This window comes from Pezoporus occidentalis, unplaced genomic scaffold (genome assembly GCF_034315485.1).
Source record: "Pezoporus occidentalis ecotype Australia unplaced genomic scaffold, CSIRO_AGI_Poc_V1 ctg109, whole genome shotgun sequence".
In the NCBI taxonomy this organism is placed as follows: domain Eukaryota; kingdom Metazoa; phylum Chordata; class Aves; order Psittaciformes; family Psittacidae; genus Pezoporus; species Pezoporus occidentalis.
The window spans coordinates 1,626,114-1,868,714 of NW_026912875.1; the positions used below are offsets into that span (position 1 = coordinate 1,626,114).

Here is a 242,601-nt window from a genome sequence, read left to right on the forward strand (position 1 = left end):
GGTGGGGGGATTCACGTTTCCCGTAAAGGGCTTTCTCCTCTCTCACAAGGACTTTGAAGGGAAACTCCAAGCAGCTGCTGGGCAATTTCCTTTCAACTCTGTCCCGACATTGCAATTTACAGTTTTATGAAGGCAGCTCCAACTGCCTCTTCTCCTGCTCTCCCTCCCACTTGTTTAAGTTTGTCGATACCCGATCCATGAATATTTGTTTCCTCCTTCCCTGGAGGAGTTTTGCGCTCCACTGACCTCAAGTTCAGCCCTAGCAAAACTGGCAGCAGGGCTCAGCTGGCTCTCGTTTCCCACTTGCTGCAGTCGCTTGTGCTGGACAAGCAAAACCAGTGTAATTCAAGCGGGAAACCCTTCCCTTGCCTGCTCCTCACGCAGTCCTGGGCTCTGCTGCTGGGGTTAGTTCACCCACCCTGTTCTCAGCCTACCCTCCCTCCATGGAAGACACTGGTGCCAGGGGTGTATGGGCAGGTCTGGACCCTCGGCCCCGCTCTGGCTGCCCTTAGCTCTTGCTCTGCACTGCTCCACGCTGTTCCGCACCGAACCGCATACCTGCAGCTGTGCCACACCTTCTCCAGGTGGGTCCCAACCTCGCGGCACTGCTGTGGGTGCACAGCGTGATGCTCTGGGGCATGGCAGTGGGATGGATGGATGGATGGATGGATGGATGGATGGATGGATGGATGGATGGATGGATGGATGGATGGGTGGATGGATGGATGTGTGTGTGTGTGTGTTTAACATTCCTTGCATCTTGATCTCCAGGTGGTTCCCCCACACACACTGTGTCAGTACTCTTCAGCATCAGACCTCTCTTGCCTCATCTCCTTCTCTCCCCACTTTTCTCTCTTTTCAGCAATGACAAAGCCTTTTTCTTTAACCCGTTCGGGCTGTCCGCTGCGATCCCCTAGAAGATAGATGGAGGAGGGGCTGGAAGGTCGGCGCTTTCTCTCCGTCACTAGCCGCGCGGCCCCCGCGACCCGGAGTGGGGAGCTGTCGCCGACCACTCGCGGCGGGGACGGGAGCGGCACCCTCGGCGGGAGCTAAAGGGTGTGCGGGAGGGCGGGCGGGAGCGCAGCGGCGCAGACCCCACAGAAAACCCGGAGCAGGGGAGGGATGGAAGGATCCCCCCCCACTCCCCATGGATAAATCATCCCGGATCTCCCGCCGGCTTCCGCGGCGCCCCGCGGAGGGTGCGTACAGGCACGGAGTAGGCAGCGGGCGGCGGACAAGGCTCGCCGCCCGCGACGCAGCTCCGCAGACCAACGGGGAGAACAGCGCTAGTTCCCTTCATTAGGAGCCGCTTCGCGCTGATCCTAGTACCCTGGTACACCGCTGCCCCTCCGGTGGCTCCTTCTGTGCCACCGGCCCCTCAAAGATTTATGAAATGTCGGCATTCGTTGCTTTCTAATTAGCGGCGCCCGAATCCGTCTGCTTTGTCTTGCTCTTCAAGACATCGCTGCTAAGCGAGAGCACATCAAACAAGGGGAAAAAAACCAACCTATACTTTAATTAAATTACCTCGCCCTGCTCGCGGGGGCTAAAAACCCAACACATATTCTGGGAGATAATATGTACTTTCTGCTCTCCTTTCCCGCTCTGCCCATGGTTATCCTCCCCGGTTGCCGCGCTGTGATTTATTCGCCTGTATTTATGTTTCCCGGCAGTTAACATAGCTAAGTTGTTTACGCAAACTGCAGGAAGGGAACCGAGGCAAAAAGATTTTGGGAAGGATGTGAAAATGAGAGTGGTTTGACAGTGTCGGGACTACGGCGGAGCTCACATTTTAATCCCGCTCTTCGTCCTGACGCTTTGGGTGTGCGTAAAAAGAAATAGGAAAAAAAAAAAAAAAGGAAAAAACCTCACTCTTGGATTAATGTACTTTTTTCGGTGCTGCCGAGGTGGGGACAGGCCGGGTTTGCTTTGCAGCGGCCCGGGAGAAGCTCTGGCCGCTGCCCCGGTACGATCGGCTCCAGCCCTGCCGAGGCCCCTCAGGTGCGCGGAACAGCAAGCACGCCAGCCCGGTCCCCCGCGGATCGGGACCTCGGCGAGTTGCTCTTAAAGGGCGAGAGGTGCAGTGGAGGAGAGATTATCAACGCGACGCTAATTGATCCTCTCCTCCGCACCCGTCCCGTGCCTCTGCTGCTGCAGCACCGAGGCACATCTTGCAGGTGGGGCGCGGTGCTTCGGGGAGCTCTTCCGTCCCCACCAGGTGCCGGCACCGTCTGCGGGGCTGAGGGTGCGGGCTGCCGCAGAGCTCTTGCAGGGAGCAGAAATCAAGCCGAGCGGCAACTGGCGGCCTTTTGCCACCAATCCGCGGCTGTTTTTCTTTCCCCTCGCACCAGTCTCTGGTGGAATAACTACGCTTCAGAGCCCCGGGCTTTGGTTGCCCCGAGGTGCGCACCACAGAGGGGGAACAGCTCGGTGGTTCCTGCGCTGAAGGGTGAATCAGCCAGCGGCGGGGCAAGTCGTGATGCTCGGGAAACGCGCCGGGCTCGTGTCGGGAAGGGGAACGGGCACCTCGTTTTTTTCTTGTTCTTCCCGTATGTTTATGTGAAAGGAAGAAATCCCTTTAAAGTGCATTTTAAAGTGCGCGATTTTATGATCAAACACGAAGTTCCTCGGCAAAGGATTTAAGTTCAGCCCGAGGAGTTAACTCGTTCCTACGCGCCGCGGTGCCGGAGGCGGGAGGTGGCCGAGCCCCCGCTGCTCCTCACCAGCTCCACCGCACTGGGAGCCACTTGCCGGGGCTACATCAAATGTGTCCTTTCACACACGGTTTAGAAAAACCGATTCCCACCTGCAAGCAGCTCCTCGGAAGCTAAATGACCTGCTATTATCGGCTGTTTGAGCTTACCACTTGTTTTGGGGGTAAAGCAACGGTAACCTGCTAACAATAAACTTACCCCGGGAGTGGAAACGGGATTCCGGGAGAGTGCCGATATCTTCCTTGGATTGTCCTAAATGTAACATTTTGCATAGTTTCTGGTAGCTCCCTGGTCATTAAAAAGCGCCGCGGAATTACTGAGGGTCGGGAGGTGTCAAAGACAATGGGCTCCAAGTTTGCGAGGGCAGAAATACACATTCTGGATTTGAAGAGTGGGGAAGAGCCATCTTCCTTCAAACAAGTACTTACCTTCCTCCTAAATTACCCCCTTGAAACCCAATTCACCTAATCCGGCGAAGAATCGAGCCTCTTTCTCACTAGTACAAAAAAAGATGGGGTTGTTGGGGCTCTGAGTTGGATGGCAAACTCTAGATTTTCCAACTATAGGGAAGACAGACTGAATGCAGTTCAGCAGATGCAAACAGGCAGAGCCTGGCTGGGAGATTGTTTTCCTCCAGAAAGTAACCTTGCGAGATGCTGAGGTTATTGACTTTGGAGTGGGAAAAGAGGTGTCTGATAATCAGCTCACTCTCTATCTCCCTTAGATTTATAGATCAGGGCCTCCCTGTCACTCCTGAAAATATAATCATGCTGGCAATAAACCCTGAGGGAAGAATGAAACAGCCAGTGTTTTTATCTGCGAGCTAACACAGTGACCTTTGAGTTACATGCGTAAAGGAGCCACGATGGGATAGGAAACCCAGGGCTGGTCTATCTGATTGCCCTGTTTTGGTGAAGCTGCCCGGGAGGGTGCTATAGCAGTCCCGGCACACGCAGGACTTCGCTGCAGTGCTCCCCACACCTGCAGCGCAGGGGAACTTGGCATATTGTGTTTTGCTCTGAGTCTGGAGCTGCTGCCACAAGGTGTAGAGCTGCTCCTAAGATACGTAGTTTGGGCGGGGGGAGATATCTGTCTCACTTTGTTTCACCAGATGGTAAAACTACACCAGAGGGACTGCTTTTTTTCCCTTCCCCCCTCCCACCCCCCCTTTAATTTTTGGACAGAAACATTTCCTGTCTTCTTTGCAAAAAATGTATTTTATGACCATTTTGCTGTGCAGACTTCTTCCTCTCTGGACATTGCACAGAGTAATGCAACACCTTCAATCTGTGGAGCAGATACCTCTTGATTTCTTTATCTCAGAACATGCCTTTGTCTCTACTTGACATGTTCTTGCTCTTCAGTGAAAACTCACCTTTTTACAAGCTGTCAAATGTAACACTAACAGCTGAGTATTCCTTAAAAAAAAAAAAAAAAAAAAAAAATCCCACAAAACCTCTCAAACATATTTACTTAAAAATCACTTAGTATTTATGGCTCCTTGATTTTTTATTAGCCTTTTAACAAAGCCTCTCACTTTAACACTAATCCAGATGGAAAGGGCTCTCCCCTATGCCTGTAGCAGATACAGAGAGAAGGGGAAAAGAGTTGTTTAATCACTTCTAGTGTTTCTGATATTTAAGGCCATTTTGGAACAAGCAAAAGACTGCACTTCAGCGTGCCCTTTGCTAAAAAATAAAAAAATAAAAAAAATATTGTTTCCAGATTCCATGGTCTAGCTGGTGGTGATCAGCAGGATTCAAACAAACAGCACAAAAAGCTGTAAATGCAACTACTTCTACAATCCCATTCCGCAGGGGAGGCACCGCTTCCCAAAGGACCTCCATTTAACGAGGAAGAACTAATCAGGAGATGAAAGTTCGGCCTTTTGACACAAAGATGGCCCAGGTTTCCCAGCTCTCCTTCACTTTCCTTTCTAAACTCAGTTGAGTAACCCCATCCTGCCCACAGTCTGCAGACCAAAGGAGGGTAAGTGCAGTGAAGTGGTATCCATCTGAAATGGTACAAGTGGTTACTTTGGCCAAAAACTTGACAGACAGGGAGGAATTTCAGAGAGGCCCAAGGCAACCAGGAGAATGGGTAACAGCTTTGGCAAATGTTAAACAGCAGGCACAAGGTTTTAAAAACATGTTCACTGGTTTGCCTCTCAATTTGCTGTGGTGACTCAGGATGGAAATCTGGACATTGCTGTGTATAACACAGTGAAAACGTCTGGAGAAAGGTCAGCAACAGCAAAGGAAGTTAATTAAATATTGGACAGCAAAAAAAGAGGAGGCAGACATGGGGGAAAGATTTACATGAGCTTTGTTATCATGTAGATCGTCAGAAAGACCCTGCCAGGAATAAGATCTCAAAAAGAAAAGAGCTGAAATCAAATGACTCAGGGAAAAGCACCATGAATTGTCATGATACAAACAATACTGATACTTGAAAAGACCATGTCTGCTTTCAGGAGTACAGAACAATCAGAGGGTAAGATGAACAATACAAATGTGTAAAATATAATAAGTGTAATGTAAGGTAGATCAGGAACTTCTTGGCCACCTCATGACTTGTATGAGTAGTAGATAAACAAGACGAGAGGAAATGGAAAAGCGATTTTAGGAATTTTCTGTATCAGGCATAGTTAGCTTGGGGAACACACTGTCATCAGTTGCCATTAAAAGCAAGATCTTGATGGAAATCAAAGGAAAAATACGTATGGATAATGAGAGTTATTCCTCTATTATAAAGGTAATAATACTTTTGTATCATCACATTCAGAAGCAGTGCAAATCTTCAAGTGTAACAGAATGTAGGAAGAAACATGATTAATGTAGAAAAGCTTTTTTTCCATGGTTTTTGCAGCTTCCTCAGAAGCAGCCATAATTTGCGGCTGAATACTGGATAAACCTTGGACTGAGGTAGTATGAACATTCCCATGTTTCTTCACCTCTCCTGTAGCAGCTTTCTTTCCTGGATAGCTTTTAGTCAGCTTGCTAGCATCAAGTCTGGAACTGAATTCACAGAATAGAAGTTCTGAATATGATCGTAAAATATTAAGTAGAACAGTCAAAGAATGTTCTATCCTTTTCTCCATGTTATTACAGCACCTATGTGACTTAGGATGTCTAATTGACTGTCAGAAAAATACTAAGTCTCCAGATTTTTGAAGGTGGGAAGACTAATAATAACGTGCAATGTATAAACTGTTTCCTCCTCAACCTATTCAAAATAAGAATCGTGACTGTTTGCCTGGTTCTTCACATGTGGCAGTCAGTTTGACTTTCCTTTCCAATTCGAGTAATTGCTACAAGAAATCTTTATATTTGTGTTCTAATTTTGGGACTTAGATTTGTTTTGAGTGGAACTAGAAAAGAGTACAAGCATGCAATGTAAAATTTGTTTAAAACTACAAAGAGAAAAGTTCCACTCTTATTTTTGTTCCGTAACTTTTAATAAGAATAATTTATCACATCTGGGCAGTTTGCAGACCATCAGATAGTGCCTGCATATCCAGTGTTTTAAGTACCTTGGGCAAATATGGTGACTTAACAAATTAATAACAAGAATTAAAAAAAAAAAAAATTAAATAAACCCAAGAACAACCACTGACACTCACCAACTGCCCTTACAGACCTGCAACACTATTTCTTTGCCCTTCCAAACACTCACCTATTCTAGGTAAGGGAAAAAGAGTAGGCAGGACTGTACTCTGAAAGAAAATACCTTCAGTAAATTCAACTCATTTGAAGCTTAGAAAGAAAACAAGCAGCAAATTTTCAGGACTCTAATACAGCAATTTCTCCCTCAGTACAGACTGAGCTTCAATAGCATACCTCTGCTAACTGAAATTTCAGAGGGAAGGAAATTTCTTAAATAGACTCCTTGCCAATTCTGATCAAGCACTTTCCACAAGAGATTGCTGGAGGAGGTTGCAAACCTGAAAGCAATGATACTTAAAATTCTGGGACATGGTGGACTACTTTACAGAGAAGTATTATTTATTTTGTACAGAAAAAAAGAAAGCATGGTGTCCTGCTCAGGGTTATAGACAGCCTGTCTAGTTCAGGGACAGAAAGCTCTTCTATATTTCTCATAGGAAGGCCACCTTTCCATTTAATCCGGCTGACCCTCTTCACACACTTTTTGTCACATTTTGTCTGTATCAGTGGTCTTTATGGCCCAAGGACTAAAAAAAGTGTAGACTACCCCAAAGCACTTTTCCTTCAGCTCTTAATTCAAAACAGAATGCCATTTAGACTCATGCATACCGTTATCATAAACAAACCCCAGAGCTATTTGGATCACAGAGCCTACAAGCATTTGGATACAAACAATATGTGGCAGGTTGTTTCTCACTTATAAATGCTGGTAAATCACAATAGTGTGAAAACTACATAAAGGGACAGCTTTGAGTTCACTCATCCCTCCCTGAACTGCTCATCAACCTAGCATTTGTTCTCTGCAAACGCAGACTTGGTTGCCTCAGATTATTCTGCTATTGATCATTCAAATGTTCTTCTGCGAGGGAGCACTCCTCCCTGTAATTTTGAGGATGGAAATTATTTCGGTTGATTTAAAAATGTGTTTCACTTGTTGGAGACCATTTCTTCTGATGTTATAAAAGCCAACAAACAACACCCACCTCCTTCCCCCTCATTTACTTAAAACATCATGGACACTTGATGGACACTTAGCCTGATATTCCTTTAATTGTAGCCTTTTGTAAGTAGAACCGATGCTCTTTTAATTGCAAATATTTCAATTGAAATGCCCTGTGGTAAAAGTCTGGTAACGAGTAAATAGGCTTATGCCCCTTCTAAAACTAAAAGAAAAAAAAAAAAAAAAAGGAAAAAGTTCCTTCCTCTCACTTTCTGTATTTTCCACCCTTTTGTTTTCCTGAGCATCGAAGGTAACAGAGCTTGATCAAAAATGCAAGGGGCATGGGGAGGAGACAGAAGATAACATTATTCCTTGCTCTGTTTTGTTAGGAGAGATTTAATCTTTGGGCATCAGAAGATAGGCCTGAATGACTTCCTGATCACCTCTTCACTCTCTCTTCTTTTATCTGTATTACTCTTGACTCTTTTCAGGGATGATATCTCACTACTCTTATTTGGTAAATTAGCCTATTGTTTCACTGTATTTCACTTATTGTAAAATGTTTTCTCCCTTAACTTCAGGCCATTGTTCCTGGGTAGTGAGGATGCTGTCACTGGAGAGGGGACTATGTAATTGGGGACAGATACTGCCTTATTTTGGCAGTTAGCAGTAGTGTGCTGTCTAGAGCTCTTGATCTCATGGGGGTTTCTAGCAAAAAAAAAAAAAACAAAACAAAAAAAACACGGATAAAAGGGGTCGAACTTGGCCTTGTAATGGAAGGGAAAATTAAGGAAAAATAATGAATATTATATAATATGGAACAATCTCAAATAGCAATTTAATTTTCAAGTTAGCAAACACTCAGAATAACAGGCCATGCACTGGATGTTTCTGAGAAAATATTTGTTCACAGCCTGTTTTATCAGTGCTTCTTGTTGCCTCACGCTAAACACTAAAAAAAAGGGAGAAACACAAATGTCACGGTCATTTTTATTCCGTTTAACAGTGAATATCCAGGATAATGCTTGTAGTTCAGAAACAGAAACCTCAGGACAGAATGCTGAAATATGTGGTGCTGGGACTTCATTTGTTGTCACTGGAATGTATATTCTGGGTGGTAATTTTTTATCTAACTGTGCTTTGAAAATAAAACCCCCAAATAAAACCCATTGTAATTATGTTTTGCTTGTTCATACTGAGTAAACCACACCAGACTTTTGGGGAGAGCAGATTGAGGTGTGGAGGAACTCACTGCAAGCATGTGTTAGTTCTTCATAACATGCAGCCTAGCGGTTGGCACCAGCATCAGCAGAGCTTTGACGAAACCCAAGGGATTGCTGCTGTGCTTGTGGAGAGGGCCTTGGTGAAGGTGGTTGCAGGCCAGCTCATTAAAGACAATAAACATGTGTTGTGCCATGTTTGATGACTGTTGAGAGAAGGCCAGAGTGAAAGAGCTTACATAAAAACTTTAACAAGGACATGATGCCAGTTGACTCACTTGGCACAACATTGCCTTTGCCCAAGCACATGAAGCCATAATTAGTGAAGTCAGTGCTGCTATGTTTCCCAGGAACTGCTGGGAGCCACCACCTCAGTTACATGAACACCTGAACACGAACACCATGCAGGCGATGGGCATTTCTTAGTAGGCACATGGAGAGCCTCTCTGGAGGAGGCTATGCTCTTTTCTGGATCTCTCCCCTCCAGTTTGAATGGTACCAACATCTAGACCAGATGTGCCCATGGAAAATCTCGTTCTTCCTATAGGACAGCCATGTCCATGAGAGTGGGGTGCCTACAGTAAAAGAGGGGAGCAGGACAGAAACTGTAATTCCCTTTTCCTATTTAATTGATTGTACAAAACAAACCAGGGAGGCAACAACATTTGTATTGAGTGTACCTCCAACTCTGGAAGTGTTTATTCCAAGCTCAAAAAAGCAGGGTCCCAGGCCAGTTCTGCTCCTGGCATACACACATGATGATGGGCTTGCTGTCAGTGGGGTATCAAGCAATCTGTCCACAGGTGAGCATGCAGAGTGTTTTGGTGGGAAGTGGGGAGAGAGGCCCCACCCCCTCCCCATGCCACATGCTGGCGACTGCCTGAGGCAACCCACCCTGCACAGCACATGGCAGCTCCTGTTTCATGAAAATCTCCAGCAGGATTTTCACCAATACCTTTAAATAAACTGACTGATCAGTTTGAGGGGACGAGGTGCACACGAGATCAGTCCTATCAGCAGCAGGAGAAAGCATTTCTGCCTGCGGCTCTGAAACGCCCCGCTCCCACCAGTCCCCCTGTGCGCCTCTCTGCTGCAGCGCCCCATGCCCTTCCCCAGTCCGGAGCTCCCTCGGGCCCTGTTATCTTTCTCCTATTCTCCTCTTTTCCCTGTTTAAACAGCTAGGGGAGGGCTGCCAGCGCTGCGTTCCCCGCACCCCTGCAGGCCCGAGGGGTTGCCGCTGCCCGTGCGCGGCCCCGCGCCCTGACCAGGGGGTGGGATGGGGGCTCCGCCGTGCCCGCTCTGAGGCGAGGCAGCGGGTGAGTGATCCCCTCGCTGCGGGGGCTCCCAGGGAGTCCCTCGGCGGGGCCAAAGTGAAAGTTAAGCGACTCCCGAAACCCTTAGGGGGTAGTGGCGGGAGCCATGTGACAGCCGGGAAGCGGCCCGGCGGCTCGGGGCTGCGGACTGTGATTAACGGAAGGCTGGGGGACGACGGGGGTGTGCTGCTGTGTGCACGACTCCTAACGCTGACGGTGCCGCACCGTCGGCGTCTCCCTCCGCGCCCGTCCCTGGAGGCGGCGGCGCGGGAGTCCAGGCAAGAGGGTGGCTACCCTCCGCCCGGTCCCCTCCCCTCCCTTCCCCTCCCCTCCGCCGCGTCCCCCTCAGGCAGGGCAGGAGCGCGCCCCGCAGCGCTGCCCCCGGGAGGAGGGACTCGCCTCACCGGCATGGTCACGGCGGCTTATTAAGGGTGGTCGTGTCCCCCCTCTCTTTTTTTCTTTTAAGTATTTTTTAATTTCCCTCCGCCGCCGCCGCGGCTGTCACTGCGCTCACCGTTACTGTTACCACCGCTTTTCCCGGGGCTCGCAGCTCGGCGCGGCCTGGCCCCGCCGCCCCTTTGTGCCCGGCGCGATGAGGCGAGGGGCTGGCGGCCGGCGGGCGCGACCGGCCCGCTGCGCCCGGGGGCAGCGGCAGGTAAGCGGGAAGGCGGCAAGGGGCGGGCGGGGGGCGGGCAGGTCGGTAGCCGCTGTGCGTGTACACCGGGTGCGGGCGGCGAGCTGCCGGTACGGAGGGGCGGCTGTGTCAGCGACACCCGATGCCGGGCCGGGCCCCCCCCCGCCCAGCCGCCGCCTGCCCCCCGAGCAGTCCGCTCCGCACCCGCGGCGCCGCGGCCGGCCGGGTTTGTGCTGTCCTTTGTTTTACCTAGGCTGTGTGTAAAAACCTGTTATCGCTGCCGCCCGAAAGGACACCCCTTCCATCCGCAGTGAGCCCCTTCACGGGTTGCCCCGTTCTTTAACTCTCCCCGTCCCTTCCCGATATTAAACCTGTCTCTTGCTGTGAATCTTCCTTCTCTCCAGCCCTCCCGAGTCCTCCGCTACAACCTTTGTACCTATTTTGACTTTTTTTTTTTCTCCCCTCCCTTTGGTTTCTAAAGGAGTCCCCTCCAACCTGTCTGTAGGTATGTTTGTGTAACCAGACACTGAGAGTAGCTGTCTGCCGAGGAATTAACTCGACAACCCCCAAAGCTTAGTTTGCATTCAATGGAGGTGTTTGTTTTTCAGGTTTAAACTTCCAGACGGGTTGAAGAAATCGCCCAAAAGGGACCACTTGGCAGATTTTGTTTCCTCCCTTGAAATCCCACTGGACGTGGAGCAGGTGGGAGATCGGGAGGGGAGATATTTTGGGGGGTGAGAAGGAAGGTGGGTGGGATGGAGAGTGTCCAGGGGCTGAGTGGTGCGGGAAGGAGGTAAAAGGGCTTTAAAGCTGGGAGAGTGGAGCCGCGCTTTCCCGGTTCTTTTCCTGCGAGGGCAGGGAGGATAGCTCAGGCTCTCGTTCGTTAAAAATAAATACTACAGAAGTTGGCAGATTTTGTAGTTTTAGAGAAGTGGAGTCTCTCCAGGATTAACGTAAAAAATGTTGATGTTTGAGGAACTGCTCTTGCTCAACCCGTAAATAAAGTGGAGATGTTGACAGCTTGTCTAGCCTCTGGTAAACGAGAACAAAAAACATTTCATTTCTTGAAGGGCATCAATAATTGTGAGGGTGGGAGGGAGAGGAAGGAGTTTAACTATTAACCTTTATCTGGGATCGTAAATGAGTTGAAACTCGTGTTTCTGAAGCTTCTTTTATGCATTTGCTTTTCTGTTTCCCCCTCTCTGCTTTCCTTCCCTGATGATGGTGAAAGGTAAATGAAAACGATGATGCTTGCATTAATTGGACAAGCAGGCGATTTTATGGCTCGCCAGTAAAAAATAAACGTCACGGGAAAGTTGCTGTTTGTAGTGCAAGCAGTGGGAAAGTGGTCTGGAGGGTGTGTAGCTGGGGGGGAGCGGTAAATCGGCGGTGCTGGCTTCGGGTTGAGCTGTTACTTCAGGGGTTTTTGGTTTTGTGCTTCCAGATCATTCACTTGAAGACGCCGGAGGACAATTTGAGGAAGGTAAGACAGCCTTTTCCCCAACAATTGCATCCTCCGGGGCCACGTACTGTGTGTACCTGACTGTTTGCCTACTGCTCAGGCCCACAGTGCTCGGGAAATGCCGATCTGTTGCTGGCCATGGTGTGAATATTGGGAAGTACAACATTTTGTAGCAAACAGATAAGCTTCTTTTACACATGGAGATGCTTGTTAAGCTGATGAATTTCTCCTTTCCAAAAAGGGATACCTTTTCTTTCCTTAATTAGAATGTAGCTTAGGAAAACAGGAGATGAAGAGCTCAATGAAAAAAATTCTGTTCTGACCACTATTTTGGTATGAATTAGGGAAAAAATCATATTCCCCATACCTTCTTAATTGCTGCTTTCCCAAATGTGTTATGATACTCTGTGGCATGATTCTTGTCTGAAATGAAATAGAATGACTGTTCCTACTTCTGAAAATAAACAGTGTGCAGCCCCCAGAAGCTTTCTCTTTCCATTTAATGAAGTGAAAGCAGGAAATCTTAGGGAGGCGGCAAGGGTGGGAGAGATAGGGGATCATAAAATTTGGCAGAGCAAGTGATTGGGGGGATGTCTTTGTTAGTTTGTCAGCGTTGCAGTTACAAGCAAAATAAGCTGTTCCAGTAAATGCAAATTCAAGTAATTTCAAAGGAAAATTGTAAAAATACTTTCTCATTATTTTTTTCTTATGAAGAACAGACTCTTTCACATGACTGTCATTATTTTGTCATTCGCTTGTCTACGAATCAAAAATACAAAGACTGAGTAATGACTGCTTATTCTCATGAGTTCCTGTAGAAATCTGTACAGCACACTCAGCCTCAGTTCTGAGGGAGGTCCTCTTCCCCGTCTGTCCTGTCCCCCTCTTTAAATGAGTCTCTGCCAGCAACAAGTGTGTTGATATACTGATCTGAAGGACTTGGGCATGATGCCAACTCAAGCAATTTAAATGACATTGTTAATAGTGTCTCTACTGTCCTTATCACCCAGTAGTTGCCTTTAATAAACTCAGTGAACTTCCAAATGATAATCATGGATGACAAATTAACTTGAGTCCTAGCTCTCCTATTCAGATGAACTCTGTTTTGCTCTGATTGATAAATAATAAATGCTAATTGCAGATGAGCTATGAGAATTTGCAGAATATACCTCTTCTGTAAATATGTGATTTCTTTCAGGCAAATAAGAGCCCATTAGATTGTCTGAAATAACTCCAAACACTAAAGTGTTCCCATGGATTCTGGTACTAGCAGTGCTATTTTCTTAATTTTTTCTGTGCTAATAAATTTATGTGAGGCATTGCATCCTGCAAATAAATCCTTAGCAAACACTTCAAAATAGGAAATAATTTTACATAAAGTAGGTAAGCCACTATAATATGTCTAACAAATTAAAACAGTCTGTAATTCCTGTCAAGCATTTTGGATGGAAGTGAAAATGATTGTTCCATCAATTTCAATTTGAAATAGGTAACCTTTAAGAAGCAGCTAATAACAGTTTCAGAACTGCGACACTGTCAAACAGTAAGCTGTTTCACAGTAAGAGTTTCAAAGTGTTTTGAGTACCTCTAGTACTCATACTGACTTTCCCCTCATAGAATTGAAAGTTTACAACACAATCTGAAACTACAGAGGAACAGTCAGAATATTACAGTTGTCAGTTTAACTGCAGATTTCATGTATGATTCCTTAGATAATGATTTTTATTTTTTAAGTGATTTGATTCTAAAAATATCTATGCTAGATCTCATCTTCCTGATTTCCAAACTTGCTAAACCTTGCCAAAAGCCTTAGAAGTGCTCGTGGTCTCAGCAGCTGTTAAGAGCTTGCTAAAGTACCTAATATTAATAATAATGTATTTTATGTCTTGTGGCTGTGATTGAAATAGTGCTGTGTGCTTAACTGGTAAGTTTGGAAATGCTCTTCTTAATGGCAAAGGTTGTATTTTTGAAAATTAATCCAGGAATGCAGATGGCCTAATGTCACAGGTTTGCTTTCTTGTGGCTTTGCAAAATTAACTCCTTTGGTACTAGTGAAAACTGATTAGATTGTCTTAGAAGTAATAATAGATAAAAATAATCAATTACTTTCCTAAATCCTTTGTACAACTGAAGATGTCTGACAGATTTGTTTTACTTTATGTGTCAACAGTTATAGCAATAACAAAAGTTGTTTAAGCGACAGCTTTTGTAAAAGTGAAAGGCTCAACCTGAGATCCTACTGAAAACTTATCACGAAACTCCTACAGCCGAAAGAATGTGGCTAAGAAGGGAGTGTGCCTTTATGTATATATTCGCTATATATTAGTTTTGTTGATTTGGGTCATTTCTTGATATGTATCTGCTCTGTACATTAAAATTAAGTACTTTTTGGTTCCAGGTAAAATTTAGAAGGTAGTGATGTGAAGACACAGTATTTCTAGAAACACTTTTTAGCAGTTGACAGGTCACTCCTCCTTTTTGGATGCTCTGAAATGATGATGATGACTTTCCTATACTCAGGATGTGAAGTTAAAGCAGTCTTCTTTATTGACCCTTGTAATTTATGAGGGTTTTTTTCCCTGTAGTCCTCCTCAAACCTGATAGTCCTTTCAGTTTCACAGTTGGCCTCACGTTTGACTTTTCTTTCTGCTTTGAAGGCTTGTCTGGCTTTGCAGTTGTACTGTTCCGTGCAGGGCTGGGTGGCTGTTCTTGAAACCATATGGGTGTTAGTCGTCAAGAATTGTTGCCACCATTCTTGATTCCTCCTTCTTATTAAAAACAATGCTACGGATCTCTTCATTAGCAATGTATCACATTAGAAACCACATGTTAAGCATCATATACTTGTATAATGACATTTAGAAAGATAAGGCTTGTAGAAGACAGTGGAAAGACAAGACTTCAGGCTTGGGGTGTTTTTGGTGAAAACTAGGCACATTAAATGCACAGAAAAAGTGTTTAGGTTCAGAAGGATTTCCAGATGTAGTGTATCTGAAACATTTCTATCTGAAAGTATCTCTTTTACATTCTTCTTTTTTTCTGTCTTCAATAATTAGGACCTGAAATTGCTAGCATGCATAATAAGCACAATCTTACCCTGGTGGCATTCCTCACAGTAGTAACTGGAATAATTTTTGGTAAAGCAGTGCCCTGTGTTAGCAGAATGGACTAGCCCTTGTCTTTTAAGCTCCGCAGGGCAGGGAATTGTCTTCAAAGTATTTTCTGTAAAGTGCCTGGCATGACTGTGTGTGTCAAAACATGATAAATAATAACAAACAGTAGTTGACAATTTATGTAGATTTTTTTTTTTTAATCATTATTTTGGAATTTGCCTATAGGGGACTTTCTAGCAAAAAGAAAAATGCCAGAGTGGCTTCCAGCTGGGACAAGATGTGCTCTGATGGCGAGAGAAGCTTTTAATCGGAACAGAACACACATTTAACCGATAGTATCTTCTGTGAAGCCGTTGGGCCAAAACATCAACTGGTGTAAATCAGTGTGTCTCCAGTGAAGTCTGTGGAGACACAGCTGACTTACACCAGATGATGTGAGTGTTCTTTTTGGCTTTAACAATTTTCCTTTAATCTTCTTGCCACTTAAACTTTTACTATGATCTGCCCACATTCCAGAAGTGTGGAAGGAAGATGGAATAACTTTTCCTTACTTTCCTCCTCCTTTAAGCCTTTGGTGTCTTTTCTTTTGTGTGATGATTTATGCATTTTTAGTTATATATGCTCTAATCTCTTCAAGCTTGTGAAGGTAGGTGCCCTCAAAATCACACCTGAAAAGGAGTGCCATTATATTCAGAAACTCATCAGTCTTGTCTAGCTTCCCAGATGTAGGTGTATTGTAAATAATATCCTTGCCATACTATATTTGTGATTAAAGGTTCCTAAATACTGTTATTGGAAACCATCTCCATAGCAATTTGTATCCTATGAAGAAGTTTAGAAGCATTGCCCCCCACATCAATTTCCCAGAATAATTTTATTGTGTCTGCCAAGTGTCTTAATGTTTTAGTTACTGAAATGCATCATTCAGATAAAGTAATTGAAAATACTGAGTGTATACATCTTGTGTGGTGGGAAGACTCAAGTGATATTTGGGTAGTAAAGAGGAGAAATAAATTATTTTTCTTTATCTTCCAAGCCTCTAATAAACATTTTTGAAGGCAGTGTTAGTAAACTAGCTCTTGTTAGACGTGGGAAAACTGTTTGAGTAGAGAGCCACTAATTTTCAAAAATTCAAGTTAATTCTTGTTCTTTCCAATGGAAGCATGATGCCATTTTTGGAATTTCAGTATAAATATTTTTAACAAAACTTGCTTTGTTAAGTAATGCAGAAAAGTAATCAAGTCTTTTAGGTGATTGCCCAAAATTGATAGTTCTGAGGAAAGATGGGACACTTGTGAGAGTGTGTGTGTGTGTTCACATTTGGAAGCAACAGAGAAATAAATCCTAACACAAACAGCAGCTATGAGGAGAAATGTGATTAACTGCCTATGCATACATTTTTGCTCAAACGTCTTGTCACCCTGTGCCCAGTTTTTCCCGATCTTTATAAACTAATAATATCTTCAGTGGGGAAAAAAAAACTAATAAGATGAAAATATTGTGCCCAGATGCTGCCCTGCAGCAGGTCACATAGAAATGATGTCTGTAGAGACTGTTAAAGAGTGAATTCTGCAAATGGAAATGAGAACACTCCATTTCCTTTGAACTGACTGGAAAGTTACCTTCCTCGTCCCAGCTTGCCAGTTCTTCCAGAGCTATAAAGGATCATAGTAACTAAGCCTTTCACCAGTATTTTATTAAAGCAGGAAATATATGTAATTACAACATTTCAAGTGACTCAGTAAAGATATGAAGAAAACAAATAATATATGCACTAATTTTAGTTCTTACAGGCACTCAGATGTCAATTTCCTTTTTGTTTGTAGTTAGAAAAAGCTTTGGATGGAAACAAGGCTGCAAAAAGGGCAAGAGTTGATGCCAAAAGAATAAAATGCATTTCAGAGACTACCTTGATTTAATTTTCTATTGGTGATACAGTTTTTGCAGAAAGTGAAAATACTCTTAACAAAACTCTAAACTTGATTGTAAGGCTTTAAGGGTTATAAGGGTTAGCCATTTTAAAAGATGTGTCTCTTCAATATACTTCCAGCTTGTGCCAAGAGACATGTTTTCAGCCTTCATTTTTTTTTTTTTTAAATCTGTTGTCAGAAACGCTTTTCAGGTCTTAACTTAGTCCTAGTGGGGCATCAGCTCCAGTTGAGTTATGACAGTTTATAGCAGCTGGACTGACTTGGGAGCCTGGTTCTGCTAATGCGACATACAGTGGTCAGATTTCACAAATAAGCATGTTACAGTAAGGAAAATTGAACTTACAGATTTTTATCCAATGATTTCCTAAAAATACAAAATTGTAAGATGCTTTCATAAAGTCCTGTTATTTCACTCTTTTAAATGGTTTTCTGTACAGTATTTACAAATTCCAGCTAATGATGAAGAACCAAATGCAATAAACATACATTGTAGATTGCTATGCCTAATGGTGTTTTTAGGGTTGTATATACTTTACTAGTATTTAATTTATCACTGAAAGTAATTTCTCTGTTCAGTTCCTTAAGATTATAAGAGCAGCTTATGAATTGGGGAATGATTTCTGTTATATATTTTCAAGTAATTTTTTACCTCTGATGAAATAACAGAAGTGTACAAAAGGCAAGAGGTGGGTGCTGGGAAGTGATTTAGAGCAAGTAAAAAGAGAAAATATTTTTTTAAAGTGGGGATCAATAAAGCTAGAAATTACTGCTTTTTTGTGAACTTTGTTCCTAAAGATAAACCCACCCCCAAAGCATTTTTTGTTTTGGAAGGTTTATAAGTAGTGTAAAACAGTGGAAGAAATTATATGTTGTGGGTTGCTTTTGTTTGTACTGAGTATTTTTTAAGGCTAGATCTCAGAGGATTTTGTATACCAACCTTAATGATTCTGTATTAACTACAGATCACTCCTGGCCAGTTACAGAAAGTCTATATGATGCCTAGTCATGTAAGAATTTTGTTTTGAAACAAACCTTTTTTTCTTTTCTTTGTGCTTCTGTATTATAAACAATGCGAGTAGCATGTTGGACACACAACACTGAATAGCAGTACACCCAGAAGTTTGGTAGATTGTGAGTTTTATCCTTCCACCCTTGCTCTGCAGTCGTGTTTGCACAAGAGAAGTATCCAGTTATATGAATCTGATTACAGTGGGAGGGGAACACATGGGATGGTGCAGACAGAAAGTTGTTAGCGTGGGAGTGCTTGCAAGATCAGAGCCTTGTACTGTAAGTTGGACCTCATAATTTGAAAATGAAAGCATATTAACCTATAAACTTAAAAATAGTTGCCCTTAATTTAGGTACACATTGACAGAGTCCTGAGGCCTCTTAAGTGCTCTTCTGCGGTGACTTTATGCTGAGTTACACATTGTAGAATTTACTAATGAAATAGAAAAAAAAAGCCTGATCAAAGCAATTGTTAGAAATGTCACTATTTGATAAGATCATCTGCTGAAAATAAAGGGGGAAATGAGATCTGACAGAGGTAAAACCAGGTAAATAGCTTTCAGCTCTGCTTTTGTTACTGAAGAAGAAAGAGAAACAATAGGTGCTGTTTAGAGTCAGAAGCTGCCCTTGTAACCTCTGCTGCTCTTAAAATGCCTGAAGGTTATTGCATGGTTCATGGTGGCTTTTATGCTTGCAGTTCAACTTTTAATTTTCTAACAAAAGGAGATGCAGTAGCAGCCTGCTGATAAAACACCATGCAGAACAATCAGAGAAAAATGGAAAAATTCCTTTATTCCTTCTTTCCAGTTACTGAAATATACTGGCATATTTTTAGCAGAAGGAGAAAAGCATTGCCTCCTATGTTAAACTTCCAAAGCTGGAGACTGATTTTTAAAACGTAGGAACATTATGAGGATGGGATGTGCATTTGCATTCAATAGCCCCAGCCCAAACAAATTATTTGTTGCATGCTGTTATGGGGAGTGATCCGAATGTCCACAGGGGCTGTACCTATTTCAACAAGATTTCTACTAGCTGGCAAAATTGCGTCAGCTAGCCTTAAATCCAGTGTTCTCAGCGTCAAAACTCCAGCTGCCTGCCCAGAAATGTTCCTGCTGAGCATGAGAAGCACCCTTTCTCTACGAGTTGTGAAGCAGTGCACAGTCTTCAGTAATACAGACGAACTTCAGCCAGCGCTTTGGTACTGTCCTTACATGCGCGGCTTGAATTTGTTGGTGTGATCGTTGCTGGTGTTTAGAATGCTGAACTTCCTGTGATGCATTGTACTTGGATACCAGTAGGATCAGAGAAGGGGTCAACTTCTGAAGGTATTGTTTCCAGTGCAGCGGAAAGTAATGGAATGTAGCAGTTTTAGGAATGTACACCTGTGAGTATATAATAAGAGAGTATCTGTTTGTGTATTTTCACCCCTGACATTCAGATCAAAGGTCCCCTAGGTGGTGGTGTGGTAAGAAAAGGGAAAGGGGCCATATGTCTTACCAACTCTGACCTGTCCTATTGCTCCGTGTTTTCAAGTTTTCACTAGAAAGTCAGTCATGAACCAGCTTTGATGAGGTGGCTTACCTTCAGGGGCTCACTTAATGCATATGGATATTCCGTTCAAGAAGTGGCAGATTTAGGTCTCAGTGGTTAAAAGAAGAAATGGTATCAGCAAGTGCTGCCACTTAAATATCAAAACTGATGCCCAGTCTTGCACTGGACGATGTTGGGGTGTTGTCACAAGCACTTAAAAAAGCCCATTGTGTTTTGAGGCAGTGAGCGTGACTCCTGGATGACTGATGCCAGAAAGGCTGACAAGCTGAGAAACATCTTCAAGCCTTCACAAACACATACTGGCTTAAGCATCTTCGATCCTTTACAACTACATGCCAGCTAAAACAAAAAGCTGAGGAGGAGCCTGTCTCTTGCCTTCCAGCTTGCTTACAGCTAAAGGAAATGTATCCCAAATGGAGGAGACTCCCCCAGGCTCTGGAATTTGATTAATTAATCATCACTTTCAGCCTGCTCATTAAATAGTTTTTCTTTTCTTACTTGGGCAAATGAAAAAGATGATTACACCTGTGAGAAACAACGACACCTGTTAAATCTTCCTCTATTGTTAAGCACAGTTAAAAAAAAAATAAATCTAATTTTAGATTTTGAGTAAGTAGAACTATCCTTGCTTGCTTTTTATATAGGTTATGTGGAATTGTGCTGGTACATATTTGTATCAATAATGTATGCCATTATGTGTGGCAGTATTTCTTCTTTAACTGAATTTGCTTAACTCAGAAATACTTTCTTATTTATGAAGGTAGAGAGTCTCTTAATGTCAAATTTTTGCTTGCTTCCTTGATACATCTGACTTGATTTCTGCATAACAGGTATTTTACATGAGAGTCAAAACTGTCGTCACCAGTGGTTTTCTGCTTCTGTAGTGTTAACATTTTGGTCATGATAGACGTCTTGGCAGTTTATGATGTAATTTATCATGTTGCTTCAGTGCTGGGGCTTTGTCAGCAACGGGGAATTTCAGGAAGAATTTTCCATTGGCTCAATAAAGCCAGCAGCAGCACTGTGAGAATTTTACATGGAAATCTGAGCGTGGATAAAGCTTAAGGGAAACTACTTGCGTGTCTGATTTTGGGGCACATTTGGCAAGAGGTAGTAAGCCAGGGGTGTTGGATAACTGTGGTCATCAGCAGCTTAGCTTGCAGTCTGTGCTCAATGTGTGTAAGGCCTCTTGCAGTCTTTTCTCAATGTGTTGTGTAAAGTTATTAGCACTTTGATAATACACATTTTTCCCTTTCCCTGTGGTCTCGCAGCTCCAGTTTGCTCTGGATGAATTCCTGGGGCACATTGTTTGCTCACTGTACTTAGGCTTGGGAAATCAGTATCTTACTAGGCGATAAAGATTGTTGTTCAGACAGTTTGATTTAAGATACTGTTTCTGAGATTGTCTTTCTTGATTATCTTTCTGGTTTGTTTTATTCGGGTTTATTCCACAGAAAAGCACAAGCTGGGTATAATTTGCAAATATTTACTTTAGTTGAACAGTTTTTGCAGTGTGTTCCCCTAGTCAAAGGGTGGGGGAAATATGCAGTAAGGCCTGTGACACCATTTCACACAACCCATGGCCACATGGTTTTATTTTATTTTTGCTTTCTGTTGGCAGACACTAAAGGGGGTGCTAATTCGTGGCCTGCTAATTTTGCTTAGAAGGTCTATTCAACCATCAGCACAAAAAAGGGTTACCAGCCCTGCTGCTGTCTATGGCAGCTGTGGTGCAATAGCAGCACGTGCTGCTATGATCACAAGGCTGGACTGTTGTAATCCCTTGCAGTGGAGCTTGCAGCCCAGCTTCTCCTTCGCTTGCCCACCGCCTCTCTGGAAAGGAGCACCATGGTTGCTTGTTAGCCAGTGGTACTGTATGCTTGCTGTGTTGGCCTTCTGTGTTTTTGAGGGGTTAGCAAGCTATGAAACAGTGACTTGATTTTAAGCTGGTGCTGCTATGTGTGTTTCAAAGCTACATGGTAGGACCTAGTTACATTTAAATGTGAAGCTTCAGTCTGAAGGATGTTTATCTTCAGATGCTAATCTGTTTAATTTTCCCACTGTGACAGTGGCTACCAGCAGGGGTGGTGAAATGTTTACCTACTGGACCGTGCCCCGGCCCTTTGGGTTTACCTCTAGTCCATCCTTGGTCGTTTGATCAAAGTGGCATTGTTCCAAAAGGTGCAGGTCCACAACCACTTGAGCGCTCTCCTTCCAGTTCTTGCCTTCTCCCTGCCTCTAAAGCTGGCTCACAGCTGATACCATATGAGCCACCTGGCAGCTCTCAACCTGCAGACTAAGCCACAGAAAATCAAGTAGCTTTCTGCAGGTTTATTTCCCTGAACTGGCTTTTCATGGGAGCGGACATGCTCCATCCCGAGCAGCAAAGATGTGGGAGCAAACAGCCTGCATGAGGGGAACAGTAGCACAGCCTTAGCATCAGTGCAGTTTAGTTCCCTTGAAAGTGTTGTAAAAACGTAGCTTTTCCCTAGCACTGTGGCTATTACACGTATTTCTAACCAGGAAAGCCTTTTCATTGTTTCATCACATGTCTGTACACATGAGAGTGAGACAAAAGCTAGGGACATTTTATGCATCACTGTTAAAGGGGCAGGGAGGTGGAGGTGGGGGGAAGGGAGGCCTGTTTGTTTTAAATGTTATAAAAATCCTTGTGCTTGCCAGTGATTGAGAACTGATCCGTATTGTCATATTATCTTTCTTTATGCTTGGAGATAATAGCATAGCAATTTTCAAACTAGGAAACTTAGACCCAAGGAACAAGGGTGCAGTCCGCCTGGCTCTATGCCTGTCTTCATTCCTGCTTTCTGCAAAAGACTTGGCAATACCAGAGCAGGCATTTTTGGCTGAGGCAAGGAGTCTATTTGCAGTATTTACGTAAATATTTTTTTTTTTTTTTTTAAGGAAATGCCACTCACTGTGCTTCATACTTAAGGTGATCAGCCAGCGGGAGAAAATGAGTTTGTTGCTGTTTAGGTTGCTAAAGTAAATAAACTACTTTCTGCTTATGATTTTGCCTTTAAAATACTTTTAAATATCAGATTTTTTTATATTACTTTCTCCCTCTCTTCAAAACAAGGCTAAAGAACTTAAGTAGGAGCTGTCTGAGTTTGGAATTGGGAATACTAATTCTTTTATTAAATCCATTTGCTTATTTTGGTTATCAGCTGAAGAATTGGGGGAAAAAAATCAAAACCCCAAAACCTGAGTGTATGACATGCATAATTTAAAACCCCCAACAAAAGTCTAATTAAAATATCTTGCCCTGCCAATTGCGTAAGTTTTCATGTATCTCTTGGTATATGTGATGTTTAAAGCCAGCAAAAATAACTAGTGAGATAGAGTTCAAGGAGAGGAGGAAAAAAGTCCCCAGACAACTTGGAGAGAAAGTTGAATTTTGATACAAAAATAAATGCAGCAACAAGCATAATGCCTTCTGTCTTCAGAGTAATGTTAAAAAGGGTTTGTTAACGTTTCATCCTCAGAGGGGCTTTGTTATATTCCAGTGATTCCTTGGATAAAGTGATTTTTATGTCTTTTTCACTTGTATTTAAGTGGGATTTCTCTCAGATAAACAAAGTAACACACACTCAAAGACTCTTTCTGCCTCATTTAAACACCCCACCTTATCAAAACTCCATTTCCATGAGTGATGGATCTTGGCTCTGGATGGGAGACTGAAGTATTCAATTACCTTATTTTCATGTGCTAATGAAGCAGAATGTGGCTTTAGGGGGTTTCTTTTCAGCAAGGTAGCCTGTTTGGTTATGCACATGCTGCCTTCTTATGTTTCCTTCCACATCTCTGTCTACACTCAAGCGGTGGTCTTAATGGGCAACAGTGGCTAATCCGTCTGCGGGACAAGCCTTGGCCTTCTTCAGCCCAGCGGGAGCATCCCTGGCCTGTAATTAGCGGAGCCATCAAGCCAACTGTTTGGCTCGAAATGACTTCTTTTGGCACCTCTTGCAACAACTTTATATGCTGAAAATCCGTGAAGGTCGGTTTTGTTTTTCTCAATTTTCTTTGCATCAGGGAGTGTTGATGTGAGCTCTGAAATCCTCACTCCAAAGTGCAGCAGGTTTGTACTCTGGTAACTTCGTCCCTCCTCAAAATGGGAAATGTACAGTTTAAATGTTTGCTGTTATTTGTTCAGCTGAGTTTAAAAATGAAGGTGCATTTGTCACTGAGAGTCAAATCGTAGACTCATAGAATGGTTTGGGTTGGAAGAGACCTTAAAGATCATCCAATTCCAGCCCTTGGGGAGGGACACCTTCCACTAGACCAGGTTGCTCAAAGCCCCATCCAGTCTAGCCTTGAACACTGGCAGGGATGGAGCAGCCACAGCTTCTCTGGGCAGCCTGTGCCAGTGCCTCAGCACCCTCACAGTGAAGATATTCTTCCTAATTATCTAAAATAAATCTTCCCTCTGTCAGTTTAAAGCCATTCCCCCTTGTCCTGTCACTGCACGTAAGGAAATCCCTCTCCAGCATTTCTGTAGGCCCCCAGATGGCAAAGGGAAATATTTTTTATATCTGTGTCATGCTGCTGACAATGGAGGAGAGATTTTTATTTAGCTCGGGCACTCTTCAGTACTGGCAATCTCTTTGGCATCTTCTGCTTTACTTCCATGAGGGGTCCCAATTTTCATACTCTTGAAGTTAAGCTTTTACTTAGTGCTTAGCTAAAACAGGACATTAAGTGTTCAATGCTTTACATGATAGCTCCTTAGCTGCAGCTGCACATCCTTTTAGCACTGTACAATGAAAATTAACATGCTGTGGGGGTTTTCCTAGCAACTGTATGCTAGGAATTACTGTGTCAAGTTCACCACAATGGATGATGGAGGGAAATAACCATCCAGCAGTTACTCACTGCCAGTTACGAAGTTGAGGAATTGGAAAAAGGCAACCAATTTCCCTTTTTTTTCTTCCCCCAAAGAATGAAATGGAAACGTACACTTAAACATATCCAAGTTTGGTGGGGGGTGTTTTGGTTTTGTTGGTTTTTGTGCGTGTATGGAGATTTCTAAAGAAAGTGAAGAGCAACTTAAATAATTTTGGTAGGTATAAGAATAATCACCTTCAGTTCTCCTGTAAAGCATTAACATGAGTAGCAATAGACTTTTAATAGAATGTAAGTTACACTTTTTCCCCCCTAAGATTCATGAAGAATGTTCTTAGGAATTATGGAATGTTGTAATGAGTCTCTGCTCCCACTAACTGATGGTAACTAGTAAGTAAGAGGAGGAAGTGTAATAGACACTGAGTAGTAGTACAGATTTTTTAAGTTGCACCATGCTGCTGGGTGTCCTGGATTTTCCTGAAGGAAAAATAGGGAAAAGAAATGCATGAAAACAGAAATGGAAACCCTTGGATATTATCTTGATATAATCTTTCACAAAGATCCTGAAGTAAGTGTGATGGTAAAGTTCTGGCATGAATTAAAACAAGTGAAAAAAGTAGGAGGCTGGTAATAACAGTCCTCAGTTCTGAACCTGGAGGAGATTCCTATTTAAGTGGAGCTTTAAAAAACTGGTATTGGGAGTGGTGTGTGTTTAGGCAGAGAGAGATCAAGAAGCATCTGTGATAAGTGGGCTTACCTGGCCAGTGGGTTGAGGTTGTGTACGTTAAGGCTGTTGGGAGAGAGAACTTGAGAAGTACACAAGAAAATTAGGTAACTTAATAACACACATCATACTTTGCGGCTGAAGTACCTAGCAAGCCAGATTTGATCAGGACAATGATGTTACCACTTCTCCTCCATGGAAACAAGGCTCCTTGTTCTGCTGCACCCCTTGAACAGGGCTTTCGTGCAAACACCCAGGAAATTCACCTTCTGTGAAGGAAATTGCTGGCATGCCCCCTCCTCACCCCTGCAGCCTTACTCCCCTTGGGGATGGGAGAATTTCCATGCCTCTCCCTTATCTCTTGGATATCCTATCTCCAGAATGAGCTGAGGAAGAATAAGGTGTAGTGGTAACTCTGCAGAGTTACTGGCTACCTTTGGCAACTAGAGACGTATCCTGTGATCTGAACCAAGTCACAGCAGCTCTTTTATCCCTTAAATTTGTGGAAACAGCCCTGTGCTCTTTAGCTAGAGTTGGGTAAAAGGTTTTTGTGACTAATAACTTAGTTTGCCAATATGTGCTGTTCTGGAAAGCAAATCAGTTAACCTGGTTATGAATTCAGTTTGTTGTTCTGGTTAAGAGCTGAGAGTTTTCAATTCCAGCTTTTTTAAGATTATTTCTTTAATTATGCTGAAAGTGCAGCATCTCAGAACATCCTTTTCAACATATAAGATGTATTTTTAAAAATACACAGACTTTCTTTGGGAACCCTTGATGAGACGTACTTTATTTCACATTGCTTAAAATCATGAATTAGTCCCAAAACAAAACTTTTTCACTTCAGAAAAAAAACAACCAACCAAACAAAAACCCACAAAACCCTGCTGCCTTCTTAATTGGTTTTGAGACAATTCTCATGCTTCTTTCCTCCACATCTTTTTCTGTGTCACATTTTCATATCCAAGTTAATAGGGTGTCTGGTATTTCTGTATGGCTTGAAGTTACTGAAGCAAACTTAGCAGAGTTTTGAGGAGTTGGGGAGAAAAAGGGGGAAGCAATGTAGCAGAATGTTTCCTGACTTGAAAAAGTAAATTTGGGTATAGTGCTGCACTTGAGCTCAACAAGAGCAGATACCTGACATGCATTTGGAGCTGATAGAAAATTAAAAATGAACTGTGTATCTATTTTACAAAAGTGTATTTCAGACTAAAAAGACCATTTGTTATTTTAGTTACTTAGGCTGTTAGCTTATTTCCCAGGTGTTTTTCAGCTGATGACATCTCACTATAGTTTCTAATTTTAACTCCTGTCTCACTTTCTGGTTCTCATACACTAGCATCTTGCTGCACCATTTTTGTTGGGAACATTGCAGAGGCCTTTGTTTTCATGAGCGTGTTTAGTGAGCTTTATAGAAATTTGTAAACTATTGTGGTTTGAAAAACTCCTCTCAGAAAAACTACATTTTTAAACACTTTACTCTTCAGATGATGGTAAGAAAGAGGGAGAAAAAAAAATGGTGGTAGAGGTAACGTCTTCTACATTACTTCATATGAGGAGAAATACTGAGTTTGTTTTCTAGTGAAATGTGTCTTGGGGACTGTGATATAGATAGCTTTGTATATTTAAATACACATAACTTCTAGGCATCAGTCTTGTGTGAGAGACAGTTATCTTACTGAATCATACCTCACCATAGAGGGAACTGTGAAAAGTTTATGATCATACAGTACACTGTAACTTTTGTATATAATATGTATATACAGCATTACCACCAAAATTGAGTACTGAATTGCAGTATTCAGTGCCTAACAGTTCATAAGAGATTTGTAGATAGTGTTACTTTAGAGATGCATAGACTAGCAGTCCTTCTGCCTGGTTATATTAAATGTAAAGTTTATGTCTGCTAAGAAATATAAAGCCATCAGTCTCAATAACCAAGCAAGACCATGAAGAATTGAGAGGAAAGTACAAATACAGCAAAAGTGATCTTGAGAAGTCTGCCTCCCCAGTGAGTTGATTACAAACCAAAGATTAGCATTTAGCTCATGCTGCTACTTGCACAGCATTACTCTTATGGAGACATATAGTGCCATTGAATTCTATTGTGGCAGCATAGACATGTGTCTTGGGGAAACTGAAAGCATTTACAGTTAAAACCCCATACCACTGCATTAAATTCAACCTGCAAACTTTCACACATAAGTAGTCGTAAAGCCACACTTAAGGCTGTGTGTGTTGGATTTCACTTCAGCTTCTGAGTTATGTTAAGGACCTGAGCAAGTAAAGTCACGACAGTAGCCTGTTCTTGAGGTGACCAGAATATGGTAAACGTCAGAAATCCACATCTGAAATAAGAGGTCAAACGCTCTTTACCAAGTGCAGACAAAGAAAAAAGGCTCTTTGATGTGGCTCTAGTGTAGTATCAGCTTTGTCTTTTAACAAGACCTCTGTGCTACAAACTTGATCTGTGTATAAAAGGCTGTACTGTTGCGTGAAAGGGTTGATACAGGCTTATCCTTCCTGTCGTCTCCACCCCGATCTGCCTTCTGCACCTCTTGGCTGATCTCTGTTTTGGCTGGCTAAAGTCTCAGCTAGCTAGTCATCATCCCAGCCCAATCACCTAAAAACCTCGGATAATCCCATTCCAGTGTATAAACCAGAGCAGCCATAACAGCGATAAACACTTGCAAAACAGCTGCTTATTGCAGACATCCATCCACTGGAGATGACTGCAGAGGCAGAGGGACCTCAAACGCTGCTGCGCAAAGAGCGGCCCTTCAGATGGCAGATGATGTTTTGGCATCTTCCTCTAGTTCCCAGCACATACAGCAGTTTCTGTACGTACAGCAGTTCTTACTTATGCTGAATGTGTACCCCTTCTTAATATTAGCATTGCCTTTCACCCCATGCTACTTCTGCCCCTTTCTGTGCCTTGGCCAGGATGTACATAGTGAGTACTTAAGGGTTCCTCTTTCGTGCTTTCCTCTTTCACAGTCCTCCTTTGCCCTGGAATTTTGTCACTGTAAAGGAGCTATAGTTTTGTATAGCTGGTCTGACAGCATAAAACAGAATGGTAGTGCTCTTCCAGTCATAATAGTTAACTAATTAGGTTTCTGTACATGGAGATGTGAATATGGTAAACCTTCCAATACTATATTGTAGACAGTGTATGTGGTAGGAAAATGGTAAAGGCTGAAACAACTAAGTCTCTAGTGGGGCAACTCCACTGCCCTTCTGCTATACTCTTTTCACGCTACTACTGCCTTTTAAGTGGCTTTATGTTTTGGAAAAAAAGGGTTAGGTATTCTGCTAGGGAAGAAATGTCCTTCCAGTCACATTAATGTAGTAATTAAGCTGTTTCATGGATCATTGGTCCTTGTACTTCAGCCATGAAATGGTGGTGGCTGTTTTGAGAAGGCCTCAGCTTCTATTCATAGGTATCACTTGTGTTAGGGCAGCCAGTAGAGGTGTGTATGAGAAGCTTTTCACTTCCTTTGGGATTCAGGCTGTCCATAAAGATGTCAGAAAATGGGATTTAGCAGTTAGTTAAGAACATGCTCGATTTGATGATTGAAAATTAAAGGGGTTCCACATAGTGTCACAGCAGAATAGCCACCCTTGTGGTGCATGGATTGACATGCTTTCTTGGTGCAGCAACTTGGGGTGCTGTAGGACAGAAGAGTGGCCTTGTGAGCCCTGCCTTTCCCAATCCCCACTGCACCCAGAGGTGGACCACAACACAGCAGGGTGTCAGGCTTGCACTGGGGAAACACTGGTATTTCCAGTTCTGTCAGTACAATGCTGGCTGCACTGGTGCATGAAAGTCTTTAGTGGCCAGTTATGCAGTGTAACTGCTAACATGACAGTGGCTGAGAAAAACACATATACTTGGACTGGAGGAAGGAGCTTGAGCACTGAGCTGCCTGTTACGGTTTTGCTGTGGAGAGTATTAGAATGAGAAGTGATAGGTGAAGTGTGCTTGGAGACCCCTCTTCCCACCCCATAGACTTACGGTGCAGAGCTAGCATGCCAAGTAGAGCATTGTGCTCCTGGGCTGGAGCGTGGTCCCTTTTTATTAACCTTCTATTATTTTTCAAAACATACTGCAGAGTATTTACCAGGCCATACAAAAATACCCTGTGAGAGTTACCATAGAATCATAGAATAGTTAGGGTTGGAAACGACCTTAAGATCATCAAGTTCCAAACCCCCTGCCATGGGCAGGGACACCTCACACTAAACCATGTCACCCAAGGCCTCGTCCAACCTGGTCTTGAACACTGCCAAGGATGGAGCATTCACAACCCCCCTGGGCAACCCATTCCAGTGCCTCAACACCGTAACAGGGAAGAATTTCCTCCTTATATCCAATCTAAACTTCCCCTGTTTAAGTTTTAACCCATCACCCCTTGTCCTATCGCTACAGTCCCTAATGAAGAGTCCCTCCCCAGCATCCCTATAGGCCCCCTTCAGATACTGGAAGGCTGCTGTGAGGTCTCCACGCAGCCTTCCCTTCTCCAGGCTAAACAGCCCCAACTTTCTCAGCCTGTCTTCATACGGGAGGTGCTCCAGTCCCCAGACCATCGTCGTGGCCCTCCTCTGGACTTGTTCCAACAGTTCCATGTCATTTTTATGTTGAGGACACCAGAACTGCACGCGATACTCCAAGCGAAGTCTCACAAGAGCAGAGTAAAGGGGCAGGATCAGCTCCTTTGACCTGCTGGTCACACTCCTTTTGGTGCAGCCCAGGATACGGTTGGCTTTCTGGGCTGCAAGCGCACACTGAAGCCGGCTCATGTTCATTTTCTCATCAACCAGCACCCCCAAGTCATTCTCCCCAGGGCTGCTCTGAATCTCTGCTCTGTGCTGCTGGGATTCTTTGCCCACCTGGGCCTGGGATTGCTCCGACACAGGTGTAGGACCTTGCACTTGGCATGGTTAAACTTCATGAGGTTGGCATCAGCCCACCTCACAAGTGTGTCAGGGTCCCTCTGGATGGCATTCCTTCCCTCCAGCATATCAACCGAACCACACAGCTTGGTGTCGTCAGCAAACTTGCTGAGGGAGCACTCAATCCCACTGTCCATGTCAGCAACAAAGATGTTAAACAAGACCGGTCCCAACACTGATCCCTGACGGACACCACTCATTACTGGTCTCCAGCCAGACATTGAGCCATTGACCACAACTCTTTGTGTGCGGCCATCCAGCCAGTTCTTTATTCACTGCGTGGTCCACCTATCAAATTGATGTCTCTCCAATTTAGAGACAAGGATGTTGTGTGGGACAGTATTGAACGCTTTACACAAGTCCAGGTAGATGACATCAACTGCTCTACCCCTGTCCATCAGTTCCCTAGCCCCATCACAGAAGGCCACCAAATTGGTCAGGCAGGATTTCCCCTTAGTGAAGCCATGCTGGCTGTCACCAAGCACCTTGTTGATTTTCATGTGCCTTAGCATGCCATCCAGGAGAATCTGCTCCAAGATTTTGCCAGGCACAGAGGTGAGACTGATTGGTCTGTAATTCCCCAGGTCATCCATTTTCCCGTTCTTGAAAATGGGGGTTATATTTCCCTTTTTCCAGTCATTGGGAACTTCACCTGACTGCCATGATTTCTCAAATATGATGGCCAGTGGCTTAGCAACTTCATTCTCCAGCTCCCTCAGGACCCGTGGATGAATTTCATCAGGACCCATGGACTTGTGCACGTTCAGGTTCTTAAGATGGTCTCGAACCAGATCCTCTCCTACAGTGGGCCCAAGGTCTTCCTTCTCACAGTCCCTGCGTCTGCCTTCCAAGACTTGGGTGGTGTGGTCAGAACCTTTGCCAGTGAAGACCGAGGCAAAGAAGTCATTCAAAACCTCAGCCTTCTCCAAATCCTGTGTAGCCAGTTCTCCTGAGAGCTTCCTGAGGGGGCCTGTGTTCTCCCTAGTCTGTTTTTTATTTATGTACCTATAGAATCCCTTTCTGTTATCCTTAATATCCCTAGCCAGGTTTAATTCTAACTGGGCCTTAGCTTTCCTAACCTGGTCCCTAGCTTCCCAGACAACATCCCTGTATTCTTCCCATGCCACCTGTCCTTGCTTCTGCTTTTTATAAGCCTCTTTTTTTCATTTGAATTTTCCTCAGCAGCATCTCATCCATCCAAGGAGGTCTCCTGGCTCTCCTGCTGCACTTCCTTCTCGTTGGGATGCAACACTCATGAGCTTGTAGCAGATGATCCTTGAATATCAGCCAACAGTCTTGGGTCCCCCTACCCTCTAGGGCTATGTCCCATGGAACCTTACTAAGCAGGTTCCTGAAGAGGCCAAAGTTTGCTCTTTTGAAGTCCAGGGCAGTGAGCTTGCTGCACGCTCTTCTCACTGTCCTGAGGATCTCAAATTCGAGCATCTCGTGATCGCTGCATCCAAGGCTGCCCTGGAGACTCACATTTCCAACGAGCCCTTCCCTGTTGGTGAGCACGAGGTCAAGCATGGCACCTCTCCTTGTCGGCTCCTCTATTACTTGCAGAAGGAAGTTGTCTTCCATGCAGTCGAGGAACCTCCTGGATTGCTTGTGCTGGGCCGTACCGTCCTTCCAACAGATGTCAGGGTGGTTTAAGTCCCTCATGAGAACAAGGGCCTATGAGCGTGAGGCTTTTCCTATCTGTCTATGGAGTGCTTCATCCACAGGTTCTCCTTGGTCAGGCGGTCTGTAACAGATCCCCACAGTAATGTCTCCCATAGCTATTTTCCCTTTAACCCTGACCCACAAACTCTCTGTGGACTGCTCACCTGTCCCCAGACACAGTTCCATACTCTCCAGCCTATCCCTAACATAAAGGGCAACTCCCCCTCCCCGCCTGCCAGGCCTGTCTTTTCTAAAGAGCCTGTAACCTTCCATTCCAACACTCCAGTCATAGGAGCCATCCCACCATGTTTCTGTGATGCCTATTATATCATACCCCCATAGATGTGCACACATCTCTAATTCCTCGTTTGTTCCCCATGCTACGGGCATTTGTACAGAGGCATCTGAGCCGAGCTCCAACTGAAGCCGGCTCATTGGCTGGAGCAGCTGGGACATCTCTACAGTGCTCCAAGCATTTATTATAGGTTCTGGCAACTGACTGGGTGTGTTGGGATGGAATGATGCTCCCCTCCCCCAACACATCTAGTTTAAAGCCTCCTTGACCAGTCTGGCAAGCCTCCTACCGAAACTGCTCTTTCCCTTCTTTATCAGACCAGCTCCACCAGCCCCCACTAGACTTGGCCTACAAGCTTGGGTCCCATGTTCAAGACACCCAAACCCCTGACTATGACACCACCCTTTTAACCAGTTATTAACCTGGCCAATCCTCCTAGCTTTTTTTAGGTCCTCCCCTGTATCCTGGAGAATTGATGAAAAGACTGTCTGAGCTCCAGAGCCCCTAACCACCTCTCCCAGGGCTCTGTAGTCCCTCTTTATGTTCCCCAGGCTACTCCTATCTATATCCCTAGCACCCACATGTATCACCAGGAGTGGGTAATAGTCCATGAGACTTACTAGAGCAGGCAGCCTCTCTGCCACATCCCTGATCCGTGCACCAGGTAGGCAACACACCTCCCTTGAGACGGGGTCAGGCCGACAGACGAGTGCTTCTGTCCCTTTCAGTGTAGAGTCCCCTACTACTATGACCCGCTGCTTTTTCCTGGCAGCATCAGTAGAGATCTTCTTTAGCAGTGCATCAGCCGGCTGTTTCTGGCTCGAGTGCTTTTCCTCATTAGCCCCCTGCAGGACAGCAAAGCGGTTCTGCGTGGGGACAGGGGATTTAGGAGGAAGCCCCTTACTTTTAATTGTCCTTTTCCCCCTTTTTTTGTTGTTTTTTTGTCACTAATTCCCAGCTTCCCGGGTTAACGGCCTCCTTCTTTCCTTCATGAGGTAGAGGGGAAGCTTGAGGCCCCTGCACAGTTTGGGCCAGGAGCAAGCATTTCTGCTTCCTCTCAGCTTCCCTGACATCTCACAGCCTATTAACAGCATCCCGCAGCTCATCCCCTGCTGCAGGAGGATCTCCACCAGAGAGCACCAAGTGCAGCCCTGCCCATTGTGCACCTTTCCTTCACAAGACCAGTGCAGGCAGTCTCTACACTCCGAGCTCTAATACATAATTGCAGCTGCCAGAATGAAAGAGTCATCTTTGTGAAGGTGTATCTAGAGGGGACTGAGTTGCTTTGGATTTTGATGTTATGATACATACGTGCTTCCTTACAAAAGTTAGGATAGCATGCTTAAGGCTCCTAGTGTAAATGAGTGGAAATTCAGCTCTCTGAGGAACGTCTTCAGACAGGGGCTTGTAAGTCAGAATTGTTAACTCAGTATACCCGTGGTGCCCAGACCCCTGTCACTGCATGGCTGTGAGCAGAGTAGCACAGCAAACAGAAAGCAGACACCAGGGTATAAAAGGTGACCAGCGTGTTTCCTACACTGGCACGTGGCAGTATGCGTGTTCCCACTGTCTGCCTGCCCACAGCTGCGGCTGTGGGCTGTTACAGTAACCAAAACAGGACAGGCTGAGGGAATTCAGAAGGCAGTCTCTTGATTTGTGTCCCCAGACTCCCCCTGTCCCTGATGAGGGCTGTTTATCAGGCCTCAGGTGTCACTTGTCAGCCAGGCAGTTGGTTTTCCCCAGATATTCCTTGGAGAGCAACACATAATGTACTGCAAAGGAGGCTCTATTGTTGTTCTTTTATTTATTTTTTATTTTAACAAGGCAGTTATTAATTGTAGAAATTATTCATCAAAGGGCATTCATACCTCCTGGCAAACTAATCCACCCTGTAATCTTTTGGTTATATGGTTTAATATCTTCTTATGGTAGAGCACTGTTCGTATCACATGTTCAAATCACAAATCAGTTTGGTCAGTTCTGGATCTGCTTTACAGGCACTTCAGATCACAGATCACATGAGGGACTTCTCTTCCAGGTACCATCCTGGGAATTGTTCCTCCATGCATCAGAAATCTGGATTTTCTTTTAACCTGGGTAAGGAAAAAAAAGGAACCAATAGAAGTGGCTTATTGTTGTTAGCCATGAAGCAGCTGTGACCTTGTTTGTTTTGAGCTAGTTCTCAGATGAAGAAAGCATTGACATTTTTTCCCCTCCTTGTAGATTGATGGGTTGAAGCAATCCTTGGGATTTTGCTATTTTCAAAACAAAATATTTGACCTGAAAGGTAATTATTTATAGCAGGCAGCTAATAGAAAACACGCTTGCCCTCTCTGTCTCTCTGTGTCTCTTGTCTGTACATGTGTGCACACTCTGGGTTCCCTCCTGGGCCTGACCTCTGCTGCACGCACTGCAGCTCCATTGACTTTGCCTTCTATTCCCTTCTCCTGATAAATGAATCACTGGAAGCAGCAGGGCTCGGTATGTGGGGAAGCAGGATGCAGGAAGTTCATGGCAGTCCTGTGCCATTCTGACCTGCTGCAAATATTCCCTCCTGCCGGAGTGATGGATGGTCCGGGGCTTCTGCGTCAGTCACTTGTGAACTCCGAAGGTCACCCGAGAGAACATATTCTCCGTTTGGAAAGACACCCTGGAGGGATGTTGATTTAGTGACATCTAGCAAGGACTGACCCTGTCAGTCACTGCAGTAATGCTGCAGCAGGGGATGGTGTTAGCTTTGGGTCACTGCATCTAAACCAGGAAGATACAAAAGCTGGCCTCCATAAAAGCCCTCCTCTGCTTTGCTGATTGGATCTGGCAGGTGGGAAGGGGCTATTTTGGATGAGGTATCTGGCTGAAAGAGCAACTGTGGTCCCAGCTCTCTTGTAGCAGCAAGTGCTTTGCATTTAAGTGAGGACTGAGTGAGGCCTTCTTATTTGCATGTAGACAGGCACTCTCCCTTTTTTTCCTCAAGGAGAAAATGTTGGCGGGACAGTAGGGTCTCTAGGGAGCTTAAAAATGCCCATGTAATTAGAAATGATGCCTGCAGTTTTTTAGGCTCCAGTTTCCTGTGAAGTTTGGGTTTGAACAAACCTAATTTTCTCATGTTTGGACCCCTGTTGCATGTCAATAAATCTGTTATTGTTCAGTGAGGATTTGCTGTGACAGGGGGTGGCTTGGTAGGATTCAAGGTAGGCACAGAACAGGCAGTGAGGTGTCTATATGTTTAAAATGAATACAGAGGGGTGGAAGCAAACCAGGTGCAACGACAGCATTTGGAGCGAGGTGGGAAGAACACAGGCTAAAACAAACGCACTTGTAGTCTCCCTTCTCAGCCCCTACCTGAAATGCTGTGCCAATGAGCTTGCCATTGAGATATTCACAATACTGTAGTCTGGCCAGAGCTGTAGACTTACCATATATTTGAAAACACGTTCTGTTTTTTCCAGCCAAAATTACTGATGTGCCAAACAGCAGTGGCTTCACAACAGTCCTATAGCTGGAGACCTGGCAAGAAAATCCAGCATTCCTCAAATGTTGTGAAGTTCCATTTTTCAGTTCAGCCACTGCAGTTTCAGAAATAGAGATCATACTCTGAGCAAGCTGGTATTTGAGTGAATTTAAGCTGAATATTTATTAAAGCTCTATTTAGACTGGGCTGTGATGAGGCTGGATTGCAAAGCTACAGGCTGCAATCAACACTCAGTAGGAGGTTATTTAGATTAAATACCAACTGTCTTGGAATGGTGGGAAAAGCTTCGGACAGAAGTTTTATTTACTGTTTTTTTGGACAAAGTTGGGCTTGCAGTAAAATTTCAGGAATTCTGCTGGACAGATAGTTTTCCTCCTTGAAGGAGCGTTCTTTTTGCATTGCTGTGTTCTTGAATTGAGCTACTCCCTTACATATCCTCTGATGAATACAGTTGATATCCAGTTTGCTCCCCTCCTTTATGTCCTTACTGCGAGACTGTAATCATCCTTTTGCTTTCTTTCTGTTTGTTTTTTTTATTATTGTTTTGTTTTGTTTGTTTTTGGTTTTTTTGTTTCTTTTTTTTTCCGAAAGAAAAACAAGACAAGGAGGAACTTTTGTTGGGGTGGGATTTTCCCACCACAGTTACATCATTTTTTCTTGAAGTTTTTCTCTTTTCCCTCTTTTTCATTTTTCATGTTGACCTTCCTTCTCGCCTTTCATTTTCCTGTGTCCTGTCTAAAGGGTGGGCTTGCTCCTCCCTCCTCATCTACTCTTTTATTTTTGAAAGTAAGAGTGGTGACTGACTGTTTTTTCCCCTCATCGTTTATCTACTTGTCCACACCTGTTTCTTTCACTCTGGCTTCCTTCAAGTTTTAGCACCTATTTTCTCTTGTTCTGCCTATTGCTTTTCATTTCTCCTCTGTGATTATGCCGGATCCCGTGGTCCCCCGTCTCCTCCTTTCCGAGCTGCCAGCCTGGGGTTGCTTTCTCCTGTCCAGTCGTGACAGAGGACTTTTGCAACTTGGCTGAGCAGCCCCTGCTGCTGTTGTGGTGCTGCAGAAGCACTCGTGCCTTTCCGTTTCTCCCAACCAGCAGCGTTTCGTTTGAGTGCTAATGTGATTTGCATCGTTTTATTTTGGGGTCAGCCCTTTCAATAACTAATGCATGGAGGAAGCACCATAATGACTGTGTTGCAGTGCTAGGCTTGAACTGCAGAAAACAGGGTCCACTGACTTACTTTCAGAATGAGTGCACAGTGTATAAAAATCACAGAGAGGAAAAATGATACTCATGCAGTTAATGTCCCTGTAAACAGAATGAGTGATTCCATAAACAAACGTGGCAAGCATCTCCCTGAAATTAAGAAAAATGCATGTTTCCTGTAATACTGCTTAATGTTTATATGGGGTCTCTTGTCTGTTTATGGCTCCATAAAGTGAGCAATACAAAATACTGGAAATTATAGTTAGACTACTAAAGTTCTTCAGCCTTTCTCACTTAGGCAAGTGAGATTTCCTGTTTCTCATTGTCATATGGCTACCATGACGGAGGTATTGTGTAGAATTGCTAATTTTATCCAAATTTTTTTTTTTTCCTTCAAGACATTCTCAATTGCTGCAGAGTTTTCCTGAAATTTGTTTTACTAATTGGTATATTTCTTTTGCCTCAGTTACTTTTCTTTGCATTGGAGCTTGGAGGTTCCAAGTGAGACTGTGCCCACCAAAGCAGTCAATGGAGCTGCACAGTCCTTGTCAGAGAGCAGTGTGAAATAAATCACTGCACAAAGGGTCTTGGTTGTAATGGGCTAAAAGAAGCTGCTCTCCAAAAGCCACAGGCACAGGTGTGCAATGTATGTCAGCAGGGAACTGGTTGGAAGGTGGAGGTCTTGCAGGTACAAGCCAATAAAAAAAGTCAAATGCTAGAACAAAATTAAGTGGCCCCACGACCAGTGCTTAGCAGATGGACAGGAAGTTGGCACAAAGGCCAAAATATTTTAACTGTAGATGTGCAGTCTGAAAGACTGGTGTGTGAGGCACAGTACTGCTCAGCGTAAGCTGAGGAAGCCCAGATGGTCTCAGTAGCCAAATGAACCCCTACATGCTCTTGTGTGAGATGTGCAGGACAGGCTTGGCAGATGGCACCCACTCCCTGTGTTAGAAAAAGTGACACAGACTTTAAACACTACAGATACTTTCCATTAATAATTTCAACAACATTCAATAATGCAAAAAATACAAAATTTGTTAAAACTGAAAATACTTGAAGCCTTTGATCAGAATCTCCTCAAGCTCAGACTGAAACTATCTTGTTTGATTTTCCAGTATCACAGTGAAACCAAATACTCATTAAATCACTGTAACAGTATTTAACATCCTCATGTATTTTAAGTAGTCTAAAGAAGTGTTTGTTTCCAGCAAAATAATTTCACCAAAATCACATTACCATTTGAACTTTGCTAAGTAGGTTAATCAAACTGTACTTTAATATCTGAACCACAAACACCCTGTCAATTGTGCAAAGCTTTCTGGTTACACTTTCAGGTCTTAAATCCTACTTATTCCTTTTTCCATCCTGCTCAGCGTAGATCTGCTGTAATACTTGAAAAGTTTATAGCTCTTAACCAGAAACCATAGGTGAGCAATCTTAAGACACATAGCACACTTTTAAATAGTGTCTTTTGCAAACCCTTTGTAGTGTTTAAACATGGGCTACTTCTTACAGCATCTTTCTCAGCTTTTGGGGAGGGTCCCATATGTACACAGTTTCATCTTCGCATCATGGCAACAAAGAGACTGGGAATACCCTTGCTCTTTAGTTTAAAAAGATGTCAAAAGACATTGGAAATTAAAAGGGAAAAAACATAAGTGAAAAAAGCTTCACAGCTCCTCAGCTCATGCAGCACTCTAGTATCGCAAGTGCTAGAAGTGCAAAGTAGATAGCAGCGAGCTTCTCACAAGCTGTTATCTGCAGGGTAGACAGAGACTACTCCCTGGCTGGTGTGCATTGACTTACACAGCTTCCACTTTCCAAGGTGCTTCCTTGCAGAAGCTGTGACCAAAATGGCAAGCCATCCCTGACAGTGCTGGGTTACGGTGATTTAGGAACGATGCCTGGCATTTGCCAAGCAGTAGCCACCACAGGAATGTGTAACATGGCAGCTCTGGTTTGTAAGCAGTTGGCTCCACATTTGCAGGAGATGGCAGTTAGTGCACTTCCATTTGAAAATGTTTAAACAGAGTGTTAAAGTAGTTCTGGATTTTGTGCCAGGGTGTGTGAGCACCCTTCCATGTACCCCATCAAAATTCCCCAGGAGGAAGGCTACTTTAGGAAATGTGCTCTTTTGCTGTTGTAACATCTCCACTTTGCAGAGAATTCAGCATTGAACTGTAATTAATATTGTTATTAAAACGGACAGTCAGCTTCTCTAAATTCAGGCACATAACTTAGTTGCTAAAAGGATTGCACATCAACAATAGATTAAAAAAAAAATCCTATACAATAAATGCCATTTTCTCTTTTGCTAATCTGAAGAGGAACGTTCTCGTTCTTCATGTAAACAAGGCAACTTAGTTACCCTTGTATTTTGGATTTCATCAGTCGACACACAGTTTATTTTCCAAAATCTAATAAAACAGATGGGAAAAATTCTTTGAAACTCATTAAACTGAACCCTAATATATATAATTTAAAATGTGGTTTCTCTGCTTCTACAAGCTGTTTGCATGCTATGCTAGACTACTGGTTTAGGATCTCTTAGATTGGGAAAGAGTGATGAATAGCAAAGCTGCAGTTTTCTCCAGTATAGGGTGACTGTCCAAGCAGAGATTTCTGTCACCACAAAGAGAATTCCTGAGAAGACTCAAGGCTGCTATTTACTGTGGAAGCCTCTGAGCATAAATAATTCTGCACATTGAACATAGAGGTTCCCAGACTGTTGCTTTGCACTAATTCCCAGGAGGATATTTCCCATCTCAGCTGAAAACAAAACTCCAAAGTTTTCTGTTCCATGGGTTTCTGCAAGTAATGTATTCAGGTAGTGTCCTTGTCCTCTCTTAACAAGTTTGGTCCTAGGTTCTGGCTCTGAACAGATGGCGGAATTGTGATCAGGAATTTTCAGTCATGAGATTTCAAGGCAAGATCATGAATTAATGCACATTTTTAAGATATTGACAATTTCACAGCGTGTACAAAAATCACGCAAAGACGATTTATGGCTTATCACTTGCAGCATTGTCAGGAAAGTTTTATGTGGGCCTGAATTTGTTTCATGTGCTCATAGTAGCTCTGACCAGCACAGTCTCCAATATTAAGTGTCATAGAAGTAAGAAAATACACATTTCTCTGTCACTGTTAATTTGATGCTCATCTGTGATAGATTTATGAAAGAATCTGTGTGTAAAAAGCACTATTTATTTCTGTATGAGCTGCTGCAGGAAACACATGAGAAATGCTGTGGTGTTAATGCACACTTTGAAAAAAAGCATAGGTTCAATGTATTTCACATATAAAGCATTATTCCCCCTCTGATTTTGTTTGGATCACAGGGAAAATATAATTAAAGATCTAGTTCTACAAACATTTAGTAGGATTGCCTGTGACAGCAAAACTAAATACACTTATTTGTCAGATAGGTAACTTAGACACTAGGACTCACAACTGAGTGTTTGTTTCCTTGCTCATAAGTTATTTCTTTTGGGCTGCTCTTAGGTTGGCTGTGTGCAGAGGGCATCAGGCCATGTTCTGAGGCAAACCTGCTTTGTTACGTTTGGAAAGAATGGTCTGGATTATGGTTTTCCCTCAAATTATTAACAGGCACAAAGGGTGTTTGATTTAACTTTTTTTATTTATATAATGATCAATGATAGGGTAATGTCTGAATTAGTTTGGAAATCATACAACTGTTTTTATTTGACCTGTTTTCTACATTGGGATATTTCCTTTTCCTTCATATAAATATCCATCAAAACATGTTGAAAATTTCAGGTCTTACCTAGTTATTCAGTTTGATTCTGCGCTTAGGTACCATGATTCCACTTGACGGCCTGCTAACATGCATTGTACAAATAAAACCCCCGCCATTTAACCTAATTTTAATGGAATCTGCTTCTCAGGGAATCACAGAAATAAGAGAAAAGTCAACTTGTGCAAATTTTTCAGTTGTGTGAAACTGTTCTCCAGTTCCTGACTCTCTCTAGCATTGGGTTGTTTTTTTTTTCTGATGATTATTTTTATTACTTGCCAGTAGTCTGTTACTTACTGTATTAAGGTAGAAGGCTTTCTTTGCCTCTGAAGCTCAAGCAGTTAGTCATGTTATTATTATCCACAGAACATTGTTTTTCCTATGGAAAGACTGGTAGCTGTGCTGTTCATAAGATGGCTACTAAGAAAACCCCATACGGTTCTGACTGTTCCTCTATACATGGAAAGTACAAAATAATTTAAGAACTGTGTTTCTCTTTTTTACTCAGGCAGTGTTCCGAGTCAGATTTCAGCAGAATTGCTTTTGTGATGCAGCAAAAAAACCCAAAACAACCTGTCCAAGGACTCCACTGCTTGTCCTCTCTCTGTCTCCTTTTTTAAGTCTTGCAAACAGCCATCGCTGTTACCCAAATTAACCTCTTCTAAGTTTTGCTTTTTCCATCCCCCTGGTGCTTAGATCAGGCTTCTCTTTGGGTGGGGCGAAAAGTGGACTTTCCTAACATACAGTACAAATTAGGTCTTTTTAAAAACAAAGACTTCTCTTAAGAATAGCTGTATTTTATTTCTGACAAAAGAAGGGAAAACACAAGTGCAGCACAGTAAATCAAGAAGTCAAATGTGTGTAATCTGATGCCAAGTGTAAACATGTATGGACTTTACTAGGCTTGCCGACACTAGATACACTGATTTTCTTTCATTTGAAAAAGTGCTTTTGAGTTTTCACAGTAATGCTTGCAAGAGGTATTCAGAATCGCCAAGTGAATAAGAGCAGGTCTGAACACCAGCTTGTGTTGAATTGAGATGTTTTTGCTTTTTTATGGACACAGTATTTTCTCCTCAGAGTAGCTAATATAAATTTGGTAGATGTAGCCCCATGTGCAGTGAGGTTTTTTGGCCTGGCTCTTTGGCAGAAAGTTTCTTAAGTGAATACTATAAAAAGCTGCTAAAGAGTCAAAATATAGTCCCTCACATACTAAGGTAACTGATTTCAAGGGAGGTTAAGCACCTAACTGTCTCAGGATATTTGCTCTAAAGACCACCTGAATCTTCCAGCACTAAAGAGCTTGAATACCTTTCTGTGTTCACTGAAGGAAAAAGTAAGTGCAGAAGGTAGCAATTTCATCAATAAAGATGTTGTCTTGTCTTGCCTGCTATTCTGTCAGGCTGCTGTGTAACAAATCATGGTATTACTCCATCTGTGCAGAAGTACTGCTGTAAAACTGTAAATTTTCAGGCTGCTTAACACTGCACTGAATGATTCAAGCAAGCTGTGTTAATTATGTATCTGTAAGCACTCTGGTACTGACTGTGGGTTGGGTAGATCCCAGAGGTCTGCCAAAGCATTCTTCATGTAGTTTTAATGTTAGCAATATTTTTGTAGCTGAGTATTTATTTTAAACATATCACAAGGGTTTCTAAACACTAAAAAAATGGTGTTTGCAGTTACTGAGTGAGACTTATGTTCTTCAGCCTTACCTCTAATTACATCCTGTGACTGTGAGAAAAGGGTCTTTCATTTTCACTTGTTCATGCTTCACAGCAGTTACCAGATTGCTTCGATACTGTTGTGGGGAGGCAAATGTAATGACTTCAGCCTTTTACATTTCTTCTGAAGACAGCGAGGCACGTGATGGTCCTTATTTCTAGTAAAGAGGGAGATACTGAGCAAAATGCAGTTATAAGACTTTGTGCTGAGAGACATCGTGTCCCACAGTGGATGCTGTGAGCCTGATGTCCTGGCATGCAGGGAAAGTGAAAAAGATCTGGGAGATATTTTATCATCTTTCTTCCTCCCCTCCTTCCTTACCTCCTTCTTTTTCCTCAATTGGCAGTGGCAGAGAGCTGGTATAGTCTACCGTTTGAGCTATATATAGCAGCCATGGGTCTGATTCAGCCTAAGCTACTTGGCACTACTTGGGCACCAGAAGCCAGCTGGAAGAGTGGATGACTTGCAGCTCTGGAGCAGTAGAGTGCCCAGGGAGCTGCGGTGGTAGTTGAGGATTGCCATACTAAACCAATGCCATACCAGACCTAATGCTGTACATTCCCTACATAGCCTGTAGACAGAAAGAGACAGCAAGATGCTGGGTTCAGCCCACGTGGGAGACACCCTGTGGCAGGCAAACTGTCACCTGCCCCACTCTGGACATGTAAAGGAAATGTCTAGAGGGGGCAGTGCAACTAATTTCCTTCCATAACCGCTTCTGACCACAACTGCTTCAGTAGGTTGTGGTTGCTCCTTAGGAGAGACTGAAAGGAAGGGATGGGATGGTGTGCTGCCTCTGCCTCCAAACCTGAGGGACACTTTCCAAAGAAGGATCTAGAAAGCCTAGATAGACTCATACAGTGCTTCTCTTTCCCTCCCCTCCTCCTACAAGCTTTTTCCATGTAAAAATAACAGAGAACTGACTCCTAAAAGTCACTTGGATGAATATAAACTCTTGAAAGTGTCACGTAGCCCTTGGAAATATTCCAGCTAAATCCCGTCTTATTGGGAAAAATTGTTTCTTGACAGAAATTCACAAACATTGGTCTCAATCCAAAGCCTGAAATCAACAGGGAGACTCTCATTACAGAGGGCTTTGGATCTGGCCCGTTGGTGGCTATGACCAGAATGATGGTCTGTTACAATAGATCATTTTTAGATTTTTTTTTTTTTTTTTTTTTTTTTACAGATGCCTGCAAAGTTCTAGTTAGGGGAGAAAGGAAAGAACAATCTTCAGCTGCCTTCCAGTGAAATCTCCTCTTTTCCAAAGTCTTTTAAATTATTATGGACTGCCTTATTCTGCTATGAATGCAGTACATCCTCTCTTTTTACAAAGATAAGAGGTACATGCAGCTATTTAGAATGAAGAGTGAAGACTTCTTATGCTTTTAATTTTCTTTTCTTGTTTTCCTTAACTGCTTGATTTGTTGGATTATCTGAACCCATGGATCATCCTAGGTAGTTTGAATATCTATGTCACAGAAGAAGAGACAGAGAGAACATCAGAGACTGAAAAAAATAATCAAAGTTTGTCCTAATTAATGTGTTATATAGAGAGTAATTCAATGTGCTTTTGCAGAACAGAAGCTTGAAACTGCCTACTGGTTAATATAATTTATTTTCCATCCATTTATTAATATTTTTATTTTTTTTTTACTCAGAACAGTGGGGACAGAATGTACTTGCTTTGTCAGAAAACCACAGGATTCTTTAGAAGAGAATTGATAAACACAATTAAGAGTAAAGCATTAGTCTAGAGGTTGGAGAAAGTAGTTTACTGTGGTGTTATTATGAGGTAGGGTATCAAGATAGATGGTATTTTTTATCTGCAGAAAAGCCAAGAAAAAATTTAAATCACTGCAGAGTATATGGGTTTTTTAGATTATACCTTTTAATATAATCAAATCCTAGCTTTCAAGAACTGTAAGGCTCCTAAGGTCATGAAAAAAATCACACATTATGAAAGTAATATTTTTGTGTTCTTTAATTATCTTTCTGTGTTTGGTGCTGTTAGATTTTGGTTTCAGGCTTTTCTTTGTCACTAAGAAGACCAGACAATTTTTTTCTCACATGAAGTTGAGATTTCCACAAAATCACATGATTTTTTAATACAAGACTTTAAAAAAAAGCCTGTTGTATTGTAAGACTCACAGTAGAAATTTTAAGAGCCCACAGCACTGGTCATGCATAAAGTAGAAGCTGATGGTAGATAAACAGGGTCTGCAAACTGTCAAAATACATTTTGTTTCTCACCTCAGCTGGTAGGTATCATCTTAACATCCTTAAATATTGTGCTTATAAACTCTTAAGAAGTGCCTGTTAACTTTAACTGTACAGAATAGTCTCTGTTTTGCCTGCAGTAGCAGAGGTTCTCCCATCTCCCAGGCCAGGTTGGCAGCCCCAGGTGTGCCTTTTCATTGTACTGAGAAAGGAGAAAGCAGGAGGCAAGAGGATGCAGTGTGGGCTCTACCTGTCTCTCTAATCAGTTGTGTTTTCCCAGAAGTCAGGAAGATGTTGGAGGGGTGACAGTATTAATAGGTTTTCCTATTGACAAGTGTGGAAATTGAATAGAGAGAAATTTTTCAGGTCATCCAGAAGAACAGGCAGTAGTACGAATGAGAAAATTATGCTCTGGGAGAGGAGCGACTCAGGATGCTCTGGTGGGTTTCGTTGACTGGCCTGCTAGGATTAGAGGTATGGCTGTAAGGTATGTGTTTCAGAGAGATGAATCAAATTCCACTCTTCTGTTAGGCTCACAGTGAAGACAGTAATGCTCTGGAGACAGGACAAGATTTACAAATAAGCACTATAGGCTTTGGGACTAATAAGATATCAGGATTTTGCAGGTGGGCTCTGATGTCTCTTTCTGGAGGAGGTAAGAAGAAGAGAAAAGATTTTCTGCCCTTAATTTTGAAAAGGGATGACCGTTTTAAGTAGAAAAGAGTTATAACTGGGGTTGGGGCACCTGCGATAGGATGATGTCTTGCTGAGTCCCAGATGAAGGAGGTTTGGCAGTCTCAAGGAAGAGACAGAGAGGTGATCTGAATGGCTGGGCCATGCACTCCCTTGTCCATCAGTTTTTGTGGCTGGAGCAGGGCAATAGTACAGTGCTGTGCAGAAAGGGCATACTAATTCCTGATTTGCTCATCAGTACATCTTACCAGATCCTTTTTCTGGGTGCATGAGACTGAGCAAACAAGGAGAAGCTGTGGCACTGAGGTGGGGTCTGATGTATGCGAGGTAAGAGGCCTCTTAGTCCACTTTGACCAAGAAAATCCATGGTCTACTTGCTGCCATATACAAAAGTCGATGTGGTGTCTTTAATACTCTGCATTCCTGCAAATACAGGATTATTTGCTTTATGGCTTTTGAATGGAACAGTAGTGTGCGTATGTGTGTGTAGATGTGTTCATTTATAGTAAATGTGGAAATAAGGATCCTGAGAAGGATAAATGAAGAGTCAAAGTGAATCTTGGAGGAGATAAGTGATGAAAATGGGTAAATAGAAAACTCTGTTTCTGTGGGAAAACATGGAGGAACAAAACCACAAACAGGAGAGGAAACATCCAAATCTAAACAATGAACTGCAGCAGCAAGCTGCAGCAAATGCGATTTTAAAGAACAGGGTGAACACAACAGACATGCGTCACTGCTGGAGATGAAGTATGTGAGCACTCCTTTCCTGCTTCCCCATCCGCAGTACCTCCATGGAAAGCTCAGCCTCTCCTGTCTACCTTATTTGTTCAGTAGTGGACTTCATACGACTGATCCAGTTCTCATTAAACTGATTTACTGGGCTCACTGGCTCTGCTCAGCTTCAGTTTATTCCTGCTTTGTTTAAAATTCGGGAAGTGCTGGGGGAGGGGACAGGACACTAATGGCCGTTCTCGTGCAAGTAGAGTGGTAGCTGATTTATTGCAAAGGTTATAAAGGAAAAGTATTAAGTGTGTTCCATTCTGCTTGGCAAAGTCATCCTGCACAATGTCCAACAAAACCCTGAGAGCACTGGTTTGTACCAAAAAAATAAAAGGGGAGGAGGGGTATGCGTGTGTGCGGAGGGGGGATGCTCCACCAAAGATGTGCTCTTCTTCTTTTGAGCATTAATTAAGACTGTAAATCACAGGCAACATGAAACAACTGTATTCGACAGAACGTGGACAGTTCTGGAGTTCTGCTGTGCTTGCGCGATCAGTTAGAATACCTACACTGAAATGCTAATGGGAGAGCAAACTTCAAAGAGAAATTTTGGCATGAAGAAGCGGCCTGCAGGACCATTACATGGATAATGTTGTAAAATAGACTCCTCCATGCAAACTCAGAAGGGAGGGGAATGAAAGTTTGAAAGGTTTATAGGAACTTGGGCTTCTTTTCCTTTCATGCACAAAGTCAGTCCCACGTTAATTTGGTCTCATCTTGAAATAGGCTTGTGTATTTGTATTTTGAATAAAAGAGGGGGAGAGGAGGGTGACAGCAAAAGAAAAATTGTACTTGGATAATGAAAAGCTCAATTAATAGTCTTTAAAATTAATTTTCCTTTTCTAATAAATAGTTGAGGGAGCTCTTTTGTCACTTCATAAGTAATAGTGGGTCATGTTCCCAGGTTTATAGGATTTAAAGCCTAAATTTGTTACAATCAGGTAGTTTTATCTTCAGCAGAACATCAGTTATAAAAATTTATCCAGTACTTCCTGCACACATCTCATGTCCTAAATGAATGTGCTAAAGCTTGTTTTTAGGAAGCCATCTAATCTCAGTTTAAAGGTATTAAATAATGCAGGTACCCCACCCCCACCGCCCATGTCAGGTTGTTCACTTTCTTACTATGTATATACAATAAAACTGTATATTTAAAATTCCACGTTATTTTTCCATGTTTTTTCCAAGTGTCTGCACTGACCTGCAGAGGAGCTGCTTTACTGTAAATGAGAACATGATTTTCACCCATTTTAGAATATTGCCCATTTGTTCCTCATTTTATTTTGGAGTAAAGCTACTGGATGCAAGTAACATCTTGATGAAAAACGGTCCGTCCTTAATAGTAAATCACAAGCAACTGATTTCCCAGCACTACACATTTACGTAATTATAAGTAGACTTGTGTCCAACTACTTGTCCAGGGTTCCTCAAAGTGTTTTTGGCTTGCCAAGTGTGGTCTGAGATGTAATTCATAATGTGGGGGATTCCAGAATGGCTGATGAGGTTAATTTTCCTTCTTGTAGAACATGATATTGTAATAGAGATGATCTCTTTAGATAGGCAAGACATTAAAAAAAAAAATTAAAAAATCTGGAGTTATTTATATTTAGTACATAGGAACCAAGAGCACTGTTTGCAGCAGTAGTCCCCATGCTTGTCATAAAGCTGCTTCTTCCACTGATCTTATTAATTTTATGGCATCAAAGGATAACCATCCGATGTCATGATCACTACTCTGAAGACTACTCCTTCCTATAGATACATTATTTCTATATTTAAGTATAGTATAAATGTTTATACAATAAGGGAAAAGGAATCTGTTCTACTGCAGGAATGTGCATGCTAGAGGGTTTTAGAGAATGAGAATTCAAGTGCCTGAAACCAAAGGTAGGGTTCAGAGTAATTGGACTTGTCATAACTTGCAGAAAGGGACAATTTGTATGCTACTTATGTTGCCAAGTAAAGTACTTGATGTAAAGCATAGTGTGTCCACTCCTTTGCCACTGTACTAGTACTTCAAAACAGTACCTCTCATTTCTCTAATGACAGACAAAACACATTACCTGACTTTGTATTACATTTACGACAGCATCTTTTTTCTTAATTGGGAACCAGGATTGTGCTGGCTTAGCATGCAGTGCTTTCAGAAGTACTTAGATGGTCTTGAACAAGAATAAACACATGCTGTTTGCTGAAAAGGGTTGAACCATAGCATAGCCATGTGTTTGAAGAGATTTACATTTGCGCATAAGGCTTATTCTTGCATGTCCAGATGTAAATAGTTTAAAGGGTGTACAGTCTTGAAATGTACCTAAGCTAAAAAAAAAAAAACAGTCTTGTCAAGAAGGCTGAGATAAGAGTAGACACCTCTGTTATTTCCCTGATGTTCTTCCTCTACCAAAAGCGGAAACAACATAAATGAACACTGTATTAATAATTCTTTTTAAAATGATATTTCAGTGTTATTAGAGAAGTTCATACAAAAAGCACGTTCTTGGCTTGCCTTACTCGATGCATCGCCACTGATTTCTGTGGACCTAAACCAGGATTCATCCAGCCAGAGTGGCTGCATTCAGCTGCTAAGGATATCCTATGCAACCACAATGGCAAAAGCATACTTTAGTTATTCAGTTTTCTTTCTGACAATGCTGTGGCTAGTTGAGATTGGCTGTGGTTGAACACACGGCCCCAAGGAAAACATACGTGAAAATTTCTGACCTGAAATGTTTGACAAGATGCAAAGGATCTGTCCCAGGCTCTTTAAAACAAGCATATTATAACCTTGATTTCCTGATGTATGTATTCCTGTTAATTCTTGGATCATCCAGGAAGAATAGCTGTCTGTAGCCCAGGGGTTTATGTCAATTCACAGATACTTTGTGTGTATGGGAAGCAGGCAAATGTTTCTGAGTGAGAGGTGATAAAGTGAAGCTATTAAATAAGGAAAGTGCTGGGCTTTCCATTTCTTGTTGACTTCAGATCAAGATCCAGTGTGTTCCTGGGAAACACAACTCCATGCAAATTAATGCTTGGAATTACTAGCCAAGTGAAAAGCACCGGCTACTGCTGTCGAAATGGGCTTTCTGCCCATGCTGGATGAATCAGTGATTGCAGAACAGCTGAGCATATGCCCTTCAAGCATATGTTACAAATGTGGTCACTGTTCCACAGTGACTTTTTATCTGTCTTTACTCTCAGGTAAGCATGCTTGAAGTCTCATCTTGTGGCAAGCATATTGTCTTGGAAGAGAGAACAGCCAAAGTGAATTTAATGGTTTGCCTTTGTCTCCAGTGTGATTCTTGGTAGGGAGCCAGAGTGGCATGCTTTTTCCCAGCTCCCTTTACTGTCCATGGAGAAAACCAGCTGATATTTACAACATGTCAGTCTCTTTGAGACATCTGCCATGGGGAAGTTTACGTTTAGGGTTAGCCCCAGACTTTAAAATGCATTAAGATGTCCAATACACACTGGACATATCAAAAGATGGTCCTATTCTCTGTTCCCTTTTGGGCATAGGAGCTCTAGGTGCTGGAAATATATACAGCTAGGATGGGGAGATGGTTGCTAGCAGTTTTGGCCCAACTCAACCAGCACTCTTGGACAACTCCTGGGCACAGTTCAGGTGTTAAAGACAGACCAGGAGTTGATGCTGGTGTGGGAGACTTGGATGCAGTTCTGTCCTAGAGGCTAGAAGATGCTGGTAGGTTGAACATAGTACCTTCTTGGCAAATAGTCTGCTGTGCCATAGGATGGTTTTGGCTGTGGCTATAGCCTGTATGTCCCTGTTCCTTGTTTATTAAATCTTGGCCATAGCTTTCTCTGCCTCAAAGCTGTTTATGAAGGTAAGTTAAAGCTTGTGGAAGAGCGCCCATCTGGGGTAGTTTACAGCCAGAGCAGTTCCTTGATCCATTTTGCACACAGCTGTACAAATGATTGTGTCTTAATCATTGGAAAGACTGGGGTGGAGGAAGGTAAATGTGTCTGCATGTAGAAAAAGGGGGTGGCAGCAACTGCTTTTAAAGCAGCATTGCTGCCAGAAACTTGTTCTTCTAATGACCCCCTGTCGACTTCACCTGCCAATCCATGGTCGTTTGCATAGTTCAGTATATTGGCTTCAGGGAGCCCCGGAACAAAGGCTTTCCTTAAAAAACTCAGGCCTTACTCAGATAAAACTCCCACTCATGCCCCAGGGAGTTTTGCATGACGAAGGATTACAGGATGGTGTCTCAGCTTTGCAATGTGTACTGCTTGTAGCCACTTCTTAGTTTTGAGGATGAGTAAGAGTGTGCCCATATATGGGGAAACTTGGTTTACGTTTGCTCCTGCTCAGTTTGCTGGAAACATTTTTTACCATCCTTTTTGTAGGCTAATGCTGGAGCTTTTGAGGAACCTACAGGTAAAGAGGAAGGGCAACCACCAGAAGGAGGTGTCTTAGGTGAATGTGGGGAAAGGAGAGGGCTTTGATGATCTTAGCAGACAAGCGGTGGCATTTAGGCTTCTTAAGTTGCCCATACTCCCACCCACATGGCCCCCAGGGTTTCAGAGGCGAGGACTGCTGTTAAGCCCAAACTCAGCCCGTGAGTCTCCTTCAGTGTCTGAGCATCCTGAGATGCCTTTCCCTCTCTTTTCCTGGTGTGGCAGGTATGCTGCATCATGTCTTTAGTTTCTCTGATTCTGCGATTACTCATGGTTATTTTGTGTGAATAAAGCAGGCAGATCCTCATCAGCATGTCCTGCAGTTTCTGTTTCCTTAGATGAGGCAGTAAAGCAGTCACTTCAGGGCCAGAGAATTGAGCCTCATTTCATCACCTGGAAGGTGGCTAGTTAAAATCTAACTAGCAGTCTCACACCCAGTGCCTGACAGGAACAGTCTTGAAGACTATTAAGAAAATAAAAATTCCCTGCTCTGTCATATAATGGAAATGAGTATACTTCAACAGCCATCCACGCTAATCTGTTAGCCAGCCCTTAGCAGCTTACCAAAGCCTGTATTTAACCTATTTCCCTAATGGCAATTAAGAAATGTTTTCATTTCCCAGGGAGAGGATTGCCAATGAAATCCCCCTCCTCCCGCCCACCCCCCCAGTCCCCATCCTGTGGCTTCTCTCTCTCTCTCCTCTTCCCCACACCCCAGCTCCTTCTTCCTTAGCCCAAGGCATCCAAAGCATTCCCCGTGTGTTTGGGTAGCATGCAGTGAGGAAGAAATGATTAAGCAGCTGAATGTTTGAAATCCAGCTAAATGCACCGATTATTATCTGCTTAGGGCTTTCTTATCTCAAACTGTGTGGTGCTTAATGGCAGGCCCATTGTTTTCAGCTCAAAGGTATTAATGAAGGAATCAGGGCAGCAGGCTGATGTCATAGGTGGCCGAAAGGTGACTTGCTGCACTGATTTCCCTTACTCCACCCCTTTGCAAGTCCCTTCCAACTAGTTCAGGAGAAGGGTTGGTATTTTTAGATGGTGGGGGGGGAGCTGGGGGGGAGGAACAAGCAGCCAGGTTGCATTTATGTGTCTGGTAAAAGGATTGCAGAGGCTCCTAAATACCCGCTTAAAAGATGTACTCTTGGCTTCTGCTCTACTTTCTCACTTCATAAAGGCTCTGAACTGCTGGCGCGGGTCTCAGGGTGAAAGCAGCCAGGCAGCCCACGGTCACACCTGCCCTAGGCACTGCCCAGGCAGACTACACTGTATATCCTGACCTAGATCCAAGGGAAGGCTTCCACTTGGTGTTTCTGATGTGAAGAAAGAGCTGTGAGTAAGTAGCTGCTCCTAAGGGTTACCTCATGAGGTGGATGCAGCCCCAAGATGATGTACGGCTTACGGAAGTGCTTTTGTGGTCATAGATCAGTTGTACTTCTTGTCACTCTTACGAATTAAATTACTTTTTTTGTTTTTTTTTGTTTTAATGCACGTAGTTATTGGATGCAAAGTGGTGTATGTTGTGTGAAGAGAGACTCTCTGGGGTGGGATATTTTGAGTGTATTCAGTTTTCTGTTACATGGCACAGGCAGGGAAAAAGGTGGAAGATTTAGAGTAGATTTCATTGTCATTCTGTGTATTTTAATCATACATTTTTATTTCTGTAAATCTTTTTTGTGACAGATTTATTCTGTTATTCCTGTCTTTTTTATCATAGACTTGAAAAACTTCGCTGCTTTTTTTGACCTAAAGCCAAAGAATTAATAGTATTGCTCTATGCTGTGGCATCACACTGCCTACAGAAATAATAAACACGAAATTTCATCAAGGTCTTTTTCTGAATGGAGAAGGAAGATGTGTTAGCAGAAACTGAGTTGTGGAGCTTTTGTGATAGAATAAAAGAAAAAATAGCTTTAGACAGTGGTGTCAGAAGGTAGCAGTTAAAGAGTTCTATGTGCATACATACCAAGAAGGTCTCAGACAAGTATAAAAAAACAGTGCCTTTTTTTTTTTCCTCCCTTATTTTAATGAGACAGTCTTTTTGTGTAATATGTAATTTAATTGGAGTCTTTGTGACTGCAGTTAAAATTCATGTCTTTTGCTAGCATGTGATTACGAAGTTAAGGATTTCTGTCTTACCTAAATGAATGAGTGAAGAGTTTACTCCTTTTTCTTATTTTTGATTGGTTTTGTTTATTTTTCTCCATTTCAGTTTAGTTTGGTCTGCTGAACACATAATAGCTTTCACTGCTCACTGGAGTATTTTGTGCCTGTTTGAAGGATCTGTCTAAATAGTCCACTAGCAAAGGCTAGATCTCAGAGAAAGCAGAGGCAGAAGCAGAGTGGCACTGAATACCCATACATGCAGCAAAGCCAACTGCTCTCGTGATGAGTAAGATTTGCTTGACATCAAATCATCACACATGGAAATGTTCCCTTCAGATTTGTTTTTTTCTGGGAGGGTGGGGGTCACACACCCCCAAACTGTGTACCACTAGATTTTTAATTTTTTTTTTTTTCTACTTACTTGCTGATGGTCAGGTGTTTTTATGCCATTAGAAATGCAGTCAGCTAGCATTCTGAGGGAAAAAATGGCAAACTTCTAAAAGTGTTAGCTGAGGTGCACCAAAAGTGTTGAGTGAACTGACTGGCACTTCCAGGCTGGTCCTCTCCCATCCCCCCTCCCTGTTTCTGTAGGTTCAGCAGTAAAAACCTATTGAAATGTGAGATTACCAAACTGAAGCAATCAGTCTGAAATGATTAAAGAAGATGACTATTCTTCAGATGACCAAAAGTCATCTTGTTCAGCCTTCCTTATCTTTGAGCTGCTATTTCACAACTGTTTCTGTCTCTCTAAGTTTGTATTTCCTGTTAAAATCTAAGAGTGCTTTACCTTGTATGTAAGCATGCATGTAGACACCATCACCAGTAGTTACAAGAAAAGGGGGTCTGTCTTTCCCCTAAAACTATGTTGAGATTTTTTAAAGGAAAAAGTGTTTGTTTATTTCTTCAGCAATTTAGCAGATTATGTGTCAAGCCCAGGGTGAAATTTTGTTTGCTGAACTTATCTTAAACCTCAGGAGGGGAGGAAGGTTCCGTTTAAAGGTCAAAGTGTTTCAGGGTTTCAGTTCAGTGTATTTTTTACTTTAAAGTTTTCCCTTACCCCACCCAGAGCTCGGACCTTAGAAGCTTTTCAGATGTCTGACACGTGTTCATCTTATATTCAGAATTTTGAAAGAACTCTACATTAAATCCCAGAATAGTTCAGTATCCACACATGTGTTATTATCATTCACTGCACAAACATCGCTCTGGAAAGAAATTTGGTGTTTGAGGTTAGGAGAGAATGCGGGAGCTGACAAAATTCAGATGCTAATGATAATTAATTTATGTAGTGGCAAAGATAGGTGCACTGCCAGGTGCTTTACAGGCAGATAAGATCTGGTTTCTGCTTCAGTGAGTTTATAATCTGAGGCCCTGGTGTTGCAAATAGTTACCCACATGAGTTATGCCACTAGTGACACTAGTCATGCATGTGAAGTTACTCACCTGTAGTGAGCGTATCTGTGTACAGTTTCAACTACATAACTTTTCAGTTGATTTTGTGGTGAGTCAGTAATTGTTTAGTGTGATAACTGACATTTAATAAGCTCTGCAAGTCAGAAGTTAAACGAAAGTGCAGGAGTCGCCTTTCCTTAAGGGAACTGGAAACTGAGATTTTTCTTGCAGGTTTTTTAGGATGTAAACAATCCATGTTGGATCTGGCACTTTTGTGTCGTCACACTGGCTTAAATTATGGCTATTTGCTTACAAATCGCATGGGAGAAAAAAAAATCACCTAGTAATTGGAAGGGAAAAGTGTTATCCCCCTTCCTCATTTGTCGTGATGCTGATCTTAGGGCCACATTAAGAGTGTTTCCAGTGAAATTACTTTCAGGTCTGGGAAAATTTAATCAGCAGAGGCCTTGGTAGCTGTAAATTTGTGGCAGCAGTCCCTAATTCATCTTGTAATTCTATGACAAGATCTGAATTGCCCGTATTTGGCCAGGAATCACCTCAGTGGACAGTTAATGAAAGAGTAGAGGGAACTTGAAGGTCAGTTGCACTGAATTCTTTTTTCTTCCCGGATGTGTCTTTTTTATTGCAACCTCTCTTCCTTCATATAATTTATTAAACAAAGCCCTTTTTTGTTTCCTGCAAAGGCAACTCTATCCCTCTTTATCTGCCTTTTTTCCTTGCAGCAGTTATAAAATAGCCCCAAAAGTGTCAAAATAGATGTTTCTGTTGAAATTACTAGACAGAATTACACTCTACGCAATTTGTATTTCTTCTCCAAGTGTGGTGATGCAGATAAAACTGCAACAGATGCTGCAACCAGGTATGTATTTGGGAGTGGAACTGGAACATCAACATGTAAATCTAATCTCAGTACAGTGCAAAGATTTTATTTATTGGCTCAAGCTCAGAATAAATTAATGAGAACCTCAGAAAACCACGGGACTCTAACCAAAATAGTACCAGAAAATACATTTGGATCTGCTGGACTCAGACTAACCACATAAGCTGGAATAGCTTTTGTTTATTGAAACACTATAGTAAATAGGTGCTGACTTAGCAAAACACAGGATTTTCTTTAGACATTTATAACATAACAGATATGTTGAAAATAAAATGGAAAAAGTAAAAACAGTGGGGCATGGAATAAAAATATTAATGGCCTTTTCTTTTTCTTGTTTCCCCTTATTTAATAAAATAAGTGCTTTTTAACACTATTTTATCTTCTGCAAGATCTTTTCTTTCTTTGGAGGCCAGCCTTACCTCTTGTTTTATCTAATTCACTCCTTTAGAGTACCCTGTGCCTTAATTTTCTCTCTCTAGCTTATTGCCCCACCCTTTTTGCCTCCTTTTCCTATCCTTTTCCTATTGACTCCCCCCCCCCCCCCCCTTCATTTTGACTTCTGTTCCAAATGCAGCATCTTCCCACTTTGGTTCCCTTTGCTGTTCAGCCTGTGTCAGAAAAAGATTTGTAGGGCTCACCATCATTTGACACTTCAAGCTCAAGTGTTTTGAATAACCACTCTGGATTCAGAGAGAAACGAAGTGTTGGTAGGTGAAGTGAAGTCTTTACAGCACCTGAGCTCTTAGCATCCTTTCAGTCACAACAAGATCACTGCTAGTTTCTCTCAGGTTGAATTCAGAATCCTTTGCAAGGTATTTTGGAAGCTTCATTTACTGTTACATTAAACCTATAAAGCGTGGGAGAAATGGGAGATAGAAAAGTGGGCAAAGAAGTTCACTTTCTGCCTGGTGGACTTACAAGGAAAATAAAATAAGAATATTTAGAGATGAGTTAATTTTTTCAAGTACATTTAGTTTAAACTAGCAGTAAGAATTACCTGCATTTTTATGGTTATCATTCAGTGAAGGATGACCTTTCTGTAACTACAGTACAATGAATTTTTCTGTTTGTAAACTTAGGATTTTATGTCACTTTTTAATATGCTTCTGAAGCATGTGTCCATTGGACTAGCTCTGATACAGCAGTGGTTATTACTAGCTGCAGGGCCAGCTACTTAGCGTGCACTAGCTGCGCCTTTATGGGTGATGGGACTTCTCCTGTGGATGGTGTGACTGTGACCACATGTCATTTACCAGCACCAGGGGGTTTCCAGCTTCAGCACTTCTGCAGGTCCCAAATACGGTATGGGAAGCAAAATGATGCCTTCTAACTCGGTTGTACTGTTGTGCCTGTGCAGACAAGAGGGGGTTTTGACCATATTGAACCCTTTCAAAATGGTGCCGACACAGTCTCAGTCAGGTCTTGTGGAACAAAAGTAGTCTTTGTTCTTGCACAAACCAATGTAGGGAGCAAGGTGGTCTCTCACAGTATTAGCAACAGTGCATTTCTACATGTTTTGGTATGAGAAGCTACTCAGAGAAGGTTGATTGGAAGTGATTAGGACTGGTTTACATCTTGATTTTGCATATTTCTGTTTAAATCAGGATAACTGGTTGTATTTGAAATGCTGGAGTTGGCAGTAACTTCAGAATGACAAAATTGCTTGAAGGAGGATACGAAAATCTTCTGTTTATTTGTAGAAGGCTATTGTTAATATAATTGGGTGTCATGCTTCAAAAACCATCATATGCTATGTCTTTATAAAGTACTTTTATTAATGGTGTAAAAAATGCAGTAACAACCCAAGAAATTTCTCATTGTGAGAGGAGAAAAATATTAGTGCCTTTCTCGACAGGGTTTCTTTTCACAGGGGTTCCTCTATGAAACACTAATGAAGTCCATTCAGAAGGGCCCTAATTAATTTAATTAAAATCTGTCAGATGAAACTGATTAGCCTGACATCCAGCCTGGCAGGAGGAAGGAGGCTGGTACACGAGTTGTAACTGTGTTGAGGTGGGTTTGCTGTCTCCAGTCAGAGATATATGGCCACTGCGGTGATCAAAGCTGTCTTTCATTGTCATCAGAATAAATGTTATGGCTCCCTCAGGCAAGTGATCCAGTTTCTTTTTGTTAGGAAATATTTTATACCTCCACAGCCCCAGCAGCTGAGGAGGGTACAGCAGGTACCTGCCTCCGTGTGTGACTGAAGGGGAGCGCCAGGTGACCTTTCCTACCCTTATGACAATGGGTACACAGATTAAATATTTTTCATCCCTTCACCATCCTCTGTGTTAGCATTTGGCCATGACCACTGCCACACGGGCAGGAGAGAGACAAAGGCCATGTTGACAGAGGTGCATGTTGATGGTAAGCATAGGTATTACTGCAGCAGAGCTTTCCAGGGAATGGTGTGTCCACATGGGGCATCTTCCTTTTGAGGACTGAACTGAGGTGAGAGCAGCCTCTGCTGTCTGGCTCTCTGGTTCTGTTTGGACATGCTCATCCAAAATACCAGGAGCTACCTTAACCTAGTAGGCTGCTTCATCCTACAGCTGCTAATAATGATGTGTGGTTTCTATGGCAAACATGAGGGCAGCCAATGCAATCTGTGTCTCTAGTCCTTTCTACTTCCCCTACTCCACACATGTACTTAAGGAGTATCTCTCATCTTCAAAGCTTTCTTTATGAACACTTTTATCCATCATTATAGTGGGATGGATCCATCAAACGGGTAATAGCTAGTAAATACTCAGGTTTTTAGGCCTCAATCCTGCAGGCAGTTGTGCATATGTTTTAGCTTTATGTACCATAACTAAGGCTTCAGTGGAACCATTCACAGTGCCTGAAGTTAAGCATATGTGTAAGTTAGGAACTGCGAAGATTAAATAGCATTCCTGTTTGCTAGAAATCAAAAGGTAGATGAAAACAGTGAACTCAGCTACAGAGAAACAGCAGTTCCAGAAGGAAGAGAGCAGCAGTGGCTGACATGAAAGATTTGCCAGCAGGAGACCTGCCAGTGACAGGTCTTAGTTTGTGGGAAGGGCCCCTTTGGCAAAATGCTAGTGGGCCAGTTTCTCTGAAGGTAAAAGTCATCTGAGGCATCCACATACATGAAGGCATCTTTCTACAGTTTAGTGGAGTATATCCAGTTTTAGTACTTTGCCTTGTCCAGACTTTGCCAGTGAAATGATAGAGGTGCAGTGTTGGAAGAAACAGAATGTAAGTTTCATCTACAGATGTTTTTTTCTGACTTGCAGCTTCCCAGTAGTTTCTGTCCGTGCCAGTTCTGTTGATCCTTGAAGCAGGCAAGGTAGCTTTAGCTTGAACAGTGAGCCTGCAGTAAAAAAGGTATGTTTGGTCAGTTTAGGATCTTGCCACTGGAGAAGCATGCTTTATGGAATGATTCAAGGTCCTAAGGTAGGGCAGACAAATACATAAGAAGATGAGCGCCAAGCCAATATACTTGTCCTTTTTGAAATAAAGTAATGTTTTGCCATCTGTACTGTCTGAGCCTGAGCTTAGATGTGTAGGCACATTTTCCCCTGCCAAGGGCTTCTTTGATCCTGATCTTCTGTTGTCTGCATGGTGGCCCAAGGATCCAACCATGATGAGACCTTTTTGCAAGGGAGTATATTACACAGTGTCTGCATGGTCTCTGTTGATGATGACAAAGCTCTAGCAGTTTTTTCCTAGGGGAGCACCAGAGTCTATCTTTTTTTTCTTCTTGCTTTTACCTTGGAGTCCCTTCCCTGATATCTTCCCAATTTCTTCATTATTTTTGTCTTAAAATAATAAAAACCTGAATTCTGTTCAACTGTACTCATTAAATTAGATTCTGCTCTGAGTTTTATTTTATACTTGATCATCAGGTACCTGGCTCAAAAAACTTCAAGATTCCAGTCACCTAACTGCATGAGTGGTTGGTTCAACACACTGCTATAAGGCATGTTTGTAGATACAAGTTGGCAACAAGAAGGAATTTTTAAGAGATAAGTCTTAGTAGGATTGTATAAAATTGGTCTCTTCTATAAGACAACTTTACTACTTGAATCAAAGTGGTTTTATTTTTTCTTTATCTTTTCCTTTCAGCTAACCTAATATTTATGATGAAATAGCACTGGATGTTACTGATCTATTTTTTTCTCCCTGGCTCTTAGGTCACAGTTTAGGCCCTAGTTCAGCAAAGTACTTAAGAAGAGGCTTATCTTTAAGCACATGTTCAAGTCTCAGGAGTAAATGAGAATTAAGCAAATACTTAAGTACTTTACTGAATAGGGATAGAATTAAGCACATAGTTAAATGTTTTGCTGAATCAGGGCCTTAAAATTAAAAATTAATCTTATTTGTGCTACAAAGATTGAAAAGCTAGGCACTAGATCTGGATCTTGAATTAATATAAACCAGGAACAGGGTAGCACCAACTGCCACAAGAAGAAGGGTGTATAGGTGTGAAAATGTGGTAAAGCTGGGGTTGTTAAAACTGTGGGTGAGACATAGGAGAAATGTGTTCGGCTCCTAGACTGAACACATTTAGACTAAATTACTGGAGATTGACAATCCCTGTGCTTCAGTCCTGGTGTTGGTGAGCCCTGGCATGCATACAAAGCCCTGTAACGTTAATAGCCGCCATGCTAAGTCTAAAGTTGCAGGAGAAGGGGCTTAATCTTTCTAAGCCTCAATACATACTGTTTGTCCTGTGAAGTGAAGGTAATGCCACTTCCCTTTTTTCACTTTGTGTCTCCCTTCTCTATCTGATTGCATACTCTTTGAGGTGGTGAGGTTTCTTTCTATGCCTTTACATGATGCCTGGCACAGTGCTCTTGCTTGTGGCTTCGAGATGGTTTTGTACTAAAAGTCTGTAATAATAAACCTCATGGGTTGCTTTTGACAAAATCATTTGTGTGACATGACAGACTATCGTTGCAGCTAAAGTTTTTGTCAAGATACAGGTTAATACAAAGTAATGGCAGGACTAAGTAGCTTTCTGAGCAGAATGAGTAACTGGGGGGGGGAAGATTTGAAGAAGCATGGTAAATTTCCACTTTTTTTTTTTTTTGGAATAAAAGCTGCTGCTTTCAGCCTTTAGGGTGAAGCATGTTATAGGTGAATGTGGAAGGATGTTTGTTGAACCTGCAAACAGCTAATGTGAGTTTTTAGTGCCCCTGAATTCCTTTTGAGCAGTTTTGGTATCAGTAATAAACATGTGAGTTGTGTAAATGAAGTGTATGACAGCCACTGCTTGACGAATGTGGAGCTGGTGCCCAAGGCTGGCTCTGTGTGCATGGTGATGTTTTGTGTTGGGGCTGTGTTGGGGAAGCGGGTGTTATCCTTCAGTGGTGCTTAGAGAAGACTGACTGCCCCAAGTGCTCCTCTTAAACTAAACTTCATTTAAGCATACCTTAACAAGCATTCATAGTGAGTGTAATATGATATATATGGGTGCTAGCTAATGGTTAACCCACTCTGTTGAACCTGTGCTCCTCATACAAACTCTTATCAGTGTGGGATGAGCTGTCTTATTTCTGCAGAGAGGCATTGCACAAGTTGGAGACTAATGCTTTCTTAGGAGTAGAAGACAGCAGGAGGGCTTTCACTGCCGGCTCAAACAGGGAAGGGAAGGCAGGCATCACGTTGCTAGAGCTGCTATTTTCAAATACAGACAGGAGGGAAGGAGGGTAGTGGGGTCTCTGAGTATGTCCTGAAGTTCATAGGGTGGCTGACCTCGACTCAGCTGTTACTTTGATTTTGTAAGTGACTGTTGTGTGAACAGGTGCTCGATGCAGTATAAAGCTGCTCAGGATAGTTGGCGTAACTTTGCTTTCAAGCTTTGACAAAGGGGAGAGAAATAGGCAAGATCATACTTTATGGAGGAGGTTACTGTGTGGAGATACTCTGTATGGTGAATGAAGGGGCAAGATAGTGCTGAAACTTAGAGCTTTCTGTGCAAGGCAAAAACCTGATAGACCAGGTGAGTCAAAACTGGATCTTGCTTATATGCTGGGGGGCTTCGAAAACTGCGGAAATTGCTTGTCATAAGGCATATGGGATAACAATTGTGTTTTCTGAACTTTTACAAAGGCAAAAATTTACATTTTGTGTATGGAAGAGACCTCTCATGCAAGCATAGTTCTTACAGTGAATAATAGCATTGCGTGGTCAGCTTGATTTATCATCTTGGCTTATAAATGGTTTGAGTTCGTATCTTTAATGCGAACAGTTCTTAAACTGTTAGAAAAACACTTTCTAAATGAGTGGGGATTTTTTTCACAGTTATGGGCAGAGTAAGTTGGTATTTCAGGTTTTTGATCATAACTATTTGGAGATCCATTAACTATATCAGAAATTGTCTGTCTATGATTATTTTTTTAAGACTAGCTTTCCTCTCTTGATGAATTAAGCGACCTACCTCTGCAAACAAATGAGATTGTTAACTTTGAATAAGGCCATGGACTTATAACTGTATAGCACCTATTGCTCACAGTAAAAGCTTCTGTTCAGGACAGAAGTTTAGAATTTGATGCATTTAAGGTATTTTTATTGACCAGGTAAAAATTCTTTGTTAAAACATTGCTGGGCATTCAACTCCCTCTTCCTTTAGGCTATCCTTGCACTGGTGTAAGTACATTTAATTCATTTAAGTTCCCTGTGACTTAGAGCAAAAAACATAAAGTGATGAGAGAATTAAAAGATAACTTTTATGTTGTTTATTAACAGCGTACTTTATTTGGCTTTGGTTGCACAAAAGCTTTGTCAATTAAGTTAATAGTGAATGTCACTTTCTGGTTAACATGTTATGGAATCCTTTAGAGTACATAATAACTATTATAAGAATCTTTCATTCACGAACTAAAATACGTACCCATAAATATTTTCCTAATTATTTTTTATTGTCAAAGAACAAAACCTTAATTTGTAGCCCTTAAAATATGTTTTTCTTGACAGACTTACTCATGCCTGAGTATGGTTTGATATGATAACTGAATCCATTTATAATGATGAATTAAATAAAAATGAAGATATTTTAAACAGATCAGTGAAATATTGACAGATCTGTAACATGAATGATATGGGTTTGTGAATTCTCCAATCGTGGGTAGAAAAATCGTACTTGGGCAATTTTTATGATTTATTTCATTAACTGGAGAAAGTTTAAGATTATAAATATTTTTTAAATGAATCTGAAATTAGGAATGTGGGATGAGAAGCTGGTTTTGGACTCTGTGTTAAAAATGCGTTAGCTATTTTGCTGAGAAATTCCTTTTAAGTATAGCAAAGTTAAAAATATTTATCTCCTTAATACCTTTTTGGATTAAAGTAGTAAAGTGTCAAATGACTTTATGAATGCACACTTCAAGGTTGGGGTTTTTTGTTTTGCTTCATTAACATACATTTTGTGGAGACTTTATGAGTTCCAGTGCACCTTCCAAAATTGACAGTGCCGGGGCTGGATGGAAAGTTCAGACCAACTCTTGAACCTCCTCCTGTTGGTTCTACAGACTGTCTGGAGTGCAAAGGTTACGAACTGCTTGTAAACTATCTCCAGAATAAAAGCCTGTGTGCCAGGACGTCAGTGCTGGTATTGTGTTCTCTATTCTTCTCCTAATTTGCAGTTTCTCCTCACCCTGCCCCCGTGGATTCTCAATGGCGTGAATTGCTTCAGTCTATTTAATTCAGAGATGCTATGCTAATCACTGTCAACTGAAAGCCCGTCCTCAGAGCCCCAGACTTTTTTGAGATGTTAATTTGCTTAGTACTACAAAACGGGGGGGGGGAAGTAGTTCTAAATTGTCCACTCCTGAGGCTCAGACATTCAGCAAGTTCTTTAAGTGAGTACACAGCTTTTAACGGTACTGGTTTAAAAGAATTATTTATTTTAAAATTAAGCACCACATACACCATGAAGCAACTGATGTAATTTGTTAGCAGGAAAGGGTCCCTCTGCAGCATTTTTCTCTGTTGGGTCTAGCAACATAAAGATTAACATTTGTGCTCGGAACAGTCTACAGGATTGACACAGCGACTCCTGAATTCAGCAGAAGTCTTACTGTGAACCCGGATGTACGTTTGCTTTGCTTAGCTCTGCAAGATGTGCGTAATCAAATCAAATGATTTTGTGCTAAATGAAATGAGACCATTTATGTCCTTAAGCGTGAGGCACTAACGGACTGCTGGACCTACAGGTTTTCCAGAGTGGATGTGGAGCTCTGTGGGTAGGTACTTGGACGAGAATCTTCAAGCTTGAGTTAGGTGCTGAGGCTCACTGGGGGAAGATAGTGTTCAGGAGATGATTCCCAGGAGCCAGTAAGCGCAACCAGAAGCATTCCAAGTTCAATTCAACAGTATGATCTGTGCATTTTTGCAAAGTGGAGGATGGGACATAGTCCAACCCCATTCTCCCCCAGTAAACTGAACTGCCTGTCTGTGCCTTTGTTATCCTTTGAAGATCCAGGCTCTACTTCTTAGGCAGAAGTGCAAAATGGTAGATTTCCTCAACATTGTTAAAAAATTTGGTTCCAAATGAACATTTTTGTTTAAAGCCCTTTTCCAAACAAATACCTTTGCTAGAGAGACAGGAAGCTTTCCACAGACAAACACTGTATATATTTTACTCCCAAATGTGATAAATTTACATCGGGTTTAGTTCATTAAGAAAACTTCAGCGGGGAAATGCAATTTCACATCATTGTGTAAGCGTAACAAATAATACTTATCTCCTGTGACTGGTTGTTGGTTGTTTTTTTTTTCAGACATGAAAATTCTGGTAAATGGATCTAATTAGTGTAAAGATTAAAAAAGCCCACACATACTTTCCCCCTTCATCAGCGTGTGGTTTTTTAGTTAGTAACAGGCTATGTAGAATTAAAGTGATCAAAGATCCAATAAAGGCAATTTATGTGAGTCTTTAACTCTGAATCAATGTTCAGTGATCAGCTTAAACTTGTTGCTTTGTTCACCAGAAGTAACTTTTTCTTTTTAATAGCTTTTACAACAAACTTTATGTTATAGTACATTTTTTTCATGTTATGGTGGCATATGCCTCATGGGTATACCCTTCATTGCCAGTATGAAGATCATTGAGATGATTTATCTCAATGATAAATCATTTTACAAGGCTTTGAATATTCTTAACTCTTAGTGAAATAATTCCAAATTTAGTGTGGTAAACATTTTCAAGAAATAGGCCCGCTGATTTATAATCTGCAGGTCTGTTTTGTACAGCATGCAGTTTCCAAGTACTCAGTATCTCTTGTGCTGCATAACCCGTATCGCAGGCATGGCTATCTAATCTCACAGCAGGTGAGAACCTGTAATTTGTGTGGTGTCTTATCGAAATACAGAAAACTGATGGGGAAACAGTGGTGATTAATCTGTATTTGGCCTGTACAGTCATAATTCTGTTTTAAAAAATTGGCAGCAAGGAATGAATGATCTCCAGAGCTGTTAAGATTGCGGGTTGTGTGGTGCAAAGGCGAGCTGCACGGGGCACCATTGCCCCTCACTCTCGCAGGGCCAAGCATCCCTCCTGCGCTCACCAAGATCTGTTTGTCCAGTGAGGCAAGAGTTTGCTAGTTAAACAGTTCACAGTGGTGTTTGGGGCAGAGCCTGTGGACATTTAACCAATTGAACAATTTATTGCTGTAATTGAAGGGGTTAGCTGGTGTTTATTAACTAGCCTTCCTGTCACGTTTGAATGGCCGGACTAACCCTTGGTCCCTGACTTGTTTTTTCAAGTGTCTCACCAGTGGTGTTGGCACTGCAGTTGTCACTCTTAAGACTGCTGCTTCAAGGCCAGAACTTTACTTATCCCCATTTTGCAAATTCAGCAACATTATTGCACTTTTTTTTTTTCCCCCTTGCAGGAGCAAGTGTTTTATTACAAATTAAGTACTGTCCCTTTAGAGAAAAAAAGGAGGTTTTGTCTTAGACAAAAAATGAATTGGGTTGATTAGGAAATTTCAGCAAACCAATTCTGGCTTGAAAATGGGTGTTAGGCTTTGTTGTCTCAGCATAGCTCTAGTTTATTTTCTTTTTTACAATCATGGTCGCCTCTGCTGTCTCCATTGTCATTAAAGCAGTTTGGGGCTAGGATAAAGGCATCATTGCAGTGGCGTGCAGCAGGGCTTCCAGTCAAACTGCTGAGGCACACGCAGTTTGGGCCACAAATCTGTTCAGGCGAACAATGAGTACTGATGGTGATAACAGGCTGCTTCTCCCCCTTACCCAAGAAAGCTTCTCTAACTAGAACTAATTGGCTGTTCTTAAAGCGCAATTAGTGGGGATATTAATCTATGGCTGACAGGTGTGAAAATGTGTTTCATTGAGTCCATTCAAAAGACACCCTATCTGATCAACCATAGGAGGAGCCTGAAGCAGCTGTGTGTATAAACTTGCAAGGCTTTAGTTTGTTGGAACTGAAGAGCCCACTTTTATTAATCGTATTTAAGTCAGATGACATTAACTCCCAACAGAAATGGATGGCAGGAGGTTCACTTAATACTAACATAATACTTGGTATTGCTTCCATCATTGGTAAAGGAAACTCTTGTTTCTACCTTCATTTGGATACAGGAAGAGAAGGGAAGTGTCTTGGATTTTTTTCTTAAATATTTTAATTAGGAAGATAGGTCTGACTTATTTTGCAGTAAGGATCATTCAGGATTGTCCCCCTCCAGGTCACTTCTAATAGAGTTTGATAATCTCCATTTGTAATGTTTGATACTTTCATCATTTAGTTGTTCTTAATCCAAACAGGCACAGCACACAGCAGTGACTTTTAAAAGGTGTTGCCAGCATTGGCATCAGCTGTGCAGGTATTAAATGATACTGATGTAGCAATCTATGATGAAGTTTCAGGCCAGACACATCACTACTAGTTCAGCTTCTTTACAGCAGGTATGAATGTGCACCTGCATTGAATTACACGTGTTCCAAGATCCTGAATTCAACAGACATATTGTAGGATGCTGGAAGGGTTCTGGCTGAATCTGCAGGCAGCTGCTTGTGCTTCTACTTGGAACTAGATAAGGAAATTTGGTTTTCCTTTTTTAATTAAAAGGGGTGTTCACAATGTAAGGCTAAAAAGACAAAGCCTATCCCAAAGACCTGATTCTATTTTACATAAAATACATGCATTGTAAGAGTGAGAAATTGCTTGAAGGTGGCCTTGGTACTGCAAACAGTGTATGTTCATGAGTGTGCACATGCATGTATACTGCTCAGTCTGCTAGAATTTTCTTCAGAGGTGGAAAAGTCTGTTTTGTTTTATTATGTGCAGTCTGCTCTGACAAATGTATGCATAATACTTTACTTGTTCATCCTTCTGGAGGTATCTGAATATCTAGACCACCTGATACTTCTCAGAAGATCTCTTGGAAAAGATGAGTCTAGAAGAGGCCTTTCTTTCCACTCAGCCCAGTCTCCTGATGAGGAAGGCAACTTCATAACAAATCATTTTACTAATGAAAAAGGCCTGTACTTACCAAGGGTAGGATTTTTTGCCCCACCACTGTGACAGAAAAGCACCTGTCAGACGAAAGAACTTCTGACCCAAACATGCTCTAGTCAGTTCTGTTTTTCTATGAAAATCTTCAGCTGAAAAAGCTCAAGAAATAGGTCCTTGCTATTTACCCCATGACATATTTATAGAGCCCAACCATATACTTTCCCAGCCTCGGCAAAGGCAGAAAGCAAGAAAAATCATGTTTGTGTTGCATAATAGAACAAGGTTCATCAGTATAGGCAGTGACTAAGGTAGCCTTAGAAACAATGTAAGTATGCCCCTGGACTTAAATTTGTGTGCCTTTCTGAGCTGTAAGGCTTATTAACTTAGCTGCGAATATATCTGCATTGCTGTCTTGACTCAGTGATGCCCCTCATGACACTACATTCTTCCAGGATGGAGGCTTGAAGATGGCTCTGTGGAGGATGCTGCATGGCATAGATGTGCTCTTTTGTGTCTTTTCTAAGAAAGGCTCTGCATGTTCTAACCTGTTGCCATCTGAACTGATCTTGATTCAACACAGATGACCAGCAGAGGAAATGACACCCTTCTTCCAGAGCAATAGCAAAGTTTTTTATTTCTTTGGAACCCATTGCCCTTCCATCAAGACATCTGAATTTTCCAGGTGATTTGTAGGTTTAGCGTTCAGTTCCTGATTTAAGAGGGCAAGGGAGTCTTGGTTACTGTAGATAGTGCAAAACATACAAGAGGAATGAGGGTCTTCTGATTGAAATAAAGGTCTGTGATTCAGGACGCATGGGTTCAGCTCCTGTCCCTACTGTGTCTTTCAGTGAAACCTTGGGGAAGTCATTTGATCTCTTCCTCTTACACAAAAACTCTTTTTCTGTCTTTTCTATTGAGCTGAGAGATTCCTGTCGCGAGCTGTGTGTTTGTATGCCTTCCCCACCATCATTGTCCACTAATGGAAGCTGGACAGCCTGCCTTCTTGTGTCTGGGGAGTAGAGTTCATGTATGAGAGTTTTGGGGTCTGCTCTTAGAATGGAGAACATGATCCTATACCCAAATCTGCTACCAGGACACCTGTTGCTTTTCCATTTCTCTCCCAGTTCTCTGCCCCCAAAACACCTAATTTTTCCCTCCATCCCTCCTGAACCACCCCAAAGTGGAGAGGCAGAGAAGGGCTAACTTTCCCCTTCACCACTGTGAAGCTCTAATATATTATCAATCTCTTCACCAGACTAGGGAACAAGATTACTCAAATTGATGTCAGCTGAATACCAGCTTTGTAGTTTTGCAAGTTGCTGACTAAAATTATTAGAATTACCAAAAGCTAACTGATCTGTTAGAAAGTCCTGCTGCTTCACCTTTTCGCCCTTTTTGTAGCCAAAAAAAGGTGCATAGAGAAGATATTTGTTCATACTTGCCTAACCTCATATGGTTTGGACAGTTACTTTCTTCATACCTCAGTTACATTTTCATTCCTGTTCAGAGTTTTCATTAGCAAGTGATTTTGTGGCTGCCCAGAGTGATGCTTAATAATTGCTGTTTCTCTCGTAGAAATCTAAACCGTGATAATGCAGTAAAACCTGATTTTGCTTAAGAGATAGCTGAGCAGGAAAAAAAAAACAAACAGGTATTAAAATAATGGCTAAGTAGGCTCTGATGTGGAATTTATTGATAGAAAGCTGCAGCTCTTCACTGCCCGGCTGGTGAGAAACAAGAGAATGAATAATAGCTACCAGTGTCCCAAGTTTTAAAAGTCAGAGGAAATGGCAGCAAGAAAAAGCAAATGAAGATGGATGAAACCCCGGGAGGGTGAAGGGAGACGTCCTACATGCTGGACGGGGCCGAGCGGCTGACTCCTGGGTCACCTCAGCTGTTGCTTTTGGAGTGGTGTTTTGAAAGGGCGCTGTTTGGGAAGAGCGCTTCCTGGCTGCCACCGCTGCGCACCACTTGCAGATGCTGCCTCTGGGTCAGTGGGAGGTCACCGCCAGTTAACTCAACACCTCCGGCGAGGAGAAAGCTCTTGGGGATAAACGGCGTTACTATCACTGTCTAACCCACTCCGAGAGAACTCGCAGATGCTTAACTTGCTCCTTTGCTTTGTCCCAAGTACGTTTTGTTGGCATCATTAGCAGCGCCAACTAACGCCTCTCCCCTTGCTCCGTAGTGCAGGTTCAGCGTTGGTTTCTCCAGCTTCGCGGTGGCTTTTTCTCCTGGCAGGTCCATTTTTCCATGCTGTGGCTATGGCTGGGCTGCCCTCCACTGGCACTGAGTGAGACCTTAGGGTCTGCAGAAGCAGCAGCATCCCAGGCATGCTTGGGTGCCACCAGAGCACAAATAGGTGCCCCCAGGACTTGCTCTGTGTGTCAAGGCATGCTTCAAGGTCCCCCCAGACCTAAACCAAAGCCATTGTCACAGTACTTGCAGCTCTGTGGCTCAGTGCAAAAGGGAAATGGCAGCTCTTACACTTCTGGCTGTATTCTGAGTGTTGTCAGTGGTGGCATCAAGGGTGACATCAAGAGGGGATAGACTGAATGTGAAGGTGGATGGAGTTTGCTAGTACAGTGTAAAGTCTAGGTATGTTCAGCAAATTGCATCGAGTCCTGTAGCTTTCCAGAAGTGGAACAGCTGCATTTAAATCTGTGTTTTGAAAAACATTAAAGATGCAAACAAATGGCACAAGTAGTACAGGAGCCCATTTCTTACGTATACGTAGAGGCACCTGAGCAACCAGTGTATTGTACATTTCTCCCATGCTTTTGCATCTCACAACTGAGAGCTCTGCTCACAGGCTTGTCTGGGTGCAGGCACTCCCCAGTCGTTACTTCCCTAGGTGTGAGAACTGGTGGGGCTTTCTTGAGTATCTGCACAGCTTTGGGGCAAAAGTCTGGAGAAGGTAAAATGCTGGAAGGGAAGGGGATTGAACTCTACAAAACCTCTGCAGGTTGCAGACTGCTCTGTTCTTGTCCATAAAAGAATTTAGTAGGCATATATTTGATGTGTGTGGGTACATCAGTAGATGTGTAAAAATACGTGAGTCTGTTTTCAATAAAAGTATTCCATGATCTAAACATCTTCCAGATAACATCTTAAAAATCTTAGGCTTCACATTTTCTCAGACAGGCTTGTTGAGGGAAACGAAAGAGGGTGCTTGACAAGATTATGGTGTTGCTTCTATAAGTTTCCTTTATTCTTGTGGGTAAAAGGAAATTACAATGTGTTGTTAAGTCAAAGCGTGGTCTGTGGAGCTGAACCAAAAAACCTTTAAATGGACTAAAAGTCCCCTTCTGATAAAAGGGAAAACTACATAGCAGAGAGACAGGATATCTTTAATTTAAATAGTGGGTTTAGGTATATTAATTTGAGTTCAAAGCATCTTTCAAAGGGTATGATGCCCACATTTTTAATTTTACCTAATACTGAGCATCTGGTGTGGACTGGTTTGTGGTACTGAGAGCAAAAGGAAATACATTACTCATAGATGAAAGGAGTGAGGGGGAATCACTGTCCTGACTAAAAATAGCCTTTTTTCCACCAGTTAATATCAGCTGGAGGTTTGATTAAATAGTAATTGTCTAGAAAAAGACAATAATTGAGTGTGACTGTTTCCTTTCAGGGGCCAGGCCCAGGTGGTGAAAGTTAAGTATTGTCCTTCAGATAAGGTCCTGAAAGCAGTTTTCCTGGATGTCCACTGAGCCCTTCTGCAGAATGTCCTTTCTGGGTGCTGAGCTGCAGACAGACAAAATCCAGGCCTTTTTGCAGGGCGGCAGCAGCTTTCGGGGATGCAGTGCCGGAGGATTTTATGGCTGTATTGCAGATACAAGCTGGCTCACCTCTCTGGCTGGAACTCTAACCTAGAGGTGCAGAGATCACAAGAGACAAATGTCTTGAACTAAGAAATGGGGTTGACATCTATAAAAGTCAGAGCACATCTAGTAAGCAACATGTGTAATGAGACTATAACATTTTATCTAATCGGGAGATTGGATCTGCATTTTCAAAACCAAAATACCCCAGATTAATGCAGTTCGCTCCCCCCTCCCATAATTTATTGATCTGATTCCCTATGTTTTCTTCCTAGAAATCAGTCTGTCTTTTTCAGTAGATTAGTGATGATACTAGCAACAACTTTGCCTAGCTTTATTCAAGTCCATAGTGATGAAACACATGTTTCTGTGAGGTTAACAGTATTTTACTCTAGACTCCTATAAAGTCATGCTCTCTGACTGACCCTTTTATGCTACATAACTTTAATGCTTATCAGTTGTCTGGGACTTTGCATATTATAAATATCTAAGCATTATCTAATTAACCTTTGCAAGTGTCCAGTGAGCCAGAGAGCCATGAGATAGAGCCAGACAGGAAATGCTTTTTCTGCCCTGTGAAAGTTTTCAAATTGCTACTTATTCTGGGTGGAACAGACTCAGAACTTTGGGGAGTTTTTCATGGAGGAAAAGTGGAGGAGGGGAGAGCGTGAGAGACACATTGGTTTGCTGCAAAATAGCCAAAAGTTACAGAGTGCTCCCTGGGGAAGGGGAAAGCTATCATTTCAGTCCTTTATCCCACTTGGTGAAGATCTGAGATTTTAGCCTGATGCCTCCCCATGCTGAATTAGGACTCTGGCTGGGCCAGAGTCAGGCCAGCTCTGCTGGGTGGCAGTCACCATAGCCTTGTAGTGAGAGCAGCTCCCAAAACCTTTGCTGGCCATAGTTTGGACTATCTTGTCTTATGCACTCCAGGTAAGCGGCCTCACTACAGGATGAGGCTGAGCTCTCATCCAGCCAGAAATATCACGCACTTGAAAAGTAGCACACATGTTGTGCCAGGAAGCTTGGTGGTTTTTCGGCCATTCAACATTTTCCAGGGGAAGCTGACCCCTTGGGCAGGTAAGCGTAGCTGCTTGAAAGCCACAACAGAAATTAGTATTGTATTCGGTTTGAGAATGCAGACCTCTTGATTCTGTGGTTTAAACGACTAGACCATACTCTTTCTGAAATAGGTAGGAATATTTGCATTTTTATATAAGGAAGCTGAGACATGGAGACAGTACAAGGCACGCCAGAAGCCACGTAAGAAGCTTGTGGCAGAGCTAAGAACAGAACCCAGGTTTCCTGATACCAGCACCTGTGATTCAGCTACAGCACCCTGTGAGGTCAGGACAGGAAGGAGCAAAGAGATAAAAATTGAATTTCTTCTGAAAGTGAAGACTCTCCTTGCTTCAGTTAGTGTTTTGTATTCTATCCAGAGCAACGATAAAGTCAGATTCGTTGCTGCATCCCTATAATCTAGTATTTCTTTTCTTTAATGGTTGGGTTTAACAATGAATATTACTTTGGCACCTACCTCAGGAAACTGCTGGCCTTCTGCTTACCACAGATCAGTAGGCTAAAATGAGAGACTGCCCACTGAGAATGTAATCCTGGTCTGCAGGGGGCACAGAGATTTCTTCACCTCTGGGAGGCAGAGTAATAGTTTAAAGTAAGTAGAGCCTGAAACTCCTCATTTAGGTACAGCACAGCGTGCTGAAACTGAACTTAAAAGGGGGAGAGCGGTCTTCAGTTGATGAGAAGAGTGATGAGTTTGCTTGTGACAACTCTAAATATGTAGAAAATACACAGAAAAATTTAAAGGCCATGTTAACCATGAGTTCATGAAAGCAAATATTTTCCTGCCTTTTTTCATTGCAAATATAGTGGAAAAGCAGTATAAATCTGACATTTATCAAAGTCTTTAATAGAAAAAAATGGGGTCAATAAGTCCTCTGAAAAGAGGCTAAAATGAAGGAAGATTGGGAGTTCATCGCTTCCATATTTTGAGCCCTCAACTTCCACAACCAAAGGCCTAGTAATCCTAATGGATTGACTTCCAAAATTCCTTGGATTTGTATTGCTGGACTTGTCTCTCTCCAGGGCTTAGCTGGATCCCTGCAGATAGATTTTCAGGTTTATATGCTGTAATTCCACTTAGTCCAGCTGTAAACTTGTGGTGGCTGAATTAATACATTAGGGGGGGGGGGGGGGGGGGGGGGAAGGAAAAAAAAAAGAGTATACCTACCCTAGCTTGTGTATCAAATCAAATCCTGAGGGGGGAAACTGGGCATTTCAATTAGTTGCTTGTGTGGCCTGATTGAAGAACAGCCCAGTGGCTAACAAAGCTTTGTCTGTAGTATCAGCTTGCTCCTCATCCACCAGGACAAATAGAGTGGTTGGTCATTAACGGGCTAGCCATCGGGTAGGGGTTTTGTTCTTAAATGGGGGCTTTGTCTTATCCCTGCTGTTTAAGCCCTCTCCAAGCACTCCTCACCTGTCATATCTGTCATACATTTAATTCATCACGCTCTCTGGTCAAAAGCTACACTGATAGTATCAAAAGAAGAGGAGGGAGCTTCTTATAACTTTAGTGATCAAAGGAGATTACCAAGCAAATAAGATTTTAATGAAGACGGCAGGTTTGGAAAGGAGAATTTACTGCATTGCGCATCGATAACACATAAAGGTTCGTTTTATCTGTATAATATTTGAGAGTGGAATACCAAACTGTTACAGAAAGAAGGATGGATACATGTGTTGGTTCATGGTTTTAATAAAAAACAGAGGGAGGAAATGCAGGGGGTGAGAAAGAGCTCTTTTATTTCACTTATAAGGGTCATATTTTTAATCTGTAAATATGACAAGCATAACAGGCTGTGTTTAAGCCCAAGTTTGTTGTAATGATAATACATCAAGCACTTTGCCACTGAACTGGTATTGTAAGGCCAGTGATCTCTGTTACTTGACCTAAGTTTCAAAATCAATCACAATACTGAAATAGGCTTGGCCTCGCTGTAACCACTGAAGAGACAGAGCAGGCAGTTCCCAGTGGCAGGAACAATCACCTGCATGTTCCTGAGATCGTACATAACAGAGGCCAGAGATAACTGAAACACACCTTTTGTGTTGGTGGGGGTGTTCCAGCACAGCAGCCCTGTGCTGGGGGAGCAGGGAACATCAAACACCTTTGCTTACAGGTTTGCACAGAAAAGCACACTATATCCAGTGGTGCATTGTCCTGGATTGTGAGCCAACATCTTAATTCACAGTCATTTTCTATCAGACCTTTCTACAGAGGAAGTGCACATTTGGGACTGTCAGTCCAAAACACTTACTCTGTTTTCTGATAAAGTGGAAAGAACCAGTAGGGAATCTGTAGCTGTTCCTGCTGGTACTGGTGTGCAGTAGCCAAGTGTTGAACGGCCAGCCATTCAGAGATTCAATTAACAGCAAAGATACTCTGCTGGAAACATAATGGTTATGGAGCAAATGAGTGCCATCACGCAGCATGTACAGGAGAGCCAAGTCATCAGGCAGGCCCAGTCAGCATGGGTTTATGGAAGGCACATCCTGCTTGACTGACTGATCTCCTGCGGCAAGGTGGCCCGCTTAGTGGATGAGGGGAGGCTGTGGATGTTGCCTACCTGGACTTACGGAAAACCTCTGACACCAATTCCCACAGTATTTTCTTGGTGAAACTGGCTGCTCATGCCTTGGATGATGTAGCGTTCACTGGGTAAAAAACTGGCTGGATGGCTGGGCCCAAAGAGTGGAGGTGAGTGGAGTTAAATCCAGTGTCCAGGCTGGACACAAGCAGTATTCCCCAGGGCTCAGTGCTGGAGGTAGTTCTGCTTAATGTCATTATCAATGATCTGCATAAGGGGATCAAGTGCAGCACTGAGTTGGGTAGAAGTGTTGATCTGGCTGAGGGTAGGAAGGCTCTGCAGCAGGATATGGGCACGCTGCATCAATTGGTTGAGGCCAGCTGCTTGAAGTTCAACAAGGCAAAGTCCTGGGTCCTGCACTTGGGCCACAACAACCTCATGCAGTGCTCCAGGATTGGGAAAGAGTGGCTGGAAAGCTGCTCAGCAGAAAAGGACCTGGCGGTGTTGGTCAACAGCCAGCTGAACATGAGCCAGCTTGTGCCCAGGTGGCCAAGAAGGCCAACAGCATCCTGCCCTGTATCAGCAGTAGTGTGGCCAGCAGGGCCAGGGCAGTGATCATCCCCCTGTACCCAGCACTGGTGAGGCCGCATGTCAAATACTGTGTTCAGCTCTGTGACCCTCAGTACAAGGAAGACACTGAGGTGCTGGAGCAGGTTCAGAGAAGAGCAGTGGACCTGGTGAAGGGTCTGGAGCACAAGTCCTTAGAGGAACGGCTGAGGGACCTGGGGGTGTTTAGTCTGGACAGAAGGAGGCTTAGGTGGGACCTTATTATTGCTCTCTGCAGCCACCTGAAACGAGAATGGAGTGAGGATGGTGCTGAAAAGGAAATGGCCTCAAGTTGCACCAGGGGAGGTTCAAGTTGGATATTAGAAACATTTCTTTACTAAAAGGGTTGTCAAGCACTGGAAGAGGCTGCTCAGGGCAGTGGTGGAGTGACCATCCCTGGAGGGATTTAAAAGACATGTAGATGTGGTGCTTAGAGACATCGTTTAGTGCTGGACTTGGCAGTATCAGGTTAACAGCTGGACTATATGATCTTATAGATCTCTTCCAACCTAAACAATTCTGTGATTCTATAAAGCAGTGCTTCAGCCACCGACTGGTATCCATGCAATGTATAGAGCCAAACCTGCTCTGTTAGCAGCAGAACTAGGTAGCTTTATTTTTGCTGTTTTTTCTTGTGATGAAAGCCTCCGCAATTGCCAAAGCCTTTGATAAAAGAAGGAGTACCTGTATTATTAGCACAGATGTTAACATGTTTACTTAAAAGGCAGGGGGGAAGTGGCAGCCTAGCCTCCTTAAAATTGAATTAAAAATGTGGGGTTCAGGAAGGAGCTCAGAAACCCATGTCTGGGCTTGTCAGCCTTTACAGGTTTGGGTGGAAAACTCCAGTTCTCACTTTCCTCTGAGTAATACTGAGAGCACATTATTGGTGTGGTTTTCAACCTGGCTATGAATTATGAATGATTTATTTAATAAGTGATAAACTATGGGCCTGCCCCTCAGCTAGGAAGAGATCCCTATAGCTGAGTTTTTATATATTCAGCAAGGAGATGGTCCTCAGCACCCTTCGCACATTGGAGTTAATATATTGTATTTTCAGTTGAGAGCCAGCATCCATCCCTTTAGTTGCTTTTCTACAGCCCCCAGTATCTCCTCATATGCAATGCAAAATGAACTAGTTTTACTGGAGGAGAGATGAAAAGTCACATGCTGTCATCTGGTGACATGAATGAAGCTGAACCAAAGTCAGACACAAATTTATTTGCAAGTGAAGACGGGCTAAAGATACAGCCAGCACCAGTTCAGAAACTCTGCTTGAACCTGGCTTTGAGTAAGTATGTCAACAAATGGCTTCTAAACCGGTTTGCCTTAATCAATAGCGATAAAACCCATGTGTGAATAGGGCCTATATTTATCTGATGTTGTGATTAGACAGTATGGTACAGGCAGCTGCAGCAGGGCTCACAGCAGTTCAGTGGGTGGGTGTTCATGGCACTGGGAGTTGTTCTGCAAAACTCTGTCCTGTAAACGGGTTGGCATGTGTACCAGACATTTGTATTTACTGTTGGTTTAAGGACCTCCATGCTTTTATTCAGCTGGGAACTGGTTGGTTTTAATCCTTTTTTCTTTTCCCCTCTGTAAGTGAAGAGGGGCAGAGGCTAATTTACAATATTGTCTTTCCCTTTGGAAATTAGTAACTCTGGGAAGGTGCATGGGTTACTTGAGGTATGGACCAACCATCTTGACTGATGTATTCTGGTTATAGATCTTAAGAGGTATTTGCAGGACCAAAGTACTTATGTAAAGAAGTGGGTTTTTTTTAAATTACATAAGTCCACCTGACAGCATATAAAAGTCAAATGACAGAGCAATTCATGGGTTATTGTTACAAAACTAACCTTTCAAATGAGCTCCTAAAGTACACTGTGGTTGGGGTTTCGCTTAAGGAATTTACTTTCAAGCCACTTTCTCCATGTTTAAAGCTCTCTGCAGAAAAAGATTCAAAACCTTTTTTTAATTAGGAAAAGAGAGAAAGAAAAATAGCATGCCTTTTTCTGTGTTAAAGTGCATGCTTTTGAAACATATTACCCCATACCTGACTGGAATTAAAAAAAACCCTTACTTTCAGTAACTGGGCATCAGTTTTCTTCGACAGAACAAAAGCCACCATGCCAACACTTAGAAATGCAACACATCAACTGCTCTTATAGCTCATACTTTATTCGCTGCATCAAAGCTCTGGTGGGGGGGGGGGAGAAAAAACAGAGAGTGAGAGAACGAAAAAGTCAAGCTCTTCAGAGCCTCTAATGACGCGTGCCAAACACGTGGAAGGTAAATCCCCTAATTCAGTCTATTCTTTCAGCATTCCCTGGCGGACGGCCAAGCTAAATATTTCTGCCGGATAAAAAATGCACCCTCGTACGCGGCACTTTCTTAACAGGATGGTTCTCCAGCTTTAGCGGAGGGGGCTTCTCTGGGGGAAAGCCAACATGTGTGTTCTCTTATCTATTTATTTATTTTATTAAAAAGGGGGTTTATGGGCTGTGATTGGATTAACTTAGTGAACCCTGGAGGAAGAGGAAAAACAAATTGGGAAGCTGGTTTAGCACCCCCACCTTTTTGTCATCTTCTTTTGGGATTTCCTGGCTAGCTGCCACCTTGAGCCTGTTGAATGTTCTTTAGATCAATCAATTAAAAAGGCTTTAATATTTGGGTGATTGGAACGCAACATATGGGCTGCTGGTGCGGATGTCATGTGGTGCGTGGAGTTAATTGAAATGATTAATAGAGGTGTTAGTTTCTTCAAGACTAATTGAAGAAAGAATATAATTGGAAGCATGGACTAACCATTATTGTCGACTTTTTTAAACATATTGTCTCCCTTAAACGCTTTTACATGTTTATAAGCATACAGATGGATTTTGTTTAGATTTCTTCAATGTGGTAATTTGCAAAATCACATCTACTGTACAAAAGTCAAATCTATTTTTATGTAAATTGATCTGCACAAATATGCCCATGTGTCTTGTCTCTTTCAGTAACCAGTACGTACACTAGATTTCTGGTGCCTGTTTGTCTTTAGAGCCTCTCTAGACTTAAGCCAGTTTACCCAGCCTCACTGTTATCTCTGGGGTTACAGCATCCATCCTCAGAAATTGATCATAAGCCTCTGAAGGGCACTCTTCTCTCTGCACAGTGTGTTGTGATAATTCATGCTCTTCTGCTGTCCAGGCACACTCAAATGTGCCAGGTATTTCAGGGAAATAGCATCTCACCTTGTCAGCTTGACTGTATTTCAAAGGGATCCAGCCTGGCTTTGACAGTCCAAAAGAAATGAGAAATGAGAGAAATGCAAAGGATTTAACTAAGATCAGATCTTTTGGCCTCTCTGCCTTCTTTAAGGATAATACATACTTTTTTTCAGTAATGTTAGTTTGTGAATTTTTAGCACAATTGTTAAGCTATTGCAAAATACAAAACGAAAAGCCAGGAACTGGCTACATCTGGCAGCAAGGAGAGGGTACAAAGGATCGGTCTCTGAAAGGCATCCCACTGCACAGGGTAGCTCTCAGGCTAGAAATGGGGAAACTGAAAAACATGACAATATCTCATCTGTAGCCAGCGAGCACGGGCTGAGCGTCTGAGAGCTGCGCAAGGAAGAGCAGTGTCGCGTCCTGCGTGCTGTGTGCTGTGGTTACAAGTGCCATAGCAAACTTTCAGCTGGGGATTTCTTAAGACTGAAGATCATGTTTTAAATAACTTGTGAATCTGCTAGAGGGCAGGTGGTTACCTTTGGAAGACGAGAATCAGGTAAGATGATAATGGGGTCTTGATCCAAAAGGTAAGTCAGTTTGGATTTCGGACATATAAGGTACATTTTGGAGTGCAGTATTTTCACAGCAGCCTTCTTTTTTGCCTGCTTCTGGTAATAGAGGAAAAACTTGTGCTTAATTTTAATGTTGGTGCAGAAACTGTCTTTCTGGAAAGGACACGTAGATTTTCTGTATTGTTTTCCTTTGCACATGTGGTGCAGCTTATGTATTTGAGCATTTTTTTCAATAGTCAGAAAGTTTATTCTGCAGCCCAGAATAAACTGAACAGAGAAGTGATAGATAAGTTTAGAGGGGGTTTGTTGTTGGCTTAGAAGAAAAGCATGTAGGATGGTTTTAATATTTTAGAGCCTTCCCACGCAGATTTCCAGTGATGCTTTGAAGGCAACTGTGTGTCTGCAAAGACTTTGAGCCTCCCCGGAAGATGTGGCCTGTCTTGTGTACAGATCTGAGTGAAGCGTTTGTAGAAAGGAAGTGGCTGTCCTGTACTGGGGGCTGAGAGGAAGGGAAGGCATTAGGTCTGATTGCAAGCTTCCCTTACTCCCTGTTGCCTGATTTGTGTGCAAATAGTGCTAATAATTGTAGATGAGGGGTATCCTAGGACAGACTGGTGCAAATTAGTGCTTTTTATTATTGTTATCTTTTGGTGATGAGATTAGTCACTGAAGGATCTGGTTTTATTACAGCAAACTACTGCAATTAGGTAGTCACTTGTAAGTCTTTAACAGTGATGAAAAATAATAGCATCAGCATTTTTGCTGTTTCCATTGCCCTCTAGGATTTAGTATATGAAAAGGAGCACTTTATGTAAACTTGTTCGAACAGGAGCATCCTCGCGGTCTTTACCAAACCTTGCTATGTTGTATAATTAGTACAGTTCTAGTGCATTGGCCTGGGACACTGAAAGAGAAATAGCAGGCCAAGGAAATAGGGTTTAAACCTATGCACATGCTTTGTATACCGTTTGTGTGTGATGGTATTCTCATTCCCAACAAAGGAGAACGTACAATAGCATCTCCCTAAAATTAATCTCAGGAAACTGATCTCTTGTATAAGCAGGGCTGGTAGCATCACCTGTTGCTAAGACAGACCATTTATATTAGGAGATCCCACTTTTAGGTGCTCATAAATCTACCAAATCCTAAATGTGGGGCTCGGTTGTTTCTTACGTTGACTTTCCTCAGGCTGTATTTTCCCCCAAAATCTATTCTGCCATAAATGTCATAAAGTGTGTTGCTGACATTAAGAGTGTGATTACTTTTCTTTTGAAAAGTAATCCCCATGATGACAGCCATCATTTTTTGGAGCAGAAGTTTGAATGACTGGTTCAGTGGCACAGGAAAGACAGCATATGTGGCAGGGGAGGGTGGTGGCCATTGTTGTCAGGGATGCTCAAATACCAGCCCTCTGCCAGGAGCACTTCCAGGTTCCTGGATCTGCCCTTGTGCTTCGCTTGCATCAGGTCTTTGTCAGAGCAAGACCTGAACACACACCGGTCCTGTCCCCACCTCCATCTCTGACTCCCACGCCCAGGAGAATTGCTTTAGAGCCAGAAGCCAGCGGAGGTGACTGACAGAGCAGCCCCTCCAGGAGCTATAGGAGATCATCATGGCTTGCTTCAATGAGTGGGTCTAGAGCTGAGCACCTGAATGGAGAGCAGAAGAGTGCATGTTCAGTATATGCTTACTGCAAACTATTCTGAGACCAGAGAATGAGAAGGAGATGTTTTCAAAAGCCTGTGGACAAGAGCTGAACCTGGAGGGGATTACGAAGGAGGAGAGACTGTGCCTGGAGATCAGCAGTGTCAGGGAGGAGGGAAACTGAGAGTAAGGTTGGTACAAGACTGAGGGGGTTATGTTGATGGGTTATTGTAGACGAAGACGAGCAAGCTTGGTGTTAAAAGCGGGTGGGATGTAAGCCAGCTCTGATCCAAAAGCTGCCTGTCTGCATTAGCGTGGTGCTAAGCCCAAGCTAATATATCCGGCTTCTCACCAGGGCTTATTAGCTCGGGCTCAGTGCCATACTAACATAGTCACAGGACTTATAGTTGGCTTGACACCATGTCTGCTCAACATGTGAACTGAGCTCACTGTTAATGTTCCTGTAGAGGAGGACCAGGAGATGCCTGGAAACTTGGCTACACCGTGCTGTTGTCCAGGCTGTGGAGGTCAGGCCTGGCAGTCAGCAGGAAGGGGAACATGGGGATGGAGAGCATACCATGTTTGTGTCCATCAGGAAGGGAAAGAAGTGCAGTGCAGATGAGGAACCAAGAGGGACTGGAACTGGCTTGGTGAGAAGACTTGGCACACAGAGAGCCTTGGTGTGGGAGTGGCAAATGGGAGTGACTGGAAAGGGAAACTACAAGAGGGGTCAGGGAGAACAAGGTGAGGACTTGCTGGGCAAGGAAGCCAATCAGAAGTCTGAGATGAGGTCTGGAAGATGGGCGGAGACAGGAAGAGGGGAGAGGAGGAACAAACTCCACACCAAACCTGGCATAAAGCCGAGGTGTCTGAAAGCAGCCATTCCTCTGCGTCCAGCACATCAGCTGGGGAAACCACCAGCAGAAGTGTCTGATCCCTTCCAGTGCTTGTGCTGACCTTCCCAAAACCAACCATATAGTTGCTCTGAGCCAGGTCTTCCAGCTTCCCCGCAGAGGGCTGCCTGTGGCAGATCAGCATATCCCAGCTCTGCTGGTGATCCGTGTGGGCACTGGTGTAATGACAGGTCATGTGATCTCTGCTGTTTCTATTTGCAGTTTCAAAAATCAGCACAAAAACTGTGGAAGAACATTACTAAAATTGCAAATTTAAGTTCTTCAGAGTTTAGTTTGCCTAACCCCAATTTGGTCCTCTTATGCATTATGATAGTCTTTAGCTACTCATTTAATTACTGTTTTTTTTTCTGCTGGTTACTTGCCTCATTCAGGCATCAGAGGAGCTTGCTAGGGGTGGTGAATTAGGGTGGTGTAATGAAATGTTATCTTTAGACACCTCTTCCCCCTATCTCATTCGCTGCAGCATCAGGAAGTAAATCAGCCATGGCAGGAAGAAGCATTCCTCTTCTCAAGGCAGGTGAGCTCTGCTCTGAGGAAACAGGTATTCCTTCTGCCTGTGATTCTGAGTAAGAGTCATGACAATTCACCTCAGCAAAGCTTTTTGCAGGTGCTCATTAATTTTAACATCTTCCTGGGTGCCCAGTCTGAAACCCTGCAAAATACATAGCCATCACACATGCCGAGAAGAGAAATGCTTTGAACATAGAAAGTAATACGCCATGCTTGGGAAGTAGGCTGCTCTACATCCCCAAATTAATGTATGCTTTTGATGTTAGTGTCATTGTGTTTCCATACCCCTTCTGCAGAGCAACAATAGCAATAATGCATTCATCAGCATATGGGGAGGTATTGTGAAAATCAGATTAGTTGTTATTAGATATTTGGGAGGCACTCAACTGTTGCTGTTGTGACGAGCAAAGTGGAAAACAAGACAAAATTAGTTTGTCTTCCATTTGAACAGACTGTGTAAGAGTCTGGCACTGGGTCTTTCAAGGAGAAAGAAGAGGAAAAAAAAACAGAATAAAATGACTTTATTAGTCAGCACTCTTCTTTCTAAATACCGAATGAGGAAGTGATCTGGTGGACAAAAAGATGGTGCATCAGATGCTGGTAGTGCAGAACTGAGTTTCTCCATGCAATCCTAAACCTGGCATCTCCCACCATTTGGAAGAGCGCCTGGTTTTGCACCATAATAGTCTCAGTTAACTGTCATTTTGGAGTGTTTGTCTCACTGCAGAGCATGGCTTTTTACATGAGGCTGTTGTCTTGCCAATCTGATGGTTCGCTGTAGGTTTTTACAGAACTTTGACTCAGCTTCAGGGAAGAAGGAATGAAGAAGCATTCTGGAAACCGAAACCCTCCTTTCCCTGTGTTTGAGCAATCTGCGCTCTTATGAAACCTTTTGAAATCTCATTTGCCGCTTACTTTCTGACCCCCAAAATTATTCTTGTGCAAATGTTGACACCCAGCAGAGATGAAATCATTGACTTAGGAAAACACATCTGGCTTATCAGAAACTGCAGGGTTCCAACAGTACGCCAGCAACACCAACCTTCCTTTTTTTTGTTAATTGTTTGTGGTTAGCTGGCAGATGGCATTATGAATCAGGTTATACGTATCTCAGGGAGCAGTATGTTTTTTTCAGTTCATATGAACTCAAATCCGTGTCACATACCAAACTGGTTTTATTTTCTTGTCTTCTGCCCATGAATTTTCTGTGTGCTTATGGTTTTGATACATTTACTCAATTTATGTTGACAGTTTTAATTACACAGTCCCAGAGCGCAGAAGCAGAAGATCTAGATAATGTTTTCCAACTGAATTACAACTGTGTGTAAATCTTCTGTGTAGGCTGGACCCATAGCTCACTGAAATGAAAGGACAACCGAGTTTCTCCTCTGACCACCTAAAATCAGTTTAGTCCTCAAAATGTTGGGTTTTTGATGATTCTGCCACTGAATTTCTTTGATTTGATTGCTGAAGGAAGTGATCTGAAAGTGGATGGACAAGCTATCTCAAAAAATGCTGAGGTTTTGGTCTTTTATATTATGCCTTTAGACACCAGGCGGGGCAAAAGGAAACACTATAGTCTATTTATTCATGGATGTCTGTAAAGCCAGAAGATGCTTTAATGCATTTTGATTTTACGTCTTGGATTTTAGCATCACAGAGTAATTCCAAAAACAAAAACAGGTTTCTGTGGTGTTTGTTGTGCATAAGAGGAGGGAGCTGCCATCTAATAAACTAGCAAAAAAACCCAGAACGGTCTCCTTGGTCCGACGATTTTGAGTTCTGCTCTTCAGACCCGAGATTTGGGGTTTGTGCATTAAATTAAAGGCGTGGCTGAATGTTCATTATCCCTATGATAAAAGCAGTAAAAATAGGTGCAAAATGGCCCTTGTGCAATGTTGTAATTTACCTTTACTTTAAACTGGCTTACACATCTTAATACATTATGACAATCAGAATTATCAGGCCACCAGGCAGAGAGCAGTTTGTTTTGTTAATTGCTCTTGTTAAGCCTAATTACAGAACGGGGTGGAGTGGATACGCGGGGAGGGAGGAATCTGCTAGCGAGAGGAAATTCTAAAATCCTCGGAGCGGTTCCAGGCAGTGCGTGTTGGGGAGCGAGAGCGCGGGTGTGGTGTGCGTGCACGGGTACGCGGGTGCGCGTGAGTGACAGGCTTTCCATATGGACTAAACTCCTGAGATGCCTGAGCCGGAGGTGGGGAGCCTGTGCAGAGTGGACACCTGAAGGTACAGCTGAACAAAGAACTGTGCTGTGTTTTGCTTTATGAATTATCTCTTTTGAGAGCGGGGGGCATGATGCAGGTTACTTAGCTGTTAACTTTTGAGTTTCATGTTAGATCGAGTGTTAGAATGGTTTGCTGACCATTGAGCCTAATGATGTGCTATCCTTTTTGATATTATGGGTTGCCTGCACAAGGTGTGTGCACATAGCTGTGGGTTGGTAGCCTAAATCCCTTTGAAATGTTTTCCTTCTTCCCGGTGATTGCAGCAGAGATGGATGTGCTGTCCACAGACTGTGTTATTTGTTTTGACTTTCCAATGGAAAGCATACATCCAAAGAGCCCTTCTGCCTGCATTATTCCAGTTTGTTTGTGTGCCCCACATTATGCTGCTGGCGACTCACTGTGGCTGACCTGCATTGTCACCCCCTCTGTTGCCTCGGGAGCCTCCGGGACAGAAGTTTCTGATAAGGCAGTTTTGAGCAAGGCAGGCACAAAGTAAATGATTCTATAACAAATCTGTGCTCTTCTCCGGGGTATGTTACCTGACTGGTTTGCTGCCAAGGTGGTTTTATTGTTTCGTCTGCTGGGTGGAGGGAGGAGACTAGAACAGCAGAGGAGTCACGCTTTTGTTTTGCTTAATTATAATGTACGCTTTTAATAAAACCTTTTAGTGCCACAAATTAAATGGCATTGCAATCCTGCACAAGAAGAAAAATGCTACTGCTGTTGCAGCTGACAGCTGAGTGGTTAGGTGGCCAGCATGGGTCTGAGGCTCAGAAGCCTTTTCTTTCCTGGCTGGAGATAGTGCTGGGTAAATGTGTTTACTTTTTCCTTAGTATTTATACTAGTTAATGTGTCGCACTAGATAAATCTACTTCCTGAGTCCATCTTTCAGCTTGCTCTCTTCCTTTCCAATTGACAAATGGTTTGAGTTTGACACCGTTTTATCAGTTGAGCCCCTGCTGGGTGCTGCATGCCTGCTTGTTTCTGCTTTATTGTGAAAAGTGAGTTATCTGCAATATTTTGTTACCATCTAACTAGCAGTTGGCAGGCTTTCCTCTATGAACTGATTTAGATTTCAGCAACGGGAGGCTGTTGTCTTTCTCTGCGAAGCCCCGTTGTTGCTCTCCAGGAAAACAAAAGATCCCAGAGCTTTCTGCACCGCAATCTGCTGCTGTCCCACTTTCAAGGAGGTGTTTTGTTTGTTGCGGCAGCTTCCTATCTTAAAATGATAAATTGAGCGGACGTGTGCTGTTTTAAACCTCTGTCTCCAGGGCTTTGTGTTCACTCAGGATAAAACACATTATTCTGTGGTAGGCTCTGGTGTGATTTAAACTTGGTTTAAAGATTACAAAGCAAAAGGGAAAGCATCAACATCTTCAGCAGTGGTGGTTTGATGAGGAATAGCTGTCAGGAGAGGAACTCTACTGACTTAACCTCAAGTGGGTTGCAGATGCATTAGGGATTCATTAATATTAATAGTAGAATAGACATTTCCTGCATTCATTTGACATCTTCCACACTCTTCCCCCCCCCCCCCCTTGTTCATTTTTAATAGTTATTCAAGTTAATACAAGGGTGATAAGCTAAAGTTAAACAGAAGGGGACCCCTGAGTGTGCGGGGTTGGTCTCCAGGAGTCCTGGATTTTGGTGTTGTGGTTTGGAGAAAGATTGTGGTAAACTCTTGGATGAGTCTTTCAGGGCAGTTTGCAAAATGGGTCCACTAGGTACAAGTGTAATCAGAAGAAACTGTTTTCAGAAGAAATTGTTGGGTGAGGGTGATAGAAAGGTCACTATCAAAATGGCATGTAAGGTTAATAACTGTAGATTTCTAAGGTGGACACAGTAGTAGCTTGTTCACAAGTTCAGGGGTGAAAAAAGAAAATCCAAACTATTCTTTAGACTCCAAATGTTTTGTTAGGTTGCCTGAACAGTGCAGTTTGAAAAATGAACAGATCCCAGGTAATTTTTACTGAGTTTCCTTCTTTTAAGTTGTGTGATGCACGTTTTTGTGCTTCTGCTCTGTCACTAGCAGGCTTCCAAGCTTTCTTCAAAACAAAATAGGAGAGCAAATCTGAGAAAAACACCAAATATCTTTCAGATGTAAAACAAATCCAAGAATATTGTCAGCACCAGGAGGGAACACGTAATTGCGAGGATCCTTTTTCAGCATCCTGCACAGCACATCACAGTCTCACCCACAGAGCCCTTCAACTAGGAGAGCTCATGGTAGTAAAGTGAGGCAGGGGCTTGCTTTTTATAGAAAACACAGCTGAGAGTCCCAGTCCGTAAAATGTCAAAAAAAGAAAAGATAAGCCCGCGCAAAGTACCTCGTCTGGCAAGACTAGTGATGCAGCAGCTTCGAATGCAGAAGTGCACACAAGTTTGACAGCTCTTACTGATAGGGCAATTTGAATTGTCAGTGTGCGTCTGCTCTACTTGTTGAGCCTAATGAAAAGTACAGTTTAATCACTGGTGTGCCAAATTGACCATGATTAGCTGTTATTGCAGATTAGTGCATTGTCTGGGGCTCCAGAATTATTGATCTGGGTGCTGTGCTCTGGTGTTTTCCGTGCCCTCTATCGTAACCTCTCCTTAATGCTTAGGGGAGGAAAGCAGGAAAGGAGAGTAGGAGGAAAGAAGTCCAGATGGGAAGAAAACAGGTCCTGAAAAGACCACATAGGAACTAGGTCAGGTACTCTGGAGATTAAAGAAGCATGCTTCATCCCTGGACGCAGGAGGCAGGGACAAGTAGCATACAATTACGAGGAATTAGAACGGCAACAAGTAGTGCAGATTTATCAGCTTTAATTGTCTATTGTCAGGACAGAGCCCTTCTTGTAGATCAGGCGCTGCCAATGCTTTAATACCTCTAATGGACTCTCTATTGTGGGATTATCTCTTCTAAGGACAATGTCTTTCTTAAAACTAGTTGTTTTGGGAGAGGGACGAAAAAAAGAAAGAAAGAAAAAGGTAGCAGCAGCCCTTGGGTTCCCTCCCACCCCCCCCCACCCCCCCCCCCGGTTTGTCACATTCTGCAGGAAGTAGTTGAGAGCCCAGTGTTGCTCTTCTGTCAGCAGCACTATTCCTTCAGGGGAACTGATAGATACCTATTGAACATTAACCCCCTTTGCTCCACCTTCCCCAACGAGCTCCTCCAGAAACAATAGCTGGTTGATAAAGAGCAGATAAGCAAGGACACCCAGCTTAAGAATCTCTCTGCTATCTTTATTTTAAAAGCTTTCCTGGGTTTTGCAAAGTAAACATTACAACATTTAAAGAAGGATAAGGTGTCAACTATTTAATGAGAAGTTGTGTTTAATAGCAGAGGAATTCTTCCCTCCCCCAGCCAACACACAGGTATGAAAAGACTGTTATTTCACCACCCTGGGGTAGGAAAGGTGGAGAAATGATGACTGTACTCTTAGAAGGTTAAAAAGTGGTCCTTCAGCCCACCCCTGCCAGATTCCCTAATCAGCTCTAAACATACAGTCACTGTTTCGAATCCTTTGGTCCTGGATGCACAGTAGTCACACTGCTGGATCTGTGGTAATCTGTGGGTAAATATTTTTGTTTCCACCATATGTGCTTTGTCATGGTATGTAGCTGTTGTTTTTGTTAGTCTGTTTTGAAATGCGCTCCGTGGCCAGTTCTTTGTCTGAGAAGAGTGGCATGGTTCCACCCAGGGATCTCACCCTTCTTCTGGTGTGTTCATCAGCTGCAGGAGATCAGACAGCCTTGAGAGTATCTGAAAGAAAACCTGAATTGTGCCAGAACAGAGTCCTAAGGTTCAGTATGGTTCATATCACTATGACTTACCAGGCAAGTTGAGGCAAGAATACCCCCAAAAAGTGTCATGACTGCCAAGTTGGGAAGAGATGTGAAAGTTGAGTTAATGCAATTCATTCTGAGGTGGCTTTGTTATTTAAGATTGTTGTCAGCTTGCTGTGGGGCTGATGTCTTTGAAATACTCACACAAGTGAGACTTCTAATATATGTATACAGTCCCATCCCTCCTCCGTAAGAATCTGGAAATCAGTCTATCTTAAAGGAAAATTTCCCAAAACACCAGTCACCAGTAAGGCTGGAAAATGGTTGGAATGGGTTGGCCTGTTTTCATTCATTTTTTCTCAGATTCAGTTGCTGTGCACAGATTATTCAAAAGTCTGTGTTTGGGATGCAGAAGGTTGATTTCTGTGCTCAGGTTTTCTTGTCCAGTATAAACTTGGATTGGTAGAAACATGCAAAGACAATACAAGAGTTGCTCTATTGGCTCATGGCTATCATCCCTGTCTTTCTTAAGACCTCCATCACTCAGAAGTGTAATGGGAAGGCTGATGGGGGGAACATCTGTGGTCTTTTCTGTGAGGCATTTCCCTTCTTGTAAGGGGCAAGGAGATGGCTCCTTGCCTTTAGTCCAGACGCTGAAGTGTGCTGCCTTTTCCCACAGTGAAAATAAGTGCAGTGACAAAGCCTCTGCTGCTGCTCCTTTCTCAGTATCTTTTCTACCCCAGTTTACTTCCTGGGGAACAAGAGTGTCTTCAGACTGTTTTGCCTTTGCTGCTCAGCTTCATTTGCTGAGAAGCCCAACTTCTCCCATTGACTTGCCCTCCTCATAGCAGGCCCAGACAGTCCTGCTCCCTCTTCTTAAATTTGAGCCTCAACAAGAGGAAATGGCTGAAGCTTAGTTCTTGCTTCTGTGTGTTTTTGTTTTGGTTTTTGTTTGGTTTTTTGTTTTGTTTTGTTTTGTTTTTTATTGGAGGAGGATTGTTTTGGCTTATTCATACATCATCTGAGCAGTATTTTAATAAGGCCTAGCTGGAAACAAAAAGGGATATGGTATTTTAGTTTGACTCCTTTTTCTCTTTTTAAGGAAAATTTCTTGAGAGGATAAACCAACGGAAATCAAAAGAGATGGTAGGGCTGGCACTAGGCAGTAGCTGAGACTGCAGCCAAGAGATCTGCTCTTTCACAGCCGAGACAAAAGTAAACGTAAAGGCATTTGGAAGTGCTACGAGGCAATGACCAGAGTGCTCTGTAATTAAAGGCAGTCCCTGAAAGCTGCATGTGTTAATTTAAAAGCCTCCTGGCTACAACATACACCACCCCAAATGCCCTTGCAAAAACCTTCATGTAGATTCAAGTGTGATTTTAATTTCTCTCCTTATAGGCAATACTGTGCTGAGGTTGTCTAGGGCATACAAAGCCTCTGAGATCATATCTGAAGCCTATAGGCTGTGTTTTGCAAAAGTCAGGCCAGTCTGTGAGAAGACAACTGTAACTTTTCCTGTTGCACAGTTCACTAGAGTATGCTTGTTCTCTTTCCCTTGAATCTGACAGCAACCATGTTTTCAGATTCGTGGCCCCCAAACATGAGTATATCTCAGCAGAGCTTGAAAGCAAGTTCTTTAAGTTTGATTTCTCAATTGTCTTTTAAAAGATGTGCAGTTGTGCAGCTACATCATGTACCTTCTCCGAGTAATGACCACAACTGGTCCCCAAATGTTTACCAGCACAAGGATGCCTACATGCAGGAAGTGGGAAATGGGGGTGGGTCTGGTAGTTACTCTTGATGTGGTCAATCCACCACTGACCTTGTTTGGGTAAGGGGAAGGGGAGGATGTGAAAATGTGACTCTGCTTTAATCTCTTGTGTGCATTTTATCTCCCCTCCCAACTTTCTAAAGAAGTTTCATCTGTTAGAGCCAGCTCCTTTCCCTCCTTCTTCCCCTTACAATTATAGCAGGCACAGGGAGAACAGCAGCAGCAGCGGTGGCGGCAGCTGAGCTGAGGCTGAGTTGGGCAGGCTTGTTGTTGAGCCGAAGTGGTGATAGCATCAAAGGAAATGGATGGGGATTTCTGAGATCAGAGCTGTTAGGGCCATTCATGATTTGTTGCCAGGCTGAAAGCTGCTGCAGAGAGAGCTGCCTGAGAAATGCTGATTAATACAGTAATTGAGGTTTTCTATGAGCGAGAAGGAAAAAATGAAAATATGACTAAAAATGTTCTTTTTGAAATGAACAACGTTTTGAGATTGCACATTCCAGACAATAGCTGCTACTGGTATGAAAGATTTCTATAAAAGAGCAGAAAACTTCTGGTTGAACAGAAGTCTTTTTATGTTTCTCTATTAAGGAGGAAGGTCAGAAGGTCAGTCTATATATTTCTTTAATGGCAAAGTTTCCTTTTTGATTCTTTCTTTAGTACACATTCTTAACAATTTGTTTCTGTCTCTTCTTTCTTGATAAACTTAGTTTTATTCCAGACCAGGCACCACTAGGCTAGACCTGCACACCAGCAAAACCTCTTCTCCTGTGCTATGTAGTTCTGGGCCCAGCTTCACTGAGGCACCTGGAGCTAATTTCAGGATAGCCTTGGAGTGTGCCACAGAGTTGTTTGAAGTCTGTAGGCTTCACAAGCTGTACTCGCCTCCCCAGGCTCCAAGGAGAGAGCCGCACTGACCTGGGATATTGGCATCCTCCTGCCGTCCTGATGAGTATTTCATTTCATCTGATCTGATCTCATCTCTGCTTCCTCTTCTTCTCCAGTCCCAAATCATTCTCAATTCCTTGAAAGGCAGATTTGCTTTTCTCTGGCTGTCCTTCGCATTAAGAAGATCAGTCCTTGAGGAAAATGCATTGACCCTGTTTTCTTACCCCCTCCCCTTTTCTGTTTTTTTCTTTCAATCTAACAGGGAAGTGAAAAGTTCTGAAACAGCTGCCTCTCAGAGTGAGACTATTTTTCAGTAAAATAATCGCCTTCAGTATGACTACATTGTTTTTCTGTTCTATGTGGTGTGACTCAGCATCAGTTAATTAACCCAATCAAGTAGGCCGGATTTCTCTCCTTTAATGAATGGTTCTCCCTGTTTCAGAGCCTTCCTTAGACCTCATTTTGTATGTGCCTCGGTTTTACAGGGTATATTCAATTACATTTATATCCTTCAGCCCAGTGCTTGGGCCACCTCTCTTGTGGAATTACACTGTGGTGGAAGTTAAGCCAGGACACTCACTTGCAAGCAGTTGCCCTACTTATGTCTGCTGCCACGAGCCCTCCCGTGTTAGCGCATACAGAAGGTCTTTACACAGATCTACTATTCTCAGCATCGCAGACCGAAAATGGCAAGTAATCCTTTCCACGCGTCTTTTTATCAGAGGGAGGAGGAGCAGGTTCAGGGAAGGGAATGTGTACACCAGTCAGAAAGGCACCTGACTGCACAAAACATGCTTCCCTCTCCACCCCCCGCCTTTCTCCCTTTTTCCTGTTAAGAAATATGTAACACTCAGATCACCCCAAAATATCAGTGCACGTGTGTTTAGCAGAAGAATGTGAAACTAGCTGCCGCGTAATGTGCCAGGAAAGCAGCGAGAAATATGCTTGCAGATGTGTGAGAAAGGAGGAGGAGAAGGAAAAGTAGTAGGGGTTGCCTGGCAGTGAAGCAGCCAGCGTCCACGCTGTGCTGCGGATGGCTATAAATGGAATTGTGCATCACCATTCCTCTGAGCCCTAGGACGCCTTGCTGAAGGGACAGGACCACTGAAGGAAGTAAGGCATCTGGATGTTTTGTAATGAGAAGCAGGAATGCTCTTAATAATAAACAAACAGGACACTGTATGCCATCATCACAGGATGTCCTTCCTTCAGCCAGCACACTTACTTGGATCGGAGGAGGGAAAAAGAAATTGGGTGCGCAGTGCACTGATTGCTATCCCGACCCTCCTCCTTCCACCACCAGCGTGCTCCCGGGTGGTCGCTTGTGTGTTCCCTGTGTGAGATCCTCGCTCATTTTCTTGCCACACTGCGACAGAGGCATTGGGTTTGGAAACGCCTGCTGCCATGCCCCACTCCTGTGAGTTTCCCTGCTGTTACCTAGGGACAGGCGGCAGGTTTTAGTTAAAGGCAGAAACATAGATGTTTTTCCTAACTGCTTTTACAAAAGTTGGCTAGAAAGCGACCTGGGAAGGGGATGAACTCAGACTTCTGAAGCTCCCAGTGGTAACATCAAGGGTTGGGAGAAAGCAGTTTAAATCGGGTTTTAATCGATATTCTGGAACCGGGTCATCATTTTAATTGTTATTTTTGTGATGCTCCCTGTAGACAGACTGGGGGGGGGGGGAACGAGAGCGGGTACACAGTGGAGCTTAAAATTGCAGGAGAAATGCATTTCTAGTAAGAACCGCCTCACGTCCGCTTCTCCTGAGGCAGAGAGGTGCTGCCTGCCTACCCACCCGCCAGACCCAGGCAGGCGGGCAGCGCTGGGCCATCACACCTTGGTCGGAAAGGGTGGGGGGAATATCAATATTAATAATAATATAGAAAGCAAAGGCCGGTGTGTTGTGAGGGGCCGGGAGCCGGCCGGGCTGGGCCGCGCCGCAGGTAGCGCCCCACCTCCCGCGCTGTGAGGAGAGGGAGGGAGAGGAGGGGCCGGTGCGTGAACGCCAGCCGCGGGCGGGCCGCGCTCTGCCGGGCTGTGCCGTGCCGGGCCGGGCCGGGCCGTGCCGCTGTGGCAGGCGGCCCCCCAGCGTTTCCCGGCGGCAAGAGCAGGGCGCTCGGCAGCACCTGTCTTGACAGCGGGGGGAGGAGCGGGCGGGGAGCGGCGGCGGCTGGAGGTGTGAGTCAGTGTCCCGGGGATCCAGCCGCTGCGAGCAACGAGCAATGTTTACTCGGTAGAGATGAGCCACGGTTGCCGCCGACGGTGGGCTTCGGTGTGGAAACGCGCGCGGACTCTGCCCCGGTAAGCAGCGCGGTGCTTGCCCCCTCGCCCCCAGCACCCTCCCCGGCTTCTGCTCGCCCTCCCCGGCGCCCGGAGGACGGGGCAAAAGTTTCCCGGTCGCCTCGCGGCTGGTCGGGAGCGCACCTCTGACCGGCGTTAACCCTTTCGTTCCGACGCGCAGCTGTTCCCCCCCTCGAGTTTCGCGGTTCGCCTCACTGTAATGCCAAAAGCCGGTCCCTATTATCGCCCCGCTCGCCCCGACTACGGCCGGGGCTGGGCGCTGGGGGCTGTTCCCGAGGCGGCTCTCGGGAGCTGTCTGCCGCGGCTCCCGCCGCAGCGTTCCCGGACGGCCCGTCCGTGCCTCCCCGCGGTGCGGGAGGGGCTGCCGCGGGGGTCTCCAGGTAACCCTTGGCCAGCCAGCCCTGCACCCCTTCCTCGGAAGGGCGCGCTCTTCCCGGCTTCGCGTTTCGTTTTTTTCCGGAGGAAGGGTGTGAATTTTACAGTAGCTGGGTATCCGAAAAGGAAAACCGAAGGGATTTTATACCGGACTTGAACGTCATTCCCGGTTACTGTCACAGGCACAGATTTGGTTCCTGATGGACCTTACGGAAAGAGCCCGACCCACTACCTGTTTGGGGATAGGTTTGGTAACACTGCTGCTGAATAGACGCTGGGTCTGAAGGACCTGGTGGAATTGGCCAGTGAGGCTCCTATCTAGTGTTTTGAGATGGTGATTATCAGCGGTACCATCAAAATCAGAAGGCATAGAAAAAAATTTTTAATTACTTATTTTCCCAGCTCCTTTTCTTTTTTTCCTCTCCCCCCTCTATGCCTTCTTCCCTCCCCCCCCCCCCCCCCCCCGAACGTGTTGCAGTGCTTTGTGCAGGGTTGCTGCCGCTGCAGTGATGCTGGCAGGATGTCGGCTTTCTCAGCCTTCCATGCCAAAGGATAAGGGGACGTCAGGAGGAGGCGGGGGGGGGGGGGGGCAGGTTGTTTTGAAAGTTGTTTGTGTGTTGAAAGCCGGTGGGAAAGTTCAGGCTTCCCCATTTGGAAGAGGCAAGGCTGGGTTCCGCTCTTCCAACATGCGCTTTCCATTTTTAGCTTCATTCAGACGCAGACAGCAGCTCTTTTCCTCTTCCTCTCCTTGTTTGTGACACTTTTCTGAGGCAGCTTTTCCACAGGAGACTAAGTGGTCTCACGGCCATGACCCCACATTTTCTTCAGTATGGAATATTCTTTTTCTCTCAGAGGCATTAAGGAAAGGGTCTGAAAAAGGTAAAGCAATTGCCAACCTAGGTTTTTTTTCTCTTTGTTTTTGTTCCCTCCTCATTATTACCGAGGCTGGCGTTTTAAGGCGCTGCTTCAGTCAGAGCAGCTTCGTTTACACTGCTTTTTGGCTATTACTCAACTGTACCAACTATCCTGCATACGCTTTTAAAGTGTCACAGACTACTGTATTAGTCACACTGTATCAACGGAAACCACAACACTGAAGGACAATGAGGATTAAAGGCTGTTTTCTTTTTTTCCAGGCTGCTACGCAGTGTAGCTCGGACGCTGTGAGTTTCAAGAATCTGGTGAAAGGGAGAGAGTGGACAATGAAAATGGACATGGAGGATGCTGACATGACTCTGTGGACAGAAGCGGATTTTGAAGAGAAGTGCACATACATTGTAAACGATCACCCCTTGGATCCCAGTGCCGATGGAGGCACCCTAACTCAGGCAGAGGCTTCCTTGCCAAGGAACTTGACTTTCAAATACGCATCTAACTGCAAAGAGGTAAGCGGCAATGCTCTGGGGAAGGTTGGACTCAGACAAGCCAAATCACAGCACTTTGGAAAGTGTGTGCTCACCCTGGCTTCCATTTTTTAAAACACACATGCATACACACGCACACCCCACCATGAGCAACAAATGCCGCCCGCTGGCTTTTAAGATGGGACCCTCATAACTCCTATGAGGAACTGAGCTGGTCATCTGTCATACAATATTTACACTGGAAGTGGCAGCTAGCCTTATCCCTGAAACTGGTTCTATACCAATTCGCAAACAGTTAAATTTTCACACAATTTGAACGGCATCTGAATAAGCATATTTAAACTGTGGGGTAGTTCTCTGTGCCAATTTCTAGACTGCTGTTTGCCAGGACCATTCATTGCCTCTGGCTCAGAGATTAAAGTGCCTCAGTTGTCCAATAAATAGCCTTAAAAAAAGTAGAGGGGGAAAAGAAAAAAAAATAATCCTGGAAATGTGTTTAATTATTTCTTTTTGTTTTCTCTTTGGTTATGAAATGGCTTTATTCTTTTCATGAGCTTGCTGTATTCCTGACTTACTAAATTCTTAAAAACTGCAGCATGTCAGTTAAGGAAGTGATGGTGGAACTGTAGCAAGCTTGACAGAAGGGTGGCCATAGCTTAAATTAACTTCTGTTTATCTGGGACAGTATCTTCAGTGGTAGCTAGCCGTGCAAGTCTGTCCTATCCCTGTCCCTGGAGTGGGTACATTCTTTGTTGCTGTTTCAGAAGGGCTGGAAAGAAATGAGCCCGGATGAGCAATTTGGTTTTGTGTTTACTCTTTCATATAGAGTAGCTATTATAGCTAGGTGTGATGTTCAGCAGGGTAATAACCCAAGGGACAACCCTTCATTTCTCCTTGTGCTGAGACTTGTGGTATAGCAGCTATTACCTGTGCTTCTACTTTGGCTAAACACACTGACCACAGAGCTGAAAAGAAGAGGTACACTCATCTGTGTCTATCAAATATTTCCTACCAGAGCAGGTACTTGTTTAATCCTGCATACAGAAATAGGGCCAGACCCCCAGCTGGAGGGTGTTGGCACCGTGGAATTTAGCTTGGCAGTGCCAATACAGTGCTTAGTAGGTTAAGTAAGAGGTTAAAGCTAAATTCTCCTTAAAATCACTTCTTCTCTTCCCATCTGCCCTGCCCTGCCCTGCAGAACTTTGGCAGAAAAAGGACATCCTCTAGAAAAAAGAAGTGCAAACCCTTGGTTTATGTTATCATTACATAGGTCTTGCTTTGGTGGGGCTGGGGGATAAAGCTGCGGCTCCACTGTGTGACACAGCAGGATTTTTGGTTGAAGGATGAACTTGCAGCACGACAGCTCAGGCAGATCCTTGGCTGCCGGCTGGTGACTGGCTGGCCACTCAGGCTGCCTTGCTCTATCTCTGCCCCCAATGAGTCCTGGGGCCAATGTACAAGATGGCCAAGGAGCTTTTCAAAATTCCCAGTGCCGTGTTTGGAAACACCGAAGTGTAATTTCCTTACAGTGTAGCTCAGGTCAGTGAATCACAGTAGGAGGATTGCTGCCATCACTGTATGAAGAGATAGGGGGAGAGAGAAGTCATTGAAAGATTCCTGGTTCTTGCTTGTAAAATGTGACCCGTGCAGCTCCCTGCTAGTGGGAGTCTGAATATAGGACATCCTCCTTTTGTTCTCCGAAGTTCCCCCCGGTCTTTTATTTGCACTGAATAGTACCTACCGTAAGGAGCAGTAGGAACTTTTGAACCCTGACTATTTCTAAGGTAGCTCTGAAAGAAAGGGCCAATCCGATCCTTTTTTTTCCCCATCTCCTGTGCAAGCTATGGTCCTGGGAATGTACAGACAGGTCACTTGTTTGCGGGATGGAATAGTTGTAAATGGCACAATCCACTTGCATTCCAGCAACTTCTGACAAGAAACATTCTTTTCTGTCTGCCTTCCAAGTTTGATTTTGTTCAGTGGGGTCAGGACTGGGCGCATGTTGCTCTTGAGCATCATGTGTTTGTGGGATCAGCAAGAAAGCCTGATTCTGGTTTTGATGAGATTCATGAGAACCACTGGAGTCCTGACAGCTCGATAGGGTGGGTTTTTTTCACTTGTGAAAGGATGAGGTAAGACTTTGGGGGTTGCATGCATGTGTGCGTGCTTGCCAGTGGGTTTCAGATGTGAGCTGTCTTCATTGCTAACTTTGGGGAGAGCTGTGGCTTCATCTGGTTGAGAGTTTTAAATGCTGAGTCAGTTTATTGACAAAAACATACATAATACATGGCTTGTGAAATGCTAATACTGTCATGATTAGATCATGAAATCCTGGTGCTGTCATGATTAGTATTATATCTCCACTTGGAGTAGGAAAAGTACTGCGTGCCTGCTGAGGAGGGAGGAAGTACAGCCGCTGTTGTTTGGGGAGGGTTACTTTTTGTGTTTCTTTTCCTTGCATGCTTTGTGAAGCGAGTAGCTCTTCTGTAAAGGCTTACTGAATTTGCAAGTGTGTCCATGACACGTCATGCTCTTGTTTATTCTTGGATCTTGATCGGGGATTTTTCTGAAGGACACATTTTTCATTATGAGTTCACAGCATGTGTCAGCATTTTAAAAAATGAATTACTACTGCTCGTAACATTTTAGCCTGCTAGATTTACATGAAGTCATTTATTTATTTCTATGTGTGAACTATTTATCCTTTCCTGTAGTTTTAGCAACTGACAAAAATGATGAAATGAGGTGCCAAACTCACACTCTAGAAGGCCATATGTGAATGATCTTTTTCATGCAGCCTGTTAAAAACTTTTTTTTCAGTATTTTTTCCCTTTGGTCTCATTTTTTAAAGCCCAAACAGCCTTTCTTGATAATAACGTGCCAGTTATTCTGCTGTCTTGGATATTTGTAGTGCCTCATCCTGCTCTGTGAGCTTGACGGAGCGAAACGTTTATCAGCAAACCTATTACTTGTTGGATTCCTCTAAGGCCATTTCTTAGAGAGGGACCCTTAGTCAGTGATCTTGACGAAAGCAGTGATTTTCAGCTGTTGTGAAGTGTGCCTCACTGACCTCAGACACTTGCTCTCCTGTACTGCTTTTATTTCTTTTATATGTGAGGAAACAGGGTGAAAATGTGCTTCATGGCTTCTCTTTCAGAAAACTGGTCATTGAAGGAAAGGGTAAAATTTATGCAGGCTTATGTAACTGTAGAACGAGTAGTTAAACCAATATATATAAATAAATCGGTGTTATTCCAGGACACATAGTGGCCTTCCCTATTTGTGTTTGGAGAATACTGTTATTTTACTGAAGCCAGTAAGAGTTTGTTCAGTGTTTTCTTTCAAAGCAGCTTAGCGCTCCCATTGCAAAATACCCTCCTTTTGCAGAATGGACAGAGGTCGCTGCTTATTTCCAGTGCTCTCTCCCGAGGCAGATGTAGGAGTGTTGGTCTTTCCAAGCGCCTTTTAAACAACAAATTTGGAACCGGAGCCCACCAGTCCCCTGCCCCGGTGCTGCCGATCGGGCGGGCTGCGCTCTGCGGAGGGGCCCTGCGGACTTCTGGCGTGCCCGTGCCGGTGCCGGTGCCCGGCCCCCGGCGCCGCATTAGGACCCTGGTCAGTTCCAGGGCGGCCGCCCCCGTCCCGGGTTGCTCCTGGCCGCGGGCTCTCCGCGCCAGCCCGGCCGGGCGCCGCCGCCGCGCCTCCAGGTTACAGCTGTCCCCGCACGCCAGCCAGCTCCTGTCCCGCTCGGGCCGAGGGCACGGTCAGTCAGCTCAGCGCGGGCTCGGCAGGAGCCTGGGCTGCCCGCACCACCGGGAGCCGGCCTTGCGGCTGCAGGCTCGCCTTTGACTCGGTGCTAGAAAAGCTGTTTTATTGAAAGGAAATAGATGGTAGCGGCGCGTTTGCAGGAGTGTTGGAAGTTGGAGCTTTGAAGGGAGCGGGGAGTGTCTGGTAGAGAGGAAATTATTCTGGAAATACCGCGTTGCACCCTTACAGCGTGGTTCAACCCCAGAAGGCTGCGCAAGGGCAGTAGGCATTTATTTGTGGGGAACGAGCTCGGGTCATGCTCCCCTGTGGTTCCCTGCCACGAGGCTGTTTCGGAAGGTCTCATCGCCGAGAGACAGCAGTGTGCTGAAGGACACCTGGTGGACACAAGTCTGAAATGCCTCTCTGCGGCAGCTTCTCGGCAGTCGGGAGACGGCTTCCCCTCTGCTGTGGATGTGGAATTCCTTTGCTTTTTTTGCCTACAAACCCTCGGCAGCTCTGTACGCGGTGGCCTCTTGTTAAGCCGCCCCTCCTAAACTGTGGCAAGGCGAGAGCCTCTTTAGGCTGGGAGCGGGGGGGGAGGGAGAGAAGAGGTCTGCCGGCAGTCTGTCCTGGCACTGCTGGCACTCCTCTCCTGGCGGGTACCCTTCCTCAACCACGGCCACTGAGCTTGTGGGGGCACACCAGAGACCAGGAGTTGCTGACTAGAAAGCCACCATCAGTTAAAAGGCGTCCGGACAGTTTTAGTCTGGTTTTGCAGAACTTCAGTGTTGGCACATATGGATGTGCAGAACATCCTCTGCCAAAATAACCTTCTGATGGGTACAGGGTGCGAAATCGTCCTCATATTCAGCTGCACTGGGGAAGAAGCCAATACTGCATGTAAGGTGGATATCAAAAAGTATCTACTGTGTCACAGACACCAGTTCAGTGACTGTTTCAAGTTGACTAGTTCAAGGAGCAATTTCTAGACATTCTGAGAATCATTAAAGTCACTTTAATTAAGCCAAGATATTTTAAAACCATGAAAAAAACTGGAGCTATCATGCAGTAAAACTGGTGGGGTGTGCTGTAGCTTGGTTGTGAACTCTCCTTGAGAGGGCAGATGGATGTAAATGAAGATATATAGGGAAGATGAGAAGAACATCTGCCTTTTTCAGCTCTCTATGAGAAATGTACGAGCAAGACAAAAATAAAACTGAGCCACTGAGCTTGTTTCAGCTTGTGGTAGGTGTAGGAAAATTTCTGGAAGTCCCTTTTCTCTCTCTTCAGTCCAGATGCACAGATCAATGGAGCATTTAACTGCCTCTACTGTTGATGTTTAATTTTTTTTTGTAGTGTGCTGAAACACATGTTGAAACTCAGACAAGTGCAAACAGCCACCACTCACACCCAGGAATCTGTTTCCGGGTTGATTACCTCCTTGAGTCCAGGGCTGTTATTTGTCCCCTATATTTGGGCATTTACAACAGTGAAATTATGCTAGGTGTTAGTTGTTTACTGGGGGTTTTAATCTTGACCAATACACAGGCAAGTGTTTCCCTGTCTGTCTCTCTCCCTCTCTCACACCAAGGGTGATAGAACAGAAGAAAATGTAGCCTGCGAAAATCACAAGGCTTAGCTAATTTTACAAAGTCCAGGGTCTTTACCATGCTTTGCTGTGAAGGACTGTTGCAAAGAAGAGAAATGCTCACTGAAGTGAGCTATCTGCAGGGACTGATGAGTGCTAATCTGCTTTGGTAAAAGCATTGATTCCTTGCAGGCTGCAGACTGCAGTAATCCCAATTTTCGGTGTTTCTGTTCTGTCTTGTTCTGAAATCCTGGCGAGCAAAAAGACAAGTGGCAAGACGTGTGAAGGGGATACAGTTAATACATTTTGCCATGAAAGTTTGCCTGTAATAACAAATTAATGGGCTTTTTACCTTCTCTTTTTTCCACTATTTGAACAGCAAGATCAGTTTTGCCAAGGCTTGGGGTTTTTGGTTGACAGAATTGTTGGTTTTCTAACATTGTTCTGCTACATTAAATTTAAGAAGATTGGTGAGCAACAGAGAAACAAAACCAATAACTCAGCAGTGTTTTGCGAAGGGTTACTCCAAGGCACGGTCTTCTGAATAATGATGAATTGCTTCCTGATTTGTGGTCAGTGACTTTTTTTGGTGTAATTACTGTCAAGAAGGAAGCTGAACAACTAGAGTGTATTTCTTAGACCTAGCATAGTGGAGCATTTTCATCAAAACCCTTACGCCTCTGACCAAACCCACTTGACATATGTTACTGGAACTGCTGCCTCCCTTTTCATAAAAGAGGGTGATCTGTGAGTACATGTCCCAAAACCATTTCATACTGTTTTCTATGCGGCTGTATGCTGGTGAGAGAATTGTAGGTTGTCTTTGTTTGTTCTCCTTTCGGCCATAAGGACGAGTATAGAGCAGAGAAGGTGGGGGTGGGGGAAGGTTTCATTTTGATCTGGAGGAGCAGTCATTCCAGTTCCTAACTTATTAAAAAAGTGAGCTCTGTGGCAGTGAAGTGATTGATAGCTATTGAATATTTTTGTTTGCTGGAACTGGACTTTTAGGGTTTGCTTTTGATAGAAGAAATAACTTGTGAAGAAATTTGACAGTCTCTGTATATTTCACTTTACTGTTTCTTCTTGTCAATGTATTTCCACAAAACACATTTTTCAGGTGGTGTTTATCTTTGTCTTCCCTATGTCTCAGTGAGATTCTGGTATCTAACAGAGATGGTTGTATCATATCCAACACTTGGTACTTTATTTCTGGTTTGCTGACCTGTCACTAAAAATTTCTCGTGTCAGGTTGCTTTACCTTGTTAAGAGTGGGGGACAGAGGAGAGAAAGGAAGACCTTTTGATTTCTGATGATGATGGACTGATCCTGTGCCACTCTTCTTATAGGTCACCGGAGTTATAAGCAAAGAGTACATCCCAAAAGGAACACGCTTTGGACCCCTTGTAGGAGAGATCTACACCAGCGATACAGTTCCCAAGAATGCAAACAGAAAATACTTTTGGCGGGTAAGCAGGAAAAAACAGCCCCATGTTATTGCAGTAAGCAGCTCACTGAATGAGTACAGCTGAAAAGCTGGGCCACTTCCTGCTGCAGACCTGTGTGAATGCAGGGGGCAACCTCTGTACGCTGCCAGGCACGAACGCAGCCAGTGACAGTAGTGAACTGAGTGGAGCAAAAGCCTGGCTGCCTTGGATATAGGGACAGTGTGGGTGGAGAGAGGAGAGGAGATGCATAGCCCTTCCCAGCAATGTCTTCTGAAATGTATTGGTGCTTGGTTGTGTAAAGAAACAGTTCTGATGCTTGTTGTAGGGGCAGGTTATTTTGCATTTTTCCACAGTGGAAAGTCACTCTTGTTTATGCAGATGTCATGTGTCCTTGATTTTTCTAGCTGTGCAGAAGCTGTGAAAGTACTGCATAATCTTTTGCTCTGGAATTATACCTTTTGTGACATTTTTTCATGGGTTTTGGATAGAACTGCTATAACACAGGGGTGGTCATCTTCATCATGTTTCGTTCAAGTCATAAGCTTCTCTAGTCCACTTCAGAAAGTGTTAAAAGAACAGCCCACATATCTTAGTGAAGGGAAAAATCCATTAATGGCAGACAAGCACTAGAGGTGATGCCTTATTTGTACTCTGTAGTATAAACTGGAGAGGAGCACCAGCCAATTAGTTTTGACTTGGGAAGTCTGTGCTCAGGAATATGTTTCCAGTTTATCAGTTGACGTAATCCTCAGTTTCCTTTACAGAGCCATTATTAATTGTGAGAGAACATTCCTTCAGCTCCATCTCCTTTCATAGATTTATTTTGCTGTCTTCTAGCCATTTAGGTTGTGTCTAAGTCAGTGGATTTTGGAATATATCCAAGCCTCTGTGCCCAGGTGCCTGCCTGCCTTAGTAATATCCCAACCTCATATCCAGGTGAAACCCAGGGCAAGCACCAGCCCTTTCTTCCTACCTAATTGAATCATTTTGGTTTTCTCAGATTGTCTTCATGCAGTGTAATACAGCATTGCACAGGCAGTTATTTGCATGAGGATTTTTACAAAGCCGGCAACTGTTTTCACATTCATAAGGCTACAGAATGTTTCTTTCAGCCAGATTTTTTTGGGAGCTTGTGTCTAGCCTAGGAACAGATTGGTACACTGGTCCTAGCCCTGCTAGTTGCTAACAAGACAGCAAACATTGGGAAGAGGGGCTGCTAACCCTCTTGCAGGACTTCATTCATATACTGCAGTGAGAAAGATGACATCATTCTCATGATGTGATTTTAAGCCTTAAAGCAAAGGAATCCTCAGAAATAATATCCTAGGAGCTATCTAAGCATCGTTAAATTCCCTGTTTAATCCCTTGATTCGTTCAAGACATGCTGCTGCACTGAAAATGAATTTCTTCCTAGGGGTCTGACACAGGCTTGCATATGCAAAGGAAATTGTGGGAGATAACTTCCCACATGTTATTAAAGGCATCCTGGGCTTGCTGGCAGAGGCAGGAACATCTGCTGCGTGCGGGGGGAACGCAGCCTGAGCCTTACGCGTTCGTCACTTCTGGGAACTGCGCCATGACTCAGCACATCTGGTCTGGACTTCCCCAGAATAGGTGGGAGTCCAGTGGGTTGCTACTGCCCCGCAGCCGGAGCACAGTGACCGGCAGCATCCGTGGCCCTGTCGTGGGAGAGGTGCAGGGCCGGTTTGGGAAGCAGCAGCAGGCAGCAAGTGCCGGAGCCCTGTGTTCCTGGAAGTTTGCGAGCCGGGGTGAGCAGAGAAACCCAAAGGCTCTTCTTGATGCAGCGCAACTCACCCGGCTCCCTTCCATTTTCTCATAACAAACGCACCGCAAAATCTCTCGCAGGCTGCTTTGATGAGGCCACATGTATTTCCCCCTTCTCAGTTTACAGGAAGTTACTCTTAAAGAAAGTGATTCTGGTGTTTACGGCCCCTTTAAAGGGCCAGGCTGCCTCCTCGCCCCTCTCCACTGGTGGCAATCTTAGGGAGAGGAGGAGGGGTCCCAGCTGGCCGGGGGGCGCTTTCAGGGTGCGCTGCCCGGCCAGGTAGGTGCGAAAGACAGTGGTGTGAACACAAAGGCAGGAACACCTATGGAGTGCTTACCCCCTGAGATAAGCTCTGTCTCCCCTTTGGAAAAGCATTTCCTGCTAATCGAGGTTGGTCGCTGGTGCAGGCTGCTCCTGCTTCAAGGTCTGGCTTTTGCCCAGTCATCTGTTTTGCAAAACCCAGGAACCCCATTTTATCCAGCACGGAGCTAGTTCCTCCCAAGAATAAGGGATGTGGCTTTAACAAATACGTCCCCTGGATTTTTATTGATTTTATTTTTTATTTTATTCTTAGCCCATTAAGAAGCAGTAGCTTCTGTCAGTGACTGGGACTTCTTACCCCCCAAGTCACTGAGCAGTTTCTAAATTCATGTTTCCTTTCCCGTCTGTGAACAAGACAGAACATGTCCCTCGATAGGAAAAGTGACTTCTCATCGGCTAGCTCCTCTCCAGGTCTTCATTAAGTTATGGCAGGTGAAGTTCATCTTTGCCTCGCCCAGCCTTTCCACAAAAGGGTTACAGTCCAACTATGAGCAAGCATTGCTTTAGGACTCGGGGGTGGGGGGGTGGAGGATGTTTGCTTCGTTTAAACCTTTGGGTGGAGGTGGTAGGAAACTGCAAGTACAGAGGCCATAGAAAAAGGTGAGAAAGACTCTGACATAGCACAGCCAGTCTGTCTTAAATGCAGGTGACTCAAAGCATTAATGCAAGTATGCACTCAGACCTGCAGTCATCAGCATCACCCACTTGTTGATCCTAGCACCAGGAAAAGGACTCTGAGGTAGACTATTCACACAGGCAGGTAGACTGTTCCCGTGGGGAGAGTAGTCTGTATTTCAGATTTTGGGTCTGATTTGTCCATACTAGGAGAGACACAGACTAAGCAGAAATGGAAAAGGTGACTGTCAACTTACCTTCAAATAAGCATTTCTGTTCCTAACACAGCGGATATCATAGCTGGAAAGGGGGGAACCTAGTTTGAGTCTTATTTCAGTAAAATCTGCTCATTAAAAAAAAAAAAAAAGCTTATCACTTCTCTCCTCTGGACTCTGCACACGTGCTGCGTGTTGTGCGTGTATATATTCATAAGCATTTCCTCTCTGTTTCAGATATATTCAAGTGGTGAGCTTCACCACTTTATTGATGGATTTAATGAGGACAAGAGCAACTGGATGCGTTATGTAAACCCTGGCTACTCTGTTCAGGAACAGAACTTGGCTGCTTGTCAGAATGGAATGAACATCTACTTCTACACCATCAAGCCCATCCCTGCCAACCAAGAGCTGCTTGTGTGGTATTGCAGAGACTTTGCAGAGAGGCTGCACTATCCCTCCTCCAGAGAGCTGACAATGATGAACCTCAGTAAGTGGATTACAGCATAAACAAGGAATGCTAGTAATGTCTCTTCTGCTTATATGATCTAATAATAAGTTGTATAATTACACAGCTGCATCATCTGTTGTGTCACAGTAGGTAGCTCAGAGTGGAAAAGGAGAATTAAAAAACCCAACAAAACAGAATGAGTTACCTGAGCCCATTCAAATGTAAACATTATAAAAAATATGAACAGTTACTGGTTTACAAACTGAGTCTTATCCGATGAAATTCTGGACTGACAACTGTCCTCTGCCTTCAGAATTATAGATGTTGGTTCACTCTCAGGCCTTCCAGGTCCAGATCTTGTACTGTTGAGCAAAAGTCTGCTTTGATAGCATATACTAAAGCCTGTCCAGTCATGCTCTCAAAGGGCCGCCCTCACTGGACAAGGAAATGGTCATGTGCCATGGCTCTGTCTAGGTGTCTGACAAAATACGTTTACTGCATAATGCTCCCTGAGCCTTGCGTTTATGCTTATCTTACAGGAGCAAAGCTCCTATGGTCTTCTCCTCTGCTTACTTGTTTTGTAAGCTCGTCCCCATTTCTTGGCTGGGTATCACAGCTTTCATTTTCTGTTCAAAAGTAATAGCACTGGTAGCAAGGAGACAAGGTATTTCCAGGAGTTTATCTCTCTGTTCTGCTGTGGTTTCTGACCATTTCCAGCCTCAGCACTTTACTCAGTCACTTCCAGCTTAATCACTGCCTAGCACCTCACCCAGAGCCCCTTGAAGAGAGGGAATGGTTTTTGCTGACTTCTCACTCGACTCTTAGGCTGCATCCCCTCCTGCTAGCTGTGCTGAGATAGAGAAGAGCATTCTTTTGTCCTTTGGCCAGCACCTACACTGAGATTTGAAGGAAAGGTTGCTAGCAGGTTTTTTGGTTTCTTTTCTTTTTTTTTTTTTTTTTTTTTTTGTAAAAAGAACTATTTGCTGATTTTTGGCAACAAATAATGGGTTATAAAATAGCAGTGTTACTTTGGGGAACATTAGAGTTAAAATATAACCCCGCATCATGAAAATGATGTCACACATTCACGTTAATCAAGAGTACATATGTTCTCCATGGCTGTCATCCTTTCACCAGTTTTTGGTCTTTCCCTGCAAATTACAGAAGAAAATGTGCTTTCTCTTAGTGGCAGAGGAAAGCGAGGGAGAGGATGTCCTGTGCTGCTATATTCCCTGTTCAACAAATATCTCACTAATTCTGTCATCTTTGCACATGTGTCAACTCGCTGGGTGGTTTTATTTTCTGATCTGATGAACTGTTGGCTTTTCACTGGGACTTGCAGGTGGGATGACACAACAGCATTAAGGATTTCTGTGGATGAGGAGTTTGCAAAGATCCAGCCAGACACATTTGGCCACTAGCTAGGAGGAAACACAAATGCAGCCTCTTGTTTCCTGCATCTGCTGGCATCTCAGGTTGCCTTGCAGAAGTAGTGAGGAATGTATTTGTAAAGTGTCAACTAGTTCCATGGTTACTTTTACTCAGCTCAAAACTAGGGGTGTCTGAACATGAGCAGAATGATCCATTGTAGTAAAAGCAGGTTCTATGCATGGGTCTAGAGACAGGATCTTGAGCAACAGTTGTGGAGCTCAGCTTTAACATTCAAAAGAGCAGTCTTTCCAGATGCTGAGATGGAAATATTCCTTCTTCTTTTAGAAGATAATTCTGTTTAAACCACTTAGAAATTTTAGGTTAACCCCCCTCCACCAAAAGAAAACAGCAGTTCAGAGAAATGAGAAAAAGTTATCACTTTCTACATCTTTCCCCTTTATCTTTGTCACAAACGCATTCAGGCTTAAAGCCTGCAGCTGGGCCAGAAACCCTACAGGAACCTTAAGGAATGAGGTTTTCTAAAGTACTTTTCTTGAAAAGTACAGAAAAAAGTCCAGAGGTCTCACAAAGATGCTTATTTGCTGAAGGCCCTGCAGCAACAGTGGAAGGCAGGGATGGCTTTTCCAGCATTAGTACTGGAACTAGATGAGTTTAAAGTGAATGTCAGCACTGTTCAGTTTTCTTCTTCCCCTTCCTCTCAGGCTACTTCTTCTATTTAAACCTAAAATTAGTGATCATCCTGCTGCCTCTCCAGCCTCTCTTTCTCTTGTAAGCCTGGCCAAGATGCCCTCACACTGCATTCATCTATGAATAAAGCGCAGAATCACTGACATCCTGCCCCTGCTGCAGAAATGGGGCTTTGCCCCATCAGATTATCTTAACACAGTCTTGCTTGGGGGGGGCCTCCTGCTGCTCACCTCCTCCGCCTGCTAGAAAGTCAGGAAAGCCCTCTCCAGTCAAATGGGTCATTAACAATTCTGTGTTTAACATGGCGTGGCTTCCCTCAGAGGAGCAGGCAAGCACTACCGCCTCTCCCAGCCCCTGGCTGCTCTCTTTGGCACCCTCTGAGGGAAAGAAAGTCACAGGGGGGTCCCACCACAGGCTGAAGCGAGGGCTTCCTCCTGCCGGGACACATGGGGTAGCAGCACTGCCATCCCATGGCCGCGCCTTCCCTCCCTTCACTGTGTCTAGGGTGTGCAGAGCACGCCGGTGCCCGCGGGAGGCTTCAGAAGCGCTGTGCCTTGGCTGGTTGCCCAGCCCAGCACAGGAGAGACCACCTGGGACACACACACCTACGGAGAGCTTCCAGTCTTGCCAACTTAAAATATAGGTAGCTGCTTTAGGTGCCTCAGGGGGTTGGGGATCACGGTCTTGGAGTTCAGCACCTCAGCTCCTCTTTAAGCACCTGAGCGGGATGGGCCTCCAGGGAAGAATGTATCAGAGAATTTCTCTGGCTTTATTTCCTGTAATTAGTGGCCTCAAAAATGAGAGAACTACCACTTTAGAGCATAAGTATATTTACACATCCACACATAACATCTACTTGCCTCTGTACCAGCAAACTTTCAAATTAAAGGAAACTTCTCCAGCGTTAGTTCATTTGTGCTGTAGAAGGAAAGCATCCAGATTCAAGACAGCAATTAGGCATGTACTTAGTTATGGGTTTAAGCCTGTCCTCTGTTTTCTTGAAGTGGGGCCTTTGACCCAGTCCTTCAGACGCTGAAGCACACACCTACCTTCACAGCCATGATTAGATCTGAGTGGAGCTACGTAACTTGGAGTGGATGTTGAAGTGCATGCAAGGAGTTGCACAATAGTGGTAGAGGCAAGACTCCGCATTATCCCAGCAGTGGAGACTCGGTCTTGTTTTAAATAATTTCCATCCCCTTCCTGCGTGTTTTGAGGCCACTGATGCTTTCTATGATGACAGTTGTTTATCAAGATTTGAGATGTCACCCTCAGATGGTGCCCTTGTCCAGTAAATGGTTTTAAGTGCGATGGCACAAGATTCCTGTATTCTGCTGGCCAAGAAATCAGATTTTGGTAATTAGTTTGTTAAATGTGCTGCTTAACCTCATTCATCTGGGCCCTCAGATTGTATTTTAGTCTGTGATATTTTTGGGCTAGCAAACAGACCGAGGAAATTTGCTTTGCAAGTCCCACATAGTTCAGCATTTCATTCTTACCTCATCGTAGGAGGATTATTTTGGGATGGAAGGTGGAGAGGGTAACAGTTTAAAATAAATAAATAAATCCCTCCAAACACGTTGACTCAGGTGGTGACTATTTGATAATAATGTTCACCTGTTGCAATCACATGATGCAATTTCCTGCTGCTCATGTCGTGTTTGTCTCCTCAGTCAAGTATGGGCAGGTGACATCTTCTGGTCAAGCTTCAGGAAAAGAGTTTGAGTTGGGGGAATGCAGTTTGCATATTTGCGAAACATTTGGCAATCTTTCTGTTTCACTAACAGGTTTAACAAGGTTGAATTTAAAGGTTAAATTTAATCTAAAATTATTTAAAACCTTTTGGATTCTGTGCAGATGAACTTTTCAATGCTTGTTTTTAAATGTGATTTATTCTTTTCTTTTTCCTGCTGGCCCTGACACGCTGGCCGTTAGCTAAACTCTGCCACTTGCTTTCCCTTTTGTTTATGGGCAGTTTCACTTTCAGGTTTTGAAGCCTTTCTGTTTGGGTTGAGAGGAAATACCTGCACTTGCTTAAAAAAGTGCCTCCTGGAATCTTCAAAAGGGCTCAGGAAAATTTTTTTGAAATGATATGAAAAGTTGTCTTCACAAACCCAGAATTTGGGAGCTGAATTTGGCTTAATACTGAGGATTATTCGAAGGCTTATTATTATTCAAAAGATTATTCAAAGACCTTCTCAGGGCAGAATGTTTTCAAAGGCATGTTACCCTGCCTTGGACACATTCAGAAAACAGATGATCAGATTATATGCTTCTGAATGTTAGTCTCTGTTCTCATTTTGAGTGGGAACACTTTTTGTTTTGCCTGCTTCACAACTTCGAGGTTCTCTTTCTACTAGTAAAATTGGTGCTTAATTTAGACCGAAAATGTGAATCGGCATAATTAATCTCCACCTTCCAAAGTGTTCGGTACCGTCTCACTCCTGAAATTACTATTGAGATTACTGCCTGCCTACAACCGTTTTTCGGGGTTTTAGAAGAAAACATTATTGTTTTTCTGAAGTCTCTCTCAGGCTACAGCTCAGAGCACAAGAAATGAGAGCAAAGCCTACAGCTATGCAGCAGGGTGTAGCTGGAACACCCACATTGGAGTGACTCCAGGCAGCCCCTCCACTCAAGTCTTACTAATACTTAAAAGTAACATGAGTTTTGTTCCTTTGCCTCTTGCGCACGCTCACTAATCTCAGGTCTGAGCAAATAATCTGTTGACCTTGATTAGAAGTGGATCAGGCTCCTTAAAGAGGCACATCTGGATTTTTTCTTTCTTTTTTCCTCTCTCTCTCCTCAGATCAGTAACTTAGAAATGCAGCTGCACTGTTCTTGTTTTGTCATGAACCTCTTTTCTGTGTGTCCTGCCAGCCACAGAAAAAAGACAGATCTTGGAAGAGTATGTGCCTATATTTAGTGTGTATATATGTGTTTGGGGGTGGGAGGGAGAAATGCATTTCAAGAGCGAGAGGAAGACGTGATGGGTAAGAACTGAAATCTGAAATCACAAGTTTTAAAACAAAAATCCATTTATAAGAAATACATCTCTTTAACTTTGAAGTATATGGCTCCTTTAAGAGCAATGAGAAAGGTTGTAAACCTCTCAATCAGTCTCAGCCCTGGTTTAAATCCATGTTCAGTATAAAACATAAGAACCTCTCCTTGGCCCTCAACATTACCTTCTCTTATTTTACACAGTGCTGACACACTTGTTTATGTTTTGATATCTCTGGTGTTTTCAAGGGTTCATTGTGCTCAGGTAATAGGGGAAAAAGCCAAGGAGCAATTACAGACCAAAGATAGCGAACTGAAGAAAGCAATCACAGTTAGACTTGAAAAATAATCTTTAAACGTTGCAAGTGCTCTCTGCACATGGAAATTAGTAGGAGGGAAGGCTTTACTGGGAACACTTTGAAGGGAAGGAAAGAGCAATTACCTTTAGTCTGTCATGTGGGGACATGGGCCTGTTGCACAAAGTTACATTCTCAGCTTCCTTTCTGTCACTCACGGGCTTGCTCCGGCGTGTAAGGCACGTACATCCCCACCCTGAGGTTTAACCTGGTGACAGCAGGAGCGTTCCTCCCGCTGGAGCAGTCCTGGTTTCTCTATCACTTTTCCAGCAGCGCCAGCACTTCCTCCTCTTCCCCTCCCCCTGGAGCTTTTTTCTTTAAGAGAGAAAAGTGTCAATTTGAACTTCCTGCTTGACAGACCCCACTGAGAAACTGATACGGTCCTGATAACATGGTATTTATTTATTTTCTCTTCTGCGAGGCTTCACAAGTCCTACTTCCCGCCCCCACCCATCTTTCAGTACTTCCCTGTCTCCATACTTCCCAGTGCTGATAGCATCACCGGGGATGTTTGCTGATAAGAAGATATAGATAATATGCAAAGTGCCCTTGTGGAGCTTCTTGAATCTAGTGAGTGTAACATATTGTCTATGTTACACCCAAAAATCCGGGTAGACGTTCAGAAAATGAGTTACCAGTCCACAAGTACAGAGAAAACTATCGAAGAAAGGAGATGATTTTTAATGCCATTCAACACAACATACTATTCATTTATTTCTGAAACAGCCTTGCATTAAGCTTTAACATCAAAAGAAGACATTGGGAAGCTCTCTGCACACTTACATGCGTATGTGCTTGCATTGCAACACACCCTATGTTTTATCCTAAATATATTATTGAACATAACCATGTTCAGTAGCATTTCATTGCAACTTGGAAATACACAAACTGCCCACATGTCAAAACTAAATTTTCTTGATGCTAGTCTAGCAGCATTTCAAGAAGGATGCTACTGTACAAATGGGTTGCTGTGAGAAGGAGCATGCTTTGAAAGCAGCTGGGTTTTTTTGGGTACATTTTATAAATGGCCATTTCTTTGCCTTATAGGGTAATGTTGCCAAATGATAGATTCCATCAGGGTAGTGAATAGTCAAGCAAAGAATCAGTGTTGAAAGTGGTGTGGTCATTGCCTGTTCCCATCTTCCTCACTGGGTTCAGCTGGTCCTCCAAAGATCAGAAATAAGAGTTTCTCACCTCAGTTAGTGAAGTAAGATCAGTCAGGCACAGAAGCAGAAACTTGGCTGCAGGGCTGTGATACTTTCAAGTTGCATACTTAGCGGCATTGACTTGTACCTCCTGATGGAAAACTTTGCACATAACTAAGCATGAATATGAAACCTTCTTGTAGTTTTTGCCCTGTAATAAAATATCTTACAAGACATCATTTTGTGATTATATAACTATTAACTGTGGGAGATGAGATAAAAGCATACTTCTTTTTCTATTGAAGACATCTTTCAGTACACTCTTCAGATTATATTATGTCCAGATAACAAGGTCGAGCCTTTGAATACAAATAAACAGTGTATGTGCTGAACTGAGCCAAATGGATGCTAGCTTCTATTTCCTTCTAAATAAATATTTCTTTTTCCTTTTTATTTTTTTTTCTTTAAAGTACATTTCAGCTTAAGCTGGAGCCAACTGCTCTTGCTTCCTTTTGCTTTGCTTCAGCAGTTTTTTTTATAAAGTGCAGCTGTAAGCAGAGGAGCTTTGCATAGACCGAATGCCACAGAAATCTGCAGTAAATAGTCTGCTTTGTTGTAGATATTCCTAAGCAGTATATTTAATGAGTAATGATCTGTTTACTGATGGAGAATACCTTCTCTTTGAAGGCAGCTTTCATCCCAGCCAGCCATGGTTTTTTCGGTACTGTAAGTAATTGAACTGGCTGGTGAAGTGACTGCTGTGGTTTGGCAAAAGCCGATTTGTCATGCCTTGTTATTTTACTGAGGAACATTTCTAGGAGCTTATGTTCTGCAAAGTCCTTCTGTTGAACCTGTATTGTGAACAAATGCTTGTTACCACATTTATTAGAAATACTGCCTAAACGGACGTTCAATTAGTCAAATTTAAGGGGAAAGAAAGGTGAAATCAGTTTGTAAAGTGGAGACTAGCATTCTGCAAATGAATCATCATCCAGATCTGTATGTACTGGCTGGTATCCCTTAAATTAACAATGCTGTTTATCAGCACTTACTACCAGCAGGCATTTCTTCACACAGAAATCAGGTTTTTTTGTGAGTGAAATGGTTCCTCATCTCTGAGAGTGGCTCTTCCTCCCCACAAAACCTGTGGGAGTTAGATTCTGTTTTGAAAAGAGATAACAACAGTGGCATATCTAAATAATTATTATCTCATCTTTATATTTCAGCACAAACCAACGTTAATCCAAAGCAGCACAGTGCTGATAAAGACGAGCTCTATCAGAAAAGCATCCCAAAGAAGGAGCACAGTGTGAAAGAAATCCTGAAAATGGAATCCAGTCCTCCAAAAGGAAAAGATTTCTTCCAGACCAACATTTCACCAGTTACCCCAGAAAAAGACTTGGATGATTTGCGTAAGAACTATAGCCCAGAGAGGTGTTTCTTCCCTCGAGTTGTCTACCCAATCCGACCTCATGTTCCAGAAGACTATCTGAAAGCTTCCTTAGCATACGGGATGGACAGACCCAGCTACATTACTCACTCACCCATCCAGACATCCACTACACCGAGTCCTTCTGGGAGGAGCAGCCCAGACCAAAGCTTAAAAAGTTCAAGCCCTCACAGCAGTCCAGGGGTCACGGTTTCGCCCCTGGCACCCACTTCCCAAGAGCACAGAGAGCCATACTCTTACTTGAATGGATCATATGGCTCGGAAGGATTGGGGTCTTATCCTGGATATGCACCCCCTGGCCACCTCCCACCTGCCTTTCTACCATCCTATAACCCCCAGTACCCCAAATTCCTGATACCTCCATTCAATATGAGCTGTAGTAACCTGAGCGCTTTGAACAATATCAATGGCATCAACAATTTCAATCTCTTCCCAAGGATGTACCCTCTCTATGGCAACCTGCTCAGTGGAGGTAGCCTTTCCCACCATATGCTGAACCCCACCACACTCCCCAGTTCATTGCCCAGTGAAGGAGGCCGTCGATTGCTGCAGCCTGATCATTCGAGAGACTTCCTCATACCAGCACCTAACAGTGCCTTCTCTGTCACGGGCGCCGCTGCCAGCATGAAGGACAAGCCATGCAGCCCTACCAGCGGGTCACCCACAGCTGGTACAGCAGCCAGTTCAGAACACATAATGCAACCTAAACCTACCTCAGTGGTGTTGGCTGCCACCGGTGGTGAAGAAGCCATGAATCTCATTAAAAGTAAGAGGAATGTGACCGGTTACAAAACCCTCCCATACCCACTGAAGAAGCAGAACGGAAAGATCAAGTACGAATGCAACGTTTGCTCGAAGACCTTTGGCCAGCTCTCCAATCTGAAGGTAGGCAGCGGAAGATGAAACACAAGCCTTCTTGGAAGGCTCTGATTTATCCCTGTAGGATATCTAGCAAAAGCAGGGATGGACCTCCCATGCTTGTTAGGCTGTGTATCAGTCTGGGCTTAATATGGTACCGCTAGCAAGAAACCATGGCTGTAAAGACAGTGTTTTAATACCCACACCACCTAATTAACTAGATAACATTGTGTTTTGGCAATGGGAGTCTTCTGCTAACTGAGGGAAACACCTGAAAATACTTTTGTTACAGTACTGAAGACTGCAAACTGCTAATTGCTTTGTTTCTCCCTAGGTGCACCTCCGAGTGCACAGCGGAGAGAGACCATTTAAATGCCAGACTTGCAATAAAGGCTTCACACAGCTGGCTCACCTCCAGAAGCACTATCTGGTACACACAGGAGAAAAACCCCACGAGTGTCAGGTACGTAACACCGCAGAGATAATGTTCCCAAAGGGACGGCTGGGCAGCATGCAGGGAGGGCTCTGTGACCAACCCTTGGCTGCTCAAGGATGGAGTCTGTATCACAGCCACTTCCAGCCCTGGTGCAGCAGCACCTGGGAGACGGCAGGGTTGCCCTTAGCCTGCTAGAGCAACATCTGCCTGATACAGTTTTGCCATCGGCCATGCTCAAAATGCTGCTCAGCAATACTTAAATACAAAAGGTGGGGATTTTTTTCCCCTTTGTGAGAAAGCATGAAAATATATAAAATATATAAAAAGCTTCTGCTTCATCCTGCCGTCTCCTCCTAGGTGTCTGTGGTTTAAACCATAAAATCCCCTCCCATTCATTCACTGTTTCTCTGCCAACCCCCCACATTAGGTTTGTCACAAGCGGTTCAGCAGCACCAGCAATCTCAAAACCCACCTGCGGCTCCACTCTGGAGAGAAGCCTTACCAGTGCAAGCTCTGCCCAGCCAAATTCACCCAGTTTGTGCACCTGAAGCTGCACAAGCGTCTTCACACCCGGGAACGTCCCCATAAATGCATCCACTGCCACAAGAGCTACATTCACCTCTGCAGCCTCCAGGTCCACCTGAAGGGCAACTGCCCTGTCGCCCCTGCCTCTGGCCTGTCCATGGAGGAGCTGAATCGAATCAACGAGGAGATAGAGAAGTTTGACATCAGTGACAATGCCGACAAGTTGGAAGAAGTGGAGGACAGTATCGACTTAACATCGATCGTGGAAAAGGATATACTGACCATGCTCAGGCGGGAAATGGAAGGAGCGAATCTGAAAGTCTCTCTACAGAGGAACCTGGGAAATGGACTTATCTCCTCAGGATGCAACCTTTACGAGTCGTCAGATATGTCAATTATGAAGTTGCCTCACGGTCACCCACTACCTCTGTTACCTGTAAAGGTCAAGCAAGAAACAGTTGAACCAATGGACCCTTAAGACTTTTCGGCAAAGTGATTTCTTTTTTTAATTTATGACTTGGCAAGTCAGGGTGCCTGTAGCAGTTGCTTGTACATAGTTTCAATGCTGCAAAGCAATCTTGGCTTACAGTAGTTTCTCTACTCTCTCCCACTGAAACAAGGAACTCCAAAGTTACTGTTTTCTCAGGGCATAAGAAGGGGCAAAGGACTGTGCATTGCCTCGCCAGTTATTAAGAGACAATCATCTATCCGTAATTATTTTTTCAATAATAGTACTTCATAATTTATTATGCAATTAATCGTTCTAAAAGCAATAATTAGGAAAATGTTTACAATGACTGGAAAATTCATTGTAATTTTTACTTTAAATGTTTTTAATTTTTGTTTTATGGCCATTCTTTGTAGATACTTTTTTTTTTTCCTGCACATCTGTTTCAAGAACCTAAGATTGGGGTTTCCGTAAATGTGTTTTATGTACCGATGTCTTTTAAACAAATGTGGTTTTTCCTGTTGCCAAAGTTGGACATTAGACATGCAGAATCCTAGATCTGTTGGTTTGAAAAAAACACTGTCTACTTTTATGTGCAAATCACCCTGCTGGGAATTGGAATGGGAAACAAAAAAAGAACCAACCCAGAGTAGGAGCAAGCAGGGACGAAAGTGCTGCCCCTGGCTCTCTGAGGATAGGAGAGAGGTTCTTCTCCCTGCAGCTGTGTGGGGAGCAGATGTGGCACAGCAAACACCCACCTGCCATGGACAGTGATCCCACAGGTTTTTAGGACACAGCTTTAGCGCCACATTGTTGTGTCGTCATTTAGCCCCACATTTACATTGTGTAACTTGATGACCAAAGGAATGCATGAGCTTCAAGTGGCTCTTCCAACAATCCCACCTACACTCTTCCAAAAGCAGTTTAAAAGCAAACAGACAAATATTCTTAATCTGCCTAAAAGGAGGGGTTTGTCAGACTTGTTTCTTCTCTTTCCTTTTATTTTTGTTTTTCATTTGGCCAGAGCCTTCCAGGGATAAAAAAAAAAAATAAAAAAAATGGTCAGATTCCCTGGGAAAGAAGGGGTTCAGTTTTACTTGTATTTTCCTCTCCCACTTTGTCTGGGTAGAAGTGGGGAACAAAGTCCTTTCCTGGCACATACATTTTTCTCCTTCCTTCATGTATGATTCAGATTTTTCTCAGTATTTGTACATTTTGTGATTAATTTAATTAAAGAAGAAAAGGGCATTGCAAAGTTGTTGAACAACAATTACCTCAGTGCTTGTGTCCAGTGGTGCAGACAATGCTGTTTTATCTAAATGCTTTGCTACTTTAGAGAAGAAACCAAAACGTGCACAGGGAAAGATAGAATACGCGTCCTTTTATCTTTTTGTTTTGCTAAGCCCAAAGATGACGTTTGAGGTGTAGCAAAGATACATGTATATTTATAGATATATTTATACCACTATACTATATATGTATATGTATATATATTTATACCACTTAAGTTGTGAGCCAAACCATGTAATAAAACCTATTTTTCATCTAAGCGTGAAAATCAGATGTTATCCGGTTTTGCATATTACCAATGACCTCAAACCCAGGAGAAGGTTGTATTAAGGCGTTTACTCCGGGTGCAGCCCCAGCTTGCAAACACCTTACCCGAGCAGTGTCACCCACACATGGTGTCACAGCAGGAACGACCCTGTTTGCAGGACAGGGGTCCCCCATCACTCCCCTGCTCTCCCAGCAGCATGTACAGCAGGGAAGGAGGTGGGCGGTCACTGACCAAACAGAGCCAGAAAACGTAGCTAAAAGAACCTGAACAGAAGCCAAATAGGACCTGTGTGTGGTGCAGGGCAGGATGGAATTCCAGTGGGATGAACCCCTCATCTTGTTTTACCCTGCCATGAACAAGTTGCCCAGTTAACTTGCATAACTGTAAGTAGCATTATTGCACACCTCCTGCTATCTGTACCTTTTTGCCGGGTTATATTCTTACGAATGTTAAAGTAGCCCACTGCAGCAATCCAGGACTCGCTGGTTTTTATCAGCAAACTTCCTTTTAATGCCTTCAGTTTAAAACCAGACAATCCCAAAATACAAGTCTCTCCACACAGCTTTTGAAGGACTACCTACAGTTCATTACATTTCCACTCCTGCAAATTGTGAGGCTGACATCTTTTAAATGTAGCAATAGTTCATAAATATAGTACTTACTTGTAGGATAAACCAAAGTATCACTACTCTGTCACTGGACACACACTTTTCCTATTATTTGCCTGTAGTGCTTTCTTGTATTTGATACAAATTTTACAAGAATTTATATGCGTCAGCTTTAAGAATTGTTACTTCTCTTTACTGTTTCCCCCTTCCCTTAGACGTTTTACATGTGAATGTAGCAACAATCAACAGTGTTTTGGGGTTTGGTTTTTTTTTGTCTCTCTTAAGAAAGACTCTGACCAAAGTTAACAGCTTTTTACTTTGCTAGGACAACAAACTATCCTATGTTTACGTATTGGTTTACATCATTATTTATGTGCAAATTGTCAAATGTAAATTAAATATAAGTGTTCATTGCTTTACCAATGCTTCCCTTGTCTTCAATCCGAGAGCATGCCTGCGGAGCCTCGTTGTGGGGCGCCCTCCCCTCCCAGCCGCAAACACACTCTGTGCCGAGGGCGATGATGTCTCCGACAATGCCGACTTCTGCCTTTGTGGGTTCCTGGTTTTCCGTGCTGGAAAGCTGCGAGCAGCTGTGCCAGAGCTGAGCACCCTGGCTTTGTTAACTACAGCACTCTCCTCGCCTTAGCCAGTACCTAAAAAACCAAAATGGGATGATTAATTTTTTAAACCCCAAGAATTTTCAGTGTTTTGATGGAAATTCTCGACTGCTCTGTGCCTCGCAGAGATGCAAGCAGGGTTCTCATTTACATTTTCCCAAATGATTGTCATTTCTGGTCTGAAACCCTAACCACTGGGACCACAATGACACAGTCACAATGTCAGCGTGAGACCACTTAGTCCTGTATCAACATGGTGGGAACTGCATTCAAAACAAATGGGGATCTGTTTTCACTGCTCACAAAGGATATGCGAATGTGAATGATATCCAGCAGATCAAGCACCCGTTCATTCCCCCACCTTGACCAGAAAGTTACAGCAGGCTGGGATGCCCAGAAAGCTAATTCAACATTTGCTACTTCCATTATTTACTGTGAGATTGAAACCAGAGAGGCCATGTGCTGCCCTGCCCTACCTGCACGCTAAAGAAATAATGTTGCTGCTCATATTGAGACACTCAGCGCCGTATGATGTTTTAGAAGTATTTCACTGTCCTCTTAAGAAATTCATTTAAACATCTGTCTCAAGAATTTGACATACTGCCAGCACCGAGCTGTGGAGTTAAGAAAACCAGAGCACTGTTGTCATAAACGTGCCAAATGCAGCATGTTACAGTCCTGTACTCGACAGAGCTATTGCTGTAATAATGTTTTTTAAGAAAAGCAGAGGATAACCGTTACCACCATAAATCATGCTTCATTTCTTGGCAGAGCATTGCGTTGTGCTGGAGAGTTATGTCCTGGGGACACTTGTAAGCTTTAGAAGATGTTTAATAAAACACATTACATAAAAAGACAATGCACGTTATAGATCACAGCCTTGCAAGGCCGAGCCCGGCAGCTGCTGCCTGGGTTTCTGGCAGCCCCCAGCCGCTGGAAGCCACTGAGGGCATGTGCTGCAACCAGAAATACAGCAGGTTTCAGCCGTGGCAACAGCACCACCAGGTCAGCTAACCCTAACAGCCTCAGCAAGGTGCAGGGCAGGAAAGCTTCTCCTTTTGGATGCCGCCATGAAGTGCAGCCCTGCAAGGCCGTGCACCCCCAGCAGATGGGCTCGATGTGTACCTTGCTGCCACCAGTGTGAAAATGGTGGGGACCAAGCATGATGTGGCCAGGAAGGCAACATGCATTTTCTTTCTGGGGCTTTGCCAGCTGAGCTGTTTTGCCACTGAACAGGGTGAAATACAGCTGTGATAGACTCAAACACAGATCTAAGGATGATCCCTCGGGTGCATCAGGAGTGTGGCCAGCAGGTGGTAGAGGGAGGTGATCCTCCCTGTCTGCTGGACTCTGGTGAGGCCTCTGAGGACTCTGGAGTACCATGTCCAGTGCTGGGCTCCTTCGTACAAGACAAGTTGCTCTTGGAGGGGGTCCAGTGGAAGGCCACAGGGATGATCAGGAGTCTGGAGCATCTCTCTTATGAGGAGAGATTGCAAGAGCTGGGCCTACTTAGTCTAGAGAAGAGAAGGCTGAGAGGGGATCTCAATAATGCATGTAAATATCCCAAAGGTGGGTGCCAGGAACATAGTGCCAGACTTTTTTCAGTGATGCCCAGTGACAGGACAAGGAGCAATGGCCATAGACTAAAACACAGGAGGTTTCACCTTGGACTGGATGATCCCAGAGGTCCCTTCCACCCTGGAATGATTCTGTGATCATGTGATCCCTCCCTTCTGGCTGGTTTATAAAGCACAGTGCCTCTCAGCTGAGTGCTGGGGGAGACACCGCTAATTCCCAGTGCGGCAATTACTGCCTCGAGGTCAAAAATGAAAAACGTGACTCACTGAGGGGGTATGAGCCCTTCGGGTTCAAATCAGTGGCTGCCAGTGCACGGCTGTGTGCCAACGTGCTGGGACTGCACGGGATGCAGCCCGAAACCTTTGCTGTCGTTCAGAGGCATTACGTTAAAGCGAGGGAAATAGTTGTGGCTGTAATTAAAGGCAGCCAGGAAACACTTGGCTAATTACTGCATGAGCCAGGTCTGAGTGGATGTGGTGCAGCCGAAGAATGTGCCTGTAATGGGGCAGGTATCTGCAAAACACAAGCTGTCATGGTGGCCTAAGCAAAACTCACCACCAGCATCAGGGAGCTGCCCTGCAGCGAGAGTGAGGTCTCCCTCGTCCTCTGTGACTGGCCGGAGTACACTGGCAGGGAAAGGGCAGCTGCCTGACCTGGGATGTGTAGGCACAGGTGGGCATTTTGGTGACTTCAGCATTACCCAGTCCTACCTGAAGAGCACAGAAACATGGCTTTTTGCCAAAGACACAACACTTCCCAAAAGCACAGGTGTTCAATTTCTCATCGGATGCTGATGAAGGGCCAACCTGCAGCCAGCATCTGCCATTCCCGTTCTCACAAGCAGCACGTGGAAGTGCAGGCAGGTAGCACATTTGCACACCCACTAAGGCCACATTTGCACTAACTGAGTCAGTGGCAGAAGGCTCAAGATGCATGACTTCGCTTTTGCTCATTTATAAAAGAGGCTGGGGAAGATTTCCTAGCAGTTCACAGTGGTGGCCGAAGTGGTGAGAAGCTTCTAATCCTCACCAAGCCACTGCTGCCTCAGTGCCTGCTGCAGATGCAAGGTTGCATTTTTGTCCCATGCTAGAGGGGTCAGATGTCAATTGCTTAGAGGCACATGCAAGCAGACATCACCTTTTGCTTCAAAACCAAGCCTCCTTGCCTCCACTGTGATAGCTTGCAGCTTGACACAAGTTGGATGGCAGCCTGTGCAGGAAAACCCGGTGCAGGGATGATTAGATGATGCTTTCCACCTGCAGGCAGCACAGGCTCTGCTGGCTCAGGCCATTCATCTCTGCAAAAGGTCACCTAGGAAAGACACCTGAGAAAAGGAAGGGCTCCTGAAGTGTTGTCTCATCCTGCACTGATGTGGTTGGAACTGGATGATCCTTAAGGTCCCTTCCAACCCAAACCATTCTATGAGTCTATGTCCTACCACTCACTATAAAGTTCTCCCCAGCACCGTCTCCAAGGGCAGGGCAATGTGGCCCCGTGCACCAGCCAAAGCCAGTGCCTGAACATCTGTCTCTTGGCACTTCAGAGGTACCTGCCAGCCACCACATCTCGCCACAAACTGCTGTCTGGAGCTGGGAGTTGAACAGACCGGCTGCTGTGGAAGGTAAGCCAGGTTCCAGGAGCAGGGCAAGGAGCTGAGGTCACTGGGAAGGTGGCATCTACCCTGGGGAGGCATATATACCCTTCCCAGCAAGGACCCCCACAGCTGGCAGGGGGTAATCTCTGGCACAGGGCATGCATAAACTTCTGCTCCCTTTCAATGCCATGGCTTGGGGCAGGAACCCATGCCCAGATCACGGGGACGGGCAGTGCTGCTGTGTGTGTGGGGCAGAGATCACAGAATCAGAAAAGGTTTGGGTTGGAAGGGACCTTAAAGATCATCTGCTTCCAACAGGGACGCCTTCCACTACAGCAGGCTGCTCAAAGCCCCCTCCAGCCCTGCCTTGAACACTCATAGCATCTTGAACATCTCTAAAAAGAGATGCCTGTCTCTCAGGGAAAGGAAGACGGGCACTCAGAGCTGGTGGCCAGGCATCCTGGTGGCACACAGGCCAGTGGCCCTTCCCTCCTTTGTGGGGAGATGGTTGGGATGCCAAACCACTTAGGTAGGTGTGACCAAATAGCCCTATTGAAGGGAGCCAAACCAGTGCGACTTCCTTATTGTGCAATGATTAATAAAGGCTTTCAGCTCCTTTTTTTCCATTAATTGTGAATAGGCAAGTCCTTGATCATTTCCTTATCCAAGGACTGAGTGAGATTCCTTACAGCATTCCTGCCCAAAGTGGCTGCACTGCGCTGGGAAGAGAAGCTGTGATATTGAAACCATGCACAGTGAAATCAAAGGCTGAGCACGTTTTTCCTGGTTTGCTCATGCTGAGGACTCTGCCATGACAATGTGATACTGGGCCTAGGATTAGGGAGACCCCAACATTCCTGCCTTATACCAGTTGTGTTCTACACAGTAAATCCTAATTTAAATGAGCAAAGCAGAGAGTAGCTTTTGGGCAGGAAGAGGTGAGTGTGGCAGGGAGCAGTCTATACGGGTTTTCTTCGATACTATAGTCTTGGTTTCCAGCTTCCCTATGTCAGGACTTTCTGCCCTCTGTTCCTCTGCAAACCACAGGAAGTTATTTACTTTCCCCCACCCTTACTCTATGCTGTGCATGCTCTGCTCTTCTTGTCAGCCTCAGAGCCCCGTGCAGAAACTCTTTAGGGTTGGGTTTCTTCTGGCCAGGCAGGCACGGTGTCCCCAGTGAGCGGGGCTGGGTGGTGTCCCCAGGAGGTCTCACTTTACCGACAGCTGGTCGCGAAGAAAACAAAGGTTGAAAACATGGCAGAAACTGCAGCCAGGTGCGAAGGGGAGCAAGGACACGTGAAAAGTGAAAATCTGCCTGCTTAATGAGCTGTGACAAGTTAGCTGGGTGTGCAGGAGGGAGCACTCGCTGGTCTCAGTCATGCAGAGAAGGTTGTGTGTCTATGTGTGTGTGTGTGATGAGACCAGCAGGTGCAGAACAGGGCTCCTTTTCTAACCTATATTGCAGCAATTTGTGCAGGTCTGTGGCTGTGGGTGTCATGCACTTTCTACTCCGAGTGGTAAGTTTCAGTTTGATTCCGCTCTCAAGAGCTGTGGGGACAGTTTGCACTCGCCTTATCAACACAGAATCCAACAGCTTCATGGTGTGCCCAGCCCTCTGACACTGCAAACTGGGGAAATACCCTTTAAGCACAGAAAGGTGAGTGAGGTGTTGAGCAGAGGCCTTTTTCTCACCAGAGCATCCCAGTTTGCCAAAACCCTCATGCCCCGATCAGCAGGGCAATAAGTCACCTCAAGAACTGCAACCTCAGCAGTGCCCTGACAGGCCCCTGGCTGGGACCTCACTGTCCTAACCCCTGCACTACCTCCTCTGGCCCCTTGCAATAATGCCCCAGCACCGGGGGCTCAACCTGGCTGCTGCAAACTGGGCAGTGCAGGAGGCACTTGCCTGTCCCCATTCCTCCTTGGGTTGGCCCTGAGAAAGCCTGGCCACGAGCCACTGACCAAAATTGTGCCCATGATTAGAGATGGCAGCAAGGGAAGGGCAGGGCAGGTACTTCCATGGCCCTTGGGAAGCAGCTCTGGTTTGGCTCCAAAGACTCATGGTCTCATCAGTAATAGAATCATAGAATAGTTTGGGTTAGAAGGGGCCTTCATGCAGCTGATTTCTAAAACAGCATTGATGTCTCTACACCTGCTTGCTAAAACCTCTCATCTTTTACACTGCACACCTATGTTCATGCTGCCCACCCTGTGGACAGTGACTGAGAAGTGCCCCACATCCTCCATCCCTACACCTTCCACCTGGGGGGGTCCTGTGTGGCGTCCAGCCCCATGCAGCAGCCTCAGTGTTCCATCACCCTTGAGAAAAGCCTGTTCCCTGCAGAGAGACCCCACAGCAGCCTCAGCAGTTGCTGCCAAAACCTGCAAAAAATACCCCCCCCCCCCTCCAGATCTGAAGCCCCTTAGGAGGATCTCAGCACAGTTCCACAGGGAAGCCCGGACTCCTCTCACCCTCCTTGTGTGCCACACTTCACTGGGAGCCTTGTTTGTAGAATACCCAAGTGTTCCTCAAGTGAAGTATGACCTACATAGCAGCTAAGAGCGATCTGCAGATTTCCTCCCTCCCTCAGATCTGGATGAGGTTTTGAATGCCCACCCAGATACAACATTCAGGAATGACTGTGGTATTTGCTGCACAGTCACTTGTCTTGCTTGAGCTCAAAAAGCAGCCCAGGTGATGAGGTGGAACAGTGGCTGCAGGTGCAAGTGTTTCAGGCTCCCCTGGGGCAGGGGCAACGTGGCACAGGCTATTCTGCTGTCTAGGGTAGGATTACCCTTATTCTGCTAGCAAGCACCCCACAGAGAAACAGGCTGTGGAGTGACGGGGGTAGAGACTATACTGGAGTACAGAAGAAACCCAATTTCCTTCAAAATCTCAGCTACTCGTCCAAATTAAAGAGGCCAGAAAACAAGGGCCCTCCTGACCATCAAGCCCATTCTCCTGAAGCAGCATACACCCCTGCAGGACTCCCTAAGAGACTTATCAGACATGAACATCCTAAATTTCAGTCCTTTGCTGCTGGCCTCCTGCCTGCCAACTCCCTCTGCACCCGTTAACCACGAGGGAACACCTCAACCCCATCTGAGTCTGACTCAAAAAATATATTTAGGGATGGACGCAGCCACAGAGTTCAGGTACAGATTATAATTTCCCTCAGATTTGGGGTATTCAAGCCTGGGAATTCCTATTGATGCTATTCCTAATGGCTTTTGTTGTTTGGGTTTTTTTTTCAATTAATTTCAGTGTAACTGCTTAGATCTAAACACAGCGATGTGCATCTACACAGGGGAATGTGCCCGAGTTTAACCTCATCTAGGAATGGAGATTCAAAGGCTTCTTTTTTTCAATCTAGAAAATTCAGTACCTCCAGGCCAGAGCTCAGTTTTGCAGCGAGGGCAGGGACCCAGGAGCCAAGATGGCTGGGTCCTGGCATTGGTACCTCCACTAACTGGCAGCAAGGTGTGGAACAAGTCAGTTGACCTTCCCATACAATGCCCGACTCATTTGTAGAATAGGCGCGAGGCTTGTGCAAGTTGAGGCGTAAGACTAATATTTGTACCTTGTTTTGAGATCCTGCAGTCACTAACAGCGTGTGTGTTTGCTGTTCATAGGGAGAACAAGTTGCTTACAGTACTATCATCTGCAATGCTGTAATATTTAGAAATCCTCACTTATGGGCTACAACTACCCTGAAGGCAACAAAAACTCTCTCTGCCCCAAGGAGCTTACAAATGAAGCACTATTAAAAACCCCCAAAACCGCGGTGGCTAGGTGCAGCGCTTAAATTTCCATTTTCTCTCAGCATTTTCCCACAAGGGGATTGTATGTGAGAGCACACAACAGAGAGTCAGATCACACCCAGTTCGGTTGCTCTGGCATGCATTTGGCAATACAAGAATGACATAAATTAAAGTGAAACCTCTTCACCTCATCCTAAGTGAAAACGTGAAGAGTGAGGGGGGCGAGGAGGAAGGGGGGATATTGATCTGTATCTACTCAACAGTCAGACCAGTGGCAAGGTGGCAACAAAAGACGTGCCTTTGCTTTTTCAGTAACTAATAATCTATAGAGAACCATTTCCTTTTCTGCTGTTAAGATAACACATTCACCACCTCAGCTGCATGCAAATAATTCATGCCTCTGCTTAACTAATTTACCTCTCCGGTGCAGACAGAAGGGCAGAAGCCTACCACCACTGACCAATAAGCAACACTGAAAAAGGAGCCAGCTCACCCAGAACTTTCCGAGGTGTTTAATGGTTAGAGGACAATGGCACCAAATGCTCTGCAGAGCAGTCGTGGCTCCGTGAGATGAAATGGATTATTTCTGCCCGTCCTCAGTCCTGCCTCTGACTCACATGTGGGTTGCAGGCTGGAACTGACATGATCCAAAGAAAAGCATTCGATAGCTCTGCACATAGACCCCAGCTGGTCAACAGCTCATCCCAGATTTAAACACAGTATATTAGCTCTCATCTATTGCCAGAAATATTACACGCTATTAAAAGCCCGGGCCCCAAGAAGTGCGCTGAAACTGAATGGGCCTTCACTTCACATCACTTGAAAACAAACAGGCATCAGGTTGGACATGCATCTGTGTATGACAGAAACCTTGTTCTAATCAAAACACTGATGCTACTTTCTCTTGCATGCATATGCACACCTCTCTCCCTGCATTAGCTCAACGCAAGCAAGGTTGCATTGTCAAGCACCAAAAAGTTATGAAACGCTATAATTAATTAAGCTTGTCTACAATTAATCTTCAGGAGCAGACCTTTCTCCCAGGATCACACACAGGTTTTCCCACGACTTCTACCTTGCTCATTCCAGAAGGTGGGAGATGCTCATCCTAAATGGGACAGGGCAGGGATGCCCTCCTTCACTCATCTCCATCAGTCTGGCCTTTGTGATCCGGCCCTGCTCTGCAGCTGGGGCTGGCTGCTCCCCAGTGCTTTCAGTTGGCCCATCAGGAGGATGGTTGAAGGCTTCATTTGTGCCACTCAACATCCACGTGGGAGAGGGAGGTGGTATCTCCATGCACTACAGAAAAAGAAACAAAACACAAATATTCTCTTTGGGTGCCCAGGCTTTCCAGGGCAGTTTATCCCAGTTTATCGACTGTAGCATAGCTCATCCTAACCGGGAATCCCCAATGCCTTCAAACCGAGTACCTCAAAACAGAGGGCACTGTTTCACAGCCTGTGAACATTAGGGTTAAGTGACTTGCTCCCTGCTATGCACACCTCCTTGGATGAGAAAAGATGAAAAATGTGTTACCCTGCTGTAGCACCCAGCTCCCTGTCCAAGATGGCCCCTCCATCTACCCCACCACTCCTTTCAACAGAGACCACCAACAAGGTGTAGGGTTTACAGAATAGAGCCTCTTTTGGTTCCCAATGCCAAAGGCCACGGGCAAAGCTAATGTGCATCCTGTAAAGACCACAATGTTACACATGTCCATAGTGGCCTGACTCAGCCTTGCTAATTCTGGCTTTTCTCAAGCTCCGGGTGCCCAAGCTCGCCACCTCGGTACTGTTCTCACAGGCTGCCCGGGCAGGCTCCTGGGTTTTGGAAACTACACTCACCGTGGAGATTTGTCCCACTCCACAGCTGGCCTGCAGTATGCAAAGTACAACGCAGCAGGATTGGTGTTTTTCATGGATCAGGCTACCAGCGTTGCTGGCTGCGGCACTGCGGTACATTACATGTTATGTACTCTAGCATGGGTGAGTGGTGAGCCCCACGCTCTTTCTCTCCACCCCTGTTACCTTTCTCATTCTCCTCTACCCTGTGCCCAGCTCCATCCTCTTGCCTTCTCTATGAGCATCCCTGGAACTCCTGGCTCCCTGCCGGTGCTGCTAACCCTACCAGCACGCTGGCCATGGGGGAAGGTGGCTACTGGCTTCTTCAGTCTTTCCAGAGGGAGATTTCCTGGTGAAGGGAAGCAGTGAGATGCCTCCTTTTCTTTGGAAAACCTGGTGCCTCCTAAGCAAGGGCACAACACAACCAAGGGCAAGGGTGAGGTGAAACATGAAGAGAAAAAAAAAAGAGAAGGAAGAACATCTTTTCACAGTGTGTAGACGCAAAGTGAAACTATTTTGACAGATTCAGCTCTCCCACGTTGAAAGACCCAGAGTTTCTCATCTCTGACTTTACTCTGAGGCATGAAATTTCACCCATGACTTGACAAACTATAACACCCACAATGCTTTGTGGCTCCTCAGAATACTGCTGTTACCTTGGCAAAGGTCACCTTCAGTGTTCTGCTGGGTTAATATTGCCAAATTACTCCCTTTCTTAGGGTTTTCCTTATTTTGACTCATCTTGCTTTGCTAATACTTCTCCCTGGAGCTGAAAATGCAGTGATGTGGAGGTGGTGCTCTTAGCACAACAGTGTGCTCTTAGCACACTGACATCTCCATGGCTGGATACAGGCAGCCAGAGAAGAAAATCTACCAGTGGGCTCACACTAGCAGTGTCCCTTCTACTGGCAAGTGCTCACAGCCAGCTTTCTCATAGATGTGGAGAAAATTGCTGAGCTGCTGATGTATGGAAGAGCCATTTGCCTTCAGCCTCCTCACAGGGACCCACCTAGCTCAGCAGAGGGCAGGCACACCTTGGCAGCCTGATTTTGGACGGTCTTCATCTACAGCCCATGTAGCGGGCATTTAAATCAATTATTTTAAATGAAAAGAACTGTGTTTAAACCTGATCTCATGAAAGCTCAGCCATGTGCTTGGCTTACTGAGGTTAGCTCAGAGGAATAGTAATTCTGTATCTTTGGGAAGATGCAGTGGTATTGCTCTATTCTGTTTTAGTTAAAGAACAATCTAGCCACAGAGATGAAGGAATCGGGAAATGTTTCAGCCTGGACCGAGCATCTTCCAAAAGGAAATGGTCTCTCTCAATGAAGTCACAGAGCGGTTCAAAGGGGTGGATGACACTGAGCAGTTTGTATCATACAAGGAAACAATCTAGGATTAAAAATCTATTATTCTGGCATTACTGTATGAATTTTCCTCCTAGCACTATGAAAGGTTTCTGTTTCCCTGTGAAGAGATAATCCTCTATTTGTTGCCTAAATAAGGAGTACCTCATTCCCTCATTGTCACGGTTGTCGCGCCCTTTGATTCAGGGGAGATGACAGGTCAAAAATGGGGTAGTAGGTGATTGTACCACCTGTGAATATTCATGCCTAATATGCTGTTAGTTAGCATTGATACTCAGGTACTCAAGATATGTCTCCTGCTTATTTCTCCTTCTCCCTCAAGGCAATTTCTCATTTATTGTTTCTGTATCACCTTGGTCAGTTTTGGCATTGACACAGGTAGGAGCCTGTATGTGCTCTGCCCTGCTTCAAGGATAACTATCATAACACTCTAGAATGGTTTTGAAAAGCCAGGAATGGGGAAGAACAAAAAACAAAAGACAAATTTGATACTTTGGAGACCTTTTGTCCTGGTGCACATGGCAATTAAACTGTGTTTGTCTCCTCCCCCTGCTTTAAAAACATCATGCAAAGCACACCCCTCTTCAAGCTCTCTGGCAGCTTTTAAAACATAGACAGCAAATGGCAAATTTACCTTTCTTCTACTTTTGAAACTTAAGTTAGGCCTTTTTGGTAACAAGTGAAATCAAACTGGTTGTTGCTGTTTAACTTCTCTGTGCTATTTCCTCACATGAATTAGTCATGATCAACTCTACTTGGCAGTTGTCCTTACAAAAAACAGAACAGAGAAAAGGGTTAAGCACTCCCATACAATTTACCCAATAAATTTGTCATACCCCTTATATAGAGCTGTCCCGCCAGTTCTGCCTGTTCCCTAGCCTATCTGGCAGTTTGAACAATGTTCACAATATTTGAGCAATTAGGCATTCCAAGTGGAAAGGTTAATATACCTTACCCTCAAACGCTGGGTGTGTTTTGTCCTGTGCCTCCAACCATCCTTGATGAGCATCAATTGCACAACAGCCATGAAGTAGGAAGGTCTTTCAATTTCAGTATGGCCTAGATTGTTTTGGTTTAGTCCAACGGCTAGGATGGGACAAGCACACCTTGACTTTAGGGCTACTGAGGGAGATCACAAAGGGGGAGCTTCATTGCCGTTACCGCTTTCTGAGCGGTATGTCATACTGACATTAGTGCAAAGCCAGGATCACCTATAAACCAAAGTCCTTTCATGGAGGTGGGAGTAGGACTGGTCACAGAGATGTGAGATTTGTGGTTTATTTGCCCCCCTTTTGCTTGAGCAGCATCGAGATCTCGGTTTCGGTTTTGGCCAGTTCTCAAAGACAGGTCTGCCTTTGTGGTCCAAGGCTGCTGGGAAGCCCCGGGCAGGAGAAGCCCTGCAGCCCTGTGCCGGGTGGGACCTGCAAGACTGCGGTCCACCAGGACAGGGATGACCCCGCCCCCGAAGCCAGCCGCCCCGAGAGGTGGCATCACCAGCCCAAACCGCCGCTGAGGTTGGAGAGCAAGCGCCAATTGCAAACGAGAGCCCCGCAGAGGAGCGCCCCAGGTCGCCGGGAGGCCCGCAGCTGCCGGACCGGCTGCCGCAGCCCTCCTCCACCGGCACACCCAGCGGCCAGCCTGGCCGCCCTGCCCGCAGGGATGCTTGGCTACGCAGTCAGGACACGGCTTAAGTAAGCAAAACCACACCTCGGCAGCAGAGGGAAGCTTTGCAGGTCAGGCACCACCGCAGCTGCCCTTCCAGCGCAGGCCTTCACAGCAGGGCTGGAGCGCTGGCGAACGAAGGAGGTCAGGTCAGGTCTGAGATGCCCGGCTGGCCCCTCGCGTGACACCTGAGTGCGTCTGAAAGACCCAACCCCTGCTTAGGTGCTCCTGCAAGGACACCCCCCCCCCCCCCCAACCTCATCATGCGGCAGCCCCAGACTGGTGAAAGCTGCTGAGAATCGGGCACTTGGCCTCTCCACTTGTGGCTGGTGGTATTTCCCTGGCTGGGGTGATGTTGATGTTTATAATGAAGCTTTGGCAGCGGAAGAGGGACATGTTGTAGCCATTAGCAGACTTTGCATTTAGAATTTATCTGAGAAAAGGACAAAGGATCACTCGAGGGGGTTTTTGTGCAAGTTCGGGTCTACATTTTCCATTTAAATATCAAGTCCTGGTCGTCACCGTTCATTGTCTTCTCCTGACCCAGAAAAACTTGATCATGAAAATAAAGTTAGTTAGAAAATAATGGAACTGATAAGTCATTTCAGGCACATGTGTGTCTCGTTATACACCAGTTCGGTTTCACTATATATTTTACACTATGTAACATAAATTTCACTATGCGCCACAAGTATTTCAATATGTGATAGTCAGAAAGTGGCAGTTACACTAAAGGTTTCAGTATGTGGTAGGATATTTCAAATACTATAAATTCTCCTTTTAAATGAAATGCCTTGTGTAGATTAGTAAAAAATGCAGTTGGTTTAGTTTACCCAATGTGGTTTTCTTTCAGAACAGTATTTAGTGCTGTGCTGTTCAATTGCCATGTTTATTTTAATCATGCATATTAATGGATGATTAAGTGAAAATTCATTAAACATATACCACACATGACTCGGGCAATCTGAGGTCCGTTTCTTAGATCTTTTATCTCAACTTAGACCATATTAATAAACACACTGTATTTACAGAGCCTGCCTTAATCAATGAAATAAGCTTCCTGTGTGAGGCTTGTTATTAGCCTGGGTCTTTAAAAATGAGTTCTCTTTCAGCAAGTAAAATTTGAGGGGCCTGAAATCCCCCGTAAGGATGAGTTGTTAAAGCAACGAGCAGGTATACCAAGGGTCTGCATTGAATTGCCATTTATTGCAGATGATCACGGTTTCAGACGCAGCCAGCAAGAGAGGACTCCAGTGCCAGCACTGCACTTCTAATCATGGCTTTGATCAGTTGACCATACAAGCATCATGTTGATCAGGCCTTTTGCTAGCAAACACTGTCCCAGTTGCTGAAAAGAGGTATTCGCCATGATGCTACTAGACCAAAAAGCTCTGTCATGTATTAGAGTTACCAGGTCATCATGTTTTCACATGCGACGTCCTTCAGCAGCACAGAGTACAGATTACCTTTGAAAGATACTTGCCATGAAACCAGAGCACATCAAAAACAATCTTGTGTCTTAGTAAAGCCAAAGCACATCTGCAGCAAGCAAGGACCATCTCCTGCAACATCAGTCAAAGCTGTACTAACACTTCCAGACTGGTGCAGCAAAGCAATTTCCCATATCCATATCCATATCAGAAATGCAGAAAGAAGAAAACATTACTCTACATTTTGGTTATGAGTCTTCCTTCATTCTCATCTCCTCTAAACACAAGTGACACCAAGAACAGCTCCATGCGAAGTTCTACTTTATGCAAAGAACAGCCTCAGCAGAGAGCACAGGGCAATGCTGAACTGCAGCCCAAGAGAGAAACATCAAACATGAAACATCAGAGCAGTTACCTCTGCTCTGGTTTCTGCCCCTCAAGATGTAATCACACAGATAAATACATTTTCAATGGATGATATCAAAATGCAAATTATCTGTACTGAAGTTCGGTGTTGAAGCCTCATCTGCCCCATCTTTCATTCAGAAGACAAGGGTGACCCTGCACTGGTGTGACTCTGGCAAGCCACTTACGGAGTTACAAAGGCCCTGGATTAATTAGAAACTGGGTCTCTTCATGTAACTCCTTGCCCCATCTCAGGCCTAGCAGACCTCACTGGATCCCTGCCAAATAGTTCAAGTAACTATTAACCAAAGGAAAGGTAAAGAGCTTGGGTTATAATGTGCTGGTCTTCAGCCCAGCAGTTTCAAATCTCCTAACCTGCAAGAGCAGCTTATCTATGTTTGGATGTCAAAGACCTCAGCAAAGCCCTATTAACAGGTGCTCACTGGCACAGACTCAAACAGATGGCACTTTGGGTTACAGTGATTCCTTGGCTTCTCACAAGTGGGGCAAAGGGGCTACTAAAGCGGGCAGTGACACACTTGGGGCTGACCTGAGTCTGCTTATGCTAATTTATTTGTCAAAACCTGTCACCATGAGTGCTTCCTCAGTTCAAGGAGCCGGAACCAGATGCATCCAGTATAAACCTTGGCTGCCTTAACTATTTAAAACCAAGACCCACGGTACTCCTTGTTTGTAGTCTCCACCTACCATAAGAAACAAATTCTGCCCCAGACACACTGCAAAGCAAAGGTCATGAGCTGCATCAAATGTTTCCAGGGACTGGGTTGAAGGAAACGGGAATGTTTGTACCAGATGTGTGGCATGAGGATAGTCTGGAGAGCAGTGCTTGCTGCTTTTGTTCCAGACGGGAACTGGAGCCTTGAACAGTCCTGAAACCTTGAACCATGAATGTCCCCATGTGCTTTCTCCATGGCAGCTTGTGCAGCCCTGCTGCTGGCCAGAGTGTCCCTGTGTTAAGACTGGATAACATGTAGCTTGTCTCCATTCAGTAGGATATCTGAGAGGAAATAAAGGTAATGCTTTCCTGCATGGCCAAACCCGAGCTGTTCCTGCTCAAGAAAAGAAGTGACAGCAGTGCAAACTCTCCCATATTCACTTACTCCCATGTTAGATCTGGTCCAAGATATATACAAAGCAATGTATTTATGCCCTAGATTCCACTGCCAATACTGCCAACAAAAGCTAAATTACAGTGATTTTCCTGTAGTCAGACTGCTAGTCCAACAAGTTTTTGAAGGAGGGAAATATATTACACACATCCTCCAAGTCCCCTCCTAAGCACTGTCAGGCTATAATTTTAGCTTACTCTTATTACTGATCATGTATAATTGATGTTGAGCCACCCTTTAGCCATCATGAAAGTTACATTATCTAAGCTGTTGCATTACTTTCACTAACTCATCTTGCCCAAAGTTTTTAGTATTTCCTGACTGAAAAGGCAGAACAGCAACAAAAGTTCACAAAACATATACCAAGTCATTTATCAAATCCAAACCTTTCATCTGGCCCATTTAAATTTCACTTGTAGGCTAAACCGCATAATTTCAGGAAGAGAAATTGCAGCGCAGCTCGCAGTGTTGGCTGTTGTGATTTCAGAAGCAGCTGGCATTGGCTTGAAGACAGCAGTTTCATGTGTACTAATAACATTTAACAAAGGACTTCTCCATCTTTGCTGACTAAAGAAGTAGGACCATTCGTAGCGTATAATTAAGCTGTTGAGTTTCCGTTGTTTTGAATGTGACCTACCTTTTTTCCTCTTTACTCAGCTATGGCTAAAGCTAATATCTGTTCATCAAAATCCTTCTGTTTTGAATCAGTGTATCTCCATCAATGCAAATTTGAGAGGGGAAATGCTCACAATGCAGTTTGTATCCCTGACGGCCGAAACATTCCCATAGAACATCTCTGCCATGTTCACATTTTACAGATGTTTCTCTGTTTGAAGTCAACTTCTACAGGTTTTCAGACAAAAATTTCATCAGACTCATTTCCTCCAGCTTCAGCAGCAAAACATCAGCACGCAACAGGCAAGAACCTTGCAAAGTGACACCTTAAAGAAAAAAAACTGATAAAAAGGTTGTCTTGGCATGGTGGGAAAACTTTCCACATCCGCAGCTTCCTGCATTCTTTTCTGTTGATTTTCTTCAAATAAACCTTTCTGACTTTTTAAAAAAAGAACAAATATCAGTGCTTCTTTTAGCTCTGATTCATAACAACTGAAGATTTCAACAACATACCACACAAACAGGATTCTGCTGATCGTATGGAAGAAAAAAGACAAGTTACACCAAATCTTCTCATGCTTTGTTGCAAGTCTCTGCCTCTAAACAATGTTCTCTTGGGACAGAGGGAGAAGCTTTGCTTCTCTGGTAAGATTACTTGAGACCTTTGATAGAAAAAGGCCTTTACTTGATGTTTGCACTGTGACCTTCATGTTGCAAGACATAAAATAACTGCAAAATTCAGCATTTCCCTATGTGGACAGGGAGGCATTTCTCTTTTCTAGAGCTGGGGTGTGCAATATTGTTTACTAGGATGGCAAAACCCCCCCAAGCTTTCATTTGAAAATGCTCCACAAATACAGACAAAATCCATGAAGCAGACTCAGCGGTCACATTTGTATCTTAAACAAGATGGTCAAAATGAAAGGAAAGAGGTTGGTGATTCAAAATAGCACTGTGAGACCTCCTCTGCATTAGCACATAGTGCACTTTATTGAAATGCAAAATTAGTGCATTTTACCTGCTGGACAACTGCAGAAAATGAACTAGTTGCTTGTTTAATGCTGGATTTCTATACCTAGATATCTGCTGGTTCGCATTTCCCATAAGCATAGGATAATGCTGAGGATAACACAGATTTTGCTCTATCCTAGTAAGAGAAAACAGCAGTCAAAGAGAGCACCGCACAAGAAAGTGTATGTAATTAGCGGCTGTCTTTTGAAGTTGGCATATCTAATAATTTTCTCATGTTTGGGTTTTGCTGGGTTGTTTTTGTTTTTTCTTTTAATTTTTAAATTTTAACATCGCATTATTTTCACAGAGCTGGCACATCCAAAGAACTGGAGAGGAACAGATCAAATCCACATAACTTCTTACATGTGGAAGCATTAGAACAGGCTGCAATCCCAGGATGTGTTTAGGAAACTGAAGAGCTGGGGAAGGTTTCTGCTACATGAGATTAGGCACTCAGGCACAGCCTTGGAAAGGACATTGCTCACAAGGCACAAACCAGTGCTGGTGTAAAGGAACCTCACTGGGCTGGACAAACCCCAGATCATCACAGCCCATGTGAAAACCGAGCATTAAGATTACTCCAAATTATTTCTCAATAAGTGCCATTACAGAGCAGGTTCACACCTTCCCTGCATGCTGACACTTGGCATTTACATTTATCCCTCAACTGCCTCTGTGGACATAATGAAAAACACCAAAATGAAATTCAGGAATCAAGTCAGATCCTCTTTGCACTCCAGCAAGGTGTATCCTAAACCCTGGGTGGCAGGAGAGGGAAGCCATGCTGCCTTTTTCTTGTTCAGATAGCAATACACCAGAGCACACTGAAAGCAATTATTTCCATCTGCCACATGCAACCTAGAAACCTGAAAATTATTCTTCTAGTAGAAAACAAATACACCAGTGAGTAACCAGAAGCAAACTACTGCTTTCTGTCAAGAGCAGCCACAATGTTCTGGAGATGCCACCACTGTAGTTCACTGTTCTTCTATGGTAAGGTGGGTGTTTACTGCTGGTCTCGAGATCAGAGCAGAGGTGGTAAAGAACAGAATTACACAAAATGCTGACCTACTGCAGAAATTACTCTTTCTTTTCAGTCTGCATTTGAAAAGTATCACACTAGTCATTTTTTCCCCTTCTTTTGAGGAAAAGCTGTTAATGACCCAGTTAACTACTTGCAGAAAGACAACTGCTTTGAGATTATGAAGTTCTTTGTGCAAACAGCCACTGTCTGTCATAAAAAGAAATTCCAGGATAAATGTGTAGGATTTCAGCAGGTACAAACATTGATTTCAATAATGGAGTTGCCATAGTTTAGCCCATAAAACACCAGATATTTAGCTGATCACTGGTCACTGATATTAAGATTATTGGCCACTATCAACAAAAGCAGAGATGTCACTCTCTCAGTACACCAGCACTGCTTCCACACTTCCTATACATCTGACTTTAAAGCTGCTGCTTCCACATGTCTGTACTATCCAACCTCAATTTCCAACAGGAGCACAGCTTAGGGTGGGGAGGAGAAGGGAAAGGGAAACTAGCTGTAGGCGTCATTTCCGTAGCCATTTAAGCCCTAACTATTTGATAAAACAAGGACAAGTTCAGCATCTTTATAATCAACTTGTGAAAAACACTCCAGGAAAAGCAAGGCTTTATTATCTGAAGGCACAACTTAACATTTGAAGAGTATTAACAATTTTCTTCTTAACCATAAACACAGGGTGTCCTGGGTTCAGCAGTAGCAGTCATGTTTCTCCTTCGTGGTAGCTGGTGCAGTGCTGTGTTTTGACTTCCAGCCTGGGAACAGTGCTGGTGATACCGATGTTTTTGGTTGTTGCTAAGTGATGTTTACCCTGACCAAGGACTTTGTGAGGCTCATGCTCTGCCAGGGAGGAGGGGAGGCTGTGAGGAAGCAGAGACGGGGCGCCTGACCCGGGCTAGCCAAAGAGGTATTCCATACCACAGCACGTCATGGCCGGGGTGGGGGGTAACTGGGAGTTACCCGGAAGGACACGGGCTTCCGGGTGGGACTCGTTTCTTGGCCGGTGGTATCGTATTCTCTTCCCTTGTTATTTTCCCTTATCATTGTTGTAGTTGATAGTAGCGGTGGTGATTTGTGTTGTACATTGGTTGCTGGACTGTTCTTGTCTCAACCCGTAGGAGTTGCACTCTTTCGATCCTCCTCCCTGCTCCTCCAGGAGTGGGGAAGGGGAGAGCCTCGGGGGGGGGGGCTTGATTGCTCTCTGCCCAGCACCACTCACTGGGAGTGAGTGAACAAGCTGTCTGGCTAGGGTTTAAACCACAACACAGGACTACAGAGACCCATCTCTGTATTCCATACTAAACAAATTCCCAATCATTATAAACTACTGAGAAATATGCATGCTAAAGAGGGAAACAGATGACCTTCCTTCAAATGGCACGGATGAAGTCTGGTACCTCTCTGTTATGCCATGACACTTGCTCTTTATACCCAGGCACACTGGATGCACCCGAATTGTTGATCACCCTATCTACATGGTGTGACCAGGTCATCCTCAGCAGTTAAGACAGTCCGACGCGCAGAAGATGAGCTGAAATTGAGTTACCTGGCAAAGAGCAAGTTGAAGGCTTAGCAGGACTAGCAGAATTTTAAATGAAAGATGAGACCACACGCTGTTAAGGGAAGTGCCTCAGTAGCAAATGCATAAAGCGAAGCTCTCATGTTTGCTAGAAAAGAGATTTTAACTGAGAAAAAATCTGCAGTTACTAAACTTGTCACAGTATTCCCCATGAATTTCTCAATAACTGAGAAGTAGACTGGCTAGAAGCAGACAGGCTAGGCAGCCACTCTCCCATTGTTAAAATAATTGGGATGTCTCAAGATTCTCAGTTGAGATAAACTAACTCTTGTGGTCTGATCTTGTTGAAATATTTTGGATATTCTCGGTTTCTGACAGTCCAAGGAATTCCATTATTTTGTTTGACAAAAGAGGCAAAATGAGTAGATCTGCAGGATGAATCCCCACATAATCATCCTCTGAGTCAGATCAAACAGGAGCTGTCTTAGACTGCACTATTCATCCCACCCCCTTCTTATTTATTGGGAGCTGCATTTGCCAGACACAATATTTTCCAGAGGGAAAGTAAGATCCAGAATCTAAAATACTAGGAATGATGCCTCCCCCTAACCATACATGCTATGCTCAACCTTATCAAAGCAGTCAAGAAAATCTGAGGGTGCTGCCCTGGGTTGGTTCAAATTAAGCCTGCCAAGCAAAAGATTTCTTAAAGTTTATTTATGGGATGTGAAAAAGTTGCCTTCTTCTCTCCAAACCAGAGTGTTAAATACCAGAGACACTGGGAAAGGGGCGCCTCTATTATTCAAAAAATATTTGTGTGCTTTGGGTAGATTAATTGCATTTAGCATTTTGGTTAAACACACAAACAAGCACAGCTTTTTGTTGTTGCTTCAAATGAAGCCAGAGAGAGAACAAAAGGCATTCAACTGAACCAATTTAGGTTTATAAACATATTAATTTTAAGAGCGCTATGTGTACACTTAATATGAATTTAAAGCAGTCAACCTTTGCAGTACGATGCCCAGTTTCACTGCATCCAAATAATCCATAAATCCAGATGCAAGTTGTCATAGACACTTCTTTGGAGAGATTGCAAAGTTAAAAGTTAATGTTTCCTATTAATTAATAATTGTTTTCGGCTGTTTTGGCAAGTGATTAAAACAAAGTGTCTGCCTTTAATGTTACAGTATGAAAGTTTTCTTCTTTAGAGGCCTCAGTGCCAAGCGGGAATTACCTCATTTGCAGGAAGGTGTCATACACGATTGCTTGGAACATTTGTAAGCAAGTAAGATGAACAGATACTGTACCTGCCAGTGCAACAATTTCCATACCGTGTCCATTAAAATTACCCACAAAGCACTTTCAATGGAACATCAGCTGAGATAATTAAAACAACACTTCTCATGTTAATGGAGTAGCATGCTATGAAAGAGTCATCCCATAAAGAAACCATACGGGCTGTGCATCATTTACCAAACTGGGAATTCAATATTTCATGCCCTTTAAACTTTGCACTGCAAAGCATGATAGTACCTGTCTCTTCTGAGCTTCAATCCATCACCAAGATATTACTGACAGGCTTGCTTGATATATCAGCAGATGGCTCAACTTAACCACAGTTCTGAGCAGTGCCTGCTCCACTGCAGGATTAAACTCAGCTTTGAGAATAACATGCTGCCATAAGTAGTCTTCTAAACACTGTCTTTTATTCCCAAACTTCTACCAATTCATTCCCCCAGTAAAACTGAAAACCTCCAGTTCTCTTGGAGGTTGAATTTCCACATCCCTGCAGAGGAAGGACAGCAGACTTCATAGCAGAAGCTGAGAAAATCTGCTTGCAAAGCAGCAGTAACATCCATAGCTATCTTCCCTACCTGAACATCAGACAAATCACTGGGAAACCTTTCTCTTCTGCTGTATCAAGAAGCTTGATGAAAAGTGCAAGGTTTGAGCTCCGCTTTTTCTTGTACATCATGGGAGTTGCTGCTAACTCTTCCTAGCTCTTGGCTTCTCCCTCTAGTTTTAAAACTTTAAGGATATTCTTCTTTTGTTGAGGTAGGATTGTTTTTAGACTAAATAGATAGGCAAACAGTGACCCACTCAGCAGAGAGCCAGCACAAGCAGAAGCAGTCTCTTGTTCCTGTGATCCTATTTGCTATTGCAAAATAAACTCAAATAATTCTCAAGAAAGTTCCAGGCACACCATTCACACTTTGTATCTCATTGCATAGCAAAATTTAATAAAAATCCCAGCCACTGACTTGCTTCAAGCAATTAGCACCAATGCTAGTCAGCAAAGTGTTCACTGTTCTAAGGTTACTTGAGCTCCAAGAAAACCCTCTTTAATATAAATAACAAAATCCCTCAGGAGAAATCCTGCAGGTAAAGATGAACACTCAGATTCATTACTATCAGATCAAGATACACATGTGGTTACAGAGCACGCAGCAAATCCACAGTAATTATTCCTCCTCACGTTCTCCCTCATCAGCCAATGCCAGAGAAAGCACTCTTCTGCTCTCAGAGACACAAGCAACCTGTTTACCCTGGGACAACAAGAGGTAAAAGTTCCCCTTCTTGAGGCAGCTGTGAAAAGCTCACACCCTTGTTTATAATGTGGCAACTGTGGTACATGCCCATACATTAAGATGTTAAGGATCTTCTCCTTTATCAATGGTACCCACATTCATTTCAGTGTAGTGCCTCACAGCATGTTAGGATCAAAGCAGAACATCAAAATCTGTTACAGCTCATTTCAAGCATATATTATATTAAAGATGCAGAATACATTTTTATCCCAACCAGACCATACCTTGCAACAAAGGTCTACTTGCTGATGCTGCACACTCAATGCCTTTGATTATTTTAGCATCTCTTAATGATGAAGAATAAGCTCCTTTTAAAGAATAAATAAGCTCCTCTATTTTTTTCTCAAACCCTCAAGCTTCCTGATACCATCAAATGCCATTCTGGAATAGGAGCTGCATGTGGTTTTGAAGCACTGTTAATTGCCTGCAGTGACACAAGCAAGGATTCACTTGGGTGCGAGCAGGGGAAGGGGAGTTGTGCAACAGGCCTCTTCCATACACCATCACGCAATCTTGATTGGGTTTGCTTTTAGCAAGTACACAGAAAGCAAATAACACAGAGGCAGCAAAACAAATGTGAACAAAAGTAGGTATCAGCTTTCGTGGATCCTCCCATTTACTTGAGTACCGGTTCTTAAGAGAATTTAATCTATGCCTCATGTTATCTTCCTGGAAGCTTGCGTGGTTACCCCAGACCACACCTCTGTTAGAAATGAGGCTCATAAACTTGGAAGACCTAAATTTCAGAGCCCCCTGAGATGACAGCTAAAGAATCAATTGTTATGCCCAGTAGCTACAGCTCACCCGCTTCGTTGTTCAAAGCATGCAGTAAAAAAAAGCAAGGGCTGCATTATGGAAACTGTGGCATCTAGTTTGGGGGAGGAGGGAGAGAAAAGTGCAAGTAGATAGGCTTCACAGAACTGAAATATTTTTCCCCATGCCCCAGAAAGATACTAAACCCAGTGTAATTTAGGAAGGCCAGAGGGGATACAACTCCTGCTGCACCTCCCCGAGGAAGTCAATTGCAGCAGAAGTCCTGAATGCATTCAAGTCTCAGTAAGAGATAAAATAAATACCGCGAAGTTCCTCTTATTGGCATATTAATTAAAACCACACAATATATTTCAAGGAAATTGTAAGCTGACCCATTAGGGTTGTGTCTTCTTACCATGGGAATAATTGAATGCACAACCAGAAGTAGGGCATCAACTAATTTCACTAAAAACTGACATTATGGTTTCTTAGTGAAGGACATTTGGGCAATAAATTAAGCTGGGTGGTTTTTTGTTGTTTTTATTTTTCCTTTTTTTTTGTTAAATTGCCATTATGGCCATTGTTCCAGTGAGCTTCTCAACAGCTGTCAAGTATAAATTTATACGCAATAAAACAAAACTGGACGGTTTCTGTAAGGGAGCAGATCCCCCAGATTGGCAGAGAAACTTCTCGGGTGGTTCAGCAGAACCATACCTCAGCAGAAAGGTAAAGTCCTTGTGTGTCTTCCTATTGAAAGGTGCCAAGATGTAAAGTACAGAAATACTTATGATTCAAAATGACACATCCTCTTACTAGTGCCTGTACAGCCTGATTCTGAATACCGACGTTTTTCTACAACTAAACCAAATATAATGGAATCTTATTCTGACTGGAAAATGAAACAGAAAAGGCTTGCGACCAAAACTGTGTTTGGTTATTTATTACACATGTTGAAAACGTATTCTGCTGTCTATATGAAACATTCATACCAGTACAAAGTGAAACTTCAGAACCATGAAATAGTAATTTTCATGACACAAAGGTCCTCAAGTGACTCCATCAGTTATCCCCTGAATAAAAAATCAATTCCAAAGATTCAGTTTTCCACGACACAATGTATTGAAGCAGTAACAAGAAGTGCCTGAGCAGACTGTGCCACCATTTTGTGCAGGACCTGCCAACTCCTCTTCTGCAGAGGAAGAAGCTCTGAAACAATTTTTGTAAAGAAAAGCCTTCTTAGGCAACATGCTAAAACTACGCAGTTGAATACACCTGCTCAAGTGATGGGTACTGCTGACTCCAAGGAGAAGGCGGCTACAGCAGATGGTGACACCAGGGGTGCCAGACGTTTCACTTTGCAGGTGAAAGCCAGTACACCACTGCATTCATGGAAAGGATGGAAAGGAAACCCCAAGGTGGGAGCTGCAAAATGATGACTGAACAAGAAACCTGGGTGAGATTCAAGAATCCAACTCTGTCATTTCGCTCCCCATGAAGTATTTTTCTCTCAAGCCCCACCTTCACTGTTTTTAAACTCATTTCCCTCTCCCCTCCTCCACACCTTTCTCTCACTTTCTTCCTACAGGGCTGGTCGGTTTGTGGTAACAGAAGTGAACTCACACCTCGGATGTCGAAGGAGAAGCTGTGCCAGAAGTGTCACGGAGTGCTCCAGAGATGGGGATTTGAGTCATACTTGCTGTACAGTTACTGATAGCAAGCCCGCAAGGGAGAGACAGGCACTGGAGAGCAAGGAACAGGTTCAACCTCATCTCTTGTCAGCTGAGGTCAAGGATTAGCTAAAAATGAGGAGCTGTGAATTAAAGAAGAGTTTAGAGTAAGGGACAGAACTCATATGATAAAACTGTCATAGCGAAAACAGTGAACAAGCTGCGTAACTTCCTGGGTCATGCTGGCACTTCAGGGCATGAGGGCCACTCCTGCAGCCTGATCTCTGCCCCCCATTTGCCTTGTACAGACTCAGACAAACTTTAAAATGAAGAAAGACCTGCTGATTTCACTAATCTTCAACTGTGGAAAAAAAATCCAGTGAGGGTGTGTGTACATACAACTGATGGAAAGCAAACCTCTGAAGTGCAGATTATTTTAATTATAGGTAGAAGAGCATGCAAGGTACAAGTCTCAGCCAGGCAGTTTCCATTCTGATCTTTAATTCTGTAGTGATGAAAATACTCATGAGCGCCTCCTTCTAGCTGGAAGAATTACAGATTGCCCTTTTAATGCCAGTTGAGACTGTACTGACCCTAAGCAACACAATCTCAAATACACAAGGAGAAATTACATATATATATATATAAGACATCAACCAGTTTTTGCATGTGCACTCTCTCTGCATTCCTTTTACTGTAAGACACCCACTGAAGGGAGAGGTTTAGTGAACAATGCTATTGACTTTCCTCCCCCCCCCGCCCCATTGGTTTTCTTTGAAAGAGGAACCTAACTTAAAAGTTCTAACTTTTAAGATGTGCATGTGAACTTACACCATTTGACAAAGTCTAGCAAGTGATCCTCCAGATGCTGGCAGATACAAACGGTATCAAGTACTGGCTTTATTCTTTCCACTGTGCAATAGTCGTAATTACTGTGAGTGCCAAAATGAGAACATAATGTGTATTAGTAACTAGATCAATACATATGTTCCTACAACATACTCATTTTATTGTATCTGTTGACCTATACCAGCAAAATGAGGCAAGGATTAAGGCTTTAAATACCTTCAGTGGAAAGTGCTATTTTAAAATCTGATGCACCTTGGCAATTTCAAGTGCAGTGAAGACAAGCTCCTCCAACCTCCAACCCTAACAAGGTTGTTTGACTGCCTCTCTTTCTACCTTAGATGTCTTTTATCCACATAAATAAAACGACGTGGAAAACTATACCTTTAAACTTCATATAATTGCTAGTTATTTTATACATATAAAAACACAAACTACACAGAACTCCTCTGTTCATGTACCTGTTTGCACTGCTGTATTTGAAAGAAGTTTTCTATTCTTTTGTGTTCTTTCATCTCTTGTTTAGAGAAACTGGTGTTTCATTTCACAGTTAAAAGAGCTTCATTACATGAACCGTAGAGACATGAAAGGCAAGGGAAGGAAAGAAACACCTCTCTCATTTTAAACTCTTCTTCCACAAGCTGATTTGATAGTATAACTTGAAAGTATAGAAATCTGAAATCTACTTCCGAGCACCTGACACTTTACATATCTTTACCTCTTTCTCAAGAGATATTACTCAGGTTTACCGTGACATTTTGAAATGTCACCATCCCTGTCTCAAACCCAGAAGTTTTAATGCAGAATAAACACCTACCTGCTTTAATTCAGAAATACATTCTATATCTGATATTTTAAGAACCTCTGTGCATACCCCTTTTCATCCTAAGGAAAGAAAAAAATATCACTTCAGGAATCTCTTTCCTGTCCAAATAAGCAGGGACTGCTAAAATCAATGGCTAAAGTCACTTACCAAATGCCTAATTATTCTGATACAGCCACGAATTTTGAACAAAAAAAAATTAGGTTAGGGAGGGAATATTTTCCTCAAAATACACTTTTGCCATCTCAAGAAAATAACATTATTTTTGCAGTAAAGACAGAGTATAATTTTGGTTTTGCTGCAAGGCTAAAGTTTGAAAAAGTGGTAGCACTTGCCGGAGATTCACTCAATCCCCGCATTTCATCCATCTGCAGCACCAGCACAACGGCACCCATAGGAGCCCTTGTGATCACTAACACTGTTCTCTTTCTGGCACACCTTGATAAGAATCAGTATTAGTATTAGAGTTATACAAGTATGTGATCAGTTTTAACATCTACATGTGGCAGCATACGAATAAATACATTCTGTAAGCTAATGCTAAATTTGCAAGCAAATTAACATGTAGGCTCTTTGGAAAGTTTAAAATCATTACATGCAAAAACATTTATTTTGGAAAATACCCATGAAAGGGATTAATTTATCCTTTTGTTTGTCTAGTCCCTTGATTTGGTAAATTACCACTGGCAAGCTGGGAAATTTGCTTAAAACATTCTCTAAAGTGAATAGCCATTGCTTAGCCCCAGAAGTCCTCTAAGAGTGCACTAATACACTTGTAGAGCCAGGATGCAGATTTTCCTAGAGAATGAAACTGAAAAAACACCAGTTATCGTCAGCGTTGTAAACAAGGAGTTGTCACCTCAACATCATTCACCATATAAGGAAATAATCATTAAAAAAGTCATCATTATTATTATGCAGCTTATGAATAAAACTGGAAGTGATGACCAAGAGTCTTCACCAGCTGATAGGTATCTGGCTGTCGGAGCAAAACATGCAGTAACACAGAACTGAAAGGACTTTCCCAGCCATTGAGTCCAATGACAGCTATTGCAAGCTCTTACCCATCATAACTGAATCTTGGCTTGCTCCACTGGTCCCAAAACTTTCAGTGGAGAAGTAACAGGGTTTGAAGTAGCTCAACAGTTTTCCCTTCTGTAAGTTTATTAATGGCTTGCTCATACTCCTTGTTCTGGTGCCTGATCTGTCCTCAAGATTTAATATTCCTTCACATTCCTGCAAGATTTCCCAGTCACATCAATGCACATGCACAGCAGTATCTGCATTTCTACCACTAAGGCAGCACAATCCGTACACCAGCCCAAATCCCTACCTTCCCCACAGGAATGTTCAGATCCTCACCCCAGTAATTCCATGTGAGAACCACTACCCCTGAAGGCAAATGATTCCTGAACCCCCCCCCCCCCCCCCCCCCCGAATTTTCTGTACCAAATGGGAACCCAGGATTACAGGTGCTTTATTAGCAGCATAACACACTGTTGTACACCTCTACTGATTTCCCAGCAGAAATCCTCCTTAGTCTCTGTGCCCACTCCATATATTCATTACATCTTTTCCCACCCTTTATTTTTTCAGGGTTACTAGGCCTTCAGATGTCAAGTTCAGGTTCTCCCCAATACGGACAATCACCCAACTTTCTACCAGTACCGATTTATTTTATGTAGGATGTTCCTCCCCTCCTTCCCCTCAAAATAATGGGAATAAATTTATAAACGAAAATAACTCATTTCTAGCTCTTAATGAAAAGTTACCACCTTGCATGCCAACTGACAGTGGGCTGAGTGACAGCCCGTGGTATCAAAGAAATAATTGGAAAATTCACTGTTTCTTCACTAAACGTTCAAAACTGAAGGCAGCCATTGCCAAATAATACGAAATACAGTGAAGACAGGAACAAGCTTCATATTTTGTTTTAAACTATGACTGAAACTGCTCACCTGATACACTTAAATTCTAAATATAGAGGGGCGTGCGCAGATGTGTATGGTGCTTTTCCTTATTACTGAAATAAATTAAGCGTTATGTTAGATTCTGACCAATTCAGAACAAATGTTTTTGCAAGAAGTTACAGCATTTCAAAGCAAAGTATTTAATTAAGCCACAACACACTTCCTGTCACTATTGCTATTCACACACTAAGTAAAAGAAACTACAAAAAATCATTTAAATCAGGTAAAGCAATGATGCTACTTCATTTTTGTGATGATGTGTTTTTGTTTCGATACATCACCCAACCAGCTCTTCCTACTTAGTAACTATTAATTAAATGGTTTTTTGTTACTCCATGACAGAAATCCTTATTCAGCTGGAAATAAAGACAGACTCACACTTTGTTTTATTTTTTTTAATAAAGTTTAAATCATTAAAATAAAAGAGTTTAATGCCAAGCTACCCTTTGTTCCATGCTAGGCCTTAAAAATTGGATTTACAGGCCATGAGAAGATGCTGGTGTAGAATATATTAAAATAGCCAGTGACTTACTCCAGCTTACCTTAAAATGAAGGAAACACAATCTTTAGAGGTTTTTAAATGTACTGTCTCTTATCCTGATTAATGGAAAAATTATCCCTACAAAAGACTTTTTAATATGAAGACTACAAAATATTTGCTTTACCCATTGGCAGGACCTTGAAATTCCCCAGAATATTTAGATGTCTCTGCCTAGGAAAGTTTATAAATGCCAATCCAACACCATAACAGAAATTCCAAACAGAACTGGAAATTAGAATGACTCAACCAAATCATCCCACTATAAGAATATTGTATTTCAATTCTGCATAAACACAGATCAGCATGGTTTGGTTTGTTTTAGAAGTTGCTCATGACCTGCAGAATACAACATCGGTTTATTTCACCATTACCTTTTCCCTTCCATTTCCTTAATGCTATTTCCTCATTTACATTTAAAACATCATCTGATTTGTCTACTGACTTACTCTGCCCTTAAGGCTTTTTTTAGCCTCAATTCTATCTTCACCCACGGAGAGCCTTCCAATCTTGCTTCTTAAACAGGTTTTATTTGATCAATTTTCAATTTTCGGTAAGTGTCTTACCATAAAGGGAGCATGGAAACTAATCGGAAAAACAATGGGAATTACCTGGACATTTGCAGGCCAAAACTTTGAGTAGGAATTTCAACAGTTACTATTTTTGAAACAAAAACGTCATGCTCTCTTTATATTTGATAATATTTGACATATTTGATAATATGTCTACTACAAACACAGTCTTGTGCCACAAACAGCCACAAACTGAAGACAGAGTGATGTAGCACACAGTCTGATGAATTCAGGTTAACAAAAAAATGGTAGGTACCTAGTAGCAGCTGCAATGGTAACAAACATTTAGAAACCAAAGCAATCCAAGAACCTAAAAATACATCTGCTAAACTACAAAAAAAAAATCTGTGCAATGAGATTAGAAGCCTCCAAATTTCAGCCTGATTGCTCAGGGACCACAACAGAAAAGTATACTCAGATGTAAGGAAGTACCAGTTTGGAAAAGTCTCAGCTTTCAAAAATTCAAGATTATTTAAAAGCAATACATCTGCTCATCATTCTATGATTTAATTGTTTTCTAGTCTATGGGAATAAACAGCAGGATACAATCGTTTGCAACATCCGTTTACTCTTTTTTTATTAACTTTTTAAACTAAATTAAGAAAATACTCTTACAGGGAAAAAAAAAATAATTAGATGAGCACAAAGAAATGCCATGACAAATCCTGAGCCAAATTATCCTACATCATTGCTACTCTATGAAAACTGGTTTGAATAATAAACATACTGGAGCATTCAGTGACAGCATACAAACCAAAAGTATTTGTAAATTATTAAGTTGTGCATGTTTTTAAATGACAAAACATGCTCACGGGTTTGCTTTAAAATTTCTCACTGCTTGTTATCAAAGTTAAAAGATCATTTGCATACCAATACACATACTGTAAACATGAACTTCTCATTAAGGAAAGATGGGTTTACAGTAATTTGATCTTTTACAAAAAGCCATTGGTAACTGAATCCCTCACTGTCTAACTTTCTAGAAAATTAAACCAATGTTTCCACTCTCAAAGTTGAAACACTACCGCTTTAGGAAACAGCCCTGTTTATTTGTTAATCAGAAATACAATCAAGTGGCATATTTCCATTTGCTCTTCGGCTGACAGTTTCAGCTTCATTCTATTTTACAAGAAAACAGCAGACTTGCAGAGGTCCTGTAAATTCTTTCATATCGCAACTGATTTAATTACAGCGGTGAAGAAAAGCAGTGGTGATGCAAAATAAGATCAGCCCAATTGCCCTTATCTGACAATAGGATCTCTCTTCCTGTTTGGCTTGCAGCAGTGAGGACTTCAGGTTTTTTGTTTTTTCTTTTTTTTCTGGTCAGGCTGCCTCTGTCAAGACTGACAGAAGCAAGCAGTTGACATGCCCTTATAATTCCAGCTTGAGAATGATCCTCATACCAATATAGCTGAGTTTCAATAGCTGAGTTTCAATCAGTAGGTCGGGGAATGATACTAATGTGGAGAAAATTATCTGGATAGCTCATATGTTCGCTTAGCCATTGTATGGGTGTTTCCAGCATTGGCTCAATTCCATGAATCATCACTTGAGTCTTCTGCTCTCCATCTAATTCAAAGAAAAAGAGAAACAACTAGTATACCATTCAAAGTTCACAGAAAGATTACACATTTACTTACACGTAGTTCAGAGTAGATTTAATTGGTGTTACCCAGTTTAACATTCAACAGAACAAAAAGCAGGAAATACTGGTATGGAGAGAGCTGAGATTTCTATCATTTAAAACAGAAACTTTGAGTTAGAATTAATTCAAAGACAAAATCTGGGTTAAAATGAAACTTAATGAAAGTGACACTCTTCTTTATTAGCTGCAAGGGTATTTTTCCTACAGTGATCATAGCTTGATGTCAACACAGTGAAGGCATATCCATCTTGCCCAGCTAAGCACTACATGCATTTTACACAGATCATGCTTAAGATGTTTAGCTTCCTCAAATGTACTAATAAAATTGTATTCTTAACACTGCGATTTCCTGAAAGTGCTGGACTGTGTGCTGTATGTCACACATACAATACGTGTAATACTCCTGAAGTAATTTTGTTTTCCAAAGAATAATTTACTTAAGTCCCTAGCAAGATTTCAGAGTTACTTAGAAGGCTGAACTGGAACCAGCTTTTTGTCACTTTGTTTCATCTCTTGGAAAGGCTAAGTTAGCAAATGATTCCCAGTATGACAAGAATATTTTCTAAGAATATTTCAATTCTTTTTATTTATACTTGTCCCGGAGGATGCAAGTACTTTGATCCTTTGACTCAAATGATGGGAACCAGCTAAAGCAACTGACATAACTGTCATGAAATGAACTAAAAAAAAACCCAGAAAATGAAAATTTATTTCAGAGCCTTGAGATGAGAAGAGCATCTGAAATATGCTCCAAATAATGGTTTGGGGTGGGGGGTAGGGAAACAGTAGGCAATGACCTTTTACTGATTTTATACTATACTCCGGCATTCTCACATGGACCTACCACAGTGAAATCCACATTCAGCACTCAGAAGTATCACTGCCTTCTCCAACTGGCAGTGTTTATATTCCAGAACACACCACCATGCTCCCCAAGCATTGCATGGAAGAGAGCAAAATCTGGAAGGGAAGGGGCTCTTTCATTCAGCTACCCCCAGCTGTAGCATAATTCCTATTTTATAAGATGGATAAAATTTTATTTGTTTGGTAACCAGAATGATTTGACAGCTGCCTGAAGAAGTCAGTTTGTATTGTGTCATGGCCGTCTATGCCAGCACAGGCGAAATTAGACTAGGAAGAATCATCCTTCAATATGGTCCTGACTTTAGGCTAATAATTCTTTCTGCAGAAGCAGACAGTTATGTTTGCCTAAAATCATTATATATTAATTACTTGTTACCTACATGTAGTATCATATTCTGTACATAAATACATATACTGATATTAACACTTGATTAAATACATAAAGTTTGATTCTCTAAATGGCATAGTGTATGCATTATTACACTAAACTAAGCATAAACAATTGCTGGTTTCTGGTCTTACTGCAGACAGGTCAGAAGAATGCAGCACACCCTTTAAAAACAAGCTTCTGGCATTTCCAACCAAAGCAGGTATTTATTGGGCTGAAACATTACCAGCCAGATCGTCAAGAATATAAACTCAAAGAGAAGATCTCTGAAACCAAGTTTTTACATTGAGAAGTTGGAGAACTTCTAAATATTTTATTCTTAAAGTAACTTCCAATTACTTCTTAAAGTAACTCACACTAAAAACTATCTATGGGCTTCCATAAACTGGCCACAGAGTTGGTGACTTTTTCACATTTCACAATATTATTTAATTTTCAGAAACAAGTAATTGCATACACAGACAGAAGGCAGAATGCTGTTTCAGCATTAGCACTGTGCTAGCCACCTATCCATAGGTGACTCTTCTCAACAAAAACTTGCACAAAACATAGATGAAAAACTTCACTACCTCAGTATCATTTTCTCATCATCCAATAAGTACTTCCTTTAGCTTTTCGTCTCCTGTGTGACAGAACGTTCTTGGATGTGTGCGCTTGTCTGTAGTAACTTCATGCCTCTTCTTAAAAATGAAATGCAGATAATCAGGGTGTCCCCATTCCCAGCTCCCTACCCAGCTTTGTCCCTTTCTTATACAGATCTTTTATTCTGTTCTTCAGCAGACTGAGAAAGTCTCAGAGGTCAATGAAGAATTTACAGTTTAATTCAAGTCTAAATCTCTGCATTAGCATTGTTTTTACTTTAGAAGTATCTCTGACAAAGAATCACTTCTCCTTAATTCCTTTTCTCCTTGAGGCTTGACTAAAGAGATCTTATCTACCAATTCCGTATTTACTGTAGCCTTCTTTCACAAAATCCGTTGTTTTTACTTTAGCATTCTTCCTCCCTTTTGTTACTAGGAACCATAAACTCTCACTTAAGTCACATTTACCCAGACTTTCCTCAAGTTCCATGTTTTCAGTAACTTCCCCACTTTGAATCAAATAGAGGCTCTTTCCTATAGATGGCCCCTCTGCTCTATGTAGCAAAAATCTGTCAATACCAAATATGCAAAAAAATGTGGAAAATATTCTTGTTTTCTGAACAGCTCTTGAATTCTTATCCATGATTACCACTGTGATCTAGGTTCTGTATGATTTGCTAGCTACCATGAAAGCTTCAGCCACCTGGTTTATAGGTATAATAGATTTACATAATAATTTTCCTTACATTACTGTTCATAGTCTTAAGAGATGTAGCTTATTTTGTATGCACCTTGACAGGCTAAGCGCTGTCCTCTTTTTCCCTCTCCCACAGTCTATGAAAACAAAATGTCTTTTTAGACTGATACCTCTATGAGAGTGTGCAAGTTTCTAAACACAACATATATTTGAATGAGAGACATAAGAGTTAAATTACTTAATCACAAAGAAGATTCATGCCATTATATGCCACTGGACAGATGAAAATTAGGCCAAATAACTGTTCATCTGTAATACATGAGGGTCCAGACCTTACAATATAATTATTGCCAATACCCATTTCACAATATTCAGTGATGCAGCAAAAAAAACAACCACCACTACCAGTATTTCCTCAAAACCAAAAAGTTCAAATTTTTCACCTCAGTAACTATTTTCTTTTCCTTTAAAAATCATGATAGAACTGAGTTATATGTTATCATATGACCTAAAGATGGCTTCTTTTGCTTTCTTGCAAATTAATCTCAGGAAAAAGATGAAGTGGAAATATCAGAAATATTTCTAAGAGCAGCGCAATACCTGCTTTGTAGGAAGTTTTTATAATGTGTGCACATTGTAACTATTTAAAATCAAAGTATTTTTATATTACTGATGTGATGCACAAGTGATAAATACTGTTTTGGCATTTATGCCTCAAAATCAATTAAGTCATCTCCTATCAGAGTGGTTGCCCTAGGATTATAATATTTTTCTTTTATTTCCATGTGGAAATCCATCCAGTAATACAGAAGGCACTGTAGCCCCCAAAAGTCTCTAGCAGCAAGTGAAAAGTTTATAAAGGTTTTTGGTAAAACTTAATGGAGAATGGACTGACAGTAGCCATGAGGAGAAGGACTTGGAGGTGTTGGTTGATGAGAAGTTCAACATGACCTGGCAATGTGGTTCTGCAGCCCAGAAAGCCAACTGTATCCTGGGCTACATCAAAAGGAATGTGGTCAGCAGGTCAAGGGAGGTGATTCTCCCTCTCTATTCCACTCTCATGAGACCCCACCTGGAGCACTGTGTTCAGCGCTGGGGCCCCCAACACAAGAGGGATGTGGACCTGTTGGAGCAAGTCCAGAGGAGGACCACAAAGATAGATCAGAGGGCAGGAGCACTTCTCCTATAAAGACAGGCTGAGAGAGTTTGGCTTGCTAGCCTGGAGAAGAGAAGGCTTCAGGCAGACCTCAGACCAGCCTTCCAGTACCTAACTGGGGCCTGCAAATAAGCTGGAGACAGGCTTTTTACAAGAGCATGTAGTGACAGGACAAGGGATAATGGCTTTAAACCGAAAGAGGGTAGATTAAGATTAGATATTAGGAAGAAAATCTTTACTGTGAGGGTGGTGAGACACTGGCACAGGTTGACTTAAGAAGCTGTGGCTGTTCCATTCCTGGCAGCACTCAAGGCCAGGTTCAAGGCCTCCTATGTCCCTCCGCATAGGAGGGGGTTGGAATTCGGTGGTCGTGAAGGCCACTTCCAACCCAACCCATTCTATGATTAATAGTCCAATTCCAGAAGGCAGATAACTATGCTTATCTGTTGTGCACTAAGACATTTCTGAGACATTTCAGATGACTTAATTTAGACATTAACTCAAAGGCTTCAACACTTAAAGCAGGAACCCAGGCTAGTAAATTATACTATGTAAAGTCAATAGAGTTTTCCAACTCTGTACAGAGAATGGAGAGAGAAGCAGGCAACTCTGAAGTGAAAGGTTTAAGAAGAGTTCTGCTTCCCTATCATCTATAAGGTACTACAGTGTTCTTGAGCAGGAAACCACCACAAAGACAGGATTGGCAAAGGACCTTCTTTCGCAGATAGGCATCTGCTGGAAGGAAGCAAGAGACTGCGGCTGTTGCATCTCAACAGTCCTTGAGGCAGTGGTTCGAACCCTCCTCAACCTGAGGCAGCTTGGGTCCCTCTTTTTTAGACCCTCCTTTAAGGACAATGCCTTAATTACTATAGTATTTTCTGCTGCTAATCCCAAACTTCCTCTAAAAACCCTCTATGTTCAAGAATCAGAGAGACACAGAAAACAGAGAAGAGAAAATCTGTAGTCTTCACAGAAGGTAGTAAGATGTGCAATGTCATGCTATCACATGGTAAGTTTTCCTATTTACTTTAGCTATGTAAGTTATGGATTGCAAAGGAAACCGCTCAATAGTAGGAAACAAAATAATTTAATTAGGTTATTCAGTATCAATCCAGATTGTTACACATATGCTGATGCAACCTAAATACACTTTTCTACTGAATTACCTTTTTAATTTAGAAAGGAACAATTAAAGATGGAGGGAAAAGAAACAATTGTTTTTGAGAAAGATTCAAGTGCCTAAGAGCAGAATAGTGAAAAGGCACTACATCTGGCAAGGGTACATATTCAGTCATTTTTCACTTAGATTAGCACCACAATGCTCACCAATGCTGCAGCTACATACTCCCTTTTACCCACACAGGATCAGCTTCTCTAGCCAGACTACATCTGTGATGCACCACTTAAAATTCTTTAGTGGAATGAAATACCTCCCTTCTGATTTATGGCCTCCAGCAATCACCTGTTAGGGCAATTTAGCTGGCTTAAATTCTTTTGCCGTTAGACAATACAAGACATTCAGGATTTAGAAAAAACAGCCCTGGAGTACTTCAATTAGAGTCCTTCCTATGCACGTCCCCTGCAGAGCAAGTCCTAGAACCTGCCTGTAGTCATCAAAACGGACAAGAGAGAAATCACAGTTTCTTACTCAGGGCAGCACCACTTACAAAATTGGCTTTAAAACCCTAAAAAGGGAAATAAAAACCTTTATTTCCAAACCAGGAACAAACAATTCACTTCTTGCATGACAGAGGGCCACAAGACCGTATGGGGCAAGGATAATACAAAACATAAGGAATAAATGTATCCAAGGAAAGTGTCATACAGTAGCAGCCTTATGAATAACGTAACAAATGTAGCTTCCAGCTTTTTCAGTTGTGAAGTGGGCCATAAATATTTGCTTGCTTATCTTCAGAATATATCATATGTTCTGGATTAGATGATACTAAAGGTATTCCTGACATGTTATATGACGCTGTAAGAAAACTCAATTTAGGTCAGTGTCACAAGGAATGGAGTTCTCCTTTTGAGGCTGTGTTGCAGCTGCTTTCCTTTACACCTCTCCGGCAACTCAGATTACCAGGTAGGAGAACAGGCCTTTGGTGCATGTACCTTGAAGCAGGCAGAGCGCTCCTTGACCGTGTGCACTCAGCAAATTAGTGCCTTGGCCATCTCCAAATCTGAAGAGACATAGCAGTATCTTCACAGGGAAGCTATTAATCTACCTCCTTAGGATAGCTTAGAAAATTACGCACAGATGCATAGCTTTCAGTAATGTACTTCACGTGTAGACACAACCAACTTTGTTACTGACAGATATTGCTGACAATTTTTAAAGCCTAAAGCAAAAGGTGGCTGGGGATAAATCCTTGGCAAGCAAAGGTGAAAATTTCCCTCCTGAAAGCTAGACTTCTGGTATAGCACAGAGGAACACATATAAAACTAGGGACAATTATTTACAAAGACTGCACTATGTTAGCAAGCAAATTCAAAAACTATATTCTCACCTGTAACGACAGGTGGTGAGAAAGAACTGGAGAGTGGCTGAAGTTATCCTTCCCCTCTCTAGGCATATCAGGTTGGATATTCTAGGGCATTCAAGAGAAGAGGCAGCCCCAGACAAGCCTCATAGTCTAGAGAAGATGCACTCCAGTGGATTCTGCACCAGTAGTAGAATATAAATGAATGAATACTTGATGAACATACTTCACTTTTTGCACTTTTAAGTAGGTAACATCTCTAAAAAAACCAAGCCCTCAGTATTGTCAGTAATAGTTCAATGTGACGCAGAGATATAAAAATCTTTCAAATGCTAGCACTGAAACTAGCACTGGATACCATTTACCATAAAACAAGCTTCACAATTATTTTCATTGCAAGTATGACAAAAATCACATTTTTTGTGGTACATGAAATATCCATAAAATTCACAGGTAGCTGTGTCTGGGATTGCCGCAACCCAGACGCAGGACTTAGCACTTTGCTTGGTTGAACTTCATAAGGTTGGCATCAGCCCACCTCTCAAGCATGTCAAGATCCCTCTGGATGGCATTCCTTCCCTCCAGCGCATCAACCAAACCACACAGCTTGGTGTCATTGGCAAACATGCTGGAGGTGCACTTAATCCCACTGTCCATTTCACCGACAAAGACGTTGAACAAGATTGGTCCCCATACCAACCTCTGAGGGACCCCACTCGTTACTGGTCTCCAGTTGGACACTGAGCTGACATATAAAGGTCTCAAATATAAAACCAAACTTGTATTTTAAAGAAATCTTACTTGCTGAGTACTAACAGGCGCTCAATACCTATGCGATTTTATGGGAAGTACATACAAGTTGAACTTGGTCAAATCTCTTGGTCAAATGACCACTTGCTCTTTGAAAGAGCTCAGTACAAATACTTCAGCCAGTGAATACTTAAGTTGTCTTTACCGATACAAAATATTTTATATTTAAGAAATGACAGCTCAAAGGTCAAAAGCTACTACATGTTCTATTAAGCAGGGTATTTTTTGTTACATTTTTTAGAATAGGAATAAAATCTTAGTATGAGTTTCCAGAAGCTTCACACTAGCCTGTTCCAGTCATCGTATCCCCAGGCTTCCCTTACTTTTCTGAGAATTCCACCCTACCACAAAAAGGATCCTGCTTATGACAGTACTAGGCTCCATTGCTGGAAGTGACTCATTTTCCATAGCAATCTTAGGATATTTTTCGCCTTGCTTTAATTGCACATAAACAACCAAAATCCTTACTTCTTTCCTCTCACCTAATTTGGAATAATTATCAGTTTAAACAGAAACACAGATGATACACTGGATCACAATCTGCAAGATACACTATTCAGTATCCTTTTACCAACAGCAAGAACACACAAAAAGTTCTGCAAAGCTGACTCTAAAAGAGCCTAGCCACAACAAAAGGTTCCTCTGACCTCAAAAATTTAGAGACTGATATGTGACATGAAAGCGCAGGCCTGACTTTCCTTTCTGCCTACATATCCTGACAGCCCTGAGGAAAGCCACTGATGCTGATTTCAGGCAAAGAACTCACACACAGAAATACATGGTAACTGCATCATTCAGAACAACTCTTTTTCCTCTAAACAATTCTGTATCTGGAATAAATACTGTTCCAAACACAATATGTGGTTTGGAGAATAAGAACTTCAATTCCTGGATATAATCCAAATGCCCAATATGAATATAAATAATCAGGTAGATCTGGTCAACTGGCCGCAACAAGAGAATCTCTCGTTTCAACCACTGAAAATAACATGGGTTCAGTGGCTGAAACGGAAGGTCATAGTTTTCCTAAATATATTTTCTCGGCTCTGGATAATCCATTCTCGATATCTACACAGTTATCCCTGAGAACTTTTAACTGTGACAAGTTTCTGGCCTCACAGACGAGTAATAGCAAATAAAATCCACAACTTCATGTTTTGCTAACAGATCTCTTGTAAAAGAGCTGTTATTTTTTTAGTAAGCTTACTGAAGAACTCCTTACAGATAACAGAACGAGAGTGCTTAACCTATCTTCTCTGTTATTTTGATTTTTAAAAATTCTTCTCAAAAATAAACAGTTCAAAACATCAATCTCTCTCCTTTCCAGAGTGTTTTGTCACTCCTATTATGCGTCTCAGTTTCACCCTTATAGCACCTTGATGTCATCTTATGAGAGCCCCTCATAAGGACTACTGTTTCTTAATCCAAAATGCTATGATAGAACTAGACCTGTATCAACCTCCTGAACTCTCTTCTTGCAGAGTACTTGACCACAAACACCAGGCAAGATATCTCAAGTATTCCTCCATTGCAATACTGTAATGAAGTCCAAATTCACTGATTTAGCTTTAATTACCGCTATATTTCTTTACATAGTTTTAACACAGGCAGTTGGCCGATCTCTACATGATCTTGTGGCATAAACATCTCTTACTTGAGTTTAAACATTTGTGAATTAAAAGGAGAAGGGAAAAGTTTCTTTATCACAGTTCTTAGGATGACTAGAGCCTCTGGATTTTGCTCCAGCACAGTGCTAGCTTTCTCTACCTTCAAAATGAAAGTGGATAAATATGCAACACTACAATCTACATTAAGCATCATTAAACATTGGGAGCAAATCAAATACTTGGCATCACTGCTATGCATCATTTTCTCCTCCATACAATTTTTCCTCTCTCATTATTTCCTTTCATCTTCTACCTCAAGTCTGCCCTCAGTTTAGACAGCCATATTTTTGAAATGTAATAAAAAACGTGGCCTAAACTAATCACCAGAAGAAAGTTTATTACACTTCGGAGCATCTTAAATTTCATACTAGCCAGAAAGTATGTAACAAACTTTTTTGTGTTACACTGAGAAAGATTTTAGGGAAGCAAAGTTGGCTGCAAACACCAGTAAGTCCATGATGCCTGAGCAGATTATTTTTAACAATTCTCCATGCAGTCCAAAGCAGGTAACTACTGACAGGAGTACTAAGATGACCATTTTCCTTCCATAAAAGAGCTCATGCAGCTCAATGGAAAAGCAGATAGAGGAAGGAAAGAGAAGTTTTACTTAATTAAACTTTGTTAAGGTTTTTTAAATTATTTTTTAATATTTAATAGAAGCTTTATATAGGGTTGTTGCAATAAGTCCTAAACTAATTTATGACAGAACCCTAAAATGCTTTCTTAAACATCTAACATTTTAGTAGCGCAAAGGTTTTAGAAGACCTTAAAATGACCATGTCTAAGATGCTTCCTGTCAAACATCTGGCTTCAGACAGAAAAAATAAAATAGAATAAAAATTATAAGATGAAATTCCCAGGAAATAGTCTTATACCCCTTCTTAGCATCAGTACCTCAGCCCTAAACCAGCAATAAATCTGTGCTAGCTTATAAAAGACTGGAGTCACCAAGCGAAACTTACAACACAGTTTTCAGCAATACATTTACATTTGGCTATGCACACGTGAACAATGTGGCAAAGTTCAATGCAAATTATGCTGCTGTTCCACGTAACAAGCAAGCACACAACACATTTATATACACAAGGAAGAGACAAGATGTGCATTAAAAGATAAGCACTTAAATGCACGACAAATTGAGCCCAACTCATCCATGATATGTTTTCCATTGTTGAGGGAAAGCTAAATCACTTTTAGGAGCTGTGTAGCTTTTTTAAACAGCAGGCATCTTGACTTACAGTAAGTTAACCCTTTCATGCACCATGCCCTTAACTTGATTTGAGGTTTCCCTTCCCTCTAAACTGTCTAAAACTGACCTTCAGAAATTAAGGCTCTGTATACAGCCAGGGAAATAAATTTTATCATTATGGTTCTTTAAAACAAAGAAAAAAAGGAAAAAAAAAAAAAAGGAGAAAGATTTTTCTCTACAAAGACTGGTATAAAGCAAATCAATTTGCTGTAAATGACCTCATTGCTCATAGTCTGTGAGAACTTTTCTGTCATTGTTTTCAAAATACTATCATGCTAAGCCAATAGCAAATTCTCTATACAATTGTATTAAATATTCCCCATACATATGCACATTCATACACTTTTAAAAGGTTTTTTAATGGCATTCTTGAACTTTCAACCTCTATTTTACTTCATTTTCAAGTTACTATAATTCATATCATGCCTGAAAATATTCTTCAATTCTAATGGCTGTCCATCTCATTAGAATGAACTTTTCAGCTAATGAAATGATGAACTATTCCTAGTAAGGCAAACCAAAGAAGGATTACTGTTGCTGCAAAATTGTTATCAGTACAGAAAAGACCAACAACATTCACTTATTTTCATCAAGCCATAATGCTAATTGTTAACCTGCTCAGTTTAATAAATCAAATTCAAAAGTAGACATTTGGACATAATTACAACCTTAAAACGTTTGCCCAAAAAGTGATAAGCAACATGTACACATCAAAGGCTTAATGGTTGCTAATGCATGTTTTGCACCTTCTTCCATTTAACTGGAGAAAAATAAACTGGTTTTGCCTTTTTTTTTTCCTTTTAAATGCTCTTTCCAGTAATATTATGATACTTAACAAAGCAAACCCCTTCACAAGAAAACTAGACATGAAAATGGAGATGAGCTATTCGATTAACCCCAAAGTAATGGACAGTTTTGTTCCACGTCTGATAAATTCTTCAATCTCTGCTAAAGCTGATCAGTAAAAACTCAGCTAATTGAATCCATCGATGTGAAAAACTGCAGGCTCAAGTCTGTACTGCATACATCAAGCTGAAGTATTTCTGCTTCAGCCATGGCAGTAATAGTCAGTGGGGTCAGGTCAAAGAGGGTTAAAGTGAGTCAGGATATAGCCAAAGGAATACATCAAACACTGATTTTAAAAGGGCAATTAATCTTAGACAGAAATGCTTCCTGGGGAATGAGATCTCAATCTTAAGAACACACTACATGATGTAGCAGTAAAAATGTACATATACAAGCTTAGAGAGCTTTCATCCTGTGATCACAAACAGAAGGGGAGTGCTGTTTATCAGAGAAATACAAACCCTTGCTAAAATACTTACATTAGCTTCTTCCGGCCCCTTACTCATTGAAAAATAAATTCTTTAATGAGCAGGCAATAGAGTTTGCACACATGAAATATTTTTTTCTGTACATGTACTGTACCTTCTTTGGAACAGCTAGTAGATTAAAGTATTTAGAGATCTCCATCAAAGTACAATTAAAGAATTTAGTCCTGAAAAAACTTTCTTCAGGAAAGAATAAATGAGTAATGGAACATCTGAAGGGCTCTTTAGCCTGAACAGTAACTTTAAACAAAATCATAAATAAACAAATCCCCTCAAAACAATTCAGTGTTAAGTCTGGAAGTGAATCTTCATCAAAAGTTCATTTTAATTTTTTTTAAAAAAACAAGAGTTAGCTTCAAAACTGACAGATAATCATCTAATCTTTAACAACAGCTTGGCTAATAACAAGCATTTTTTTTTTAGAGTTCAGAAAGTATTTTTTCACTTTACAGCAGAAAAATATATCCATAAAACTTAAAACACACATATACATCATTTACAAACAGAATTTGCTAAGTTAATATCATTAATTAGTTGGCAACATTATAGGAATCATTAGCTATGTGAACAATGCACTGCAGGTACATAGCTCTGAAATGAGTTACAGCTAATTTTGCTGTATTAGTTTGCAGTTTTAGAGAGCTGGCTTTGCAACCATCCTTCCTTCAACCTGGGGAAATTAATCCCCAACATCTTATCTGGCAGAATGGTATCTATTTGTGTATCTGGTCCATATATCTGGCTTCTTTGCTTAAATTGCCAGTGGCTAACAGTTTGCATTAAGATACTGGACTTAGTGAAATTTCCCAAAGTGTACAGACCCACTGAATTTTGCCATTTTAAGTCTGGTGATGATACCATCAGGACAAAGAGCAAGGACACAACAGGCATTCAAATCTTTAAAGACTACAGCACCTCTGTGTACATCCCAAGCCACTGCATAAGACTCTGGCTTTGACATAAGGTGCAGTTTTACCTCTACTTTCTTACAAATATTCTTCAAATCGCTACAGGTGCCAAATAAGATAGTACAATTTGTCCACTGAATGTGAAGTTATCAAAATCTCTCATTAGAATGAGGTATCAAAAAAATGGGACAGCTACTATTAGCAAGTGCTGCCAAATCTTAGAGAAGAAAGACACAGTCAAAAGTGTTTATTAGTAGATTACTCTGCTTTTCATTATTGACATGGCTGCTACTTATCTCCCAGTTCCATTTGTAGGTCCTTTAGTTTTGCAGGTTCTCTTCTTTCTAGCCTTACAAGATATTTATCTCCTGGGAAAATCAATTTGTACCTACACGCATCAAGGCAGAATAGAACAATACTGCAAAAGAGAAGTAAGGAAGATGGGAATGCTTTTGCTCAATCTACCCCTTATGATACAGTACATATATCTAATTTAAAGGTATAGATGTAGCTCGTAAGATGGACCAGAAGCCACTCTCTGGACCTCAGGGCAAGTGCCTATTCAGCTAAATTATCTCCCCGTCCATATTGCTTACTGACAGTAGACCCCAGACTGTTAATCCATGAACACAGCTCAAATTTTCAGGAAGAGAATAAATTGGCCTAGGCCAAAATTTTGCCAGAGAACTGCTAATAGTCATACAGCACAAACACCACAGCCCTAGAGGGCAGGGGGGCCCAAGACTCTTGGTTGATATTCAAGGAACACCTGCTACAAGCTCAGGAGTGTTGCATCCCAACTAGAAGGAAGTGCAGCAGGAGGACCAGGAGACCTCCTTGGATGGATAAGGAGCTCCTGAGGAAAATTCAATTGAAAAAAGAGGCTTATAATAAGTGGAAGCAAGGACAGGTGGCATGGGAAGAGTACAGGGATGTTGTCTGGGAAGCTAGGGACCAGGTCAGGAAAGCTAAGGCCCAGTTAGAATTAAACTTAGCTAGAGGTATTAAAGATAACAGGAAGGGATTCTACAAGTACATAGCAAATAAAAAACAGACTCGGGAGAACATAGGCCCCCTCAGGAAGCTCTCGGAAGAGCTGGCTACACAGGATTTGGAGAAGGCTGAGGTTTTGAATGACTTCTTTGCCTTGGTCTTCACTGGCAAAGGCTCTCACCAAACCACCCAAGTCTTGGAAGGCAGACGCAGGGACTGTGAGAAGGAAGACCTTGGGCCCACTGTAGGAGAGGATCTGGTTTGAGACCATCTTAAAAATCCGAACATGCACAAGTCCATGGGTCCTGATGAGATCCATCTGCGGGTCCTGAAGGAGCTGGCGAATGAAGTTACTAAGCCACTGTCCATCATATTTGAGAAATCATGGCAGTCAGGTGAAGTTCCCAATGACTGGAAAAAGGGAAATACAACCCCCATTTTCAAGAAGGGGAAAATGGGTGACCCAAGGAACTACAGACCAGTCAGTCTCACCTCTGTGCCTGGCAAAATCTTGGAGCAGGTTCTCCTGGAAGGCATGCTAAGGCACATGAAAAACAACTAGGTGCTTGGTGACAGCCAGCATGGCTTCACTAAGGGGAATTCCTGCCTGACCAATTTGGTGGCCTTCTGTGATGGGGCTACAGAAATGATGGACAGGGGTAGAGCAGTTGATGCCATCTACCTGGACTTGTGCAAAGCATTTGACACTGTCCCACATGACATCCTTGTCTCTAAATTGGAGAGACATCAATTTGATGGATGGACCACTCGGTGGATAAAGAACTGGTTGGATGGCCGCACACAAAGAGTTGTGGTCAATGGCTCAGTGTCCGCCTGGAGACCAGTAACGAGTGGTGTCCCTCAGGGATCAGTGTGGGACCGGTCTTGTTCAACATCTTCATCACTGACATGGACAGTGGGATTGGGTGCGCCCTCAGCAAGTTTGCCAATGACACCAAGCTGTGTGGTTCGGTTGATACGCTGGAGGGAAGGAATGCCATCCAGAGGGACCTTGACACGCTTGTGAGGCGGGCTGATGCCAACCTCATGAAGTTCAACCATGACAAGCTCAAGGTCCTACACCTGGGTCGGAGCAATCCCAGGCACAGCTACAGGTTGGGCAAAGAAGGGATTCAGAGCAGCCCTGCAGAGAAGGACTTGGGGGTGCTGGTGATGAGAAAATGAACATGAGCCGGCTTCAGTGTGCGCTTGCAGCCCAGAAAGCCAACCGTATCCTGGGCTGCATCAAAAGGAGCATGACCAGCAGGTCGAAGGAGCTGATCCTGCCCCTCTACTCTGCTCTCATGAGATCTCATTTGTGGTATTGTGTGCAGTTCAGGTGTCCTCAACATAAAAAGGACATGGAACTGTTGGAACAAGTACAGAGAAGGGCCACGAGGATGATCAGGGGACTGGCGCACCTCCTGTATGAAGACAGGCTGAGAAAGTTGGGGCTGTTCAGCCTGGAGAAGAGAAGGCTGCGTGGAGACCTCATAGCAGCCTTCCAGTATCTGAAGGGGGTCTATAGGGATGCTGGGGAGGGACTCTTCATTAGAGACTGTAGTGATAGGACAAGGGGTAATGGGTTAAAACTTAAACAGGGGAAGTTTAGATTGGATATAAGGAGGAAATTCTTCCCTGTTAGGGTGGTGAGGCACTGGAATGGGTTGCCCAGGGAGGCTGTGAATGCTCCATCCCTGGCAGTGTTCAAGACCAGGTTGAACAAGGCCTTGGGTGATACAATTTAGCATAAGGTGTCCCTGCCCATGGCAGGGGGGTTGGAACTAGATGATCTTAAGACCCTTTCCAACCCTAACTATTCTGTGATTCTACAACACATGTTCTAGCCCTCCTTTGTTTAGTAGAAAAAAATAAAACCACTGACACTACAATGTCTAAGTCTGGCTGTGCACTGCAGTGTCCTGGTTGAGAACTTCATGTTGCAAGTTGTCACAGAGGTTTACTGCTATCTGCTGAAAGCTTTGGTAGAGCCATTAAAATCTTCAGTTACGCTTGTACCAGTTACAACACTAAAGGTACCAGTGATTATACAAGACATGAACGTTAATAGGTTGATGAATCCTACTAAAAAGAAAAAATAACTCTAAAAATAAACTGATTTCAGAATATTCTCACATTTTCGATGAAACTAACCATAAAAAATATCCTGTAAGTCTATACACTTTGTGTTTTTGATGGCTCAGTCATACTGACTGACCTCTTTGATCTCCTTGGGGTGAGACACACTGATTTAGATCAGGATTCAAAAAAAATCCAATTCTTAACTCTGTTACTGACCTTGGTGTGACCAGGTGCAAGCTACATCACCCCTCTGTGCCTCTAATTTCTCCTTTTTGTCTCTTCACTCATCTTTTGTCTAAGTGATAAATTCTGTGGCAACACACTGCAATATCCATGCAGTGTGTAAAGAACCTGAGGTCTCCTCCTAAAACACAAAAAATATACCTTTTAAAACTGAAAATTCACCACAAGCAAAACATTTTGTCAAGATATGCATGGCAGATTACTGACAGAAAACTTGGCCAATTTCGAGTAATTTTCTACAATCAGAAAAAGAAATGAAGAAAATGTCTGATTTTCAGACCCATAGCATTCTATCCAGGACCTGGAGGTAGCACGCTCATACTCCCAGGAAGTGCAGCTCTATTGCAGTTCTTGAAGCAGACTGCTCTAGGATGAAATATACCACTTTTCTTCTGCAGAGAATTTCCGAAGTGCAGGCTTGTGACTTCCAAACAGAATAAGCTACGTTAAGAAAAATAATAATTTTTCTCTGTGGAGGACTTGACTTTCTCCACTTCATACTACTACTGTTATAGAATAGACATAAAAGTTTGTTGTGCCTGAATAAAATCATTTGCCTTCTGACAAATTTGAAGAGAATAGTCTGGAGTCTGATACTAATAAAACTTATTGGGTGGCTGACAGAATCAATTTAGCTGAAGCTGAACAAATTTCCAAAGACTTGTCAGAGAAACAGGATTATTTCCCTATTTGCTGCACCTCTTCCTATATCTTACCCTTTTGAACGTGAATGCATGTGCATGACCAGAAACCACTTCTAAGTCACAAAGTGACGTAGGAAAAAAAAAAAAGCACATCGCTCTTGTGATATTAGGGAAGTTGCTAGATGGAAGAAAGCAGACTAGACTAGAACAGTATGTTTCAGTTGGAAGGGACCTACAATGACTACCAAGTCTAACTGCCTGCCCAATTCAGGGCATGTTATTAAAGCATGTTATTAAGGGCATTGTCCAAGTGCTCTTAAACACTGGCAGGCTTGGGGTATCAACTGCCTCTCTAGGAAGCCTGTTCCAGCATTTGACCACCTACTCAGTGAAGAAATGCTTCCCTGTTGCAGCTTTGAGCCATTCCCACACGTCCTGTCACTGAGTACCATGAAGAAGAACTTAGCACTCCCCTCTCCACCTCCTCAGGAAGCTGTAGAGAGCAACGAGATTGCCCCTTAGCCTCCTTTTCTCCAAACTAGACAAGCCCAAAGTCCTTAACTGCTCCCTTATAAGACATTCCTTCCAGATCCTTCCAGACCTGTCACCAGCTCCTTTGGACACATTCAAGGACCTTCACCTTCTTTATTGAAAGGGCCAGAACTGCACACAGTATTCCAGGTGAGGCCATGCCAACACTGAATGCAGTGGAATAATCCCCTCTTTTGACTGGCTGCTTATACTATATTTGATGCCCGTAAAGATGTGGTTTGCTCTCTTGGCTGCCAGGGCACACTGCTGACGTGTACTGAACCTGTTGTCGACCAGCAATCCCAAATCCCTCTCTACAGGGCTACTTGCCAGACACTCTGCTCCCATTTCATACCTGTGCCCAGCATCACTCCATCCTAAATACAGGGTACAGCATATGGACTTATTAAATGTCATCTCATTTGCCACTAGGAAAGGGGTAGAGGGGTTACTAGTTACCAAACAGATAATCCTTGTATACTCAATTGAGGTAAGGTTGGAGAAATCCTTAAAACCAAGATATGCTTGATGCTTCCTGAGAATTCTATGCAAAAAGATCACAACAAGCACCCAGATCCCCACCATGGGTTTGTCTCTTCTCTTCTGGGAGTAAGCAAGCCAGAACAGCCTCTTTGGTTATGCAAAGAGCTTGTCAGGAAATGAAGATGGCTAACAAAAACATAAACAGCACAGCTGCCACACTATTAACCCTCAGATTACTTGTACCTTTCTGTGTAGTCTGGACAAAATAATTCATTATATATATATTACTTATGAATTTTGCACTCATGACTATTAATTCTATAATGTCAAGACAACCTTTGGACTTCTACCCCTCGCAATTTTAACTCAGAAAACATAATGTCTTTCAATTACAACTTAAGAACAAAAAAATCCCAACAAAAACCAGGCAGCAGCTGGGGCAGGTTGGGGGATGGGGGGTGTATAAAAAAATAAAATCAAAAAGTTGGAAGTCAGACAGATGAAAGGCAGATGCAGAAGGATAATCCAAGCAGATGGCCTGGTTAGGAAAAAATAACAGGCACAAATAATGACTCACACCAGAAAGGAGACGTACATAATGACCTGCTCTAACTTGGAGAGCACCACTGAGTCAAGGACACAAGGAGGGTGGAACAGCTTAAGTAGTAGTCTGAAGTTCAGTTCCGACCTGCAAGATGACTGCCATAGCACAGAAGTCAGTAGACTAGCATTCACATCACTACTGAGCTTTTAATTGTCTTTTAGTATGCCTACACACTACAGGACTTGTAACCTTTCACAATACTGTCATATCCATCTGGGACTAAAGTGTGGCTAAAACTGCCTAAAACTGATCATGGCTAGTTTATTTTAAATGTAGGTGGCCTGGAAAAGTATTTCAACACTGTACCTTCACAGCATTGAAAAGTAGAGACCAGCCTGCAGAGAGCACAGTCAGACTTACTAGCCAGACATGAGGAGCAAAAGCTTCCTAAACTTGCTTACCACTGGAGCAGCAAGGACTGGGATGGTGCTGTGCAGCTCTCATAGTAAGCTCCAAGCCCAAATAATTCTGACCTCAGAGAGAGCAATTTCAGCTATATTTCATGTCAATCCAAAACTATTCACACTGCATACATTTACCTCCTTCTATTGCATTACTTGTCACTTGTATCAAAATTAGGACGTAACACAGCAAATCTAAATTCAATTTTCTGTTTGACTAATTTACTGGAAGTCCCTGCTCAGAAAACTGAGGGAGAACAAAAAACAATTAATATGTAGTCTCTCATACAATATACATTAAAAAAAGCTGAGAGTTAATTGAAAACAGCTGATCTCTAATTTTACAAAATCATTCAGTACAGCAAGTCTTAAGAGAAAAATCCTGGAAGTCTTTTTGATCCTTGCTTTATTTCTGAAAGAACTAATGACACTGCTGTAGAGAGAGGTCAGTTCACACAGCTTTTCTGAATGAACAACAATGCTGTGAAAACTGGGATTGATTGATAGCCTACTGTTTGCGTCATTATGTCCAAATGTTTACCATTTGAGTCTTCAAGGAAGCATAAGACAAAAATCAAAACAAGTTTTATGAAGACTTCAACAACACTAGCAAATTAAAATTGTATCCAGAATTGTTTAGACATGATAGCAGTGGAAGAAAACTGCTTCCCTCTGAATTATACAATTTTTATCTTTGCATTATGCACAATGTCTTAAATTTCTGGTGTGGAAGAGGAAAGACGTCTTTCCCTCCCCCAGAAAACTCTGTTTTCTATCATTTTAACCCTTTATTTCTTCAAAGCATTCTGTTGAACTCAACAGTTTCCCTTCTCAATTTTTGCTCTGTAGTTATACAAGATCATACTGTGTTCATCCCCTTCTCCTAATGACTCACATTTCTAAATGAACTGTTTAACATATTAGAATGTTCTTTTACAGCAACCTCATATATGTCTAAAATAAATGTCTATAAGTTTTTTAATTGCTGAGAATTATTCACTTTTTTTTTTTTCAAGTTTCATAAACTCTGAAGTTCAGAACTGATATCACTACTTCTGGAAACAAAGGCCCCTTAACTGGCAACAGGAACACCTATCATCAGATGCATAAAACCATGGCAAAATGCAGCATGACCTCTCTAGCAGCAATAGATACATAACACTTAATTTTATTTATCTGTCATAAATGACACTGTTGCTGTAAGCACATAGCCTTATCTACCTAATCTCAGTAAGACAGAGGTTATTAGATACAGCAATGAAAAATAGCCTTGGTGCTATCTTCATCAGGCACAGATAATGAATTTCATTATTCAGCAGTTTTGGGAACACAGGTAACGTGTTCTACCACATTAGCTATGTCACCTTATGCTATATTTACAGGCAAGAACATGGTCTTAACATCTTCTCTTTCTTACCTTCATAGAAATTGTAACTATGCAGTCCAAAAGACCACAGGCAACATCACGCTTCATCTTAGCCTGTTCCTCCAAAATGTACTACATCTTCTCACAAATAGTAATAACTCTCAAGTTATTTAAATAACTGCCGAATTTTCTAGAACTGGAACTACTGCTGACAATTCTACCACACAAGAACTGTTCAGTTAAAGGATCAGATTTTGTGTGTGCAAGCAGCATCCACAAGCACAGGAAAAGATCAGATTATTTTACTGTAGCATGAATAATAATAATAATATTAATCTGATTTTAACACTGGAGTCCTCATGAATGGGTGTTTCATATTAACGCAAAAAAAGACATCTGTCATTCAAAATTGCATGACACATTCTCTGAGAGGTAAAACTAGGATTTTGGACTGTTGGTTGGAAAGGATCTTTGTACAATTTCAAGAACGTAAAATGGTGAATGAGAATGGTGACAACTGGACAATTTCATTTTGGACTTTAGTCTTCTACGAAATAAGCTTTTGAAATGAGATTGAAAAACTACAAAAATAATTTTACAAATTATGGTAAGCTTAGTCGAAGAAGTAAGACAAGCCAATTTTAAAAAATGCAAAAGCAGGTAACAAAAGGATAGCAAGTTATGTATAACTTGAATAGAGGTATTTAAGAAACATGATGCAGAAAAAAGTAAGGAAACAGCTGTAAGAGCCACTGACGTGAAAGAAAGTAAGATGGATCAACACAAAAGAACTGAAAAATAAGTACTACTCTTCAATAATGCTGAGATCAAAATCAGAAATAACTAATCATTTAATCATTGCCCAAAACCTAAATGACCAGCTTGCCTTCTTTTTAAGGTAAAACCAAAACCAAGCCCACCTCCCCTGCCCAAGATACGATCATAACTGGGAACTAAACACAATGTAATATGCTCAAGCTGCAAAACTTGCAAGGTTTTAATTTGAAATACTGAAAACTGAAGTGAAAATGCACATGTTCTAGTAAGGATTCCCAGTAACTCTAGGTGGTCGGGAATAGTAGTCCATGAATAGCAAGCTAAGTATTATCTATGCAACCACAGAACTCCCAAGTTCTATTTTAATTGTATGCAGTCTCTAGATGAATTTAAGTAAACAATAATTATGGAAATACAGTAAATAAGAAATATACTAACACACAGTGTAAGTTTACCCATTGTAAAATTTCAGACTGAAGTGTCGGTCTTTCATTTATTAACTGCTGTGTTAATTAGAATTTATTACTGCAGTAACTAAAGCCCAAATAATAACATCTATTAAAGAGAGATAACAGTAGGCTGCAATACAAAGGAAGTGATTACTGGATTAGCTTGTGTTTGAGAATATTGATTTTTAAAATTTATTGAACATGTCAAGTAGGACTTTACTCCTTCCCAAATTTTATGTCAACACAGGAAGATCAGAGCAAAGAAAAAAATTTAAAACAAATCAAATGCATCAATATTAAATGCAAGGTGATGCACTTTTTGTGATGACTTGGTATTACTATTTCTGTTGCCACATAACCACAACTGCTGCCTGTGAAGCAGCTAAATAGGCATCAAGATAAAAGAAAAGCTACTCAGTTAATGAGAAATCATCTGATTTAACACATTTGCTGTCTAAACATTCATTCAGACAGAAAATGATAGTGAGTTAGATCAGTTCTAATGTAGTCTTCTGGAAGAGAGTACTGTACAATACTGTAGCAGGAGTACTGTAAGGTGGAAAAAAGAGCATCTTCTCTGAAGTACTCTCTATTCTTAAAGATCCTTGGTACTAATAAAAGTAACCATTCTCCGTGTTTTAGTGAAACAGGGTATCCCTTTGCAGTCAAGAGAAAACTTTGGCAATTACATTAGTTAAGAACTACACTGGTTTTAGCTCTTGTTCTAATTCAAAGTACTGCTTTTCTTCACACTTTCTGATCATCACTAAGAATGTGTAAATTGTTTGATATGCATTTTGACAAGTAAATTCCAATCTGCTATCTCTATTTGACAACTTCACTGTGATGACTAAAGAGGAAAAAAAGAGGTCAAGCTAACACTCCCGTAGTCTGAAAAGGTAAAAGGACAGACTAAGTAGAAGCCACTCTTTTCTTTGGTCTCACAATGCCTATGACAAAAAAGCCTTTAACTTTTATCTATCACTTCGCAATGAACAGTTTAAGGAGATGAAACTATCTAGCAATCCAGAAAGGTGAACACTGTACAGTTAAGGAGAATAATATATACACATTTGAACAAAGGACTAGTTTGAGGAGAGACTGAGACATAAGGGTTGGGATAATAACTGCTCAAGTTCTTGTTTTTTAGTGTACTTCAACAAACAATAAAACCCTTGAACAGTTTCATAAGCTAATTTAAGTAAAGCACGGTATCTAAAGCAATCCACAGTCTGTAACAGTCCAAAATAATACTGACAATATTTAACAAAGACCCTTTCCCCTATCAGTGTTTTAATGCTACTATTCAACCTGTTCTACTCCTGACAACATTCTTTCCATCATGTTTTTAACAGTTGGTAATCAAAGTATATATTCAATCCACATATATAAATAATTTTTTCATTGAAATACTTTTTCTCAGCACAGTTAAAAGAGAGACTTAATTATATCCATGTTTCTTAAAGCAAAGGCATATAGACACTGTGGGTGGTTCTTGAAACCCTTCCCTCTCTCTTTTTGTGGTGGTCCCTAAGTATTTGGCAGCAGGAACAGCTCACATATATGGCTACAAATGCTGAGTCTGAAAATCATATATTCTCTGTGTTCCCACGGCACAAAGCTCAGTTACGGACGTCACCATAGACAAGCAATCACCACAATTACCATGAAGCTTCTACAGTTGAATGAAAAGTCATTGGAAAAGAGAAACCCATAGAGGAAAAAGGAAAAAAAAAAAATAAAAAATCAACAGATGGAGAAAAACAGAAAGAAAGAGAAACCTATACTGATTGTGTTGCACTGACAAAAAGATGCAGCCAATGTCACAAACACGTTAATTCCATAAAGAGGGGGCGTTAAAAAAATCACTCGTAGAAAAAATATCTAAATTACTTCTTGAAAACAAGAGTGAAAAAGGTTGAGAACAACTTGCTTCAATAATATCTACTGTGTCCTTAAGCATATCCTTGATGAGATACTGTTTTTTTTTTTTTTTCCTGTATTCAGAAAATCTAAGTAGATTTAAACTTTGGTAAGAATACATAAAATCTGAAAAATCCAGGTGTGGAAAACAGCTTGTCAGCTTTTTCTAATATACCTTTGACAATTTTGTTACATGATTATTTTAATGCCTTGACCAGAATAAATATAAAGTGTAGATCAAAAAATTTAATCTTACAAACCCAAAAATTATAAGATAGCAAAAAAAGGTCCAAAAAAGGCAATTTTTAATATGAAATTCAAATAGTCTTGACCAAAAACTATTCTTCCATCAGAAACTGTTTCATCAAGATTATCCCATGGAAGGAGACTGCATTACCATTTTACAGATCACATACTGAAGTCAAAGAGCCATCATGGTCAGAAATACATATTTTTTGGAGGGTCGGAGAGGAGTAATGAGAAGCCTAGAACTTGACTTCAGAGAGTGCCTGGTGTTTGCACACTCAAAGCCCCCAAGCTCTTGCTGATTCCAAGTGTAAGCGAGCAAGCTGTTCAGCAGAATGCTCACGCTGATCGCTGGATTTTTCTGGCGCTCTTCAATGAAATGGGTGGTTTTGTAACACTCAGTTTGCCTACTATCCCATATACATGAACTCCCTATGGGAGAAAGAACTGAAATCAATTCCCAAAGGCAGTGTTCAGCTGCCTAAATTGCAATACTTCCTGAAGTACATTAATTACCCATCCATCATTTCAATAATGAGGACAATGTTTTTTTCACGACACAGCCCTGACACCAAAACATGCCCTGCCTGTGCAGGAAGACAGAAGTCTCACAGAAGACAAAACGAGTAGAGAGGTGGAGAGTGATTAAGCTGTATGCATAATGATCAGCATGCATATGTACAGAAATCAGGATTGTACAGGTGGTCTACAGCTCTGACACATCCTAAATGTCAAGTAATTCAACTTCAACTGGATACAACTACTTCAGAAGGAAAACATTTATGCATAGTTTTCCAGGTTTAAAAAAAATGCTTGCAAATTAAATTCTCATGTGCCCATAAAATAGATAGAAACACTCAGCTTTACAGCCTCCTCCTCTTTTTGAACTGGTGGAGCATCTATTGACAGAGGAAGTTTGTTAAACTCTCACTGAACCAGCAGAAAGAAAATGAATTGACAGAGTGGCTTTCATGGAGTCTTCAGCAACACAGACATGCTGAGATCTTGGGATTCTACTCGCCGGAAAAGGGAGAAGTATGCCCTCATTATGGCTTCTAACATTTCTACAGGCAAAACTCAGAAGTGGCATTATGCATTCTGCTGAGTTAGTGGGGTTTTTTCTTTAATAGCTCAAAGCTGTATCAAGAGTGTGAACAGTTAAGATGGTGCACACTGCATCTGAAGAGTAAATGAGGAGATTAAGCCAGCAAGAGAATAATCAAAGTTCACTTACTGATTCCACCCTTGGAGGGGTGTCTAGTACACTTGGAACCGACTGCCCTAGGGGTGGAAACACTTAAATGAGGTGTGTTGTCATCCTGGTCACCGTAAGCTTAATTCATCAATGAGGAGAGTATGATGAACTGAAGCAGTTAAGCCTAAACCAGTGCTGCCCTTCACACCTCTTAAGGGCCCTATCCTTACCTGTGCATGTTCCTCAGCAGTAAAAAACACTGCTGCCATGGGCATCCACCTTTTCAGGTAATTTTCCAGAAGTCTGATCCCTTCTCTATCATCCTTCCTTCTTGTCGTAGTTCTGCCTCTTTCTGATCTATCTCCTAGGTCTTTTTTTCTTTCCATGTTACCACAATTAATTTTCTACTTTGTATTCCTGTCTGGCGTGCAGTCTGCTTCTACAGCAAACCCTGAGCAAGTTTTCCCCAGTCCCTTTTCTAACTGTCTCCAGATCCACCTGACCACCTATCCACCTGCACCTTCTCATTCTGCCAGTGCAAACTGCCCTTCTTTTCAACTTCTAATTCAATCCTTTTCTCCAAACAGGCCTCCAGACCATCCAAACCACTTTGCCAGTGTATGATCCACATGCAATATGCTGCTTTTCCTCCCTTATTGTTTTATCACCTATCCCACTTACTTCGTCCAGGTGTTCACAGTTATTATGTCTGGGTTTGGCTTTTGCCCCAGTCTCTTTTATCCTGCCATATTGTTTATAGTTGCTCTCCCCATCACATTTAATGACTCGCAGATAGTAATTTTCTTCCAAATTCAGTCGTTCTGCCTCTACTGGCTCTATGTATCAGTCTACACTCACATCTCAAGACTTCACGTTATTTTCTGTGTTTAGCTCAGCCTAGTACTTCCTTCTGTTACCTACCAGAAAAGGAGGAGAACACTCAGAATGTAAGAGAAGCAACTGAACAACAAAACAATACAAAGGTGCATTACAGGAGAAATTCTACTGAATCCTAGATAGCCCATAGTCATGTGAGGGATCAAATTTATTAAACTAATGTTTGCAAGTTGCTTAGTAGAATCTTACAGATAAAAACTTAGGTCAAATTTAAGAGATTTAGAGAGGAACAGATAAATATATTCCAATACAACAAAACCTTTCCACCAAATTTGAAACTACTCCTCCTAAGTGTAAGGATAGTACCTATTTTAGTTTCTTTTCCTAGAAGTAACCACCACTTTTTGCCCCATTGAATAAACAGTTGTCCTGAGACAAAAGCAGCAGTACATAGAAAAATGTGGGATCTGGGCATGACGTGAATGGTATGGAATAAGAGGTGGATACTGTCCTGGGTTCAGCAGTAGCAGTCGTTTTTCTCCTTCTTAGTAGTTGGTGCAGTGCTGTGTTTTTGACTTTCAGCCTGGGAACAGCGCTGATAACACCAATGTTTTTAGTTGCTGCTCAGTAATGTTTACTCTGACCAAGGACTTTCTGAGTCTCATGCTCTGCCAGGGAGGAGGGGAAGCTCTGAGGAAGCAGAGACAGGACACCTGATCCAAACTAACCAAAGGGGTATTCCATACCACAGCACGTCATGCCCAGTAAATAAACTGGGGTCAGTTACCCAGAAGAGCTAGATCTCTGCTCAGGTCAGGCTGGGTATCGGTCGGTGGGTGGTGAGTGGTTGTATTCTCTTCCCTTGCTATTTCCCTTACCATTATTATTATTGGTGGTAGCAGCAGTGGCTTTGTGTTATACCTTAGTTACTGGACTGTTCTTATCTCAACCCGTGGGAGTTACATTCTTTCGATTCTCCTCCCCATCTTCCTCCCCCTTCCGGGAGTGGGTGGAGGAAGAAGGCAGGAGTGAGTGAGCGGCTGCGTGGTTCTGAGTTACCGTCTGGGCTTAGACCACAACAACAGTATAGGATTTCCAGCAGTAACTAGCACATTCCCCATGTGTAGCTTTCACAAATCCATGTAAAACTGACCATTCATGATATCCTGGAATAACTTTTTGCATAAATACTTTTTGAGTTTCTTGCATTTAATTTGTGCTTTTGACTGCCTTTCAAATTAAAATATATCATCCTTCTTACGCTCTTTTTTTTTTTATTAAATTCACTTCGTAGCTTTTCACGAGTGTCTGTAGGAGGATCCTCACACTTAAGTACTTAAAGATGCTTAAATTTGCTTGCGCTGTCATTTAAGTATCTGTTTGTATCTTGCTTTATCATTTGGACAGTTAGTTGAAAGCATCACTTAAAACTATGCTCTAAAATTCATAAGCAGCTTTAGGAAAAATAGACACATGGCTAGCATCATTCCATATTTTTCTTACTTTTGTTATTTTTGGAAATTGTTTCCATGTGTTAACATGTATTAAACATGGGTAAAAAGATCTGTTGAGATTTCAGTAGATTTCCATGATCACTATACTTAAAGAAATCCACAAGTGTTTGATTTTGAATTACACAAGTTCTGTGCATGCAATTCTATAGATTTTAACAGATTTCAAATTTAGTGCTTTACGGTCCAGAGGTACTTATACTACATCAGTAAATTCTGTGCCAAGATCTTCTCTAGAATATCAGATATTTCTCAAAACATGTTGTGATGTACTGACTGAAAAACAGTTACCTATTTACAGGTACTGGCAAGACAACAGCAAAACCAAGAAAAAAAATGTTTCACATAAATTTTTATCTTAATTTGCACATTAATTTTATCTTAATTTACATAACCTTTACATTTATCCCACTTTAAAAGTATATCAGAGTTCCAATAGTTGTAATCTTTGAGGCTTAGATAAAATCAGATATTATTTTTCTGACTAAGCACTGACTGTCAAATGTTGTTGTACGAAATGATATAATGCTACATGAACTAACTGGTATCTTGTCACACAATATTACTTAGTAACTATACATAAACTATTACATGCTTACAATAATCTCTTCCTTTTCTTGTACATTTTTAAAGGTTGGGCTTGAACAAGAAGAAAATATTCTGAAAAACCCTTCAATTTCTATCAATTATGGTATTTTACGTACAAAAAAAAATATGCAGAATAAAATTAAAGGTAACTTAAAATTTCTGTTGACATTGCTTCAAGAATACTTTTTTTTAAATGCAGAAAGCACTATGTTTTTATTAAGAACAGTGTGAAGGCAAACACAAATTTTAAAATAAAACTTCCAGAAATTAATTCTTCAAGAGTGTCTAAGGCCTCAGCCTTACCATCTCCAAACACTGCAGGTGATGTGATGTGTGGCACACTATACGGCATGAAGGAGTCAAACTCTGGTACTAAGACATAGTCCTACCTCCAAAATCCCCACATTAAAAAAAAAAAACAAAACACAACAAAACCCAACTAACCAAACAATAAATCAACAGAAAAAAAATACATTACTAGACAAAAGTTATTTTTACAGTACCTTCATGGTCAATAGCACTAGGACACACATCTTTTAGCAGATCTCCCAAAGTATGCATCTGTCCTCCTGAAGCAATTGGTCGAAATAGCTTCTGTATAAAAGGTCTTTCTGTGGTTGCCTGTTTTGACAGCAAAATCAGGAAGAACAACAATTTAAGGACCATGCAAATACATCATATTATTCAAGACAGGCAGAAGATAGGACAGAACAAGAGACTGCAGCAGAATAAACATCTTGCATTTGCATTCCTTTTTTTTATTTTATTTCAAAGAAACCAACCTTCTGTTACAGGAATAACAGAACAAAATGTTTTGCTTAAACAAAACACCTCAATACATTCTTAAGTAAAGAAAACAGTGAGCATCAACTTAGGAGCTCAACATCAGCCTAGATGTTTTTCCAAGTCAAAGCAATACTTTAAGAAATATCAAATACCTTCTACAATAGTTTATCTTTCCCCTTTTAGAAACACATTAAGCACTTTTAATGTCAAACATGTAGCGTTATAGCTAAAGCCACGTGACTTTTTTCCAGTAGATTTTATGCTGAAAAATTCAAACTATTTCAGCTGCAAGAAAAAAGGAGAGAGAGAAAAGTGCCGTGCTTTGACAGGCAACCTAAATTCTTACACCTACCAAATCTGTCTGGCACAACTTGCTCTTAGTGAAGCCTGCTGGCTGTCACCAGTCACCTCCTCCTTCTCCATGTGCCTTAGCAGTTTCCAGCAATCTCTGCTCCATGGTCTTCCTGTGCACTGAGGTGAGTCTGACTGGACTGTACTTTCACGGCTTCCCTTTCTCCTTTTTTAAAAATGAGGGTTATGTTTCCCCTCTTCCAGTCAGTGGGAACTTCACCAGACTGCCACAATATCTCAAATATGACAGAGAGTGGCTTAGCCACTTCATCCGCTGGTTCCCTCAGGAGCTGTGGATGCATCTCATCATGTCCCATGGACTTGTGCACCTTCAAATACCTTAGTCTCAAACCTGATCCTAGAGCAGGTGGCTCTTTCTCTCAGTCCCTGCCTTTGCCTTCTGCAACTTGAGCACTGTGGCTGGAGCACTCACCAGTGAAGACTGATGCAAAAAGTCATTGTGCACCTTAGCCTTCTCCATGTCCCAGGTCACCAGGTCTCCCATTTAGTTCTAGAGAGGGCCCACATTTTCCCTAGCCTTCCTTTCAGCTTTCCTAACCTGATTCCTGGCTGCTTAGACAATTTCTCTGTATTCCTTTCAGGCTACCTGTCCTTGCTTGCACCCTGCGTATACTTCCTTTTTGTGTTTGAGTTTGTCCAGAAGATCTTCATTCATCCATCCAGGCCTCCTGGCCCTGTATGATCTATAGATGTACTTACTGAAGAACTGTGGGTATGTTAAGGTAATCCCCTTCTTTGTGTATCTGTATAAGTAACCTTTTTTCCCATCCTTTCAGTATCAGCAAGAATCTGATCTTGGAAAGGAGAGGAAAAGATTTTTCCGACAGTGTGGCTTCTCCTCCCAAACTGGGCACCTGAGCCAGAAAACAGAAGTTGAAAACCTCATATTCAATGAGTCCAAAAGTTTTAATCAAGCTCTAAATTGTTACTGACAAATTTCTGCTAGCAACTCCAGAAATCAGCTGATGTGCCCTGCATTATGGGTGACTGGGCTCCAGTAAATTAAACTTTCACCACATACCATCTTAATTGGAAAAGGCAATATGAGACACTGGTCCTTCCAAATTCAGTTTCCTACCTCTCAAAGTGGTTCATGTCCTACTGAGGTAATTAAAAAGAATTAAAGCAAAACAACACAACTCAACATCAAAAACTATTCTATCTCATGGCAGAGGTTTTTGGGGAAGAAAAAACCAAACAACACAGCAAACAAATGAATAAAGCCCCAGCAAACCTCAAGTGTAGTAAAAAATTTGAAAGTTAGAAAACAATTTTAAAGGAAGTTACAATGTGGTTTCTGTCACCTACCTACATGAAAAGCTACAACCAATAGATTAACCATGACAACTGTCATTCACCTCTCTGAAACAGCAGGGCAAGGAATCTTTTCCTAAAAGTGGTACACTACCTCTAAGTAAATCCAGGGCAGTACAGTGCAGAACTGTTGACACAGCCACTTGTTACTTCCTGCCAACGATCTCCAAAAGTTACTTCTTATGAAGGCTGATCAGAAGGAGCTGACTAGCTACTAGTCAACCCTCTACATCCTCAGGGTAGAAGAATGTGGATACAAACAGCACTAATGAAATGTCTGAACATTCGAAAAATGATGGAAGGCACAGAGCCAGCAGGATCCACCTCAGACAGATCCACACCTGAGAAGTGAACCCTGGCATGTTACAGTGAAAAAACTGAAAAAAGCGCCCCCAAGCATAAAAAAAAAATTAAACCCAACCAACAAACAAGACAAAATCCCTAAAACACTGTTACAGCAAAACATTTTTCTATTGAGTTGAAAAAAAAAAAAAATCAATTATTCAGACATCTAATCACACCTCCCAAGTGCTTACCATCTGAAGTAGCACAAGTGGAAACAAACACCAGAAGGATACAAGCAAAGGCGGTTATCCTCAACAGACTTTTAAGAAAAGAATTTCTGAAGTGCATACTGCAGTTTCTCATCATATATTAATGAATTACATTAAATTTTTCCCTAGTTATCATCATTAAGGCCAGGGTGGACAGAGCCTTGGGTGACATGGTCTAGTGTAATGTGTCCCTGCCTGCGGCAAGGGGATTGGAACTACATGATCTTAAGGTCCTCTTCAACCTTAACCATTCTACGACTCTACGATTTCATGCCGAGGGAAAAGTCAAAGATGTATTTTCTAAAATAGCCCAAAGAGTTGCTGCACAGCAATATTCTCAGCTGCTATCATGAAACATTATAGAAAATGAATTCAATTTTACATTTCAAGTGTCGAGGAATACAGATGTGGTAATGTAAATAAGGATCACTGGTCTCCATCAATGTTAAAATGATAAAAGTAACTGCAAGTTGTTTATACAAAGACTGTGGTTCACAAATACAAACCTACAGGAAGAGTATTACCCCAACATGCTTACACTTCTTCCCCCCCATGCAGCAGATGCTTTATACATTAAAAGAGTCAAAAGAAAAATCCCACTCTACAATCTACAATGTTTATGAGATAACTTTTCAAAGTATCTTAGTCATACGGGAGCACAAATAATCTTGGAAAAATCTTACCATCACCCCTTTTGAAGCGTGGTAGCTAGTAATATAAGCCCAACTTGACTAGAGCTTTCTACTCCAGTATTTACTACAGCACCACGTGAAGGAACAGCCAACGCGAGTAATCGCTTACCTAATGTTGTTTTGTACAATATTTGCCTAATCACACATAACAGTATTATCTGTCATCTAACCCACACAGACAGCATTGCATAACTGTTAACTGAAAATGACTTTAAATAATCTACATCAGGCATAAAGCATGTATTTGTACTGTATTTATTGTTTCTTCCTACTAAGATTATCAGAGCTTCAACAGAATATAGCACTTTCTAAGTTATTTTATTTTACAGTCACAGTGTAGCTGTAAGCTGTTCAAAAGATGCTGGATGCTTTTGCAGGGTACACGAGGTGAGAATAATTGCCAGTCCACAGAGGAAATGCCGTCAGGCATGTAAGCATGTGAAGACAGTTCCCTGGTGCAAAATTTGCAATGAATTTTACACTGATCATATCCACAAGTTGGTATCAGATCAATTTTTTATGAAAGCAAATACTCAACTCTAAATTAACATATTTTCTATTTATTACAACTGAAATTTCTCATTCTTCTACACTACTACATAGCACCACAAATCTTGTGCTTTTCAGAACAAATGAAGACTTTAATCTTCCTAAAAAAAGTTTAAACAATAACAGTGATAGGAAAGTGACAGTGAAAAAAAATTACACTGCAGTGAGAAAAAAAAAAACAGATTAAAAATTACCTACTCAGGTAGACTTGCATTAAGAAGAGTTGCAGGTGAGGGAAAGTTTTAAGAGGCCCTTTAAAGCAGCCTAAAGCCTCATAGATCAGAGACAAGCTATATAGTTACATATTGTGCTAGCAATTACGACTCTTTCTTCCCTATTATCCTGCCAAAAAAACAAAACAAACAAACAAAAAAAAAACAAACCAAAACCCCTTGCCTGGTCCTTTTCAGAATCAACAGAACATCAAACACTGCCTGAAATCCACAATTTAATTAGTCAGATATTTTATACAGGATGCATCTTAAAATGAAAAACATAACTCCTGAACTGCTGGGTTTTAATCTGGAAAAATCACAGTTACCAGTATTTCCATCTAGAGGAAGGATTTGGATTTTCTGTCTAAACATTCGGCTGCTACTCTAATAGTATTCAACAAATAAAAGTTACCATGCATATAAAACCCACAAAGTAAAAAAAGAATTCCTTACAATTCCCACATGTGCTGGCAGCTTAAAACTGTAGAACTCGAGACTTCCCTATACACTCCATCATATTTCACTAACTTGTCAAGTTCATAGTTTGTGCTGCTTTGTAATGAACCCTTTACACTAAGAAATCTCCCATAATTTAAATTTATCATTTAATTTACAGTGATTTAAACTCAACCATGAAGCTTTAAAAGCAATAATAACAGTTTGCATAATGGTTATTTTATATAAAAAGAAATTTGGGGAAAACTAACTACTCCCTGAGTATACTGACTATACAGTAAAGAAATCTAAGAGCAGATTTAGTCCAACCCATGTTCGTTATTCTGCATTAGTGGGATGTCTTCAGGCTGCTTAAGCTAGACACAACAGATAATAAAATGCTTTTTTAAGCAAAATTGCATGTACATAGACCTTTAATTCTTCCCCCACCATTCAGTGATGCTGTTCTAAGCTTCCTATCTCCAGTCATGCTCTTTCTTAACAGAAAAACTAAATCCCAGCAATTTGCATTTGCAATGGCCAGTATTAACTGAAATAGGTTAAATCAATACAATAAATTAGAGTAAATGCTGCAAAATATTTCTGCATAAATAACTAGCCAATAACTACAGCAGTCCTTCTTTGCACTTCCCTGCGTATTTCTTGTTCATACAGCCAATTTAGTATTTTGAAGTATTAATTTATGTCCCACCTATCAAGACATCTTAAGCTTATGCTCGAATGACAGAAGACTCTTAGTGCAATACTCAAATAGTAACTAACTCCACAATAAAGGTGCTCATGTAGCTAAAAATACCAATATTGCTTAACTGATACTTGTATTTGATTCCTATTTCATCATTCAATTAATACAAGCTTAAAAAATCAGCTAGGCAAGCGTGTATTGAAGGAAATACTACTCTAAGTGCAAACTTCTGATGCAAAACTTCCAATTCTCCCTTTCAACTTTCATTTGTAATGTCAAACTAAGAAATACAGGGGACACTGTGTTACTTAGTAAATTCATTTGCTCTCCTATGGTTTGATCTTATTTTCCAATTTGTGTTTTTAATCTTAAGATACTTCCCTATTCACAACTGCTGCTGTTTCCCAGCACACTTTCCAGTTTATGCTTCTAAGTAAACAGATTCTGAAAGATGTGTATGTTAGTTGGGATCTCGGTATTTTACTTCAAAAAATATCTAAAAAAAATATTACACTCTTACATTGACTATTTTGTAAGTATTACTTTGTGCTTCAGTCAGGATAGCCTTGAAATAGTATTTTCAAAGGGTGCTAAGAAATAGTACACTTACACACTCTATAGGCTAGAGATTCAAGTTACAGCATAAACTTGAAATCCATTCTTTTAAATGCCAAAACACAACATCAAGGTAACTTCATTTTCACTACTGAATAGTAGTATAGTATACCTACGCCCAAATACTATCTTCCAGTAAGTTAGCTGCAAACATACAGATTAAAACAAAAAACAAAACCCACCACCCACAACTATGTAAAATAATCTATGTTTGTTACTCACAAGTACATTTAAATTGTGTCCACTTCTCAACAAATTCAGTAAGAGGTCACTTGTTCATTTCAACACAAATGAAGGAAGCCATTTCTTAACAAGCTGCCATTACTCAAAGAGCAGTCTGAGAAGCAGAAAAACAAACAAAACCCCAAACCCCAAATTCCTCTCTAATACAAGACATATTCAGAGCAAAAACCAGTTTGATTCTTACATCTTCATTAGACGTTTGTAAAAAATAAGGAAGTGACTTCTCTTTCCACTTCAAATCTTGCATGATAACAAACAAGATTCAAAAATGGTGTAATTTTATCCATTTGAAATCTGTTACCTTTCAAATTTCATCAGTATTTTCTGAGATTGAGAGGCATAAACCACAACATGATTTGTCTTCATCCTGTAATCATTGCTCCATTCCCCTCCTTTAAATCTTCTAAGCTAGAGACACCCCCTGCTTTATTGTACACCGATGATGATGTTTCTAGATCAGTTATTCTCCAAGTTGTTAGGACTGGAACAACATTCCAAAAAACCTGAAACACTATTTCTAGTATTTCTTTATTTAGTCTCTGCAAACTGTATCTAACACACTCTAGTTATGATTTTGTGTGCTTTCAATAAGGCTGGCACTGGTTTTGTTAGCATTCAGAATTTTTAACCTCATAACTGCAACATCATATCACTGTTCAGAGAATAAAGTACATTACATTAAAAAATAGAATTAACTTTTTTTAAATAGAAAAATTAAGTAATGGTTTTGTATGTCCAATATGAACTAAAAGCTGTAAGACGAAAAGGAGTAGAAACATGCTCAACACACCTATCTAGAATTACTAGAAAAATTGACTCATTGACAGGATGTGATGTGGGTTGCAGGACTAGCTGTAAAGTCAACATATAAAACAAATCAAATTACTTAGCTTTCCTATAATACCCTTTAAATTGCTCTAATAAATTACATTTTCAGTGACTAAAAATTGTAATATATATCTGATTACAACCTATAGAAAACCCTGCATTCTTTCATTTTTTCTTGAGTTTGTACTAGGGCTTCTGCAGTCAAATGGTGAGAAGGAAGCTTTGTTTACCTCATGAGGTTTAAGTCTTTATCGTGATGAACAAGAACATTATACTCTGTAATATTTTTAAGAGGCATGCAATAACAAAGATGAAACAAACTAGCTACACTTTATACATTTAATTTACACTAACAGCAGTCAAATAAATTAATAATGCAGAAGTATTCTACCAGATTGAAGCTTAAGATAATTCTGTATGTACACTTTTATATGGTCATGACAAATGTGTATTTGGATACATTTTTAAAACTTCTTACTCCTGAGATTTGAAAGAACATGAAAGGACAAGACATGAAAAAAACATATACTATTAAAAGAATCACAGAATAGTTAGGGTTGAAAAGGACCTTACGATCATCTAGTTCCAACCCCCCTGCCGTGGGCAGGGACACCTTACGCTAAATCATAGCACCCAAGGCCTCGCCCAACCTGGTCTTGAACACTGCCAGGGATGGAGCATTCACAGCCCCCCTGGGCAACCTATTCCAGTGCCTCACCACCCTAACAGGGAAGAATTTCCTCCTTATATCCAACCTAAACTTCCCCTGTTTAAGTTTTAACCTGTTACCCCTTGTCCTATCACTACGATCTCTAATGAAGAGTCCCTCCCCAGCATCTCTATAGGCCCCCTTCAGATACTGGAAGGCTGCTATGAGGTCTCCACACAGCCTTCTCTTCTCCAGGCTGAACAGCCCCAACTTCCTCAGCCTGTCTTCATACGGGAGGTGCTCCAGTCCCCTGATCATCCTCGTGGCCCTTCTCTGGACTTGTTCCAACAGTTCCATGTCCTTTTTATGTTGAGGACACCAGAACTGCACACAATACCACAAGTGAGATCTCATGAGAGCAGAGTAGAGGGGCAGGATCAGCTCCTTTGACCTGCTGGTCATGCTCCTTTTGATGCAGACCAGGATACAGTTGGCTTTCTGGGCTGCAAGCGCACACTGAAGCCGGCTCATGTTCATTTTCCCATCAACCAAGAATACTGCATAATTACATGAGGACATACAATCTTACTCAGTGGGTCAATTTTCTTCTATAGAAGTGTCTCCAAATTAACTCAAACTGATTTTCTTACATTTGCATACTTTACATGACCAAGAAAATAGAAACTTGTGGTCAAAATTCTAACTTGTCCACATACCAAGTACAGTGAAAATTTTGTTATTCTTGAAAGCACTCTTAAGAGTATTACACAAGCTGGAAATCCTTTGGGTTTTGAGCATTAATGATCACTGTTTTAAAAACAAGAACAATTATAGGATGTGTTCCTTTGGTGGAAGCTTTAACTTGTTATGGTCTGTTATGTGGCAAATGTTATGTCAAGAATTGATGCAAACAATACTTAATGTCAGAATTAACTAGCATCTTAGTTGAGACCATAGTCAAATTAAAGCCACAACCAGAATTATAAACACATCTGGAATACAGTTAAATTTCTATGTAGTAGGGCTTTTTAAAGTTATGTCTAGACAATATTATTGAGCAATTTTTGGTCATGAATGGTTAAGGACTATTCTCCTAATCATGCTTGGGTAACAACTTGCCTTCCTTAAAGCCTTGCACCAAACAGAGCACACTGTATGAAGCAACTGTTTCATACAGCTCTAGCCTCCTACACAGTTAACAATAGTTTAACTTTATTACAAACCTACAAAGAAATATGGCAACTATTTCAGTTAATTCACCCACACACGCTGAGGAACATTACTTGCTCATCTTTAGAAAAGATTAAGAACCATTTAAAATACCTCCCTTTTCCATATTGTTTAAACTGGCAATGTTGCTTCTTTACAGTCTTAGAAAAAGCTTATGTAATAGCAACACAATGAGTTATTACAACCACGTAAAACATTTGAAAGTCCAAGCACATGTTCTACTCTCTGAAAAAGATAGGCCTACTTAGAATGTGTTCTTTGTTAAATTTAAGTGATGAAAAATGTAATGGGTTAACTTAATTGTAACACCTCAGAATAAAAGACTTTGCTTCTGTAACTGTTTCTAAAGATGCTGTCCTTACTGATTTTGCATCCATGCCAAACATATTCACATCACGTTGTGTAAGGACATAAAGGAGTAAAAAGCCACAAACTTTCCTCAGATCCTTCTACAAATTCTAGATTTTAGTTTTGTAGCATCAAGTAAAAGCCTGTCACAAAATCCATAAGAACAATGGTTCCTAAGGTACAGTTTAAGCTTCTGTGGCTTGATAAAACATCTACTGAGTTTTCCAAATGGCTTTTCAGCACGCTAGCATGTTGACTCTGAATCACAGAATTCCAGAGTGGTTGAGGCTGGAAGAAAGCTCGGGTCCAAATCCCACACTCAAGCAGGGCCACCTACAGACAGACAACAGTCCAAGAAGCTTTTGACTACACCCAAGGATGGGGACTCTGCAACCTTGGTGGACAACTTGTGCCAGTGCTTGGTGACCCTGACAGTAACAGTATTTTCTGATGTTCAGATGGAGCCTCTATGTTTCAGTTTGTGCCCACTGCCTCTGGTCTTGCCACTGGGCACCACTGGAAAGTACTTAGCTCTTTTTTGCACTTTCTCTTTAGATATTTATACACACTGATGACATCCCCCCATAGCCTTTTCTTCTCTATGTTGAGCAGTCTCAGCTCTCCCAGCCCTTCCCCCCCCCATTAGATGCATCAGTGCCTTAATTATCCTAGCGACCCTTTGCTCAACACTCTCCAGTAGCTTTATGTCTCTCTTGTACTGGGGAGCCCAGAACTGGACCCAGCACTCTAGGTGTGGCCTCACCAGTGCTGAGGAGAGGGAAAGGAGCACCTCCCTTGAGCTGCTAGCAACACTCCTCCCAAAGCAGCCCAGGATACTGTTTACCCTTCCTTCCCATAGGTCCCACCACTGAACTCCCTGGATTATTTTAATTTAAAAGCTATTTAGGAGAACCTTCCCATTTGTAAGTGTAGGCACTGAGACACTTATGAGATATTCAGAGATTGTATGCTCTTCCATCTAGAGTGGATGTGTTTCATAAAAAATTCTTATTGTAGAACCTCAGTCCCACTGGGTACACTTAAGTAAATGAAAAACCCTGAAAAAAGCCTCTTCATCTGCATATATATAGCAGATACATCCAACTAAGTGACCTTTCGCAGAACGGGATAAAAACCTAGAACTGAAGGGGCACACGACGCAATTCAAAATACAATGCAGATACCTTACCTAGAGGCAGCAATTTAGCTTCACAACAATCCCACCCTGCAGGTCAATTTCAGCGAGAGTGTATATTGTCAGAAGTTCCATTACCAGTTCCACACCAAAAGTTGAAGAAGTACGACTCACAACCACTTTCATGTCAAAATACTTAACAAGCATGGCTGAACCACATTCTGGCTGTAGCCTGGTCTTTCATATTATCTGTTAAATTTGCTTGTGCAGGGGAAATAGCCCTATATTTTCTGAACTACTGAATTTCCACTATTTAACCTAAGGTGAATTGTACAGATCCTACAAGCAGAAGAAAGTCAACACTCAAGAGAGTGCTAACAACTAGAACAGACAGCAGGCAATGGTCCTAAGGCCAAAAATAACAGAAGCTAAATAGAAGAAGCAGTTCCAAGAAACAGTTTTGTTGAGCACTGAGAAGACAGAGACATACACAATATAAGTACATCCTTGAAGTACTAAATTTCCTTCCCTGAAAGGGATTAGTATTTACAATTGGTAATGTATCAAGGTATGTGAAGAATCAGTGACAACAAATCAACAGTGCTTTTCACAGCTGCAGTGTCTTATGCACTTATACTGACCTATACTAAGTGCCACATGAAAGTACTGACTACCTATAAAGCAAACAGCTTCAGAAATGGATTTGCACCCACAAAATCAAACATCAGATTGTTTGCTTAAGATCAATGGATATTTCAGTACTTCACATAACACCTTCAATCTACTTAAAAGCATTAAGCCAAATAATTCTTAGTTTTCTACAATAAACTAGGAGAAACTCCTACAGTCAAGGATAGCAAAATTTCAGAAATGTGTTTGTTAATTCATAAAGTATTCCTAGAGTATAGTGCCATATCCCACCATAGGATGTTTGTCATAGGTTCGTTCCGTTCCACTCTTACCTGTGTACAATTTGCTTTGTCTTCTGGAAAGTGCAGACAGGAGTCTTGGTGCTTTCCAAAAAACAGAACACTTTCTGTATTTTCTAAGTCCCCAATTCTGTGCAAATTTAACCTGCTTTATTTATTTTAGTTAAAAATAAGTAAAGGAACCATAAGATGATATGCTGATCTTGACAAACCAAAACAGCTACTGTTGTGACTTTCACCTATGCAGTTAACTTTTTGCATCATCATCATAGGCTAGGCTTTGTTCTAGTTTAATTCCTAAGCAATAGGCACCGCATATGCCACACAGCCACAGAAATAACCCTTGAAGAAAACACTCTTCATCCCTCTAAAGAAAAAAACATAAAATCCATATTTTGCTTTTCCCTTTTTTCGGAATGTAAAGCAGTTCACCAACTGTTTTGGTTTTGTTTGGGGGTTGTTTTTTTTTTTTGCTATTACATCAGAGTATGAGAGCCATTCTCAGAGGGATACAGCACTGGATTGAAAGTTTCAGGTATCAAAAGTCCCTCCTACTACAAAATAAGAACCTAACTACATGACAAAGTATGTAGTGGAAGTGGCAAATCAGTTTGTGTTGACTAAACCAAATGAAACAGAGAAGTGATCAGCTTTATTGATCAAAAGAAAGGTAACAATATATCAAAGAGTACTGCATTTAAATTGCAAGATCTAACAGTAACTGTACACAGACCTAATTCAAATGAATTATTGCTTCATTCATTTTTCATCCCCACCTCTGATCATATTCATATTCTTAAGAATTAACACTCAAGGCTTAGGTGAAAATTGCAATTTATGTTTTTTGTTATTTTTTAAATTGCATGCATATAAATTTTCGTAACAAATTTGGGGTGATATATAAATATACAAGAGCACTACCTTTATAAAACAGTTTAGTTAAATAAAGCCACAAGAATCTAAACCTCATGGTTTAAATTCAAATGTGTAGCATAAACATTTACATAAACTTATTTATATCCAAGTTCATTATCATAAGACAATTCACAGAAAGATGACCAATTTGGGTTTTATATAAGAATAATTTGCTAAAAAAGTAACTAGCAATTTGTGATTAGCGAGTGCATAAGCCATTCAGTAAGATTAAAGAGTTTTCAAATTAGAAATAGGCTTTTTATTCCCCCCCCACTAAGCGTTCATTATTTCATTCGATCTCAGAATGTATTTTGACTTATCTTTAAATAACAAAAAAAATAATCTATATAACTATTTACACAAAGTTAATTTATGTACTACTTACATGCTACTGGTTTTGATACACCTAGACACTTAGAAGAGTACCCAATAAGATAAAAAAGGCTTTAAAACAAAATACTACCCAATTTTCCCTAATATGCAGAATCCAGTATATCCCTGGATCAAAATTGCTTTAGGCTACTTATAATTCAGAACCTTAAACTGCTTTTCACACAAACAAAACTACTTTATTCTTTGTACACAAGCTACATCTACACACAACTGAAAAGATTTCTGTAGCTTCTCTTGACAAGCCTGATCTAGCTTAGAACTATCCAGCCTGGTAACAGTCCAACCAGCTCAGAGAAGCAACCCAAACAGCTGTTTTATAGTCCCATGTTTCCTGTGCCTCTTCCCCTGAGCACTGCGCAACTCTCACAATAGCTATGAACTAGGCTGATTGACAATTTTACAGACAACTTAGGCATATTTATGTATTGACAATTTTACAGATAACTTGGGCATATTTATGTAAACTTCAGTCACATCTCTTGACAAGTAAAGGTTATAATCACAAAATTCTTCTTTTAAACTGATTAAGCCCCCATTCTGTACTAAGATTCTTAAAGGCACAAGGTTGATCTTGCAAGTGAGATCCTTAAGTCTTTTAAAAGAACTGCATGGACATTCCTTAATAGAAAACATGTAAAAAAAAGTCATTTTTAACAGCATTAGTTTGAGCTAGCCCATTTCACTCTGCACTTAGATGGACCAAAAAAGTTTAAGCAATTACAGAACAACTGTGGTGACAGTGACCTTCAACTCAAGGTGACAATTTGTCAAATTGCTATTACTTTCAGCACAGAACAAAGCAATTAAGTTCACAAAACAAGTATTCATAGTAACTTATTGATCATGCTACCCATATGCAATACTTCATAGAGGGTTGGTTTGTTTGTTTAGCTTTTTTTCTCCCAATAATTAGGCACTAGGAAAAATATGTGCCTACCAAAGCTTTTAAACTTTCTTATTCATAAAGCTTTGATTTTGAACTAATTTAAAGCTGGTGAACATGTGCTGGTGCTTCTTCAGTTCTGAGCCATCAGTTATTAGAATAAGTCATTCTGTGTATTAGATGATGAATCAAAGTCCTTTTTTTTTTCTGTTCAGGACAGAAATGCAGCTGAGCACAGCTCTGTTACACAAACCAACCACCATTTCACATTGTTTTCCTATTCACTCAAACTTCTTCTTTGTAAAAGGAGGTTTTTAAGAAATAAACTCATCTATTTTCAGCAGATCCTTTATGAAAATGTCATTTTTAATAAATAAGAAAAAAGTTAAATATGGTAATAGACACAGGTCTATTCAAGAGTATTCTGCACTAGGCAACAAGATGCTGAAACTTGCTGTGTTGTGTTGCCCTCTTCCGGTTGACAGCACTTAAATCTTTTAATTCTTCTACTCAACGAACCATTGCATCTCAACTTCTTTCATAAAAAAATCAGATATGCAGTTTCAAGTAGCAGTTAACTTTACCTCTAGCCTTTATCTTTATGTTTAAGGTATTTTTGATCTAAAATTCTATAGAAATAAACTTTACTTTTAACCTCTACATCTTTCTAATACTAATTTTGAGGATTATCAAAATATCAGCTAGTGTTTGAAAAGATGACTAAAAAATCAACTTCAGTACTGGTAAGCAAGCCTCATGGCAAGAGGCTTAAAGAGCTTAATTGATTCAGCTTACTGAAGAAAACTGAAGCTGCTGAAATTACTCTTACGTAAGTGAAGTTGGAAGGTTAGAAAGTCAGAAAACTTTAAAGCGGTATAAGGCAAAACAAAATCTAGAAATTGGAGTAAGTCAGACAAATTCAGCCTTAAAATGCAATGGAGGCTTTTCACCCCAAAAACAACAAAAAGATTTTAATAACCCACTAGCATAAAGGGTGGATTCATTGTTACTTGAAAACTTTACAAGTGGACCCAGTATCTTTCCAAACAATCTGTTTTGGTCAACTGTCATAATATGGATCAAATTGTGATGCTGATTTGCATACTCTGCATACATGGGTTTTGCAATTAATTATCTGAGCTCTGCCAATTAATGTGGCAATACGACTAAACCAGTCTTCCATTGCTTCAGGAAGGGTCATGCTCAGGCTTCTGATTCATTTATTGAGCCAGATATTAATACTGCCTTAGAATATTTCATTTCCTCCTCCTGGCCTGCTATTTTTAGAGTGCAGGTCATGGTGGACATTTAAATCTATTTAGACATCTTGGTACTGCAACCTTGACAGAAAGAACAAAGTGTTAGATTTAATCCAGGTATTATTAAGTATGGGGAATTTTACTCACATAGCTAAAGCAGATAAACATCCTAACAATTTGTAACTGCACAATTTAATCACAGGATCTTAAGGGACTTATGATAGGTAAAACCTGTTCAAAGCTAGGGCCTATTATGTAATTAGACAATAAAACTAATAACCTAATCAAAACCCTTAGAAAATAGAGGCAAAGGAAATGCTCATTCCAGTACCACGTTCTAGTGGCATCTCCTAGTACCCAAGTAAAGAAACAAGCAAACAAATAATTCCAGACCATCCCTTTTGGGGTTGGCAAGCAAACAACAGCCAGCCTGCCTTAAGCCAAGTGCAACTCTAGAAAAGCACATAAAAACATGTAAAGAATAGTTTTAATATGTTTTCTTTCACCTACTTTTGTTATTTTATCCTCAAGAATGAAATGCTACTTACAACTGGAAATACAATATACTCATAGGGCAGATTTCAGAGGAAAGGAGGAAGATTGACAAGAACAAGCAAGAGCAAGTGGGTAAGCATGACACAGGGCAAGAGCAAGATACCAAAACCAATGGATGAGTGCAAACTAAGTGTACAACAAATCAGACTCAGAGTGGTTCATCAGGGTAATCTCTATCAGCATGTAGAGACTCCTCTCCAGTGTCTGACTAATAGGCCCTGTCACAGTGCCTGGAGCCAAAGACTGATGAAAACTTCCTGCCATCTACCAGCTGTATATTTTGCTCAATTAGAAAGTGCAAAACCAGCTGGTCTTATGAACATGGGGAAAAAGTCCTCAAGCCAAACTACCTCCAGTACTGTACAAGAAAAGCAATGCTTTTTAATGAGTAACATAGGCAAAACAATTATTATTATTTTCTCTCTTGCTATTAAAGAACAAGTGAAAAAAAGCACTCTATTCAATGGTACTATTAGATAAAAAAGCAAGAAAGTTTTCATGCACCTGTCAACTGAAGACATAGCAGGTTATACTTCTCAAGTAGTGACATGGAGAACCTTTTTTTTTTTTCTGGACACATGTAAGCAAAAGTGTCAAAAACAAAAAAATTTACTATTTTTAAACCATCTCTGGTAGAAAAAAGCTTCCAACCTCTGTCAAAGGTTCATGTGTGCAAGCTCCATAATGACACAGCTCAGACTATGACAGCTGGTAATAAAATCTCCAAGATCTCTCAGCCAACTTTTAAAATTGCAAATGAGTTGATCCTTAGCAATACTCAGTCTTTTACTTCATCTTCTACAGTAGATGCCTGGATTCTGGTCCAATCTTGACTGCTACACTTAAAAGGAGAGGTGCTGGACAAGGGCTTTCACAATTACCTGTGGTTAGTTTAGCTCTGACTTACCCAAGTATAACATTTGTATTTTTGCCATCTTTTTGTCCCACACATACCATCAGATTTGGATACCACACAAGGTATGATTCATATTATTCTTTAGAAATGTATTTCAATAGAAAAGCTTTACAACTGAAAGAGTATTTTGAATTTTGAAAATATCAAGCCTTCAGTGAAAAGCACATCTGGTCACTTTATTGCATACACTTTTTCCTGCAGCAACTTCTCCAGATACATTTAGTAATTGCTAAAGCTGATTTTTCTTAGTCAATATCATAATCTAGTACCTTTCTCTGAAGGAAAACAAATTCATCCACCTCATACTGTGCAAACATAAACTAAGCAGTTCCTTTCACAGAATTTCCTTCTAATAATTTGGGGGTAATGGAAGGTATAGAGACTAAGAGGAGGAACTCTTCTCCACTGAAGACAATGCCTAATATTTCCTGCCATCCACCTGCATATCCTTAAGTATCTACAAAAACACATGGGGAATAAACATCCACTGTAACACAAACCCAGGCTAAATTGGCTTTCAGGTACTTATGTAAGGACATGCAAGCAACTAACTAGAATGCATAGCTGACTTCTACCAGCACTAATAGAAATTTAATCCAGTCACGGTGCGGGGTAAATACACCTTAAGAACACTTTTGAGGTGGTTACTTCAGCATATGCAAGTCTCACCAAGTACTGTAGGATTATGTTAAAATTACAGGAATCAATTCCTTGCATGGAATTAAATTATAATCTCACCCTTCCTAATGCTTTCTGAAAATTCCTTTAAACACACAGACTTTTATGATGAGCAGTAACCAGTACACAGACCAAACCAAGCAAAAAAAGCAAGACACACCTGCATCCACTTTTTTAAAAAAGAGGAACATTTAGAAATATTAAGAGAAGCATTACTGAAAATAATACACACCAACCTTCTCAAAGGCTGTCTCAGCATCATCTTTCTTTATGCCTGGTCTTTCATTCTTAGTTAGACATTTTTGGCTTAAACTATAGCAAGTAAGGGTTCCCAGTTGAAAAGATATTGAGAATGAAAATAAATACTACTGGCTGAAGGAATATATATTACAGAATTGCCTTTTTTTACTGAATTACTTTTTTTCTCTCTCTTTTTTTTCTATTCAAAAAAAAAAAAGAAAGCCTTACTAGCTTGAAATCATGTGATATACAAAATTTCCCTCACGGCTTAAAGGTCTGTACCTTATTCAAGAGAGGAAAACCTCCATTTTTACAAACCCATTTACCTGATTTTTTTGAAAAGACTTCAAAAAAACCCCTAACAAAGCAAAAACAAACAAAACCACCCCCAAGCCTATCAGCAAACAAAAAAAACAACTTAGTTACCAAACAAACAAAATGCTGTGAGTGAACTACTTTTCCTGATACATATTTTTTGATGCTTATAAAAACCTTGCCATCTGCTATGATCTCTAACAAAATAACTGACTTCCGTTCTCAATCTAAGGTTTCACTATGACAGTAAATGTCTTAAATCTAACACTAAAAGTTACTTCAGTCTCACTGGAAGATTGTATAGCTTTGCATGGTCATTAAAGCCTGTTCCAAAAGTAGTATCAGACTACTCAGTACTACGAATAAAGGATTTTTGATAGCTACAGGTGCAAAACTTAAACATAAATAGATGAAAATGTTTTGAAGACAGAACAGAGCAGAACTGTTTCATTTGCAGAGAGGCTTCATTAACTCTATATAAACTTTTAACCATACATAATTCCAAACTTCATTTTGACCTCAACGCTATAAAAAACTAAGGGGATATAAAAAAATTGTGAAGGATTCCAAGGAATAAGTCTCCAAGTAAACCACTGAGAAAAATAGGTGCACTGGCAAATTAATACAAAAAATATTCAAATCCAGTTTTGGATTGTATAATATACAACTACAAGACAAATATAAGAACTACATGCAAGGCCTATGCCATTACTTTCACCTTATAAGGCTAACAAGAAAAGAAGCCTATACAGTGGTTGAGGGAAAAGTGCCACTCCTGAAATATCTTAGACCTTTCAGAGGGCATTCTGCACCCAAAGCAGTCTTCATAGTTAGCAGTTATTTCTAACGATAGAATTAGCTTTTTAAAAACAAAGCCCCAAACATAATCTATATCAGCCTTAGTACATTCGTAAGTATTACACAGTTACAAATGGTAATTATCTATATTATTACAAATACAGTCCACATATAAAACTAATTTGCTAATTTATGCAACTCAAAGATCCAGCAATGATGAGCATGTAAAGTCATAGCATAATGTTAGAAAAGGGAACATATAATTCTGAAAAGAGATTATGATATATGACACGTCAGTGGGAAGCTTTGGTAATAGTGGTTTTATTTCATTTTCTCCTACCTGATAAATTCTAAATGGGATGTATCGAAATCCACTATCTTCTGGAGGATACTCCATGAGTTTTCGATTTATTGCCCAAAACTGCTCAAATTTATCTGTGAAGGTAAAATTAGATGTTGTTAATAACACATATTCTTTTCTAGCTCAGACTAGTAAATGAGACAGGATTGCAAAAACATAAAAAGCATGCAGAATTTCCTTACGTAAATTTGACATATGAATTGATTTTCATAGTATCATAGAATAGTTAGGGTTGGAAAGGACCTTACGATCATCTAGTTCCAACCCCCTGCCATGGGCAGGGACACCTCACACTAAACCATGTCACCCAAGGCTCTGTCGAGCCTGGCCTTGAACACTGCCAGGGATGGAGCATTCACAGCTTCCCTGGGCAACCCATTCCAGTGCCAAATGTGTATTTGGATACATTTTTAAAACTTCTTCCTCCTGAGATTTGAAAGAACATGAAAGTACAAGACATGAAAAAACCATATACTATTAAAAGAATCATAGTTAGGGTTGAAAAGAACCTTACGATCATCTAGTTCCAACCGCCCTTCCATGGGCAGGGACACCTTACGCTAAATCATAGCACCCAAGGCCTTGTCCAACCTGGTCTTGAACACTGCCAGGGATGGAGCATTCACAACCCCCCTGGGCAACCCATTCCAGTGCCTCACAACCCTAACAGGAAAGAATTTCCTCCTTATATCCAACCTAAACTTCCCCTGTTTAAGTTTTAACCCATTACCCCTTGTCCTATCACTACGATCTCTAATGAAGAGTCCCTCCCCAGCATCCCTATAGCCCCCCGTCAGATACTGGAAGGCTGCTATGAGGTCTCCACGCAGCCTTCTCTTCTCCAGGCTGAACAGCCCCAACTTTCTCAGCCTATCTTCATACAGGAGGTGCTCCAGTCCCCTGATCATCCTCGTGGCCCTTCTCTGGACTTGTTCCAACAGTTCCATGTCCTTTTTATGTTGAGGACACCAGAATTGCACACAACACTCCACGGGAGGTCTCACAAGAGCAGAGTAGACGGGCCGGATCAGCTCCTTCCATCTGCTGGTCACGCTGCTCTTCATGCAGCCCAGGATACAGTTGGCTTTCTGGGCTGCAAGTGCACACTGAAGCCGGCTCATGTTAAGTTTCTCATAGACCAACACCCCCAGGTCCTTCTCTGCAGGGCTGCTCTGAATCTCTTCTCTGCCCAACCTGTAGCTGTGCCTGGGATTGCTCTGACCCAGGTGCAGGGCCTTGCACTTGGCATGGTTAAACTTCATGAGGTTGACATCAGCCCACCTCACAAGCGTGTCAAGGTCTCTCTGGATGGCATTCCTTCCCTCCAGCGTATCAACCGAACCACACAGCTTGGTGTCATCGGCAAACTTGCTGAGGGCGCACTCAATCCCACTGTCCATGTCAGCGACAAAGATGTTGAACAAGACTGGTCCCACACTGATCCCTGAGGGACACCACTCGTTACTGGTCTCCAGCTGGACATTGAGCCATTGACCACAACTCTTTGCATGCGGCCATCCAGCCAGTTCTTTATCCACCGAGTGGTCCATCCATCAAATTGATGTCTCTCCAATTTAGAGACAAGGATGTCATGTGGGACAGTGTCAAACGCTTTGCACAAGTCCAGGTAGATGACATCAACTGCTCTACCCCGTCCATCATTTCTGTAGCCCCATCATAGAAGGCCACCAAATTGGTCAGGCAGGAATTCCCCTTAGTGAAGCCATGCTGGCTGTCACCAAGCACCTAGTTGTTTTTCATGTGCCTTAGCATGCCTTCCAGGAGAATCTGTTCCAAGATTTTGCCAGGCACAGAGGTAAGACTGACTGGTCTGTAGTTCCTTGGATCATCCATTTTCCCCTTCTTGAAAATGGGGATTATAATTAATTCCCTTTTTCCAGTTATCGGGAGCTTCACCTGACTGCCATGTTTTCTCAAATATGATGGACAGTGGCTTAGCAACTTCATTCACCAGCACCCTCAGGACCCGCAGATGGATTTCATCAGGACCCATGGACTTGTGCACGTTCAGGTTCTTAAGATGGTCTCGAACCAGATCCTCTCCTACAGTGGGCCTAGGGTCTTCATTCTCACAGTCCCTGCGTCTGCCTTCTAAGACTTGGGTGGTGTGGTCAGAGCATCTGCAGTGAAGACTGAGGCAAAGAAGTCATTAAAAACCTCAGCCTTCTCCAAATCCAGGGTAGCCAGTTCTCCTGATATTTGTTCCCTACATTTCTCTTCCCTATTTATTCTTGTCCTGGGTTTAGCAGTAGCAGTCATTTTTTCTCCTTCTTAGTAGCTGGTGCCACGCTGTGATTTTGACTTTCGTCCTGGGAACAGAGCTGATAACACTGATGTTTACTCTGACCAAGGACTTTCTGGGTCTCATGCTCTGCCAGGGAGGAGGGGAAGCTGAGAGGAAGCAGAGACAGGACACCTGATCCAAACTAGCCAAAGGGGTATTCCATACCACAGCACGTCATGCCCAGTATATAAACTGGGGTCAGTTACCCAGAAGAGCTAGATCTCTGTTCAGGTCAGGCTGGGTATCGGTCGGCAGGTGGTGAGCGGTTGTATTCTCTTCCCTTGTTATTTCCCTTGTCATTATTATTATTATTGGTGGTAGCAGCAGTGGTTTGTGTTATACCTTAGTTACTGGACTCTTCTTATCTCAACCTGTGGGAGTTCCATTCTTTTGATTCTCCTCTCCATCCCTCCAGGAGCAGGGGAGGGGGGGAAGGGAAGAAAGAGGCGGGGGGGGGGAGTAGATCGTGTGTCTGACTTGCCAACAAGAGTTTAAACCAGAACAATTCTGAAGCCAAAGGTAAGTCATAGGCAGTCTCCTATAAAAACTGTAATGTAGCAACTTACCAAACTGAAAGAGAAAGCAACCTGAATTCATATTGTATCTCCCACTGTCAGGGAAATATTGCGCCACAAGTTACAGATTTCGTTACCTCAATACTGTCTATTCCCCCACCCCACTTCCCACTGCCACTGGTCCACACTCTCAAAGTTTGCTAAGAATACCCTATTGTTCTTAACTATATATGAATAATAGGTGTAAAGTAGAGAAACTAAGATAGTAGAAAAACTTCTTGAGGTGTTTACATTTGGATATGTAAACCTTAAAATAATCTTCAACAATGTACAATATAATCAGAAAATATACTGCTGGTTTCATGACACAACCTGAAAATAAAAGGTTATGTTTGAAACATATTTTTGTTAATATTATCCAAGTAACTAGGTTTAGTAAAGTAGCCCAAGGCAGCACACCATTTCATCCTGTTCAGACATTACAAGAACCGAATAGCTTATTGTGTTTAAAATTATTAAGGAGAGCAGTTTTTTTCAATTTTCCCTCCTCAGCACAATATTCGGAGAAGTCTCAAGAAACCTGGTGGTGTAACAATTACAGAATTCAGCCCCCCTGAGGTAAGGTGAAATTCAGGAAATCTATTCACAGAACAAAGGATCCTCGCGCTTCCAAAACTGCTAATAATAATTAAAACAATTGCAGAAAATTGAAATAGTCTGGGATTTGCTTCACTCCCATGTACAGTACAGATGCCTGTCAGTGCACTAAAAGACATAGTTAATATATATGGCAGGTTTTACAATGCATTGCTTTTCCTGACTGTATATGACAAGGCAGGAATTTCCAAGAAATGGTAGACAAACTCCTGCCAGGTATTCTGTAGGAGCATTTCCTGATACTTATCTCAAAGTACTTCCACACCCTTGTTTCCTGAGAGGCAAGTGCCTCTTGACAAGCACTTACATGAACGGCAGTCATCACCATGAGATGAGGAGCTGTTTGGACACAGGGCACCACCCCATAGCTCACCAGCTGGGGAGCTTAGCAGGTGGCTGTGACAGTGATGACCCTGGCTCTGCGCCCAAGCAAGCCTGCATTTGGGAACCTCAGCCTACACTCAGAGGTTTATTCTTACAAAGGCTGACACAAAGAATGACTGACTGCATCCTCCTCACAAACTCCATCAGTGGGGAGGTGAAGACCTAGCACACTTCCCTTGTCCTTGGAGACAGCATTGAGAATGACTTACAACTTTCACTACAGACTGTGTGGACAGTAGGCACTGATTGATTTATACTTCAGTTACCACTTCTGAGTATATACTCAGTTGATAAAATAACTAATTATGCGATACACAAACCAAAATGAACAAAGCCTACTTCAGCTAGTTAGCTTCAGCGGACTCTTAAATAAGGAATGTACATATTTGGAGACATCCTACTTAAACATAAACAAACATAACTTCATTTACTTGTTTACTATTGCAGTAACTAGTTGAGTGAACAGCTTACTGTCCTCAAATTTCAACAGAAATGAGCAAATACATCTTATGGATAAGATGAACATGGAATTCTGAACAAATAACAGACAGTAGGAGCTTAAATAGATTTTTCCCTTGTGACATATATGGCAAACAAGTGAATCTTTGAAGGATAAAAACATTATCCTTCCTACTAAAAACATTAGTAGTAATGTTTAATGTAATCTAGAGTTGATTCACTTCTTCATTCCAACTTCCTCACCTCCCAGAAATTATGCAGGTAACCTTATTCAAAGCAGGTAAATTTACAAATTTATTATTCTCTGAACACAGAGATATTGCTCAAGAGAATCTATTGTTTTATCAAGATGTTTAAATTTCTAATATTTTCTAAAAGTAACAGCAATAACTCTGCAACAGTTAACAATGAGACTTGTTGCATTTCATGATCAAGTATGTTTTGTCAATCTGCCTTATATCCTCAGAATGAAAAACTTTCTAATAAATTAGCTAGAAACAATGGAGTCAGACGTCTCAAGACACATCTCCACTGTGTGTACTGCACTGTCTGAAGACATCTACGCTAATTCATCCTCATAACCTTTTGCTGCTGTCCTCCAAACATCTTTGCATGGATGTGGTATTTTTACTATGGGAAACTGAGCTGAGTGTAAGAAAATTAACACAAGTTTTCAAAGCAAGCAGCAGGAAAAGGTTATCCAGTTTGCATACTGATATATATGACTGGCAAAAGCTTTTATTAGCATTAGGGGCATTGACTGAATGCCAGAAGCCTAAAGCTCCAAAAATCTAAAATTAACTTTTGCAGAAAACTTAAGACTCAAAGCTTAAAACAAACAAAAAAACCCAACACAACCAAACATACCCCACCCCACCCCACCCCGCTCCGAGCACCACCACCACCAAACCCCTTGAAAATGTAAGTGAAAGGATTTCTCATTCTCCCATTTCTGTGTGTCAGTACCTCCTTTATATGCCAAACAGACTTAAGGCAGCTTTAGTGCTATGATGAGCTATAAGAACCAATTAGTGCTTTGGCTAGCCAGTTCTTAAAGACAGAAGACACCAGAAGTTTGACAATCAAAACAAAACTGAGTTTTCACCAATCGAGTAAACAAGAACATTTCCCTACCTATTAGCAAAAGCACTTTGCACACTCATCTCCCTCCCCTGTAAAAAGCTTATGCAGTCTACCTCGTATCTAAACTCCTGTAATAGCCAAATCTGATTACTTTTGTTTTCCACAACCCATCTGTTTTCAAGAAAGTGCTTGACCAATGTGCTAAAGAGTTTCTGTATTAGCAATAAACAGGATTTGCAAAAGGAACATGCTCATATCTGAACAACAATATTTAAAGTAATAGGAATAAGATCCAAACAGAAGTGAGATTAGTGACAGTATAAAAGTTTCATATGACTACTAATCATATTTCTTAAACAAGAGAGGGTGGTTGCTATATAACTTTGCCTAAAGGGAAATATAAAACTTTTTCACTGCATTTTATGTCAAAGAGCAGAAAATTAATAATCAAATAATACAGGTGAGATCCAGTTGAAAAATCCATCACTTAAAAATGTAAGTCACTTATAAGTATTTATTAGAAATGCAGTCACTAAATGATACCAGACATGTTATCCTTCAATACTACAGAGATGCACACATGCATAACTTTTTATTGGTACTATTTATAGCGTCTTCTTAAAGCCATTTATTTGTATAAATTTGAAATGTATCTCTAGCTCTATTCAAGCAATACCAATGTGCAGCTTGCATAAAAATGTGTCCAATCCTCAAGTTCAAAAGACACAAATCTTTTGTGTATTCTCAGTGGTTCACCACTGTCTAGTAACCATATGAACTACAGAAATAATGCACAGCTAGAAGCACTTGCACAGAACCAACCATAACATTAACTACAAAACTAGTGGGTCTCATGCAGAGCACACAGTGCTCATGTAGAGCACGAGAGACCAAGAAATCCTTGATTAGGGTAAGCACTACGTAGCAATGAGTAAAACATCGGTGTGTTATCAGCATTGCTCTCAGACTACCAGCTCCTACAAAGAAAATGAACTCTATCCCAGCTGAAACCATCAGAGACCAGACTCTACAACTGATGTATCAGAATCATAGAAAAACTTTAAATTGGAAGTGTCTTTGGAGGTCAAACTTTGGAATAAAAGCTCCTGCCCCCACCTCCCCTCCCCCACAAAAAAAAAAAAAGGAAAAGAAAAAAAGAAGCTGAAGAGCTGTCTACACAAAGTCAAATGAGTTTGCTCAAGGCCTTGCCCAGTCATGTTTTGACCGTCACCAAAGGTTTCCACTCAACCACTCTCACTTCCTCTGCCCAAATATCCCAGACTTCCTCCCGCAGAAACTTGGAACCATTTTGTTTTGTAATTCTACAAATCTACTGCCAATGGAGGCATGCCTGAGAGCAATCTGACTCTATCTAGTCTACCAGCCTTCCTTCTAGGTAGTGGAAAGCAGCTATTAGGTCCATCCTCAGCTTTCTCACCTTCAGCCTAAACAAGACAATTCTCCCCACTCTCTTTTAATATAGCATATGCTCCAGCCCCTAATCATCCCAGCAGCACTCTGCTGGACCCTTTTATATTTGCCAACGATTCTTTTGTCCTGGAGTCCCAAAGAAGCCAACAGCATTCCCAGCAAAGCTTTACAAGTGCTGAGCCGAGGGGAAGAATTAGTCACCATCTGGCTATATTCTAGGGGACACAAGGGCAAAAACAGCTCCCTGGTTAATCTTCAATTTTGCAACACACACAACAGACTTTTAATTCAGCTTGCTGCTCACCATGAGACACTTACAAAAAGCTGCTTCTCAGTCAGTCCCTAGCCTGGCTGGATGTATGGGGTCCTTCCTGTCCCTGGTGCAAGACTCTGCACTTGTTTCTGTCAGCTCCTGCTTGCCTATTGCTCCAGCTTGTCACGGTTCCTCTGAATGGCAGATCTGCCATCAACTGGTCTCAACAACTTTTTCATTTAGTCATAAACTCACTAAGGGTTTAATCTGTCACATATATATGATCAAATAAACTGTACTTTACAGACAGCTACAAGTCAAGGATACAAAGTATTATTTTCTTAACATTAAAGGAAGCATATTTTCTACTGACTCATGCTCTAATAAGCATTGTGTTTGCAGCCAGAAAGGAGTCTTCTCAAAATTTAGTATTAATTCTACTTCCACTTTGTTTCCAGGAACACTAAGATTCTACACGCATGCAGAGGTCTGCTGACTGCTGAGCAATATTAACCAATTTTGTAAGAAGTTAGGTTTTTTGTAACATGCCTCAAACATGAAGCACTGTTGATGATAAAAGATAAACATTATAAACACTTCAAAACTAACTGTACCATGCTATTCAGAAACAGTCTTTACAGGTAGTTACTCTATTTCTCAGCTATTTAAAGACTTGTCTCTAAATTACTTTAAGCCATCTAATCTCATAGTTCTTATTTGTGTACAATAAAACCACAGATAATCACAATTATCATGATCTTCAGGAGGACTCCAATACATATTTGACTATTACAGTTCAGTGCCAGCCCTTCTGAGAACAGACTCTGAAATACTGACATGGCGCCATTAAAATGTACTATTTTTATTTTTTTTTTTCTGTTTTACACATTGCCACCATGCCCAGTTAAAATGCTATTGCAGTTAAATGCTGAGGTTACTTGGGTATTTTGACAGATTGTGGTATATAATACAAATCCACAACTGAAGATGGCACATAAGTTTCCTAGTCTTTTTCAGACTATTTTCAGGAACAAGTTAACTATCACATATGGAGAGATAAGACTTTAGAACTGTTTTGACTTAATGTAAGCGACAGACGCTACCTATAGAAATATGTGGAAATATTCTTCCCATCACAGTTAGCAAAGTAACAACATCCAACATGAATGTATATATGTGAAGTAGTCATAATTTTCCCATGCAATTACACAACAGTCATTGCCTGAAATATCTCCACCATATGTGGAGAATGAAGTGCCCATTAATTTTACATACCCCCAAAATTTGCATTCAGTTGGCATGTTACTATGTAACACCACAGAAAAGCAGTGGTTATTGTAAAATTTAAATGTCAAAACCAAATAGGCTTTACTTGGCCTGCCCATTCCAAATAAGACATGGAATCTTTGCAAACATCATGCTAACTAGCTCAAGTACTAATAACAGTCAAGTACAGTGGTATGGGCCTCAAGGTTGGCAACGTAGGTTTGCCACTCCCTTTTTAGTACTATTATAATTTTAAAAAATTAAATCAATTCAACTCAACTTGCCTATATGCACTGTAACAAATTGCCAACAGAAGTGTTTACTATCAGAGAACTAAGAAAAACTTCCTTATGTATAGTTAGCTGTAAATTCTAGTTTGAAAAAATATACTAATTCATAAGCCACACTATAAATTGAGCTACAGATGCAGTCCAAGAAAAAAAAGTGGGAATCCCTCCCCACAACACTGTACAATTAGGTTTGAGGGTGTTGTATTTAACATGTTTACTTTTATACTGTAATTTATCCATTAGCTATTATAGCAAAGTAGCATTCTGAAGATAGAGAAATAAAAGCACATTGCTTGAGTGTTGCAGGTTAACAGGACATTTTGAGAACCGTATGACAAAGCAGTATTTTACTCTTCAGATTATCTATCAGATCCTAAAAGGTTTTTTCCTCCTGTTTTAACATACACAAGGGAGCCATACCCTAGAAACATTCTTCTTACTAAATGTATTCACAAAACAGAAGTTTCACTTTAAGTACACTGTTTCCTTGACATCATCTCCCTTTGTTTTTCTAGGTCATCAAATTATCCGGAAAAGGTTCAGGGGAAGAAAATAATAAAGACAGAAGAATTTCTTTCCTTTAATCAAATATGAAAAATGCATATATCCCACCAAATATAAGCTTTCTGTGTAGCCTAAAAGCAGGTGATGTCAGTAGGTATTGTCACTTAAGCTAAAAAGAAAGCTCTGATAACTATTAAACAAAAATGTGTAATCCATTTTTTAAACACATAACCCACAGGTTGTGTAGGAATAGAGCAGGAGGGCTTATTACAGACTTTCCTGAGTAAGTCAAAGGGAAAAGGACACCTGACAATGTCATCTGTCCTCCCATTCTCTGCTCACAGACTAGATAGCCTGGATGTTTTAATACCTTCTTTGCCTCTGATTATGCTCAGTTCATATACCTGAAAATAGTGCAGCATATCTCTGTATAATTCACTAACCTACTTTGCTTTCCTTGTACTATGCTTTTTCTAATACAGCTTTTCTTCAGAGTTAAGGCACCTTTACATTAATGCATCTGTCAAGCTCAGGCATTTAACTAGCAGAAAATAATGTAAAAGCATTTCAAACTGCGAAGCAAAAAACCCTCAACTACTAAAGTTAATTTTAAAAATTAAGCCTGTTTTTAGAGAGAGTTTACTGTAAAATTTAGTTAGACCTTACACATCTTACAGGAAATGACATTTTAAGGGGAGGAAGGAAAGCAGAAGGCAGTAAAAAACAAACAAACAAACAAAACAACAAAAAAAAAACAGGCTCTGCATCACTTACACCCAAGTAAAACAGACTTACAGAAACACAGTCCAAGATTCTCTCAATCTGATTCCAAGCGTACCAAATATCTGAAAAAAGCTGTATGAGATGACAACAGTGAAGGTAGAGAACAAGCTGATTTGTGGTTGGGGTTGAAGATGAAAGGCACACCTGCTTCAGCAGGAAGTCTGGAAGGTGGCTGCATTTCTGAAGAAATGGTAACATTCCAGGAGGAAGAGTCTCAAAATAAATACAAAACGCAAAGGCCTTCAAACTTCAAACTCTCCACAGTATATGAACAGGTTATATGGTTGGCAGGTTACTTGTGCCAAAGACAGACACCTCCAAGCTTGCTCCCTCTGAGTTTCACGGTTTTCATTAAACACATGGATGCCTCACACAAGATGGTGAAAACAATAGAAAGCATCTGCATCTAGCTCTGTCCCTAGACAACCTCTTCTCATGGTAGAGACTTAGTATAAAGTAGCATTGTGAATGCTGGGTTCCCTTTTGCTTTTCTCCCTTTTCTGCCTTTGCGCAGTTCATGTCCTCCTTTGAGACCCACTACTTCTCCCCAGCCTTGCAATGCCCTTGTTGAGAGCAGAGCAGAGAAAGCCAATGGGGAAATTCAGACTGCCGTCAATTCCTCACCTCTGCACTGCGATCAGGGCAGCAGTGTGAGTAGGACCAGGCCAGTAATGAAGAGTAATAATGCAAAAGTCAGTTTCAGGGGGGTGACAGTTTAGAATCCTGGATACTGCACCATACAGGGCTGAGTATTTGTATAGCCAGTTGTGCAGGAAGGGTAACAAGCCAATAAACACTGCAGAACTCACACTGAAGTCCAGGTCACAATCCATTACCAGAAAAAAAAAACCCACCCAGAACAACCCACAACCAATCAAATCCAAACAAAAATGACCATCACCACTACCAAAACAACAGAATCCCTGGAAGGCCTGCTCTGATGCATCTCATACTTATCAAACTTGTGTGGGCCATGTGTACACAGCACAAAAGAGGTCCTGACTATTTCCTTCTGGCACTTCAAACACTTCTGAACAGGAATGTGATAACCTAGAAATAACACAACTTCTGCCGCTCAAAACCCCAAGGCTGGTTTAAATATAATTTAGAAATAAATACAAGGCAACACAGGCCTGATTCTGTCAGAAAGACAAGAAAGATCACATGCATTAGAAGATAAAATATTGCATATTCTGAATATTTGCAGGATTTTTCTCCTTTAATAAGAACAGTTCAACATGGCCACTTAACTTCTGGTAAGCCCTACAGCATGAATGAGCATTACATTCTTTTCCCATATTTCTAGTAAAAAACACCCACTGATAATCCTCTATCCATGATAAAAATGGCCATAACGCTATTAAAGCAAAACCAGTAGCGACCTTTTCCATCATTTCTGACCAAAGAATTTTAACAATTCTGACAAAGGAAGAGAGGTCAGTATCTATATAGCCTGCATTTATCACTTCCCTACCACAGTCAGCTATCCATGACGCTGGTCAAAATCAGTACAACACAGACGCACCTGTCACAGAGAAGTGTTCTAGCTAAGAAATATCTGCTTTATGGACAAAGATTGGCTAACTGAAGTCTAAAGAACAAGCAAAACCACAGCACAAACAACAGACAGAAAAGTATGTTTACCTTCCTGATTTGGCAGCAGATTAACACAAAACCAGAAATGGTGGGAGGAGGAATATAAAGGTTGTTATGAATACCTACCAGCTGTTACCAGCAGAAGATTTTGCTGCAAATTCACTGTTATAGCTCTTCCCCTACAAGCAACTGAAAAGTTTCTCAGGCTACCCCTTCAAGCACTTCCTTCTCAGCAGAAATATCTCTACTGAATTACACTTGTAATTGATAGTTACATATTTCCAAACAAGAAAAACTAGGGTTTTTTTTTCCCCAAAACATTTAATACATATCCTGTAAGTATGGCTATCACTTGTTAAACAACATATCCTATATTTAAGAACTGAAGAAAATGTTTTGAAGTTTCACAGAAAATTAAAAAAAAAAAACAAAACCAAATCTGCAGATGCATCATTACTTACAAGGCAGTTATCACAAATGCTACTCTCTTTTCTTTTTTGTGGTAGTTCATTCTGTTTCACAAAGAGGTTTAAAATTATTATATCTCAAACGAAAGCCTACAAAAACATACTGAAAGATACAACATGCTTAAAAAGAGTCATCTTAGTTTCACAAGCTTTTCTTGTTTCTCTTTTACGAAAAGCTGAGAAATTAAAATTAGCATTTGAAAGTATTCAGAAGATTGTTTAAGCTTCTCATTTAGGTGTCAGATTCCACAGGTGTGATTTCTCATCAAGTACAGTGAAACCTTGAAATCAGTCTTGCTAGGCAACATTGTAAAGCAAAACAGTAAAATTTTGGTTTCTCTACAACTGAAAATATTTAGACAAATAATCAACTAAAAGAGAGCCTATGATTAGCACAGAAAGAACACACTGCTTATCTGGTTCCCATACCTTAATATCTTAAGGGTATCAAGGTCGTATAACTTCTGGTTAAGAAAAGGACAGTAACTTGGTATCAAGGTTGTATAACTTCTGGTTAAGAAAAGGACAGTACCTTATACCATTTCATTGTGAAGACAACACTTCTTCCACTATTATAACTCATCATACTTGTATTATAACTCATGTTAGAAGTATTTTAGTTTTAATTTTAAAAAGTATTCATAAAAAGCACACACAAAGTGCACTGCTGGGAACATATGAACACTGGGATGAAGTGAAAGGATTTCTTTTTGCAATAAAGCTAATAATTCTTGAAATAGAAAATAAAATTATGCTGGCACAGCATTTTGCTTCTCTCAAGCTAAACTGCTTGCAAGATGTACTTGTGTAACAGCAAAATACTTTTTTTTTGCAGAATTATTAATATAGCAGTTTAAATTGACTTGTAACAATGTGAGCCTTGGGGAAATACCTATTTTTATACTGATCCTGTCTTCCAGTGGACCAGAACTCTTTATTTACTGCTAATTCACTTTTGTAAATATATTATAAATCAGTTCGCTAACTGATAGCTATACAAACCAGAATCATTCAAGAAGTACTTTAAATTGAAACAAAGTACAGTTTCTCCTCAATTTCTAACTCTCCCCCAGTTAAATAAAAGGAGACCAGAGTTTCTAATAAGCACTCAATCTTCAAAATTATTACAGGAGTATCTTTCATAGGAAAGACAATATCACTGACAACAACAATAACAAACCAGAAACTCCACACACTCACTGAATACACACATAAAACCCAAACTAACTTGGAACCTCACTGTCTAAACCAAACGCATGCCTTAGGTCTTCTTGCATTCAAAGCTCTTCCTGTTTCGTTTAATTTTTCTTATAAACATATGGGAAGATGTTAATAATAAGCATTTAGTATTTTGTACCTCAACCCCGAATAAACATCTTTATGCTTGCAGCTTCTGTAAAATACATTTACCAGTAATAATATAAATGACAGCTTCAGGAGATGAGGAAAAGAAATTGAAAGTAGCACTACCATCCATTCCAGATAGCAGTTTCTGAAATACTTACAAAGCTTTTCAACTTACAGGCCTCTAAGAACCATGATAAGAAAGAGGAGACACTAAAACCAAAAAAAAAGTTACATCTTGCACAGTTGCATTTTGCAGTACAGATTCTGCCATCTGTGCAAAGTAAGAACACTAATTATTTTACAACATCCTGTGCTGAATTATTTTTCCTGCTTTTTCAAGTCAATACTTATCTATGCAGAAATTTGTGAAAGCCATGGTAATATCAATTGAAAAAAAAACAAACAACCCTGCCCCCCAACCCCCCCAAAAAAAACAAAACAAACCACCAAACAAGACTACCCCATGAAAAAAGCCTTGGCCTTTTGGCATAGAGAAAAGTAAAATTCTTATTCTACTGGGCAACTTTTTTTAAGTTTACCTGTATTGTTTATCAGTGACTATCCTCAAGCATTAACTAGAGGAAACAACCTTTTTTACCTTGGAGTCCAAGATCATTAATAGTGAACAGTGTTTACACCCCAGGTGTCTCCCAAATAAAGACCATAACCTGCACAAAAATACACTATCAATACTATTTTGTTTTGTTGCTAGTTCTGATTTGTTAAAACAGAGTCATGACTCAAATCAGTTCTCTGAATAACTGAATCCACATTTGGATTATCACATAAATGGTGACTTAAAAGAAGTAATTAAAAAAAATTATCTTTTCCATGAACTTAGACTAAAATTCCATAGAACAATGACAATTTCTATCCTGCACCATGACTAAAAATTTAAGAAATTATTTATTAGCAGGCAAGACCTAAATATAATTCATACTTGATTCACTGTATTTACCATTTTGTAATCCCATCCACAATTGCTTATGATCCTTTTTTTGCATCTCATTGATAACTTGGCTTTTGTGCTTTAATGCATCTGCTTCTTTTATAGAAGCCATAAAATGAGCTTCGATCACATCCTTAGAGTGGCAGTGTAGAAGATCCTTTTCTGGAAAATTCTACAAAGAGAAAGGACAGATCAAGATAAATAAATGCATCACATAACTTAGAAAAATCACAAATAAATGATAATTTTAATCAGGTTTATATTTATAAAAAATAAGCACATTGGAATGTGCTTATGGAAGAACGAAACAACCATTCTCTCACTCTGCTGACAAGAAAGGCACTGCCCTGAAAAAAGTTTCAGGGAAAATAAAAACTAACAGTTTTCTGTAAAAACAGGAATTACTCTAAATCACTCACCTTCAACTTGACAAATACATTTAAATACATCAGTGACTGTATTAGGCCCTTAGGTACAAAATTTTGGAAATTAAGAGTTTTAACATGTTTTCAAGCAGATATGTAATTCTCTGGCAATGAACAAGAGAAAAGGGGAAGAAATACGTAACAGGCACCAAATTCTTACTGACTCTCAGTGGCAGGTTAGCACACATTTTTATGCAGGACTTTGAAAAAATGTTTCCTCCAAGTATCACCGTCCACATATATGAATATATATGAACTATAGCATATATGCCATTTACACTTCTCCTTAGATACCAGAAATCCTTTTCAGCTCCAACTTTACCTAATACATGTGCCTACTGCAACTTGATTTTATACTCCTTTTATCTGGTTAGAGCTGGCACCACTACATTCAGTATTGCAGATGCACAGTTACTTGTCAGGCAAAGTAGGGCATTTTTCAAAGAGTTTTACAATATAGTTACATGTCACAGTAAGAGCAGTATATTTCTGGGAAAAAAAAACAAAAAAATAAACCCAAACAAACAAAACCCAACAAACACCCCCCTCCCCCCCCAAAAAAAAAACAAACAAAAAAAAACAAACCAAAACCAAACCATATATTCCCTCCTCAGCTTAAAACCAGGAAAAATTGTGAACACTACTTCAAACTACAGGAGCTCAAAATATCCAAGAACCACTAACAGCTAGCAATATGAAAGGGAGCTGGGTATAGCCTTACCTGCAGGAAATTCTAAGGACAACAATGATAGGTCCCTCCTCATTAGGTTATTGAAAAGAGCTGGAAATTAAATAATGGAATTTCATGTAATAGTGATTCCTCCTTGTGACAGTGAACCCAGACTCTGTAAACTGTGGATCAAAAGGATGAGTATCTTCTAAAACGAGGAGTATAAAAGGAAGAGAAGACTGCTAGTATCTTTTCCACTTAAGTATATAAGGTCTGGTGTTGCACTCAAAAGGAAGTGCTACTGTTACTTAGGACTAATTTATGTGGAACTGACTAAAACCTAAGTAAAGTCTGGTAACCAATCCAGAAGAAAAGAACAGTCAGAAATAGCATACTTCAAGATCAAGAAAATTCCTTAAATACAAGAATTCAAAGTGAGACACTGGTATCCCTCAACAAAACATCAAACAGTGGAATATACCTAATGCTGAGTAAGACAGGAACCTAGGAACTTACTTTTACAGTTAAAAGCTGAAGTTTTAGCTAAGTTTATGATAACGACAGTTTTGTTACATGTGTCTAAATATTTAACTGCAGGGTCTCTTTTTTGGGCATTCCTGACTTTCACAGGTAGGCAACTCTCTGCTGACTTTCTTCCAATGAATTACAGGGAATGTCAGTCCCTGGAGACATGTTCCAGAGACTATATCCAGTGTGGTCTGCAGAACAGCAAGGAGATATTTAAAACTGGTCAAAGCTAGCTAAGCTAGTGGAAATAATTTAGCCACAATATTACAAAGCGGCATCATATGTAATTTTCCCAGCTTCTAAAAGATAACACTATGGAAGACTAGAAAACACTCCTACAACCTCAGTGCTGTCTACTCTTTTCTTTTAGAGGAAAACCACTGTCACATTTCTATGCAGCACTGTGAGCAGAAGCTAAAAAACATAAATATGAAAGTCATGATAATCATCACAGCTTGACTTCACGAACGAAGATTTGGGAAGGGCTTTACGCACGCTTACTACAAGCATGCTGATCACTGAAAAGGCCAATGTGGGATAGGCAAATCTGGTTCCAAAAAGCATAGTGAAAGGTCTCCTTGGGTGGTATAGGTGGGGTGCGATTCTTTCTACATTGTCTCTTCTCCAGACTAGTTCTGCGTGTGTTCTCAAAGGAGACAATGGCATTATGTACGGTGTGCCCCCAAGTCTCTGGACTGGAGGCTAAGGTGGACCACTGATGGTAGTCAATATGGCCAAGGCTGAGGTATTGTTTCAAGGAGTCCTTACATCTCTTCTTTGGGGCACTTCTCTTGCAGCAACTGGTGGCGAGTTCACTGTAAAACACAGTATTAAGGACGCGGTGACCCTCCACCCTAGAAACATGCCCTGCCCAGCACAGCTGCAATTTCAGCAATATGGCCTCGATACTGGTGACCCCTGCCTGCTCTAGGCGAGTAATATTTGACACAGTCGGCCCAATGGATGTTTAGAATTGTATGGAGGCAGCACTGATGAAAGCGTTCAAGGAGTCACAGGTGATGGCGGTAGATAATCCATGATTCAGACTCATATAAAAGAGTAGACAGTACAATGGCTCTATAGACACTTATCTTTATACTTTTCTTCAGGTGTTTATTGCACCAGACTCTTTTATGGAGTTTTCCGAAGGCTCTATATGCCTTTGCTATTCTGTTGCCTATCTCTTTGTTGATCGTGGCATCCGAGGAAATAATGCTTCCCAAATAGCTGAACTGCTGAACTGACTTAAGCTCTGACTCACCAATGGTAATGTGGGGATGATGATAATCTTCTTTGTGGTGCAGGTTGGTAGAGAACTACTGTCTTCTTCAAGCTGACTTCCAGCCTAAAAAGCTCAGCTGCCTCCACAAAGCAAGATGTTAAACACTGCAGAGTTGCTTCTGTATGGGCAACAAGGGTGGCATGGTCAGCAAAAAGCAGTTCACGGACAAGATGATTTAGGGTCTTCGTGTGGGCCTTCAGTCACCTTAGATTGAATAGGCTCCCATCGGTACGATATCGAATATAAATGCCGTTTTGTTCATTGAGGTCTACCGTAGCTCTTTTGGGCATTATGCTGATGAAGACTGTGAATAAAGTTGGTGCAAGAACGCAACCTTGTTTCACACCATTGGTTATTGGGAAGGGCTCAGAGAGTGCATCGTCATATCTGACTTAGCCTTGCTGATCCTCATGTAACAGAATAATCATTTTGAGGAACGTGGGGGGGACAACCTAATAGTTCGATGATCAGCCACAGGCCTTTTCTACTCACAGTGTCAAAAGCTTTGGTGAGGTCAACAAAAGTTACGTAGAGCCCCTTATTCTGTTCTCTACACTTTTCCTGCAGTTGTCTGAGAACAAATGCCGTGTCTGTGGTACTTCTATTAGCTCTGAAACCACACTGACTTTCAGGTAGAAGTTCTTCTGTGACAGTGGGTACTAATCTGTTCAAAAGTATTCTTGCACGAATTTTTCCAGCAACGGAGAGCAGAGTCATACCTTGGTAGCTTAAGCAGTCTGACTTTACACCTTTTTTCTTATACAGAGTGATGATGATTGCATCATGAAAATCTGATGGTAATTTATCTTGTTCCTAACAGCGCACAACTAGCTCATGAAATTTAGCATGGAAGTACTAACTTAGAAAATAACACTGCTACATCTACAAGAAGCACATGAAACAGTTTCACCTACATGAGACTACCAACAGAAAATATGGCATCCCCATTGATATATAAACTAGGGCACAGGATAGTAATTTCTATACTTAAATATAGATCATGTATGCTTGTATTATTTTATTTTTAATTCTACTTGCCTTCTTTCTACTTAAGGAAATAGTGATCAAATGTAAGTAAGCTTAAACTTGCTGGTAGCTACCCCTGGCTATACAACTATAAGATTTGCAGAAAGTATTAACATATACCAAATTCACATATTATTATTGGTGAAGTCATACTCCCTCCATATTCTGTATCTCTGAAAGAAAATTTATTAACTGTTGACACTGATTTTCTTAGAAAGCTCAAACACTACTGGTTTTATTTTGCATACCAGTAGACACTTGCAGCACAAACTTGGTCATAAAGAAGAAGGTATCATCTGAATAGACAGGAGCACTAAATGTCCTCTCAAATAAATGTTCCAAAACCATCACAGGTAATTTCAACAGTCTGGTTTCACAACCCATAACTAATTTATCTATCAGTTCTAGTTCACAAAACATGTTTCATTCTTTGACTATCTAGTTGCACTAGGCTACATTTATACCTGACCCAATTTTTAGCCAAGAAAACTAAGACGACAGCTGCCGTTACACAAAAACAGATGCAGTCTCTCCTCCTCTGCACCAGGTCATAGATGGAGAAGCAGGCACCAGCAGATAAGGGCTTCAGCAAAGGGAGAATGTTAGCCTTTCCCCTAACACACCCTATTTCCTCCCCTCCAACAATGCTACCATTTCCAGAGCAGTTCACCACCTACTGCTCAGAAATCTGGAGAGTTGATTACCATGTTGAGAACATGAATAGAGCTAAGCATGCTGCAGAGTAGCATGAGATGAGTTTAATAGGAAGACAAACAGTTTCCCTCCTACCTGTAAAGCCACACCTGGGTAACAAAAGCAACTTCCCAGACTATAGCTTCTCATGACTCTCACACCTTAGTGCTCTGTTCAAGCTCATCCTTCTACAACTATTTAAGGCAACTGTATTTCAACTTTACTGGAGATATAAATGCATGTTACTTTATTGCGTACCAGAAGTACAAATGAATAAATTATTTCTTCAGTACAAACAGTAAGTATGTTTATTTGGTCTGCGTACATTACACAGGAGGGCAATTACAAGTATCTCTCAACTTCCAAATTTCTACTGAACAGAAAGAAACTTTTTCCAAGGTTTTAACTTTAAACAAAGAAAACTTGGGGGGTGGGGGGCGGGGCTGGGAGGGTATTAAAAACACTCTTCACAGATGTTTGAGACATCTGCTGTTGACTACATGCTTTGGTAAAAGAAAGGAGAAAGCCATGACAGCACAAACTAAACTCCAGAAAAATCTACTAACTGTTCAATTAAGCCAAATAAAAATCATAGCTCTTGGAAAAATAACTACACACAAATGAAAATAATCATCCAGGCAGGAATCCCACACCTGAACTATTCAGCTGTAAGAAACTGTAACACACGAAAATGTCTTCAATATTTTTACATACTTTGATATATTTGTTATTTTTTTTACTTTCAGGATTAAGATGGGTTTATTTAAATAAACTTTAAAATTACATAAAAAATAGGAAAGATTTAGCAAGTACTTAATCCAAGATGTTGTATTTTTAAAAACCAAATTACATCAGCTTTTAGTTATTTCTGCTGACCTTTAATGTACACCTTTGAGACAAACTTAAATTAGCTGATCTTCTGACAAGCAGTAATATAAGGACATTAAAGTCAGTTCATATGACTACATGAAATTGAAAAGCACTGTGGTACTGCAATTTATTTCTCAAGATGGGTTTACTCTGGGATGGCAACATCACACACTGCCACTGTTGTTCGCCCAGAGCTCTCAGAACATGTAACAATGAAATCCTGATTTATGAAACTAGACATCTTTCAGTTCTTCAAAACACTCTGGAAGTTTTTTCATCCCAGCACTCTCTGACATACGTCAGACATCAGTGTAGCAATTACAGTGGTTTCAAAAACATCCCCAATTTCATTCAGTCAGTCATTTCAGAAGTTTCAACATGTACAAATACGTATTGTAAGAATGTATGACTTCAGTGCACACTTCCAAAAAGAATCAGACTACTCTTGCTGGCAAGACCTTTTCTAAAACACCTCCAACAGAAGAACTGTTTGAATGAAAACATTCATCACAACTGCTTCCGAATACGCTTTTTGTTTCACCTCAAACTTCAACACACTAAATTCAAGCCTATTAACCCAGCATTTTCCTTTGGAATAGTTTTCCCATTGCATTGTTTCTTTTATAATGGGGAAAATAAAGTTTCAAAGTTAAATACCATGATTTCTAGTTAACCCCAAGTATGTTTTGCAGTGATCACCTCATTTCAAAGAATTTAAGAATGCTGCACCAAAGCCAGCCTTGCGCAAGGACTCTTCTGAGCAAAGATCAGTAGTGCTGTGAAGTCATACCTAATGGTTTTACAACATGTAATCAAAATAATGTCTCTCCTAAGACTAAGCTGTCACAAGACCAAACTCATTTCCATCAGTTCTCTAAAGGGGACCCACATGAAATACAATAGCTTTCCTTGACTTCAAGGATTTCTACAGCATCTCATATCCATGCTCAATGTGCCCACAGGATGAGCATTTCTCATTCTTCCCAGTCTTCAGTCAACTCAAGCTGATTGAATTAAAAACATTATAGAAAGTTCTTCCTTTATACCCACTCACTTGCACTGACAGTCTCACAACTTAACTTGAAAAAATATAAAAATAAACTGGATTTTCAGATTGTAATAAATTAATTTTCAAAGGAAAGTCATTTGAAAGCACACACAACCTCATGGAAAACAGCTGTAGATTTACAATTTTAGACAATTCCTGAAGGAATTTCTAGAGGTGTATTTCAGTTTTACCTTGAAATGCACTGTGATGCTCCAAGGAAGGGCTGTATTTGACGCATGGAGATCAAACAGCAAACCAATTGGGTAATGCCTAAAAATGAAGATATATTAAATGAACGCAAAAGCTGTGCATTTGTTTTACATAGAACAGTTAATACACATGCATTTACATTAAAAAAAAAATGAATAAAATTGTGGGAGTCAAACAGCTAACATTCATTATTACTTATTCAGAAAAGTTATACAGACAGGTATTAAGTGACTGACAGTTTCTGGCGGAATCAAGTTTGGAGTTTATATGTTCAGTGTCTAAACCAGTGGTCTCCAAGCTGTGCCCACAAACCACTGCTAGTTTTGAAAATAGCATAAATGGCCTAACAGATGCTCTGTGGAATCCTTCAAAATAGTATTTTTAGTTAAGAAGATTGATAATGGTAGGAATAGCTAGTCTGACAGAAAACACATGCTTCCAGATATTTGCCATAGGTTTATACTGCGTTGACCCTTAATGTCTCTTCCCTCTCCCACTTGTCATCATGGAAAACAGGCAGAGAAATGAAAAATTAACATTATCTGTGAGAGGGCTGAAAGAAGACAGTTCAAGATGAAATCTGTAACTTTACTATCAAATTAAGAAGAATGCAAGGGAGGAAAAGAAGATTAATCGGAGTTTTGCATTTCAGTGGTATTCTGGATTAAAGGAGATATATAAAGAAGCTGCTTCTTCCAAATATTCACTTCTGTCTTCTTACAGCTTTGTCTCCTTTAAATTCATTAGAAAATACAGCCTCCAGCAATATAAGGAATATGTATCCCATACACAAAACTTCCACAGCACTCCAAAATGGTCTTCCTGCAATTGTCTCACAAGCAGACAGCAGCAAGATTTTTCATGTATGTTTTGGGGTTTTTTTTGTTTTTTTTTTTCCTCATTCAGCATACCAAGCTCCATTCTCTTACTTTTCAAAAATCTTAAACAGCCTTACTAGCTTTTCATCCTACAAAGAGATAAACACACACTTAACTGTAAACTCAGTAGCTTCACTGAATTAAATGAGACTGCTCACAGGAAGAGAGCCAAGAATGTACATAAGATTTGAAAGTCCAGAGAGCAATAACTGAGAGCTCCTCTAAAAGAACATGTGCCAAGCCAATTTCCTAACCCGCTGAACGCTCACGCAACAGTCCTTTAGCACCCTCTACGGGTGAGCTAGCCCCAAAAGTAAGAGAAAATCACCACAACAGCAAAATAAAAACCGAAACAGTGCTACGATCCTTGAACCTACCTATTATATTTGTAACTTCTTAAAAGAAAGAATAGGGTGAAATATTAAGTACCCAGAACTGTGTTTTCCTGACAAAAGGAATAAGAGTATAGATAATGCACATCCTGACAAAAGGAATAAGAGTATAGATAATGCACATCCAGATTTACCCAGATTCACTGCTAATGTTCAAGTTTTTTACCACTAAGACTTTTTACTACTACCTATCAATCATGTCTTGAATACTTCAGGGATTCAGCAAGAATTCCATGAAAGAGTGGTTTTACAGGTGAGCTAAGTAACAAAATTCAGATTTCCTTTGATAATTAGATGAATGTGAAAAATGACTTTCAGTTACTTTCAATTTATACAACAAAATAGATAGCTACAAAGGAAAAAAAAAAAAAGCATCACTTCTTGACCTACCTCTATATTTTCTACTCAGATGAGATTACAAAATGAAGTTTCTGTACTCCAACTTTCTTTGGTAAAATCCTTGTGCTTTGCACAGTTGATAAATGGTTTTTATTTTGAAAGAGGCCAGCCCTAAATTAATTTTGTTCCACAACACATGGAATTAATGAAGACAGCAGAGCACAAGAGAAATAATTTTCCATTCAGAAGCACAGCCTTCCATTAAGAGTAAAGTTCAAATTCCAGTTCTCACACACTGGCATTTAATCTGAAGCCAACAGAAGCCCCAAGTAATGCCTGTACATAATGCCATGTTTCACCTTTTTTTCTCTTTTTGAGATACATTTACAAACATTTTTATTTTTTATTGTTATAGTCTATATAACAATACTGAAGCAGCTATTTATATTTCCCTGATAATAAAACCTGGTTTGTTAACCAGGATAGAGAATTAAGGGAGAGACAAAGAGAGAAGCTGAGAAGAAAAGAGGATGTGGTCAATCTCTACATGGAATAAAAACCCCCAACATCCCCTCACTACAGTCTTAAGTGTGTATCTATCTACCTTGTGCTATGAGCTAGCATTGCCTCATCAGAGATCTTGCTTCAAGTAATACTGCTGCAATGCTGTTTCTAAACTTCTATTCGAAAAACAGGCATTGCAAGTAAAGAAGTACACAAATGCTCTCTAGAACCTACAGCAACCAGGAGAAATAAGGAAAAACAAAGAACTGCTGAGGGAAACATTCAGCCCAGAAAGGTATCATTTTGAAAAAATATTGATGTTGAAATCAAATTGCTTTTAATTAGAGTGGGAGTCAAGAACAGGCAGACTGTGCAGAACTTTCTCAAAGGAAATAATGGGAAAAAATAGAAAAAGGCACATGTCTCAGAGACAACAAATCTTTTTCTTACGAGATGCTAGAATAAGACTGGTTCTGCAAAGTCTTCAATCTATAGAAGCATAAGAACACCTTGACTGCCAGCCATTGTCAATTTATTACAGCTTTTATTATTATACAGAGGTGGCTTCAGAGTGTGAGAGAAGTCCTAGGAAACAGGATGTTTAAGTACCTAAAATCCTTTCAAAAGTAAGGAAAATTAATTACTATTTTTCTAACAATTTCTTTCTGAACCCAGGACAGAAAGTCACAGCATCAGCTGGTAGGTTGTTTTCAAACCAGAATAATTTACTGTGGTAATTCAGTAAGATATGTCACATGGACTGATAAATTCATGACAAAAAAAAAAAAGAATCCTATGGTCCAGAACTGTCTGCGGTACTATCAAGTATCAAGTGGCCAAAATCAACATCAGAAATATCAGTCCCTTACCAGCAGCCAGAGCACTGAACCTATACTGTAGTTACAGGCGGAGAAGGAGCTTTCCTCCTGTTGCTAGAAGTCACAGGCTTCCAGCCCTTCCATATCTAAGGAGACTACTTTCCAATCCAATAATAGCAGACTCAGCCTGCATCTCCTTCAATGTAGTTGTAAGTTTAGGCTCCTGTAGCTGCAGGGTCTATGAGAGGATTTGATCCAATTCCATTTGTAGTCTCTGATGTTGCACAGACTGATGATCTCTTCCTTTAGCTCGCTACCATGGTGATATAGACCCTCACCCAACACGCACCTCCTGCAGACACATTCCCTTGCCCCATCAACCACAGTGGCAGGCCCCTGGCCTGCATAACTCCACATATGGAGAACTTCATCCTCCTGCAGGAGCCTGGCCTAAGTGCTCCAGACTGGTGCTCTCAAACGGTGTTTGAGACTTCCTCAAAAATCTCACTGGGAAACAGAAGAGATGCAGCTGAAGAGAGATACGCTACATAACAACGAGGTATGAAACCGCACAGGCTGTAAGCAATACGACCTCACAAAAAAAAAATAATTAGAATAAGCAACATTATTAGCAAGTGCTATTTGATTCTGAATGCAAAAGTTACACTGAAGAAGAGTAAGCATTAATGGTCACTATTCTTTCCCTACAAACCACTAGCTCGACCCAATTCTCAGTTCTGGTATTTGGGTTTTCCGTGGAACAGGCTCCAGCTATTTTGGGGATTACCATTCTTCTAAAACAATGGTTTGCAAATAGCATTTTCCTTAGAAAAGCAATTCCACTGAAATCAGTGGAGCTATTATTGTTCCTGGCAGAATATGCTTAGATTTTCTGAAAGATCAGAGACTTAATTAGCATATCAAAATTATACTATTCATTTTCATGTCAATGTTCAACGAGTTTACTAACTCTTCACTTGATTTTACGATTGTAATTTATATTTTCATTCTACACCTATATTCTAGGTTGGTTTTTGGTTGGTTTTTTTTGTTTGTTTGGTTTGGTTTTTATTCTAGTTTATACATCATGGTATTTGAAAACTTACAAAAAATACAGATCTATTTTTGGATGAAGTAAAAAGCTTCTCTTTCCTTTCTTGTTACAATTTTAGTGATAATTTAGAAAGCTTTCTCCCATTATCTACCAAAGATTACGAACACACTGGAACAAACTTGGTACCTGTATCTGTGACTCAAGGTCGCTATGGCCCACAAACAAACAAATTATTGTTAAATTCCAGATAATTTAAATAGATGTCTAAAGCTGGTTCTGTTAGTGTCGAAAAAGTGAAAACAGTTTTTCTGCTTCTCTATTTATGTATTTTCCAGGCTTATACTAGGTTGGTCTCAAAGAAATAAGACTAAAAGAGATCTTCTCCATCATCAAGTCTAGAGACTCCATGATATGATGTTTGCTAAGCCCAAGACAATCCAAATTCAAGAAGCTAAAGTAGTCACTGGTAGTTTTCTTTCCTATTGTAACAGAAGAAATGAAAAGAGATATAAAAATCTCCTCTTCAGCATTCAAAATACTAAAAAATTTCTGGAGAGCTGATGCTATCTATACAAAGCTAGCAAACACTGCAGCTCTCAAAATGTTTTGTTTAAAACTCTATGGCAGAAATAAAGAAACAAAACTGATGAACAGATTTTATGAAAATTAAGTAAATAAAATAATACCAATCTGATGCCCCAACCTCTCAGGAAAAAAAAATATATACTTCTAATAGACCACGTAAGACAGAACAAAAACAGAATCAATAGCAATTAGTTCAATAAAGTTGAACTAATTGCATTCAAAAAGGGCCTGTGCATCAGTATTAGATTACCTGTTTTATAGTGCAAGCACATACCACACCCATGAAAAGTGAAGGTTATGCACATCTTTTATTATCTTTTTATATATACTATTTATTTTCACACTCCAGAAATACTTCCTATCTCTGTTATTAGGCACCTTTTAAAAAGGTAGAATAAGCTAAACAAAGATTTATTTGGTAATTCTAAGCCAAAAACAGAGACACTTTGTATTACAGTAACCACTAGACTGCCTTGTACATACAGTAAGCATAAGCATAATAATCACAAGTATGTTCAATATTAAACCTTATGTTTTTCCAAACAACATGCTTTTCTTACTCTCCTCCTGCCACCTCTAAAACCCAATGGAGTGATTAGTTTAGGAAAAGTACTGACGCTGTGCTGAACATGGGAACCCTTTACATGATAAACTGAGCAAAGGTACAAAGTTAAATAAACTCACCATTTCAGGGGTGTGCCTTCATATTCAAACCAAATTTCATTAACTTCCTCTTGTCTCATAACTTTCTGAAAGTGTTTCTTCACTTTGTCTGTTACCAATGTCAAGTAGCTTATCCTCGGCAAAAGCAACTGAAATAAAAAAAAATATAGAAGCTTTAAGTATAAATACAATTTACTAAATTCATAAAAAAAATACTATAAAAAGTATGCATATTCATAATAAAATTTCAGCTGAAATTCTCACCCTAACTTAAAGTAAGACGTCTTTTAGACGGTTTACTTACTAATGGTCAATGAAAGCCTATGAAATTATGTACTCAGAAGATGCAGAATAGCAGCATCCCATGCACTAACACAAAAGACAGAAAAACAAGTAAGTTCTTTATTCTTTCAGTGTGGTGGGAGAGAGAAGGGTGGAAATTAATTCACACTTCTCTATATTTCAGCAAGCCAAAGAATTAAATTTTTAACTTTTTTCATATAAACAGGAACATGTTCTAACTTCTTCTATATAACTTGAATATAACAAGCAACTGTGTACCAGCTATTATTTCCAAATGGCAATTCTTGTAAAGGTTGGTTTTGTGAGGGTTTTTTTTTTGTGGGGTTTTGTTTATTTTAAGAAAACTAGCTACTTAAGAGTTTGGTTTCCAAGAACATTTTGTATTTCCAACAGCTGGCAATTTCCATCATCTCTGCACTGGGTTTGCCAATTCAACGTGTTAGTCAAGACTACTATGCTTCTTCCACTATTTAACTTCTGTCCAGCTACTGAAATCAGAAATAAAACTATCAATATTTTATCAGTTGAAACAGAAACCTTCTATAGCTTTCCGGCATACATTTTTTTTTCCTCAAGTGTAATGTTATGCACTATCCCAAACAGAATGCTGTGTTATTTTTATTTGCAAAAACCCTCCACCTTTTCCTTTTTGCTTTTTTTTTTTTTAAAAAAAAAGCCTCGTGCCTAGTAAAACTGATTGAGTAGACTGTATCAATCACAATGAGCAAAGACTAACCTCCGTGTAAAATAATATTTAGCTTTGGAATAGTCATTTTAAATTAATGTTATTCACACTGTACACTTATTTTCATTTCCTAATTGTTAATTAAATAGATGGGTCTAAGGAATAAATAGAAATAAATTAGATTTTGCATATTTAAAGAAAGACAAACATTTGTTTTCCACCATTCCTCATAACCAGTACTGTTTCTTAAAATATTTTCTTTAGAGTATTACAGATAATGCTAGGCCTTAGGTGAATGTCATTGTACAGACATTCCAAACTATGTAAAGATATATTCTGCGTAACAGAAAACTTGATCTCTGCTGAAACATTCTTCCACAATCATTCCAACAATTAGACCACATTTTGATATATAAATTAGATAATATTTTCACCACAACACTAGAATATTTATAAACATCAGAAGAAGTATAGAGAGAAAATCAAGAAGTAAGTTCTTACAAAAGAGAATGGGTTTATCTTTCAGATAATGTTGCGTTAGATTACTAATCTGCATGCATATGTGAAACAACTAAATTTTAGGATTATATAAAACTACAAAAGATGAAGACTCACCACTATCACAGTCATCAACTCAGTTAACACTTGATAATTTATGTACTAGATGGCTTTATTTTTCCACTATCATGTATTTTCTACCCTCTTTGACAGGCTGAGAGAGCTGGGTTTGTTCAGCCTGCAGAAGAAAAGGCTCTGGGGAGACCATATAGAAGCTTCCAGTACCTAAAGGGGGCCTACAAGAAATCTGGAAAGGGACTTTTTACGGGGCGAATGTAGTCATGTAGTAATAGGATGAGGGGTGAATGGCTTTAAGCTGAAAGAGGGGAGAGTTAGGTATTAGGAAAAAAATCTTCATTATGAGGGTGGTGAGACACGGGAACAGGTTGCCCAGAGACGCTGTAGATGCCCCATCCCTGGCAGCATTCAAGGCCAGGTTGGATGGGGCTTTGAGCAACCTGGTCTAGTCGAAGGTGTCCCTGCCCATGGCAGGGGCGTTGGAACCAGATCATTTTTAAGGTCCGTTCAATCCAAACCATTTCAGCAAGGTAATTAAACACAGCCTTCACCGAGTTTGAGATCATTCACTTTTTAAAACAAATCACATACATGCTCCAGTGAGAATTGTTTGGTATCTCAATGACTTCAATGACAATATTATCCTTTATTAACCTAATTCCACATATCTACACTGAGTGTTCTTGAGACAACATAAACCAGCCTATCCCAATCAAATCCAAATATTTTTTTGTAATAACTTCATATTATTTCTGTCTGATATTTACAGTTAAATTAATTCTGGTATATTCTGATATGAGACCTGTCTGGACTGCCTCAAATGCCGGTTTTTAACATGGGGCACATCCATGCAGGATTTGATAAATGTATTAGAGCATTACTGAGTGCAACAGTGTTTGACATAACCCTTTAAACTGCATAACTTCCTCTGTAAAATACTTCAGTTTGCAGTGTAGAATAACAATGCAGTTTCTATTTTAACACAATTAGCAATCACAGACAATAACCAAACAGCACTTAACTGAATTTAACAGAACATGGCCAGCACTCCCAGTGGGAATCCTCGGAGTACAAAACCCAACAGTTAAGCAGGTTAATGCAGACTGCCTATTTTTATGAGATGCTGAGCATTTGCAGCATCTACTGAAATCTTTTCAGTTTTCCCCTTCAATGGAAGACATGAAAGGATCCAATTCTATCACTTTCCTAGCTTTAATTATTCAAGAGATTTACAAATATCCGAAATCTGTTAAGTGAGACCTTTAGAAGCATAGTTCAAATATATTTTCATTTTGTTACCCCTTTTAATTTTTGTTATCCCTTTTAAGACTTCTTCACCAGTTGTCCACACTCAGTGAAACACACCAGTTGACACAAAACATTTTTACCCCCAAAATTCTGTAATTATTAAATGCGATTACTATTTCTAGAGAAAAGTTAACTAAAATATTTAGGGGAAAAAAAACCCAAACCTAACCTTAATGTATTTAACTATACGCTGGACTTTGGTCAGTCTTTCCAACAGCACAGACACATTGTTTTACAGAGGCCTCTATATGAAGACCGTAATTTTACATGGCAGTTTACCTTCTAGACTATTAGACACTCACAAGCTTCTCCAACACTTCAGCCATATGGCAAGAAGCCTTCCTTTTAAGTAAAGCTGTGTTCACCAGAATTACACCTCACCCACAAACACTTCCCCTACTAACTCTGTTCAGTCCATGCAGGCCAACGAGCCTATACCGTTTCAGCCTTTGGCTACCCTACAGCAACAGTTCTAGATGCTGGGAACAGCCATGATTCAGTGGTAATTCCTGGTTTCAGCCTGAAACACCTAATAAAGACAAAACAAAACAAAACACACGATCATATGACAAGATACATTAATCTAAATTAATGTCATTCCACTAGATCAGATTTGCTCAACTGCTTTTTTTTCTTCTTCCCCAGATAACCTCTGATCAGTAGACTTTGTGCTACAGGTTAGAACAATGCCATGAAAATCAAACGCATCCACCAATCCAAGTAATGTACAACTGCAACCTGAATGTAGGACTGATAGATCACTACATTATACTCCAAAATACAGAATGCCCATCATAAATTATACAACCTACAGTACTGCATGGGCAAATATACAGACAAGGTAGCCCAGTAAAGGCTAGTCCCTTGGGCATCGCTCATTCTAAGACCGCCTTCTGCTTTAACTTCATTCTTTACACCTGACAAATCTCAGCCAATGAGTACTCTGCTTCCCGTACATATTTTATTTCTAACTCTTGCTTGCACAAAGAGGCAGAGAGTACACCATTTTAAAATAAAAATCTTAACAACCTTAGAACTAGGGACATATCAGATAGTTCAGCAACAAAGGTAGTTCAACCTAGCTGTTCCTAATTTTGCTTCCACTCCAAACACAAGCATTTATAGGAGAGACTCCACAGAAACTTGACATATGCATTTCCAGTGTTAACTCTGCAGAAACCTACCTGGCTTGACTACAGGAAGAAACAGAACAGTAGTATCTCACCTGAGCTACTTGGTTTCGATGTCACTACTCTTTCCAAAAGATAAACAAGCTCATTTTAAATGAGTTCTGCTACCCCCGTAGCAGTAACATGAGTGCCGTAACATGATCACTCCTGTGCTGCGCTAATACACCTTACAGACAAGGATCTCCTGTACCATCACACACACCAAACCAAAATCTGTCACACAGATTCTGGATTGTTTTCCTAACTCCATAACCCTTCACATTCCTGGTCTACATTTTCCTCCACCTTCATAAAGGGAGTTACTCATACTCTGGTATGAGTAACTTTTTCTCAACCTGACGATGCCAGTATTTCCCTTGCATGCAGCCTTCCCACTTATGGAAGGCAGTCTGGAATACAGAGGTTATATCTACATTAACAAGTACTGAAGTGTGGTAGACAAGACATGAAAAGCTGAGCAGTTGGTGTCAAGGGCTGGGAATGTTCACTACATCTATTTTTTTTACTTCAGTTTTGGGGGGTTTGATGGCTTTTTACTTCAATTTACCTCCAGTTTGATCCCATACACTAAATGTCCATTAGGAGGACTGAAGTACTTCTGCTTCAGCTTCACAGGAAAATGATTCAGCCTGTGGGCTATGAGACTGCTGTGTGATGCAAACCTGGGCACAGTAAGTGGAAAGGATGAAGACTTGCATCAAAAAGGCACTCTAGATCCAAACAAAAACATTAATGTAGATGCACTCTGAAACCATAAGAACTAAACCACAATTTAAAACTTAGAATGCTGTTCTACCTATTACTAGTATAAATCCTTGATCCCTTTCAAGAAGCTGTATTATCAGCTCCAAAATCACCTGAGAAAGTAAGAAGACAAAATTTTAGAACTGTGATTTGTGAATAAACAGATTTTGCAACAACAGAGAATCATACAGATCAAGACTGCATGTCTCTATACTTAAACACATACTTTTCATATAGCTCTTATACAATATATGCATATATATATTAACATATATATATATTAAAAAAAAAATTGAAGACTTCTGCAATAGGTCAACCAATGAAATAAAAGTGCTTCTGTTTTTACCAGTGGGGAAACTGAAACACAATGATGAGCTCTATTATCATTGAATGAAAATCATTAATGGTTTATTATGTTTAAAAAAATCCACTGAGTGCACGTAAATCAGAAACTGGTGACATAAAGATGCTATCAAACACAGAAAAAAAGTATTTCTACCCAGCAATATTTTCAAAAGGAGTAGAATAGGCTATGACAAGTGACAGACCTAAGTTTTTAAGACTGCACAAAGCTCTGATTGAAGTTATTTCTGCAGTACAGTAACAGAAACCAAAAACATAACCCTTTTTCTGACCATAATCCAAGAACATACAAACTCAGGTAGAACCTCCTCCTTTTACCTAATTACTTGCTCACTTGATTTTCACATTTATTTAAGATTGTAATTATATGTGATAAGTTTCTCTCACTAGTGAAAGAAAGTTAAAAGTCTTGAACCTGTTGTGAAGACAAATGAATCAGGCAGCATGTCCACTCAGTTTACTTTCAGGAGACACCAGGAATAAGAATAAAAAAGCTGTGGGGTTTGTTGGTTTGTTTTTGGCTTTTTTTTTTTTTTTGGCAGGGGGGCCTGGCTCACAACATATAGTAGCACACATGATGAGAATGAAAGGAACAAACATAGCTATGGCACTGGATTTTTTGCGACTACCTTCATTATACTCACATAGTAAGGTTCAGCTTCCCTTTCAGTTATCTCATCCTGATACAGAGTGAAACAGGTTGGTATTCGTCCAAACCACACATCTCGAAGCACATCTTTGTCATCTGTCATTCTTCCAATGAATAGCGAAGCACATGTAGGTCAGTTTGTTTCTTCAGTTAGAACTGTCACCCCATTCCCCCCCCAAAAGAAACAAGTCAGCACAGCTGCAAATGAAATACAGCTTGTTAAAGGTTCTCCCATAAATGCACTCCTGCAAGCATGATCGAGGCTGTCACTCAACCCTTAAATGCAGCTTTCTACAGAGGATGTGATGAGCTGGGGCCTCTGAGTTAACACTTTCCTAACTAGGAACACACGGTGGATGACAAGTAAATGTGCATTTTGTAAGCGTGCATCACTCCCCAAACGAGGGGGGAAAGGGAGCGCCCACGTCACCACCCTGCAGTAATCCCATAGCTCCCGCACCCCGGGGAGGCCCCGGCCCGCGGGCACCCAGCAGAGCCGGTGCCCGAACAGAAACAGGAGGTCGGGCAGTGGAGGAAATAAGCAGGTCTGTCGCCTGCGGGGCGGCAGGCCAGCCACGTGGGGAGGTGTCACGGAGGCCCCAGAATCGCCACGGCTGCGCTGAGCCCGGTGGGGTGCTCCGCCAGCAGGCTGGTGACGAGGGCCGCCCTCCGGAGCGGCCCGGCCCGGCTCCGCGGGGTCGGTCTGTCAGTCGGTCTCCCTCTCCCCTCGGTAGCCACCCGACGTGAATCAGCACCGCACGGCACTGCGGGACTCCCGCCTCCCGGTGCCGGACCGAAGACCGCTACGACAGCAGCCCCCGGCGTGTTTCCCCCGGGCAACGGCAAGGCCGGGGGGGCGGGCCGCAGCGGCCCCGCCCCAGCGCGCCAGGGGCAAGCAGAGTCCCGTGTGGGGTGGGGTGGGGTGGGCCGGCCCAGCACAGCCCCGCGGAGGGGCACCGGGGGCGGAGGGGAAAGGGAGCAGCCGTTACCTCAGCCGTGCCCCTCGCGGGCTGCGCGCCGGGCCAGGCACGAACTGATCGGCGGCCCCGGCCCCGCCGTGGCCCCGCCTGGCCCCGCCCCCACGCGCACGCGCTGTCCGCCGCGCCGCTTCCGCCCGGCTCCCGGTTGGGCGGTGGCCGGCGACGGAAGGCGGAAGCGGGGCGGACGGTGGTGGCCGAGAGGAGTGAGCGGCGGGGATGCGCCTGCAGGCGGCGTGCTCGCTCTCGGCTTCCCGTGCTCCTCCGCACTGTCATAGCGTGAGACTGGGAAGTCCTTGATCGGGGTAAACGCTGAAGGAAAGAACTAAAACATCGGTGTGTTATCAGCATCGTTCTCAGCCTAAATCCAAAGCACAGCACTGCAGCAACTACTAGGGAGAAAATTAACTCTATACCAGCCGAAAACAGGGCAATGCCATGGCCTCAAGAGGGTGAGGAGTACCTGCTGCCACCGGGCATGTCTCTTTTCCGTATGAGGGCATCGTTCCGGGTCAGATTTATCGGTCCAGTGGGTGCAAGTTCACAATGAATTCCACCTCTGTATTTTAAAGAACATCTCCTGCAATTCTGTCACTCTGCAGAGCCCCGTCTCGATGTCCTACAACTGCAGGAGTGAACAGGGAGGACAGCGCTTTTCAGGTGGAAGGGAACATCATAATTCCGGGGAACGTCTGTATCACAGCTTCCTTGCTACATGTGTCACACACTATCAGTTGTCAAAGCCAGGTTGTTCTGTGCCAAGACGTACAACTGTAGTAAATGCATTACAACTGTTATATTGGCAGTCAACGTTTGAAAATAACCTAACGAAATGTGTATTTTCCCTGACGTGCATGGCACGCTGCAATTTCAGTGGTGCGATGTTGTTGCTATGCTGGCTTGTGTCCACCAGATGTCACGCAGTGGCCACTGCTGATGCAGGTGTCCTAAGGAATTCAAGAACCAACTGCAGCTACTACTGCCTTTTTGTGACTAGCATTTCAATGAATTTATATATTGCTGATTCAACCGTCTGATCTGGGAAATTCTAGTACTTTTTCAGTCGTCTGAAATATTAGTCTGAAGAGTTTGTTGATTTGTTTTGGTTTGGTTTTCCAGTTAAATAAACTTGTCACGATCACCTCTTTTTGATAAAATATTCTGAACACATGCCCTATTATACATTATTAAAAAAATAACTTGTTGCTGGCGTTGATGATGCTCTATAAGCAAAAAGTTTAGCTGTCATACTTATGTGATTTGGGACGTAATCAGTAAAACTTTATCTTCTCTCTAAGGGGTTTTCTGACACATTAATTAAAAAAAAAAAAGTATATAAAAAACCTCACCCACACAAAAACATACAAAAAAAAATCCACAAAAAAAGCTCCAAACAAAACAAAAAAGAACAACCTCAAACCCAAACAACAGGTAAACCGGTGTAAATCTGGATTAAAGTTGATATTTGGTATGGCCTACCCCAAAACATAGGGAAAGATGGCACATAGCACATGCTATACTGTGAGTGCTTTAGGCTTTCAAGTGACCGGTTCCCTTCTGCTTCTAAATATAGGCAAGTTACACTTTCCTTGGGTGCAGGTATTGGGCAGCACCTCCAAACAGCATATTAACATTGAGATGATGGAATGGGAGAGGTTTCTCCAGAAGTATTCCCTGTGCACTCAGAACAATTTAACTAGGTGGATGATTTGGAAATGACTGTCTTGCAGACCTGGAATGGCAGCAACTTCTGGATGAAGAAGGATGCTTGCACTGAGACCTGCATAGGACCAATCCCACAATTACAAAGGCATCCAAACCACAAGCACTGGTCATGGCTACAGGCTTCTCTATGGATTTCTGCAAGGAACCCCCTTAATGCTGTTACAGGTCCATTGGAACTGGTCTGATGAGGAGATATGTGGAGATACTGTGAGGTGCCAGCACCTCTGCAAACAAACAAACAAACAAACAAACAAAAGTAGCTTGCCTTGTTTACAAGATTTCCAGACTTTTAGAAAGCTTTGCACAAGCAGATATCCCTACAGGAAATCAAGGAAAACCATGTTTCTTATTTGTGCTTTCTTCTTATGAGTTCCTCAGAGTTCTTTTATAGGAAAGGGTTACTTCAGTAGTGCTGGAGGGTTTGATTGATCATTGCAGCAGCATCACTGAAGATAATGACCACTTGTATTGAAAACAGAATGGCCCAGAAGCATCCACTGGCACAACTGATCCCACACATTTTTATTTTTTTTTTCTCATGAGCAGGAAGAAGCCTGCCAGCACTGCTATTAACAATAATACTGAGATTGTTATACTGATAGTGTATACTGAGGATGTGACCCATTCTTGATGCTGCCTGTGCTTACCTCAAGAGGTTTTATTTAACCTCTACTGCTACAGCTCTTGAAGCACACCATTGGCCAGCTAGGCTGTGTAATCAGCATTCTGTTGATTGCTAAGGACAACTACAAACCAAATTAAACATTTATTTTTGCATTTTTCTGTCATAAGGTACATAGGAACCTGACTCCCCTGACACCCTGGCATATGGATTCCACTCTATAGGCTTAAAATTGAACACAATTGAGTGCCCAAGTCTTTTTCTGGATCTACATAGAAGATGCTAAGTAGAGAATAAAGCACAGTAAGTTATAAAGCAAGATTAATTTGCTGTTTAGAGTATCTTCCTATTCAAACATCCTAGCAAACTGCTGATGTACTTACCAGACCTGAAGTGAATGCCAACTTTGCTATTAATATGGCTATAAATAATGATCTGAATTTGAATGAACATTAAAAATAATTGCTAGGATGGAATGTCAAAACGATGCAATAAAAAAGTAATTACCTCCCTTGGCATATTGTTTTCCACATTGTTATCTAATGCTTCAAGTGGCACTGTCACACAGTAAAATGGACCAGTCTAAACTGGAGGGTAAAGAGCTCAGCAAACATATTTCCAATTCCAAAAATTCTCCAGAGAATTCCCCCATTTTAAACATCATCATCATGCAACACTCAGTGTGTCATTGCCTAATGGCAAAAAAATAAAAACATCTGTTAGTGAGTACAAATGGAATGTGAAGATGCTTGTAAAGAACAAGACTATAATTAAAGATGCATTAATTCTAACAGAAATAAGAGAAATGGAACAGATTGTTTACATATTTGTGGGCAGTCTGTTTTTGTGTAATGGTAGTGGAGATGAAGATTTGTAATCACAATCACTGCATAATTTAGGTTGGAAGGCACCTTCGGAGTTCTTTCCTGACCTTTAGGCCAACACCCCTTCTCAAAGCAGGAGTAGTTACAAAGTTGGATCATGTTGGTGAAGGCAAATAATGCTGAAAAGTTACTGAAATAATACGTGAAATAGTATTTCTATGTATATTTTACTATAACTGGTATTGCTTTGATCACATGGAATGAATTTACTGCTGCTTTCACAGGACTGGTGTCTTATGGGCACCTACATATACAGAAAGTAAGGATCATTCATATATACAACAAAGAACCCTGGCAGGTGGACAGAAAAATTCCTTTTACTCAGACCTGGCTCCTCTTCATGTAAAACCCTGAACCCATTAAATCAATGGCAAAACACACAAAGGTATGTGAACCTTAACTTTTTCAGTGTTGCTTTATTAGAAATTGATCTTCAATCATTATTGATGTTTTCCCTTCATTTCCCTAACAGCTTTCAATAGAAAACAAAGCATATTTTGTTTTAATTTCTTAGCTATTGTCTTTTGAGTATGTAAACAAAACCAGATTGTTGGAATCATTAATATGCACCTTGTAACATGCAACAGTGAGTAAGAGTCAAATGAAACTCATAATGCTGCTATTTATATCTAGCTAAATAGTTCGTTGTTGCCTACTCCCAGTGAAGAATTAGTTTTATTAATTACATGAAAATCTGATTCATTCATCTGAGGCCTTTCTGGAAATATTACAAGATATAAGTATGTCGTGGTTTAAACTCAGTCAGGTAATTCGTTCGCTCACTTCCCCCCCCTTTCTTGCCCTCCCCCTGCTCCCGGAGGGACGGAGAGGAGAATCGAAAAGAATGCAACTCCCACAGGTTGAGATAAGAACAGTTTAGTAACTAAGGTATAACACAAATCACTACTGCTACCACCAGTGATAATAATGATAAAGGAAATAACAAGGGAAGAGAATACATCATCTCACCACCACCCGACCGATAACTCGCCCCCCCAGCCCGACCAAGCTCTGACTGATACCTCCTCCAACCCTGCAGTCTCCCAGCCCTTCCGGCTCACTCCCAGTTACATCCTGGCCATGACGTGCTGTGGTATGGAATACCTCTTTGGTCAGTTTGGGTCAGGTGTCCTGTCTCTGCTTCCTCCCGGCTTCCCCTCCTCCCTGGCAGAGCATGAGGCTCACAAAGTCCTTGGCCAAACCAAAACATCGCTTGTTATCAGCTCTGTTCCCGAGCTGAAAGTCAAAACATTGCACTGCACCAGCTACCAAGAAGGGGAAAAATGACTGCTACTGCTGAACCCAGGACAAAGTACCACATCCAATGGCACTTAATATTTTCCAGATACAATTTTAATTTATGTCTTTGTGGAAGCAAAAGATCCCCTCTTATCTGGATATACTTTTTCTTTTGTGCCCTCTTCATCTACTAATATGTGCCTCCTATAACAGGCAAAATCATTCGGAAATGTTCTAAGCTGTTTTTAAACTTTCTTGTCTAAATAACTGAAGTGTGCCAACAGCTGTCCTAGTTTTCCCTTACAGTAGTTAACTCTGGTTTACTTTGCTGATTTCCAATTTTAGTTCTGTTTTGAACTTCCAGAGTCACATTTCAGACTATCAAAATTATCTTTTGTTGCTAAAACAAGTGACTGGACATTAGGAACTCCTAGTTCTAAGTTTGCTGCTTGTCATTTACCTCGAAATAAATTTCTTTGGGGCTACCTTATTGTAGCCCCATTAAGACATCTTGATCTTAGCAAGGAGAGAGGGAAATACCTTTTTTCACTTAGCTACATTTTCATCCCTCTGCATTCTAGCTAAGTAATACTTATTCTGTCAAGTACTGTCACTTACCAAACAGGAGTGTCTGGTACTCAAAAAGCAATAATCCCCATGATTCCTATTTTTTCCTGTTGGGAATACTGAAAGAAAGATTAATGGCTTTGTGAGTACTACCTCTTTATGTGACAGGATTGACTCTGTCTATGACATAAATTTAGCCATTTATGACTGAGAATCATCACTAACTTAAGTGTTGAATCATAGCATAGCCAGGAAGTGAAACAAAACTATAAGGAGGATAGTATAATAATCCTGTGCTGTTTGGCTATTGGAACAGCCTTGAGGCTGTTTATTTCTAGTCAAGAAGACATTTCACCCTTAATCTGAATGGAAACTCCTGTTAATGCTGTTGGCATGTCAGCTTCTGAGGCAAGGGTTAGTCCAGCCCTCAGTACTAGAAGACACTAAGCACCCATGTGTCACCTGGCACTCAGGAACAACCAGAACCGAAACTAGCATTAACTGCTATTTATCAACAAGTAATCTTTTATACCTTAGTAAGAAGAATTCATGCTGTACAGCTTTATATTAAAATCCTTTCAGTAAGGATTTAATTAATTTACAAAAACATATTGCATACTTTTAAGCATCTGAGTTAAACACAGTCATCCACAGATTCTCATTACAACCTAATCTAATGGCTGTCTTATGAAGCCTGTCATGCTATTGCAGTGAAGTATCAAATATCATAGGGGTTTATGGATAACACAGTGCTAGGTGCGGCATAGGAACAGCAGACCAGATTCCCTGCCCTTACAAATCACCATGGCTTCAGAAAAGTAGTTCTCTATTCTCAGTAAACCTGTGTGTATATTACCTGTCACCTAGACCATGGTTTCTTTCTTAGCTTTCAGAAAGGAAATACTTTTGATTTGTAATAAAATACAGGATTTCTCTATTCCATACAAAAAAAAAAAAATGGTTTTGTGGTATGACTGGATGATCTTCAGGAATTTTATGCAAGGAAAGAATTTTTCTCAGTGATTACAAATTCAATTTGGTCACTTTGTAGCAACAAAGTCTTGATAACCCCAGTTCTGAAGCTGTGATATATCTTTGTTTCTCCATTAATGAAATGTGTTAAGGAGGTTTAAATTTACAAAGACTTTTTAGCGAATTTAAAATCACTATTGGATGTAAGTCCTTCTGTTTTTTCTCTTTGTAGTATTTGTACAACATTTGTTATATGAGCTAGCTGTTAAATCACTCCGATTTCTCAGGGAAAGCAGTAAATATACAATACATATAAGATAGAAGGATGGATAGAAGGAAGAATTAGCATTGGAGGGGAAAAATGTAAAAATCCTAAAGTCTATCTGATTCCATAAGAAGTATAATTACCAATGGCCCCACCAGTGCTAAGTGGAGGGGGAACCATCTATTCCCCTAACTTACTAGCCACACTGTGTCTATCATAGCCCAGTATATGTTTGGCCTTCACTGCTGCGCTGAAGGTTGCATTTTCCTCGTTGAACTCAATGATTTTTCCACTGGCTCATTCCTCTTGTTTGCTGGGATCCCTGTGAATAGCAGCTCAGCCCTCCAACATATCAACCAGTCCACACCTCAGTTTGTATCATGCAAAAACCTGGTAAGTGTGTGTGCCAGCTCATTGTGCATGTCCGTGATAAAAGATGTTAAATGGCACTGGCCCTCATATTGGTGCTGGAGGAGTGCCACTAGCAACCAGCTTCCAGTGAGACCTCTGTCGTGGGGGGGTTGATCGTGGCTGGATGCCAGGTACCCACCAAAGCTGCTCAGTAACTCCCCTCCTCAGCCGGACAGGGGAAGAAAAGTACAGTGAAAGGCTTGTGGGTCAAGGTAAGGACAGGGAGAGATCACTGTTCCCCTGCTCCACTGTGGGGGACCTCCCATGAGAGAGTTATCTGCGAACTCCTCCAACACTAGTCCTTCCCACAGGCTGCAGTTCTTTACAAACTGCTCCAGCGTGGGTCCCTTCCGTGGGGTGCAGCCCTTCAGGAACAGGCTGCTCCAGTGTGGGTCCCCCCAGGGTTCATAAGTCCTGCAACAAGCTTGCTCTGGCGTGGGCTCCTTTCTCCACCAGGCCACAGGTCCTTCTAGGAGGTACACCAGTGCAGGCTTCCCATGGGGTCACAGCCTCCTTCAGGCATCCCCCTGCTCTGGTGTGGTGTCCTCCATGGGCTGCAGGTGGATATCTGCTCCACTGTGGACCTCCATGAACTGCAGGTGAAGATTTGCTCCACCATGGACTTCCATGTGCTGCAGGGACACAGCCTGCCTCACCATGGGCTACACCATGGGCTGCAGGAGAATCTCTGCTCCAGTGCCTGGAGCAACTTCTCCCTCCTTTGTTGACCTTGGTGTCCTTAGCGCTGTTTCTCTCACATATTCTTCTTTCTCCAGCTACAATTGCTGTTGCACAGCAACTTTTTTCCCCTTCTTAAATACATTATCCCAGAGGTACTACCACCACCACCAATGGGCTCAGCCTTGGCCAGTGGTGGGTCCATCTTGGAGCCAGCTGGCACTGGCTCTATTGGACATGGGGGAAACTTCTAGAAGCTTCCTACAGAAGCTACCCCTGTAGCCCTCCCGCACTACCAAAAACTTGTCATGCAAACCCAATACAAACTTGAACCCTTAACCACTACTGTCTGAGCCCATCAGTCCAGCCAGTTTTTCATCCACCTTACAGACTACTCAACCAGTCTACATCTCCCCACTTCAGCTACCACTGTACTAAGAAAGACTGTGGAAAGTCTTGCTTTGGATAAGCTACATCTGTTACTCTCATCCACAGAGCCAGCCATTTCATCATAGAAGGCAATCAGGTTGGTCAAGCATGACTGAACCTTGATAAATCTCTGTTGGCTGGTTCCAGTCATCTTTCCATCCTTCATGTACTTGAAATGAGGAGGACTTGTTCCTTAATTTTCCCAGGAGCTGACCAGGTTGCAGGTCTTCCTTCTTGGCTTTTTAAAATACTGAAGTAACATTTGCCTTTTACCAGCAACTGGGGAGCTCCCCCAGTTGCCACAGCCTTTTAAAGATGATAAAGAGGAGCCTCACATAAGGCATCAGCCATCTCAACATCCGTGGGTGCATCTGATATGGTCCCACGTCCAGAATTAATTAAATTCTCTCCAACCCGATCCTCCTGTATGGTGGGTAGTACCTCACTCCTTCCAGTTTGCTACTAAGCACAAAGACTCGGCCTTGCCAGTAAAAAGTGGGGCAAAGAAGGCATTAAGTACTTCAGCCTTTTCTACATAGTTTGTTGCTAGGTCCTTTCTAGTTTGCTTGCAATATTTAGCAGCAAGCTTACATTTTCCTTCACCTTTCTTTCAAGACTGCTTACCTGTAGAAGCCCTTCTTGTTGCCCTCTACATTCCTTGGTGGTTTCAACCCCAGCTGTGTGTGGCTTTCCTAATTTGACTCTTGCATACCTGGGTGATGCTGCTAGATTTCCTGGTCCCTGATTCCACTTTCTCCATACCTCCTTTTTGTGTCTGAGCTCAGCCACAGATTCCCTCTTTGGCCAACCTGGCCTCCTGCCATATCTGTCCAACTTCTTGTGCAATCACAACGTGCCATTCTTGTGCTTCAAGCAGATTTTAGTTGAAGATCAGCTCTAATGGGATCTTCTCCTTTCTTGGCTTCACAGAGATTCTTGTCTACCCCTTCCCTGACCAAGCTGAAGTCCACTCTCCTGAAATCAAGGTTTTTGCTATGTACCTTCCTCACTTCCCTTAGCATCTTAAATTCAGGCTGGTTTTACACTTCTTTTTAGACTCTGATCTCCATACTCTGATGAACCTGCTTAAAAGCCTTTCTCAATAGATGAGTAAGACTGTTGGTAAAGATACTCTTGCCTCTCTTTCTTACAATGGTGCTGTCACTCCCCACCAGTCCTTGCTCCCAGAAGATGATCCATGGGCATAGGATCCCTGCCTGTGACACCAGCCATATTGGCTTTGATCTGCAAGATACATCCTCTCCTACTGAGTCCATTTCCTTGGCTGGTAGGATCAAAAAGAAACACCACCTTGTCACCTTTACCACAGCTTAGAGCACAGCAGTCATCCTTGATTTGCTCAAGGTCTCTTTTGGCAGCAAAAGTTTGTGGCCAGATGGGTAAACAGAAATAGATAGTGCAAAGACAGTAATATGTAGTAATAGCCCAAAGACCCCATCTATACTCCTGTGGTGTCCCACATCTGGAGTCAGGACCAGCAATCAGCCTCCTGACAGCAAGTCTGACATGCAGATGTGTGCTGTAGACCCTAGAGAAGGGAGTCTTAGCCACTGTTACCGATTATTTCATCCTTATGGCAGTGGTTCCAACCAGCTTGCAATTTTTGTTGGATACCCTTGAAATTCCCCATGACCCTTGATGATTTTAGCTATGCCCCAAAACTTTCAATCCCACATAAATTTTACTGTCTTGCTACATATCTTAGCTCATAAATAAATATTTTAAATAGGAACAATCTCATTAGAGATACTTAAGGAAGTCCATTGCTTGTTTTATCTTATATTGATTATTCTTACTCTTTCTGTGGTCTATGACAGCTCTTTTTTCTCTCAGCCCATAAGTATATAGTTTCCTTTATAACCTATTGGGAAGGGCATGGATAAATTTCGGCTTATTCATTCTCCTTAATCTACTTTTTTGTAGACCAGCTAGTAGATAACTCCTTAATTATTGTTTATTGATGGTAGAAATTCACTGACCTGCATTCTCACAGTCACTCTCTGTGCTTGTTTTAAATATTACATCCTTATTCTCTTTGATCGCAAGTGATTATCATGGGAAAAGTGAAATGCTGGAAACACCTCTGCCACTTCATGCTTCTACTCCCTGGGACTTACGATAACTGGTTTGCTTCATCGGGCTGTTTCAACACCTCCTCTTTTGGATAACTTTTCCTGGGACAGTGCAAGGTTTAGATTCATCTGAGAAGAGGACAGAGCAGATGTCTGTAAAGAGTGGTGCTGGCTGACGGATTTCACAGGATCTTCACACAGACAAAAGAGGTTTTTGTTGTACAGGAGACAGGAGGAAGAAGTGACTGGTAAACACGACTATGAACAGACAGTTTCGATTTCCTAGTAATGCTCGCAGTATTATCTGCGGATATACGGGAACAGTTATGTTTTTAATTACATATGGTCAGCTTATTATTTAACTGCAGATTCTTTAGCGCCTAACTAGGTTACAGAAGACTGACTAGTTCTTGGATTTGTCATGGGACACTCATATCCCATAGCAATTTAATCAGCTTTGCTTATGCTTCAGTCTTTAGGATGTTGGTTTTAGACTGTAAATTGCTTAAGATAGATACCTGCCTTCCTGCATGCTTCTATGTTTCCCAGCTCATCTGTTAGTCAGTATAAATAATAACAAATGATAGTTATGTGTTTAATTTCCAAGGATACTGGCTAAGTAATACATTTGGAATGTCTATAAAATAATAATATAGAATAATATAAAATAATTAATAAAATAATTAATTTTAAATTTTGTGGTAGTTTCTGCCTTCTTAAAAACTGAAAAAGAAAGATCCTATCCTAACTTAAGCCATGCCGGCTGATAGATTTATATGAGAATATGATGTAAATACAAGAGAATGGGATTGCTGATTTAGTCAAACTTAAATTAAAAATTCTTTTTCAAGGTGACAGGGTTCGAAATTAATTTCAACCTAGCAAATAATTAAAATTTGTACCAGGATGCAAAATAGGAACATGAGGTACAGCTTTGTTTTTGAGCAACCATAAAAGTGTAGCAGTGCTATGCACACTACCGGAAAACTGGAAAAGCAAGAGAAACAAAATAGAATGTTAACCTGGAAGTATTATACATTTCAGCAAAGCCATACTTACTCAGAAAATCATATGCACATCTTGATATTAAGCAGTAAAATAGCAATTTGCCAGTATTACATTCCTAATGCTTCATTATTATGTTAATGTTGGTATACTTTAATTGAATTGACTTATGGTCTTATTAGTATACCTTTAAATTGTAACTATGGGAGAACAGAGTGCTAGAATTAACATTCTTTCTTTTTTTTTTTCTTTTGAAATCGAACTCCAGAGGACCCAGGAGCCCCCAATGCACAAAGCCGCATAATGCTATCAATCAATCAGTGTCATCCTGCCCTTGTAAGAAGCAGCATCTCCCACCTCCCACTCAGTTTCCATCAGTCTGCAGAACCAACAAGATGACAAAGACAAAAACCACAATGCCACAGGGTGGAATGCTCTTTCCTCTGGGTAGCATCTACAGCATTTGTTTCAGTCTAGTTATAGAGTGTGTTTTCTCATAGCTATTTTGTCTTCCCCTGTTACAGTTTCAGGAAGGGAAAAACTACTTATTGAAACCAAATAAATGCCATAGTGAACCAATAATGACATTAAGGGAGCAAGTATGAAAAAGACAGCATGTGTTTGTTAGTATTGAGCTTGAGACCAGGCACCGAACCTTTACGTAAACTCCTTACGCAAAGTGTCAAGTCCAAAGATTGAAAGCTTTGAAGAAACCATGGGATGAAAAATGTACAAAGGAAACATTAATCTTTTACACAGGGGCAGAAGAACACAATACCTGGATACTCAGAGCAAGAGTGAAGTGGGTTATGGGTGTTGTCTTGCCTTTGTACTGACACTGAGCTTCAATGAGAGGTAGTTATCATTAAGAGAAAAGTAGCATTCGATTATCATTAACAGAACACAAAAAGTTCTTAGCAGGTAACAGAGAAGGAAATGCCTGAAAGAAATGTTTTCAGTGGGACAGGGGGTTTCCTTCTGTGAGCTGATTGGAGAAGGAATGAAAAATACTGTTCTTGCTAATACAGGTATAAAACTGATGTCCTATACTGGGAACTCCTGAATGTTTTGTAACTGAAATCCATTTGGCCATCTGCCTGGGCTCATTGGCTGCACCTAGTTGGCATTAAAATCAAACAGAACACTCTCACTGTTGGCATCACGATGGGAGTATTATGTGGAGGTAGTAACTAATGCTGAAGTACTGCACTTCTACACTAAAAAAAAAAAAAAAAAGGATGGTTGTGGATAGCACTGTAAAACTCCATCAAGTTATAGTTAAAGAACACATGCTACACTGTGGCTATGTTGTGGGACACTTTTAATGGGTAAGCACTGAAGTTATACAGCCCCATGAATGACAAATTAAGCCAAAGCTATCAGAAGTGTGAAGGTGAAATCTTGACCCGGACAAGGGTCACATGCATTTTTGACTTGATCTGATCAATAACCAGCATCTAAGAGATGAGCACTGCATGCTTTCAACAGAGGTACAAGCTCACGAAGTTAAATGCCGAAGATGCCAAAATGGACCATGATCGGAACATGACACTGTGAAGTGAGACAAAAAGCATCCAATACACAGAACTAAAGTACTACCTGAAGTAATCATTCAGTGTGTACAAGCAAGAAGAAATTCAGAGCATGAGGTTGTATGCATGTATCCCCACTCCAAAATGTCCCTCAGAGCCTGAGGTGCTTCCATTTGCTTCAGTGCCTGCGTGCTCACCCGTATGTCTCCTCAGGCAATGCAGCCATACAGCTGCCAGAAACACCAGGGTAAGTCATGGCAGCTGGCACGCCAGTAACGTTGACTAAGTGAAGATTGCCCTTTGAACCTGATTGTTGTTTTGCCCTACCTAACAGGTATGTAAAGAAATCCCACAAATTCTTCATGCCTTCCAAATTTACTTCTTGGTTGAGCCTGAAATCCCTGTCTCTTGCTTCCAAATTCCTTAGTCCTAGTCTCACTCAATCTCTGCTTGCTGTTTTTTCCAAAGTCCTTCCCTGTGAGACAGACTTGTTTACCTTTGTGTGGTTTGCCCTGCTATTTGTTTTAAGGGTCTCTTGCCTTCTTTGGCTTCCTACCTATTGCTGTGGCTGCAATTCCAGCTGGCATGCTCCTGACCTAATTTAGTTCTTAGCCTTGGCTTTCCCTGGCCATAATATTTAGTTGCATTTTCCATTTTTGACTCCAGGCTGTCCTTAACCACCAGGAATGATCACTCACATACTGCCCTGTCTGATAATTTACTAAGGACGTATATGTGTACCTTTATTTTCAAAGCATGGAATGGGACTCGTTTCCTCTCTTTTCAGGTGTTGCCAGGGAACCTCTAGTCTTGCTGGGCCAGAAAGAAAACACTAGTGGTGGTATGACTGTGAGGTAGAACGTCCCCTTGTAGGTAGGATATTAAGGCTACCACTTCCATCACTATTTCTACATCATACCTTAAACCCTTGTAAAAAAAAGGAAGCCAGTACAACATTTTGTACAGAGCCTGCTATTACTATGTGTGTTAAACAAGACCCAAATATGCCAACCACAGAGAGTCCCAGTGAAGATTTAGGCCTAACAATACCTAGTTTTTAGCTCCTTGTCAGACTTAGGCAAGAAGCAGGCACCCAACACTCAGTCTTGTAAAGACTGAGGCAGTTCTGAGCATGTGGAGAAGTGAATCTCTAAGTACCTGGGGCACTTTCAAGACAACAGGGAGGCACTGCTGGAATTTAGGTGCCCATAGGGTTAGGTGTCAAATGAATGTGGGATTTCAGGACCATAGTTTGGATTTTACATGCTTTTTGTGGGACAGAGGTAGGATTTTGGCCCCTGCATACTTTATTGCTCCTTTATCACCAGCTCCAAAATGTGGGAATCCAAAACACTCTTCATATATTCTGACAGTGAATTACTTGAATCTCAAATGTTTGCTTGCATGTACTGTTTCTGAAGGAAACTACAAACCTCTGCTGTACTAGAAAAGAAGATAGACTATTTGGTGACAAAGTTGATGATAGTTCATCCTATTTTTCTACAATTTGCTTATGGGCTTTAGGTTATTTCCCGCCCCCACGTATACTGTGCCATATATTGGGATAGTTTTATATTAGAAGTGTTTCTGTTTTGAAACAATAAAAAGGGAGGATCAACGATTTGAATAAATAATGTTATCTCAACTTGTGTGTTGTTTAGTTCCTGCAACAGACTCCCAGATTTTGAGTCTGGTTCATTTTATGTTTTTCTGATTCTCATCGTAATTCCAAAATTAGCATGCTTCTGGGTTCTTTTTGTAAATTTCACATACAGTGTGCAGTCAAACTAACTGGATACTGAATATAATGAAGTCTGATCTGGATACCAAATCAACTTCTTTTTCACCATGTTGGAATGAAAACAAACAGGAGAAAGATAATTTGTTGCATAATATCTTACTATGATATGAATTACCAAGAACTGTTGCAAAATTGTGTTGGTTCAGATAAAAGCTAGACTAACTTGTTCTGTTGCATGTGTTAGGACTGCTGACATAAACATGACCATCACTTAAAGTTTTCTAAATGACTGGTTAATTCTAATTAATTTCTGCCTTAACTAATGGTGTTAAAAATGCCTTTCCTGAAAGAAAAGGTCCAAATCTTATAATTAAGCCTAAGAACAAGTATGCTTCTTCCAAGTACTTAGCCTCCACAATCTATTTGGATTGAGATTACGTATTGTTCTGAAACTGCCATATTTAACAAGCAGACTTTAATTTTGGCAAAAGTTTGAAGAAGCATTATCAACCTTTCACCTACTCTTGTGTATCAGGATATTGTGATCCATGTTAGCACTGAAGCACAGATGCTGGATACCTCAAAGCTGATGTAGCATGCTTGTTTCTTGTATGTGTTAACCCAGAGAGATTCTTAACTCTGCATGTTTTCTAGGTACTCTATGATGCTAATGCTGATCCAGACCCTGCCAAGATAGTCTGAAAGGATCTGAAAATATGCATGCTTTGCAGTTCTCCCTTTCTATGATTTAAACTGTATGTTCTCAGGCCATACATGTCATTATTTGCTGTGGAATGAAGTAGCAGAGAGCTGCTGAACACAGCCTCCGCTGCCTGGCCTGCCAAGAACTGTGGATATGTAGGGGGTACAGTGGCAGAGAGGAGACACCAGGCCTGCAGTGCCCCAGACTCCTTCCCCCCAGTGCTATTTAGTTGAAGAGGCTCACCAACACGAATTTATTCACAACAGAATTTATGCACAACAGAATCCCCATAACTGAGACCTAAATGGAAATTTAGTACACATACTTAGCAATATATTTATCTGGCTTCTTCAATGGTGAATGTCATAAATCAGCATGGTAATGCCCACTGTGGATAAAGGAAAGAGAAAGGAATAATTTTATGCTGAGATAAGAGGCAAAGTACAGCTATTTGGATCTTTATATTATATAACCAGTATGCAAATATCCAATGCAGATGTAGGAAACAGGACCTCCTCCTTTGTTCCTAGCCATCCATCAAAGACAGCATGCTACTTGTCACCAGGTCTCCTTGTTTCTGTCCTTGGAGATACCTGAAACCCACCTGGACATGGTACTGAGTGACCTGCTCTTACTGACCCTGCCTGAGCAGGGGGACTGCACTAGACAACCTTCAGAGGTCCCTTTCCACCCCAGGTATTCTGTGATTCTATTATTTTCATGCCTATATAAATAGCTTTACTGAAACTGTCCTTTTTTCCCTTGTGCCCTTTGGCATTTCCTGAGGGTACAACTGTTCACCTTTCCAGTTCTGCCCAGTTTTGTCATGACATATATTTAATTTTGCGAAAAATCACTTTCATTGTAGGTTAATGTGTTTAGTTAATCACCAGCCAAGTAAATAGCACATCACTGAGGAAAATAACTGAATTTACCCCCCAAACAGGTGTACATATTGCTTCAGGTGAAACAGTAGTACCACTAGGTCTGACCCACTCAGCCAAACCTTTTTTGTATTTTGTCTTCCCCTGCCTTGCTCACATCCTTGTCCTGCTGCTGTAAAACACCTCAGCGTTAATTTATGTCCATCAGTTTATGTTGTGTTTATCACTTATTGGCTGATCGTGAGTATTTCATAATAGTGAAGTTTTTCCAGCATACAGACTTCTGACATTTCTTATCTCATGTTAGCATTTTTAGCAGACAATTATAACCTCCCTGTTCCATCAGTAGCAAGCAAAATCAGAAGAAACAACCCACTCTAAAAACTCCTTACATGAGACAAATCATAGAACCAAAGAATGGCTTGGGCTGGCAGGAACCTTAAAGATCATCCAATTCTAACCCTGAGCAGGGACACCTTGCATTAA

At 41.6% G+C, this 242,601-nt stretch overlaps 2 protein-coding genes and 2 long non-coding RNA genes across 11 annotated transcripts; 2 read left to right on the forward strand and 2 right to left on the reverse strand.

Moving 5' to 3' along the window:
- The first annotated feature begins 11,093 nt into the window (after positions 1–11,093).
- Positions 11,094–115,038, forward strand: PRDM1 (PR/SET domain 1). Of its 5 annotated transcripts, XM_062624665.1 has the most exons (8): positions 11,094–11,188; positions 11,931–11,969; positions 93,540–93,788; positions 100,449–100,568; positions 103,722–103,974; positions 111,745–112,853; positions 113,161–113,289; positions 113,690–115,038. In XM_062624665.1, exons 3-8 carry the CDS (start codon positions 93,606–93,608, stop codon positions 114,263–114,265), a joined length of 2,370 nt encoding a protein of 789 aa, XP_062480649.1. In that variant the 5' UTR covers positions 11,094–11,188; positions 11,931–11,969; positions 93,540–93,605; the 3' UTR covers positions 114,266–115,038. The 5 variants fall into 5 exon arrangements, with proteins under 5 accessions (XP_062480649.1, XP_062480627.1, XP_062480618.1 ...); XM_062624643.1 differs by lacking the exons at positions 11,094–11,188; positions 11,931–11,969 and adding an exon at positions 91,800–92,028; XM_062624634.1 differs by lacking the exons at positions 11,094–11,188; positions 11,931–11,969 and adding an exon at positions 92,896–93,282.
- On the forward strand, positions 60,023–62,279 carry LOC134166595 (uncharacterized). Its single transcript, XR_009965925.1, has 2 exons — positions 60,023–60,684; positions 61,087–62,279. It is a non-coding gene; the product is annotated as an uncharacterized LOC134166595 (long non-coding RNA).
- LOC134166728 (uncharacterized) lies at positions 110,020–144,042 on the reverse strand. Its single transcript, XR_009965969.1, has 7 exons — positions 142,649–144,042; positions 140,939–141,128; positions 125,028–125,242; positions 116,822–117,054; positions 114,070–114,221; positions 113,735–113,953; positions 110,020–111,369 (listed from the first exon to the last, which is right to left on the reverse strand). It is a non-coding gene; the product is annotated as an uncharacterized LOC134166728 (long non-coding RNA).
- Positions 144,043–145,004: 962 nt separating this feature from the next.
- On the reverse strand, positions 145,005–226,472 carry ATG5 (autophagy related 5). Of its 4 annotated transcripts, XR_009965999.1 has the most exons (9): positions 225,384–225,859; positions 224,180–224,294; positions 219,592–219,719; positions 214,319–214,397; positions 207,595–207,757; positions 193,276–193,370; positions 174,887–175,004; positions 162,802–162,949; positions 147,174–147,303 (listed from the first exon to the last, which is right to left on the reverse strand). XR_009965999.1 is itself a non-coding variant. In XM_062624754.1 (8 exons), exons 2-8 carry the CDS (start codon positions 225,489–225,491, stop codon positions 147,167–147,169), a joined length of 828 nt encoding a protein of 275 aa, XP_062480738.1. In that variant the 5' UTR covers positions 225,492–225,544; positions 226,378–226,472; the 3' UTR covers positions 145,005–147,166. The 4 variants fall into 4 exon arrangements, 3 of the variants coding, with proteins under 3 accessions (XP_062480738.1, XP_062480729.1, XP_062480731.1); XM_062624754.1 differs by lacking the exons at positions 162,802–162,949; positions 224,180–224,294 and adding an exon at positions 226,378–226,472 and having other exon boundaries at positions 145,005–147,303; positions 225,384–225,544; XM_062624745.1 differs by lacking the exon at positions 162,802–162,949 and having other exon boundaries at positions 145,005–147,303; positions 225,384–225,847.
- Between the last annotated feature and the right edge of the window lie 16,129 nt (positions 226,473–242,601).

Coding starts and splice junctions, on each gene's coding strand:
- PRDM1 (XM_062624624.1), top strand. CDS start 93,507: ATGAGGATTAAAGGCTGTTTTCTTTTTTTCCAGGCTGCTACGCAGTGT. Junction 103,975..111,744: donor GCTGACAATGATGAACCTCA/GTAAGTGGATTA, acceptor TTTATATTTCAG/CACAAACCAACGTTAATCCA. Junction 112,854..113,160: donor GCCAGCTCTCCAATCTGAAG/GTAGGCAGCGGA, acceptor GTTTCTCCCTAG/GTGCACCTCCGAGTGCACAG.
- ATG5 (XM_062624745.1), bottom strand. Junction 207,758..214,318: donor GCATCACAGTGCATTTCAAG/GTAAAACTGAAA, acceptor TTCTCTTTGTAG/AATTTTCCAGAAAAGGATCT. Junction 193,371..207,594: donor GTGGATGGGATTACAAAATG/GTAAATACAGTG, acceptor TTACCTTCACAG/ATAAATTTGAGCAGTTTTGG.